Here is a 226,992-nt window from a genome sequence, read left to right as displayed (position 1 = left end):
TGGTATTGTTTGAAATAATCAAAGTTTTTTTTTTCCAAATAACGATTCATTGATCCTTAATTTACAGATTAATTAAGGAAAGCGCTTACAATTTACAACCCTGGTATAGCATTTTTGTGCTTGTACAAGGTCTCCTAAGTGGTACAGTCCAAAGTTCAAGCCAAAGGGAGCTCTCTCTTCCTCAGAAGGCACTGCTCCTTAGCTGCCTGAAACAGCTCGTTTGACTTTCAGTGTTTACTTCTGTAACTTGGTGACATCACAGTGTAACCAAGCTCCCCAGGAAGTAAAATTTTACATAGTGGCCAAAAGTGGAATTACACCGTCCAGGTCACGTGATGCCCACTGACCCAGAAAGACTCTTCCACATTGACAAACATCAGGAAAGAGACAATGGTAAATCAGTGAATAATTTTGTGTATGCGTCAAAATCTCCAAGACACAACTAATTTCACTATCTAGATTTACGCTATCCAGTTTGACAACAATTTGGAAAGTCTAAAGAGCTGCAAAATTAAAATTGATCTGTCAGTGGAAGTTACCTGCTCGGGTACCATTGGCCTCCGCAAATCTCTAGTGCGCATGCCTTATGGACCAGTAAATCCTGGTATTTTATACCCGCAAAAAGAGCTCTTTTTGAGCACCATAAACTGAGCGCCACGTTGTTCTATTAGGGCAGACATCTCTACGGCCGATATCTCCAACACTCTGCCACTCAAACCAAAACAACCTTGATAATGGCAGTAAAGTTAAGAGAAGAAAAAAACATATTTTTGACTCTAACGTGAACTGTACCTTTAAGTTTAATTGGCAGTGACATTGAAGCCAGGTGATGCATTTAGTGATCATTTCCTGTTTTTATTAAATAATACAGTACATTTTGCTACAAAAATCAGTGGTACTGTATAGAATAAGTCTGTAGCATGAATTTGGGTCATTTTGACCACCACAGCTGCATTAATGATGCCTCTGCGGGCGTCCCAGTAAGCCAGAGAGCCCGTATGCACAACACGAAACAACATGAAACTGGGACACCTGAAGCTGAATGCTGTTATCATAATGTGATTTCAAATTAGATAGATAAACTTGGTTATGAAAACAGGTTTTACCAGCTGAGGCTGTTAAGTAAGGTCCTTTTATATCTTTTAGTGATTCTGAAAGTTATACATGCCTTCATCTCATCTGTCTGGACTACTGCAATGCTTTTTTTTTGTGTTAGCTGAAGGCCTCCCTTTCACGCTTACAGTTGGTCCAGAAAACTGCAGCTTGACTTTTAACAGGAACAAAAGAGTGAGCATATTTCCCCCGTTCTGGCCTCCCTTCACTGTCTCCCCGCCTTTTCAGTTATAGCCCCAAAATGAGTTGCCTCTACATGTTAGGCTGGCCCCTACAATGCCTGTTGTTAAATCCCACCTTAAATCACATTTTTATTCCCTGGCTTTTAACTCAGTATGAGTGTAGCTTTTATATATTATTGTCCTTTTGTCTTTTAAGCTATTGTGATCCTACTGCACTGATTACACGGCCTTGAGGGTTTTTTTTTCTCTGTGTTTTTATTATTATTATTTTTTGTGTTGTTGTTTTTGTTTTGTTTTTCAAATTTGTTATTTTGGGATTGTACAGCACTTTGGTCAACTGTTGTTGTTTTTAAATGTGCTTTGTAAATAAATTTGGATTTGGATTAATGTTACATTTTTGCTTTCCTCCTATGTCAAAACATCTGCTGTCAAAAGGCTTGTTGAAGCTGCTATATAGTGTGTTATGAGCACTACTAACTAAGAACTGGAAGGTGACAGGTACATTCACAATGTGGTGGGATGTCAACAGCAAATTTTCGCCCTGGGGACTCCCTAACAGGTTAATTCACCACGCAGCCCTCTGAGGTAAGCACTCAGTCATGAAGCCCCAAATGTGAAAAATGTGCCAATTAAATCTGAAAAGTACAGGGGCATGTACATCACTTTTTAGTCGAGTATGGTTCTTGAAGTGAATGTCCTGCATCTGACCTAAATACAGGATAAGTGTGCACGCAACTAATTATTTTTTGTTGCAATATTACATATAAAAACACGATAGACTGTGTTAAATAATTTAAGAAGAGTTAAGAATTCATGAAGAAAATTAAATAGTTTAATAAATAAATAGTAGTCAATAGTCAAGTTTTATTTGTTAATTTGTTAAAGAGGTGTAACTAAAATAGTGGCCGCATCCCATTTAGCTATGACAGTGCCTGTGTGTTTGTGTTGAGCAGGTTGGCTTTACACCTAAATGGAACAAAGCCATTGTGAGTGTTTTTATATTGTTTTATCTTCTTTTTTTAAAGCTGTTGTTTTTATGACTTGTCTGTCTAATTTGGTGCCTACTAACACAATTAGTAACTGTTTTAAAAACTGTTTAATAAATAAATATTATTATCATTATTACTGTTATTATTATTATTGTTGTTATTTATCATATCTGTTATCTATTTTGCATTTATTAAATATTGTTATATCAATATGTATATATACTCTAAAAGGAAGGATGTGTAAGCATGTCTCATACTCAGTCTTTTAAAATCAAACATCAGTATAGAATACAGATAGGAGCAATTGCAAGGGGTGATGAAAGCAGCAGACAATACTCAGTTAAATATTGAGCCCTTAATGATATCACTCAACTCTATGGTTAATACGTACGACTGGCTCTGATAGTTGCGCAAAATGATCTCTCTGCTGAGCAGAAACGGCACAGAGATAAGTCTGGCAGCGGGAGAGCTCCACATGATGTAACACATACTGCACTGGCCAGACATTTTAGACATGCTCTATATAAACAAGACAGAAACTGAAAATGTTGCATGGAAAGCAAAAAAAATAGAAATAAATAAATAAATTCCTCCGCTCACCAGTCAAGTTGCACTTACAGTTTGCATCCATGTCTGTGAGAACATGGATGCTTCAGAAGATCTATACAATCAGCAGTTTCCAGGTGGTTCTTGAGTTATAGCTAAAAACATGTATGAGGTCACTGTAACCTTGACCTTTGACCACCAGATTCTAATCAATCTATTCTTGAGACCAAGTGGACATTTGTGCCAAATTTGAGGAAACTCCCTCAAGGCCATCTTAAGATATTCTTCATGAAAATGACACAGGTGCAAGGTCATAGTGGCCTTGACCTTTGACTGCCAAAATCTAATCAGCTCATCCATCAAAGAAATTCCCAAATAATGTTCTTGAGATATCACATTCACAGGAATGAGAGACAAGGTCACAGTGACCTTGACCTTTGACCTATGACCATCAAAATTAAATAAATTCATCATTAAGTCCAAGAGAACATTTGTGCTAAATATAAGGAAATTTCTCAAGGCGTTCTTGCGTCTAATGACCAACTTGGCAAGAAACGTCTCTCAAACTGCAAGAAATAACCTAAAGATGATGGATAAAAAACCCTAATGATTAGTTTAAAAAAAAAAAAAAAAAGGGGTAGAATTATTAGAAACTTATCAAAAAACTAGGGAAAAATGTCAAGAAAACTACACATTTATAATCATTCTAATTATATACTACTTTTTTCTTTTTTTCTTTCTTCTTGATTTTTTTACTTTTTCTTTTATTATTTATTTTTTGGTATTTATATTTTTTTTTTTTTTTTTTTAGAAATGTATTGTTAAGTTGCTTTGTTCCATTTTTTAATGAAATCAAACCAATTTGCTAAGGTTTGCAAAAGGTTAATGAGGATCTATCCTTTATTAAAAACCTTTTTTGCTGTATTGAGAATATTTGCAAAAACAAGTATCATAAAATGTGCAAAAAATAATAATGACAAATACTATATCAGTACAACATGATGTTTTGAGCACAGTATATTGACTGTGGTGCTGCGATCTGTGATGGACTACAATTAATCCGATGGACTCCCACTTAAGGGTAAATCTTGTGGGTATCAGAACGGTTTGGCTTTAATTACCCCAAGAGGACGGTTGTAGCAGCACAGCAGGGGACAGGAGCACAGTAGCGAATTGATGCCATTCAGCTGCTGGATTTACAGTGTGCATGTCTCTTCATACACTGCAGCATCTGTGAATATAAACAGCTCCCCCCAGAAGCAAGAAAACCAGAGAGCGGAGACTCGACACTGTGATGCTGAAAAATGTAAAATAAAGCTGCCGCAAGGACAGTGAAATGGAAATTGATATTGTGAATGCACCAGTGGTGGACGAAGTATTCAGATCTTTTACTTTAGTAAAAGTACTAAAACCACACTGTGTATGTATGTAAGTATTATCAAGAAAATATTCTTTAAGTAAACCTTAAATTATCCTCAAAGATCCTCAAAATTATAAGAAAGGACCCCCCAATCCAAAATTTAAATTATAAAAAATAATTGAAAAAAAACAACTCAAACTCAAAATTATTAAAATAGAAAAACATCTCCCTAATGACCCTAAAAATTATTTTTTAAAAAATGAAAAAAAAAACACTGCCCGAATAATAAAAAATAGAAAAAGAAAACTCCCCCAACACTTAATATTTTCAAAAAAGGAAAAAAAAATTAAAAATGTAAAAATGATCAAAACAGTCTGCAATTCATTTTCTATCAATACACTGATATATCAACTAATCCTTGCAGCTCTACTTGTATAAAGTGTTTGGCGATTTAATTTATACAAAACATCATATTTTTTTGAACTCGTGTTTTTATGCAAAAATCTTAATCTGTGGTGTAATTAAAGTGTTCAGATAAATTTAGTGAAGTTACAAGTACAGTGTTTCATTCTGAAATGTAGTGGAGTAAAATAAAAAGGTGACATGAAAAGAAAATACTCAAGTAAGGTACCACTACCTCAAATTCATATTTAAGTATTCAATACTTGAATACATTTACTTAGTTACACTCCACCACTGGAATGCACAGATTGACTTTTTAATGTATATAGTGGTCTGTTTCATTTCACAGCATGTAAGAAAGTATCCTCTTCTCCCCTTTCCCTAGAGCTTATCTTCTCATCTCCTCTCTATAGTACAGGTCAAAGCCATTATTGGCACAAATCAGTCCTCTGGTTGTCTTATGTCTTTGAGAACTGCTTGTATATATTATAATATTGATGCTGATAAGACCTCAGCGGGGTGCATGTGAGAGACACTGCAGGAGTCGGGTTAAATCTCGGCATGTGGGTAAGCTCAATGCGTCCTTGACCGAGACTTGAATCTCCACCTGAGCTTTCCTTAGAGTCGCTGTTATTGAATCTGATCCTGACCCCTATCTGAGGAAGAGAGAGAGCAACTGTCGAGGGATTTTTTTGTCACAAGAAATATAAATGACTGCACATGAAAGATTTCGACTTTAAAACGGAAGGCTGCAATTTTACAGTTGAATTTCTTGTGCTGTAGCATTAAAAAAGATTTCCTGAAACAGTGACATGTGGAACTTTTCTGCGATAGACTGTTTAAGATCACTTCTTTTTTTCCACAGCCAGGCACTCAGATGCTCGACAGCTCACCCGACAGGACGACTGCACCTATTCCTGCCCCCTCTGAGAGGCAGGATGTGGGTTCAGCTTTTAGTCGTCTCCCTGACGGCCGCATGTGCTAATACTGCTGTCATGTCCTGGGGAGAGAGAAGACTAATTACTGACTGCACAGTCTTCCTGCCAGTCCCCCTCGGAGAGCCATACACTGTTAATTGGACGACAACTCCAAAGGGAGCTGAACTGTAGATGAGAGCGACCTTTGCTTCATGTAAACAGCATTACATTTGAAGACATTTTCAACTTCTCATTTCCCTTATTGCATCTCAATTTCACAACATCCTTGTTTACAACAATTCTCCGTTTCATCTGAATACTTTGAGGCAAATTCTCTCTAACAAATGTAAACAAGCTTTTGTTTGGTTGATTTGCTGCAGAAACAGCTTCAGGTTCAATCGCTCCAGTGATAGTGGCAACAGTAGTACATGTTGTAATAGATTTTTTAAGCGGAAACAGACAACTTTTGCACCCTGGCAACAGCTATCGGAGAACGCCAAAACGCTTTCCTCTTCCTGTTTTGATGTGCAATGGTTAACACACCTCCTTTGTGCCATAAATCAAGCCTTTATTTTCCAAGGAGATTATACCCAGCGTATTGTTTGCCACAAATGTCCAAATGGATATGGAAAATTGAGGAAAAATTGAGGAAAACTCCCTTAAGGCCATCTTACTATATTGCATTCATGAAAATTATATGGATGCAAGGTCACAGTGACCTTGACCTTTGAACACCAAATTGTCATTAGCTCATTGTTAGGTCAAAGTGCATGTTTGTGTAAAATTTGTAGAAATTCCCTTTTTGTTTTCTTGAGATATTGTGTTCACAAGAATAAGCTCATCGCTGAGTCCAAGTGAATGTTTGTGTCAAATTTTCAAGGTGTTTTTGAGATATCATGCTCACAAGAATGTGCAGACAACCCATAAACATAATGCCTCCGTCTTCAGCTATTACCGGCACAGAGGCATAAAAAGTTAACAGACAAACGTACAAACACTATTACAGAGTGTTGTTAAGTTACACAAGATCTATATGATTTTTTTTTATCATTCTGCTAAATATTAGATATTTCCCTGTGTGTTCAAGACCGAGTCAACAACTATGCTGGCAAACCCTGTGAAACTGCACTGAAACTTGGCGGTGCTTTGAGCTAAATGCTAATTTCAATATGCTGGTATGTTTTCCATGTTTAAAATGTCAGTTTAGGGTGTTAGCAGGCTAATAATTGCTATATAGCACTTAAAGTAATAGAGGCTGATGGAAAGGTCATTAATTTTACAGGTATTTAGTTAAAACCAAAGTATTACAGCAGGGGTGCTTAAAGTTTAGATGACTGAACACCATTATAGCCTGCAGGGGACCTTCAGTGATATGCTGGTTCATATCACTGAAGGTTCAGGACATTCGATTTCAGTCACTTCCACCAGGCAGTCTCACACAAACCTATTTCTATTCATTTTTAATCTTAAGCTTCTTAGGGGGCTGCAATTTTCTGTTTCTACATTCTCTGTTATTATGTTGATGTTGATAACTAATGCTCATATATGTTTATGTTTATGGTATTTATGTTCTCATATTTTCTTTTATCTTTCAATGTAAAGCACTTTGAGTTTATGTGTAATTAAAAGTGCTACATAAATAAAATTGCCACTGCAATTTGTCGCACTAGCCAATTAGTGTATTAAATGTGAGATATTTAAAGTAAAAGTACTAACATGGACAATGTATTATAGAATACATCATGCCATGTTCAAAGGGCCACTCAAAATGTTTGAGGGCCGGCATTGGCCCTGTGTTTAAGCAACTGTGTTTAAGTAAAATTAATTCATTGATTTTGTGAATGCATCAGTAGTGGACGAAGTATTCAGATCCTTGACTTAGGTAAAAACACGAATACCGCACGGTGAAATTACTCTGTTACAAAATAAAGCCCTGCATTGAAAATGTCACTCAAATAAAAGTGTGCAAGTATTGTCAGGAAAATATAATTAGAGTATTAAAGTGTGCAGAAAAATCTTAAAAGGAAACAACCTTCAAAAACACGAATTCTCAAAAAAGATTTTTTTTTTTTTTTTTAAAGTGGGCCACATGAGGTGCTACATAAAAAGTAGGGGGTTCACCAGAGAAATTGCACTTTATGATGAAAGTCTGTAGGAAAGTTTGTGTGAATCTATCTTTTAGATGTTGAGACATTTCACACACACACACACACACACACACACGCACGCACGCACACACACACGCACACACACACACACACACACACACGCACGCACGCACACACACACGCACACACACAAACACACGCACAAAATGTCAACCTGAACCCTCAAACAGCTGAACTTTTAAAAAAAAATCATCATCTGCACTTTCGAACTCACAGCATGAAGGTTTGCCAACAGCAATGCACTTTTATTTCTTTTTTGTATTTATTGATATGTGTGAGTTTTCCTATGTGTACTCTGTCCAATGTGTGTTACTCTACATGCCTTTTAATTGACGCTCTAGGACAAATAGTGATTTCGAATTGAATTAAATTGGCAGCAGAGAAAACGTCAGTGTATCTCTAGTAAGCAGGTTTTATCCTCAGGGGAGCATGAGTGTCTGTTTAAAATTTCATGTCAGTCCATCCAACAGTTGAGATATTTCACTGATAGGCCGACTGACTGAACAACCAACAATGCCATCCATAGAGCCATTTTAGCATCGCTGGAAATTTACTTAAAAAAAACAAAACAAAACAAAAAAAAAATGATTCAGCCTCTTTGCTTCCTGTTCTGACCGGCTTATCATTAACAGTGGAGACAACATCCATTTAGTACATAATGCTGAAAGTCGTGTGTGGGCTTGACTCTCCATCACAACACTCAAACAGAGTACTGAATGGTAATTTTGCACTTTGCGATCATTTGAAGGCTACACTGATAGATTCACTGCTTTAACTGATGTTTGGACATTTTTATTGATGCAGTTATGGTAAATTTTATTGCCTGTCCTTGAAGCAGATGGTTGTCTGAAGGTTAAATGCCTTTGCCGTAGGCAGTCAGAAATCTTCTTCCATAACACATCTCCCTAATCCTGCTGCTCATTCATTGGTGTTTAGACCGCACGCGAGTGTGACACAAATCTCTAACTTGTGAAGAAGAAAATATGACCGTGAAAGTAATAAACAAATATATATTTATTCAATCCCAGTTTATTAAATAAAATTATATCTGTGGAATCATTGTTTTAAAATCAAACTAGATTTGGAAAAAAAATGGCAATTTAATGACGTTTGATTGCAGGGTTAATCAAAGTCGTCTTCACATTTTAGAAAGTTAATTTTTCCATGCTAATGGAAAATGCTGTTTACACAATAGTGATTTATCTTTAAGACTGCACACACACAGGCACACTCAATCAACAATGTGGACATACAATAAGTATGTTGTTTAAAAACTGCAATACTAGGTAATGAAAAGCTTACTGCGCCTATATCCTGAGAGTTATTAAAAAAAAAATCAATAGTACCAAAGGCTAAGTGCTCAGTTTGGCTTAGATATACACGTTATAATTCTTTGGTAGTCTCTGTAAAATTTTCAAGTGAAATAGTCGGATCATCAGTGAAACACGTTTTAGAGAGGATTAAAATAAAGACTTGTTTAAGCCTCGTCAGGAAAGGCAGGAACGCTGGCAAGAGCCGGGATGAGCCTCTCGAACACGCTGATGCCTTTCAGGAAGACTTGCTCATTCAGGTACTCGTTGTGATCATGTAGCAGGATTGGCGTGCGGTTCATTGGGGAAAAGCCAATAGCAGGGATCCCCACCTAGATTCAACAAATAAACCTATTAACCCGGCACAGAACTGAAGGCATGGAATAGCTTTCGCCCAACAGCGTCAAATGTCATTAAAGTCAAACTAAAAGAATTTTTCCCATCACATCCAGTTCATTTACTCACCGCTCGGATAAAACGGCTATCTGTGGCAGCGGGAAATATCTCCTTTTCCAGAGTCATGTTCCTACAGTGGAGACAGGGACGAAGTTTTTATGTCACAAGGACAGGTTCAGTTTTGTCTGCAACTCAGGGTTCCCGCACATTTTCATGGACAAAATTTCAAACTTTTCCATGCCTTTCAAGGACCCATGTTGTTTCTTTTTCTTGCCCCACTTGCAGGGCGTTTTTCAAACATATCAAATTCAAACATAATTTCAGGTAGCTGGCTCAAATGAAGGGAGAGACGGGTCGTGGGGAGAAAATGAACGCAATAACGGTAAATAAAACATTATGCATCGAAGCACATTAGAGCTACGTTATATCAACAGATTTGATAGGACAGATCGACTTGTGCTGTCCTATCAATTAAAGGCCAAAATGCCCCTCCAAAATAATATCTTTAAAACAATTTTTCTGCAAATTTGGTAGTTTTATACAATTATATCAAAAAGCTAGGGAAAAATGTTTTTAGAATTAAAATTAAAATTAAAATTGATGTGAAATTATAAAATTCAGGTCATGTCCCCTTTTTGTTATTGTTTTTTCACTTTCCTCTTTTTATTATATAGCAATTTTTTCATACTTTTTACTAATTTGTTGCAAAATTTTTTAGCTCACTTCCTCACGTAAGTTACTGATGCCGTTTTCCCATTTTTCAAAGAAATCAGTCCAGTTTGCGGTTAAAAATTCAATAGCTTTTCCGAAACTTTTGAGTCTTTTTACTTATTCCAGGCCTGGAAAACACAATTGTAAAATTCCATGATTTTTCCAGGTCATGGTTAGGTCATTTTCATGATCATGGGAACCCTGCAAATCACGTTTGTGTATAAGAGGCAGCCGGCAGGACGGGATGGGTGTGACATTTTGTTATGTTATGTGTGTGACCAACTGCCAGGAGATTTTAACAGCAGCTAGCAGCTGTTAGCAGCTAACTCAGAGAAGAAGAAGCACAGCAGCCAAAAATGTCTGCAAACTGGGAAGACAATGAGGTCAGGGAGCTCCTTACCATCGGAGCAGAGGACGAGATCAGCCGTCATAGAACACGTACGGTAAGTGATTTTTATTGCCATGTTCTGCCGTCGTTAATGTTGAGAAACGCCGCCTGACACTTATATTGTATGTCACACAAGAGGCTGATGCTGTTGTGATTCACGTCACGCCTGTCATGCCCGTTTTAAATTTGGAGTAATTCCCTCTATGTGATTTTGTGACAGCGTTCACGAAAATGAGACGGATGCAAGGTCACTGTGACCTTGACCTTTGATCACCAAAATCTAGTCAGTTTATCCTTGAGTCCAAGTGAATGTTTGTTCCAAATCTGCAAACATAGTCCCTCAAAGAGATATCGCATTCACAAGAATGGGACGTATGTGTGGACAGACGTACAGCCCGAAAAACACAGTGCCTCCGGCCACAGCTACTGCTGGCACGGAGGCATAAAAAGCAAAGCCAGCGACTGAAGATACTTTGATGTGGCCCTATCGCAGGATCTCTGTGTAAGACATTCATGGCCAAAATCCCCTCTCTCTCTCTATATATATATATTTTCAGTCGAATATGAATTAAATAAAATAAGACTATCAGCTTTTCTTCAGCTGCAGAGACGAGTAACTGTAGACAGGACAGACAGTACAGTTCTTAATAAACAAGAGAAGAGGATTGTGGGAGCTGTGTGAATATTTGCAGTTAAGGTGTGAAACCTGACGGAACGAATGCATTAAAAAAAGGGTTGTGTAAGCAATTACAGAGGACACAATTCTTCTTCTATGAATCTCTAAAACAGCAGACAAAGATTTTATTCTGCAGAAATCTGAGTGATTGATTGCTCATCTTCTGCAAGCAGATTTCTGTTGCTTCGAAATTTCTCAGAAAGGCTCAAGAGAAAATGGACACTGATTGAGCACATTTCATTCATTCATTCATTTTCCGTAACCCCTTATCCTTTTTAGGGCTTTTGGGGAAGGTGCTGGAGCTGAGGACATTTAAAAGTCATTTAACCTTTGCTGAATTAGATATAATGGTAGGTTTAGATGGAACCACAATCATAGAGGGTTCCCACACATTTTCATGGACATAATTTTAAAAATGTTTTCATGACTTGTCAAGGACTCATTACAATTTCTATTTTTCTTGCCCTACTTGCCCAGCATTTTTTAAACATAACAGATTTAAACACAATTATAGCTAGCTGGCACACATAAAGGGAGAAAGGAAACACGGTAGGAAAATGAGGAAATTTACATGAAGGTAAACAAACCAGCACATCGACACATATCAGAGCTACGTTACATCGACAGCTTCACAAATAAATGTTCCGTTATGTTATATAACATGGTGGATTATCCACGGAAGATTACTATGGTAATTTCATTACTAAGAACAAACACATTTCATGACCTCTCCCAAACTTTAAATGATTTTTAACTCTTTGAAACCTGGATCTACATCAATTTTCTTGTGTGGCCTCGGACTCTTTTCGCAGGTACTTTGAGAAAATTGATTTGATTTACAAAAAACATGGGGGAAAAGGCAATGAGCAACTTGACAAGAAATCTGTTGCAAATTTTAGCAGTTTTAAAAAATGATTGTAAAAAGCTAGGGTAAAATGTTGAGAAAACTAAATTTCTAATTATCATAATTATATATTAAAAATCATTTTGGAGAATTTTATTACTTTTTAAGGAATCAGGATATTTCCTTGTTTGTTATTGTTTTATAACTTTCTTTTTTGCTTATGTTCAGGTAATTTTCTTGTACAGATTTTCTTGTCGCAAATTTTTGGCTAATTTCCTCTTTTACATTGCTTGTTGTCTTTTCCCTATTTTTGAAAGAAATCAGTCTAGTTTACTCAGGTTTCAAAGGGGTAAAACCTCAATGACTTTTCTATAACTTTCAACTATTTTTACTTATTCCATGACTTTTCCAGGTTTTTCATGACTGTGGGAACTCTGATTACAACACAAAATTGTCACAATATATTGCAGCTTTTACTTGCTTTTATCTAGTGGGTAGTGTCACTAGAAAAATACATTTTCACAAGATCTGCCTTGTATGTGCCCCTGCATCTAACATGCAAAAGAAAATCCAATTCAAATAATCCATTGGTGTGGGCAGTACTCACATTGCCTTGCAGGCTGCACTGAAGGTGCTCCACCAAGGATCATTCTCCTCTGTAGAAGTCACGTTCTGGTTCATGTGTTTCTGCAATAGATGACAGCGAATTTAAACTATCTGACAGCAGGAACAAAGCACCAGCACTTTTATTTCTAGGTGTAAGTGCACTGACCTGAGCAAATTCATAGGTCACATCCTCTCCTGCTTCTTTACACCACGTTTTGATCTGTCTTTCAAACTCCTGGTAGGATAATAATAGTGTTAGTTTAGAGCTAGCAATAAGCTGGAGGTCATTTCACAAGGTCGCATCTGCCTGTGGATCCAGATGTGTGCATGAGTCACACAGACAAACTCAGACTCACATTCACACTCATTCAGACATGCACTTGTACACACCTGTAGATTTACTGTAGGTGGTATTCTGAGATCAAAGCTGACGTCCATTTCAGCTGGGATGACGTTGTAGGCGACGCCGCCTTTGACCATGGTCATATTCACTGTGGTGACATCACCCAGCGTGAAACACTCACTGGTGTTTAGCCTGAAAAACACACAAACACACACGTTAATGGCATCACTGCAATTTCAACACAATTACGCATAATGAAATCTAAAGTAAAATTGCATTTCTCTCACATGAACACTGAAAATTAACTTTTAATCAAAGCAAATTTGTTTTTCTTTGTACCAAAAAAACAAATAATCAACTCATTTGCGCTCATGTTGTTTGATGTCTCTGGGACACAAACACAACACATAATGGGCCTCATGCATGAGCCTTATTTTTGTTCGTATCAACAATTTGTTCTTTTTTTGTGGGTACACAATTAATTTTTGGGATTTACTTATGTTTTCTTATTTTTGCTCTTCTTCCTTAATCGTGTCATTTCTAATGCAAAAAAAATCATCTGTACTTTTACTTTTAATACTTGAATACATTTAACAGAAGGCCTATATAACTTTCACTACTGCAGAAGTTCGTTTTACAACCCTGACTTATGATCAAGTGGGGTTCAGCATTGAGCACACCTGGGTAAGAGCAGATTTGGATGGTTAAGTGTGTTTGGTATGTTTTCTCTTACCCAGAAAATACAAAAGACAGTTAAGAGAATATTGCTGAATAAGGCACAATGACTGATAAGCATTTTGTTGAAATGACTGGGAGTCAAATTCATGAAGTTTCTTACAATTCCTCTACATGTCTATCAATTCATAATAATTCCCTTGAATGAAGTCCTGTAAAATAAAGTATTAACATGCAGAAGATACAAGGTAAGCAACATGTCCCTGTACTGTGAAAGACTAAAAGGTCCAAATCCCACATCTGTTGATTTGTGAAACATCAAAAAAAAAAAATCACGTTTAGCACACAACCTGCATAACAACATCAGTATTCCATGAGTGTCACTTCGTTTTTACTGCCATTATTCTGTTAAATGGGTTGTAGCGCAGGTGGCAGATTATTGCCTCGACAGGTTCTACCATAAATCAGGGCTGCTTACAATCTTAATGTCTGAACATGAACGCAACATTTTTACTGTTACACATGGTTCATTAAAACATCTCAGTCGCAATACTCCAGGAGGAGTCAGCCATAAACAGACATACAGGCCATTCAAAGCAAAACATGCACAGTTGGAATAGACAAAATGTCAATTTTACAGCCCTTAAGAGATGCTTACCGCAGGTTATTTGAATCTACTGTATGAAAAGCAGCAAAGACACACATTTGTAGAATAACGGCACAAAGCAGATCAAGCGTTGTCAACTCAAGCTAAACCCCAAAGCGAGTATTAATGAGCAAATCTGTCTTGCCATATACATTATGTAATAGATCAAGTTCAATCTCACCTGTGTTTCTCCTTCTCTCTGAAGTTCAGGAAGGAGTTTATGACTTGGCGCTGAGAAGAATAAGGCAGAACGGTCACTCACAATAGGTATGTTTATACTAATAGTCAGAATTAAAATCTCTCCTAAAACCAACTCAATCACAAAAGACAAGCTTGATCCTGTCCGATGAGAAGGAATTATAAATAATTATAAATTATAAATAAAGAAATTATAAGCCTGATGTAACATTGTCGCTACAGACAGCAATGTGAACTTGCTGGATTGTATTGAATTGTCTGTATTGCTAACACTAGCAGTTAGGGATGTCCCAATCGGATCGGACAGATCGGTATCAGGCCCGATCAGCAGATATTTTAGTTGATCTGGACCGATTTTTTTGAGCATTTGCCGCCCGATCCTTTGTTGATGTCGGCCATCATACAGGTGTCATAAACAAAGAGCACAATGTGCAGCAGATATTATTGTAATGCTGATTCTCCAAAGAGTAGAAACTGATTTTTTTATGTTCAACTTCAGCTGCTACACCACTTTAGGGGGAATTTAAATTTTTGTTGTTCATATTTAGTGGACTACTTTGGCGATAATGCTGTAATAAGTGGAACTGTATTACTATATTACTCAATTATAGTGCTCTGTACTTTTATTACAATACTGCACTAAATGGATTTGAGAGCATTTCCTGAAGACACATTCAGTTTGTTTATTTTATTTTGTTGAAATAATAAATGCTGCACTTAGTGGAATTGTGATAATGCCACATATTTTTTTTTTTAGTTTGTTTACTTTGTTATTTCAGTTAAGGTGGAAGCTCTAATCAAAATTATTTCAATCGACTTGAAGAAATACTCTCCATGAATCCACAGCTTACAGTCCCTCTCAGTCTTTGTTACGTGTTTATATGATTAAACAATTTTATTAACTTGTGACATGACATTGACACGTACCAGCTTCTCAGCAGCTGTGTTCTCCACAAACCGAGACCCATGACCTGGACTGCCAGGGCAGTGGACTGTGATCCCTGGAGAGAAGAAATCATCTGCTTGACTCAACATTGACTTTATCATCCTTCATAAATCCCGGAGTCTGATAAGATGGTGGAAGTCTTTTACTTTATGTATTTTATACTCACACCAAGGGTTCCTCTCTCCATAAAACACAGTGAAGGCCTCACCAGGGTTGGCCAGACCTACAGAACAAACACAGAAAAAAAACACCTTTAGTCTACTGGAAACTCATTTATGGCCTGTACTAAACCTAGAAATGTTGTTTCCTATAAACTGAAATTAAAACTATAATTAGTGCAAATGAATTATTTAGCATAAAAGAGAAATGGCTACTACATTGTTTCTGATAAACATATAAAGTTAATCTACATGTCTAAGTCTGTGTATGTGATGTCCAGAAATCCATTTGTTACCATTGTGCAGCCATGCAACCTTTCCTTATTAGCATATGTTGCAAAAACTATGCAAAAAAGCCAAAATTTAGGAAATGGCTATATTTTCACTTTTAGTCAAATTATAAAGGTGATCTTGGAGTTTAAATTAATTTTCATGTCCAGAAATCCTTTTCTTGCTATAAATAAATCATGCAACCTTTCCCCATTACATGATTAGTCTGTGAGTTACGGTGCAGACAGAGACTGAGACACGAAAGACAGAACCATGAAATGAGACTGGCCGTCGGTTTCAAAGGTTTTGCTTTCGGCCTCTGAACTGTTACACCCCTAATAATTAAGCATTTCCAAAACTTATATTCAAGGCGATTTGTATGAAAATTATAGTTTGCATTTATGATAATTAACATAAAAATGTTAATTTTTAAAGTAATATCAGCCAGCACTGGTTTAGTCTGTATTAACCACCCAGAAGAAGGTAAAAATGCCTGATAAGATATCTTGATATGGAAATAAAAATTAATGTTAAGGCTGGAGTGATGTTTCCATCTCTCCAACCTTCATTTGACCTCGAAGGACATTAAACCAAATACAAGAAGATACATTTAACTTACATACATTTTCTTAAGTTCATTTGCAATCACTGATAATGTAGAAAATGTGTTGTTGCTATAGTAACCTGCAGTTTATTAAAATGTACCTTGACCTGGAGTGATAATTGCACAACATTGGCACGAATGTTTGAGGTGTCAAGAAATACAATTTTAAATAAATACCTGCCAACGAAACAGAAAATTGATTTTTTCAAGGTTATGGTATAAACTCTGTAACTGGCTCTGGTGTCAGCTTATTGAGTAACTGAGTGACCTTCAGTGTTCAGATTCTTATTCATTAACTCTTAAAAGATGTTGCAAACAACAAACAACGTTATTTATTTACCTTCATCAAGCGCAAAGCCAACATTTAATTTTTGGAACTCCGGATGCTTCACAAATGTTTCCATTCCCTTGTGACCCCCGACTTCTTCATCTAAGAAGAATGATAAAAAAAACACATAATAGTTATGAATTTCACACTTGCACTGCCAAAATGCTCATAGTTGGTAAGAGTCTGTTATGTTAGTTATATATTTTAACTGAGCGTTTCTCAATCTGTGTGGCGGGCACCGACTAGGAAGGCACAGAGGCATGACAGATGGAGCGCATGAGAACGAGGGCGGAAATATGATGCAGGACCCGTGGTTTGAGGAGTTAAGGGACTAATTTTGACATTGGAATCTTTTCACAGGGTAAACACATTTTGATTTTACAGTAGCAATGATGTTTATGTACAGACAGTCTGTAGGTTTACAGAATGAACAGACATTTGACGAGGACAGAAAAAAAAATGGTGTTTTTTTTCCAGTATTGCAAAACACTGCAGAACATGGAGAGACTCCTTTCGTCTTTCCTCACCCCAATCCTTCTGAGCCCAGTGTGTGTGCAGACTTGAATCACTGCTTGATTATCTGCTAATAGAGAACCCCAGTAATGAGTCCTAAAATGCAGAAATCTGTTAGCATTTCAGCACATCTGGTGCCTCATCTCATCTCATCTCATCTCAAAGTCAATGGTTTTTTTGAACATGTTTTTGGTTAGATGCCTGAAATAAGGTCTGAGGTTAACACTAGTGTAAGAGACTTTCACGTTTTTTGTTTTTTTTAACCACATAAAATTTGTCAGTAAATATCCCGCAATGAACTTTGAAGCTTTAATGTGTCTTAAAAAAGACAGCGGCTAACAGGTGGCTAAATAAGACTACAGAACAATTCCACTGTCTGATTCCTATTGTTCCCAGTTTGAAAAACATATTTATATAAAATACACTAAGCCGCTTATGCATTGCCTCCTACCAGTTACAGCCATGCCACAAAATCTTGGTTTAAGTCCCCAGGAAATGAAAATCCCTTTTCCCTGATTTTGGTCCTTTGTTACTCTGTAACTCAATCATCTAAACTGTGTTATATGTCAAATATATGTTACAAATATTTACATAAAAAAGTAGTTTAAAAAGTAATTTTACATAAAAAATCTGTCTTCTGTTTTTTTTTGTAAAACCAGGCAAAATGGTTTCAAATGTTTGATGACATCCTGTACTCAAGGGTGTTTATAAAAGTTCATCCAAACAAATGAGACTTTGGGTGATTAGCCAGCCACACCGGTCATACACTGCACTTAACTGTTTGTGGGTCTTTGTAGATAACATAGCAATATAGAGAGAGGTAAGAAGAGATGTGCGTTTGGATTACGTGGGCATAAGCTTTGTTTTCATTTGGTGGAGGTCTAATTCATTCATCTCTCATTCGTCCTCCTCCTGATCCACAGTGAGGCAGGTTTGTGTCGAGCACGCAGTCTTCGATAGCTTTGTATTGCGCAAAAATCTAAGCCCACACAATTTTTAGCTGTCCAATCAAATGGGAGGGGTTTGATTTAAATTCCTCTTGTAACTGTACAGCGTTCAAATATTCTGTTTCACTGTGAAATACACATAGTACAGAAGATAAAGACACTCTTTCCTCCATTTCACGGGAACTTTGAGTGGCAACTTTTAATGAATTTGCACTTCCCCACATTGTCCAGGGTACAGTGACAGCTACCATGAGTGTTGTTGGTTTTGCTATCATGATCTGCATGCATGACTCTTTAACTGTCTGGTTTATATTGCTGTGATCAATATGGATTAACCTCTAGGCATAGGCGGTATCATGGTATTATAGTATAGTTGGATATTTAGAAATCCTGCAGGTGTACTTTTAAATACTGTCAAAAATACGGACGATCATCTTTTTATTAACGTCATACTGGAGAGGCTGTATTAAGGATGTTTTGCATGCAGTGTACACCACCTGCCCTACAGGTTACACCTGGGCCATGTGTGAGCAGTGACATGGAGAGACTTAAGCATTCTGGCGAAACAAGTAGAAACACCTGTATGGGTGGCCCAAGGGTTTGCAGATGCTTTGCGAACACACTATACACAGAGGAGGGAAGCAATCACATAATCTTACCAGGAACAAACATTAAGTGCACAGTGCGCATCAGTTTCCGTCCCTCTGCCTTCAGTCTTCTCACTGCCTGGATGTACCTGCAAAGAACAAAAGAAAACATGTCAGAGTTATGACAGAAATAAGAAATGGAGTCTGAACTGACAGTATACAGGTTGAGTGGGTGGGTGTTAGGAGAGGTGTTTCATACATAATTGAAACTAAAGATCAAAAAACACTAGAGTACAAATCCTGTTCAATAAAACAAGTTATCAATGCAGTTTATACCCACTGTATAGTTACACATTTCATGTCCTGTGATCCCCGGGCATAAATGTTGCCCTCTGCATCTTTGAAAGCACTGAAAGCATCGTATTTCCAATGTTCCTGGAGAAGAGATTGATATCAAATCTATTTTTTTCCATGTCTATTACAAATAATAACAGGTTTGTAACTCCACAAACAGAGACAGACACCATACCTGAAAAACAGGTACAACATCTGTGTGGGAATTCAGTAAGATGGATTTCAGGTTCGGGTTCGTTCCTTCCCATGTCATGATCGACACGATTCTGCCCGGACAAACCTTCAGGGAGAGGGAATGACAGATAAGAACCACTATTTCGTTTCAGACAAAGAACATTTCTGATCAATTATAATATTATCAATGGCACACACCTCAATCTTTCTCATGGGTAGCTCAAGATCTTCTGCTATTCTGTCCAGGAACTTAAGTGCAGCATCTGTAAATGAATGGCAGAACAATCTGTTTAAATACCCTTTGGTTATGCTTCAAGCACAGTTTATATAGCATGTGGTGTACCACAAGGATATATTTTGGGACCCTTATTATTTCTTATTTACACTAATGATTTTGCAGTAGTTTGTACATTTTCTTTTCCTATTTTGTTTGCTGCTGATACCAACATGATTGTATCACATACTGGTCTAAACACACTAATAGATAACATAAATGAAAAAATATTGAGAATGTTAAAGTAAATGTAAAAGGTACAAGATACAAGATAGATTTATAAGTAATAATAAGAAATTACAATTTGTCCTTGATCCTACTGAATCTTTGGAGTTGAAGGATGAGTTGATTAAAATAAAATGTTAATATGAAATAAAACTAAATTTCTTTCCAAAAAAAAAATCTGATTTCATTTTATTTGTGTCAAGTTGCAGGATATATGATAGAAACTGTGCTAGAATATCAGTAGATGGAAAAGAAAATTCTCACTTTTTAGGCTTTTAAGTTGATAAAAAGTTAAATTGGAAAAAAACAGAGTTTTATTTGTAACAAAATTGCAAAGTTAGTCAAGTGAGTCTTAACCTGAACCAACACAAATGGCAAAACTTCCTGCAGACAAACAATCTTAGCTGTCAATGTGCAGTCAAGGTCCCAGTTTGTTTGTTTTGTTTGACCAGTGAAGTGAGAGCCTTGCTCAGCTGCCGAGGTTTCTTTTCAATACTGCAAGCTAGATACATGACTGGAAGCATTTAATGTCTAACTGATGCAGATAAGAGCTGGACTTTGATAAATCACAGAAGACAAATTGATTAGGGTTTCCACATATTTTATGGGCAACATTTCAAATCCTTTCCATAACTTTTAAAGGGCCTGTGATGAAATTTTCATGAATATTAACAATGTATAACATCTCAGAAATGCAGTAAAATATAAAATAAGTAGTGGGGAATAGCTGGGGAATAACTCTGGGATTCAATGCCCTTCATGTTAAATCATACTGTCACAACATAATTTTTCTCTTATTTAAATCTGTCAGATTTAAAACTCTACTGAAACATAATTCCAGTTAGCTGACATATGTGGAAAAAAAGACAGAATGTTTGAGAAAAAAATAATGAAACAAATGTTATGGTAAACAAATGTTTTTACGTATTGACACATTAAAGCTATATTACCTCACAGCTACAATAATAATAATGATAAAAAATAAACTGCATATCGGCCGTTTCATACAAGAAATGCAGCACAAAGTGCTTTACAATTACCTTCCACATTACATGGAAAGTTACCAACATAAGAGTACTGTAACAAATAATTTCATGTAACAAAAAAATTCCATGACTTTTTTCAGAACTTTCAAGGATTTTACAAATGAGTATTAAAATAATATAAAAGGAGGATCTGAGGCTTGCAGGATCGGTGACATCTTTTATATCACTTCTTAAAACTTATCTGTTTAAAAAAGCATTATATGAATTTTAGCACACTGTTCATTTTAAACATGTCTTATTTTATAATCATGTTATCATCATAAACTTTCATCGGGTATTGTATGCTTTTTCATTTTTGTTTTATTCTCATTGTTTAAATTTTATATACCTCAGTGCAATCTTTTGGGCACTTAGCTGCCAACTTTGCTTATCTGCTTCACTGATGGTATTTATGTTACTGTTGGGGTTGCTGTTTCTTTGTTTTTCTTGAAAGTGTCTGATTTATTTTGCTTAAATCCTGCATTATTTTAAATCTGGGATTAACCTTGTAAAGTACTTTGTAACTTTGTTTAAAAAAGGGCCTCATAAATAAAGTTTATAAATATTATTATAGAAAGTGCTGTAAACTGGAGGGGGACACTCCAGACATTTTGGGCATATTCAAACATCTGGCTTGACTCTGACCCTGAACATTTTTGTTAAATAAATGCCAAAAATCCAGCTGTGACATTTCCAAAGGGCATGGCTTGATATATCCGTGTCTTGTAAAGAGGATATCTCACCATAGTCAGGGTCTGGGTGGACAGTTCTGAGACGGAGGTACTCTCTGAACAGACTCACAGAGGGGTCCTCCCCCTCAGGACAGCTCTGTCCGCCTCCAACAGCTGGACCATCTTTGTCAGGTAGCATGGTGCGATTTATTTACTCCTCTGAGGACACAAAAACACATTAGAACAAACATATTACAATAAAACACAATAGCAAATGGCAAGATGTTTTCACATGTAATAGCTAGACTGGATATGTATTGCGGCTATCTGTAATTAAAAACTCCTTGGTCAAAATGAAAATTTCAAATACGTACAATGACATTCATCCTATCTACAATTGTCATTTAGGATATCCACAACGTCATTCTTCCGAGGACACATGACATCCATTTTGCCTTCCATGTGTACTGGGCTTTTAATTTTGGATCAAAATTTTTTAGTACTACCTTTCCAGTCACTCGGTGCAGAAATCTGAAAAACAAACATGAACTGCACGTTTTGTGATGGGCACTCTGAAAATGTTTTACATCTTTTTTGGCATTGTCCTCACACCAAGAACAAAGTACAAAGTACATATGCAGATTGATCATGGACCATAGACTTTACAATATTTTGGGAAAATGTGGTGTTTGGGTTTTTCAATTACCTAAAGTATATTTCATAATTAATTTGGTAATGACTTTAGCAATCACAGATCTAATACTGTCAGTTTTCTGAAGGACATTCAACATTGCATGAAATTACTCAATGATTCAATTAACAAAAAAGGTCATCAAGACACTTTACATCTGTATGTCTTATAATGTTTTTATTTAACGTAACACTGCAGTGGCTTTTATTACTGTTTTGTTTGTATATGCGAAAACTGCATGCTGGATATTTGTTACACTCTGATATGTAAATAAACAATGGGAAAGAAAAAACTTTCAATTTTAGATGTCAAACTATGTCATTTTATATATCCAGAATAACCATTCTGAATATTGGCAATTGAATTCCTACTAGGAATAATTCTCATTTTAGATATCTACAATCCCACTGTTACTAGTCAGAATTTTAACTTTAGATATCCACAATAAAAACATATTCCAGCTACCCATTATCTAATTTCGAATATCATAAACACATTAAAAATGTTATTATGGTTATCCACAAATGGCATTGTGACAAGTAAAAATGCAATTCCACACATATTCAATAAGATTTAAGACTAAACAAGTAACAGTGGAAGTGTAGATTTCTATACATATATTTTGGATATCTGTTGACATGTAGATAGGACACCGTTTTAACATAACAAGAGTTCACTGGCTATGCACAGTATTATTTTAGATATTCATGATGCCAAAACACTGGGATCGAGTGAGACGTGTCTAGTGATTGTGTCTCTTGTCTTGTCTCTCTCTTGGCAACGTAAACGGCGCCGTGTTGACGTTAGCTCCGGTTATAGCTGCAGTGTGACCGTCAGGTGCCAGGCCAGCAGCCTGAAACATCAACGGTACCTGCGTCAAGCTGCGACGAGGACCATTTTAATGCTAAAACAGCTAGCTAGCCTTGTAGCTGGTTAACCTCTCTCAGGAGGAGACAGAGCTGGCTGCGTCCTCTTCGCTTTGTTAGCTCACTGTCTGGGGCTGCTGGTGGTAAATGTGGACTATACGATAGCGAACAACGTATATCTATTAAATTATTGTTGCGAGAGTTTGTAGTGACAGGACTCACCCCGTGTGTCCAACTTGCTGATCAGGTAAGCTGCGCTCAGTCAGCTGACTGCTGCTGTGGAGATTTTTCCTGCCCTTCAAAATAAAACACGTCGCCGGTGTGTTGAAGACTGTTTCACCAGTGATGTGTATATAAATTAGAGACGGCAAATTCGGCACTTTGAAACGTTTCAATACCTTTAAACCATTGCTTTGAAACGTTTTAAAATGTTTTAAAACCCGTTCGCTCTGCAGTGGCATCTGTTGGTAGAAGCTTTTATTGCACTCATTTATCATTGTTTTTGTTGTGAGCTCCCTTTTCCCCAGTCCAAAAGCCCGTATAGCTATAATATAGTTATATGTATCTATATAAATCTATAAATATATACATGTGTGTGTTTGTGTGTATGTATGTATTGCATGTGGTATATTATTATATTATATGTATGTATGCATGTGTGTATGTATGTGTGTGTATGTATGTATCTATTTTTCTATCTACCAACAACTCAGCTCAGTTCGTACAAATCTCCCTCTTCTCCCTTGCCACAACACCTCAAACATCTGCATTTCCCGCGTAGATAAGATGAGATAAGATAAGATAAGATAAGATAAGATAAGATACAATAGGATAAGATAGGATAAGATAAGATAAGGTGAGATAAGACAAGATAAGTTAAGATTAAGATTTATCACCAGGGTAACTTACACATTACAGCAGTGCAAGAGTCAGAAGCAGGAGAAAGAAAAAAATAATTGAGTGATAAAGAAAATGAGACTAGATAAAAAGCAAAAATAAAAATAAGCTAAAAACCCAAAACAACTATATAGCCATGCTGTTGTATGCCTGTGTACCAGTCAAGTTGCAGTTACAGTTTACATCCATGTCTGTTAAGACATAGATGCGTCACCCACATCTTCCCCCCCAGCAGCACAGAAGATCTATGCACCAGCAATGTTTGAAGGTGGACACATAAGATTAGTGTCACCAATTCAGTTTCTGAACAAATGTAGTTCTGAAGCTGAATAATGGCCAGAAAAGCAATTTGGTAGAACATTATAATGTCTCAATTGATCTTTGACCTCTTATTTATAAAATGTCAGACCTCCATATATCCTATTAGACATTTGTGAAAAATTTGAGTGGAATACTTTTTGAATTATGGCCAAAAACATGTTTTATTTGGTCACCTTGACCTTTGACCACTAGATTAAAATCAGCTCATTTTTGAGTCCAAGTGGACGTTTGTGCCAAATTTGAAGAAATTCCCTAAAGGCCATCTTCAGACATTGCATTCACAAGAATGAGGCCCATGCAAGGTCAGTGTGACCTTGACCTTTGACCGCCAAAATCTAACCAGCTCATCCTTTAGTCTACTCAAACAGGTTTGCCAAATTTGAAGAAATTCCCTCAATGTGTTCTTGAGTTCACAGCAGCCTTGACTTTTGACCTATGACCATCAAAATCTAATCAGTTCATCTTCAAGCTCTAGCTGATTTTTGTGCTAAAATTGAAGAAAATTCCTCACAGTGCTCCTGAGATATCGTGTTCAGGAAAATGGGCAGGCAGGCGGACAGACAGATAACCTGAAAACATTATGTCTCTAGCCTCAGCCAATGTATAAAAATATAAAATCCATATACGCTGTGAACACCTTTCACGTATACACATACTGTATGTCCATGCTAGATGATTTTATTTGAAAAATGAAAATGCAGTATTTTTTATCAGCATCCACTTAAATTACACTGCCTAAAGTATGCATGTATCTTGTATAAGCATATACATATGTCTGTGGCCAAAACACCGTAGTTTTCATATATTTACTCTAAAAATAACATACACCTCTCCCTACTGGTATGTGTTTTGAATTGTAGTGTATTTATTAATTGTAGATTCTATGATATTTTTTGTATTGTACTTGTATATATTTTTTGTACTACATGATATTTATGGTATCTTTATGACATTTTTCTGTCTTTAGTATTGGATATTGTATTATCCCTTATGAATATATTCCTTATAATATGTTGTTCGCTGTATCTTTACATTAATTGTATTTTTTATCCTATAAAATGTATATTTATATTGAAATGAATTCTACATAGTAACATTAAAGCTGACATGAATTTTAATGTTGTAGCACCCTGTCTCATCCTATGCCAATGAGCAGGTGATGATTTATAATAACAATAACTGATGGTGATTAAACAAAAAATTAATCTGTTAAAGTGATATGCGAAACACATAGTTTGCTCCTTCTTATTTAATGTGAACTGTTAATAAATGTCAACCTGAGCATCCTAGTTTGCGCTTGAACTTTAACTTTTTTGATGCATCGTAGGTTTCATATTTTATCTTTAGTATTGTTTGTTTGCAGTTTTTCTGCGCATATACCTGTACAGCTACATTTGCAGAAAATGCCTCACAAGGGAAATCACTTTACAGCAGGCTACATAGTGAATAACAGCAAAACCAGCTATCACCAATTTAATAGTGGACTATTAGATGTTTTACCTCCTCACACTGGGAAGGAATTTGTGTTCTTAAAGGGTGACAGAAAACTATAACTGAATACAGTTGTGTAACTGTTGTCACTGTACCTTTGGACTCAGGTGTTTTAAAGCCTCTCATGTGAGAAGAGATCTAGGCCCACGGTAACGAGGTGCCCTGCTGTGCTGTCTCCTCTGACAACTGTCTCCTAGCAACCTGCTCCAGTGACAGGAAGGTCAAGCTAGTGCACTAGAATAAACAAAATCTTAAATCTCTTAAAGGGCTCTGGGTCAAAGTAAGCAGAAAACTATCATGATGAAAGCAACGAATAGGCAAGTATTATACAAACAAAATTCAGCTTTTCTGTTGGTAATTTTACTGTCATTTTATCAAAAAGCTTTTTTAAACTGTCTTTTACTGCAGGTGAAGAACAGGACACGAGCCATGCTGCCACGGGTCTTTGAGGAGTAACAGGAATCACTGTCAGTTTACCAACGTGACACGACACCTCCTGCTGGCCACCTGCTCCAACAACAAGTTGTTGACTGTCAAAGTGTATGTTTTGCATGCAAATCCTTTTTAAAGTTTGTATTTTTTTCTTCTTGTTATTACCTTCCCTCCTTTGTGTAGTAGTGGTAGTTGTAATTTATCTCAGGGCGTCTTAACATTTTTCCAAAAGGAATTAAGATTATAAAGAATAAATAAAAACAAGGCATTAAATTAAAAGGAAAAACAAAGGGAAACAAAATCACATACAGAAGAAAGGTGTAGCTTATTATTCCTACACTTTAGCTTATTCTTATATGGAACTCATTCACTATGCGGTTATACAAAAAAAAAAGAAACCAACAACAACAAGAAAAACAACAAAACATAAACAATAACAAAATTAAAAAAAAACATACAAAATATTAATCTTCCCCCAGATTTATATTTGTTTACATCTTATTTTTAGTTACAGTTTTTTTTGTAAACTACAGTTGTTATTCCTTGTTGCAACCATTCGACAATTTAACGCCTTTGACAGTTACATCAATTCTTTAGGTCTGTCTTTGTTTTTTGTTTGTTTGTTGATGATGATTATGATTATTATAATACTTGCTAGAACCACTTTTGAATACTGTTAGGAGGCAAATTTTTATTTATTTTGTGCTTTGTACTTTTTCTGTACAGATTTAATATGAAATAGACAACAACATTTTAAAGAATGTAAGTTAATAAATATATTGCTGGCTGGCTCATAATAATTCAATGGATTTACACATTTTATAGCTCTCTTCTGTAGCATGAAAATTGGATATAGTATTGGTTTTTGTATGTGTTTCCCCATACCTCTACACAGTAAGTAATGTAGGGAACTATGAGAGCACAATACAATACACATACTCAGCATGTTTAAACCATAGACTGTATATAAAGATACTTTACACACAATCTATGGTTAAAACTGACAAAAGAAATGCTTATTGGCCAGGCATGGTTTGACTCAGCGTGGCCAAAAGCATACCTTTAGTTTTATATAATATGCATTGGTCTTAGATATGTTTTTTACATAATCTACGTGTTCTCTGCCTCCTTTCCAACTAAATATTTCTGACATTTGTTGCGCTAGAAGAGTAAAACATACAGTGGCATTGAGAGCTCAAAACATACAAAGAGACAAAACACAAGTAAAATAAAAAAACCTCCTAAGCGATTTGACAACTCATGTACAGCATTTAGAAAGAAAAAAAATGCTGCAAAGTGAAACAGTTCTGTTGGGTTTTCTCACTTAAAGGCCAGAGGGGACCAACTGTACCGAGACAGCCTCTTACAGTATTCAACATTTGCAAAAGATGCGAGCAGTGGGTGGAAAAAATGGTGTCAGTATCTCTCAAAAACTTTCACAAAAGACGGAAAAAGCCAGCAGTACAGAAGGTACATCAAAATAACCCCAAAATATGGCATTTTATCAACTGACACATACAAAAACACACCATTTTTGTTTTTATTTTAAGCTATGCATATCTCTTATTTTAAGTTTGTTTTTTGCATGATTGTCCAAACTTATTGCAAATATATTACATATAACTTTGTCATTATATAAATAAATGTGTGATTTTTTTTCATTTTATATTTTCCATTTTGTGTGTTTTTTAATTTTACAGTGAATATCAATTCTGCTTTTGTCAAGCATGTGTTTCCTCAGAAGCTGGAATGGTTACCAGGCCTTAATATACAAATGTGTTTCTCAAATGTGAAGCTAATAGAAGCTATTCAAACACAGGCACCTAATACATTTGCATATTTACAGCAGCCTACGTGTCACCTACAAAAATGGTAACGGAGTGAAACAAACACATTCCATGTTTTTACATGCAAACAGAGACATGAAACACATGAAACAAAACTTACCACTATACAAATTGAAGCTTTTTTTTTAAGAACAAGCTCAGCTGAACTAGTATTTGACACAATGGAAAATTAAAGGAAACATCTGAAATACTGTACTGTTAAGTGTAGCTGCAAGGTTTCACATGCCAATTTTCATGTATTAAAACCTGTTCCCATGCCACTGTTCTCTTCAGGTGATAATAATATGAGAATGATGAAGATCTTAGAACCTAAACCACTGACTAGTGTTCCTCTGACTGTTTTCATCTTTCTACCTCCTCTTCCTCTGCCACATGTCTCACTTGAGTTTGCTGAGGAAGTCGATCAACCCTTGGTGAAATTCTCTGGGTTTGTCCATGTAGCAGGCGTGACGAGCTCCTTCTAACTTGAGCACCGAATGATTTGGGAGTTGCATGAGGTTCTTGTGGGACTGGGCACCCAAATTTGTGTCCAGAGCTCCAAACACAATTAGAGTGGGAGTCTAAAAAAAAAAAAAGTCACACAGGAGTGAGAGGACGATGAGATGACACAGAGTAAGAAAATGTTTTCACACAAACACAAACCAATATCAGGATGCAGCTGTGTGAAGATACACAAAGCCCTCTGACATATGAGTGGGTGGTAAATCTACTGTAACTGGCTAAATTGTGCCTATTGCATGAAAAATGTGCTGCTTTTGACTGCCTTATGTAAGATAGTAAACTAAATATCTTTTTTTTTGTTGGACAAAACTAGCCAAATGCCACTTTAGCCATTTTAGACATTTTTGTGACATTTTAGATATCAGATAATTAACCAGCAATTAAACAGCTGACAAGTTGACAATGAAAATAATGAATCCATTAGTTTCCCACTACTGTTACAGAAATGCTTAAAGGAGCAGTGTGTATGATTTAGGGGGAGATATGGGCAAAAATGGAATATATTATTCATAATTAAGTTGTCATAAGTTTACAGTTACCTGAAAATAATAATTGTTTTTGATTATTTTTTGATAAAGCACCCTTTATCACAAGTCACTATTTGCCTCAGAGGGCTCTATAACATACGACATCCCTCTGTCCTTGGACCCTCACAGCGAATAAGAAAAAACTCCCCCCAAAAAAACCTTTAACAGGGGAAAAAATGGTAGAAACCTGAAATAGACGTGAAATAGATGCCATGTTTACAGAACCATAAAATTACGGTAATCAAAATGACAAAACAACACATGGAAAAGAGAGAGAGAGAGAGTAAAATAACTATAACATAAAATATAACAATAGTAATATAAGTAGAAATATCAAATGACATGCATATATTATAGTATATGTATATGTGACAATAATAATTATATGTGTATAATAATAGCAGAAGTAGATGGCATCAGGCAGGACCACGGCATCAGCCCGCCATGTTTGTACAGTAGCCCCAAATGGACAAACCAAACATTGGCTCTAGAGAGGACCTTTCATGTTTTTGCAATACCTGAAGGTCACCGTAGGTTCTCTAAACACTTGGAAAGTAAGAAATGTGGGAAGGGGCATTCAGTTTGTTGCAATCTGCAAAATCCTAAGCACTGCTCCTTTATGAGCTATAAAAAATATTGATTCGGCCTCTTTGAGAAGCTCGTTTATAGACTGGACAAAATTTACAACTGCCATAGGGCCCATTCCCTAAAGCTGCATTTCCATCAAAAGCTGCTGGTATTTTACCTTTGGAACCAAAAAAGCACACAGTGCTGTGCTTACTGGGTACTTTAAGACACGTTACAGACACAAACCCCCTACTGGGATAGTCTGGTTATGCCTCAGTGTTATGTATTCCCCATTAAAGGCACAGTTCACAGTGTTTCATGAGAAACACCAGAACAGTTTGTTTATTCACATGAGACACACAAATGCTGTTTCCATCATGTGTGTTGTTTCTGTTTGAATACATTAATCACCACTGTCTTCACCTCACTCACCTGGATATTTTGGTACTGCTGTGGAGTGTAACTTCGGGTACCGACTGGCGCTATGGGAATGAAGCCATGTAGCTGCTCGCTGTTCTTCATGAGGAAGGGGATGGAGTAATGTCCGCTCATGGAAGGGCTCAAGAGCACAGCGGCCCTGACGCCCAAAGACTCCATGAACCTTGAAAGGAGGTCCACTCGATTCTGATCTGTCTTCAGAGCCTCCGAGTCCGGCGATTTTCCATACCCTCCAAGAAGAACAACAACTTGTAAAACATGTTTGTAAGCGTAACTAGAAAATGAGTGTGCTCAGATCAGTATCCATTCACACCAGTGTGCTTTTATATGTGCACAAAGTGACTTTTTTCAGACTAAGGACTCAGAGTTTATCCGGATTTATTCCGGCTGATTAAACCTCTGTTTAGATTGATGGTGGGTAGAGCAGTGCTGAGAACTGCATGAAGTCACCAAATTTCATGTACTAATGTCACTGCTTATGTCGAACTTAATTTAAAATAATCAGTTACACTATGCAGGATTGTTGGTTAGTGTTTGTGAACATGCTCATCATCAAAAGTGAAAATAAAAACTAACCCAAAATTTGCTCTCATTAGCATTTCACCTCGCTATATTTGTGTTTTTTCAGCGCTGTGTCTCTTGGATAGCTGCTGCTTACAGTCTGGCATTTGGACGCTACCTTTTTATAAAGCCCCGACCTCACCTGAGCACTGTGGGGCTACAAACCCATTAAAGTCCTGAACACAGAAAGTAAAAAGAAAATACAAGCGGAGGGCAGAGACTCTGTAGGAAAATACACCACCACACAGCTCATCAAGTGTTGATTGAGAAGGATTACTTCTGCATGACATTGTTCTTTTAAGAAAATCCTGCATAGTATATCTTTTAGGAAATGTTATTTTGGTATTTTTTTTCATCTCAGAGATGGAAAAGAAACATCCTATGTGCCCCTTGTCAGATCAGGTATAAAACATTTTCTAATTTCAGACCACAAGAGTGCACTATTAGCTCATGAAACTCAAGCAAAAAAAGATATAAAAAAACACCAATACTGACCTGGTGCGGTTTGTTTAAGAATGAGTATGTTCATATACGCATCTTTTTTTTTTTTTTTAGACTTCTGCACAGTACGGACTTCAGTATTTTACTATTCATTGTGATGAAAACTGTTTGAATGTCACTGTTATTCGACTTAAGTCATGCCAAACCTATACTGGATATATAAAAGCTTCACCCAAAGGACATACAAGACATAAAATATAAAAATACAAAATCATCAATAGATTTTAAATATTGGTGTTCAAAAACGTCACAAAAAATAGTGTAGAAGTACAGTAAAACAGAGGGGGAAATGTTGAGAAACAGGAATTAACGCCATATTTACATTATGAACAACAGTTTCTAAGCGTCATCTCCTTTTTCCAAATCAAGACTTTTTGACAGCAGGGCATTTCTAAGTCTCCTACTATACATTGACAATCACACACAAGAATCTATTAAATGGTCAATTGCATTCAACGAGACAACTTCACGAAATTTGATGAAAAGTTACCACGACAAGAAGATGACAATTCTTGGCCTGCCAAATCTCAGAGGTCATCCTTATCTGAGTTCATATTAAATTTGAAGTAATCCAGCTCTGTAAATCTACTTCATAAGTGTATCAGACTAAACATGTTGTAAAAAAAATTTGTGTATACTCCAGATTTTAGTAATATCATCATTACAGTCACTTACGGAAGTGCTGATTATGAACAATAAGACTTAAGTTTTACCTGGAAGATCCATCGCTAAGGCCTGATATCCTTTAGTTGCCAGCAGGGCCATCGTACCGAGCTCCTCCCAGGTTTTGGATGTGAAGGCCTGGCCGTGCAGAAGGACCACTTGCAGCCTGCACAGAGAAACACCTTTTTCTCATGTTTTTATTTCAGGCAAGACATTTACTATCTGCGTAGAGCTGTCGGTTAGAAGCACTTCAAGTTTTAATTTATTGTCCTCACTGCCTGGTTTGTTCACTCTGTTCTTGATTACAAGGACAAGACCTGTTATCTGCTCAGATCTTTCACCTCACCTTGGCAGTATCTGTCGCCCAGCTCCATCAATAGGTAAAGCTTCTCTGAAGAATAGCGGAGGGTCCCCGGGTAGCTGGCCGGTGCGAATGGACACGTTGATAGTTGGAAGCGGAGGAGGAGGGGTGCCCATCAGCCCCATTCTCTGGGCTTCGAGGGACGGCTCCATGCTGCCCTGGCGAATGGATGGCAGCAGCAGGTAGAGTAGTAACGTGGCCAACAACACCAGGCCCAGAACAACCAGACGATTACGCAAGAAATTCATTTAGTCAGGATGAATGATCTGGGAAAAGTGGTAGACAGAGCATAGTCTGAGAAACCATCATATGGATTCTGATCATACAATATTCCTCATTGTTTGACAATAGAAACCAGGGGTCAACAGATTATCAGCCTGGCCAATTAATGGAGCCAATATTTGGCATTTTGCTGATTATCTGTATCAGTGTTTTATTTTAGTGATAACAGATAAAATTAATTAAATAAAAAGTGCAAAGAAAGTGCCAGCATGGGAGGAACTTTTACTTTGTAAAATCTCCGGGAGCTATTTTTACTCATTCATGTTTAATTTTTTTTTGCCACTTTACTATAAAAAAACAAACTGCTTAGAACTTGTTGTATTTCATGTTGAAAGTCTCAGTTAGGCATTTAAACAAAGTTTTGTGTTGGAGTTTGTTATAGTCCAAATATAGTCCAAATTCCAAATATTGAAGTTAAGATTTTCATTTTTATTGTAAATGCATATTGGTTCCAAATATTGGTTGTCGGTCTCATTAACTACTAATAGACGGTATCAGCACTGAAAACCTAATATCAGTCGATCCCTTATCAAGACCATTGTGGTTCAATCTATGGCTTTGTATTTACACTCGAATTTCGCCTCTGGGAATCAATACAGGTTTATCTTATCTTGCAAACCAAATTCATTTTCATAGTTTTAATCATCATTTCTATCAACATACTCACCAAGTGCATTGCTGAAATACGAGGAACAAGAATGCAAGCTTTGTCTACACTTGTTGCAACATCTCAAGGTGTCGCAAGGTGTCAGCAATTGACTTGAGTAAAATTTTGGCAGAACATTTAGGAATGAAAATCAAAAACAGGCAATTTCTACCTTGATTTGGTGTGGAAGGCAGGCATCAGTTCAGTTTAGTTTAGTGTATTTTGTTAATTTTCCAACTTATACAACTCAAATACACACAATAATAAGTCATTACTTTTGAAGCAGTAACAAACCAGAGCAAGTTCTTGATTACCAAAAAGGTGTATACTGAAGCTTTAGCTCATTGCACCTACACTTTTTAAATAAATTGTTTTGCACTGATCTCTTTAGATTTATGGAAATGAAAAAAGAAAGAACAAGCAAAATTATATATATGAATACTTGTCTTCAAATTCCCAAATGCCATCTATATCCAAGCATAGACTTGAATGATTCCTGCTCACAATGCTTAAAACAGTGCATCGCAGAGTGTTTGATGTCGTTGAACGGTAACTTACATCGAGGCAGTTACTTTTGCACTTTCCACCTCAAATTATATATACTGCACATAATCTGTTTTTCAATAATCAGAACATTTTTACAAAAAATATGTGCATATTTGTATGTTTTATAGTTATACACTGAAACATGCTGTGCAATTTTTTTTTACCACTCACAGTGCAATTATATTTATAAGCTATATTTCTATATTTTTACAGTAAATTTACCAAACACCATGTGTGTCTCTGTTACTCCAAGCAACTATCAATCATGTACATACAGTATCTGTATAAGTAAAAGGTGTATATAGTGTATATAGATTTTAAATGTAATTTTATTTTACATTTTATAATATTTAAACCTTTTTTTTTTTAACTCAAATCACCTTGTTGCATTTTTCTCTGCTTCTGACTCTTGACCTGCTGTAACGTGTGAATTTCCCTAGTGTGGGAGTAAGTCTTGTCTTGTCGTGTCTTAATCCTTTGCAACCTAAGCAGTTTGGCTTGATTTCTTTAAAAAACAGGGGAGTGTCCCAAAAATCAGCAAAAAAAATTCTAAATATTTTTTATTTTTAAAAGTTCAAGAAAATTATCTGAAAATTAGTTGAAAAAGAAAGAAAGAACAATAAATTAAAAAAAAGAAGCACCTTAAAACTCATAACACATTTATAACATAATTTGTAAAAAGAAATTATAATTATAGACAGAATTTTTCCCTGGCTTTTTTCCTTTATATGCGTTTTGTCAAAAGTAATTTTCTAAATCTACTAATTTCTTGCAGTTTATGAAATATTTAATACCAGTTGCTCATAGTTTTTTTACCCCATGTTTTTGAAAGAAATCAAGCCGATTTGCTCACAGATCAAAGGTTTAAATACTTATGAGAGGCATCTGAAAGCAGCACGAGAAAATCTATGATGATCCAGGTTTCTAAGAGTTTAGTCAACACGATCAATTTGTTTCAACAGTTAGGACTACAGGGAAACAAAGTGAACCCAGAAAACCCAAGAAATAGTCAGTTTAGGGAATGTTAACTACGTGATAGAGGACAAAAAATCAATACAATAGTGGAGCAGAAACAGTCAGCTGACAAATGTAATTTAGCCAAAATATGCAAATAAGCTAACATTAGCTGTCTACTAGCTAAATGCCTGTACAATGGGGCGCTGCTGGAGACATAAAGGATGCAGCACCGTGTGTAAACATACCGACACACAGGAGATAACACGGAGACACGCTCACTGACAGGAGGACGAAGTCGTCTGCTTTATCGTCATGTCTTCTGCATCGCTGGTTGCCAGTGATGGGAGATGTTGCAGGAAGGCTCCGGGGGTCGGTGCTGGTGGTGTTAGCTAGCGTCTCAAACTGGAAGGATAAACTGTTGGCTTCACGCTAGCTGGACATTGTTTAACTAACGAGAAACCGCCTGTGTATTCTACGGTCCTTCGATAGGAAGTGTCCGAACAATAATCGAGTAAAAACTGGATGGAAACTGTCGCACGAGAGTCGAGAAATGCACAGGAATTTTAATTGAATGTGTGTTTCCTAACAGTTACACATAAACGGCTTAAATCGTCTGTTCCTCATCGGAGCAGATTGCGAGCCGCACATAACAACGGCGAAGCACCAGACGTCATTTCCTGCTGACGCTATGAGGGAAAAAATAGTGCACTATAATAATAATAATAATAATAATAATAATAATAATAATAATAATAATAATAATAATAATAATAAAGCACTAATAATAATCTTTGAAAGGGCTCTTTATTTTTTTGTTTGATTTTGTTGTCTGTTTATTTTTATGTATACTTCTCATGTTTACTTATGTCATTCATATATATATATATATATATATATATATATATATATATATATATATAAAATGTGCTGTTAATATTTTCTATATGTTTTGAAAATACAAAATAAAAAAATTTTAAAGAGAAAATAGTAATAACATTATTACAAAAATAGAATAGAAAATAAGTTCTTAAAATCTATGGAAAATATATTGGTAAAAATAAAAATAATCTCTCAAACATATGCTTGTACGCATTTTTTTTGTCTGTTTATTAATCTGTTCTTATATCAATAATTATAATATTATAACACTAATAATAATCTCTTAAAGGGCTCTTTATTTTTTTGTTTGATTTTGTTGTCTGTTTATTTTTATGTATACTTCTCATTTACTTATGTCATTCATATATATATATTAAATGTGCTGTTAATATTTTCCAGATGTTTTGAAAATACAAATTAAAAAAATCTTAAAGAGAAAATAGTAATAACATTTTTACAAAAATAGAATAGAAAATAAGTTCTTAAAATCTATGGAAAATATATTGGTAAAAATAAAAATAATCTCTCAAACATATGCTTGTACCCATTTGGGGTTTTTTCTGTCTGTCTATTTATCTGTTCTTTTGTCATTTATTGTCTTCATACATACTTCAGTTATTCAGATATTTTGCTTTTTACAGGTGCTGTTACCATTTACCTGATGTTTTGTACATATTCATTTTGTCAATAGAAAATACATTTTCTGACTGAATGTACTTTTTCTGTATGATTGTACCCTTATTTATCTTATTTGTTGTTTTTTGTCTTGTTTTTTATTTTTACGTATACCTCTAATATGTGTATATATATATATATATATATATATATATATATATGTACTCATCTGAATACTTTATCCAACACTGTTTCTAAATGTGATTAATACGTTCAAAAGTCTTTACTCCAACACAAAATCATATTTAAAGATGACAAATGATAAAACTTTTTATTCTATTATTCTTTACAATGCAACTAAAAAGAAGCCAAGGGAGGCATAACAATCATAAAAGCGTTTCTTTTTAGACAGACTTCACAGTGGAATAAATCTTTAACATGACACGTTAAAGGAAGAAAAAAAAAGAACAGAATTTCACTTCTTATTAGTATCAACATGAAATTAAGCCAGATCCACCTCAACAAAAAGTAGTTAAAGTGCAGTATTTTAAAAATGTTTGCAGCATATATAAAACGTTCTGTTGCAATATCCAGTTTGTGAAAGACAGCACAACCCTCCACCTGCACACTGGTATCATAATGCTACTGATACATTTGATGTTTCATGTAAAGCACTTAAAATTGCCCTTTTGCTGTAATGTGCTATTTAAATAAACTTGCCTAGGCAGCTAATACTTCTGTGAGTGGTGCCACAGAGAATAAATACAGAATCTACTGTATAAATATAAAACTGCTCAGCTAGCTTCAGTCCAGCAAATATATTTACTTGGCAATAAAGTAATACTAAAGTAGCTGCTATCAGCATAGTATCACTGGCAGGAACCTCGACACAAGCTGACACGCAAGCTGGTCAAAAACACACATACACAAAAAAAATCGAAACTGATAATTGCGTATAAAGCCAGAGCAAAACTACATTTCTGAGGCTGATGTTGATATTTGAGAGCCAAAAATTGCTCTTTTAAAAGCATAAACACAAACATGATCAAACGGATCCCTTACATTTGGTTTTTAAATATTTGTGGGTAACACATGTAAATGTGTAGCGAAGAAAACACATATTTGGCATTTTTGTATTATATGTTATGGTTATTTCTCAGCCGGCAGATACAGCAATACCAGTATCTCTGCAAGTTAGATTTATGACTTTTTAAGACTTTCGTATTGCCACTTGGAGTTAAATTCAAGACCAGTTTTATAATAACCAATACTGACGAAAAAAACATGAATTGACATCAATTAGAAGTGTTAGGATAATTTTGCCTGAGTGTTTATTGTTGTGTTTAGTTTATCTCGCGGCACAAACGACAGTAAAACAGAACTGCTACATAAGTGGCGTTTGTAGGCAGGTTTTTTTTTGGCATTTTTGTGTTTCTCCCTCTGTATGTTGACTTCCACCACCTTGATTCTCATCGTTTGAAAAACTTTTAGCATAAAATGCACAGAGCCTCTTACTTAATATCCTAGCTCCCTCACCTTGGCAGTTTTTTTTGTTTTAATTTAATACATTTAAAAACCACTTCATAATGTCTTTTTAGATCAATAAATTTAATAGGGTTCCTACAGCTTTAAGGCAAGTAAGATTTAAGTTTTTAAGGTTTTTTTAATGCCACTTGGAATGAAATTTAAGGCCAATTTCATGATTACAAAAGGAAAAATGATGTAAATGAACTTACATGAATTACTTGTGGTTTAGGGTCAATTTCACCTAAATCTTTAACATAAAGCATGACATTTTTGGTCAAGTTTAAAAGTCTGTTGATCTACTTCAAATTTTGGTAAAAAAAGTACTTTCTTCCTATATCCTGATCTGAGTGATGTAAATGCGAGAGGGATTCAGTAAATTACTATTTTGTTTATATAATAATAATAATAATAATATCCTGCTTCCTCTGTCTAAGCATTTTTCAAGACTTTTGAAAGATTGATTTATGACGTTCTAATGCCAATTAAGGCCTTATTTTTACATGGATTGATTTAATTCCTTTTAAGATTTTTTAAGGGTCTGCAGGAGCCCTGTTCAGTGCCTTCAAATAGTTTTTAAGATTCAGCAGGAATCCTGCCATGTTTTATTGGACTTTTATTGTTTAGCTGTAGATGCTGCTGGTGTCTGTTTCCATGAAAATTAACAGCAATTTGGAAAAAGTGAAATTACCTGGATGCTGCAATGCAACTTTTTTGACATGAAAATCTGTGTCACAGTGATATCCAGTTAAATTAGAGGACAACATTTGCATTTAAACAGTAACACTGATGTTTTCTTTTCTGTCTCTACAGCTCTGTCAACCCTTCTTGTTACAAATACATATATTTTCCTTCTTAATTAAAATGAAAACTTTTAGGCATATGGAGTTCATAAAGCACTGTGTAAGTATAGAGTATAAAGCACGGTGCCCTGCAGAGGGCCCAGATAAACACTGCTTTAAAAACCTCAATAGTCACAACTTGTAAACAAAGGCAACGATAAAAAAAAAGCACTTCATCACCCAGTTAAGGCACAATTAGGAAGTGAAACAGGCAGGTCCAGCCATGTTGTTTCTATAAGCCGAATCATTTTACAGATTAAATTTCTCATAATTTATTACTGTCTGGCATAATTAAATATTTACATTTCATTCATAAGGCCAACACCTAACAGCTTGACCCATCAGCAGATACTAAAGATACAAACTATAATGTTTGAGACGGGCAGCAATATGCAAATGCAGATTACATTAAGTTGTTCTGTTGTGATGCAAGAATGACTTGTCAACACTGTACGTCGCTAGGCATTAAATGCACCTTTCTTCCTCTTTTTTGTTCAAGCCTTTTGTTGCTCTATTATACTGTCCTTCATTAAAAAATGATAAATAATTAAAAAAAACTTTTAGTTTAAGCAGTCTTTTTTTCAGGCATTTTATCCTCTCTGGGAACAGTCCAACAATCACACTATAGTCTAACTTAATGCATAGTGATGGTAAACAGCATCTCCTCATCTGGAGGTCAGGGTCAGCATGGAGCATGACAGAGGCCTTTAAGACATCTGATTTTTGACATAATTTTATATAAGTTAATGACCAGTTGCAATATTGGTAGATTGACATCAGTCCTGAGGTTGGAGCTCCTCCAGCTCTGTGTGCTGGGATAAAAATCTCCCATCGTAATGGGAGATCTCTGATGACAGGACTGATTGTCTGCTGCTGACAACACATCAGCATCACTGGTGCACAGTAACTTGCCCCCTTTATGTCAAAAAGTCTGAACTGTCCTTTTCAGGGCTGGCAGAGGCAGTTAATAGTTTGGGCTTCTCAGTTTCCTCAGTGTAGCAGAGTGAGGAGTCCTAGTGGGAGTAAAAAGCAAAGAGGCCAGGTCCCTAAGACAGAGGAGGCTCTATTCTGCCCTTTTTCTTTCTGAGCACAGGCCTCACCCCTGTACCCACTGTAGCACTGGCACTGGAAGTGTGTGCGGTAAAGAGCCAGCTCGGCTTGGCCAGGCGCGCCTGTAACCTTCGCCTGGCCACCCTGACTGGTGATGCTGTGTGTCGAGGGGCTGAGATGTAGGTACACGTCATTGTCTGGTATTTTGCGCAGACAACGGCCGTGAGATTTGCATACCACCTTGCTGCACTGTTCTGCTGCTGTAGACACGTTGAGAAGGTACCGACCGAGCTCGCCCTGTAGATACTTATTCAGGTCGGAGCAGCTGGCCTGCAGGCAAAAAGAGAAAAAGATGTTACGTCAACACTAGGCCCTGGGTTTTTAACAGGGGGGTCCGTGACCCCTAGGGGACCTCAAAGTCACTGCAGAGGGGCTGCCAAATTGTGTATTTTTTATTTTATTTTTTTTACTAATGTCTTTACTGATTTTAGCAACAAGGACATACACATACACACATACCAGTACTGTATATATGTTTGTATAAATACACAAACAGACAGAAAAACAAAAAAACTGGACAAGATTTAACACAACAACAACAACCAGTGTAATCCACCCCTGCCCCCACCCCAAAGAATAAATAAATAGTAAAATGAAATTTAAAAAAAGAAAAAGAAAAATTTTAAAATAAATTTAAAGTAACCATAATAACAACGATGATTTTTAAAAAAAATGTAGGTTGAGGTGTTCGAGCAAAACATTTCAGTTTAAAAATATCTTTTTCTAAGACATATTTGGACATTGCATAGGATAAATTATGGTATATCCCCCACTGTATTGTTTTTTTAAAGGTGTTTTTCTTTTTTCTTTTTTTTTAAAATAAAAATATGTCTACAAATACACATTAACATAAACCAAGCATATTATTAGTAAAGATAAAACCTAATTAATTAATTAATTATTTCATAATAAATTAGATAATTAATTAATTAATCAAATAAATCCATGATGTATAAATACATAAATCTGTCAATAATTATTCATTTAAAAGCTTAGTCTTGTATGCACTACATCCAGATATGTAAACCCTTTGAAACCAGAACAAATTGGTTTGATTTCTTTCAAAAACACGTGGAGAAGGCAATGAGCAACTAAACAAGACATGTCCCAAACATTTGCAAAAACAATAACAAAAAGTTACAAGAAAATCCCCTGAAAATAAGCTAAAAAAAGGGTTATATATATATATTCCCCATGACATAATATATATATTCCCCATGACATAATTTTGAATATAAAAATATATTTATATATATACATATTTTTAAGGACACTTTTCTCTATTTTCTTTGGATATTTTCTTGTCACCTATTTCTAATTTCTAGCAATTTAGGAGGCAGTTCTTGGGGAGCTGGTCTTTGCCTTTTTTTTTTTGCCAATTTGCTCAGATTTCCAATAGCTTTTGAAAGGCATCTCAATGCAGCACAAGAAACTGATATCAGTCAAGTTTCAAAGGGTTGCAGGCCCAGTTAAATATGCAGCTCAATTCTGCACATGTAGTGTGGGGTCGGTTCTCCCTCTGTCTTTCAGCTAAGGCGGTCCTTGGCCTGAAAACATTTAAGATCCCAGCTTTAGGCTATTCAGCACCAAATGAGCAGAGGGGATGACACTTACGCTGCTGCTTGCGTAGGAGGTGTCCCCCCAGAAGATCACACCTGCAGCTCCAAGTGCAACACTTTCACCAATGGTAGAGACCAGATCAGTCTACAAAACATGACACAAACAGTTCAGTGGTGTACCATACAATGAGGGAAAAATCACATAGAAAATATTTTTTTTTACATTTGACAAAAGTCAATACTTTGAATGGTCATTGAGCTAATGAAAAAAGCATCATGTCAATGGTATAGGAGGCAGGATTTTCCAAAAATCAATGCATAGACTCATACAGAAGTATCCCTGTGAATCATTACTTATGATAAAGTGTGTGGGGGTGTGTTTTTCTGCACAGACTCTGCCCTCTGCCTGTAGTTTCTTGTTTTCTTCTTAATTTCTGTGTTCTGGGCATTTATGGGTGTTTGCCCCCACAGTGTTCAGGTGAGGACAGGGATTTATAAAAAACCCACAAATATAGCGAAATGCCAAATAAGAGGGAATCTGGGGTACAAACAGTTACCGACAATCCTGCATAGTTTACTTTTAGCTTGTATTTTATCTTAACTTAACAGTTATTATAGTGTCAAGCGAGATTAAAAAATGTTTTATGTTGCTGATTTCCCAGACTTCACTGACTCATACACAGAATACCTCAATATCAATATTGCAACAATGTTGTAGGGTTAACTATTGGTGATTACACAAAATATTTCCGCAATAAAATTTCAATAAATAATCTTCAATAATGTGGATATACATCAGGGATGCACAATATCAGATATGCCAATAAATAACAACTCATGTGGCCAATAAACGATATTGATATGGCCACTTTGCTACATATTAATAGCAAAGTTAGTAAAGTCTTTTCTGTAGTGGAATTAACATATTATGCAAACTGTCATTGTGATGGCCCACCAGCAGCTGGAGACTTATAATACACTGCTTTTCATTATATGGGCTATTCATTCATTGTGCAAAAAAAAATCAAATACATGTTCACTTTGTCAATAAAAAAGAAAAATCAGTTTGTGATATCAGCAGAAATCAGCATGTTGGCTGATTCCAATATTTTGACTGAAAGCCAATATCTCCTGATGCCGATGGCATGCCCATATTATTGTGCATCCCTAATATATATAACAACTGAGTGTGTAAAGGCAAATAATGGAACAGCTAAAACAGTCTCTTAAGTTTAGAAAATGACATCACTTTACTGCAATTCAGCCTTTAAAACCATTAAAAAAAAACACATACGATATTACAATAACCAATATAATACAATATCTAGTCTCATATCACGATATTGAAATAATGTTCATTATTATTCAGCCTTACTACAGGCAGTTTCTGTTCAACAGCAATGTGTAACTAAACCTCTTAAGACATAATAAATGTGTTAGCCTCCTGTATTCGATGAATTGTTCCTCCAGCCAACTAACCTGAGTTAGGCGGTGCATCTGATTCATGTAGGTAGGGCGAGTGTAAACAAAAACAGGCCGTGCTAATCCATCCCCGACAGATGCCAGGCGCATCGCCTCCTTCACCCTGTTTCTGACAAAGAGGCGTCCATAATTTGTAGAGCCGAGTACAGAACCAATGTATATAGACGGGAACAAGGCCGTACACTCCATCCACAGCCAGTTGAGCTGATCATTGCGGGCCATCTCCACAGCAGGACAGCGGCCTGTGTAGTTCTCCAGGCCACTCCTGTAGTCGTGGTTGTAACAATCTGGAAACAGGTAGAAGCCCCACAGTTGATTTGGCCTCAAATTCTTGGCAAGTTTCAGAGTCTCCAGCATGAATTTGCGAGCTGATAGCTCAAATTCCTGCTGTGCAACTTTCCCCACTTGTTCTGGGGTCCACTTAACGTTCTTTTTGGCCACCATTTCACGGGATTTACTTCGATAGATATCTTTGATATCCCAATTTCGGATCCACAATGGGCGCCACTCCTCCCAGTCAATTACAGCCAAACCTTTTGCCTCTGGCTCACGTATGTATTTTTGCAAACCGTCAGGCATCTTTTCATAGTGCTGAGTGAGGCTGGCAAGCTGTGGAAGGCCTCCATTCACTGCAGTGCCACCACGCTCATAATAGGGATACAACCCAAGGCGCTCCTTATAGAAAATTGTGAGGTTCTGTCGGACAAAGCCCTCATTGGGGGATGCCACAATGTCAAACTGGTCCAAAGATAAAGTAACGCCATGTCGCGGGGCACATTCCTGTGTCGGGGCATTCCAGGCGAGAAGAACTGGTTTCTGGGAATATAATGGCCATCTTGTCTGCTTTATATCTGCTGAACACAGGACTGTCCACGATGTTAACAGAGTCAGAAGCAACCAGGGCAGCTGGCCAACTGTGAGGAAGAGAGGGTGAAATACAGCCTCCATGGTCACCGCTCGCCTTCTCTCCTCTTTCTCTTGAAAAGAAAAATAAAGCAGTTTTTTTTTTAAATTGAGCCAAAAATAAAAATAAAACAAAAACAGCTTCAAATATTGTGAGGAAAATCAAGAAAACAAACACTTTTCCAATAATGTCACCAACAATAAATCTGTGAAAATAGGAAATTTTTTGGTTGACTTTATGGTAATATTTTATAGAGTTTCGGGTGTATTAAAAGCAGTATGATTGCAAAGGTAAACTGAATTTCAGTGAGCATCTTGAACATTGGGGAATAAACATTGTTAGGATATCAGGACAGCATAAACAGTACCTTTAATATGTCTAAAGTAAATTACAAGAGACTTTTTTTAAACCACTATTACCAGGTAATGCAACGCTTAATAGGAGCAATGGTGGAGAAAGTTTTCACATAATTTGTTTAAGTTAAAGTACTTATACAAACTGTGAAAATACTTTACTGAAAACGTTACTTGGTAAAAATAAGTTAGTATTATCACAAAGATGTACTTAAAGTATTACAAGTAAAAGTATCCGGTACATAACAAATATTATTATTCTAAATAAACTAGAAAATGACTTTAATGTAAATGTAAAAAATATATTAATTGTCAGTTAATCAGCAAACTGATTAATCGACTAATTGTTTCAGCTGTGCTACAAACTGTTGGGTAGTTTAATTTCTAACAAAACTTTACTAAAAAATTACTTATTAAATTCCATTAGATATGAACTTAAACAGATGGAGATTTTGTATTGAACATATATAATGTCACACAATCTCAATAAAATGAATCATCATATTTCAGATCTATGCTGACATGGCTGTGGAAATAGAGGATCCTTAAAACATATTTTGTGGCACTGTCTAGAAATAAGAACATTTTGAGGAGTCAAAAATATGCTTTATTTAGTGCTAAATCTGGCATATCTCTCCATGAAAAGGATCATCCATGTGCAAAAATGAAACTATTTTCATATAAATAACTGGCTGAAAGACTTTATATAACTTATAATGACGGATCGTGCAGTATCAGCCCTACAGAGGTTTTATAGAGATGATTTAGATGGACTATGAACACTCGTATAGAAACAAGAGGCATATAATTTAGTTTAAGAGATGTTTTTTGATTGTTTGTTTTTTAAGATAAGCCAGTAAAATAATTTGGAACTAAACACTTCATGTAGACGGCAGAAACCCACTCATAATCCTCTCACCTGTGTATCATAATAATGTCTCTGAACCAGAAATACTTCATTGATCCCCGGGGGAAACTGTGGTTCGAACAGTCCCTCTGATGTCAGCATAGAGAATTAAAGCAAGTAGGAATAAGTACAAGCGCAAGTATATAAAAATAGAAGTACAGAGAGTAAGAGTGAGCAATAATATAACATATATATAATATGCTAAGTATGTAAGTGTGTAAAAAAAAGCTGTGAAGAAATACAATAATAGACAATTGGTACTAATATGTGAATATTTAAATTGTGTGTAAAATGTGTAAAATATATAAAGTGTGTAAAATATAAAAGTTTTTCTACTCTGTAGTCTCTGCCAAACTGTCTTTTGTGTTGTGTACTTGTACTGTGTTGTGTTTAGTGTATTTGTTTTTGTTTTATGTATTGAAGAATTAATATTGTATAAAATGTCAAATACATAATTCTAATAAAACATCAGATTTTATAAACTCTTCTCAGGTTTCGTTTAATGCAGAAATCTTACTTTGTTTAGTAACTAAAGCTTCCAGGTAAATGAAGTAAATTAAAAAGTACAATATTTCCCTCTGAAATGCAGTGGAGTAGAAGAATAAAGTGTCATGAAAAGAAAATACTCAAGTATAAGTATAAGTAGGCTACTTAAATACTGTACTTAAGTGAATTTATCTAGTTACACATAAGCACTGAATAGGTGTCAACTTCCCTTTTTGATTGACTTTTCATGAATCATTTTACTTCCGAAATCAGTTGTGGCAACTAAGTTTTGTGGTAATCGCTTAAAAACATCCACTTTAAACATGTAACATTGCATTTAAGTTCTTTCGGACCACTTCAGACTTCTTCCGTACACGAACTCAGTCAGCGTAAACTGGACAAATTAGCTCAAAGTTTCATTGAAACTAACAAAAGGTGCTAAGTTAGCTAACGTGTTGTTTCTTCTTCCTAACCAGTCTGACCTGTTGTGATGAAGCTGAGGACGGGGGCTTATTCCTCTCATGAAACCGTCGGATAAATTGCTTTTCCACCGCCCTGCCATGTGAAATACAGCAGTCAGAGTCCGTTCAATCCATGATGATGATTAATAAAACTGCCAGCTAGGCTAACAGGAGCCACGGCAGGAGCGACGGGGACAACGTTGAGCAACAACAGTTCACTGCATCGAGTGCCTCAGTAGGGGGGGATTTATAAAATATATAAAAATACACACTGTCTTGTTTTGCCGATTCTGTTGATACAACACAGAATTTTACCTTTTAGAGATAAGTTGTTAAAAACTCAAGTATTATCATAATCCTGTCTGGCATTGATTTGAAGGTAAAATTACATTCCAGTGCTGTTCACCCCCCTATAACGGACCAAAGTAGTCTGTTCTTCAAGTTCTGCTCTGAATAAACTGTAGAGGGGAGAGAATATGAAACAGATTTCTCACCTGATACAGTGTCTCTTTTATTTATTTATCTATTTATTTATATATTTTAAAGTATCTTGATGTACATAATTGTTTTTGGTTAGGGTTCGTTTTTTTTTTTTCACTTTTATCCTGTATCCAAGCCAATATCTTTGCTTCATTGACTTTGTATTTGGTTATATGTATGCACTAAATGGTGAACAAAGGGTTGCAGATATATATATTTCTTGTTTTTATTTAAATGTTTCCTGGATATTATTCCTTTTGTTCCTACTATGCGGCCCATTTATCTATTAACACATAATGATAATAATAATAATATGCATGGGGTACATGGTTAGGTTTTTTTGTTTCTTAATACATATACAAAGGCAATCAGCGGGAGCAAGTGAAACACATATTTTAAAAAAAAATTGGATATTTTCTGACCAAAAATATTTAACAGACTACACTGAACTATATAATTTAGCTAAATAAAAAAAAGTTTCAGACCGTAAGTGCTATATGAATAAATGATTCTTCTTCTCATTATTATTCTTATGCTTATTCTCCTTCTTCATCTTCTTTTTCTTCTTCTTCTTCTTGTTATTATTATTATTATTATTATTGTTGTTGTTGTTGTTGTTGTTATTGTTATAGCTTGCTTGGGAAAGTCATTTTGCTTCAAAATACTATTCTTTTCTACATTTGAGCCTGAATATGAGTTTGCTCTGATTCTCATGTAAGCTCACTCTGAGAGAAAATAACATATATTTTTATGTAGATGCAGCACAATTATTAGTAATACGCTTTAAATCAGTCATTTCATGATGTGTCTAAAAAATGTCTCTTACCAGCAACCTTTTCCTCTTTAATATCCAGGTCAAAGTAGTTCAGTTAAGCAGTTCAGTTGTTTGGATCAGGATGCATACAGCACAAGCCTCTTTTTATGCTTCATTATCACAGTTCCTTTTAACAGAGCAGACAAACGCAGTACTTCATTGTTTGCTGAAATCCACCAGCGACTGGTATTTAAATATCCAGCTGACTCCACCTCTGTTTGGGAGTTTCAAAGAGTAGCTTTTTTTTGCCTGCTTCACTGACGTCATGCTATTCAGGCAGATTAAACCAAACATAATTCGGATGTCATTTCCCATTCATATGTCATTATATTTTGCCTCTAGCCACAAGCACCACCCAAAACTGTGTTATAATGCCACTTGACTTTTCCTGAAATCAACTTGTCTTGTCTTTACACTCACTCTCTCTTTATCTGCTGCCTGCATTTGGTTACTTTACTTGCAGTTTTAATGGGATAACAGTGACAACAGTCGATTTTATTTTGTTTTATTATTTTGTATTGAACACTTCGGTGCTCCATAGTTTTCCAGTGATTTGTAGCAAATCTGAGATGACCACTGATGGAAAGATTTATTCTGCAGTTAACCCAAGGGTGTGGAATACAGTGACTAATGCAGATTTCAACTGAAATGTTTCAGTCTGCTCAATTTATTTTCAAAAAAGGGATTAGGACATGTTGAGTAGCATAGTGCTCTCAGTCTTTGTGTGATTTTAAGAGTCATAAATTAATTACAGGAATTTACCTCAGCAAAACTGAAAGTAGATGACGGATACCTGTTACTTAAACTGATGCCACAAGCTGAGAAAGGTAAATGACAGACACATGACGCACTCTTTTAAGCTGCTGCATCATGACCTCCTGACTGACGAGATCAAAAGGCTGTGTGTAAGTCACAGAATCCCATTTGCTTCACACACATTCACTTAGATCACTTGTCCTGTGTATTTATGTTTTGAATTGTCACTTATTGCCTGTATGTGTTTTCTTTACACAAAAAATCCACCATAAATTGGTGCATAAAACTTTCATCAGACTGCAGGAAGTGAATTGCTTGATGCTCAAAATTTCCTTGGTGAGGTTCCCCAGCTTAAATGTGTCCCCACCAATGTTGAAATCAAACCTACAGTCTCACTGTCAGGGTCAAAAAAGAGGCATTCCTGGCTTTGTTGGCTCAGATGGACAGATGGACTATATCTGATATACTATATATCAGATATACTACACTGTATGGACAACAGTATCAATATAAATACACCATAGATCAGATATATACAGTATAGACTATGAATACTTATGGGTATATGAGAGCACATGTACAGGTGAGTGTTTGTACAGTAGTTTTCAGTAGCAAATAAGTGAGCCAGCAACTAGTGGCAATTTTCAATTAAATTTAATTGTTTATTGAGTAATTGGAATTTTTAAATTGAAAAGATTTGGTGAGTATTTAAAATGTCCAGTTCACCATAGCTCCTGATGAGAAGCCATAGTGCTTAACACTGAGCCACCATGCTTCCCTCTGAGAGGTTTTTATGGCACAACTCAGAAAAAAAAGAATACATTTTTAAAAGTGTCAGTTGTCATCTTTGTCCATGGCAGTGAAGCAGGAAGAGAAGGTCTTTCTCATCCAAGAGAAAAAGCGCTGAACTTTGTTCTTCTTCTTCTTCTTTTTCCTCTGGTGGTGCGCAGTGTTGTCTGAAAATAATGTGTTGGAGTCCTGACATATCCGGGCTGCGGTTTCACTGTCAGTGATGTCCTCAGAGACTTTCTCTGACGATTTCTTTTCAGCCTGCAATCTAAACACACACACACACACACACAGTTAGTGTATTATTCATGTTATTGCCATAACATTTTAAAGCAGTGGTTCCCAGGTGGTGGGTCACGTTCCAACAGTGGGTTGCGGGTCCATTCTGAAAGGACCGCAAGTGACTCAAACAACTGGCTGTTGTTTTTTTATTTGTTTGTGTGTTTTCTTTTCTTTTCTTTTCTAAATTTTGACCCTCCCCAAAGCTACAAATATTTTTCCTTAAGCCTCACTGAGTGACTCAGGGAAAATGCATGAAGAGTTTGAACATTTCCCCAAAAAATTAGAAGAAAATTGAAGAAAAAAAATAGCAAAAGGTGTTTTTTTTTTAAACTACCCAAAATTTTAGAGAGTAAAAAAACACGGCCTCAAATTTCACAAGAAAAAAAAGTCTTTTTTTTTTTAACAAAAGTCAAATAAATTTACATTTTGTACTGGGAAAAAAAAATTGGAAATTTCTTTTATGTGCAGACTAATGTAATGACAAAGGAGAAATCACAGTAGCTGGATCAATTGGGAACCATCTTCTTAAAGGAATCATGTTGTGACCATATTAAGTCAGCTTACTTTTCTGCACTCTCCCTGTACTCTGTCTGCAGTATATTCTCAGCTGCAGCAGGCCGAACCAGGATCACGCCTGATGTCGGGATGGTGGGAGATAATGGTTTGTGTTGGTCCAGATGGATGCTGATGGTGTCATCTGCCTTTGGAGCAGCGGTAGCAGGAGGCTCCTCAGAAGCCAATGCTGCAACTATTGACAACTCGTCTGCAAAGCTGTCAGCACTCTCGTCGGCCTCTGTCTGCAGCATGTTCTCGGCTGCAGCAGGCCGAACCAGGATCATGCCTGGTGGAGGGACCGCAGGAGGTGCTGGTCTATGTTGGTCTGGGAGGATGCAGGTGGTGTCATCTTTCCTCAGAGAAGCAGTGGAGGGAGGGTCCTCACTTAAAGAAGCCATTTTCCTGACGCCCTTGGCTGCTCTGGGGCGAACCATGATTGGGCTGGATGAAGGCTGTATGGAGGATGGACTGAAGCCTCTGTTTGCTCTCCTTTGCGTGTTTTTCATGGCTGTCTTGTTCTTGTTCATTTTTATGCTGGGTTGGGAACAGGAAACTTACAATAACCAAATATGCAACAATCACTAATCAAATTACTCTAAAAAAAAAAAAGGATGACCAAAAGGACTCTCGACAGGGTGACACACAAACACTTACTTGGAGCTGTGGCGGCTCTTGTCAATAAATGGATGAGTGAGGACCTCACTGGGAGCGATCCTGTCACTTTGATCCAGTTGTAGCATCGCCTCCAGGAGATCGATGCAGTGTCCTCGTTCAACAGCCTCAAATTTGTTTTTCCACTCCAGACGAAGCTAGTTTAAGAAGCAATGGTCAAATCCTCTGTCAGTCAAGTCCACATGATTCATGAAAAGACATCCAATGAAAGCTACCTTACACTTACATGTTTCAGATCGTCCAGACAGGTATATATGCTGGGACTGCAGGGCTTGTGTGAGCATTCTTTCCAATACTCCTGATGTGTCTAAAAGAAGATTCAATATGTTGTATGAATGTTCCTCTTAACTTTGGTATTTTTCAACCTGGACCCTATTTTCCTAGGATTTTTTTTGTCTAAATGACTAATGGGAACAACAAATAGGTCCAGAATTGAAGGAGAATGCTGCAGACAGAAAGCAAGCTACAATGTAACCACTCAGGGCATGTTCGCACTGTCAATTTACTTCCACTGAAAGTAATGTTTTGCCGTTATATTTTTATTCCAGATGTTTGACAAAATAATGGAAAGGATCCCCAGAGAGATAGACCTTTTTGGTAAACATTAAGATCCTTTAAGTTTATTCAGAAACAGCCCCTAAATTGCTGTCATCACACCCACCAGACTCCACGTAACCCTTTGAAACCTAGACATCAGTTTTCTTGTGCTGCATTTAGGTGCCTTTCACAGGCTATTTATTATTATTTATTTATTGACAGAGAAAATTACCTGAGAACTATTTTTAAAAAGCAGGGATGATTATTAGAAAATTATCAAAAAATGAGGGGGAAATGTCCAGAAAACTATATATTTTTTTTAATTTTAATTAATTCTAATTCTAATTATATATTGAAAATTGTTACACACCAAAAAAACGTTACATATATATTTCTTTTAATTTTCAGTCATTTCAGTCATTTTCTTGCTTCTTTTTGTGTATTACTTTTCTTTTTTTTGCTTATGTCAGGTAATTTCTTGTAAATTTTTACAAAAAAAAAAAATCTTGCTCATTTTGTGCCATCATTTCCTTTAATGTTGGGAAGTTTAAACATGTTATCTTAATTAGAGATGAAATAACTTCATTGTGTTAGCCTACCTTAAGCCTCCAGCTGTCGGACTCAGTCTTGGTGAAATACCGTTTTGTCTTTTGTCCATTATTAAGAAGGTGATCTGGCGGCTGACCCAGGACTTCAACAATGTAATTCATCTGGGAAAAACACAATATTACGTTAAATCATGCAACAGGAACGCTTCTTTTCTCTCCGTGTCTAGGTGCTAATGCTAATAACTCTCATGATAGCCAATGGACAAATTTATTTTACAACTTAACTTAACATCACACTGTTTGAAGAGCTGTTTGAAGTAAAGACAAAATACTTTTTGTTTTCAAATAATAATGTGTGTGTGTGTGTGTGTGTGTGTGTGTGTGTGTGTGTGTGTGTGTGTGTGTGTGTGTGAGTGAGTGTGTAAGCGTGTGAAAATATGTGAGGCTGGTCCTTTAGGACGAAAATATGCAGCAGTACTTGATCTATGACAAAGACAATGAAGTCAATGACTTACTGTGTCATACTCAGCTCCAGCTGGGATCAGCTCATCACCAGTGATTAAGATGGCCATCGTATAGCCCAACGACCACATATCTATTCCTTCAGAAAATGGAAGGCCCAGAATAATTTCTGGAGATCTGAATTTGGAAAAAAGCATCACACAGATCAAGAAACATTGTCGTGTTTAAAAGACTCAAAATACAACTTAGAACAACATACAATTTTTTCTCTTTTTTTTTGCTTAACATTTCTTTGTGAAGAAACAGAGATGAAACCTCTGCCCTTGTAAGTAATTACAATATAAAGTTTATTGCATTCACTAATCATTCTCAAAAAAAGATTATTAAAATCATTTAAATTCATTAACTTGTTGAATTGCAATTTGCACAAATAATCTTTAAATATGTTTCATAAAGTTATATACGGTCTGCATAGTTTTTATGTATAGTTTTTATAGTAAAAATGTAAAATTCAGTTTATTTAAAAGTCAATTATTTTTCAACATCTGATGGAGAAGGGCTGAGGTTTGATAAATTTGCACTTGCACACATGTCTGTATGTTTGTGTATGTTTACATGTTATTTCTTTCCTTTTTTTACATGTTTGAAATAAGTTTTAATTCAACTGACAGGAAGCTACTTTATTAAAATTAAAGTGGCAAACTACAAACTCCCTCCAGTATAAGGATGATCATAAACAGCGTTTCTTACGTGTTAATGGTTGGCACAACCATGCCATGCTTGGCTTTAGAGCTCAGAAAGGCCAAGCCGAAATCGATGAGCTTGACCTTGAAGGGTCGTCTCCGGTGATCCACCATCATGATGTTATCCGGTTTGATGTCGTTGTGAATCACTCCGACTCTCCTCAGTGCCTTGAGGGCTGTGGCCAGCTGAAAGTACAAGATCAGTAATACAGTTGAGACAATGTAAATAAAAAATCCTGGTGTAAAGCATTAAAAATAGTTGGTGGGCCACCTGGCACCTTTTTGTGGGCCAGATTTTGGCTGCAGGCCATAGGTTGAATATCACTAAAGTGTTCAGTGCTGTGCTCTCTTTCTGATGGCACTCTGCTCATACCTGCTGGATGATGGTTTGGATGTCGCTCAGACGCATCGGGGCATAGTTGGTCTTCTCAATATAGTCCTCTAAACTGATGTCCAACATCTCGAAGACCAGTGCCCTTCCATAGATTGTGTCGAACCAGTCAAAGAATTTGATGATATTGTGCTGGTCGAGTTTCAGGTGCATCAACTTTTTCATCATGGGAATCTGGAGAGGCATGAGAATTGTGACAGTAATGGTTAGTTATGTATGTTCACATGTATGAAAGTCAGATAATGTTTTATATGACTTAGTCATGCCGTGTTCACTTGAATTTGTGAACAAAACTTTGTTTTTCCCACATGCCTTCATGGAAAACAGAGAACATACTGATTTGCTGATTGATTGGGGGCCGTGCTTACAACAGCAAAACTATAACAAAACATTAGTTAACAAACCCTTCAGTTGTGTGTGAGTTTTTAAATGGATGTTTTGATGGAGTTTTGCTGTTGCTAACATATTTCAGTTCAGTTTTTTTATAATTTAATTTAAATAACTTAAATCACAGAGCTTTATTATCTTTGCTACCCTTGGATGAATAAAATGTATTTTTATGGCCATCGTGTGTTCATTTCCCTTTCATTTGCATGTCCTGAAGAGTTTGAGAGCATTTGGAGTTCCCCTACAAAAAAGCTCTGATAAACCAACTACACACTACAGCAGATATATAAAGAGACAGATTATTCCTACAGGACTTAGTGGAGAACAACACAGAGTTAAAAGGAGATTAAATATATGACTCACATTCTGAAATACAACTACTGCTCCCTTTCTGTTGGATGTATGGGCAACTGCGTGTAACACATTTGTTTTATCAACCTTTAAAGGTGATATTTTGTTGCACTGCCCACAAGTGGCCAAAAAAAAATCAACAGATGCAGATTTAACTGAAAACTTTAAAGGGATATTATACATGGTCCTCCATCAATAAATCAATATGGTGGCCGTTTTCCATGGAGGCATGCACAAAAAAGGTAACATGGCATGACTAACTGAACAAATCATCATTTTGTGGTTTTATTTCTGTCAGTAAAAGTAGCAATACTTACTGTGAAAATACTTTGATTCAAGCAAGTATTAGCATCAAAATACACTTTAAGTGCCAAAACAAATAGGGTCATTTCAATATATATATTTATATATATATATATATATATATATATATATATATATATATATATATATATATACTGTATTTTGATATTGATAATGCATCATAATGTGTTCATCACTTCAATGTTGCAGCTGGAGTTAATACGACTCAGCAGTTTAATCTATAATAATACATAATCATTAATCAGTTGACTATATTTTGTATTAATAATCCAAACCTGAAAAGTATCTTTTTGTCAAATAAATGGAGTTGAGTAAAAAGCACTTTATTTGCTTCTGAGATGTTGTGAAGTAGAAGTATAAAGTAGTAGAAAAACACCTCAAATTTGTTCAGCTTTCCACCACATATCTAAATGTTTTTCAGTAGCTGCCTGTATTATTCAATAGTACCAAATTAAAGAAACTGCCTTTTTCCACTTTTTACTAAATGAAACTCACTAAACACTAAATGTACATCTTGTACGTCTATTTATGTTCATATTATTTAGAAATCTCTCTTAAACAGCACATTAAAATCAGCTTAATGTCTCACCTCCCTGTCCTCCTCATCGGGGTATAACGGGACCTTTACAGCCACAGTTTGCCTCAAGTCCTTCCTCCAACACTTTACCACCTTCCCAAAGCCGCCCTCTCCCAGAACCTTGATGAACTTGTATTGGCCCGGCAGTTTGAGGGCGTTAGGGCCAGAGAAGGATGGTGAATCGAATTCACGGATGTCCATTTTGTGTTCTCACAATGCTGAAAAGAAAAAGGAGCAGCCAGTGTTAAGACAGTTACTTTTTCAGTGTAACAGGTAACAGATTACTGCTTAGCCTTTAAAAAAATGTAACAAGTAAGGTTATTGTTTTAATTACTTCATCAGAGTCATGCAGCATGCTGAATACTTTTTGACTACATTTTTAAGGATTGTTTTCAGTTAGGTGATAAAGCTGAAAAATGTTTTGAAATAGGTTATTTCTAAACAAGACATAGACACAAGATGCGAAGAAACAGAATGAATGCTATATTCTACATATACTGTAAACCATTTTATAAATCAAAAATAATGTATTTGGATGCAACACCTTTGTGATCACAGACTTCTATTAACATGCATATTTTCTGTTAATAACTGTAACTGACTGCAATTACATTTATTCTGTCATTTAGTTACATGTAACTAGTTACATGTGACAAATAAGAGAAAGAAAAAGCGACTTACTTATATCACAGTCGTTGTTTTATGGTCCACTTCTGTCAAAATGTCTCAATAACCTGTCTGTCCACCTGCTCTCTCTACAATGAGCAGATTCCAGAACGTCTTCTTCTAGAATCATTAGGTGTAGAATGAATGATGTCATCATTCAGCTTTAGTTCCACAGTTACATTTATATGTAAACACAAACACTTACAATGAAGCTGCACTGAGATCCATTCGGCGCTTTAAAATGATCAAACTGTACTTATGAGTCGGGTGTTGATGGTCAATACTACATGTAGAGAGACACTGTAGTGTGTGCTGAAGTTTCTCAGGTCATAAAGTGTTAATATAATAATCTTTTTCATCCATTCAACTTTTTGATTTCCATGAGTCTCTGAGACACCAAGGCCTACAGACTGTATGAAGTGAATAACAAATATATCATAGTAAACCATACACACACACTGGAGGAGTAAGTTGTGTATCTGAGTATATTATAATATATTATACAAGAATTAGCCCAAAACTTTCTAAAGTGTCTATCAGATGGACATAAAAAAGATGTGTTGCACTACAAAATATATAAAAATAAGTTGTATATTTTAACATGGGGGTCTATGGATAACTCCAGGAATGAGTCTTATAACCTGGAGATCTGCATTTCAGCACCTCTGGTTCCCTTGTCTCTAAGTCAATGGTTTTTTGAATGGGTTATTAACAAGAAATTGGTGGTCAACACAAGCTTAGGAAATGTTCACGTTTTGTTTTACGACATAAAATACATCAGCAAATCACTGCTGAAAGTGACAGTTGCTAACAAGTTGCTAAATGAGACTACAGAACGTAGCCAAACTGCGTCAAACATGGCTTTACAGCCTTGTGTTAGCAGTGACGCAACAGTAGTGTATATCCTTTATGGCTTTACATGGCCTAGCTTTTTATTTCTTTTACATTTAAAGAGCAGACGCACCCAGATGCATCACGCCAGGTATGAACGCTCCAGAAACGCTTTGGAAGTGCATCTAGAAAACAGCTGGGAGTGCATTGAGTGGTACTGCGAGCACATATCATGTATGCATGGCCAAAGGTGACACTGATGAGCGGTGTGGCTCTACATCTTGAGCATAAAAGTTGAAAATATTTAAACTTTTATGCACACCCAAAAAATGCCACAAAAATATGCACCCAACAGGCGCTCTACAATTATTTTGCTGGCGACGCTTTTCTAGCAACACATCTCAGTGTGATCGGCCCCAGAGGCTTCAAAAATCTTGAAAGTGGCATTCATTTGTGAAGATTATCTTGCTTGTTTGTTTACCACACAGCTTATTTTCTGCAATAATCCAAAATCAAATGGAAAAATTCAGAAGGCTTTGTGACGAGGGAACCAGGGCAAAGTTAGCTTCCACATGGGCCCATGGGAAAAACATCTTCCCTGGGGCACTCTGTAGGGACTGACTGTGTTTTGAGCCAGCCTCAAGTGGCCATTCAAGGAACTGCAGTTTTCATGTAATCTTAATTTTTCGGCCACGACAGTTAAAGCTGGGATCACAACAGTTTAACTATGACACCAAGAAATGACTGCTTTGTTAGCCAATTTTATAAGATTTGTACACAGTGGCAGGATCTGGGTGTAAACACACATAAGCAACTAAAATCAGTGAAAAGGGGATTTCCAGTTAATATGCTGAGTGGCGTTGAAACACAGGTTGCTTGTATGTTAACATGTGCAGTAAAATGTGAAGGCCAGCAAGAGCTGAAAGTGACTTCACTATGTAGGGACTTATTGTAGAGGCAAATATCAAGACTCGTGTGTCATAAAAATACCATTACAACCCTTTGTTGGACTAAATGGGGTAAGTGGCCCTCTGAGAGTTAATAAATGACTTGAGAGAGATCTTTTGTGAGATCTGTATGCACATATAGCAAAGAAAACACATTAAGGTGCTTCTATAGACAAAAAGTGTATTTTCACACTATGGACCTCATTGCTCCATTGTTCCCTTTGTCAAACACACATTGAAACCACATGACTAATATGTCCTCCTCTGAGGACAGTTCCTCCAGAGTACACAGGTGAGTAATTCTTGATTTCTCTGATGTTGTTTCCAAACTAAATTGAAAAAAAAAAACCCATTAAGACACGACTGAAACATGCAACTTCGTAAGAAAGTAGAATGATTCACAATTTCTTTAACCACAAGGTAAAATATGGTGAACATTTCTGTGAATAACAGCTTGAGTTTTTGTTTCTTTAAATGTGCTCAGTCTTTAGTCAGCAGAGGCAGAGGATGGGTGGTTTGCTGAGTCAAACCTTTTCTTTTAACCTCAATACTGCAATTCACCTCATGGCCTTGCATATTATTACAGCTTTGTGAAAGTAAACAAGAAAAACTAAGTGTGCTGCCGTGTCTCCCCCAGACTCAGCTGAAAAAGATGCTTGCCCAGAGGTAAAGAAAAGCACAAAGACTTGTCGAGTAAAATAATTTCATGAAAGCAATAAAGTGGAGTGGATTTTGGCACAGCCCTCTTTATCCTCTGAGGAGAACAATATCACAGACAGCTTTGTAGAAAACCCTTTCCCATGGAGGCTGCATCAGTGCCCTTTATTTCCCTCTTACCTTCACACAGCACTCATTAACAGACACACACACACACTTCACCTCCCAACAACGGCATGCCTTTGCAATATCCTTTGCAGGTGGCTAATGTCATGACAGGTGGAGGTCAGCGGGAGCATTATTTCCATTACATGTGTGAACAGGTCCTGTCAGTTCATTTTTGTATTTACAATCTTAACTCTGTGTCGCTGTAAAGGATTTTTTCCAAATAGCTTTTATGAGGTTGCCAAATAGTAAGACTCGTTGACTTTTATGAAAAAGAGATTTCCTTCCTCCTTTATCTTCCTAAAATTTCAGTTTAACTGAGCATATTTGTTAACGGAGAACAGTTTAACATTTACTCATATACTTAAGTACAAATTTGAGGCACTTGTACTTTACTTCAGTTTTTTCCTTACATGCTCCTTTATACTTTGACTCTGCTACATTTCAGAGGGAAGTATTGTTTTACTTCACTACATTTATCTGACAGTTTAAGTTACTCTACAAATTAAGTTTTTTGCATAAATAAAACATAAGAGTTTCTAAAATATGATGTTTTGTCAGAAATAAAAGAATAAACAGTTTATACAGGTGCAACTGAAACAATTACTTGATAAATGAATTAGCTTCAAAATATCAAACTATTTTGAAATTTATTTGGGTGGAGATTTTTTCTTTTCTTTTTTAAATAATTTTGAGTTTTCATTGTGTTTTTTCTTTTTTTTGTACTTTTAGGGTGTGCTGTTTCCTTTCATTTATTTTAGATTTTTATGCATCAGACATTTTTACTTTAATACTTCAAGTACATGGTCCTGATTATACTAACTTACTTTACTAAGTAACATTTTTAATGCAGGACTTTGACTTGTAACAGAGTATTTTAACAGTATGGTATAAGTACTTTTACTTGAGTAAAGAAACTGAATACTTTCTCCACCACTGGTCACTAATAAGATTTTTAGTCCCTTTAAAGCCACTGATTTAGATTCTATAATAACTTCCCACCATGCAGGTCTAACCTCCCACACCTGTGGTTCTTATGTCATTATATTGAATAGTTTTTAGCAGTAGTCAGTTCAAATCAAATCTCAACTACAAGTATAAAAAAGGACCACGACACAGTTTAGCATTTGATATTGTAATTAAAAAACAGTTATAATAAATTAAAAGTGAAACATGTTATGCCAAAGCAGCAAATAAAACAACAGGATCTCTTATTAGACTCACTGCTGCTGTGTACATGTGTGGGTCTGAGGTCACTGAAGCCAGTCCATCCAACATACGACATCAATCCACTTTAGATTTTGTCGGCCACTGATTGTCAACTCCTTAGGCTATTACCGATAAGCAGATCCTGTTCCATGCACAATAAAGCAAGTCATGATGGTGTCAAAAAACAAAAAAAAAACCAAGTGTGCACTTAAAACTTTACCGCTGTAGATATGACCGTGACAGAGGGAAGAACCGCTTACATTCTCCTCAAACTCCTAGAGTTCAATCAATCATATCAGAAAACAATCTGCAGCAATAAATTCTGGTCACATTTCATCCCGTGTCTGCGCACACATTCACGCTTACATGCACACAAACCATGATCTGTAAACTGAGTAGGTTTTGTGCCATCTTGGCACCCTCCTAGATCTCCATTGGTGACCTATTCTGTGTCTAACTGCACACAAGCCAAAACAGATCACATGCAGAGGCTCAGCACACATTGCATCAGCCTGTCCACATTAGGGCATCAAATATATCAAGAGATCACGTTATTTTAAAAGGTGGTTCAGGCTTCCAGCTGTAGGGGAAACCACAGGACGGAGTTGACACAGTGGCTTGTCTGAGACGCTGCTCAGGTGTCATCAGGCTTCACAGAGGACAACTGGGAAATCTACATGGATGCAAGGGATGTCCAGCTTTATAATTCCCTGGAAGGACACAAAAGAGATTTAGAATATTATGAAAGATATACAGAGAGCGGCTGTTGGTGAGTCAAGCCTGAGTTTAGGGGTCAGGGTTGCTACAACTTAAAGAAAGTGGGATTTTAGAATTTGAAAGACTTTGGAATTAAATTTAAGACCAATTTTACAGAATCCAAAACTGAGGGAATAATAAACATGAATCAGTTACTTAAGATAAGGGAGATTGTTGCCCAAATATTTATTGCAAAATAACATTTTTGGTGGCATTTATGCAAGAAGCATTCTTTATTATTTTGAGATTTTAAAATGCGACATCAGAAAAACAATCCAGAAAAATCTTACTTCCCATGTCTTATTATTTTTAAGACTTTTGAATCTATTTAAGACATCTTAAAATTAATTTAGGCCCTATTTTTGGATTAATGGATTCAATGCCTTTTAAGACATTTTTAAGATCTGCAGGAACCCTGTAGTTTCCTCACCTGAGGTGTTAGGTTTTTTTGAATCCTCTTCAGCTTGGCTTTTTTACGTCCATTTTTTGTCACAATTGTCTCTTCATAGAACTCGTGGGCCAAGTCGCCATCTTCATCAAAGAACATAGAGCTGCAGAGAGTCAGGAGACTAAAATAATTATCTGTACAAACATAATGTGTGTATCCAAACTTTAAGATATAGTTAGGCTGAAACGTAGAAAAATGTATTAGCCTTGGTCAAAATAACAAACAGACCAGAAAAAGGGAGGGGAAAACATTTAGTTTCTCAATAGGATTATTTCCGTAATGTTGTCAGACACTTATAATAACAATATGAGCCCGTTTGTGGCAAAAACAAGCACTTTTAATGGATGTTCACTGACGGTGCACAAATACAGAGTGATTACATTGCAGCCTGTTTCACTGCTGCGGCTTGAGCCCCTCTCTCTAAAAACTGAACCAAATTCAAAAAATTGTGTTCCCATTAGTCACTTAGACACAAAAACATGGAAAATAGGGTCAAGGTTAAAAAAATCTAAAGATTTCTCTCACTGAGAAAACCTAAAAAAATACACAACCACCACAAAAAAGAAAATTGTGGTTTTAGGGAGTCGAGCCCACAAATGTGAGCATTAAAACCAACAAACCACATTACAGGGTGCTTAGTTTGGTGATGAGATTAGGCTCCGTCAGTGAACCTCCCAGAAGATTGAGATGGATGTTTAAAGTTTGTACATATGTGTAGCCACATCAGTAGGACAGAGTGATGCCATCACATCAATGAATATGTTTACATGAACATGATTAACCCAGTTATGATCAGGTTTTTGGAGTCTCCCGTTTACACCTTTTAACACGTAAACACCAAATATGATCATTACCGTTATGAGCCTCATAAACAGGTTATTCATGTCTCTGTAAACACACTCATTATGGAACAATTTTTCTGTGGAACATTTTGGAAGAAAAAAAAGTCACAGTTAATAACTAGTGAATAAAAAGTCTGCTTTTACAGGGAACTACAAGAAAGGTCAATATGGTGTTCATGTTGTAAGGTAATATGATTATTGGAACAAATCAGTCTGCTAGAGTTCCTGAAAAAAGTATGTTTAGGCTAAATGCTGCTGAGGCTGTATTTACCTTCGTCTAGTAAACACAAAAGGTGTTGCACTTGCGAAACTTCGAACTCTTGCCATTGACTGCTCGTTTCCATCTTTGGTTGGATCGTCCGTACTACCTGAGCCAGAAAAAGGCCAAAATCCTTTGGATTTGGAGCCGCTACCACCCATCTTCAGCTGCAGCACATTATTTTCTTGGGTCACAGGACTGCCAGTAGTGTTACAGTGTTACTGCACCAGATGAAATATGACCTTCAGGATATGAAACCTATGAAAAATGACACAAGAGAAGGCAATATAATATAACACAAGCAAAAAAAAAAGACAATGAACAATGAAGAGCTAATGCTGGGAACCCGTTTTGCTGAGGATAAGAAAAATGACATCACAGACAAGGACATGACCTCCACCTTAAATATGAAAAAGATGACAAATTGGCTATACCAGTGGATTCATACTGGTGGGTCACGGTCCAAAAGTGGGTCATGGGTCCATTCTGAATGTACAACAAGTGACTCAGGTCCATGTCACATTTATGAAAAACACACTTTATGTTGAAGTACAATGAATTTGCAGCACAGAGCTTTTATTTTGAAGTGCTGGGCTGTGTTTTAAGAAAACATGCCTTCCCAACCTGCAGGCCTGTGGATTTGGAAAGCTAACAAAAAGGACACAAAATAAAGGAGGACAAAGAGAAAACAAAGCCCAGGCTGAAGCCAAGTTATGTTATGATTTCAGTCATGTGATCTTTATCCTTAAGCCACAACGTAGCAGGCCAGTGACATAACAGTGCAACCACATAATTCAGCATTACATACAGTACAAATAAATCGCCATTGTTTTAAAATTACCTGAAAAAAATGAACAAAAAATTACCAAAAGTTTAAAGCGGGAAAAATGCCAAAAAAATAAAGATTTTTTTTTTTTTTACCAAACGTCATCATTTATCAAAATATATATAAAAAAAAAAACTAAACTAAAAATAAATGGAATAAAAATTGCCTAAATTGTTTTCAAGAAAACATGCAAACATAAAAGACACAAAACAGGAGGACAAATAGAAGACAATACTCAGGCCGATGCCAAGTTATGTTATGATTTTAGTCATATGATCAATGTCCTTACGCCAGTATGGAGCAGGCCACTAACATGACAGTGCAACCACATTATTCACCATTACATACAGCATAAACTGTAACGTCGGTGCAACATAATGTCTGCAAACCTCGGACCACTGTCTACCTCTCTATGTCCCATTATTATCAGGTTAAATTTGTATTTAAAAACAATAAAACATAGAGTAACGTCAGTCAGCTCAGCTCTGAGTGTAGACGGCTCGGTACCATTAGCATAGGTTATCTGGACAGGACGGCTAACTTGGCAAGCTAGCTTTAACCCACGGGACTATTACGAAACATGTCCTGCGTGTGTTAGTTGCAGACGTTTGTATGTCACATTTTGTCCTTACTGCTGACATTACCACCAGCTGAAGACAGTTAGCTCCCTGTTCCTAGCATTAGCAGGGTCAACATGTTAGTATCTGGGTTATAAAATAACGTCCATTGACGCTGCTGTCGATGACTGCCGTTTGTCGCTTTTGCTGAGTTCATTGAAAACGTACCTAAAGTGGAGTTCTCTGCGGTCTTAGATGTGAAATGTTGTTAGATGAATTTTTCTTGGTGGTTTCCTAAATCTGTACAAGATAACACACACAGCTGCGCTAGCTGTTTATGCTAACTAACGTTACACGGTCTTCTTCTCTGTCTGTTTGTGTAACGGCTGGTGAGGAGACTGTGGTTAGCTGCTGCCTCCTCCTGGACGACAGAGGGAGAGGACAGCAGCTGCACCACAGCTGCAGGAGCGCACTGAACCATGTTATTCATAGCAAACTAACACCAAACTCAACACTAAAACTATATGTTGATCAGTAGTATTTAGATCCTTTACTGCAGTAAAAGTAATAATACCACACTGGGAAAATACTCTATTACAAGTAAAAGTCCTGCATTGAAAATATTACTTATGTACGTGTAAGTAATTATAATCAGCCAAATATACTCAAAGTAATGAGAGTATCCAATGCAGAAAATATTGTTTAAATAAAAAACAAATAAATAAATTAATTAATTAAAAACAAAATTATTAAACTCCCAAAAACTTAAAATGATAAAAAAAAAACTAAAAAGACCTCTTTTAAAAACACTGAAATTATTCAAAATTATGAGGAAAAAAAGAAAAAACACCACAGACCTCAAAATTATCAAAAAAAAAAAACACTCAAAAACCGCAACAACAGCAAAAAAGAAAAAAACCTCCCCAAACCTCACAAAATTGTTTTAAAACATGAAAAATAATACCCAAAGATTTATAATTGATATATATATATATATATATATATGTATATATACCTCACTGATCTTATCGCTTATTCAAAGCAAATTCCTGCAGCCAGGATCCAAAATCTTGCCTTCCCAAAATATGACAGCATATAAATGTTCATAGTGTTGATAGTATAACATATGTGTGGAGTCAGCATATTTTAATCCATAAACTTCAGCTTTGGCTTTCCACAATAGAATGTGGACTACTGGTCTGACACAGCGTATCAAAATTGCTTTCTGATGTATAATTTAAACAATGACATCAAAATGAGCTGTAATTTATTATCATCAGTTTATTGGATAGTTAGAATGCAAACACACTGTTTCACATTTTAATTTGCACAAATCCATTTCACAGGTTCATTAAAGTGCCAAAGATTTTAAAACCAGCTTCACAGAATATAAATGAAACTAAATATCACATTAAAAGTGGCCAAATACACTAAAATTGTGTTTTAATACCACTATAAATACTGGTAATCCAGTCAAGCAGCATGGACTTTAAAGAAAGAACTGTATCCAATTAAGTCCGACAAACATTTTTTCCCCTGTTCAGTTCACAACAGAGACTTTGCTTGCACAAAATTAGATATTTCACATTAAATGTAACATCAATATCCCCGCTTCAAAAACAACAGTTATTCAAAACACTGTGTCTGAGCTCTTCCCTTCCCATTTACATCACTAATCAATAATACTATTCAGAACGTTCTTCTTCCTGTTTAGATATGAAGATTACTTGAATCCAAAGTCATCCAGGTGTAGAAATCCTCGCCATGGCCTGCTTCATTGTGTCTCTAGCAAGAGCGTAGCGCCTCACAATCTGCCGCACATGCTCTTCTTCCTCACGCTTCAGGATCCGCAGAAAGTTGCACAACTCGGGAAAACTAAATGCATCCCACTGTGAAGGAGAGCACACCAGAATGTGTTTCATATACAGAACATATTTTGGGTTTTTCATCATGTGTTGGCATGTTTATCACATGAATTAATTCTCACAACCAAATGGAGACTTACATTTACTTCCCCTGTTTCATTCTCCTTTAAAACCAGAGTCATGACTTTTTCACTGGGGCCGGCACACAAGCGCAGGAAGAGGGGACACTCATCATCAGACAGTTTACGCATGTACACTAAAGGAGAGAAAACGCAGCCTGTTAGAACTTAAAGGTCCAGTGTGTAAGATTTAGGGGGATGTATTGTCAGAAATGAAGTATAATAATAGGTATGTTTTTTTTTGTGCAGGGGTTTTCAAACGTTTTTCAGGCGAGGGACTGATGGATTAGGGACCCTTGACTTGATATATTGTATAAAACTTAATTGCATATTAAACCGAGAGAATGGAGGTTGTCAGGTAAAAGGTCAAATCAGCCTCAGGGTGCAGTCTTGGACTGAACCCAAATCTCAGACTTGCAGATCTTGCACTTGCAGACTTGCAGACTTTGCAGAGGCATTCACAGGAAGTCTACGAGTCCTGAATGCTGTCTAAATCCAGAATTCATCCTATCCACAAGAGGCTTCAAGTGGACTTTCTGCAGACATCCAGAGAGTCTGCTCCGGGTGCAGACTTGACTGGACTTTGCAGGTTTAATTACCCACAGCTTTATAGCAATTGGTGCATACATCATCCATATGTATCAGACATGTGTTGATATAATCTAAGGTAATACAGAAGCCAAACTGAATCCAGGTAAAAATGGAAAACGTCCCAGATTTTGTTGTGATCCAGGAACTCCAAGCCAAAAGTTTCGGGCCTGTTCTGAGCTGGTCGGGTCCTTTCTGTGTCTGTCTGTGACAAGCGGCTCACGCCAAACCCTGACACTGCCATATTTTGGGGTAATGCCACCGGACTGCGGGCGTTCATTCTACTAATCAGCTGGATAAAGACCTTACCACCTTCACACAAGTGCAGGATGGAGGACTTAATGATGCACCTCAAAGCTGGGCTGTGTTTTCTGTCTTGTATAATTAGGCTTAAGAATGGGTATTGTGTGTATTGGACTGTTTATGTATTGCTTATGTAATGGTGTATTTTTCTTTCTTCAAAACCCAATAAAAATATTTTAATAATATAGTAATATGGACACGATGCTCTCATTTTTGCCAAGTGCCAACTAAAAAACAAACAACAAAAAAACCTCCTGAACAATGAACACCGAAGGACTTCTAACCAGGAAAAGTTTCAGCTGATTGCAGTCTTTAATCCTCAGCACTAGATGCCACTAAATCCCTGTAAATCTTACACACAGTTCCTTAAATACTTGGTTAGATTTTGTTTTACAGTAACTGCACATCACTGAGGACCCTACCTTGACTTTGTCTCTCAGCACGTTCAAACAGGGCGAACTTGGCCGGGTTGTCCACCACCGTGAACTTGTTGAGCAGTGCCTCGATGACTTCACGCACACGTGTTTGGGAGCTTATATGCAGGTGCTTGGCTGCGTCTTTAGGGAGGTAGAAAGATGTCCGCCGTTTCATCCGTCTGCCTTGCTGATCTTCCTCCGGTGACGAGCACAGGCTCGGACGGGGAGGGAGGGAGATGGGACGGAGTAACTGAAAGTGGACTTTGATGAAACCAGTGTAGGACCCGTCTTTATTCTGCAAGGTAGACAGACGTACAATATATTGTAAGAATGGGAGTAAAATGCTAACACAATTAAAATACAGATCAAGTACATTATATCATGAATGAATGTTTGGAGTTTATCAGTCACTCACAACCACCATGTAGAGATTGCTGTTGATCTGTGCGTTATACTCCTTCACCTTCTGCTGAATCTCACTAACAGTCAACTCCTGTTTCCGCCAGTCGATCTGTTCGTCCTAAAATGAAAAGAGCAGCTTCAGTAAATCAAATGGGCCACATACAGTAAAATCAGCAGAAAGCTCCTCCTCACAAGTGTGCGCTGAGGATGAAGACAAAGTGACAGATGCATGAACATTATTTATTCTTTATATCACTGTCTTTACTGCAATAATTAGTGCAACATTTCACTACAAGCAATCCTCTGTGCAATTATTAGACTGTGCAAAATTCTTTCAACCCTTGAATGTTGGCTATGTTTAACATGTTACACGTATTGCATTTATTGTATATATTCTTATTGTTACCCATGTATATAACTGGTGCACATTGTACCATCACACATATATGTTTATATTTCTGACTTAACATACCAGTTTTATACACTGTATTGTATCATACATCATGATATCATACATGTATCAGCACATCATACATATTTATAATTTTAAATAATCACATACCAAAGGTAATTGTTTCTTTTTATTACTGTATTTGTATTCTATATGTTATGTTTTTACACACTTGACACACTCAGTACATTATACATACTTCTAATTTTTAAATGTTTACATAGTAGTGCTAACTGTTTTTATTATTAGTGTATTTCTATTTTATATTTTTAAATATTTTCTGCTGGTACTCATTTCTACTTTCTATAATTCTCTGTTGTTGGCATCAAAGTGACTGTAACGAACCACAATGTCCCCTCAGGGATCAATTAAGTATTTCCAATTCTGATAAAAGGAAATAAATAAAAGTTTTTTGTATGTGTCTTGATTTAATATAATTATCCAAACAGAAAGTGAAAACAACTTTGGACCTATAGGCCTGATTAATAACGTCACAGCCTCGCCGCTGATCTTCTGACCTTGTGAAAGAGAGACGTACGTGCAGTAAAATATAACTCCAGCTCTGAGTCCTCCTGACCGCAGAATGTGTTACTTGCTGAGCTTCCCCAGGTCATCTCCGAGGTTCGGGTGAGCAGGAATTTTGGCAAACTTTTTTTATATTTTTGTCATTGCCAAAATCTTATGTCTGGAGTTGAAGTCAGGATTTTCTTATATTTCCTCTGTCTCTCTCTTCTGTGTGGAGAGATCTGATTCTGCTCACAGCTGTTTTGACCTCAGTATTTCCATTTGCTCCTCCCTGACAATAAAACCTCACAAAGACGTCTGCAGGACCCGCCTACTCCCAGAGGAGATCTGCTCAAATTATCCTAACAGCCTAACAGCATAACTCTCACCCTATGTGACTGTTGATGAGTGTGTACATATCAACATTAAAATGTAGTTTCCATATAAAACTGACCACATCACAACTTCATCCATAGCATTATTGCACCCTCACACGGTGTTTAACTCTCTGATACCAGATAAAATTTGGCTTGATTTCTTTTTAAAAATATTCAACGAGCAACTTAACAAGAAATAACCCAAGAAATAGAAAGAAAGTAAAATTAACTGAAAAATTTCCCCCCAAAAATTAAGAAAAGAAAAGAAAAAATAGTTAATTTTCAGATAATTTCCTTGTTATCTTTTTGCTAATTACGTTTTTTACCATGTTTTTAAAAAAAAAGAAAGAAAAAAAACCAAACCAGTTTTCTCAGGTTTCAGAGGTATAAATGCTAGTGAAGAAAACTGATGTCAATCCAGTCGTTAAAGGGTTAAACGTGGTCTATTGTTTAAGGCAGTGACACTCAACTTATGATGACCCACAGACCACTTTCTAAATCAGAAAGAAAATAAACTTTTTCCCACCGTGTTTTTTGTTCCAATACGCTGACTGTAAATAAGGTGTCCGAGTACATAAAAAGTAAAAGTAAAATAGAGCTTGTTTAATGAAAAAAGCTTCCTCCTACTTGTCAAAGTACCTGACACTGAAACCTGAAATTGCCAGTATCTCCAAGAAGGAAATGAGCAACTTAACACATGGCCCAAAAAATAGCAAGAAATTAGTAAAAAAGTACAAGCTGAAAATAAGCAAAAGTAATATACAAAAACAAAAGTGCAGAAAATTTATATATCTATATCTTTATCTATATCTATATACATACATATATACATATAATTATGATTTCCTTTTCTTTGTGACCTTTTACTAATTTCTTGTAGTTTGTGGGTGATTTCTTGCCAAATTGGTCATTCCCTTTTTTCTCTATGTTTTTGAAATCAAACTAATGTGCTCAGGTTTCACAGGGTTTAAGAGCTTGAAAGAGGTGCCCATCAGCTGATGTCAAACCAGGTTTTAAAGGGTTAATGTATGGTTGAATGTGTAAAGTGCTTTGATTGGTCGGAGAGGAGCTTTATAAATGCACGTCCATTTACCATTTAATTAATCAATCCTTTAATTATATGATAAGTTGTGTTTGTCCCAGATTTTCTTCTCTGTGGTTCTGAAATAAAGGCAGCGGTTTCACTGTGAAGTTGTTAAGTTATCCCCTCCCCCTCAGCTTCTCCTAAATTACTTTCTGTATAGATGCAATGACAATGAGCAGGCAATAAAACCAGAATCTTTGACAACATATGGCACATATGGACAGCAGTGGACAGCAGTGGACAACAGTGGACAATCTGTTGGCCTCCATTTGCTTTGACCTACACACCTAAAACAATACAATAAAGACTTCTTTCTTTGCAAACGTACTGTTGAGAAAAGACGTGATTGTAGCTTCGATTCTCACCACATTTGTGTCTGTCTCGAGGGAGTCGGCAGAGAAATCTTCCTGGTCTGTTAACAAACTTCCATCTGTGCTGCAGTCCAGCTGGATGAACGGTCGGCAGCGGTAGTGACAAGTGTAATTGCAGTCTGACAGAGAGAGACAGAAAGGTAAGAGAAGGCAGACAAAGCTCACAGATCTTATTTTTAAAAATCATTTTCAAATTAAACCTCCCTATTCACATTTGGCTACAACATTTCCAGAATATCATTGAACCAATTCCTCTCCATGGAAGTGAAGTTTGGAGCCCATTAATTAAAGAAGAAAACTGGGACTCAAATCCTGTCCACCGTAATTTCAAATCGTGGTCGCAGAGCAGAACTTTATCAAAATTTAATAAAAGGACAATCAAATATTGAAATCATCTGTTAAGAGTCGGATCCAGACTAAATCCAACATACATCCTTTTTAAGTTAAAGTGCTAATAGCACCAAGTCCATTGGAATTACCATCACTGAGAACCTATCTTGGTCATCACACATCACCAATCATACATTAATTATTAGACTATGTTGAAAAAATAACTAATAAATCTACCTTGTACCTTGTAAATAAGTGGCATCACAGTGGCTTTGTCATTTATTTTATACAGTCTATGGTTTATGGTGCAGAGAAAGAAGGCTGCAGCTACCCATTTTTTATTATATTCTTGTTTTTTGGTATTCTCATGGGAACTTGCAGAGAGTACTCACTGGCGCAGCGCAGACTTTGCTTATAAAGACCCCAGATGAATTCTCCACACAGGTCGCACCAGGACAGATGGGTGTAACTGTACGATTGGAAGTCATGACCCACTGCAGCCTCTCCTGTCTGACACCGGGGTGCCTCGATGCTGACGCTGTCTCCGACCAGACGGACGACGTGGAAGTGGCTTGGCTGGTTTACAGGCGGCGGGGCTGTGCGGGCCGCAGGAGCAGCCAGCTCGATGGAATCATTGACACTGAGGTCCTTCAGCTCGATCAGCTCACATTTAGACATCCTGTCCCTGATACAGACTCTGACATGTCAAGTGAGCACCTGCTGTCCATGAGCGAGTTGGGGCGTACATCCAGCCCAGAGAGGAGACGGCATTAGTATGTGCAGATTTGCATCCTTTATGAGACAGTTGTGAAGGCTCTGATGAAATGTTCGCTATCTGGGCAAAAAAAAAGCTCCAGGTCCGTTTTTTGATGTTGGTGGCAGAGGAACAGATGTCCACCAAGTCTTTAGGAGCTGCAATAACGTTTGAAAGCATATACATGTTAATGTACAATACAATAACTACATGAACCAGCTTAAAGGAGCAGTTCACCCCAAAATCAAGAATACATATTTTTCCTCTTACATGTCACGTTAACTATCAATCTGGGTTGTTTCGGTGTGAGTTGCAGAGTGTTCGAGATATCAGTCGTAGATATCTTGTCTGCCTTTGCTTCAATCATCAGAATCACAATCAGAAATACTTTATTGATCCCCGAGGGGAAATTGCCTTTAGTTACAGATGCCCCCCATTCAAAAGTCTAAAAGAAGTAGGAAAGTGTAGAATATATCAATAAAATTTAAACATAAGTACTAATATAAAATAAATATATCTAAACACTAAAGTATAACTATAAATGTACATTTTGTTCTTGTGTCTACAAGAACAAAATATAATAGAACTAGATGGCACTCGGCTTGAGGGGCTCAAAGTGCCAAAAAACAAATTTAATAAACTCAACAGCAATAGTTTGCTCTTTTTTTTTTTAATGTGAAATATTAATTAAAAAGCGTCGACCTGAGCATCTGTGGTGTGCGCTGGAATTTAAATTTCCTTGTGCCATCTGGTTCCATTATATTGGAGAGAAGACAGACATCACCACGGCCGATATCTCCAACACCCAGCTGCTCACACAAAAACAATCTAGATTGATAAAAAGTGCCAAAGAGGGAAATTATGGAGGCCATAGTGTCATACAGCATAGACACCAACTATATGAATGCTATTTAAATTCAGAAACTAGCATTTTCATATAATGGGTGCTGATGTTGTATGACACTATGGCCTTCACGAACAGAAGAACAAGGGATTAACCTTTGTTATCTGATGCCAGGATTCATATGATTATAATAAAATGTGGGACAAGATAACTGGTATAATCCTGTGAAATCCTCGGACCACTCATACTGTTTTTCTGCGTGTGACACTGAAACAAAACTGCATAAAAATGGGCCAACAGCTACCATTTCATTCATTACAATTCAGAAAGCACAGAACTAACTTATATCCATCATTTCAGAAATAACTGGTGACATAAAACGTCTACAGCCACTGTTACATTTTTAAAAAGCTTTTATGTCATATATGCATGTGTAACAGCTACAGGTGCTGAGTGTGTGACCCACAGAGGAGGAATGCAGCTAAATTCATTTACTCATGCTGTACTGTTTGAAGGTACTTAAACTTTACTTTAGTATTTTAATTTCATGTGACCTGACCACCTCTTCTCTACTGTGTTTGAAATAGAAATATTGTACATTTTTTTCCTCTGTTTTACTGCTGTTATTATATTATATTATTATAGCTGTAGTGGTTTTGCAGACTAATATTAAAGCCAACGTATATAAAATAATTTAAGAGAATATAAAGCATTGTTGTAGATTAACCCTTTGAAACCTGGCGCAACATCACTTTTCTTGTGGTGCATTTGGATGCCTTTCACAAGTATTTAATACCTTTATCCCTGAGCAAATTGTTTTGATTTCTTTCAAAAGCATGGGGAAAAAAACAAAGAGCGAGTTGGAAAGAAATGCCCCACAAACTGCAAGAAATTAATAGATTTTTTAAAAAAGCTTTTAAAAAATATCCAGAGAGCTATTACAATCTACATTAACTATCATAATAATGTCAATTAAAATTGTTTTTCAAAATTATTATAATTTTTAAGCTGTTTTTTTCCATTTATTTTTTAATTTTACTTGATCTTTTTTAGGTGCAAATTTTCAGGTATTCTACTACTTTACTAATTTTGTGCTAATTTTTGAGTTTTGGGTCTTCTCATGTTTTTGAAAGAATTTGAGAATGTAGAACAACATATGTAGAACTTAACATTCATTCTGTTGCTCTGAGTTTTTTCGTTGTGCAGGAATTACTTCCTTTGGCATATTTTTGGGCAATGCTGGCCATCAAAGTTGCTGAGACGAATTTAAATGCAACATTTCTGCACTTGTGTTTTCAAGACTTCTCAATAAAACATTTGATATGAAAGTAATCATAAAGTAATCAAGTATACCTTAATAAAGTATATTATTTTCATGTAGTATACAAAATAGTTACATTACTTATTAACAGGGTAATTTTTGACCTAATACATTTCAAAACGACCTACCCAACAAAGACCACAACATGCTTCAACATTAAAATGCTGCTGATATTTTTATAAATCAGTGATATTGATCAATTGATAAAAACATAATAAAATAACAGTGACAGGAGTCATTCTGCTGCATAAAGCTCTTGTCTGGAGACTTTCAGCACATTCTGCTGATGTTCTTTCCTCAGACCTGTCACTTGTAATGTAATATTTTTATGTTGTGGTATTGCTTGCACTTCACCACACTGTAAAATCTGACAAGTTAACCTTACTTACAATACTCAAAATTGAACTGTATTTACTTAATTTTGCAAAGTTGTTGTGACTTAAAAATGACAAGTGAAATTACCTTGTTCTCTCTAAGTGTTAACAACTTCAGTAAACGTAGTTAGTCTGAGGGTTTTGCTGATGACGAAGTTAGAAATCTGTGGGTTCTGCTTTGTTTAAGAAAATATAATTGTGATAGACTAGTTTGAAACCAGCAGAATACAGATATATAGCACAGTAAACTTGGTTTACTGAAGTTGCTAAAACTTGGAAAGATTTATTTGATTAAAATTCTCATTTTAGGTTGCAACAACTAGACAAAATCAAGTAAATATAACTAAATTTTAACTCAACTTAACTGTAAGATAAAATGTAAACATAAATAAAGACCAATTGTTATATTTACTTATATTTTCAAGGTAATCGGTTTCCTGGATTTTTTAAAAGTGAAATCAACTTGTCAGATTTTACAGTGCACTTGTTATTCTTGGAGTTATTCGGGATAATAAGTGTAAAATGTTGACAGGTGCATCGGAAACTTTCATGAGTTTTTCTATGGAGCTGCATTGTGACTTGAATATGAACAACCCGAGGCTCTATCTGCCAAGTGGGTCACCACACGGCGCAATTATCCACACAGCGGGGCAACAAGAGCACATTGTACCACCGGAGGGGATCACCCGTGCATTTTCTGCTGCTTTTTTCATAAATCACTTCCGTGTTAAATTTAACACGCATGGCTTTAAGTACAAGTGTAAATTATCTGTCATTTGTTGCAGAATGCTACCCAACGCGTAACGGGACAACCCGGTTTAATCCTGTCTGAAACGGGACGACAAACTCAGTTGACAGTGACACCGGGACAAATATCCGGATTTGTTGGCAGACAAAACGGTAATAAAAGAGGACCTTACCTCGTTTAATTCATTATCGGCACTTCTCGTGGAGGATATTTGGAGAATAAACGCAGTTTGTCGTTTGTATTAACACCGAGCTGTCCCTCGTCCGATGCACGCACTTCAGTTTGCGCATGCACATTGTGAGCGAGGGATTACCGTCTAATCCCGAGTGAGTATTAAACCATCCTAAAGGGAGGCACCACCAGAAGAACCCCCTCTGTTATCACACAGTACAAAAAAATATGTGTCCAGTGATGGAAAGGTGAATGTAATGGTAGTTATGACCATCAGTGGTGGACGAAGGATCCTTAAACCCACTCTGTTACATGTAAAACCCTACACTGGAAATGTTACTTTAGTAAAAAGTAAGTAAGTGTAAAATCGGGGAAAATATACTTAAAACCTAACAAAAACCCTCAAAATTATATCTATATACACAAATCACCAAAAAGCAACACACCCCAAAACTCTATATTGCTTAAAAAAAATCAACAACAGAAAAAAATCACACAAAACCCTCTTAACATTATTTTAACAACATCTGAAAACCTTAAAATAAATAAATATTGATATAATAATATATTGAATAAACATAAATAAATAAAGCAACACTAACAAACCCTCAAATTATTTAAAAACTAGTTTTTTAAATATAAAATAATCAAGACAAATTTTAATTATCAAAAGAGAAAGAAAGAAAGAAAATTATTATTATTTTTAAAAAACAGAGAAAGAAACACCCAAATAAACCTTAATTTTTTTAAACTTGATTTTTAAAAAAAATCAAAACAGTCAGAAATTTTTGTCAGTCGACAGTAAAACAAAGGGAGGATGGCAACACCTCTAATTAATCAAATGATTGCACCTGAGGAAGGTGGAGCCTTCCCAGGCAGGCGAGTTGGGTCTTTTCATCAGCAAGGGGTAAAATTGGACATACCAAATTTGAAGTTGATCAGATCAATCCTGTGGGAGAGTTCGCAAAAGTACGACGCAGTAAATCAGCAAAAATCAGCACAAAATTCGAAATGGCTGACTTCCTGTTGGGTTTGGGGGTGGGTCCAAGTAGCTTTTTTTGTGCCTCTGGGTATGATACATAATTAAACTGAATTTTATAATTGTAGGTGAAAGGGGGCATTGGGGCCACACATTGGGGGGCGCTGTGAAACCATTTTGTCACACCCGTATTCGAAACCACCAAAATACAAAATTGTTCGCTGGACATGCATACCAAGTTTCATGAGTTTTTAGGCATGTTGCAACCTCCAAAAATGCAATTCATGTTTGATGTAGTCAGCCAATCAAACACAGCGGTTGGCACATTCTTATTTGCATAAAGCAAGACTTACAAAAAGATACAGCTGACCACACCTTCCGAGGATGAGCCAATCAAACAAGGGGGTTGGCACATTTTAATTAGCATAAACAGAGAGCTATAATGGAGTACAGCTCACCACGCTTTCCGAGAGGGAGTGAATCAAATACAAGGGAGGACAAATTTCAATTAGCATAAAGAGAGACCTGGTGGAAATCGCCAAAAATGAGCACGAAATGCAAAATGGGCGACTTCCTGTTGGGTTTGGGGGTGGGTCCAAGGGACTTTTTTGTGCATCTGGACATGATAGACATGTCTATCAGATATCATACATGCAGGTGAGAAGGCTGCCTCATTGAAACATTGTAGGGGGCGCTATTGAGGCATGTTAGTACACTGACAGAAAATTAGCATATAGACCTGCTCAGGGCAGACCTTTGATAACTTTTCATCAACAAGTGGCTAAAATTGGAGACACCAAATTTGAAGTTGATCAGATTAATCCTGTGGGACGATATCGCAAAAGCACGAGGCAGGAAATTGGCAAAAAAAAGGACAAAATTTGAAATGACTGACTTCCTGTTGGTTTTGGGGGGTGGGTCCAAGAGGCTTTTTTTTGCATCTGGGTATGATATGTTATGTTATTATAGGTAAAACTAGCTATTGGGGCAACATGTTAGGGGGCGCTGTGAAGCAACTTTGCTACACCCACATCTGAAACCACTAAAATACAAAATTTTTCGTCAGGCCGGACATGCGTACCAACTTTCATGGGTTTTTGGGCATGTTGTAACCTCCAAAAATTTGATTCATTGTCAGAAAAATAACAATAACCTGCATTCCAAGAGGGTCCTCGCACCGTTTGGTGCTCAGGCCCTAATTATTGCCCACAAAGTCAAAATATTAGTCTGTAAAATGTTAGACTTTCATCAAAAGGGGATTTAATGAGTCAGTATGATGTGCCTTAATATCTTACGAATGATATTGATCAGTCTGAAACAGAGGGAGTTTTTTTTGTTTCATTTTAGTGTGGAATGAATAGACCCTTCAATGTTTAATTGAGGGACATTTGGAAATCTTTCAAATGGAGAAAAGCCTCCAGGCTTAAATATGGATGGCAGATGAAGAACGACTCTTTATCTCTCTCCGGCAAAACATGCACGTTGCAGTGAGATTTAGAGTACCACTCTCTTATTTTCTTTACTGATTTCAATCATTTTTTAACAAGAGAAAAACCATACCTTAGTTTTTTAAAAATGTTTTTGTTGTTGTTATTTATTCTAAAAACAATTTTGAGTATTTTGGATGTTTTTTTCAATAATTGTGAATTTGGGGTGTTTTTTTTTCTCTTTAAAAAATAATTTGGACTTTGAGGATTTTTTTTATTTTTTATTAACTTTGAGGTTTTGAGTTTTTTCTCTTTTTTGAAATAATTGTAATTTTGGGTGGGGTCTCTTTTTATTTTGGGGGGGGTTAAATAATTAAAAGTTTGGAGTGTTTTTTTTCTTTTCCTTTTTTTAAATGATTTTGAGGGTTTTTTTGGGTGTGTCTACATAGGGCAGCCTTCTTTTAATACTGTAAGTACATTTTCCTTGAATATTTACTTACGTTTACTTAAGTAACATTTTCAGTGCAGGACTTTTACTTGTAACAGGGTGTTTTCACAGTGTGTATTAGTGCTCTTACTTAAGTAAAGGATCTGAATACTTTATCAAGTGATCAAATACTGTACTCGTTTGTTTGTACTCATTGTTTTTTTCATGAGTATGCCCTTTTTTTATTGCTCCACCTCAATGAACCTCAACATTAAAGTACCACTTACACATTAATAAATAATGATCCAAATAACAAAATACTTTAACACCGACAGTAGTCACTCTGCAAAATAAGTACTTTTACCTTTATTATTCAGATTACATTTTGTGGCAAACACTTGTACATGTACTTTTACTTATATTTAATTTTGAAAAAAAGACCTTTCCTCGTAATGGGGTATTTGTAGTCAATAAAAAAGCAGAATAAAACTTTGATGCATAATGATCTGAGATCTTATGTCTACTGGACCAATAAAATGGGAGTCAGGACTTTTTGATGTAATACTTTAGTACCACCATCTGGACAACACAAGCGTCTCTGTGATGAATTCATGTCATAACAAGAACCCACATGTAAAGTCCGGCTCCTCCGGGAAACAAACAAAGAAACGCACAATGTACATAAATACGGTTGTTGTCTGTCTATAATTAGACTTCATTTTTATAAGCATGAAGAAACCATATGGCACTGCGTTTGTGGGCATAATGTGTCTCCATTATAATGTGTGTGTAAGACAGAGAAAAACAAAGAGAGGGACTTCCTGAATGAGCATGTTGTCTTGCTCTGTATGCCCAGTGTGTGGAGGCCCTGCAGGGTCACAAGCCCATGAGAGTAATTGGAGCACAATAACCTGAACAGCGGACCAGTGTGTCCACTGAACTGTTGGATGTGGAATGAGTGGTATTAGTCTGAGACATCACATCCTTAACCAGAAACCAGCATCCAAACTGATATGATTGAGACTCACTCAGCGACGGGAAATCAGAGACTACCCTGCGCACATTTCCACAGAGACATGGTTGACCCCTGACATCCCGGATCAAGCTATTGCACTGGATAGACGGACCTTGTTGGGAGCCATTAGGCCACAAGACTCTGATGCAACTTCAAAAAATGCACTGCAGAAATGAAATGATGCCACCAGCAGCAAAATGCCCAAAGAACCAGATGGAATTTTAATAGTAGCTGCTGATTTTAATCAACCCATCCTTCAACTCCAAACATGTAGCCGGATCAAGGACAAATCAAAAAAAATTTTTAAACTTTGTATGAAAAAATGACTAATAAATCTACCTTCCACCTTCTATGGGTTTTATAGTTTGACTGCATGGAGTTTGTGGTTTAGATTTGAGATTATAACAATTCGACTAAATTAATGTCTAGAACTTTAAAAACAATTTTGTACCTGCAGTTCCGGATTTGACAACCAATAAAAAAATGTTTTCTACTAAATGCATGTGGAGACTCTTTCTAAGAGGCATCCACGTCAGCCATCAACACGTGCGTCAAATTTACCACAATAAACAGGGATTTCCGGGCACTCTAATTTCAGAATAAAAGCGTGGAAAAAAGTTTGTAAGGAGCTAACTATTTCTTTGTAATCAGAGAGATACTAAGACAGTGCTACAACTCTTTTCCAGCTACAACACACGTCTGAATAATATTTGTTGGTTTGGGATTATTGCCACCTCATTGTTAAAAATATTTACAACTATTTACAGAGTCATTCTAATTTTAAGCATTTTTTTGTGTTGTCTCTGTGTTTTGTTTTGGTTTTTTACTTTCCCGTTCGTTTGTTGTTGTTGTCTTCCCATGTTTTTGATAACTTATAGTCAATATTTTAAAAAAAGTAACAATTGCACCTTACATGTTGAAAAAGGAGTAGGAAGAAGTATAGAAGTAGGAGATTAAAGTGGATGAGATGCGTTTGAGGCTCACGCAAGGGGAGATCAGAGACTGCTTTGCGCACATCCTCACAGAGACAAGGTTAACCCCTAACATCCTGGATCAAGCTATTGCACTGGACAGTCGGACCTTGTTTAGAGCCAACTGGACATAAGACTCTGATGCGAACTCAAAAATGCACTGCAGGAATTGCAGTTGCCCAAGCAACCAGATAGAAGTTTAATAGTAGCTGGTAATTTTAATCAAGTCATCCTTCAACTCCAAAGATGTAGCATGATTTGGTACAACTTTTAATTCATTATTTTTTAAAAAACATATAAATCTACCTTTTACCTTGTAATTCAAGTTGTGCACCCAACACAGATGTCATACTCTGTCATAGACAGACATGACTGTCTTCAACGTCAGTTCTCATTACCTCTGTAAAATAAAGTTTTTGAGTGTCTTCTTAAAATGAGTGTCGACTGCTGACAAGACAGCACTTTATTCTGAAAGAGCTTACCGGAAGTGATGTTTTCCTGGCCGCCGTGGCTCCACAACAACTCAACGCATGTTGGACTTTTCACTGGAGAGCAGATACGTTTATGATTCGCAAAGTCACCGTAATGTAACAGTTGTTAATGCGGATATCCGTTATTGATTTCTTGTCTTATCGCGTTAACTCATCGGGACTGTAACAGCTCGAGGTTAACAGTTACTTTGTATTCACCATCACTTCCGCTTCTGTTGGCTGAAACTGAGTTCACTTTAGGTAACCGTCCAGTCTGAGGGTGAAGTGTCAGCAGCAGGTGAGCTAACAAAGTCCACATAAAGTGACTTAAACATGGTTTACAACAAGGACACGGAGTCCGAGCCTCGGATCTACGGCTACAGCAGGACCGCCTCCGCGGTGCTGACCCACTGTGCGTGTGTCGTGTTCACGGCGATCATCACAGCTCTGTCCCGACCCGGTACAAGTGAGTCCTCATCATCAAAACATCCGCCTGTCACTGGCACTGTTGGCGTATACCGTTTATTAATTTAACGTTACCTGTTTTATTACAGGTTGGTTTTCTTGGCATCCTTTTTTTATGACTTTAGCGGTAAGTTTAAGCTTTTACAAGTCCTTTCAACAGCAAATACATGAAATATTTTTTATCAAACAGGGGTCGACAGATAGCCGATTATTGGGGCCTATATTTGGCATCATATCTGTGTCAGTGTTTTATTTTCATGATTATTATTATTAGAATTAAATCGATTAAAGTGTAAGCATGGGAGGAACTTTGACTTTGTAAAACCTCAGGAAGCTTGTTTTATTTATTCATTTTTGATTTTAATTTTCACTCAACTATAGAAAAAAAGCTTTTGGGAACTTGGCATTTGGCACTGGCATTAAACAAAGTTTTAGAGTTTGTTATAGATTAGATTAGATTTTGTATTGTAAATACATATTGTTTCCAAATATCTGTCATTGGTCTCTATTAATAATTGGTACCAGTATCAGCCTTGAAAAACCAATATCAGCCAACCACTACTATTGAACTAATGTAGTAATCATAATACATTTTGTGGGGGACACATCCCCGCCACCCAATACTTTAATACCATACTACCTCAGAATATTGCTATAAATTATAATTAAAAAAACGCTATTCTAGAATAGGCAACCACACATTGCAGTCAGAAATAATCATCATCAAACATAATAATAAGCAGGGGCGTGTTTATGGCGTGGCCAGGGGTGGCACAGGCCACCCTTAAAAGGTGATTGGCCACCGATCGTGACTGTCTATCTGCCCAGTCAGTTTGAATTGTTTGAGGAAAAAAACTGCAGAATGACTTGAAACTCAAGGAGTCCATAAATGTTTTTAAATCTAAAATGAAAGACTTAGAAGCACCTGAATAAAAACAAGACTTTGTGATTAAGTAAAGCTCATTAAAACCAGGAGCTGAGGAAACGCTACCATAAGTGGGAAAACACCAGAGGCATAATAAAACCTATAAATAGAAGGATAAAAATATAACATAAATGAATAAATCGATAAAATGATAAGTTATAATAAATATACCAACACATGAATGAGCAGTGACAATAATGTTGAGCAGCAGCCTGATTTAATCTGCTTTCCTTTCCTACTAGTTCACCTTCTTCATGACAGAGGCCATACTCCTCTTCTCCCCTCATGGCTCCCCCATCAAAAGGTTTTCACATAAGACAAAAGGTCGTGTTCACTGGATCCTGCAGTGCCTCTGTGCGTCCTGTGCCGTCCTCGGCCTGGCAGCCATCTCCTACAACAAACACCTGAACGGTAAACCCCACTTCACCTCGTGGCACGGTCTGCTGGGCCTGCTCACAGTGTGTGTGGTGGGGCTTCAGTCTGTGGCAGCCGTGCCTCTCATCTACACCTCTCTGGCCAAAGGATGGTCCCTGGCCAAACTCAAACGCTACCATGTGGCGTCCGGACTCGTCACATACCTGCTGGGCAGTGCCAGCCTGCTCCTCGGCCTGAGCTCTGCCTGGTTCACTGCAGCTGTCGGGAAATACACCTGGTACCTGTCAGCGCTCTGCACTGCTCTCAACGCCCTCGTCATAATGAACCAGATCACCAGCGCGTACATGGCGAAGAAACGTCTGCACTCCTGACAGAAGACATGGTATCGACTCTTTAAAACACTCACTGAATACGTGCGAAGGGTTTGCCTCGGAGATTTCATATTTTACTCACATGCGGTCAAGTTTGATTTGCTTGAAATTCAAAAAGGAACTGATGTCTGCAGCTGCTTTGAAGGTCCTCACATTTCATGATGCACGAGTGCCAAATGTGGATAATGAAATAACTTTTCTTGCCTTTTTTACATTTTTACACAGAACCGTTGAAGACACCAAGGTCATGTCGTATGTATTTGTTTTCTAGGAATTTACATTTGACAACAACAAATATTTCACAAGTCGGGCTTAAGTTTATGGCCAAATACTTGTAAAATTTAAGCTGTAGTTGGTAATTTTTATATAAATAACTTTCACATTTGCTAAAACTGTCACTTCATCCTGATATTACTACAAGACAGATAGTATGTGAAATAACAAACTATCCTCCTCCTCCTTCTCGTTCATTAAAAGCCCGGTATACACTGTGTGATTCTGGGCTGTCCCACACGAAAGATGAACTAGTGAAAGAAACGTGCCGATATCTTTGGTCGTGGCTCTAAAACGGTACGTCCTACGTCACACAGTGAGAGAGGATCAAGGATGGACATTGTCACGGTCTTGGGATGAAATTGTGACAGTGTCTGAAATTTGGGATGAGCATCTTACTGCGTGACTGCTGCTACGAGCTGCGACTACTAACCACCCAATAGAAATGCAGCGTGAAATAACGCACTGATAAGCGTGACTCTAGCGCCAATGATAAATGCTTATAGATGCTAATAACCACTTCGAGATCTCATTGCAAAATTGGCATGCCAAGTTTCCCCAGCCACGACCGTACCCACATCCTCCTACTCTTATTCAGACTATTTCCAACACACATAAATGCCACTGCAGCGAGGGCTCGATTTGTTGTTTTTTTTTGTTTTTTTTTTACAGTTTGCTGTTACTATTACAGCGGCGCCGATTGATGATGCACACAGACAAAGTTTTGTTCTTGTATATTGACGTCGATGGACATACTTTATAGCCCATGATCAGCATTATCATCATACAGTCTGCACACATCAAACTTGATGTTGTACCCAAGTTTTTTAGATCCCTGTCACGCAGTGTAGCTTGCATCAAACTTATAGGACTGCTGAAATCTCCCAATCTGTAGGAGGCTTAATGGCGTTTTCTAGAATCCGCAATAGCTGATCAAACGATCAATCAGAGCCGAGGAGTTTCAAACGCAGCCGTCAGTCATGTAAATCACTGCTCGTGAAGTGCCGACAATCTGTCAAACGAGGCAGTGCTGATTAAATCTGAATCATCTATTTATGACCCCAAATGTTTTCAGAAATGTGTTTCAGTGTACAGTTTAGCTGTGAAATGAGAAAGTCTGCAAACCGCTCACCATGTTGAAAACGGTTGAGCCAAAATGAAGCAAAAATCTCATTTTACAGCTAAACGGTACACTAAAATAAGTTTCTGAAAATGTTTGAGGCGAAAAATAGACAATGCATGTAACAGAATTTTGACTCATATTTTGACAGCGTTGACAGTTTGACCGCAGTTCGCGAGCAGTGATTGACATGACTGACAGCTGCGTTTGAAACTCTTCGGCTCTGATCGGTTGTTCTCGTTCACATGTGGTAGATTTTAGCAAATGCCATCAGAAGTGCTACAAGGAGCAGGAACATTATTGTATTTTTTCACATATTATCTGTCTCGTGTACTACTGTGTGGGTTTAGAGACAGTTTCAGTGAAAAGTTGTTTTTAAGTTACCAATTACAGCTTTATTGACATTCCTATCAGCCTCAGCTCTACTTTGTTTTTACTGCTAATTAGCACGTTAGCATGCTAAAATGCTTAAACCACTGAACATGGTAAACATTAAACCAGCAAATAATCAGTATGTAAACATGTTAATGTTAGCATTAGCATCAGTGTGCAGCCTCACAGAGCTGCTGGCATGGTCGTAGACTCTTGGTCATATTTTAGACTGAAGTGCTTGAAATGTGACTGATATTAGGCACAAAAAAATCAATAAATAAGAAAATAAATTGTGCAGTGTGAAGGTTTTGATAGCTGCAAGACCTTCACATTGGGAGATACAATTTGAAGAAAAAAATAGGTACATTTCTAAATAAAATAAAATAAAAGTATTGATGACTAGCCAAAAATTTCTGCTGGAGGAATGATTTATAACCTTAATACTTTTAAAAATCCTCTCATCTGTTTTGAGTATTTGTTGAATTACTGTATCTCAGGTTGTCTATCCTGCCTTTTGATTATTTATGCTGCCTTTGATTACTTACGTAGTCACATTTTTGAATGGTAGAGATATTAAATCATATTGAAGATATATTGTAAATTAAAAGCATTTGTAAATGATTCACACTGCAATAGAAGAGTGTTTTATTGTTAAAATAACATTGATAACACAGTCATATTCTGCTTCGATCTAGGCTGCATGTACGAAATTCTTACTGGATCAGCCGTCAATGGGTCAAAGTGAACAAAAGGTTAAAAAACGTAATTACAAAAAAAGAATGTATTTTCCATCATAAATAAATAAATTTTGGACGCTTACATTGAAATAAAGGGAAACACCTGCCAAGTGAGTGAACACTGATAAGAAGTTATAAAAAACATTTAAAAAAGAATGAAATATTTTCATAAAACATAAAAATGCAAGTAAGTGACGAGAAAGGGCAGACAGGTTAGGTTTTAGAAACTGATGATTCCCAAGATTCAAATGTGTTTCCAAACGGGTCGAGAAGACTGAGAATAAAGACATGGCGTCAGTATGATGTGCCTCGTACAGTTCACAAGCAGATATGATCCTTTTTCAAAGTGCCAGCTCCACCTTCAGATCTGAAACAAACAAGACATGCTGAAAAAAACCGGAGACAGAGTCGAGTTCGATAGAAACGAAGCATCCAGAACAACAACAGGGAAGAGCCGGTAATAACAAAAAGTACTCAGGCTGTGGGACAAAACGTCTCTACATGAAAATGTAACTTTCTAGGGAATGATCTGTTGTCTCAGGTTATCCAGTGTCTTCTTAAAGGCTAACGACCACTGCGTCTAGCCTATTTTACCGACGGAGAAGGGGGACTTTCCTAAATCTACATACCTTGAGGTGTCGTCACGTCACAGAAACACAAGGCTACAGAGAACAGCAAAGACCTAAACTCCCTAAAGCACGGCAGACCAACACTGACTGACACTACTGACAGAAGCTACTTACACTGCTCTTAAAGACGCTCCTCTGTGAAAAGCTAGCACATAATGGCACTGTCAGTTCGGTAAGGCCATCACACCACCTGACCTGGTTCTGCCACAGTCGCCGGTGGTTGTAGTGAAATGTTCGATATCTCTTTTAAAGATTGGTGGCTACGTTGACTCAAGGTTTAATACACTCAGCCTGCAATGTTTTCTACAGTTTACAGGGTTCCCACAGTTATGGAAAACCATTTTTCCAGGCCTGTAATAGTCATGCAATAGGTAAAAAGTAAAAGTAATTGGATTATTAACACTTTGAAACCTGAGCTTATTGGCTCAATTTCTTTCAAAAACGTGAAGACAGCCATGAGCAACCCCAGAATTAACAATAAATAAATAAAAAGTACAAGAAAATTACCTGAAAATTATCACAAAAAAGGGATCTGTATCATATTTTTCAACATATAATAATGATAATTATAGTTTTTCTAAACATTGTTTTCTAAATGTTCAAAATCTCTAAATCTAATTTCTTGCAAAATTGCTTACTGCCTTTTCCACCATGTTTTCGATAGAAATCAAACCAATTTGCTTGGCGCCCAAATACTTGTGACGTATGAACGCAGCACAAGAAAACTGAAGACAATCCAGGTTTCGAAGAGTTAAAATCATTTGAAATTCTAGAAAAGTCATGGAAGTTTTGTTACAGTAAATCTGTGTGGATAACTCTGTGGAGTACTTTAACATAACACCAAATTTATTTCTGTAAATACTGGCGTGACTTAGCTCTAATATATGCTGATATGTGACAAAGTTTATGATCACAAAGGTTTCTGCATTTTCTCCCGGTGCTCCGTCTCTCCCTTCTTGTCTGCCAGATGGATGTCATTCTGTTTAAATACAATTTCAGTCCGAGATATTTTGAAAAACATCGTTCAAGTGGGGCAAGAAAAAAAAATATTAGGGCGCCTTGACAAGTCACTGAAAAGTTTTTAAATTTTGTCCATTAAAATGTGTGGGAACCCTGAATTTAGGTAATTACTTGTTCTCAGCGAGGCTCTGAAAATAAGGACAGTCGAAACTACATGTGAGGTGCAGGCTGACTGATGGCGGGGACGCTTTGAGTAAAATCTGCAACAAAAGAAAGGCGAGTGAGCTAGCAACTTTAAAGGTTAACTTAAGTATTTTTTGACCTGGAAGCTATATTCCCATGTTTTTATGTCTAAGTAAATAATAGAGATTATTTTTTAATTTGGTCCAGAATTGAGCAACATGGCAGCAACTAACAGCCACAAAACAGGCTGCAGTGTAACCATGTGGCCATTTGTGCACCATCAATTTACATCCACTAAAAGTGTTTGTTTTTGCCACCGACAGGCCCAGACTGTTACTGTAAAGGTCTAACAACATTATGGAAGGGGTCCATACAAAGATGGCCCCAAAATTGCCATCGCCAAACCCACTGGACTCCATTCAAGTATATAGTAATTTTTGCGTCTATAGGGCAAGGGTATTTTTACATCTAACTGTGTGAATTAAGTTTTTTTTTTCAACCAAAACATGTTTTGGTTGAAAAAAAAACAGCGATTGCTAGAACAGCGGAGAGATGATCCAAGACAGCTTTTGCAAGTTTTATTTTGTTTCTGTTGATTTTGATTGAGGTGTGTTTTTGATGATAAAATTAATGTTTATTAAAATGGAGTCTGGTGGGTTTGGAGATGGCAATTTCGGGGCTGTTTCTGGTTAAACAAAAATGATCTTTATCTTTACCAAAAAAAGTCTGTTTCCGTATGGATCCATAATGTTTCCAGACACTTGTAATAACAATCTGAGCCTGTCAATGGCAAAAACAAGCACTTTTAGTGGATGCACAATTGCCCATCGACTTTACATTGCAGCACTCTCACATTATACTGGACCAATTTCAAAAATAGTTGTCTTCATTAGTCAGAAAGACTCAAAAACATGGGAAAACAGAGGTTGAAAAATACCAAAGTTACCTTTTTAACATTGCTTTGTGCTCCTTTTGGCTTGCACACTTTTTAAAATCACAACCCTGAATCTGCCCTCCACTTGTGTTTCGAGTCTGACACCGACTGTCTAAATGCTCAGTAGTTCTTCCAACAGATTTGTAAAAAGGATAAAGATAAAGGCTCAAGTCTCAAGACCCCTTTGTGTTGTTTAAGGCTAAAAAATGAAAGAACACAGTCCGAATCCATGTCCCAGCCCCTGTGTTATCAAAGGCTAACATGAAAGTACATTCATTTTAGTTTTAAGGGGGGGACAAAAAAAAAAAAAAGTAAATCATATAGTTGAACAAAAATTTGTTTCCCCAGCTTCGACACGAGAGTGTGTTTATCATCATGATAGTCACTGTAATAATAAACCATCTCCCTACAACCAAAATCTACACACTGCACAGTATTGACTTGCAATATAAACAATGATAATGACAGCTATTTACAAAGTATCAACATGTTCAGTAATAGTATCACACATAATATCCTTTCAACAGGGGATGCTACAATGTCTATCAAACTGCTAAAGACTAAAATATGCTCTGAAAGCCTAAGATCTTCTCTGTTAAAGGTAAGCCTCGAAGAATTTTCTCTAAATATATTGTCAAGTGGATTTTGACAAATATTAACAACATGATCTGTGGCCACTGGGAGTTATCTGATGTACTCTGTAGCTTTCCAGTATTGTTCACTAGAAAAGGGAAACTGTGCTGAAAGAAAACGGGTCAATTAGTGCTCAGCAGGTGAGTACAGCTGACACGTGTAACTACCGGTCAAATTTTGGTTTTGCACTAGACTGTTAGCAATATATCATGAGACAATCCAACATGAAGCAGTTTCCATCGCATTATTCCATCCAACAGCTCGGCGAGGCCTCACTTTTAAGTGTAGCAGGAGAGGCTGTGCTTAGAAAGATTCTGCTGGTCCCCGAACGACAAAGGACTGTTCCCACTGCTCTGATGCTCCAGCTGAACAAGTCTGGGATATTCAGCATAAGGATTTGTTACTCTGACTTCGTCAAGTCTTTAAGGTACAAGTTGATCCCCTCATTTGCAGGTGAGAGTCTGTGTGTGTGTATGTGTGGTTTAATGAGACTATTAGGAATGGGAATGCAGATTATTTTTCCTTTTCCAACTTCATGGTGTGTGTTCAGTTTTAAGTTTTATTTTATAACTATTTCATTTAATTCAGATGAAAAGTCACTTGTTATTCATAAAATTTAATTTATTTCATTTGAACCTTAATTTGCTCACCTCTTCGTAACATACGAGTGAGTAAACTCTAGCTGATGAAGTGTAAAAAAATGTCCACTACAAGCTTCAACATCATTCAGAGAGCCTATCAAGCCCTGAGCGAGTCATGACTTGCAGTACCTCTAAAAATAGGTTGGAGGTGCACGAAGTTTCACCAAAATAGAGCTAGAGCGCCTTTTTTTCAATCAAGCATCACGTCACTTAGCCTGTTCAACTGCCCCAAAAAGTTGCTTAAAATCGCTAAATGACATCATATGCTCATTTGCATATTAGTGATGTCACAGGGCATTATCAAAGCAATAGAAATTTGATAAAGGCGATTCAAAAGAAAAACACAGAACAAAACATTTGAAAGGCATGAAAGCTTTTAAAATAATCCACCACTTTTTTGGACCTTCAATCCAGAAAGCAAAAGCTTTCACATAACTACAAGTAGGGTCAAAGGAGAAGACCCAGTTTTAAATTACGTCACACTAAGGTACAACACGCGCACTGTGACATCTGTTCTGCAGGTGCTGAAAGGCTCAGTAGTTGGTGCACTATTATAAAAAAAAAAGTCTGTACCATAAAGACCATAAAAAAACACGGTCTTTATGCAAACACTGTATTGGACATTGGCCACCTTCATTTTGAGCACACCTAAGGAGTCTTAAAATAGAGAACCCCAGTAATGAGTCCTAAAACCCGGAAATGACTTTCAGCACCTCTGGTTCCCTCGCCTCAGAGTCAATGGGTTTTTTAAAATAGTTTTTTGGTTAGAAGCCTAAAATAAGATCTGTGGTTAACACAAGCTGAAAAGAGTTTCGTATTTTATTTCACGACATAAAATACGTCAGTGATTACCCCACTGGCAAACTTTGAAGCTTTTATGTGTGTTTAAAAAGGCGGTTGCTAACAGGTGGCTAAATGAGACTACAGAACGTCATCACGCCGAACTGCTCCGAACACGGCTTTGCAGCCTTGTAGCGGAGTCAACGCGATGGTAGTGTAGTTTGTTTTAGCCTAACAATGCCTTTTTACTTCTGGCTATTACATTTTGACTTCAAAAATCCTAAAAGTGTTGTTCACTTGTGAAGACTATCTTGCTAAACAAAACATATTTCATTAAGGTTTGTTTACTACCGAGCTTATTTTCTGCCATAGTCCAAAATCCCATCAGCTTTTTGACAAAGGAGCCAGGACAAAGTTAGCGTCCAGGTTGCCCTCCAGAAAAAAGTCAACCCTGGGGCACCTAAAGCTCACCCAAACAACAGCTCAGTGCACAACATACACTATATGGACAAAAGTATTGGGCCATAACTCTTAATCTTTGAATTCAGGTGTTTCATTCAGTCCTATTGCCACAGGTGTATAAAATCTGGATGAATCTTGTAAAAAGCCTTCCCAAAAGAGTGGAAGCTGTTATAGCTGCAAAAGGGGGACCAACTCCAAATAAATGCCTTTGGATTCAGAAGAGGATGTCATAAAAGCTCCTGTAGGTATAATGTGTAGTAAGTATTGTGGCACAATACTTTTGCCCATATAGCATCCTTTTTCATAGCTCCATCTGCTGTAACCCTTCAACATCGCTGCTGCAGTCACAGTGTCACACCCCAAGCTTCCATGGGGGAGCTTTTGCACAACCATAGAAGCTCGCTACAACTGAACTCCCACGGCGAGCTGCGTCTCCTTTCCTCCCTAACCGCCTGCACGACACAAGAGGAGAGATGGGCGAGACCCTGCGATGGTGGTGAAAGAGCCGTGGACTGGGATTACTCTGAGCAACATGCACGGGACTGAATAACAATATGGGCCTTTAATACTTCTTTCTTGTCCTGCTTATCTGAATAAGTAGCGAAATTTGTCGCTGGCCGCTTTCTAGAAACAAAGGTGCTATTAGGGTATGAAAGATCACTAAGTATGACGAGAAAGTCGCCAAGTTGGCCCCACTGATCTGATGTTCACTCACTCGTTTGCATCATGTCCAGTTAGGTAGAGGTGGCATTCTGATCTGACCGTCAATCACCAGTTTATAGGTTATGGTAGATACTATCATAGGATCAATTTAGTTCATTTAGTCATGTAAATGTGTGAGCATTCCCATCCCTAATGTACTTTATGTTGATCATGATTGATAAAATTGTGTGTGAAACTTCCTATCCAAAACTTCTTGAGTCTCTACTGTCCTGTCACCTCTATAACGTCGTCATCAGAACTACTGCCGCCGTTTTCCGCACTCTGATGTACGTCCGGCTGGGTCAGAGCTGCCCCCAGCAGGCTGGAAGTGGGATTGTTAAAATGGGGGAGGAAACTGGATGTAGTGGAGCTGGAGTTAGGTGTGGAGAACCCCCCTGACCCAGAAAGGAGCGGGGTGGAGAACATCCTCGGCTCAGAGAGCAGCGACTGACTGTAATTGAGAGGGAAGCCTGACGAAAGCAGGCCGGCCATGTTGGGGTTCATCAAGTACGGAGGCAGAGAACCTGGCGCCAGTGAGGAAGAGGTTGCTGCTGAGGGTGTAGATGACATTGGGATGGTGGTGGAAGAGGAGGAGAAAACGGTGGACAGAGACGACGAGGAGGGGGCGGGGAGGTGTCCGTTCCCTGTGGCAGACTGTCTGAGTAGGTCTGAACCTGCAGAGGGGAACATGGTCTGCAGGTCAGCCAGTGTTTGTCCTGGTGTCTGAAGGAATGACGACCCACCGCTGCCACCCATCAGAAGTGGATGACTCATGTGACTTAGGTTCCCCAGAAGGGAGGAGGAGTTCAGACCCACGGGGGGAAAACTGAGTCCACTGGAGCCCATGGACAGTCCAGGGAAACGTGTTGCAGCTGAAGTGCGCTTACCTCCTGCTTGTGTGTTGCCCTGGCTTTCAGTACTCCTACGCTTGCTGCCGCGCATCTCTAAAGCCGAGTTCAAGAGGTCGTCACTGAGCTGTCTGCCGAGATCACCAGTCTGATTGTTTTGCGAGCCGCCTTCATCCCCCCCTGGTACGGCCGACATTTCTGACGGCAATTCATTCCCCATGGCGGCGGCGGCATCACCTGTGGACGAGGTGTAGTGGCTGAGCTCTCTGAGGATCTCAGAGCTTAAGGGAGAGGAGGGCCGCTGCTCCCCGTTGGGTGAGCCCTGCTGTTGATCCACAGGAGATGAACAGCCATTACTGACTGGATGGATCAAGGACCCCTGGGAGTCTGCAAAGGAGAGAGAAATTCAGTCAGAAAATGTCAGGAGACAAGTACAGTGACTCTGCCCCTGAATAATGTATTCTTGAAAGGTCAACCCTAAAAATACGATAGTGTAGCCAAACGTAATAATAATAATAATAATAATAATAATAATAATAATAATAATAATAATAACACAGTTACAAAGGGAGAAAAAAAATCAAACGTCGGTCAAAAACCTGTGTTGGGTGTTCATGAAAAACGGGAACCAACAGGATAAATAGGAAAGAAAATTACATTAAAACATTTATTAAAGTGGCTAAATCATTAAAAATGTTTCAATCACTACCGGTCTTCATCAGGGCTTTAAAAACATGCTAAATAGGTACGGCCCCACCTATATAGCAGCAGGAACCAATAGGAAGCCATCATGTGACACAAATAATGAAATGACAGGTAAAACAGAAATATATCATAATAACAAACCATAATGACAAAACAGACAACATGAAATCAGGCCCCCAAATCCATCCAACACAGAAAACAGTAAAAAGCTGTTTTCACAGGTGTTCTCAGTACATGTAAAATGAGCATGTTTGAAAATGCACATGCAAGCGTTATTTGGATGTTTTTTTATGCAAAACTATGTAGCAGCAAACAAGAATAATAAACAAGACTTTGTACCTCTTGACAGAGCAGAGCCGCTGACTGCTGGCCGACTGATCTTTCCAGATCGAATTGCAAAAATCCTTCCATCATTTGTCCTAATGTAGGTACCTGTGGTGGAGAAAACTTCAAGTGATGGAGGCAGTAACTCAAAATGTTTGCAGAGAGCAAATATTTAGGTGTCGAACTACCTTTAGATCCTCTGATGACATGGATGCTCTCTCCTGCACTAATTCGAGCTTGAACATCTGTTGTGCTGTTGGCTCCTGGGATGACAATGTCTGTAGATGCAGACAAAACAGCTGATGTTAATATGTTAACAACAATAACAACATTATGCTGAACTAAGGCCAGAAAAAAATTAAAGTAGAATTAAAAAAGACATTTGAGGCAAACCTATAAGACAGATGATAATCAGAAAGTGATAGAAACAACTACAAAACAAAACTAACAATAGAAACCCATACCAACAAGAGTAAATACAATTCAAAGAATATAAGCAGATAATAATAGAATATTAATAGAATTGAACATGATTAAGACAGAACTAAATAATAAATTAAAAGACAAATTAAAATACATTAACTAAAACTGACAACATCGCAAAAAAGCAAATCTATAAAAAAGGGTTTTAAGAAGTGATGTCAGTGTGTGGTGATTACATTTCACAAGACATGTAATCATTTTCCTTTTATTTAAAGATTAGTTTGTTAATCTAATATTACGGGAATGGTGTGGTACTTTCTATGATTTAAATATATTATTAATTACCAGTTGTGGTGACGATCCTCTGCACATAAACTCCAGCTTTCTGCAGGAAGTTGACAGGCAGGCTGCCGGCAGAGCTGGAGCCAGCCATGCCCATACCGACCTGGCGAGGCATCATGGGGATTGGGGTCGACTGGATGGGCCTGACACTTGCCACAGGCTTGTCATCCGGCCGTGCCATGGGACGCCTGAAAATATGAGGAGCTGAACTCATGACATGCTCGCACACATACACACATATAACAGTCTTGTCTAGTCTGATGGAATTTTTTTAGAAAAAGAAGAAAACTCATGCAGAGCTACAACCTCAAACAACAACAACAAACATAAACGGAAACAAACGTAATGGTGGTTTTGCTTTCGGAGCGCTTAGAGAGAAACTGACCAATCACGATTCCCACAGTCATGGAATTTCACAATCACATTTTCCAGGTCTGGAACGCAAGAAGAAAAAATAATAGGAAGTTTTGGAAAAGTCATTGAATTTTTAACCCTTTGAAACATCAGCAAATTGAATTTCTTTCAATAACTGTAAAAAGGCAACAAGCAACTTATGAGAGAAAATGAGCCAAAGATTTGCAGCAAATTAGTTAAAAGTACAAGAAATTTACCTGAACATGAGCAAAAAAAAAAAGAAGAGAAAAAAACCCAATAACAAACAAATTCTGGATTCTGGTGCTTATAAAGATAGTTTTCAATATCTTTTCTAAGATTTTTTTAACATCATTTTCTAAAACTACTAAATTCTTGGAACTGGTAGAACATTTCTTGTCAAGTTGCTCATTGCCTTTTTTTCCTTGATAGAAACCAAACCAATTTGCTCAGTGCTCAAAATACCTGTGTAAGGCATCTGGGTGCAGCACGAGAAAATTAATGTTGATCCAGGTTTCAAAGGGTTAAAAATCATCAAAAGTTTTGGAAAAGTCATGGAATTTTGTTGTGAGTAATAAAATTGTTACAGCGATCTTGTGTGGATAACCCTCCACGTAATGTTGCATAAGAGCAAATTCATTTTATGATGCTGTTGATGTCACGTTGCTCAAATGTGCCTCAATTTATGACATTTTTTTTACAGTCTTGTACATTTATTTATTTTCCCCCTGCGTCCCGTCTCTCCCTTCATGTGTGCTACCTGAAACATTGTTTGAACTGGATATGTCTGAAAAACGCCCTGCAAGTCAGGCAAGGAAAAAAACATGATCATGGGTCCTTCAAAAGTCATGAAATATTACTTTTGAAATTTTGTCCATGGAAATGTGTGGGAGCCCTGACCATTATGTGAGATTCCCTAAAAAATGCATGCAGTCTGAAACCCACCAGCCACGTTGGTTGAATGCTGGAATGTTTGTGAGCGTTTGATCGCTGGTTGGGTAATAGGGGGCATATGATGGGCGAGAGTAGGGCACCAAGGCTCGTTTCTCATCCTCATAGCTCTTTTTGGCGGCTCTCTTCTCTGCTTTGGTCAGTTTCGACTCCTTCCGGTCCACCAGCAGAGACTCATGATGGAAAGGTTGCTACGGAGAAAAACAGGAAGAGGGAAATTTAGAGGGATAGTTCACCAAAAAAAGGAAAATTCAATCATTATCTTCTAACCCTCATGCCAATGGAAAGTCTAATGAAGTTTTTTTAGTCCACAAAAAACTGCAGAAGGTTCACAGAGGAAGGGCATTGCACTCATTCAACAAACAATTGGAGCAAATGGTGAGCAGGATTTAAAAGTTAAAAAAATACATAACAAAACCACAAAATGTCTCCATACTGCTGGTCTACAACAAAGCTAAAAACATGACACCAGTGATGTTTTTCGCGAGTGGATAATGACTGAATTTTCATTTCTGGGTGAATTATCCCTTTAATTACAGATCAACCATCAGACCAGATTCTCAATGTAAGAGGAAGGTCGATCTTATCTCACAAAAGACAGATTTCAGCCTTTTTTTAGGTAAGAATTGAGTTTACAAGGTAAAGCCAACTTTACCAATACACTGAAAAAAGAGAAAGAAGAAAAAAGAAAAAGATGTTAATAATCAGTCATGTGACTCGTGTGTATTTATCACCTCTAGCACTTGTGAATACTCATCTAATTTCACTGAGCTAACCTGAGGAAGCTGCAGGCGAAACACGTTGCTCGTTCTGTCACAAATTTCTTTAGTGTGCGGTGGTCAACTTTGTTTATCACCATAATGTTAAACTTCCGTAAAATATTAGTATACAAAAACCAATTACTGATACTTCTTGTATTTTGATACTAAGGCAAAAGGGAAAAAAGTCCCCAGTGCATAAAATAGGATTACTGTTTGAGGAGTGTGTGTGTGTGGGGATGTTGCTTCATTTGCCACTCAGCAGCTTTCAGAGAAATGAACTTCCTACATCCGTGCGATCTAATAAACACACCACAGAATCAAAACAGTCAGAGCAGTAATGACCAGAAGCACAATATTTGTGTCTGTTACAAGTTATCATATGCCTAAATTTAAACATCAAACCCAAAAACTACTTTTCATGCAGAGTTTAGGCTCATGAGTAACACCTATCATGCCACTGTACCTTGGTGATGAGGTGCGGGTAAAGTTGACAAGCTTCATACATCACAGCTTCAAAATCTTCCCGCCACTCTACAGAGATCGGCTCAGGTTCCTCTTCAACAAAATGCAGCAGCGACTCCACTTCCTTACGGGTGAAGTTCAGCACTGGGTTCAGGTCATCAACCACACGGTCTTTAAAACAAAAACATGGACACAACATTAAAACGCAAGATATAATTCATGAAAATAAATACAAAAAAAAGCCACTTTAAGTTGTATGCCCCTCCCCTACAGCCAAAAGTGCTTAAACAAATAAGAAATGTATGTGACGAACAAACAAACAAAAACAACCAAAACACTATCACACCTCTACATATATCAGAGGTATGTCACAGCTACAGAAAATAAATGTTGCGTTACATTAATGTAGTTTAATTTATTACACACATCATGTTTTAATGACGTGTGTAAACTAAGCTTTCAATGATTTTTACAATTCCACGACTTTCAGAGGCCTGGAAAAGGTGACTGTGAAAATCTATTACTTTTCCAGGATTTCCATGACGTAGGAACCCTGGGGATCGAGCAAATGCGATATCTGACCATCAGATGGTTTGCATATACAAATCTCTTACCAGACATGCCCTGTTTGGAGACTTGTCTGTCATAGATCTTTTTCTCCAATGTGAAGTCACAGACGAGGCGGTAAATGTGGCAGGGTTTCCTCTGACCGTAGCGGTACACCCGACACACCGCCTGAGCGTCATGACATGGGTTCCAGGAGGCATCAAATACGACAACACGGTTGGCCCCAATCAGGTTCACCCCCAAACAGCCCGCTCTGGAATGAGCACAGCAAATAATTATTATTCTTTTAATATTTTTGGTATTTCTGCTTCAGAGAAAGGAAGAGAGAGAGAAACAGAGGGAGTTGGGAAAGAGGAGACGGCATGCAGCACAAGCACCGAGCAGCTGCAGTAAGGACTCAGCCTTTGGGTACGAGCTCTACCCAGTGAGCTACTGGGGCGCCTCACTCAGTATAAAAGTGTAAAAAATGATTAGAAAACAGAGAGCAGAGACACGTACCTTGTAGAAAGGAGGAACACCCATGCTGTGATGTTTTCTGGGTCATTAAACTGATTTATAAGTCGCTCTCTTTCTGATGCAGATGTGCTCCCGTCTAGTCCTGTAGACAAATACACATCATCCCTCAACACTAAAGCACCTGAACACACTTTGACTTGCAGAGTGCATCATGGTAATATTTGTCATTGAGTAATTAAGATAAGAAAAAGCTGGAAGATTTTCAATCGTTGACATTTCTATTGAATTCTTAAAGGACAAGTGCTTTTTCATTTTGGCTTCACAATAAAAAGACTGGAGAAATCTAAAACACTCCCTGGGAAATATACTGTACGTACACACAAAGAAGTCAAATTACAAAAAGATTGCTCCTAAATGTGTTTCCAGAGCACAGCGTAAATTTGCCAAGACAAATGATCAAATGGGAGAACTCGAGGAACTGCAGCCAGTGATATCAAATCAATACAGACGATCTTTTGAAGCCTCGGTGTTGATGATCACTCTTTCTGCAGAGTTGCTGGTTTGGAAGCGAGAGGAAAAAGAGAACAGACTGAATGACTCACTGTAGTAATTGAGGTTGCGAACCCAGTTTTGGCTCTGGCTGTCAGAAGAGGCGATGCCTGCCGGCATTGGTCTCTTTGATAAGAAGTCCTCAATGACCGTCAGGGTGGACAAACTTTGACTGGTGGGTACAAATCAGAAACAGAGGGGGGAGAAGAGTAAATTCACTTTGGTACAAAATAAATCTAAGTTATTATGAAATAAAATCAGAGTTCAAACACATTTTCATGGACAAAATTTCAAAATGTTTCCATGACTTCTCAAAGACTCATGAAAATTTCCATTTCTGCAGCACCTGTTGATCCTGTAATGATACCTCTCTACACACATGAACACACACACAAACAGGAAAGTCTTGCTTCCCATAACAGACGCCGCCACACTACGGCACATTTACACGTAACCTGTCTTAAAGGGGAAAAACTTGGCTGGCGTGTGTCATGGAAAATGAGAGCAATGCAAGTTTTCTATTTGTATCAAGCAGTGATTTGCTTGAGTTAATTTGCATTACTTGAAATTGCACATCCTTCAATGTGACTATTGAACATCACACTGTAGATGCTTAAACGATATACCGTGCAATCTGAAGTAGATACATTTCAACAGCTACATTACGTCAACAGTTAGCTTACAAAAAATAAATTTGCCGGTATGTCACATAACAGGAAAGGTTATCCCCAGAAGATTAGCAGAACTATTAATTTCTTTACACACAACAAAATTTAATGACTTCAGTAATTTTCATAGATTTTTACTGAATATGACTTTTCCAGGCCTTGAAAATCACATTGCAAAATGACTTTTCCAGGCTTTCTATGACCGTGGGAACCCTGTAAAATGGATGAATGAATGGTACACTCAAAGTTTAGAGTCAGATGTTTTTTTAATAGCCACAGTCCTGCTGTATATACACACTATTGCTACAAAAAACATTAATTTTGTTTCATTGAAGATCAGAATTTTAGTTCCTAGAAGTTCTTAGAAATTAAATTCCTAGAAGCCTGGAAGAGTCATACGGCATGGGAGGATTAAAATATTAATTTCTTACACATAAGAAAAAGAAATCTCTTAAAGCTCTAAATAACTGTGACTAGTGAGCTAAAAAATGTATTCAGCCCACCTCTTTAAGCTGCTTTAAGGTGGATTTGTGTTTAACACAACGTATGTTGAACCAAGGTCTTACCTAAACACCAAAATCTTGTCTCGTCTTCTCACACTCTCATCAATCAGATGGAAAAGCAGAATCATCTTGGCAGAGTTCTCCAGAACTCCCGTGTGGTAGTTTGACATGATGTCCTTCGCCTGAAATAAATCATGAGGAAGAAAAAGCTGCTGAATTAAAAACAGTCAGACTCCAAGAGACTTCAGGCTCGGAAGAATGAAAACAACAAAGCTCTGGATTGACATGACATATTATTAAAAGTAAAATAAAAGTAAAGAAGTATTTAAGTATTATATTTATATTTTACACTTGACTTGTTAGGTGCTTTAGATTTGAAACAAAGATGTCAAATCCTGTGGACTCATTCAGCTGTATTAAACGTACATTGTGTCATTTTCTGCTGCTAAGGGGTCTCTCAATCAAAAGTAAATAACAAAAGATGAGCAATGCCTGTCAAAACAATGATTACGCAGTTTCATGCTAAATATCAGTTTTTCCCTGATGCTGCCGCTAACATATACTCAATTTGTTTCAAAGTTTCCTTAAAAAATGTGGCTGAGAACTGGCTAAAAAAGTATGCAGGTATATATATATATATATATATATATATATATATATATATATATGTAATTATTTCTCTGTATCTGTTAGTCTTTATCATAATAGCAGGGCTGTATCACATAACACATAACATTCATTAAGTAAATGTAAAATAGGTATTTTATTTATTATGTCCTGTTTTTAGTTACCTGTCTTATTGCCCTGATATTTATATGTGTTGTGATACTGACTGTAGCTATTGGTTGAAGTCCACCTGCAAGTTGTGTTGAAAACATATGAAAACAATTGGTCATTTAAAAAGACTGAAAAATTAATTTATGAGAATTTCTGGCAGACAACCAAAATCCTGACCTACGCACAAAAGGGATATGATACCACTGACAGACCAAATGAGAAAGACCGTGGACTTGATAAAAATAGCAGATCTCTTGGGGTTTGAACATTGTTAGAAATGTTTGAGATCATATAAGTACACAACTAGTTGTACACAACTAAATATATTAAATATAAATTAGTAGAATTGTTTTTAGACCCTTTAATGTGGAAAAGTTACATATTACATATTTAATTATGTAAAACTAAGCTGTGAAGAAAAGAGCTTTGCACCGCCTCTCATGACGTACCCATTCATACGTGATGACTTGATTGGCTCGATCCTGCGAGGGGTTGAGAGTTGGAAGGGTGTTGTTGAGTTTGCTGTTGCTGGAGTCCGCTACTTTGGCTTTGAGGCCGGCACCCGGTGCAGGGCAGCGGGGGTTACTCGCTGCAGTGATGTCATCGAGGTCCAGGTCCTGCTCGTTGGCCTGGTTCTCCTTCTGCAGGGCTTCATAGAGGACATCTGGGTGATTCCAGATCTGCATCCGGGAAAGAAAAATGAAATGCCACAGCAGCACTTTTACGGTTACAGCAAAAATGAACCTGCTTTATCAGGAATGTGTCTCTGGAGCAATGGTTCCCAGCTTGTCCAGCCGCTGGGTCCAGATTTCTACGTAGTCATTAGTTTAAGGTTCACACATAACAGAAATGACCACATATTTAATGGAACAAAGAAAACCATATTACAAGAATAAAGTGCAATGAGTTAAAACCAGGGGTGTTTCTAGCATTTGAAGACATTGGGGGCTTCGCCCAGTAAAGCACAATAATTGTTTTAAAGAAAACATGCCTTCCAAACCCACAGGCATGTTTTCTTTTAAAAGAAATTGGTGTTTTTGTTGTTTCGGGTTTTTTTGGGTTTTTTTGGTGATTTTTACAAGCTTTTTTTCTTTTTCTTTAGAACGTATTTGCAATGTTTTTTATTTTTTAAATTTTTTGTGTGTGATTTTTTTTTTTTAATTTTTTGGCTTTCGTTTTTCTAAAAATTCTTGGTGATTTTTTTCTTTTTTTTTTAATTTCTTTTCATTTTCTGTTTTTAGTGACTTTTAAATAAAACATGCCTTCCATACCCATGGACCAGCAAAAATAAAAATCGCCAAAATGACACATTATCAAAGCCAGAAACTGTAAAAACAGAAATTATAACTGAATTCCCAAATTTACAACAGTCCTTTACCACATCATGTGTGACAAATGCTTCATGCTTTTTCCTTGAGTCAGGGAGGCTCAAGGAAAAACAGGAAAAATATTTGCAGCTTTGGGGAGCCGCCCTCCCCCAAAAAAGAAAAAAAAAAAGAAAACTGTATTTCAAAATAAAAGCTCTGTACTCCAAATTCACTGTACTTCACTACTGTACGGCACTTACAGTCAATTCAGAATGGACCCGTGACCCACTTTTGGACCGCAGCCCACCAGTTGGGGCTCATTTGGTCCTTGAGTACCAGAGGTTTCACCTGACAGCCAGGAAAACAGTCTCACCTTGCAGCACACACAGAAGGCTTTGAGTGGATTTAGACCGAGCCAGCCACTGTTCCCCGCCTCTCTAAAGCGCTTCATGAACTCGGTATACAGTGCCCTCTGAACGGGAGAAAGCCGCACCAAGATCACGTGCTCCTCCTTGGAGGGAAGATGGTCCCGCAGCACATCATGACCTCGTCTGTAACGCACCATAGAGAAAAGTAACAGGTAAGCTACATCCAGGCTACCAAGCTTTTTTTTCCCATGATGTCCAATTTCTACATTCGACACTGACAGCAGGTTTACCTCTGGACAAACCCCTCCAGCAAGCTGTGCAGCACGTGGCTGCGGTAGCGCATCAAACGGACATCTTGAGGTGTGCTGTCCACGCACTGGCCGTTCAGAATGGGCCGCTCAAACATGTTGCTGAACTCCTGCCTCGTGCCCAAAAAGTCGGGCCTTACAAAGTCCACCATGCACCAGTATTCAATCAGGTTGTTCTGTAACGGGTAACCGGTCAGGACTACTCGGCGGCGGGAGCGGATGTTCTTCAGAGCCTGGGACGTGCTGGCATGGTAGTTTTTAATGCGATGACCCTCGTCACATATCACCACGTCTGGGCCGGGCCGCGCTATGGCCCTTTCAATACCTGAAAAGACACATGAGGCCAGAGTGAGCGAATGAGTTTGTAGATATAAATTAAACTTTAAATTCACGTTTGCATTTCTTTCTTTGATCCTCATTTGCGTTCTTCTTTTTAACACTTTGTTTGTAAAGATTTTTCAGCTTATTAGACAAGACATAAGTTATATTTGCAAGATGTAAATATGAACAGAAATGTTAACTTTTCTGTCAGTCTGCTTGTTTGTATGATCATTTAAAAAAAAAATTTACATGTTCAAAATAAATTTCCAAATCAAATCAAATCAACTTTAAACGTCTGAATTAGTACCCAACTAAAACATCTTCATGACAATAAAAACTTGACACACAGTGCTGAGCTGCATCTCAAATTAGTTTCCTACTTGTATGAATACCACTTTTTGTGTGGAACATGCTGTTAACCTTCTATCTCCTCCTAAAAATCCCCCGCCACCCCTAAAAACCACAGAAATGGTTCAGTGTTGGGGGTGTGAAAGAGGTTTTAAAACATATGTCCTCTGCTGACCTTTCATGAGTTCCTGCTGTCTGTCTTCTTCATCCAGGTCGATGATGATTGGTCCTGCGGGCTTCTTTGATTTCCTCTTCTTGCCCATCACAAAGCTCTTCTTCATGGACAGCAGGCGGTACATCTCATAACCCATCAGCAGCACCCCTCCATCTCTGGACCAGTCCTCCACAACTTTGGCCCTGGCCAGTGTTGTTCTGCAGGTCACACAGTCAGTGTGATTCACACAGCATAAATATTTGACAATGGATGCATTACTCTTGAGCACCTGGTCAAACTGGTTTGATTTATTTTAAAAACATTGGGAGAAAGCAATGCAACTGAACAAGACATGTCCCAAAAAATTGCAAAAGAAATAGTAAAAAAGTTTCAAGAAAATTACCTGAAAATAAGCAGAAGAAAAAAGTAAAACACAACAAAAGAGATAATCACCTGAAAAGGAGCTCAAAATAAAATTATTTTATATACATAATTGTATTTTTCTGTAAGATAATTTTAAATATAAAATCACTGTAAATATACTTTTCTGGTCATTTTTTGGATTATTTTTTTAATAAATAAAAAATTAAATAAAATAAAAATAATTTTTAGGTAATTTCCTTGTCACCTTTTATTAATTTCTTGTAATTTTTGGGACATTTCTTGCCAAGCTTGCCATTGCCATTTTTTTGCATTTGTGTTTAAAAGAAATCAAACCAATTCGTTCTAGTTTTACAGGGTCAAAGAGCTTTTAAAAGTGCCAGTGCACAACTAAAAAAACTGACTTCTATCCAGGAATCAACGCCATGTTGTTTCAAACACAACATGGCGTGTTACTTACTTGTGCTCATCGTTGAGAATGTGAACTTTGAATGTGCGGCCGGTGACGAGTGCAGGGTCAGTGTCCGCGGAAAGAGCCTCTTGAGGTGGGAGCCAGAGGTTAAACTCTGTCAGCCAGTTCTGGAGTGTGTTCACCTTTTAGGAAGGAAACAAAGATTGAGGAGGTTAATGTGATAAAACAAATGAACAGTGTATTAAGGGAACATAAATGTTTACTCCACATCATTTCCATTAGCACAATACACAGTTTGATGACTCACAGGAACAATGGCCAGCACAGTGTGAGCCTCAGTATTCCTCAGGAGGATGTCAGTGAAGGAAATGATCTGTAGTGTTTTCCCCAGCCCCATGCTGTGAGCCAGGATGCAGCCAAAGCCACTGCTGGTCTTATACCGCTCCAGAGACTCGATAAGGTTGTCGTAGAGAAACCGGATTCCCCCGATCTTATACATGCGGAGAAAAGACAATCTGGACTGCAGGTTTCTGTTTCTGAGTGTTTATATTTTAAGAGTTCGAGAGAGAAAGAGATTGTGTGCATACCTGGTGAGGTTTGACAGCCCTGGCCAGCTGTGGAGCGAGGAAAATGTCTTTCTCTTCTGCAGGGTGACCGATATTAACGAGCACTCGTCCCTGCGCATCAGGCAGATTCAGTGCGTCGTTGATGTGTGCCCCGCTGCTCTCCTCGGAGGCCGTGGTGCCATCAGCGTCTTCATCAGCCGACTCGCTGCTGATCTGCAGGGCGTCCTCGTCCCCAGAACTAAGCTCAATTATATCTGCACCATCACAGGAGAAGTGAACACTATGTGAGAGTTTGCTTGATTCTCACATTGCCAGGAATCATTCTGGAAAAAAGCATCAAAGATACACAGAAGTATCAAAAACCTACCATCTCTAATGGCAAGTGCAGGCAGCTTGGGGTCCACTTTTTCATCTTCATCACCACTGCTGTCCAGACAGATCACATCCTGCTTGCTCAGGAGAGCAGGGACCAAATGAGATACTTCTCCTAAAATCGAGGCAGCTTCGACTATTGGACAAAGGGAAGGATATTTGGAAATTTAAGATAGAAAGTACGCTCAAAGGGAGAATACACCCAAAAATCAAAAATATGCATTTTCCTTTTACCTGTAGTGCTATTTATCAGTCTAGAGTTTTTCTGGTGTGAGTTTCCAAGGGTCGGAGATATCAACTATGGAGTTGTCTGCCTTCTCTCCACATTAAGTGATAATGGAACTAGATGGCACTCTGTTTGTGGTGCTCAAAGCGCCCAAAAAACAAAATTTGAAAAAATCAACAGCAATGTCTCTTTCCAGGAATCATGACTCAGTTACTCAAGATAATTATAACAAATAACAATATAACAAATAACCGATTGTTATGAGCAATTTCACATAGGAACTTTTTTCTTTCAGCTGAACAACACCCACAAACTGCATCACTGTGTAGCTGCGGCCTGACATTTCAGCTTGGCTTAGGGGGGCGACATCAATGTTTACATCTCATGCTATCATGAGCACAGGCCTCTTGTCTATGAGCAAATGCACGCTTCCTTCTGTGCAGTAATGCAGTTGGCTTGTGGATTATCTTGAGTAATCACGTCATGACTTCTGAAAAGAAACATTCCTGTTGGGTTTTAAAAATGCATTTTTTGCTGCTTTGAGCACCACAAGTGCCATCTAGTTCCGTTATATTAGAAAGAGACAAGACCTTTCTGCAGCCGATATCTCTAATACTCTAAGTGAAAGTAAGAGAAAAAAAAATGGATTTTTAATTTTGGGGTGAACTGATCCTTTGACCTGAGCAAATTGTTTTGATTTATTTTTTTAAAAATGGGGACAGGGCGCCTGGTGGCTCAGTGGATAGAGCGGACGCCCCATGTATAGACGCTGTGTCCTTGCTGCAGCGGCCGCGGGTTTGACTCCAGCCTTGGCCCTTTGCTGCTTGTCATCTCCTCTCTCTCTCTCTCCCCCTTTCATACATGTGGTTTTCTATCAATTAAAGGCAAAAACGCCCAAGAAAATATCTTAAAAAAATTTTAAAAAAACATGGGGAGAAGGTAATGAGCAACTTTACAAGAATTTTTTAAAAAATAAAATAGTAAAAAAGTTACAAGAAAATTACTTGAAAATAAGCAACAGAAAAAAATAGAAAATTAAAAAAAAGGTGCTTAAAATAAAATTGTGCATATTTCTTTATTTTTTCCCTTAACATAATATAAAAATAAATATAATAAATAAATAAATATAAACTATTGTAAATATAGTTTTCTGGTCATTTTTTCAGATGATTTTCTAATGTAACTAATTTTAAGGTAATTTTCTTGTCACCCTTTACTAATTTGTTGCAATTTGTGGGACATTTCCTGCCAAGTTTCTCATTGCCTTTTTTTCCATGTGTTTGAAAGAAATCAAACCAATTTGTACAGGTTTTAAAGGGTCAATTAGCTTGTGAAAAGCGTCTGAACACAGCAAGAACAAGAAAACTGATGTCGGTCCACGTTTCAAAGGGTTAAATATGACTGGAAAGGTGCAGCTTCACTGATAGATGGACAGTTACCTAGCTGAGAGTCTGGGACAGTTGAGGCTGGTGTCGGGAAGTCCTTCCTCTGCTGCTCCAGCCGCTTTCGCCTGTCCATCTCCTCCTGTTGAGCAGCCTTGGTCCCGGCCTCCAGCTGATCCTCTTTGAGCAGCTTTCTATTGTCATAACGGAAAAAGTTCAGTTAAAATACGAACATTTCCTTATGTGACGACATACAGCGAGTACCTTGATGATTTTGTATTGTACGGTGTGTATGGTCTAGGGGATCATATACAGTACATACTACAGTGTAAATTATATGTTTGTTGTTTGTTTTCTTCTTTATCGAGCATTTATGTGGATTACTATAATGATGACAGTGCTGTAGAACAGTCATGGTAGTTTTTAGGAACCATGATTTTATTGGGGGCTTTTTTTTTATTCGTAATAAGTTATGGTCTGCTCAATAAGTACAACTCAATAATGAGATAGTATCTTTCATTTTTTATCATCGTATAAGAACTTTGTTTTCTGTTTGACTAATTAGAGCTTGCTCCTGGGCGGTGTTTTTGTTGTTGTTGTTTTAATAAATTAAATTAAATAAGTAAATGATGTAATACACACCAGGGAAAAAAATATTAAACATATAAATGCACCTGATATTCTTCCTCATGTGTGCGGGCTTAGATGGCTTGGAAGGTTTGGAGCCTTTCGAAGACTTAGAGGATTTGGTTGATTTGGAGGCTTTATGTTTCTTTGTTTTGCTGGAGGGCGGCTTGCTCTGGCTCGAGTTTTCAGGGCTGGTTGGAGGCTGAGAGCGAGAGGCAGGTCTGGAGGGAGCCCTGGAGGATGGGCGGGACGCAGGCTGAGACGGAGGCTCTGAGGATGGCTCTCCGGAGGTAGCTGAAGCGGAGTCCCTGCCATCCTGAGCTGCTTCTGTCCTGCTCTGGGCACTCGCAGGTCGTTCTGGAGAGAGAGATCAGACAGTGTTTGAGTTCATCACAGGCTAGTCAACAAGCACCAATTTCTTTTCTTTCTTTACTGTCTGTGAATGTGTTAGAGGAATATTTTTGTTAGTTTGGCTTTTAATTGAACTTAATTTATTTATTGACTATTTATTTACAATTATTATTATACAATTATTTACAACTGTGATACCGTGAAACTGTGATATTTTCTGAGAAAATCAGAAATCTCAAACCTTTTTGTCCCTTACCAATGCTATCATCTTCATCATCTCCATCATTTTCATCCTCATCCTCCTCCATGTCCTCATTGTCCTCATCTTCCTCATTTTCCAAATACTCCTCCTCACTGTTAAGGCTGGGCTCCAGGTCACTTTCTGAAATCGCCTCTTCAGACATGGCGTCTTACAAGGCTCGCAATGTATTACCTGCACACCTTCATCAGGAGCCCTAAAATAATCAAAGACACCATAACATTACACAGGTAAACATAGTTATCCGGCAGTAACTTTTAACAAACAGCAAATGTTTGGTATTTTCACTTTACAAAGTAGTCACACTCATTTTCTGCCCCTTGACAAGGCTTATCAAATAACAGTATTTTAGCCAAGACTACAATGTTTGATTTAGTAAAACATGAAAAAAAGATGTCGGGAGCTGGAGGGATATGACGAAATGATTTGGCACTAACTAATGTAAAGGACAGCGTTTTGAATAACCTATTGAGCTCACTGTAAGGGAGTTCAATCACAAAAGGCATTCCAGTTGTGTAAAAGTCTGTTTACCCCATGGATTTGTGTTTCCCCTTTATCTTACTTGAACTTAACCTTTTTCCTTAACCGTAAACTATCCTAACTTTATTCTAAATTAAGCCCTGAGTACCTGCCGATACTGAGTCCCGATGTGATACTTATATTTACCTGGATAATATAGCTGCACAATGCACACTTCAGATTCTTTGAAGTTATAAAATCAATCCAGTGTGTATGCTTGACAGTTTGATAGCTCTGCAATGCAATGCAAGGAAAAATACCTGCAACCGAACAGTTCCTTAAGGGTTTTTTAATGTTATTTTATACAAAATAACAAAGTAAACAAACTAGAAATATTCTATATTTATATAGAATATATTATATATTTATTTATATACTATATGGCTTTTATTACAGTTCCACTCAGTGCAGCTTTAAAAAAAAAAAAAAAAAAAAACAAGTAAAACTGCTCAAATGTGTCCTTAGAAATTGCTCTCAAAACCACTTAGCGTAGCATTGTAAAAAAAAAAAAAAGGGACAAAACACTATAAATTAGTTATATAATCACAATTCCACATCAATGTAGTGTTGGAGCTTAACTTTAACATTTCCAGTCGCAACAAACACAAATCAGGTACAATTCCCATTATAATAATAAAACTAGTTCACTAAAAATTAAACAATAAAAAATTTCAATTTCACTTAAAGTGGTGTAGCAGCTTAAAGTGAACACGGAAAAAAATCAGTTTCTTCTTATTGGAGTAGCAGCATTACAATAAAACCTGAATATCTGCTGCAAATCATGCTCTCCGATTAAGACATCTGTGTGACGGCGGACATAAACAAACAATCCCAGTTGATTAAAAAATGCTTTGATCGGCCCAATACCAATACTTCCAATCCGATCAGGACATCCCCATGGGCAACACTAACAGACTTTAAAACAAGAACATTACTAGACCTTTATCACAGCCTACGTTTTGGCTTGCATTGTAGGAAAAGGACAAGTGCAATCAATGACATTTAAAACGACCATTTCCATTCAGGCAAACTGATTTCAGGGTGTTGGCACTGCTGGCTCACTGTTAAGGAAGTTGATACAGATAAGCCATTGTTAACAAAATTAGTTTCATCCGTGTTATTCCTTCTACGATGAGTCAAAATGTCTGAAAAAAAGCAGCTCTAATCTGCCTGGACAGGAAACACTGACTGCTTAAAAATATTCCCAAGAGGCTACTTTGGTGATGCTGGTAATATGTAAAGAAAATAATAATAAAGGTCTGCATCAATAACATCTCAAGAGTTTTTAACTTGCTGCCTCTGGGTCCTTGTTAAATTGGCCAGAATATACAGAAAATCAAATACTGGTAACACTGCAAATGTCACAACAAGATGGAAAATGCACGTTAAAGTTTAAGTAATTTGATGATGTTACAGCTGCAGAACTAATGTCTGACAGCACAATACTTTGGTGTGCATATACACTGAACTGAAGTTTAAATGTAACACTTGTTTTCCTACTGTTTTTCACAGGTTTAAGTTAATGATCTAAGACTTTTTAAAGTACTCAATACATATATATTTTTTTAAATTTTGGTCACAAATTTGTTTAAAGCCATGTTGGTGAGCACTTCTCCTTTTTCAAGGTAATCCATCCACCTGACAGGTGGGTCATATTAACCAGCATCATTTCTTCACAGGTGTGTCTAGGGATGGTCACAACATTAGGCCACTCTAAAACGTGATGTTTGATCACACAACACAATGCCACAGATGTTGCAGGTTTTGAGGCAATGTGCTGACTGCAGGAATGTCGACCAGAGCTGTTGCCCATGAGCTAAATGTTATTTCACTACCATAACATGTCCCCAACAGCATTTCTGTGAAGTTAGCCGAACATCCAACCAGCCACACAACTGCAGAACACTTGTAACCACACCAGCTCACGATCTCCACATCCAGCATCTTCACCTACAAGATCGTCTGAGACCAGCCACCCATCCTTTGTTTCCGTAACCAAAGAATTTGGGCAAAAATCGTCAGAAATCATCCCAAGGAAGCTCATTTGGACACTAAACATCCTCATCAGGTTCTTGACCTGACAGCAGTTTGTCATCGTAACCAATTTGTGCAATAGTGAGACCGGTTGGGTTAGATGTACAGCCAAATTCAGGGAAACAACACTGGAGAAGTATAATGGTTGTGAAATGAACATTAAGTTAACTGTGAACAGCTCTGGTGGACATTTCTAAGTCACCAGCCAGTGGCCCACTCCCTAAAAACTTGTAACATCTGTGGCATCATGTAGTGTTGATCAATCTGCACATTTTAGGGTGGCCTTCTATTGTATGTACCACATCATATCAGGATAATACTGGCATAATGTTGTTATGAAAAGAAAAATTCATATTGTGATAATGGCAATATTACAACTTGTTGACATAATGATTTCAGTCTGTTACGCACAGCAACAATAAGCATGACTAAAAGCAAAATTCCTTCAAAAAAGACAAATTTCAGGTATATTTTAAGGCAACTGTTTATATGAGCATTTTGTGGTTGATTTAATTTTCTTGTGCTGTTTATATTCTATACAGAATCTGAGTTTCTGCTGTTGTTTACAAACTAAAGCAATGAAAGAATTAGTTTAGGCTTTTACTGAATATTTGAGGGCAAACTTGTGTTTTTTGCTTTATGTTGACATATAAAACTATATCACTATTTCTTTGCAATTGTTGTTTTTGGAATTAATAGAAAAATATTTCTCAGTATTTTGTCACATTGACAAGAATATTATACCAAAAATACCCTGAAAGATTGTGACGTTATTTAAGGGACTTATCGCCCAGTCCTAATCCCAAGGCACACCTGTGTAGTAATGATGCTGTTTAACCCTCTGTGGCCACTTAAAATGTTTTACTCTGAAACCCCCAAGTCCCAAAATGGGACCTTTTCTTAAACTGCTTCAAAATACTACTATAATACTACTAATACAGTAATATTATTTTCCAGTTGTTGTTCTTTTGGGTTTTTTTAAACAACTTCAGGCCTGATTGTAAATACTAAATATTTATTCATTTTCAGAATCTGTTTGCATAATAACACTGTTTTTAATGAGAAACACACACACACACACACACACACACACACACACACACAAACACACACACACACACACACACACAAAGAATTATTTATGCTGAATGCTGAGGAGATTTTTGGGGCGATTATTACAGTCAGGGATATGTCAATGATTGGCAACAACACTGATATCTAGGCATTTTTATTTTTTGTGCAGTTTCATATAATCAGAAAAACTCACTCTCAGACCCTTAGGTCACTAAATGGGACCTTTCCTACAACTTAACATATTACACTTTTTGTTTTTCTCCATTTTTCGAGTTGCCTCTTTTAATCTGCATCTTAATATGCCACACCTGTCAGGGTGCATTGACTATCTTGGAAAAAGTGCTCACTAATAGATTTAACAAATTTGTGACCATAATATGACAGGAATTTATCTTTTGAGAGCATTAAAAAGTCTTGGATGTTTTATTTAAAACTGTGAAAATGGGGCACAAACAAGGATTTAAAAATATTTACTGTAGTATGGAAGTTAGTTCTTATAGTGATCTATTCAAATCAGGTTGTTATTATTATGAGCGTCTACAGTCCTCACACTGTTTGTTTACATTTGCATAAACCAGATACTGAATGTCAGCGAACTACAAAAATGAACTGCGTTTTCAACAATACAGAATTTAATGTTTTTAAAAATATGTTTAACACACCGGTACATATGACGCGACACATGGGAGGGATTTCACCCAATGGCTTTTGAGCCGTGGATGGAGGAGGCTAGCATGTAGCATGAAGCTACCTCTGGAGCTCATCTGTTTTTATATTATTATCATTGTTAATTAACACCAAACACCTGTCGTTAGTTAGCTTAATGTGATTCCTAACTGGGCGCATATAAACACTACTGTTTCTCCGGCTGAGTCAGCAGACCTGCACGCTAGCTAATTACACAACAATAAACGCAAATTCAAACGCTAAAACCACGTAATTGTTGCATTGTTTATTGTCCGTGAGCCGCAGCAGAGACACGGTGGCTGGCTGTAACTCGGACCGGCAGATAAACGGCTCTCCGCGTCGAGCTGAGTGTTTTGTTGGCTTGTCTCGGCGAGATAACAATCTTATATTGTGTAGGTGTAGCGTTCACGCAGCTAATGCTAGCCTGAATTACAACAAGGCTAACCGACAGTAAGGTGAGACGCGCCGGGTGAACTCAAACATCGGGCCGCTGCTGGCGCTTACCTTGTCCGCTGCTTCACTGCACTCCTCAAGAAACCCCGCTGTGCCAACAACCGATCAATTAATCCGACCAGTAACTGTGAAAATGAACTGATAAACGTTGCTAATTTCCAAATTTTTCCAGTGTGACCATAAATTCCGTCCCCGTAGAGGTAGCTCCAACTGTGGTTCCGGGGATGAAAAGGCTCGTGGAAAAATAAATAAATAAATAAAATAAATGGTTAAACCGTTTAATATCTGGAGTGACATCGGGTTATAGATATTCTAAAAAATATATTTATTAAAAATAGGGAAACATGTCCAGAAACAATCGATCTTGTATATTTGTTTGTATGTATATATATATATATGAAATAGATATATATCAACCATATATATATATTATGTTACAGGAAACAATTTTTTTAAAATTATTTTTCTCCTCTCCTCTCTGTCTCTCTCCCTTTTTTGTTTCTTTAAGGGCATTTATTTATTTATTTATTTTATTGCTTATTTTCAGGTAATTTTCTTGTAACTTTTCACTTATTTCTTGCATTTTTTCATTGCCTTTCCTCCATGCTTTTAAAAGAAATCAAGCCAATTTGCTCAGGTTTCAAAGGGTTAACTCTAAATTTCTGCAATACTTCAAGTCTGAGGGGTTTGGCTCAGGGGAGAGACATTTGACTTTAAATGGTTGTATTTATTATTTATTTTAAATCCCACAGAGCCCCCAAACCCACAAGAGGGTTTGAAAAGCATGTCTGCTTTACAAATCTTAAAATCTCGCCTTTATCATAGCCAGAAACTGTGATAATGGTCCCTTTTTGGTAGGGTTAACGGAGGGTCATGCAAGAAAAATATGTGCGGCTTGAGGGTCATGATATCCCAAGAAAAAAAAGTTACACCCCTGCCCTCATAAATAAAGAAAAATCCCTTACCAGAATCAGAAAGGCATTTGTTGCCAAATAAGGAATGTGCTTTGGTTTCTGGTGCAAATATTAAACATATTAAGAGAAACAAAGCTAAGAATAATACCCTATTTACAGTGCTGTTTTTAAATAAGAAAGCTGTACAGTTTTGGACAGAGATGTGCAAAAATATTTGGAAAGGAATGTGTTAAAGTTCACATTACAACAAATATACAATGTGAAAAGACAATAGTCCATTGCTAATATTAATAGTGCCATAATTTGAACAGTGTGCTTGACTTGCAATAAATATGCCCAAATTATGTCTTTAAAAATCTTGATTTAATGGCCACATATACCATTATTAATTTGATCTAATTGTTGAATTTGCATATCACCCTCATTAATATTTATAACTTTCTTGGTTTTGCTTTACAAATATGTTATAAGAATTTAACCCAGTTTAAAAAAACACGTATTGTTTGCTCGATTGATTGAATGACTGATTTATTGATTAATGAGTGTTAGTTGTAGTTCTGCCTACAGGAAGTCGCAGGCAGGGAGGACTGATTCCCGGTCGCTCCTTGATGACGCAGTTTGTAGGCGGCCAACTCTGTCTCTATTGTGTTTATCTTGAGCTCCACAGTTGAGTCGTGAATGGAAACAGCGTTATTTTTCTGTCGGACATGGACTGGAAAACATCGTAGATAGTAAAACTAGTTAAAGTGTGCACAAATGCGAAAATGAACAAAGGGTGGCTGGAGCTCGAGAGTGATCCAGGTGAGACACAGCTAACGTTAGCTTACACATAAAGACCAGAGGACACTTTAGCTTCATAAACAGCTACAGCTATTCAGCTTACAAGCAACTTAAATACAATACAACATTAAAACACAGTTAGGTATAATACGCATGTGTCTTTTGTTGCGCAAGCTGAAGGAGTGAGTAACCAAAGGCAAACTATGGAGACGATTAACGATACCGTTATTAGCAAAACTAACACACTGGTCTTTGATTTATTTTCTGCTGTATTATATGAACTCTAATTTAAATGTTTAATCATTTCAGGACTCTTCACTTTGCTGGTCGAGGACTTTGGTGAGTAGTTCATATTCAGTAGCTATAACTCTCACAATGCTGCGATGTGAATAGTCAGTATATTTTACAAAAATCAGGGCTCCCACGGTCATGCAAAACCTGGAAAAGTCATGGAATTTAAAAATAAAATTTTCAGGCCTGGTAAGTCATGGAATTTGCAAAAACCCAATGAAGGTTATGGAAAGTAATTGCATTATTAACCCTTTGAAACCTGAGCAAATTGGGCCGATTTCTTTCAAAATATGGAGAAGGCCAGGAGCAACCAGTAAGAAGTGTAAGAAAATCGATGATGATCTAAAAAAAGTGCATAAAATAATAGTAATAATAATTCTGTTCATAATTTCCGACATGCAATTCTGATAAAAATAGTTTTCCTGGACATTTTTAAAAAAATCATTTTAAAATAGTTATCTTATTTTTTTGCAATTTGCACTACATTTCTTGCCAACCTGTCCATTGCCTTTTTTTCCACGTTTTTGAGAGAAATCAAAACCAGTTTGGTTGGCGCTCAAAATAAGCATGAAAGGCATGTGAACGCAGCACAAGAAAATCGATGATTATCCAACTTTTAAAGGGTTAAAATCATTGAAGGTTTTGGAAAAGTCATGGAATTTTGGTTGTGTATGATGAGATTGTTACAGTAATCTTCTGTGGATTACCTAGCTGGAATTAAATAAATAAAGTTTGAATCTGATGTTTTGAAAAACACCTGGCAAGTGGGGCAAGAAAAACATTTTTTTTATCATTGATCCTTGAGCAGTCATAGACAAGTTTTGAAATTTGTCCCCAAAAATATGTGGGAACCCTGGAAATTTAAAAGCAATACTTGTTTTTGCCCCCATTTTTTCAGGCTTAAGTTAAAGACCAAAGACTTTTTAAGGCTCTCAGTGGATATATTTCTGGCAAATTTTGGTCACAGATTTGCAAAAATCTATGTTACTGAGCAATTCTCTTTTCCAAAACGTTACGATCAAAAGCTGTCTCCAACGCCCTTTCCATGAATCTGGTGGCAATTACTGTTAAACAAACATGTTGTGTCAAAACTTGGCTTTCTGTTAAGTTCAATTCAGTATCAGTATTTTACTTTAATGATCGCCAATAAAATCAATTAATTACTCGGTACAAATAAAATATCAGCATGGGAGTTAACTTTTACTTTGTAAAGGGAGCTATTTTTATATTTTCATTTTTTATTTAAACTTTCACTTGACTTTATAAAAGTTTTGTGTTGGAGTTTGTTATAATATAAATATTGACGGAAAGATTTCTATTTTTGTTTCCAAATATCAGTTATCAGTCTCAAGCTGGTGGGGTTACACGTGGTCTTTGGTTATGAGAATGGTTGGATATACTGCTAAATTCACAGAAATTACATAAGAGATGTCTTATGGTGGTGAAAACCACCATAACCTCCATTAAAATTTGGGCAATCTGTGTCATTGTGTTGTATCAAACTGCACATTTTAGAGTGGCCTTCTACTGTGACCAGCCCCAGGAACACCTGTGTAGTAATGATGCTGTTTAATCACATCTTGATATGACACACCTGTCAGGTGGAGGGATTCTCTTGGGAAAGAAAATGTTCTCCTAAAACAGATTTGAACAGAGATTATGACCAAAATTTGACAGAATTATATAATTGAATACATAAAAAGTCTTTGATCTTAACCCTAAAGCTGGGATAAATAGGAGCAAAAACCAAAAATGTTGCGTTTAAATATTTGTACAGTGTCTATTAAACTCCAAGTTGAAGTAGTGGGGCTAAAAAAGTAAATTAAAATGTTTCTCTCTGTGTTTTTGTGTGTGCTCTTTAGGTGTCAAAGGTGTCCAAGTAGAGGAAATCTATGACCTTCAAAGCAAGTGTCAAAGGTATGAAGCTTGAACCAATCAGGTCCATGCAAGTGTGTTTAGTGAGTCATGATTGCAAGTAAAACAAGAATGAAATTACCTGGTAAATATGTCAGGTTAGGGCTGCACAGTTTATCAAAATATTATTGATATATGGCCAAGCTCAATATCCAAATTGCAGGAGCTGCAATCCTTTGGTAAAGGTAAAATTTGTCACAACATGGCACCATTAAAACTGAAGCATTGTGGTGCAACAAAGAGGTGCCATAGCCCACAAATTGTATTTCACACATAAGGGATTTTTTTTCAAAATTGCCATTTTGCACTAAAATCATGAGTCGTATTGCAATATATATCCAAAAAAATGCAATATGATTTTTTTTGCATATCATGCAGCCCTGTGTCAGGATGTGACATCCAAGTTCATGTCTGAATATTGCTTTTTTTTGTACTGTAGCAACAACATGTAAAAAGTGTTTGGCATCTTTTTATTTTTTAGTCCCGTCTATGGCTTCATCTTCCTGTTCAAGTGGATCGAGGAACGTCGATCCAGGAGGAAAGTTAACACTTTGGTAGATGAGACCTCCGTCATTGATGAGGAGATTGTGAATGATATGTTCTTTGCTCATCAGGTAAGTTATTGTTGTTATTGCTGTGACAGTAAGTCTTTTGATTACGCAGCCATCCATTTATATTTGAATCAGAAAAACTATAGCAGATTTCTTCTGAGCTGTTTTCAGTATTTGTGCTGTCCACAATGTAAATGCAGTGTTCCTAAGCAATTTAGTGCATAGTCAAAGTGTACATCTAGACTAAATTGCCATCATATTAGATAACAGTTGTTTTATTTTTTCAAGTTGCTGCTTTCTCATTTAAGTGGCAAAAATGATCGAATGATTGATGACAAATGTCATTAATAACTTATCTGGACCCAGAATCATTCATTAAATGTCATGCTTATACTTATATATGCTTATAAACATATATATTTTTAAATTGTGAAAAGCCTGCAAATTATTGTACTTCCAACCAGCTCTAACCAGCAAGTGTTTGTTTTCAAATTATACAATATCTATAATGCAAAATGTGTACATGCACACAATAATACCTAAAATAAAATAAACCAATTCCGATTTTTTTTTTTTGTATTCTGTAACTGCTGTTAATCATCTGTCAGTCATTTCAGCGCTACTTTAAAATAAAATATCGTAATTTCAGGAGAGTGTTCTGGTGAAATAAAACTTGAATAAAAATATATATGAAACCACAGATTCAAAATATTCAATAATAATAAAAGAAAGATGTATATTCTTTCAAATATATATAATAATATATATATATGAAAAAACTCAGAGTTGGATGTGAACATTCAAAGTAGACATGGTAAAATGTTTTGTTGCATCTAGCCCTTCTTGCAGCATTGTCCAAATACAGTTCATGAAAATCATAGGTGCATTTGTGTTCATGCATCTATTTTTTGTACCCAGCTGATACCAAATTCATGTGCCACCCACGCTTTGTTGAGCGTGCTTCTGAACTGCAGTGGCGTCGAGCTCGGCACCACCCTGAGTCGCATGAAGGCTTTCACCAAAGGCTTCAGTCCAGAGGTAAGATGTTTCTCACTCATGTTATTTTTAGTATCATTTAAGCCTTCAGTGGTCTTCCCAACCATTTTCAAGCGCACATTTGGAGCTTTGATACCTGATTAAAGTTAGTTAAATCAGTCACCCTTCATGTGTGCTGTTCATGGTGAAGTTTCCATGAATAATTATATTTTTCTGTTTAGTTTTAGAGGGATGACTGGATAAAATTATTTCAGTTAATGTCACTCAGAAATTCTGATTACTTTGGAATAATTTTTCAAATATTGTAGATGTGTCTAAGAAATTATAATAGTTTGAAAAAAACTAAACATATTAAATGTATAAGAATAGACAATGATCCCAAGAGCTTGCTAAGAAACTGATTTTGTTCCTCAAACAAACATTTAAATCAGGATTTTTTTCATTTATTTGTATACTTAGTTATCATATTGGTCACAAAGTTGCTCTCACTTGCTCTCTCTTCCCTTCCTCCTCTGTTCACTGTCATGTTTAACTTTTCATTTTTATGTATTTTTCAGAGTAAAGGTTATGCAATAGGAAATGCCCCGGAGCTTGCCAGAGCACATAACAGCCATGCCAGGTAGGTTACAGTAAGAACTTCCTTTTTCAATTTTCAGGTGCCTCTGATTCTGGAAAAAAAAAAATCCTACTGTGATTGGTCTGCCATACTGCGTTACTGTGGGAGATGTCAGCCTATGTGCATTCATCAGTTTCTTAAGCTCTCTTTCCATGTTTCTATGGAGACCGGAGCCCAGGCACCTGCCGGAGAAACAGAATGGGATCAGTGCCGTGCGGACCATGGAGGCCTTCCACTTTGTTAGCTATGTGCCAATCAAAGACCGCCTCTTTGAGCTCGACGGACTCAAGGCTTACCCCATTGACCACGGTACAACTACACACTGACAGAGAAATACTGAGTCCTGTTCTGGTCATGCTGATTTGTAGCATTTTGGTTGTCATGGAAATTCCCTATAGAATTTTGGATACTTTTTTCACAAACTTCACGTGATTTGTTTTTTCTCTAAAATTTTTAAGCGAATTTTCTTTTCTTTAAATTTTTTTGTGTGATTAAAAAAAAAGCTAAAAAGTTTTATTTTTAAGGAAAACGTGCCTTCCAAACTGCAGGCCCACTGAAATAAAAATTGTCAAAATGACACCACAGGCATGTTTTCTTTTCAAAATGTTTTTTTCTTCTTTTTAAAAAAAATGGCAATTTTTTTACAGAAAACCTAGTGTTTTGGGTGGTTTTTTTGGCCCTAACTGCCCCTAAAAAAAATCCTGTGTTTTCAGGGAGTTCTGTTCTTGTGTGAAAATTACCTTACAAAATGTGTAATTATCATAAAATTTGACCACGGAGCTTATTTTCTGCAATAATCAAAAATCAAGTGGAAAAATCCCACTTGCTTTCTGCCGAGGGGACCAGGGCACTGCTAACCTCTGGTTTGGCCTATGACAAAAACATCATCCTTGCAGCACTTTTGCATTAATGCATTCAGTGTTATTTTGTTAATTGCTGCCGTTGTTACACATGTATATTTTGGAAGTTGCTACTTAAATGAATTGTAATAATTCTCTCTATTTCAGGGCCCTGGGGGGAAGAGGAGGAATGGACCGATAAAGCTCGGCGGGTTATCATGGAGAGGATTGGACTTGCTACTGCTGGGTGAGTCCTGAGCCAGTTAATTCAAGCAGTGGTGGTTCACCTTTTACACACACCCTCAAGGCTTTATTCTCATGCTGCCGCTCTGCTCTTTCCCAGTGAGCCGTACCATGACATTCGCTTCAACCTGATGGCGGTGGTGCCTGACCGCAGGATGAAGTACGAGTCCAAACTGGAAATTCTAAAGAGGAATCGACAGACCGTTCTGGAGGGTCTGCAGAAGGTCAGGAATGGCTTCAAGTTTCATCACAGGCAGAAACAGAATAAAATAAGATGAGTTTTTATAACCTTTGCGACAGCATGTCATAGTTAACACTTATTTTGGTGTCCTAACATTCCTATAATTATGTATTTTTAACTTTTTTTGAGTATGTTCAAGGAGAAATTTGTAAAGGAAACATGATTGTGCCAAAATTTTAACAAGCAGAATTAGTCATGTCTGCTGAAAATATGTTGTATAAAATCTTTTTTATATCATGTCATCAGATGATCCGGCTCACTCAGCCCGAACTCGTTCACGACAAGAAGCAGCAGGAGTCTTCCTCCACTGATGATAACACTGCGATCAAGAAAGAGACAGACGTGGAGCCTGTTACATCCCAAGGGGCTGATCCAGGTACTTAAAGGGACAGGTCACCTTAAAAATACATATTTTTAAGTGTAGGTTCTTTTTGTGTGAGTTGCAGAGTGTAGGAGATATCAGCTGTAGAGATGTCTGCCTTCTTTCAAATGTAATCAGAGTTCCCACAGTCATGGAAGACTTGGAAAAGTCGAAGAATTTCACAATCACATTTTCCAGGCCTGGAAAAGACATTGTATAAGTAAAAATCATTGAAGGTTTTGGAAAAGTCATTGAATTATCAACCCTTTGAAACCAGAGCAAATTGACTTGATTTCTCTCAAAAATGGGAATATGGTCATGAGCAACCTATAGAATAAAATACCCCAAAATAAGCAAGAAGTAAGTAAAAAGTACAAGAAAATTACCTGAAAATTAGCAAAGGGAAAAAAAAGAAAGAAGAAAAAACAAGGAAGGTACCTGAAAAAAGTGCTTAAAATAAAAATAACAATTCTGTTCATACTAATATAATCCAAGTCATGGAATTTTGGTTGTGTGTAATGAAATTGTTACAGTAATCCTCTGTGGATAACCTTTCAGGTAATGTAACATAACTGCAGATTTATTTCTGTTGCTGTGTGACATTTTGTTTATCATCACATACGCTTCTCCATTTTCTCGCTGCACTCTGTCTTTCCCTTCATATCTGCCAGCTGATGATATTTTGTTTGAATACAGTTTCATTCTGAGATGTTTAAAAAACATTGCACAAACGGGGCAGAAAAGAAAAAAGTTATTATGGCGCCTTGTAAAGTCATTGAAAAATTTTGAAATTTTGTCCATGAAATTGTGTGGGAGTCCTGTATAATGGAACTAGATGGCACTCAGCTTGTGGTGCTCAAAGCACCAAAAAAACTTTTCTACTAAAAAAAACTATTCTTATTCTCCTGAAGTACACCAACCAGCTGTTTCACCTCACAAAAGGAACCTAGCACCACTGATCTGGTTAATATTACAGCTCAACCGAGGAGGACGCCAATAATATTTACATCTCACACTGCCACGAGCACGAGCCTCTCGTCCATCACTAGATGCACACTTCCTTTTGTGTGGTGATTTAATTAGCGGGTGATTTCTGGAAATAGACATTGCTGTTGAGTTTTTCGAATGTATTTCTCTGGCACTGTGAGCACCACAAGCTGAACGCCATCTAGTTCCATTATATTGAAGAGAGGGCAGACATCGCTTCAGTCATTATCTCCAGTAATCTGCAAATTACACCAGAACAATCTAGACTGATTAATAGCACTTCAAGTCAGAGGCAAGCTATGTATTTTTGACTTTAGGGAGAACTGTCCCCTTGAGTCGGCTTTATTTTCCCAGTATTTGTTAGTTAGTTGTGAAGGAGCTCTTTATAAATATTCAACTGAAACACACTGACTGTCATTTTAGATTTGTTGGATGAGTCAGGAGCTCAGAATAAGGATGCTCCCAGCCCCTCAGGAAACAGTAAGGTCATGGGCAAACCACCCGTCCCCACAGGAGGCGGTCCTCCACAAGTCACCAGTCCAAATCCTATCGTTCAACGATTGCCTGCCTTCCTGGACAACCACAACTACGCCAAGTCTCCAATGCAGGTAAGACAAGTTTCAGTTTGACTTCATTAGTCATATGTAGCTCAACACAGGGTCAACGGTACAATGAAATGCACACTGCTCACAAAATTAAGGTAACACTTAATCGTCACAGGATAACACCAAGTCAGTTCAACTTCAGGGATCTCGATCTGTCCATTTAGGAAGCACAGGTGAATATGAATCTGTGTCACCTGCTTTGGTTCAAATGAAAATGACAACAGGTGCAATGGAGAGATGCAAGACAACCGTCCAAAAAGGGAATAGTTTTGCATGTGGTAGCCACAGACAGTTGCTCTCTCCTTATCCTTCCTGACTTACTCTTCTCTAGTTTTATGTTCTGCTTGTGTCCTGGTAGCATGGGGTGGCACACGCAGCCCAACAGGTTGTACAGGTAGTCCAGCTTCTACAGGATGTTGTATCCGCACATGCAGTCACAGGGTTTGCTGTGTCTGCCAGCACAGTCTCAAGAGCGTGGAGGAGATACAAGGAGACCAGCTGTTACACTGTTAAACTACAACATCCCGTTAATTACATACAAGACACTGCACGACCTCACCCCGAGTTACATTTCTGATCTCTTTGTTCCTTATTCTGCTTCTCAACTGCTGTGATCCTTAAATCTTGGCCTTTTATCTGTCCCCTGCTTCAACTGCAAAACAAAAGGTGATCTTGCATTTGCTGTTTTAGCCCTCTTGGACAATCTTCCCCAGTCCGTCAGATTTGCAGAGTCCATGGACTGTTGTAAACGTGATCTGTCTAGTCTTGACAAGACAAGTCAATTTTATTTTACAGCCCAAAATCTATACAGCATATGATCCCGCACCTATTTGCTAGAACAGAGTGTTACATGTAGGGACAAGTGAAAGCATTCATTTTCGACTCTTCTAGGAACTAGGACAGATCAGATGCCTCTTTCTGTTCATCTCAGATCTGTTCATGTTATTTTTCTGTCCTTTATGTCATTGAAACTCTTGATTCTCTACTAGATTCTCTCAGTTTTTCATTTCTTTCTCTGTCCCTGCTGTTAAGGCTGCCCATATTTAAAATCATTGTGGTGGCTGCAAAAAAAATATGTAGAGGTTTATCAAAGATTCTCTGATAAACAGGAAGAAGAGGATCTTGCTGCTGGAGTCGGTCGCTCAAGAGTGCCAGGGACGCAACGCCAATACTCTGACGACGAAGATGACTATGAGGATGATGAGGAGGAAGTAACTGATTCTGCAGTTAAACCCAACAGGTTAGCGTCACACGGTGTATGTAATATCTTTGTACATTTGAGGTAATGACCTGACCGAATGAAGCTAAAGCTCTTCAGATTAAAGAGGATCTATCTTGCTCATTTTCAGGTTCATACTTGTGTTTTAGATTTCTGCTAGAACTTTTTTACCTGCTTTAATGATCTAAAAACACTTAATTTTTTCTCATACTGTCTATGCTGGAACACTTGTATACAACCTCTGCCTGAGACGCTTTGTTTTAGCACCTGTCTCTTTAAGAACCTCTCCTAAAATGACCAGTCTTCTCTGATTGGTCAGTGTTTCCGAGTCCTCCATATCTCTGTTTCTCTGCATCCTCATTGCAGATGAAGGAATGACTGTAACAGCGAATAGTGGCACTTTCTACCATGTAAAATCACTACGACCCCAAAGAGACACAAAACTATCACAAAGCGATGCAAGACAACCACAGAGACACAAAACAACCCTAAAATGACACAAAATGACCCAAACGAGGTGCAAAATAACCATTGAGACACAAAAATGATCTCAGACATGCACAACAATGACCTCAGAGATGCAAAGCAACACCCAAGAGAAGGAAAAAATAAAAAAAAAAAAACCTCACAAAGAGATGCAAAAAACCCCAAACAGTCACAAAATGACCCAGAAGAGACACAAATTCGCTCAAATACGCGCCGATACATGTAATATGTTTTGTTTACCATCACATGCGTTTCTTTATTTGCTCCTTGCGTTCTGTCTCTCAAATAATGTTTGAATAGAGTTTGAATCTGGCATAATTGAAAAAAATAGAAAAAAAGAGGCAAGAATTATGGGTGTTGACATGTCATGGAAAAGTTTTGAAATTTTGTTGATGAAAATGTGTGTGAACCCTGACTTTATATATATGACGCAAAATACAGAAAAGCATAATCGATCTTTTTTGATTTTGCTAATGTTTAAAACTTGCTGTCCTTAAGGTTTAGACGGAAGGGAAGTCTGCGAACTCGACAAGGACGTGTGGGAACTGGAATGGAGAGCCAGATCGCCCTCACTGTGTTGGCCGAGAAACTGAAGGAGGCCCAAAGGAAAGATGCCCTAAATACACCCCTCTCAGTGCGCACAGAGGGGCGCACAGGAGGCATCTGCATCACATCTGCTTCACAGCCTTCCCCGACTCCCAGCAACGAGAGCACGGACACAGCCTCTGAGATTGGCAGCGCCTTCAACTCCCCGCTGCGCTCGCCCGCACGCTCCCAGGCTGCCACGCGGCCATCTAGTCCAGTTGCGTCCCATCTGTCTCGTGTGCTGTTTGGAGAAGATGAGATGCTGAGGCTGGACTCAAGACATAACCGTGCTGTAAGAGAACTGGGTCCGTCCGTCAGCGCGGCCTTGTTGCACCTGCAGGAGGACGGAGTCATCTACGCTCTCCCTCCATCTGGTGAGAGATCGTTACTGTCGTCCGTGTTGTTATTTACAAAAGTGGCTCAAAAGCATCTGCTGAAGTGAGTATTGAGTCTGTCACTTGATATCAGGAGTGCAGTCGCAGGGTTCCTGCAATTCCTTAAAAAGTATTAAAAGGAATTGACTTCATTAATCTAAAAAATGAGCCCTTAATTTGTATTAAAATGTCTTATTTCAGTCTTTCAAAAGTCTTAAAAATGCAAAGATAAGGGACGTAGGATTTTATGAATAGCTTTTTTCTGACGTTGCATCGTAAAATCTCAAAATACTTGCTAACATCTCTTTTTTTAAAATTTATTTTCTAAATCCCTCTTCTTTAATTCCCTAAAATGGATATTAAAACAGACACACAAAATCAGAAATAATAATCAACAATAAAGGCCAGGTAATTCCTACCTCTAACCAGATCTAACTTTTCACTGGACCGAAACCATAATGTTTTATGTTACACTAAACATTTGGGCAAAATTGCTCTTAACTATATGTAAAAAATGTTGGTTCATTCATTAATGTATTCATTAGTCAAAATTGTTCTTGAATTTTATTCCTTCTTTAAAAGTATTAAATTTAATTTGCCTTAAGCTGTAGGAACCCCGCAGTCAAAGCATATTAATCATTTTGAACCGTAGAAGTAAACAGTTTGGGGTGACCTTAATGAGAATAACATACTCTGCTTTTATTAATGGATTGTCTGCGTCCAGCTAATTTTGATCGATTGTTACTTTCCCCGTTTGTCCCCCGTCTGTACGGTAGATTTGGCTGCTGATGGCACAAAGCGGCTGTGCACTCCCGAAAAGACAAAAGACAAAGAGAAGGCAGACCTCTCCGCAGGAGAGAAGGAAGGAGTGAACGAGGGAGACGAGGGACCGTCTGCGGAGGTGAAAGAGGAGGAGAGCAAAGACGGAGCAGAGGTGAGACCAAGCAAGGAGAAGCCCAACGCTGTGGAAACTGCTGCGGACAGCAAGCCTCCTGGGGATAAGTATTCTCCCAAAGTAAGTCCAAGAACTTTGTAGTGTTAAAATGCACTTAATGTGAACGTTTTTATTCTTATCAGTCTGCCAAGATTTGTTTTTTTTATTCACATTACTCTCACATTTTCTGCTTGTGCTGCCAATTAGGGAGCTGTTGCGAACGCTGTATAGTAGAAATAAATAATAAACAAACACACACACACAGAGCGGTTTATGTGATTCTGTCTCGTACAGGAGCTGCTGGCACTGCTCAAGTGTGTAGAGGCTGACATCGCCAATTATGAGGTGTATCTAAAGGAGGAAGTAGAGAAGCGAAAGAAATATAAAGTAGGTTTCTTTTAACTGGAACTAGTCCATTTTTTTGTTGAGCCATTGTTTTTATTGGCTTTGAAATTTAAATCTTTTGTTTTTATTTGGTCAGATTGATGATCAGAGGAGGACTCATAATTACGACGAGTTCATCTGCACCTTTATATCAATGCTGGCCCAAGAAGGTAAATCTCATTATCTTGAGAATTTGTTTCTCCTCTTTTTTCTCACTTTTTATGCCCCCTTTTAACCCTCTGTCAAAACCCCTTTTATACTTTCTTCTGAAGTTCCACTTTAATTTCTGGCTACTCTGCGGTTGATCATTATGTTTCACACCCCTCCACTCTCATCACACTGTATTTATAGATATTTTTATCTAAATGCCTGAGTTAGCAGTTACAGGGGTATTTTTTTTACAGTTCCTAACACACATTTATCTGTCCTTAAAATACTTTTTATAGTTGTAACTGCAACACACCAACATCACACATTTAGCCAAATAGTTGATTTTCTGCTAGTTGCTTTGAAACTAAGCTGTCTGCTTAGTGTCAAACCTGACATAAACACCAGTCTCCTGGGTCAAAGTCCTGTGTTTGTTGGACCCATTCACGTCCGCTCAACTGCTATCAATAAAAGGTATTGGAGCCAAACTCCCCCTCTTTGTCTAAGTGTCGCCACGTCAGTGAATGATGGTAAAGGTAAAGGTAAGGTAAAACATGTGAAACCAAACTCCCCATGTGTCAGTTACACCTGCCGGAGGTGAAAGTAACCAAAAGAACATGCGCAGCCTGAGCAAATGATAAACAACAGAGGATAAATGCATATTATGGCTCCTATAACCTATTTTTTTTTTATTCTTACGTTTTATTCCTTTGGTTAGATAGTCCAAAAATAATAGTAAGTACAAATAATTCTCTACCAAATTTAAAAACAAGGGCACTAAAACTCATATTTGTGATGTTATCAAGCATAAAGTCTGGAGCTGCTCCATAGACATTGATTGATTTGATTTAGGAGAAATGCTTTAGATGACACTGAGGGCAGACAGGAGAATGTTTCAGAAAAAAGAATAAAATAAAACAATGAAGCTTATTTGGGTCTTAAAAAAAAAAAAGCCAAAACAAAAAAATCAGGCCTCTGTTCATTGACTGTGGAGCAGCTCCAGACTTTATACTTGATGACATCACAAGTTTGAGACATTGCTGTGGTTTCTGGGTGAGAGAGAGTAGCTCATGTTCACAAATATTGATTAAACTTTCCTCAGCAATGGAAATAACATATTCTAAAATTAGGTGGTGCTCCCCTTAAAATCTTATGATGCAGATGGGCTCACATTGGAGTTGGTTGAAAGCTCGGTGCATCTCATACAAATGCTAAAGCGTGTCCTTGGTGTCATTATAGGGTCATTATGGTGTCATATGTCATTTTGACGCCCTGGGAGTGAGAACAGGGAATAGGTACCTAATGTTTAAAACAAAATTCGGGGGAAAAAGCACTGTACTTTTCTCGTTTATATGACTTCTTCTGTCCCCTTTTTACTTTACATGTCCATGTTATTAAAAGAATTTCAATAATTCACTATGACTCCAATTAAATAAAGAATGTGGTAAATCTATTTTACACAACTTCCAGTAAATCAGCTGTTAGTCAGTGTTTTAATGAAAAATAAAATGAACTAAATATCTAACTAAATAAATAACAGTTTTAAAAGAAATGTAATAACATGCTAAAAATGTGTAATGCTCTTCATTCTTTTATTAATTTAATTATAATTTCTTACAGTAGTTACAACTAATTTCAATCTTTATGATAACGACTATTTATCCCACCCCACCCCAACTCAACATTTAAAAAGTAAAAAAGGGAAATAATAATAATAATGATAATAATAATAATAATAATAATAATGATACAGACCTTCATACGTTTAAGAAAAACAATAAGTAACAGGGAAAAAAAATATACTAAATTAGGACGGGTTTGGTGTTCAAGTGTATTTTTTTGTTTTTGTTTTGTTGTTTTTGTTCCCCTCTCTCATTTTTACTTCTTTCTGTTCCCCTCTTCCCTCCCTTCCTTTTTAAATTTGTATAATACCCTTTTTCTGTCTTCTTTTTCATCACATTAAGCAGTGTAGGTAGACTCCTGGTTCTGTTAATTATCTTCATCTTATAGGTTTCAATAATTGTGTTCCTCCATTTGGTGCCTCTGGTTTCAGCCAGTTTTTGTTACCTCTTTTATGTTCAGCTACTATTAAAATTCCAAAAATATGCTTCTAGTGTTGTTGTTGTGCTGGTATTTTTTCATCATGTTTTTGCTCCTCCATTCATCCTTACTGTTTCTCCTCTGCAGGCATGCTGGCCAGCCTTGTGGAGCAAAACATTTCTGTGCGTCGACGGCAGGGAGTGAGCATCGGCCGCTTGCACAAACAGAGGAAGCCTGATCGCAGGAAACGCTCCCGACCTTACAAAGCCAAGCGCCAGTAATTACAAACAATCATAACTTCTGTAAGAAACGTACCCCTGCGAGCACCGAGCAATCACCACAGAGAAAGTGGAATCGATGCACTCCTGACACTCTCTCATAAAGGCAGTTCTAGTGTTGTTTTTTAGTCCGAGCCTCGTCTCCTTCATGAAATCGACCGCGTGTTTGGTCAGTTCTTTTTATCAGTCATGTACATATGTTCTACCATTTTAGTCTCAATGTAAATTTTCTTTTTTTCTTGTGCCACTGCTATTGACAGTTTGTAAATATGAAAACAGTCATGGTGCGTCTGAATGGTTTTTCATCTGGCAAAGTATTCAGTCTTATTGAAAGACCTCCTCTACAGTCAGTGCAGTTTAGTTTGTCACTAAATACACAATTTGGTAACAACAAATCATGAATTCCTCAACTGTGCCCCCCTCCTCATGTTTTTATGGTGCCAATGAAGTATTGAATGTTTGACCAAAAACAAGGCAGCATTTTCTTCATCCGCAACATTTCAGTCATAGTCTCTTCACTGATGGTAAATCAATTAATATATAAAATGAAACGAATCTTTTAATCACATTCTTCATGGACAATTTTTAAACTCGAGAAGAAGTCATGATGCATCGAGGTTGATTCTTTCAACTAATCGTCTGTCGCTGTTGATGAATATGAAAAACAAGCTCTTGTGTTATTTTTGTACCTGAGATCTCAAACTGAGTGAATATTAAGTCGGATGTGTGCACTTGTGTGTTTTTGTACATATGTATCTGTTCACTGGCTCATCTGTACACTGAGCTCAGTTGTGCTTTGTGCTTGCCAATTCATACTACAATAAAGTCAAAGAAAATATTGTACTATAATCCAGACATCTTTCATTGTCTGTATTTCTTTTTACAGCAGTCTATCCAGGATTACAGTATTTTATTGAATGGTAGTGAATGGATTGGTGTAAGATTTCACCAACGTGAAATTCAACGTGAATTTCAACGTTAATCACATGTTACAAATCTTAGTAGGTTCACTAGATTAGGGTTATCAGATCAGAGTTAAGTGGTTTATTGTAGTGACAGTTGGTGTACACTAGGGAGAGCAAGCATTCAGGGACGAGTGGGACCATCTCAGAATCATCTCCTCTAAAGAGGGATCGTGTTGTGGCATCATTGCTGTAATGTATGTCTGAACTGAGATTTGAATGTGTTCTTGTAGTTATTGCACTGGTATTTTGCATTTTTGACAACAATCTCAGTTTTCATCTACAAAAGTTTTTGTTAATTTTTCGCAAAACATATTTTGCCATTTGATATGACACATTCATTTGATAATTATTTTTTAATGATCCAAATTGGAAAACTGTCTTTTGGAACATTTAATTTACCAAAAGATGAACTGAACTATCAATCTTAACATGACACTTTGATTCTATCTTGCCAGGGATTCCAGCAGTTTGTATTTTATTTTAAAATAAAGTACACATAGTGACCTATGTGGGAGTGGGTTTTTAAAAAAAAATACCCTGCAGCCACACATCTTAAGATGTTTGAGTCAAATAAAACCATGCTTCAGAGTTATATCACCAATGTTTGCCTGTGACACAAACCAAGGTCTGCAGAATTAGGAATATTACGTTTCATTCTTAATGTAGTCATGAATTAATCAATTTTCACTTTCTCGATTTGTTGATAAATCTTAAGTCTACACTAAGTCAGAAAATAGTGAAATAAAAATAAAAAACAAAACATACCTCAGCCACACAGCTTAAGTTGTGAGTCAAATAAAAATGTGCTGTAGTGTTAAATCACCACTGTTTGCCTGTGGTGCCTTGGTCATCAACACAAGATCTGCAGAATAAGGAATACTAGGTTTAATTTTCATTATGATTATTTGTGCACCTTGGAGAAAGTGGTTGCTATTTTTGTAGGGGCTAATGGGGATCCAAAAAAAAATTTTAATTAATTAATTAATGTTTGTAGTGGTAGTATTAGTAGTAAATAATAGTAGTAATAAATACAGCATCAGAAAATAGAAAAAAGGAGTCTAAAAACCCAAATAAGGACACCAGAAACTACTTACATTTCAGAGGCTAGAACCATTTACTAAAGTTACTGAATCAACGGCCCAGTCAATTCTCAAAATAGTTGCTGATTAATTTCCTGTTGGTTGACTAATCGATTAATTGACTGATAGTTCCAGCTCCAGAGAATTTTGCTATTAAATGCACAAATAATTTGCACTGTGTGTGAACCCTATGGCTTAAAACTTAAAATAAAATAATAATAATAATAATAATAATAATAATGATGATGATGATGATGATGATGATGATGATGATAAAATAATAATAATAGATAAGACTTGTACAGCGCTATTCTAAGTACTCAAAGACTCTTTACATGAAATGCAAAAAGAAATGAAATGCAAACACAAAATAGAGAATACAAAATACTGAAAGATGCTTACATGAACAGAACAGATACAAATACAAGAACAGAATACAAAAACAAAACGTGCTGGATATGGCAGTTCAGATTTGGGGAGGCAGTGGGAGAGAAGTATTGTGGGTTCTTTTGAAAAAAAAAAAAAAACAGAAAAAAAATCAAAATAAAAACTGATCAGATGAAGGACTCTACTGTTAATATGTAATGTTTCAGGTCGGTTAGGTCAAAAAACAAATGATCTATGACGTGGATTGAATCAGGGAGGTCCCACTAGTCTCCAGTCATGTGCCACAGAGAGCTCAGAGGTATTTGCGTGGTGACTTGAGATCAGCGAGCGTCACGAACGCGCACGTACGAGCCACTCCAGTTCCCACCCATTGCGTCAGCGCGCTCCCTCGCCCTCTCCGTCAGCGCGCGTGCTCCGTGCGGGATGCTGAATTGTAGGTGATGATGGCGGAAGGGGAGCAGCGCTGAGTTTCATCTGAGTTTTCGCCACAGCTGTAGAACCATCTACAACATCGTTTCTCTCCGTCGACACCTTTCCCGAGGCGATGGGGAACGAGGCCAGCATGGAAGGGGAGGGACAGGCGGGACAGCCCGGCCCCGCCGTCCCTGCAGCGGGGGCTCCGGCTTCCATTTCAGCACCACCGGACTCTGGACAGCTCATCAAGCCCAGCAATGGAGCGCCAGCCGGAGGAAGTGGAGCTGCACCCGGGCCGGGGATTAACAGGTAGCCGCGGTAGCTAGGGCGCTTCTCCGGCAAACTGTGCGGAGAAATCAGGGAGGTTAACGGCAGCGTGGCGTGTACGGTGCATCTGTACGGTGTGTACGGGCTATAGGATCAACCGACTGCGTGGAGATACGACTTGAATGGGCGCTTAATTATTTATTTCAATATCCTTGTCAACACAATTCACCACCCCTTTTGAGACCCATTTCTGGTTTTTGGCAGCACCACCCTATTACTCAACGTCAATTTGGGTCGAAGTCAAATTTAATATGCAACGCTTTCGATGGAGAATCAATAATATAGCTTTCAATAGGAATTTATACGCCCGTTTTCACGGTGTCTGTCCCCAGGCGTCAGCGGCTAAGTGTAATGAATGGCATTTTTCTCCTCATAGTGAAGCATTGCCAAGTCAATATGAATACTCAGGGATGGGTCTCACAAATATTAATGCTTCAGGTGATAAATAAATTAGTAAATGATGCAAAGTGCACTGGATCTCACGTTCAGTCGGCTGCATTACAGGTTGATTTCCTCAACATGCCTCGACGTGAAAACCAGAACCAAGAAATCACCTTCCTGCTGGTGAGGAGACGTCTGTATCCTGATGTCAGCGTTGTGTTGGGTGACAGTGCTGCCATCAGACAGCGTCATTGTGAGCACAGGACCGTAACGCATATAGCCATACAGCCTGCCTCACTCATCAGATCTCAGATCAATATGCAGCTAGTGGGAAATGTTTTTCCCCACTGTGCCACTATAGAGCAAAGAAAAAAAATGATGATATCTTCTTGAGGAATGCTGTTGCATCTATGAGCCCAGACATATTGAGTTATGGTAGCCTTGCATGACAATATTTCCATTATTTTGGCAGTTGTAAACAGACAAAATATTACCTTTTTCCAAAATCCAGCCCAGATCATTAGCGTTTAATCACATGTAGTAGCCTGTAGGTCTGTATTTTCAGTGTGGGTGTGTGGGAGGGATTACCCTTCCAACAAGATCTGATATTGCCTTAATTACACAGTTCAACAGTTGTAGACCTGAATACGCACAAGCAGAGCAGAGGCACAGCTGCGTGTTGGATTTGCCACACCTGCTTACAGTCTCTCTGTACTTGCCATTTCAGCCTGTCATCCAAGAAGAAATGCATGTTTTCATGCTACAAACCTTCATCCGAGGCTAAAATTCAATCTGTCTGTGCCTGATTTGCGTCGTTACACAAAGTGATTGTGAGGTATAATGTGGAGCTGTGGATGCGTAACAAGAAAATGGTATAATAATGTCTATTTGAGGAGAAAAAGCACTCTGTTTGTCCCGTAAATTCACTGCAGGGCAGATTTAAAGCCTCTCGGTGCCCATGTAACCTCATGATTCTTTCATATCTTGATTTCTTTCTGGTATCCACCCTGAGGTGTCTCATAAGGTGACGATGAGTGCTGAGAGACTGCTCACACAGCGATGGTGAGAGCGTGATATGATATGTCTGATTAAAATGTTTTTTTCTTAAGATCAAGGCCCCCACATTCAGTCCTTTAAAATACTCGTCCACAAAGAACTTGTGAGAGTGTCAGAAACAACGAGACAGTGGCTGCGTTCAGACTGTAGATAGGAGCCTTTCATCTTAATTAAAATGAGTTGCAGCATTTTATGAATTTGCCTATTAATATGAATGGGGGCATAATATGCTATATATAACCAGAATCAGAAGCAGCTTCCATATAGGCATTTTGCACCATATTATATTTTATTCATCACAGTCAAAGAGCTAAATCTGAGCCCATATGGGAATCCATGATGGGAGTCACCCTTCTGCTTCACAGAGCTCCACAATGCTTGTTTTCCTCTCTAATATTAACAGCTTTGACTAAGTGCACAGTCATCCTGACCTGATGACCATTACCGACAAGCATTGTAAGAAATACTGCCTTGTGTTGAACGCTAAATACTTCCAACAATGGGCTCAATGTGCTGCTGCTACATTATCATTGTTTTCTGTCTAACAGCCAAAATAGTGAGGAGCTGTTCTTGCTCCGTCATGTAACAGCATATGTGATAAAGTGCTAAGAGCTACTTGATCAAGCCTTTTCCAAACAATGTAAATCATTAACTCTGTATAAATCAAAAGTCTATTACAAACCTGAACAACGCTACACTTCATATAACATGATGGATGCAGTCATGTTCTAAAAAGACAGAGTGTGCAAACAGTATGCCCTCATAATTAATTTACCTTCAGCAATGAAAGCACGGTTCACTGTGCAGCCTACACATACCAAATGGTTATCACAGCCCAAATAATGCAAAAGCAGCTCTTATTATTTATGACATTATGACAGCCCTAGGATACAGAAAATGAATGGCTACCTATGAGTCAGTGTAGCATTGTTGTCCAGATGTCCAAACATAGACACTACACTTTAATGTAAAAGGCACCAGTGCCTGTAGGAGCCTGATCAAGGCTCAACAATAAGGATTGCCCCAAGGCAAGTAAAATGCCATGTCAGGCTAGTAAATCTAGCAACTCACTTGCCTGATCAGGCAAGTGGTAAAAAAAGAAATAAAAAAATGTTTTTACTGGAGCTGATGATGGAAATGACTAAGGAGTGAGCCATCTCTTTTCCTTGTAATTTTTTATTTTTATTTTTGGGGGCTTTCAGCTTTATTACAAGATAGCTAGAGACTGACATAAATGGGGGTGAGAGAATCAGGATGACACACAGTGAAGGGCCGCAGGTTGAAATCAAACCTGGGCTGCTGCAAAGGACTTTGCCTATATGGGGCACACACTCTATCCGCTTCCCTGTCATTTCTTTTCTTTTTTTTTTTAGGATTATTTTATGGGCTTTTGCCTTTATTACTTAGGACAGCTGAGGCGTGAAAGGGGGAGGGGGAGGAAATGACATGCAGCAAAGGGACGAAGTCGGAATCGAACCCACGGCCACTACGTTGAGGACTTAAGTGCCCTCTGAGCTACTGGGCACTCCTTCTTTGTAATTTCTATTGAGAGGTGCACATGCAAAGTACTGATAGGCACCTGCAAAAAATGGCAGAAGGTAAAGACAAGGTTTAAGAGCTGAAGTGGAAGCGAGCATCTCAGTTATCATGGAGGAGTTTAGTTGGGTGGCATTAAAGAATCGGTCTTAACATTTTTCAGGCTGAGGACCCTATATCTGAAAGAAAGGCGGAGCAGGGACCCCCAGCTACATTAATTGTATAAAACTGTGTTGCACTTGAGATAATTCTCTGAATATTTTTGGGTCTTCTTTTTTTGCAATTGCAGCAGTGGCAGTTTTAGCATGGCTAGGTGCTTCAGCGTCACCCTCTGCACTTTCACCAGTGGTTTCATAAGTGGACGGTACCGCAGAGTGTCTTGCTTAAAAACAAAGATACTCTATAACAAGATATACCTCATTACAAGCTGCACCAATGATACAAAATGGTATTCACTTCCGGCCTCCAAAGTGGGCGTGGTCGTCTCTCCCCGCATACCCCCACCTCGTTTATAGGTGTATTAACCATTGTGTGGGTGGATGAAATAAGATTCAAAACAACACAATGCTACATACAATACAAATTTAGTCCACTAGTCTCCTAAAGGGGTGGGGCAGTGGTGAAATCCACGTGACACAGATACAGAAAATGAATCTAAAGGGGGCCGTCTCAGTTTATCTACTGTCTCTGTTGGAAAGTTACAGAATGATCCATTGTAGCTCACAAGAATGTCGATAAACTTGAAATAATGATCCAGCAAATTGGTGAATATGTTTCAATATTATGTAACTATCAGCTAATTTACGCTCCATCAAGGAAGAGTGCTGCTCATTGATTTAACTTTAGCTACATCATATGATTGCAAAAGGATTCATGGGTAACAATAAGCTTATCATTAATGTTTTATACTGTAAATGAAATGTTAATGTCTGTGTTCAGACATAATGTAATGAAGAGAAAAATAAAATTAAGACTTAAGTTATCAAACAACAATGTTGTGGCTCCCCTTCAGTAACTCTGAGGACCCCCTTAGGGTCACAGACCAGTGTTTAAGACTGAGATGTTAGAGGTTGTGGGTTAAACTCCAACTATGTATTGTGTTGTTTAATGCTAGTTTTACAGCAAGTCAGGTACCCGCCAGTAAATGAAACAATTTTCCAAAGGGGAAAGTAGAAAAATTGAATTCGGGCATGTAGATTTTTGACCATTAATGCTAAACCCTATTCATTTTTCTTTCATGTTTAATGCATGCATAGAGTCCAGTATCAAACATAGTGACCTTAAATGTTCGAAAATCATTCAAGAAATACTTGTATCGAATGTGTGTACATTATGTGTAGTTGTGCATACTTCCTCTGTGCGTTGTACTTAGTCAAACTGTTTGTTGATAGTCAGTTTCAAATATACTGGGACTAAACTATGGCTGGAGCTGAGCACTGCTCAACTTCCATACACTGAGCTAAGCATCCACATTTCCAGAAAATTCACACCTGACAATCATGGAAAATCCCAAAGTGATTGTTTAGCAAGAGTAAACATGGTTCTGAATGTATTTCCAGAATCTTCAAAGACTCTTTTAACCATGTGGATGAAATAAAATAGGTTTACGGTTGCACAATAAAAAAAGATATTTAACCCCCTTTCCCAAGTTGCAACTCTGTTTTCTAAATCAGCTAACTGGAGATGACATATCTTTACTGTCTTTTTAAAACAATTTATTATCAATGCATTATTTGATTAAAAATGTAAAATGTTGGAAAGAAACATCAATACAGCAATATCCGTCCATTCATTTGCTGTGATAGTTTATCCTCTTAAGGGTCACAAGCTGAAGCCAATCACTGCTGACACTGGGTGAGAAGCGGGGTACACCCTAGACAGGTCGCCAGACAGCCGTTCACACTCACATTCACACCCATGGCGAATTTAATCTTTTGTACCTTAAGCACATTGGCTTGATTTCTTTTAAAGACATCGGTAAAAAGCAGTGAGCAACTTAAGAAGAAATGATCCAAAAAGTAGCAAAAAGTACAGTAAAAATTGCCAAAAAAAATGAGGAAAAAAAGAAAAACAAAGTTGTTGTTTTTTTGAAAGCACAAGGATATTACCTTTAAAATAGTGCCTAAAATAACAATTTTATTATGAAAAATTTACTACAATTTTAATATGTAATCATGATAACTATATATGTAGGACACTTTACCTAGATTTTTTTTAAAAAAATAACCTTCCAAATCTATAAATTTCTTGCAGTTTGCAGAACATTTCTTTTTCCCCCCATGTTTTTGAAAGAAATCAAGCTCATTTGCTCAGGGTTCAACGGTTAAAGTCACCAATTAACCTGACACGAGTGCCTCTGGATTGTGTTAGGAGGCAGGAGAACATGCAAACTCCACACAGTAGGCCCCAAGCAGCCCCAGTATAGTCATATAACTCAACACAGTTCTTTAATTTTGGATTATTTTGTACAAATTTAGCTAATACATGTGTCACTGCATCTCGATAAATGGGATATTTTTTATCCAGATTGTTTAAACTCTGTAAAGTTTCGGGAAATACCATCAGCATAGCAGTAGCTGTTGTTAAACCACCATCTGGGTTTTTAAAAGATTGCCAATTCTTAGCTCCAGGATATGAATGTATTGGCAATACCTGAGAGGCACAAACTGGTGCATCCTGTTACTCATCTGAATTGCACTCGAACAATCACAATAAAACGAAACATCTGTAACACACAGTGCTGATTTTGGGATCGTTGTTTAAGGGCCACTTGTTGTGGGTTTGATGTCGTCTGCTTCATGGGATGAGCCCTCTGTTATGTAACACACTGCAGGTGGGAGATTTAAAGTTTAAGCACCACAGCTGCATTTGACCAACATGATGGAGACTATATGGTCTCTATAGTAATCTCCCCCTCATCCACCGCTCGGCTACTCATCAATTATTTTTTGAGGGTTTGCCCAGCTTGTGTGACACTAATTGATGAAACGTCTGCAAATGTTGGAAAAAAAAGAAGTGCCATGGCCTATAACACTGCCATCCACCTCTGTCAGAGCCTGTAATAATTAGTTTAGTGAATATTGTAGCAGCTTTGACTTGGGTCTATTTGTCACAGCCTCTGTCACAGGTTTGGCTAATTGAAACAATTAACTACATTCATTTTGTGTCTGATACCAGAAGCGCAATGTAGCTGTTGCTGCCAACAACATCAACCGAAAATTACATTTAAAGGATGCATTTATCATCATTTTTAATACAAAATCACGTCAATGTGTGTCCCCTTCCTCCCACTCTACCCCTGGTAACAGGAGCTGATAAAAAGCACTTCATAGCGGCCGGTTCAACATACCATAGTTCCGAGGCCACTTAGTCTGCAAGGTGTATCGGTTTTGACTCGTGTTCCAGCACAGTTTTGTAGCATCCAAGTACTCACGTGAGGCAGGAAAAAACTTTAACAAGGTTTATTTGGGATTGCGGAAAAAGACAACAGGCAAAGTCCTTCCATAATTACATCTCGTCTGGCCCAGAACCAACTTGATGTGCTATTCCACACATTAAATTTATTATAAATTTGTATTTCGATCCATGCCCACTCAGACTTCTTGTCGTTTCCAAGCACGACGTCATCCTATTCTCATCTGTCATGCGCACAAAACTACCTTATGGTACCATAGCTGTGGTACGCAGTTTAGCCTGCATTCTAACAGAAACATTATTATAAGTAATATAAATATAAATATGTCTACTACCATACACTTAAAAAAAACAGAAACTTTTATGTAAACTTAAATAAAATCAGAACCCGTATCATATATGTCATTAACACGTATAAAGAGTGTGATCAAGTAGCTCTTAAACACTTTAACACATTAAACCTCTTGTCTAACAAGCAACGTGTCCAACAGTCACAGCATGACACAATTAAATCTACCACTGAATTGTTACAAAGTCGAAAGTATTTCCCTCTGGGGAAAAAAAACATTAGTTTGTTCCATTTTACGTCCAAAAAGTCAGTGGTCACTGACATTCCTCAACCTTGTGAAAACAGCAGTGCAAGTCTTTTGTCGATGAGCATTTCATGGTGGTTTACGCACCGGTTGATGCCTTTAACGTGCATTTGGCCATCACAAACAGAAACAAATGATGCATTCAAACATGTTCAAGCCTGATGCATCTGCTGCCTCTCCGCTTTGACCTTTTAAATATGACTAAATGGATGGCAGGAGATAGGTTTCACTTAGACACCCGATGTAACCAGTTTCATTTCCAATGCACAGAGGAGTAAATCAATGAGAAACATATAGGATCTCCATTATAGGGATACTGATACAGATATACTGTGTCAGGTTAAAATTAAGCACCCGTCTATCAGATAATTTCTCCTGTTCCAAGTCAGATGTCAGCGTGCGGCAATGTTTTTAGAAGATCTGTACATATTTTATTTGTAAACTGACCAAATGCTTATATTCAGTAAATCCTTTCAAAGCAATGTAATCGGTAGGCAGCCAATACTTTGATTTATGCCCTCAGACCCGGTATTGTGAGTTACAATGTTTGGTGCAACACTGCTGGAGGATACTAGAGAAATGGGCACACCTGGCTGCTGAGATGTTACTGAACTTACCTTTGATGTGATGTTTCCTTATTCTGTATTCAAACTGAAAATGGATTTGAACGTTTTGATCAAAATTGTTGTGTCAGGAGCCGGAGAGGCTCTGATGTTTGCACACATTAGCGGCCCCTAAAATGTTTTGCAAAGGAGGAGAGAATAGCTTTCTGTTATCGCTTTATTAAAGCTGGCGTGAATATATTTTTACAAAACATGATGTTCACTGTGTGCTTGTGACCACACTCTCTCTTTTAAAGGACTAGTTTGATATACAGAGCAGAATATCGATACCACTCACCAGCAGTCAGATATCTTAGATTAGCATCAGTGGTGTGTCCAGACTTTTGGGGTGGCCCAAGTGGGGCGCTGACTTATGCAGGGATGGCATGAAGTACAGGCGCTGCTGTGAGCACAAATGTCGGCATAGCTTTACTTTACTATTTTTGTCTAAACTACCCATACTTACAGTAATAAAACATTTATAGCCTTCTATAATTTTATGTAAAGAATGACACGCTTTGATGCTTGATAAATTAGGGTATTGTTCACATGCATCTTTACACATGAATATGTCTGCATATGTGCAATAATACCACTATAGAGTAAATAGTCCTGACCAAGCTATCTGATAAGTTACCAAGACATTAGGAGAGTACTTAAATCTGCATGACATCATGTCACTCCGAATTTTACAAGTATTGCTCAATTGTTTCTTAAGTACCAAATTTATATGACTATACAATGTTTTTATTTCTTTGGTAAGACACGCATTTTACAATTAACAAATTTATGCAACAAATATAGCTGGATTTTGAAAAGTAACAGCCAACACAATAATAGTGAAAAACTATAATATAACACAAAGATGACAATAACCAGTATTAACCACCATGTTCTGAACAGACACATTGACATAATAAACACAGACAAAAATTGATATTTGTGTTTATGAACATAAAACGGCAAAACTTGACGACAATTAAGTTTTGACGACAAAAAAAATGCACCGGAACCGCCACTGAAGTCGAAGCTCCGACTCATAAAGTCAGAGAAAAAAATTTAGCCCAACTTCACACAACAATGGCAGCAATGGTACAGTAGCGTTTGTAAGCTATATATATAGTAGTATATAGCTATATATAGTACTAGTACAAGGTAATTTGTTTGAGAATACAAATACAACGTAAAATTAAATATATAAAGGCGTCTTACCTTACACCTCGTTTCCTCTCATCTTCTTTATTTAAATATACCAGAAGGCTGACGTTATCAGTGTTTAATTGTCTTGCCGCTTGCCACTAGAACATTTCCATGTCACTGATTGTCAATTTTTATGATACTTTTATGATACTTCCGACAGAAGCCGGAGTTTTCAACTCGGAAAGATCCGACTTCCGAGTTGATTGGAACGCGGCATAAACCAAAGACTACTCAGTTCAGTAATAGGCATGATGGGAAATGTAGGCTAAGTGATTTGGGCCACAGTGAAACGTTGTTTTTGAAAGGCTAAACACCATCACGAAGCAGAATATTTCGTTAGATAACAACTTGTTTTGGATTTTGGAAATGGTCTCTCTTTTTTTTCATTAACTTTGACTTTTGGACTTTACGTTGCCCTTGAGTTATTGGAAATGTTTGGCATCCTCCACCAGCTGTGCTGTGACACGGAGCTACTAGCTTAAAAATACAGGTAAAGTTTGTGGATGTCGTGGCTAAATCTAAACATGAATAGAAACATTTCTTCGGCAGACATCTTAGTCGTCACAAGACTGAGAAAGCTTAGCATTTCGTGTTTATATTTGGCGTATTTATTTAGTTGGAATACCCCGCGATATGTGGAAAGCATACGCATAAATTTAGCCGGTATAAAATATGTCCGTTGCGAGGGCGTTGCGAAGCGTCGACCTACTTGCTGGAGTAGTGAACTAGGTTTCATTACACATAGAATTCTAATGAGGTGATAGATTGTTTTCCAGTTATTAGTCAGACTCCGTGTCTTTCCACGGAAATGGAGATAACGATCGCAAAAATCTTTTTATTTTGATTGCCTCCTAATTGCACTACTTCGTCGTGCCACAAATGACTTTAAAACACGCTCTCCCTTATAATATTGTTTAACTGATGGCAAAAATCTTTTGGGGCCCAATGGCGTCATATGACAGACCCGGAAGTTGTAATGTTTGACCACTGTTTCCAAGTTTCAAAGCCCGGTGCTGTTCCTCAGGGCTTGCTGGAAACAACGTGAGCAGTCAGCTGTCCAGAGGTAACACAGTCTGCTCACCAGTATCTTCAAAGCTCGCCGACAGACATACTGTATCTTGTTTGTTTCACTATACAAAAATTTAAGTGTTAAAACTATTGACTATTTGGTCTATTTCGTGCTAAGCTAAGCTAACTAGCTGCCGGCTGTAGCTTTATATTTAGACCTGAGAGTCAATCATCTCACCTGAGAGAATGAATAAAGTAAGAAAATGTTTAACTATTCCTTTGAGTGACACTGGGACAGTGGTGGACAAAGTATTATCTGTAAAAAATACTCTGTTACTTGTAAAAATCTTTATTTGTTATTGTAATTTATTACAAATATACAAATTTAAAAGTAAACCTCACAATTTCAAAAAATCATAAATTGTTTTTTTTTTAAAACAGTTGGCAATTAATTTTCTGTTAGTTGTATGATTAATCAACTAATCGTTGCAGCTATAGTTGTATAAATGTTTTGGTAATTAAATGTTTTACAAAACAGAGTATGTTCTTAAACTCTTACGTTCTTATGCAAAAATCCTAAATTTTACAGTAGATTAAGTATTCAGTTAAATGTAGTGAATTAATAAGTACAGTATTTTCCTCTGAAGTGTCATCGGGTGAAAATATGAAGTGGCATGAAAAGGAAATACTCAAGTTAAGTACAAGTACCCCAAAGTTGTACTTAAGTACAGTACTTGAGTGAATGTACTTAGTTACATTCCCACACTGCACTGGGATATATTCTTTCACAGGGAGCTCCAATTACAAACTATTGGCAGCGTACAAACCTTTTACTATCCACTTTGTGATAAAGCAACCGGTTTGTAGTGCTTTCGACATAAAGCCACAAGTTGTTCTCAGTGGACTCCCATTTGCTGATGGATGAAAATATCTAAAGGAATCTTCTGAAAAGGTGTCTTTTTTTTTTTTTTGAGTCTCATTAAGCCATGCCCGAGGCTTTGCATAAGTCGCAAGAGACCAAACTTGGTGTCTTTGCCATTCAAGTGATGATAATTATGTGAAACTACCTTCTATCTCGTGAGGACGCTGTGTAGATTTAGACTTTAGTTGTCCACTGTGTGTATATAACTAGACAGTAGCTTAAAAATAATTCTCAAAAGTCCAGTTTGGTGTCAAATAGAGCTAGAGCAGTGGTCAGCACACTGTCAGGACTGTGTTGAATTTCAAATGTAACAGTCCAGTGATGGTTTGAAAAGAGCACACTTTTCCTGATGGGTTCATGACACTGAACACAGGAGTCCTGTGGAGAGCGGAACAAGGTTAGGGTTGTTCAGTGACTCAAATCATCGGCTGTGACTCATAATTGCTGACATGCTCTATTTTAATTCCTTTATTCGTCCCTTTATTTCCAATATTCTCTCACTGTGGTTGCAGAGCGGCTGCTGAGAGTGTCTTTGAAGATGACGGCCATGACAAAACAAGGACTAAGTTGTTATGACAGTGAAAATCCTCCATTCCTGTTTAACTATTGGCAATAATCCCTCAGGGCCAGAATGAGCAAGAAAACCAAAAGTATACAGTGCTGTTGTCTGATACACTACCTTTGTTCCACCCTAAATACATGGCAAAGCCAGAACAGCTTCAAAGAATGAAAACAAACCACGACGAGCACTTCACAGAAACTGATAGAGGCAATATAAAATATTCAGCATTATATTATTATTATAATAATTATTATTATTGTTATTATTAATATATGTGGCGCTCATATTATCAAGTGAGAGTGTGCACACTGCTCGCCCGAGCAGTGCTTGAGCAGTGCAGTCTCGTCTGAGCTGCGCGTCAGCTGTAGCACATCTAGAGAAACAGTGCCTCGCCGTTTTTTGGTTTTTTTTTTTGCGCGTGACGTGCTGTTGGATTGCTAAATGTAGATTGCACCACATTCCCTTTCCTTGAGTGCAACAAGCTCTTGCATTAATTTTATTTTGGAGAGACTTTATATCAGACTGTACAACATAGATTAACAATTAAGACTGGGATATTTTTTGTTGGGGAATAATGACCTGCTGTATATGGCAAGTTTTAAAATAATAGTTAGATCAATCAAAAAAATAATCAATAGATGAGAAAAAATAATCAAATAATAGGTGCAGCTGGTACCGAATCCTGGTAAATCTTACTTGCTCTGGTACAGGAGTTGAACCTGAGATATGTATGAAGTGTTATGGTTGCATTTTGGATGCCACCTGTTGTGCTGACTGAATGGTCCTGAAAAAGTGAACTTAGTTCAAAGGAATGTGTGTCACTAATTGTAATCATTTTTTGTGTTCTCTTTTCCATTTCTACCAGACCACCTCCGTCAGACCCGGGACCTAAAGCAGGAGTCCAGAGTGGTCATGGGACAGGGGACAGGTTGGCCTCCCACGACACCCCTCAGCATGCTGCACCTCAAGGAGAGCAGGGCCAGGGTCACGTGGCCAGGAAGAGTCTGCATGTGGATGTGGGTAGCAGCAGGACTGGAAGGTCCCCCTCTGTGTCCCCAGACCGAGGTAGCGTCCCCACCTCCCCTTACTCTGTGCCACAAATTGCACCCATGCCCAGCAGCAAACTTTGCCCCGTCTGCAAAACCACCGACCTGATGGGCACTGGGGACGACAAGCCGAACTTCAACACCTGCACACAGTGCCGCTCCATGGTGTGCAACCAGTGTGGCTTCAACCCCAACCCTCACCTCACAGAGGTAAGCATTGCCTAATACAAAACATATACTGTACATGGTATATATGTGAAGCCACCATGAGTATCTGCCCAGAGTTACAAACCCAGTCAGCGTTTGCCATGGTGTATTCACATGGAAAACAAATCATCTAAAACACAAACACAAAATGCTAAAAAAAAAACCAGAGCTGTTGTACTATCAACTGCACAGATTCAGAATGAATTCAAGCATTTGTATAGACTACCCAAAGGCTAAAGAGAGGAGAAGCAGTGGGTTGGTTGCATGACATTGACTTCCTGAGCACATGGTTTTCTGAATTAAATAAAATCTCAATATTTTTACAAACCTGTCCACAAACAACCGCAATGTTCTTCAGAGTCCTTGTAATTGTAATCAGGCTGAAAAGTCCTGCTTCAGAAGACAATCGGGCGTCTTTATGCCTTCAGGCTTAGTTTAGAGTAACATTATTCTCCGATGATGAGCCACATATATTGACATATACAGTGAGGAAGAAATGTTCTGTTCCTTTACTTGAGTAAAAGTTCTAATACTGCATCTAAAAATTCTCTACTACAAATAAAAGTCCAGCATTCTAAATCTCATTAATGTAAAAGCATGTAAATATTTTCAGAGAAATGTGCTTAAAGCATTGAAATAACAGTACTCATTGTGCAGTAACATGTTCAGTGTTTTGCTCTTACATATAATTGTCTTTGGGTTAATACTGCGACTGCATTAATGTTGCATTTTACTACATGTTTAACCCTTTGAAACCTTAGTAAATCAGCTTGACTTCTTTAAAAATGATGGAAAGAAGACAATAAGCAAATTAAAAAAGAAATAACAAATTAGCATCAAATTAGTAAAAAGTTACAGGAAAATTACCTGAACAAGTGACATCAGTGCACACCTTTTATACATGCAGCATACTGGAACACAAAGTCTCTCACAGCAAGTGTGTCATTTAAAACGTGGATCAGAGTGGGTGATTCAGGTGCTTCATTTTGGCTTAATTTATCCTGTGGTAATTATTTCTCATTGACATTTGTGAGTAATGCTGTTGATGACTATTGTTGTCAAGTTGGCTGTGACTGGCTTGCAGGCTGGATCGCACCAACTGAAGCTGAGCGAGGATGTGAATTAGTTGCACGCCAATTGAGAGCTGTGAACTTCCCAGTTCTGGCCATTGTTCACCTTGATTGATGAAGTGTTTAATGATCTGGTGGGCTTATGATCTTTCATCCCCAAAGACCTGGTTGGTTATCTCGCAATTCTGTTCGCAGTAACATATTGGTCACTTCCTATTAGCTGTAATGAATCGTCTGCTGTTATCTTGAGCAAAATCTATTACAGCTGATGTTCACAGTAAATGTACACACAGCATTTGAACAAAGCTATCCTTTCTGACAGGCACTAGTGAGCATCCAAATCGTGCCCAGAGCCTCTCCCAAACAAAGCTTTTTATAACACAGCTGAACGCAGCACATCTCCCCATCATTCTCAACCATTTATATGCATCTAAACAGTCATCATTGCTAACAGGTAGCTGAGAAAGCCTATTGCCTTCATCCCAAAATAAATCACTTGCCTAATTTGAATTAGTCTATGCTTCGCTGTTACTGTGAGTCAAGTGTGGCTGTGTCATCTGTCACAAAGTTTCACGTCAACTCCAGTGAGTCATGTTGCAAATTGCAGCCAAGATGCAATGTCAGTTTAGCTGGCCTACATGCTATCAGAGTAAAATGATTTTTTAACTGTAGATGTGTGCATGTAACTGTTTTTACCAGTGTGTGTGTGTGTGTGTGTGTGTGTGTGTGTGTGTGTGTGTGTGTGTGTGTGTGAGGATGAATACACTGAGTGTGTGCTTGTGTGTATAAGGAGGGAGACTCCGCAAAAGTTGCAAGGAGGTAGTAGTGGGAGATGGAAGGACTAGAGAGAAATGCCAGTGCGTGGACCAAAGTGGAGACAGACAGTAAAGAATAGATCGTGGCAGGGAGTGAAGGAGAGCATGGCAGCAAAGAGAATGGCGGAGGTGGATGTTATGGGTATTTTTCAGCTCAGCCTTGGTGAGCTTGTCAGATGCTGACAGGGAGAGAGGCACTGAGGGGAAGCGCTCAGCCTCTGGAGACCTGAAGATTTACCCCCCTAACCTACTTAGCATGGATTGGGCTTTTGCCTCACTGCAGCAGATCTAACACAGCCTTATCACTCATCAGTGCAATTGATGATGGCCACGTTGTTTCAGATCAAGGTGATGGTAACGGTGAAGACGACTATGACTGGAATTACGATTACAGTGATGGCGAGGACAGACCCAGAGGAAAGGATAGTCATGCCAAGAAGGTTGAAGTAAAAACTTCCCTTAAAGCAGGAGCAGTTATTGTTGTACTAGTGATGAAGTGGAGACAAACAGTACTTTCAGGATTTATTAGGATTGCATTGATTTTTGCTTTTAAAGTTTGCTTTTTATTTTTTTTTTTTATAGAACTTAAATTTTCATTTTTTGATTTAACAAGAGATGTGACAATTGTGAATATTGCACACAAATTTGTTTGACAAACAACAAACAAACAACAGTAATATTGTCTCTTGCAACTGCAACAAGTTGCAATTCAAATTCAATTCAAATTATTATTACTATTAATATTATTAATAATAATAATAATGCTAAAAACATAATGTAGAAAGAAAACTTATACAACTATGAAAATAAGATGGAAATGTGTAAAGATAGCAATAAAAACATATATATATACATTTAGAAATAAAATTAAAAAAATCTAAATAAGATAATAGTACTTAAAATAACATACATTTCAAGGAAAAAAGAATTCTTAAAGAGTAAATACATAAAAAATAATAATAACTAAAGACTTAAACAAACAAACCAAAGAGGAAAAAAAACAGACGAAGGAAAAATGGGATCTCAATGGGTCCCAGATCAGTGGAAATTTCTCCTGCTTGCTAAAGTTGGTATTTTAACCATAAACTGGATAGGATAATACACTTTCCCACTGTAACATCACCCACTGGTTTGTGGACTCCAGTTTTGAAGCCTTGGGTTTGGCATTTAAACCCTTGCCATGATGGAGTTTTGGAGCGAGCAGTGATGATATCTGGATGAGAGGGTGAAGATAACCTGCTAGCTGCTAGCTTGGTTAGCACAGTACATTTATAGTTATGGTAAACTGATGAAATAAATGTTTATTTTTGGTTCCAAAAACAGGTTTAAAACCATTAGAACAAAGTGTACTTTGTGTAATAACTGAATATCCCACTTCTTATAGGGTATTTTAGTACAACCAAATGCCAAACAAGAATTTTTTTAGGTAACCAAAAAATAAAAAATCACTTCTGTGAACTGAAAACACACTGAAATAGATACAGCTATAGTTAGCTATTCTTTGTGAATGTCGGGTTATGCCATGGTTACCCGATGAATGATGATATTATACACCGGCAGACAGCCAAATGGCACCTGTCGCGTCTATGCAATATGCACAGGGGCGGCATCACTTGAGAATAGGACATGCGGGAGGGGAGGTGGATGGGTCCCACAAATGCGGACTTTGATACTGTCAGGTGTTGGCCTTCTGTTTGAAAGTGATGTTTTTTTCTACCATCCATGTTGCTGCCTGAACACAACCATGTGCTACATCATCCCACATTGTGCATTTGTTGACATCAAGGTAGTGAGCGTATACAACAGACACAGAGGGATATGTAACACAGCAAATGTAGATGCTGAAGTCGACTGACAGAGCTGCAACATGGGACGAGCTGCATTGAGAATGTGTTGTGTAATCTTGGAGATCTTGGTTTTGCAAGTGTGTTTTTGGATCCAAACAGTGTGTGACGTTAGTCAGTTAGTACTCATTCCAGTTTCATTGTCTATAGTCATCGCTCTTTATTTGTTCAGCCATAGTAATTGTTTACCTGCAACACGTGCAGAGACTGAATGCTGCTTCACACACAAGTGCATTGACGAGTGAGTCTGTTGTGTCAGCACTGTCTACCCTCTCTGTTGGACAAACAGCTGCTGGGTGATGGAAAGCGTATCACTTACTGTGCGCTGCTTGTAATTTTTCCCAGGGACAATGCCACAGTCACCCAGTTTGTAAAACTGCAAATTTAAGGGCTTTCTTTAAGTACTTTCATTTACAGTGAGCCATAGGCTCAGCACCATTGTTCCCTCTTTCTGTGACAGATAGTGACTTAACAGACATTTATTTCAATTAAAATCTTAAAGATCATTATTCCCCTGCAGTTCCAGGATTGTCTCAAGAAGACAGCACATATGTTAAGTCCAGGTTCACGTCCTGCTTTGTCAGAAATGAGTTTCTGTGTACAAATAGTTTCCAGACACTGATTGAACTGTCTCGGATTACAGGGATAATATGAGCAAAATCTGTTATTGAAGAGGATTTCCCCTCAAATTACAGAAAGATGGCAGTGCTGATTAAAATGTTGATAACCGAGGGCGATTCCATATTTGGATATTTTAGATTATGCTTATTCGCCACAAAGTCCCAAACGGTATCTCCAGCTTGGCATCAAAAGTATAAATTAGAGCAGTTTTTCTTTTAACATTTAGCAAGAAGCCACCTTATCAGTTGAATTGCTCATGGAGACAATCCCATTTCCTGTAGAATTGTTTGAGGAATGATAGAAAATGTTGACATACTAGTCAGAGCTGTGTTAAACAGTCTGGTGATGGAAACGCAATGTAGAGAGAGACGTAAACAGCGAGTAACAAATGGGTGTTATATGCCACAGTCTGTTAGTGGGCTGTCAATCAAGCTGAGACGAAGAGGTTTATTTAGAAATGTTCGCTGAGAACGTGCAAGCAGCCATACACGTGAGCTTGTACTTACATGTGTGACGCAGACAATAGCATGATTAAAAAAAATATTGAAAAAATAGCAATGAAGGCGACATTTGATTAAAAACATTGTGATAAAAGGGGGAAGGATAGAGGCAGACAGAGTTAGAGAAACAAGACAGATTAGGAGACAGAGAATAAAACAACAGAGAACAAGAGCTCAGAGAGATAGTGAAAGTACCACAGACACTCCCCACTGTGTTCTCCCACCATCATACAGGGGAACATCTGCTTTATAATTGGTCCAATTTCTATTTATAGATCCTACCCTCCTTCTGTCTGCAACGATGGCCCGGTCCTGAGAAGCCACAGCTGAGAGAAAGAGAGCGAGAGCTGTGAGAGAGAGCTGTGTGGTAGCAGAGGGAGACAGAACAGGAGAGAAAAGCATCATCATAAATTAACCATAATAGTCAGAGTGTTCATACTAACACTATGCAACACTACATTGATTCAGCTCTGATAGCCGCAGTACAAAAATACAAAATATGGAGATAAATCAAAAAATAATTCTGGGGCACTTTTAAAAACAAAACTTTTTCTGTGCGCAGTTTGGTGTGCCTCTGCACGATGAAGGCATCAGCGTTGCCAAAACACTCTGGAGATGGATTTGAAACACTCTTTGAACAAGTCATGAAATGATGACTTCTAAGTACTTGTGTTTGAGGAGCGCCTTGGAAGTGCTTCTTTTTCTCTTAACCAACAACCCCCACGCTGAGAAACAGTTTTAACAAATGCTCCCACACAAAAGACTCGACTAACGCACTCTTTATATCTCCTCTTCCCCGATCAAAATATATCAGGTAGGTGGCCACAGTTGACACTTGCACAAGATATATTTGGCAGCCGGACCAAGAAACGTGGCATCTATTTTAACCCTAAAAAACAAAACAATTTCGCACTTTAAAATGTTCAACTACGGTGACATAACTTAATATTTCATTGGTATGGGCACATTTATATTTTCCAATCGTGTTAACCGCTGGCTGTCATTGCCGTCTCCACTGTACCGAGCTGAGTGGTAAAGCTACAGTTATAATACTGGTATCATATGTAACTAGAGAACCTGAGGAATTGTGGGGTACCAACCATGTCATGCTAGCTTCTCAGCCAGTGGACTAAATAATGTTCAATGCTTTGCTAAATTTTGGGAGTGGAAAAATGGAATGTTATCAAGAGAGGAGAAGTGGCGTAACATCACGCAATGGAAACGCAGTGATCTTGAAATTGTGTTTTATCGACATACCGACATTTCGCTTAAGTTTTACCCAAATCTGTAATGGAAACCCACACCACAAAGGTTGGATGCAAAGGTAACACAGGTGCAGTTTGTATAATATGTCACACTACATCGTGCAAGTATTAAATTTAGCTGTGACTAAGAGTGACGATGAGTCACTCTGTTGGTCAGTCAGTCGAATGTTTCAGCTCGCTCCTCTCTGCACATGCACAGCTGTGGGATGCAGACTTATAGTAAGATATCTCCAAGTTTCTCAGTCAGAGTCAGAGGTGCTTTAGCTGACTGGGACTTTAATGTTGGCCAGGTTCTAATCCCAAGGCCCAAAATTGATTTTCTCAAGCTGCTACAGTAACACCAACCTGGGAGAACAAGGTGTTCACAGTGTCATAAGTAAACATCCTGTTATGTTTTCAAAGTGTTCTTGAAGTAACTTTGTAGGTTGTGAGTGTCTCAGGTACATTATTGATCTCAGTTTGAACTTTAACTTCTAAACTCCTCAAGAGTTTCCTGCTCACCTCAAAGTGAGAGCTCCTTCAGTTGTTTCATTGCATGCATATTGTTTATATAAGTGACCACATTAAATTCCAACATTATTCATGGTCTTATATTTGTTTGAGAGAGTCTACAAATACTAAGTGGAAAATAAATAAAAATAAATATGAACTTAAATGATGCGGTCATATCATTGAAGGATAAGTCCATTATACCTCGAGGGAGCCAGAGCCGGGTTCCTAATCCCCTCGAATTAATTCAAATATTTAGCATCAGACATCTCTAATCCCCCTCTAACTTTGCGTTATGTGGCGCATGAGATTCAATGGCATCCAGAACTGGTAAAGAAGAAGAAAAAGGTGACAATGAGGTTGTTATATTGATCTCTAATATAGGCTAATATTTTCTTGAGCTTCACATGTTTAAGTTAAACATCAGTGAAGGACGTCGTGGGTTGCCATGGCTGACATACTGTATGTAAAACTGAATACAGATAATCAGATGTGATTTCTTGAGATTTCACTCTCATAACAAGTCGGAATGTTTCATATTTGAAAATACTGTTCTAGTTCAGGTCCTTGAGGGGGGAGGTTTGGGAATATTTCAGTTTCTTTGGGGTCGAGGAGTCAGTCTATCTTCTGCTTGGTGTGTGCTGGGAGATGTTGAAAAAATAATGAGTGAGTTTAATAATTTTGTCTATGAGACCAACTGTTACTCATCAAAGGTTTTGTAGAAAAATTTGCTGTTTAATTATTTGTGAGGACAAAGTGAGCTGTAGTTTCATTCTTGGTTTCCCACCAACAAGAGCCGGGCTGCATGTGTCATTTGCTGAGTTAGCAACTGAGGCACTTTAGAAAAAATTAAAACTGTTTTCCTCATTACACAAATAGTACAATATGTGAACTGTACTCTGATCAGCCAAAACATTAGTTTAGTCAAGTTTTTTTTTTGTTTTTTTGTTTTAGATCTTTATTTTGAACATGCCAAATGAAATGGGTTAATACAAAAAAACAGAATTTAAGCAACACCAGAATGTCCATTGGACATATTCAGTAATTCAGTAGTATTTTATGTCCAAACAGGAGTAGGAAGAAGTGAATCTAAAAAAGACAACTTAACTTTAAACATGAATATTCCCAGTATTCACTGTACACGCCTCGATCAAATTAAAAAAAGAATGCAGACAAAGTGAGAACAGATCAGTTGGAATAAACACACACACACACACGCACACACACACACACACACACACACACACACACACACACATACACACACACACACACACACACTACAAAACAAAGAAAATGCATCAATACAACAAAAAAAAGTCACACTATCAAAATCAGCCTACCTGTCTTGTCCCCTGTCTTACTGTCCCTGTTCTCCCTCTCTGTTCTATCATCTCATATCCCTTTAATATGTTTTAAAAAGATGTTTTTAAATTTGTTAAAAGCTCTACATTATAATCACTGATGCATTAATGTGTTTATGACTTTAATATACCAGTTTGTTAAGGTGAAGCTCAGTTGAACTATGGGCCTACTGCTGGGTAGATTCATTATTATTAATAATATAATTATTCTTGATAATGTATTAGTTGATTTATATTTTTATTAATAATCTTAATCTGTAAAGTGACTAAAGTGGTCCCATATATATATCGTGCAGTAAAAAGTACAGTATTTGAGTAAAAGTAGTCTACAAACTAGCATAAAATGTAAATACTTAAGTACATGAACCTTACAATTGTACTTAGTTACAGTGCTTGAGTAGATTACTTAGTTAAATTCCAGCACTGTTGACATAAATGCAACTCTAGTCAATACAGGTTTAATGATAGCAGTTTTGAAGTTCCCCCCAGTTTTGACACTTTTTGTGGTAGACATTTCAACTTTATAAAAATAAAGATGTGTACTTTGAATGTAAATAAGGTGACAGAGTGAATTAAAAAAGCATCAAATTAGAGCTTGTTTATCAAAAGATTTTCCTGAGGGAAGACTCTCCAGGACCCCTCTACTGAGGTCATGTCTAAACCCTAAATATCCTCAAACCCTGAAAACACAATGGCTTTGGATATAAAACACAAAATGCTTACATCATAACACACAGTGCTAAAGAATAACTTATTACCCACCAACATTTCTCACTGCCCACCCCATTCAAAGCAGTCTAGACCCCGGCCTGATACTAATTCCTCTCAAATCATGTAAATTTTCTTTTATCTGAAACAAGTTTTGGATACTATTAGGTCGTAGTTGATTTTCAGCTCTGGTCATGATTTGAGCCGTTCTGAAATCAACCACATCTTTGAACTTGAAGGCTTTTAATTTGATAAAGAGTGTGTTTGTGTGTTCTCTGTAAGTTATTTTGTTTACAGCTCTGTGGCTATCTTTTTTAAAGAATGAAAATTGGATTTGTGTTTGTGATGTGAATGACATTGATCATCTCTTTACAACTCAATGTTCTGGCATTCATGTGGATGCCACACAACATGCAACACTCACCCAAACACCACTGCAGACCAAGAACACCCCTTCATAGCAACAACTCTTCCTGATGCCCCCCCAGCAGGACAATGTGCCATGTCACACCAAAAAAACTGCTCAAGAATGGCTCGAGGAACGTAACAAAGAGCTCAAGGTGTCGACCTGGCCTCCAAATTTCCCAGATCCCAATCTGATGGAGCATCTGTGGGACATGCCAGTATCCCAGATGTCCTTTGTCCATACCTTGACAGGCCAGAGCCAAGTCAGATTTCACAGTGTGGTTTCCTTGGACTGGATTTGGCTCTGACCTGTTGAGGCATGGATACAGGACCCGTGGGGGGAGTCCTGTGGGTTGCAAGGTAGGGCCTCCATGAATTGGATGTGTTCCAGTAAATCCCACAGATGCTCGATCAAATTGGGATCTGGGGAATTTTAAGGCCAGGTTGACACCTTGAACTCTTTGTCACATTCTTCGGGCCCCTCTTGAACAGTTTTTGTGCTGCGGCATGCTGCGGCATCGCGTGTTGTCCTGCTTGGGGGCCACTGCCATTGAGGAGTCATTACCAGGAGGGGGGATACTTGGTTTGTGATGGTGTCTGGGTAGATGGTGCATAGCATGTCGCATCCACATGAATGCCAGGACCCAAGGTTTCCCAGCAGGACAACAACAACAACAACAACAAGATGATCAATTTTACTTACATCACTTGTTCATGGTTTTAATGTGGTGGCTGATAGGTGTTAATTCAAATAATTATTATATAGATATAATACAAATGTGTTAGATGTATTAGCCATTTGACACCTGAGCTTGATTTCTTTCAAAAACACTAGAAGACAATGTACAACTTAAGAAGAAACTACCCACAATTAGCAAGAAATTAGTATAAAAAAACAAAAAAAACAAAGCATGACCGAAAATTAGCTCAAAAACATCAGAAAGAAACGTTAAAACAAGGAAATGACTTTGAAATTTTTTTTTAAAAAAATAAATGTGCAACTATGATAATATGAAATATCATTTTCTGTAAGTTTTTCCCAAGCTTATATAAAAATATTTTCTAAATCTACTAGATCTTGCAATTTGTGTACATTTTTTTTGCCAAGTTTCTCATTGCCTTTTTTCTTGTGTTGTCAGAAACCGCACCAATCTGAATGCATAAGAAAAATGATGTCTCTCCAGGTTTCAAAGGGTTAAAAAATCTAATCATCTAAACTGTTGACAAAACCTCAACACTTTGACTTCTTGGATGACACCTGATCAAACTTGGAAATTAAATGTTATCTTAACATGTAGGCTTAAACACGTGCTTTAAAACTTTTGTTTTTAGAAATCTATAAAACAATTTACTGCAAAGTTTCAAAAGAAACGTGAGACATGAAACTTTTTGCTAAACACGTGCAGTTTGTCCAGTTTACTAAATCACCATAAAGAAAACGTTAGTGTTTGGGCAACAGTGCTCTCACACAATGCACCAGGCTGTGATCACAGACTGGGGCTTTAAGTGGACAAACAGGATGAACTGGGTCAGGAATCCAGCTGAGACACTACATGTTGAATTTTGCATATACCAAAATATTTCGCAATGAGAACTGCCAGAGACTAAATCTGGGACACTGGTGTGATTATTATTACCCTGCAACTCACTGCATTTAAAGTCCCAGCTTGCTATAGTCAGTTTGGCTGTGCTCTCCATCGAGGGAATAATAGGAATCATCACATTTGTCAGAGTGTTTGAATTAGATGGTGCACCTGTTTCTCTGTTTCTACTTTCTTCAGTCCATTTTTCTAAATTTGCAGTGAAACACAATTAGACAGGATAAACACATTGGAAGCTCACTTTGCGCAACATGGTGATTTATTATTTCGTATGCAACAAACAATTTAACTTACCTAACTATATACAGCTCACATTATATGTATATATCAACATAGCAGCATCACTGTTACACCTTGTCAGATATATTGGAGTGATTTGTTTGTGTCTCTTTATTCTGCTAGTGCCTTGAGCTGGGATGACTTTTTGCAGTAGTAAATTCTTTGTTCTTTTAGGTCAGACATGTTTATTCACTCACTTTATAGGCTCCCTATCGTCTTTAAAATTCAACTGACTATTAGGACTGCACCATATAACACTTTCTTTTGTTGTTTGTTTTCATTACAAGTCAGTATATATTTTATATATTTCGATCGGGCCACAAAAATAAGCTGCTTGAGCATTGTCCCCGGGGCACTCTTTAGCATCTGTAGCACCCTGTTTAGACCTGGCATCAACATGCTTCTCGGCTGATCGGATCACACCTGGATAGCGCTAAATACAGGTATAAACAGCCACCAAGACACATTTCCGATCCGATTGCTCAAACCACTTGTGGTTTAGACAGTCTGGGATGCATTTACCCACATATGTATTGTAGTATAAAGGCTAACACCATCCTAGTATGTAACTTTGTATTCAGTGGGATCATGTACAGCGAGTGGGTTTTTATTGCAAAATGAACCTCGACAGGGTTATGCAGGACCCTGACATGACACGATAAACTTTTACAGTATGTACTCTTGTAAACAACAGCACAAAAAGTTGAGAAGACACTGTAACACAGTCTCTACAAAAGTCAAAAATTAAAAGCTTCACGAAAGCAGCAGCGGATCTTTTGCAGGGATACAGTAAAGTATTTCTTGTGATTACACCACACAGACATTTATTACATTGTGTCCTGTGCTATATACAGTATCAAGATATAAAGTAAAACACTACCTCTCTTTCCAGCATCCTCTGTAACACCGGGGCTCCCGCTGTGCCTGACATTGCACCTGCACTGATGTAGAAGACACTCAACTATTCCTATGCACTTAACAAACAGCATGAATAGAAATTTAACAGTGATTTTTCACAACCACTCATAATTTCCGCTGGTCTTCCTTTCTTTTTATGAATGTCGTTCCCTGCCTGGCAGTGTTTAGGAGTAAAACAGATGTGTTTTATTGAGATTGTACTTGTGTAGTTGTTTGTAGCACTGAATGGGTGAGCAGAGGCAGAAAGAGACAAATTGACAGGAAGAAGGAGAGAGAGGGGGGAGAGAAAGAGAGAGGCACTGGGAGGAATTTCAATTTCTTTTGGCCCAATTTGCAAGGAATTGATAAACCGCTGCATTCCAAGCACCCTGATCCCCAAACTGCAGTGCTCAGCTGCTGTACGTACTGCATGGTGATACCGCATTGTGATCCCCGAGACAGAGCTTCCTCCTTTGTCCGCGTTCTTGTTCGGTTGAAGTTTGTTTCTGTCTCGGAGCGTGTTCTTTACCCTGCTTTCCTGGGGAATGATGGAGCGCATGATGTCTCACTCCTGTCAGCAAACGCAAACTGGAGAAGAGAAAGTGGATAACTCTGTGCACCTGTGTGATGTGTGTAGTGTTTCATCTCAAAACATGTGGGGTGTGTGTGTGTGTGTGTGTGTGTGTGTGTGTGTGTGTGTGTGTGTGTGTGTGTGTGTGTGTGTGTGTGTGTGTGTGTGTGTGTGTGTGTGTGTGTGTGCGCGCAGAAGCCTTCTACCTCTCTCCTCGGCTGTCATTATTGTTTTCTTCTGCTCCTCACACTTAATGGGATCTTTCTGTGGTCGCAGGGATGGTGTTTGGACCTCACCAAAAATAGTCAAATCGTTCGCTCAAAGCATCAATTTGTGATTCACTTGTAAACAACTTTTTTGCTCCATGATCAAGAATCAAAACGCAGGACTGAAATCAGTTTAACTCATTGACATGTATTTCACTGTAAACATGGAGTGAGTCTCGACGACATCTAATGTTTTACTGATGCTGCTACTTTAATAACGGCAATAAAGACAGGAGTTAACTCACTGATTTTCAATTATGAAAAAATTCAGATTTTCTGTCTATAACTCAAACTCTGTGAGTGTTCATAAAATGGTTGCATTAAAAAGAATTACAGCTTGGATGGGCAAAGTAACAATATCTAACCTGTGTCATTCTTAAGGTGTCAGTTACGGCAGCATGCTCAGTGGCCCTGGTATACACAAGGCAACTTACATCGTGAAACCAAAAGTCAACTTCAGTTATTTCAACCACATAATGTTGTTAATGGCAAACATCACGTGTTATAGTCTTCACAAGATGTAGCTTTACTCATTAAGTTACTGAAAAAACATAGTTATTTCAACCCAGATCATTAATTGTTTGATCAGTTGTGATCGTGAAATATTTTTATTGCCTAAACATAAAGTGGTTTTGTTGGCAAAACCTCTGTTTCCCATAAAGACGAAAAATTATTGGGCAGCTGTTTTGATAATCATTTAATCATTCAATAAGCATAAATGCCAAACTTTTTCTAGCTCCAATTTCTCAAATGTAAGAAATTGCTGCATTTTTTTTTAAATTAACTGAATATTTTTGAATTTTAGACTGTTGGTGGGACAGCTGAAGACATCAGATTGGGCCTTAGGAAACTGTGATTATGTTAAAGGTGTTTTTTCATGTTTTTCTGAAATTTTACAGCGAGAAAAGAAAAAAAATCATTAATTAAAAATAATCATTAGTTGGAGCCCTAGCTGATATGATGAAGAGTATCACATCTTACCCAAATCAGCATAACATGTAAATATGTGTGTGTGTGTGTTGCCAAGCATGCTTTGCGCTCATTATTTGATCCATATCCAAGTCTCTGTGGGCATTCGCTGCTAAAAGGTTCTATTTCTGGCAGCAAGATGTTGTTCCTCATGAAGCCACGTTGCTCGAGCATCCTGTTGGCAGAGATCTCACAGAACTGTGGGCTCCTGTTCCAGCCTATGACCTCTGATGTGCATCATAACATTGCAAACACACACACACACACACACACACACACACAAACACGCACACAGACACATTTAGCAAACTAAGGCAGGAACTGGATCCATGTATGAAAGCAAGGCCGGATGAGAGCCATCAAAAATGTATACTTGAGATGGTGATGGAGGAAGAGTGTAGAGGGAGTGGTGTGATTGGAGAGATAAGGAGGGGAAATAAAGATGGGTGAAGGAGAACAAGATGGAGGGTTGCAATAGAGAGCTGATCGAGAAGGAGAGCAGGAGACAGAGTGTGCAGTGCGCTTGTTTTTTGCTGATACAGATCAGATTTCATAAAGATCCACATGATTGCCTCATAACAAGGGGGATGCAGAGAGGAATGAGATGGAGAGATGAGGCGGAGGCAAGCAGAGACACGATGAAATTGATAAATAGCTGCTCGCCCTCCCCACAGTTGCTTTCTTTGTTTTTCCCGTTTGTTTTTTTCCCCACAATTGGCTTAATATGATTATCCTAACAGTAATTTGTAAAGAGAAAAAAAAGTCAAGGACAATAATAATGATGGAAAGAGGAGTTCCCACTTGTGAGTCCAGTGTTGGCTGGTGTTGTGTTGCTCTAGTGTTGTGCTTATTTCACTGTCCACATTACTCTGACTGTCCCCAGGGTTCAGCTCTGCTCCCGGCTTCTCAGCTTCCCTGACTGACAGTGAAAACCGCGGCCTTATCACTCCTTATACTGAAGATTGGCAGGGGGCCAGGCGCAAGGCTAAGATGCTGCTGAGCCTGTGACTTACTGAATGACTGACCGACTGAATGAGAGACTTGGAAACAGACTGAGAAATACTGGAAGGCAGGTGGAGTGATTGCTAAACATTTTTAAGCAGTGAACAGTACAGTTTTGAATGAAAAGCTGCAGGGCAGATCAGGCTGGGACAGTGCCTTGAGCGGCTGCCCCTGGAGGGAGCTTGGCTTGTTGCTGACCTGTTTGCTAGGACCAGACTGTTTGCTAGGACCAGGCGCTGGATGAGTCTGTGCCGGAGGCTGTGTCTGAGGAGGGGTCTGTGTTGGGGTTCAGGCTGAGTCGAAGCATCAGGTTTAATATCTGGTTGGCTACATAAGAAGGAGACAGGCAATCAAAAGGTTTCTGTACTTACAGGGATATTTCACTGATTTTCAACCAGCTTTGTATTAAAACAATGTGGGTAGTACGTGTAGATGAACTGTGGTAAGCTGCCCTCAATGTAATCAGTGCCTAGATATCCCTCCTCCCCCCACAGCAAAACTCCTCCAAATGATGTAAAATACGTCAGTTTCCCCCAGCTCTCGAGCTTTTGCTCGAACTAAAGGCTATACTTCCACATTTTCCACCACCTGTGACGCCAACAGCGCGGACAAAGAGTATACAGCTGATCAACAGAGTTACCCGCCCCTCTTCTCTCAAACTCCGACCGAAATCCGACAAAACGGTAAAACTAGGCAGTGTTGATCGTATGTAAATCAAGATTATGTCACTGCACTGCCTGTTTGTCTAGAAACATATTTAAACACTTTGTTTAGCTGTAATAGCCAGAGATTGAGAGCAGGGAGACGGTGTCATACTGCTTCCTGCGCAGTGAAAATGGAGGCGGAAAAAACAGAGATCGGTAAAACTAAGCAGCACTGATCAAATATAAACCAGATTCTGTTACTGAGTTGTTTCTCGCCTAAATGTTTTCAGAAACATGTTTGAGTTCACTGTTTAACTGTAATGCGAGATTGCTGGCTGCCATTGTTTCAGTTGGACCAAACCACATTATGTCACCAACCAGCATGAGTGTCTGGTAAGCCGTGATTCATTCTGGTAGTTGTAGGATTTCTAATTCTTGGGCAAAAAGCGTCATTTTCTCTGTTCTCAGCTGCGGCAACATTGATTTCAAAAGTTTTTGCATCTTTCTGCTGCAGATGCAGATTAGTGTTATGTCAGAACTCTCTTTATATCAGTGAAATACTTCTTTGGGCGGAGTCTGTTTTTTCATATCTTCATACTTTCCTGACATTTCACAGGAGCATATGATGTATGACTGTGTTTGTGTAAAAAAAAAAAAAAAAAGCAAAAGCTGGGCTGGGCTGCTGGTGATAGAAATTTGTTGAATTGACAGCACTTTGATATTCAGCACCAAAGCTCACTGAGTCAGTGGAGCACCAGAATAAAAGGAAAGTCCGTTGTGTAAGTCTTGTCTTTTTTTTTTTGCTGCTGGTTAATGAGTGTCAGTCTTTCGAAAGCAAAATTAAACGAAACTGACATGACATGATTCCTAATTCAAAACTAAACAGAGACAAAATACAACTCACTAAAACTGTCTCACTTAGTTTTTTTATTGTTCCAATATTCACCAACTCTGGTTTGATCGAAATGAACCATTAATTCACCGAGTTAGATGTGCAAACACGCTGGCTCTACATGCTGTTTTTCCTCGCTGTCTCTCTGTGCCGTTGCTGGCCAGCTTTTTACTAGTCCTGTAATGTTATCCCCACCACTTAGAGTCCCCATGTTTTGCAGCTCAGCTGCCTGTTACACCAGTAGAGACCGGCCCCTGGTGGTGCATTACCTCATTACAGCATCTCCGTTTCAATTTACTTCTTTATTTACGAGGAGTGTCTATTTTTGTGACAGTACTGAAAATCATACCTTCAAGGTTTGTAAATACCCTGGTATACAATTTTGGTTTCAATTGGGTCAAGTTTCAGTTAATTTCGACTTGGTTTGCTTGTCTCAGTTTATTTTTTATTGTTTAAAAATGTTTATTTTAGGTTTAGCTTTTATTAGTTCCAGTATTAGTGTTTTTTTAATGATATAGAGGTATTTATTAGAGGCAAGATTTAATAAATTGAAAATAGTTATACAAAACAAACAACCTTTTGTGAAGGCAATACATGACAGTCTCAGTGGACACATGCACCAATGCCTCCTCATGCTTGTTATGTTAACAAATTCAAACAAATTGACAAAGACTAAATATTAAGACATTTCTTCTCTATATTTTTATTTTATTTTAGATAGTTTTGTAAGGTCACAAATGTAAGTTCAGTTAGTATTTTAGTTTTTTGTTCAGTTCTTGTTAACTATAATAACCTTGGTAATAAACCCAAGCCTTTTGTACTTCTGACTATACCAGTGTAGTCTGACGAGTCCTCTGTTGCCACATCTAATGGTAATGTCAGGGCATACTTAACACACCAAGTACATTTGACATCACCTCATCAACCACTGGAGGCCAGTGAAATTAGTGTGGTTCCAGACTTCTTAATCATTGCCCACATCTCAATTTTCCCAGTAATTCAAATGGCGAATAATTATTAATGAGTAATGAAGTGAAAAGAAGTGGCAGTTCAGTTTGATTATCAGACCACGGCAAAATTAGGTGTTATCAGCTGGGGTTAACTTACTGTTTTAGCAGAGTTCTTGTTCAATTGAAAGTCAAAGCACAGTGAGTCAGCGTTTGGAGATATGTGGAGCAATACTTCACTTTAGGTTCAGTGACTCATACCACTGTAGCTTAACTGTGAAGTGACAACTACCGTGTTAGCTTGTGTGAAATGCTTTAACAAATAATACATGCTCTAGACAGTCAATAGCCTTTTGTGATTAAAACCTAAGAAGTAAAACAGCAATTATACATTACAATGTGACAACAATCTAGAATGTAATCAGCATACAATCACAAATACTAGAGCCAAACATATTTAAAGGACCTTTATATATTTAACTGGCCAAATCTCTTATAGTGATCGCAGTTGTCAAAATGATCACTATAAGCGGATGATTATTATGAAAGATGTTTTAAACTTTGTCTATGAGGGTTGCTTCAACCCCAGGTGCTTTCCCTGTGTGCATCGCTTTTTTGTCTCCATTATTAGTAGTCATGAATGTTTCTTGTTCCCTGAGAAGAGTACACAAGATAGCCTGAGCAACATCAAGTTTCACTGCTGCATCTAGTTTATAGCAGTTTGTCAACAGACCAAATTGGAATCTATATTTTTTCTTTTGTTTTTTTTTTTTTAAGTTTTTAGAGTGATCCAGATTGAACATCTGTGTAATTTAGCAGATTTTTTTTGTTTGTTTTTGCTTGTAATGTGATACAATAACAAAAACAATATTCATTTAAGATAACTTTTTTTCTTTTAATATTCAGAGGTGTCGTCACAAATCTGTGCCTAAGATTCAGTGTGGGTCTGCTCATAAGCTTCGAGAAGAATACGTTTTAATTGAGAGAAAACGACAATCTCTTAGTTGTCGTGATTTCAGTGTACATGCAGCACCAGCCTCAGGTAGTCCTCCTGAAATAGACAGGTAACTATAAGGCAAAGTATCATTTGAGCAAAATATAAAAAACTATAATCAGTGTAACTTTATGTTATTTTATTTTTTTCTTTTTTTATTTTAACATCTCTGTGCTGGTGACAACTTTATGTTTTGGGGTTGTCTGTCTATCTCAAAATCATGAACATGATAGCCTAAGAATGCCTTGAGGGAATATTTTCATATTTGGATTCAATGATAAAATGACTTTGGAGGTAAAAAGTCAAGAGCCGCTGTGGGCTCTCAAAACACCGTCATTTTTGTCTGTGACACAAGAATTCATATGCTTATGATGACCAAATTTCACACACATATCTAATAGGACAAATTGATGAAGTGATAATATTTTATATCCAAAAGGTCAAAGGTTAACTTCTAGCCATTACTCAACACCATAACAGAAGGGGAGACATTTGGTTGAATACAGACTTAGTGACGCTACTCTGAGTGACCACTCAGGGTGTAACAATCCATTGATCTGGATCATATATCTTTCAGTGATTAGCAATGTACTGTGGTCAACAATGACGTACCTGGACAGGCATTTCACTAGTTAGCTTTTAGCAGCAACACAGCAACATAAGCTGCTCTGTTTCAACAATGTAATACTGAGAAAATGTGCAAAAAAAGTCTGAAATTCAACCTTGCTATTCTGTCGCTAAATGCAGTAACTTAAACCAGCTGTGAGTAAGAAAAAGTGTAAATAATAGATATAAATTAAGATAAACTGCATTAGTGGACAGGCTAATTTATGCAACGTTAAAGTGCTGAAGCTAATACTGCTTGACTGGCAAAAAAAATGCAAAAAGTTTTTTAAAAATTAACCCAAATTGCAAAGGACAAAAAAATTGGAGAAAAAAATTGTCTTTAAAATAAATAAATAAATACATTAAATAAAACATTCCTGATTTTTTTTCCTACAAAGGTCTGGGCTAAGTCCCAATATCTTAATAGAAACACCCTTGGTTTTAACTAATTGCACTCTATTCTTGTAATATGTATAATTTTTTTTTTATTTTAATTGAAAATGTGATAATTTCTCTTATGTGCAGCCCTTGAACTAATGACTAAGAAGAAATCTGGTCCTAGTGGCTGGACCAGTTGGGAACCAATGTCATAGATGAGTTTTTTGGGTTGTTTTTTTCTTGCGTGTGTGTGTTGTTTGTGAGCTTGTGTGTGAATCAGTCTCCCGTGGCCACAGGCTTGCAGAGGCATTTGATACAGCAGAAGTGAAGATATCTTTTTGCACTTTCAAACCTGGCTTTGGCAGTTCCCAGAGTACTGAAAACTCTCAGCTGAAGACGAACCAAAATCGTTAGGAATCCACCCTTACAGGTTGAAAGGGATCTGTTTTTTTTTTTATCTAAGGGTATAAAGGAGAAAGGCGGTGTCCAGCCCTCCCACCTCACTCTTTGTGCCCCAGACCTCCAACCTAGCCCCAGCCCTCACGCAACCTTTCTCTGACTACATTTATAATGCATTAAGGCATTATGTAATGACCACGAATCCAAGACAGCTACAATAGTGTGGCAGCTGTCAAAGCACCGGGATGCCAATTACCACGTATGGCCATGTGCCATCACCAGGGCCTCTTCCTGACTTTCACCTTCTTATGTGCGTATATGCAGCTGAAGATAGGAGAAGCAAAGACATGACGGAAATGACAACAGCAGGAGGAACAAGAGGAGAATGGTAGGAGGATTTTAATGAGAAAGGGAACATGTTGTGCAATGAAACTAAGAGAAAGCAAAAAGGGAAGAGACACAGAGAAAAGATGCGAGGGAAGATACAAAATCAGGGGCAGCCATGATTTGTTTGAGAAGCCCAGAGTTCACTTCGTCTGTCAAATTTCCTTCACATTTGTTTGTGGGTAAATGATGTTTACCAATAAAAGTCCATGCAGAGGCATGGGAGCGCTTAAATCCTTCCTCAATGAGATATTTCACATCATTCACAATTATTCTCTCATTCAATCATTTTCCAGACACAATGTTTCCTATTCAAAGCAGGCTGGAGGCTGTCCCAGCATGCACTGGATGAGGGGAAGGGCAGGCAGCCAGTCAATCACATTAACAGACCAACACACTCATGTTCACATTCACACCCATAGGCAATTTAGAGTTTGTTGGTTCATTTTACTTGAATCTCTGTGGACAATGGAAAGAAAGTGGAGCTTCCAGTAAACACAGAGAGATGCAGGGAGAAGATGCAAACAGCAAAGTTGCTGTGTATTTTTTAGCTGCTATTGCCCTGTCTGATAAATCATTTTATCAGAGGTTTCAAATTTTGAGAAATATATGCTTTCTTGCAGAGTTACATTAGAAAATATCATTCTCGTGTACGGGAAACATGAAGCTACCACCCGCAGCCAGTTAGCCTAGCATACATCTAAATAAGAGCCAATAAACATATTATCCAGTTTGTCAAACTATTTCTTGAACTCCCATAGACATTTTTGAGTCATTCTACAACTTATGTCTACTTTGGTCTGGTTTTTTTTTTCTTTTTTTGTCTCTTGTATGATCTTTTGTCCAGCGCCTACTTTTTTATCGTCTGGGTGTGCATGCTTTTGTAAAACATTTTGGTCTTAAAACTATTAAAAATGTAACCCATATTTGGAAGAATGTACTGATATCAATTGACAACCCTAAAGGCTGAGACCATACAGACATTAGGACCAAAAGCATATTTAAGGGTGGAGTCACTTGAGTGACTGTCTAGGTTTAGGCATCGCTACAGTCTGTGAGTCAGATCCACCCCTCACTCCTCCACAGCTCCAACCACTCGTCCAAATATGGTCTGTCCCCAAAAAGCTAAGATGGCAACGGCCGAAATGTCAAACTTGAGGCTTCAAAACAGCAGTCCACAAATCAATGGGTGACAGTAGCTACATCTGTTATTTATACAATATTTTCAGTAAAATAACGCTGACATTTCATTCCCATTACCAAACGACTTTTCAATCACACTAAAAGTGATGAAAATGGCATTTTGTGACATAAAAGAAAATCGCATGATATGATAATGTCTGTTTCAGCATTAGCAGGCTACAACACAGAATGCACAAATTAAAATTGTTTTTCTAATTATAGGATACATTTCATTAAAATGGTTATTTATGTGTAATTTGTTTTTTTAAAATAACATAGACATAAGACATGAGACAGAAATATACGAAAAAATCACACATAAAAGTCTACTTTTTATTTAACAATAATAATGACTGAGCCATGATTGTTTTTGTATGTTACTTTTGGCATCAATTAAGTGTGACAAAAATAAAAAAAATATGAATATGTTATTTTGTTTTCCTCTTTCTGACAGAGACACAAAACTAACAAAAGTTGACCTTTATACACTGAAAGTTGAAGGTTAGGCACTTGAGCTTACAGTTTTTTGTTTTTCTTTTTATTCCACAGGTTCAAGAGTGGCTGTGTCTGAACTGTCAGATGCAGAGAGCATTGGGGATGGACATGACCACACCGCGCTCCAAGAGTCAGCAACAGATACACTCTCCTTCTCATGCAGCCAAACCAGAACTTAAACCTGATGCTTCGACTCAGCCTGCACCCCAGACACAGCCCCCTCCCCAGACGCAGCCTCCAGCACAGGCTCACCCTCCAGCACAGGCCCACCCTCCAGCACAGGCCCACCCTCCAGCACAGGCTCACCCTCCAGCACAGGCTCACCCTCCAGCACAGGCTCACCCTCCAGCACAGGCTCACCCAGTGCCTGGTCCCACCAAACAGACTGGTCCAGCTGGCCCAGGTCAGCAACAAGCAAGGCTCCCTCCTGGGGCAGTCGCTCTCCCTGGCATGGCCAAGGCCCCTTCTCAGCCTGATCTGTCCCGCAACTCCCCTGCCCATCAACCCCAGCACCCCCGCCAGGACCAGACTCGCAGTGCGGGGAGCTCCCCTTCACGTCAGCCCCCGCCTCCAGAGCAGACTTTTGGAAAGCTGTTTGGCTTTGGTGCTTCTCTACTTAACCAAGCCAGCACTCTCATATCTGAGACTACTCAACCCCAACAACAGCCCCCAAAAACAGCCCCTAAACCAGGGGGACCTCCTGGTCCAGGGCCCGGGGCAGGTAAACCCTCAGGACCTCAGCCTGCACAACAAGGGCCTCGAGGCCCTGCTCCGCAGCAACAACAGCAAGCTCCCCCAGACTCCTCTCAACCCAAAGCCTGCTGTCCTCTCTGCAAGACGAACCTCAACATCGGCAACACGGCAGAACAACCCAACTACAACACCTGCACACAGTGCCACCAACAAGTGTGCAACATGTGTGGATTCAATCCCACTCCACACCTTGTCGAGGTAAGATTTGATCTGATTGGCTCACAACTATAACAAAGTGTCTGCAACGGCTTCCAGACCATGGATTCGCCAAATGAAATGATTTATTGACGTGTTTCTGTGAAAAATGCTGTGTCATAGTGCAGTTGAATGGGTTGTGCTATTATCCATTTGTGGCCACTGGGTCTTGGAGTGAATGGCTGCAACTTAGAGGGGACTCTTGTGGGCCTGAATCAGGTATTTGCAGGTGCTGTCAATTGGTCAGCAATGGTTTCCTTTTGCTCTCCTCTGTGAGGTTCTTCGTGATACTCTTTTTGTCTGTCTGTGCTGATTCTTATTGTTCATTAGTGTTTTTTTAAGAACAGTCTATTATTGTGGGCTCTCCATCTTTAACACTAGTGGTTAAATAAAGTTTTTCAAAATATTTAAAAAGATACTTTGCCAATTTTCAACCAGCTTTGTGTCATAACAATATTTGTAATTTGTGTCAATGAGCTGTGGTAAACTTCCCACTATTACCAGCGCCTAGATCTACCTGCACATAGTACACCTTAAATCCAGAGGATACTTGCTGGATCTGGGGCTGTAGCTCATACTTAAGATTTTATTTACACACTTTTGTATGCACCCTACAGCGGACCCAAAGAGCAAAGAGGCTTATTGAGAGAGAGAACCCTCCTCTCTCTCTCTCTCTCCCTCTCTCTCTCTCTCTCTCTCGCTCTCTCTCTCAAACTCAGACTAAACTTCAATCAAACAGTAAAACTAGTCAATGCTGATCAAATATAAACCAAGACTCTGTTTAGTTCTGCCCCTTGAATGTTGACCTTCAGTCAACCAAGATAACTTCAGGTCGAGCAGTTGTTTTTTTCTGTGCTGTGTACTTCTTGGGACATTTTGGTCCCCAGATTTTGCTGTGGAGTGAGTGCTCTTGACTTTCATGCTACTCTTTGCAGCTGCAGACATGCAGGCAGCAGCACAGAGGGAGAGACAGAGAACACACCGTAATGTGAAGAGGTGTTGAATTTACAGCTCAAAGCAAGTGAATACAATACAATCTCTGTCTTTTGTTTGATATCTAGTGTCAGCAAAAGCTGTTCATACTGTTCAACTGTGCATATGTGATCCGTTATTAGTGGCGTTAGTTTATTTACTATATATTAAATACTTCTTAATGCAAAAGATTTTTACAAAAGAGCATTTCTGTACAACATGGGTTAATATTTGAAATTTCTAGCTGCAGGTTCTGCAGCTTGTGCACACGATGCTTTATGTAAGCCTGTGAGCTCCTTCTCTTCTCTCCTGCTTTTCCCTCTCTCTGTGTTTCTCAGTCAGGACCTGCTCTGTTCAGTTCTGTCAGGGCCTTTCATGTAGTTAGCAGAGAGAAGTCCAGGCTGTGACTCACCTCATCAGTGTGCACTCTACCCCGGAGCTGCACAGAAATATATGACCCATCTACCAAAAAAAAAGAGCCTTATCAAGTTCAATTTAATTGATAATCTTGGTATTGATTAGTCACATCTAAAGGGTCAACTGAGGGTGCATTCCTCCCTGAAGTGCCCCCCTAGTCCTCTGTCATGCTGGGGATCCAGTTGGTAAGAGCAGAGACTTGCAGTTGCTTCCAGAGCCAGGCAATAACAGAGTTTAATTATGCAAATCAAGTCCAATTGAATGATAGCAGTAATAACAGGCTTTCTGCAGAGCGCTGGCTTTTTATGGGCGAGCCTTGTCTTCCCAGGCATCTGGTTGTCACAGGCCCTAGCACAGGCCATTCATGGATCGCTATGGAAACAGAGAGATAATTTGTTTGTCAGGCGTCCCTTTCATGCCTGGCTGCTAAGATGCTGAGAGTCCACAAAAACTTTGAGACTGCTGTTGCTCTGTTTTCATGAGAGACTCTGTTATTAGGCATGTTGTGTTTCCGCTTTGCTGGCTACGGCCTCAATCCAGCATAAGGTGTGTTCTTTCCAAACCTGTGAGTTTTTTGTTGTCCTTCCATGAGAACTGGCTGGTTGGTCGCTCCAAAGTGGGTGAGAACCATTTGGACATGGTGTGAGGCTTTGTACTTTGAATCTAGGTTTCTCAGCTTGATTTCCACAGCCTGTTTAGCACTTTCTCCTTCCTCATCCTCCCCTAATCTCTCCAAACTTTTCTGTTTCTTAGTTTTTCTGGCCTTTTCTCTGTCTTGTCCTCTCTGTTGCAGGCAGAATTTTAAACACTGTACCTGATGACAAAGCCTGTAGGTGCATCATTTCTTCACATGTCACTGGTCTGGTCTGGTTTTTCCATAATATATCAATCTGTATGATATACTTAAAGACCCTGAGTTTAATCTGTGCTCCGTGGCTGAACAACTGAGTAGTAGGCTTGGGCGGTAGCTATTTTTTCATATCTTCATGCCTTCCTGGAATTTCACTTGGCTATATGGTATATGAAGGTATTAGTATGCAGTGGTGAGTTTAATACACTCTGCAGGCTGTCTTGCCATTTTCAGTCTACTCTGAACTTAATATACTCACAAAATGTCAACAAAAGGAACTAATCTTACAATCATAAGTTTACTTATTAAATAGAGACAGACAACCATACACCTTCTGAATTCATGTTTCTCTCTTTTCATGAAACTAAGACTTCCACGTCACAGAACCTGTTGTTTTAATTCGATGCCCATGTTACCAGATTAGAGTAGCCACACTGACACCACCATTTAGTAGAGTATCAATGTCTTTATCTGTCACAGACATTAGAAAATATAAATTTATCTATTTAACTCAACCTCTCGTGTTTCTGTTTTAAAAACAGAAACTTCGGACATTTTTGTTCACAGAATCCTTTCATTTGCTGACACAATGCCTTTTACTGTGAAACATTGGCAGTGTTCTTGATCCAGTAACTTGTATGGCTTCATAAATGAGAAGAGTATGTGCTTTTAATTGTGAAAATACAGTAGTTATAACAGTCGGCAGTGCCGCAACAACAAACTCTGCCAATGTGAACCTGGTGGTTCATATGGAAGATAGAGTTTTAAAAATGATATATGAAGATATACTTCGATTTTGTGAGTATTTAAAGCAGCAGGACAGTGTATGTGGGATCAACTAAAGATAAACTATGCAGCCCAGTCACTGGATATAAATGCTGGCATTGTACGTTTTCACAAACCATGGATACGTTACACTTCATTCATATCATCAGTGCTCCCAAAGTGTTATAGTGCTGATTACATGTATCTGAGCTAACACCCATGGGCGAGACACCGGCCAAGATGCAAACCAGTTGTTTTTTAGCGAGTCTTTGCAGCATTTCTACCTGGGATAGTGCCACAAAAAGCAATTTTTTTACTGAGACATCGATGTAATTTCCAGCGGCATTCTAGTCACCAAACATCGGTGTTTTGTACAACCCATCACTGCATTTACAGCCAGGATAGTGTCAAGAATGTGTTGTTTTGTGCTCCAGGTGTTTTTTTAGGTGTTTAATACTATTTCTAGCAACTTTTTAATCACCAAACTAGGTGTTTTTTAGCTACGTGTTGTTGCATTTGCAATGGGGATAGTGCCATGAAAAGCAGTTGATTTTTTTACCAAGACATTGCTGCATTTCCAGGCGCTATCATGCCACCAAAACCAGCTATTTTAAGCCAAAACAGGATTTTTCCCTCACCATAATCAAGTCGTAAACCTAACCATATATACGCTGTTGAAATGTAAAGAAATAAAAAATTCACTCTATCCGCTACATAATAACATTCAAATGTAACCTGTGGTCTGCAGAAACATACAATGCCAACATTTATCCTGGCGAATGGGTGGATGGTGCCTATGTTAATGGTATTGCAGGAATATGTCACAGAGTGCAACAGTTTGGCACATTTATGTGATTTTAATAGTTTTTGGATGATGGAGGACAAACAAGAATAACTCTGGCTAGACAATACTTGTTAGTATGACAGCAGAATTGATTTCTGTGTACTCAATAATACAAACAATAACAATATCAGCCCCAGACTTCTCCTTCAAAGCTCAATTGTGCCAAGGATCTTTTTTATAAAGAAAAAAAAACAGTTAAAACTGATTTTTTTTTAGTTAGATTTTATGTCCCTGTCTCTCCAAAGGTTTCTGTTTTTCCGGCTTGAAGAAGAAACAGTTTACAGTAAACAAAGTCCTCCCGGGCTGGTGACAGTTCAGAAAATGCTTCCACTAATAGAAAGTGACAACACAAATGGGGAGAAAATGCAAATGAGCTGCTAAGTATGTGCCAAAGTAATTAAAGCTATTAAAATGGAACAATAAATGGTTAAACTACAATAGCTATAAAAAGTAGCTTGTCCATGTTTTTCCAATTTTATTTTTATTTTATTTTTTGACCACATTAAAGCACAGTGGACATAATCAGTTTTAAAATTTTGACAAAAGAAATTACTGCACTATGGAAAAGGTGCAATGGAAAAGAAAAAGAAAGTGGAAAAAATATCTCCACAAATTGACCTACTTATATTACAAAAATGAAATGCTGAAATAAAGTTAAATAAAGTGTTAACCGCTTTTTAACATGTCACACCTACAGCACGACTTGTACCAGGCATCCTTTATTGAAATTCTCTGCTCAGTACTTAGAGAGGATTTTTTTAAAACAGTCTGTAGCTTCAGGAAAATGCTGTTAATATTCATGAAAATACATTTTCTGTCACCCAATGAGTGACACACTGCATAATTCATTCAGAGCAAATTAGGCTGAGCTGTTTCATGTAAAGAAAACAAAAAAAACAGCCAGACCCTTTTTAATCTGTGATGAGACGATGAATGCCAGTGTCTGTGCAAGAGCGAGTGGAAGAACGGAGGAGGAGAGAAAGGAAAGAGGTGATAGATTGAGCAGGAGGAGGAGGAAGAGCGCGAGAATCAGAGATAATGAGTGAGAGGGAGCCAACTGTTTGTTACGTTGCACAATATTTCACATCAATTAGTGCTGAAAGTCATGTGTGGCTCTGAGTAAATAAGATGTCCTTGTTTTGGGATGGTTTCCTCCCCCATTACGCTCCTCAAGGAGATTAAAACCAACCTTGTCATTGTTGTCTCCCCAGAGTTTGGTTGCAAAGCGTACATACAATGTTTTTAATGTGCGTCTGCTGCTCAATCGGATTTACAGTACGCAGCATGTCAGTCCTCATCATTGACTCGCTTTTTCTTTCTGTCAACACTGGCGCCCCCAGAACTTTTTTTATTGGGGTGGGGCCACTGAAAATCTCGTTGTTGCACGACCAGCAATCAAAGCTAAATTATAGGAATTCTATTACACTGTTGAAGTATATAGTTGAAAAAATGATCTCATCAATGATCTCTCAATCTGACACACTTTGTTTCCTTTTTTTGCAGTTAATTATTTGATGTACATAGAATAATACTGAAACAGTTAACGTTTTGAGTTCTACTAAAACCCTGTTTTAATATGTTATCTATCACTGTTAAGCAGTTAATTGTACTTCAAATAGGTTACTTGTCTTTATCCTTAAAAAGACACATATTGATTTGAAGGCATTGGCTACATTGGTTGTAAGGAAGTCTTTTTTCAAGTCTTTAAGTTTAGCCCTAATGTTGTGTTCACGCTACAAGCGACAATGCAAAGGTGTGATCATTTACATTATGACCCAGTTGCCACTGAATTCTTGCTCAAGTATTCGGTGACGTAGTTACATCGTCACGGGCTTGTGTGTCTGCTTCTTGCAACAAAACACTTGTGAATTTCATCTTAAGTTCATTGTCTTAGCCTCATTTTAATCCTTTTAAACTTGGATTAACATCAGTTTTCTTGTGCTGCATTCAGACACCTTTCACAAGTGTTTTGCCTTCGAAACCCGAACAAATAAGTTTAATTCTCTGCAGAGACATGGGTAAAAAGGCAATTAGCAAATAGCAAGAAATTGGTAAAAAAAGCAACCACAACCTGAAAATTAGTGTTAAAAAATAGGAGAGTGAGAAAAAAGATAAGAAAATTATCCTCAAAAAATGGTACAATGCCCAGAAACTTATTAATATTAAAATCATACATTCAAAAACAAAAAGGGGGTAGAGCTCTGATCAGATCCAAAAAATCAGGCCAAACCCAACTTGAACCCAATTGTATCAGGGGGGCCATGGCCCCCCTCAGCCATCCCTTTGGTCACCACTGTCTTTTTCTCATTTAACCAGCACGGGCAACTCCAGCCCATAGAGGCAGATACAGCCTTCTTTTTCTTGACAGTAAATACAGGTGGAGGTTTGTTTGACAAAATGCATTATGTTTCAGTTCCCAGCAGCCTCACGATAACATTATTTTCCCCATATGCCTGACATTTCGTTCCCACGGTCGGGCAGGTGCACCGATCTGACTCGGTGTGTCTATTAGCATGATATAGAAGCGTGCCCTCCGTTTATAATGAGACGGAGGCTGTGAGTGGATCATTAGTAGAAGGACTGAATTTCTCACAGAACTGTAGAAAAAGTGCGGAGAAACAGCAAACATAGTTCATCAATAATTCAACGAGGGAGAACATTATAAATAGTTCATGCAGTGTGGAGCCGGGAGAGTGCTGTGTTTGATTCCTCATGTCACATAAGGTCAGCGTGTGTTGATGCCTTTGTGTGCAAGTTGCATGTGTGTGTGTGAGAGGAGAAATGCATACGTGCAGGTGCATATTAGTGTTACTGCAAATGCCTTTTTGTATGTGGCTGAATATCAGGAGCAGGTTGTATTCAAGATGTTAGAATCAGATATGATTTATTAGGGAATCAAATTCTGTACTTACACTTTCAGAACATATGTTTGGTCCTTCATATCCAATAAATTAACTGTTCAGGCAAGTCAAAGCAGGTTTATTTCAACATTTACACTTGCCTCGTCGGCCTAAACACACTTTTTAACTTTAATGTGACTCCCTCTCATTCTGTAGAATATTAAGATGCTTCAGACAAAACTTCAGTTTAATTTCAGCATATCCTGATGATGCGTGAGTTCAGCTGAGGTCTATCTTGTCTCTGCTCCCTGGTCACACAGATTTCGTCTGCTAGAAACGACATAGCTCTGAAGTAAAGCCAGCGTTTAAATAACTTGTTTACATAAACATATTTATTGTCATAATTTAGAATCTGTCTGCGATTTACCTGCTCATTATGCCACCTTTTTCAGCATGCATTCATCGTATATGGTCACCCACATATGTGCGCACACACAGGGGCTCTCTCACAGTCTCATTCTGTAATATGCTCAGCTGTGACAAAGCAATTATAGTCAGAGACTGTGCAAAGAGAAACCTTTTAAAACCGTCTGCAGTAACTATATATTGGTTCAGTTTTATGTGCCTAGATCTCAGGGTGCAGTAAACTGTGCAGCTGATAAAATGTTGATAGTGAGAAATTGCAGATAGATTATGTAGCATGAAGTTTACTCTTCATAAACTCTGTTCAATTTTAAAACATTTTTTGTTTAAATGGAGCCTAATGTTGACTCAGTTAACCATTTAAAATCTGGTTGGGCATCAGTTTTCTTGTGCTGTCTTCAGACACCATTCACAAGCTATTTAACTAGTAGTAAATCGGTTTTATTTCTTTGAAAAACATTTTTTTGCAAAAAATTACCCACAAGTTGCAAGAAATTAGTCAAAGGAAATGACCAGAAAATTAGTTTTTAAAAAGAGGCGAAAAAAACTACAAAATTATCACAAAAAATAAATAAACATTTTGCACTTTTTTCATGTCATTTTCCTGTTTGTTTTTGGTTTTTACTTTTACTTTTTTGCTTATTTTCAGGTAGTTTTTGCATTTTTATACTAATTTCTTGCTTTATTTTGGGCCATGTGTTGTTAAGTTGCTCACTGCCTTCTTTCCATGTTTTTCAAAGAAATAAATCCAGGACCACAAATTGCTTAAACTGCAGTGCCCTTGAAAACACATCCGGTGTACAGTGAACATATGTAGAACATGCAGTATTTGTGAATGTGTCACGGCTCCGCGGGAACACAGTTGCCGCTCTCACACAGCGCCACAGTATAGATGAACATGTCATTCTCATTCTCAAACATGCTGGAAGTGTTTTCTGAAGGTTGGCACCAGCCTGTGTCTCCCTCAGGAGTCCCATCCAAAGCCAGATGGCTGCCGGCATCACGCATCCATCCCGCCATGCTCAGCCTGGCTGCTCCCAAAGTGATGATGGTACACCATCACAGATTTAAACACCCACCCACCCGGCCTCAATCAGCTGCTTGCCGCCTTTTAATACTTCCATATTCCTTTGCTGCATGCAGTGTGTGCTTGTGGAAAGCCAGAGCACATACAGTACTGGTGCAAGAATTCAGATTTGCACGCCCACATGCATCTTACACATGCTGCACATGCCAGGATGCATGTATTCACGCCCACTGAAACACAATACTGGGAACTAACAGACTACACACACTGAGTGTGATATTACAACTAAGTCTGCAATATTTGTCAGTTCACTGTTTATTGTGAATACAGACACTAGAATGGTTTTATTTGTCCTTAATAAGGACTACCAAGCATGGGCGGATTATTAGACAGTGGGCCCCTGGGCACAGATAAGCAAAAGGACCCACCACCTCTCCTAGACAGCAGGAGGATACACAGTTTTTGTGGTGGTTTTGCAACTCTTTGTAGTAGATATGCATCTTTTGTGGTTTTGTGTCTCCCTGTAGTCATTTTGTGCCTCTTTGGGATAATTATTTATCTCTTTTGGTTGTTTTGTGTCTCTGTTTAGTCATTTTTTATTTCCTTCTGGTTGTTTGTGTCTCTTTGAGGTCAATTTGTGTCTCTTTGATGTAATTTTGTTTCTCTCTGTGGTTGTTTTGTCTGCCTTTAAGGTCATTTTGTATCATCTTTGATCATTTTGTGTCTCTTTGTAGTCATTTTGTCTCTCTTTATGGCTGTTTTGTGTCTTTTTGAGGTAATTATTTGTCTCTTTTGGTCATTTTGTGTCCCTGTGTCTCTGAGGTAATTATGTGTCTCTTTTGGGAGTTTTGTGTCTCTTTATAACTGTTTGTATCACTTTGTGGTTGTTTTGTGTCTCTATGAGGTAGTTAATTGTCTCTTTGAGGTCATTTTGTATCCTTTTTGGTCTTTTTGTGCTTTTATTGTCATTTGTGTCTCTTTATGGCGTTTTTTCCATTTGTGTATCTAATTTATGTGTGTTTGCACTTCCTTTGCCTCAGCTTGTGGTGTTTTTGTATCACTTCCTGGCCAGAATGTGTTCATTCCTGTAACATTTTGTGCAGTAATTCATCTATGTTACCAAGAATAACAGCCTTATATTATTATACTTTGATACAAATGATTGATAAAAACTCAACTATTTAAATGTGATAATTACCCATAACTACATCTTGTGATTTCAGTTATTTCAACCATCCACAAATTGTGCTCTGACTCCTATTTTAAAATGCTAATGGTAGCATCTGGCACTTTTTAAACATTATCCAGCTCTGCGAACACCCACAGACACACTCACATACAATACGGACCCCCACACACACATCATTGCACGTCACCGTCCTGTTCTCTTAATTTCAGATGTAATAAAGAGGTGAACTGCGTGATCCTGACTCACCTCGCTCTGCCAAGAGCAGAAATATATTCCATTGCTGGTTTGTACCTAATTTTATTCCAGCTATTTCTCAAATGTTTTGTCAAACTCCTACATAGTACAGATTGAGGTGCCGTTCCAGATGCATAAAATGTTCCCCTTGACATTCTTTAATGTGACACAGTGGCTGTCTGGTTCTCTTGTTTCAGCAGTAGTAAGGATAGATCTACACCCTCCTTCTCTGTCCATGTCTCAGTGCTCCTCTCCCTCCGTTTGCATTCCTCTTCCTCCTGTCTGCATGCCTGAGTTGGGGACTGCTTGCTGTTGACACATTGATTGAATTGGCAATTACTTCTGGTTGAATCGCTAGCAGTTGACATTGCAACACGGGTGCTCAGCCCTCTTGATTCAGTCTACGCTCTGTTGATTTAGCAGCAACAGCATGGGCGAGCATTTTAAAACCCCCTACACATAATAAGATGAAGTATTTAGAAGAGGTGATACAGATGCAAACAGAAAGAGACAGACAGCAAGACAAGTGTGTTTCTTTGTGAGTGTTCTGTGTGTGTGTGTGTGTGTGTGTGGGGGTCTTGTAGAAGGAGCTAATAGTTGAGAGTGTTTGTAATCCGTGTTGAGGGAGTGAAGTGATCCCCTTGAGTATGATGCTTAACCCCAACACGCCATTGTAAAGATCCACCCACACAAATAAATACCACCTGAGAATACTAAGCCTTGTTGGATGATTAAACTGAGACAATGCCATTTTGACTTTGCCTGATAAGAAAATTAGCATTAAAGAGACTGTAATGCTGAAACAAAGGTTTTCCACCCTATTTCTAAAGAGGTGGTGCACGTTCCGTTTAAATTACTTGAGGCATGTTTTCCCCCAAATCCCTGTGTGTGACTGTACTGCGGGACAAGAAGACAGGAAGATGATGTGATGTACAGCAATGACTGCTTCCTGTTGAGATTATGTGGCACCCAGCACAGATGGCTCGCTGGTTTGGAGGCTTAAATGCCACTCACTCTCATCTCTGGGACCTTTGCGTTTGGCAGCAGGCTCTGGGCTCAGTCTGAGCTGGAGTCGCATACACTTCGTTTAAATTCCTGTATATCACAGACCTGCTGAGAGATCTAGGGCGAAGCTCCCACAGCTGCTTGAGCATGGCAGTCTTTTTTGTTTGTGCTTTTTAAGATTTTTTAAATGTTGCAACATAATTTCTGATTCTTAAAAGTTCTGTATGTGACATTCAGAGCATTAATTCCAGCAAACCACTATTTGCTATGTAAAGATATGTTGAGTAATGGTGCCCTGAGCAGAGAATGAAGTCAAACTCCCTCTGCGTGTGTTGTAATCAGAGCTTCTCTGTGGTTTGTTGTGGTAATCTGGTCCAGCATGTGTCACAGTATCTAACTCAGTCTTTCCCAAACCAACAGTCTTGTCTTTAAAAGGCTGTACTGGGCTGAGTTTTAAAGCTAGAATGATGAGTGGTACCAACCACATCATGATAGCTTTTCAGCAAGCCAAAACAATTTTCCTTAAAAAAAAAAAGATTAATCGCGATTAAATATAGAAATTCTGCTATTAATCGCAATTTTAAAAAAGGGTCATTCGACAGCCCCAGTTTGCATCAAAACATTGTAATGAACAATAATGCAGCTTTTGCAAATTTACGACGCTGCCGGTGTGAATAGTCTAAATGCTAAATATTTGCTAGCCAGCATTTTGCATTTTTGTGTCGTTTATTCGTCACGCACCTGATGTGTGATGATCTTAAACCTGAAACGAACAGGAAACAGAAAAATGTAAAGGAGAAAAATATACACTGACTGGCACTCTTGACTCAGGGATTGCATTATATGTGCCTTATTCTCCTAAGCTTCTGTGCACCACAAGTGTTCATTTTTCATGAGATGTCTTTGAGGTCAACCTCGACCTGTTCCAAGCCCGGCCTGCACCGGCAGCAATATCAGTTCTTTTGATGAATGACTATCTAGAAGCACAGTGACCATATTGAACTGAAATTACCCCTCCAGTCCTTTTTCGTGGTTTCTATCTTCAAATGCCCTTCCTCTCCCACCTTGTGAGTGAATGTGCTTTGAAGCCTACAAGGGACCTCAGCATTGGCTTAATCACCTCTTCAGAACTCATCATCTTCAAGGCCTGGTGGCTATGCTAACGAGCTTTAGCGATGCTCCGGGGGCCCCTGGCAGTGCCTTGTCTCTCCTCGCTGTCAGAGCCACAGAGGTGGGCCGGAGCAGTCCTTCCACTCCTGCTACTGGGCCCTCCTGTCTCAACACATCACTTCACCCGCCTCATCGGTGTTCCCGCTTTCTCTTCCCTGCAGCACCTCAGGCATGCGACTACTCCCTAATGCTGGCATTAGGAGAGAAGGAGGGGGTTAGTTGAGTGTGCGCTATGCTCAAAGGCAGCAAATACTAAAAGGCTGCCGACACAAATGTGAGATTATGGAATGGAGACGTGTAGCTGTATGTCAAGGGAACGAAAAACACAGCCAGACAGAGGGAGAGCTATAATGAAAGGGAGCAAGAGATTGAGAGGCAAAATGAAAGAGATAAAGCTGACTGATCACTCAGATATTACATTTAACCCTTTGCTAATCTTCTCAGTGCTGCAGCTGTCGGGCAGCAGTGGAGATGACCAGATCAGTGCTGAGGGAATGGGCTGCGGCTTCGAGCTGCGGCTTGACAACAGTATTAACAATAGCAAGAGCAGTATGAGGATCATTACACTCAGCCAAAGAGATGGTTCTCCCACTGCCTCCATTAGTGAAGATGCTGGGGCTCCACTGCCAGTGCAGTTTACTGCTGGGGCGTGACACAGCAACCAGAGGAAGGGTAATAGTGCTTAATGGGTTCACTTGGTCACTGTCGTTTTCTTATAAACATCTCACTTCACAAAACCAACACATAAAAGGTTGTTTTTATCTCAAATGTATGTTTTTTTTCTGGAAGCCATGTTAATGATCTCTGTCCTTTTTACACCAGTTAATGTACAAAAAGATGTCCGATCAATCTACCGTACTGCTATTTCTCCTGAGAACCACTCACAACTCACCACACGGTGTGCCACCTTTTTCATCCTTCCATTAACAACTCTAATGGGTAAAATGACCACAGTACAAACAAGTGAAAGTAAATTAATTTGCGATGGAAATGTCAGCCTCTTAAAAGGCTTAAAAAGCCCCCCAAACAGTACATTTATGAGTAATGTTCCTGTATTATCAGTAGGAAGACATTTTTTCCGTAGTCTTGAGTTCATAAATTTGTTATTTTCAGACAAAGTATGAGACAAGCCCAAAGTGACAGCCAGCTTATCGTTAAATTAATTCTCTCTTCAGGAAATCTACTTTTTACACTTTCTAGTCTCTGAAGGGTGATTGCATCATTTCCACTCAGTCATTAGCAGAAAGCAATGATGTAGGTTAGAAAGGTAAGCACTGATAATAATAATAATAACACCTCAAAGGGTTTTATTGGACAAGGCACTTTATTAAAAGTGTAATACTATCACTGCTTTACTTTGCTGAAGAACTACAATAAGGGAACTATATTGGTGTCTTCAAAGAGCTCCCATGGTCATGGGAAATCTGGGAAACATTATGGAATTTCAAAATCACAGATTCCAGACCTGGAAAAGTCATGAAATTAATTAAAATCACTGAAAGTTTGCTAAAAAGTCTTCAAATTTTGTTGTGTGTAATGAAATTATTACATTGACTTTTCAAGGATAACCTTCCATATGGAAACGTAAAACTGCCAGGCCCAAAAAACAAAAACAAATCAGTATCAGGCAATAAAATGAAACGTTTTCACATTTTTACAAGATAATTTAATATTAAAACATACATTTTTATAAACTTTTTTGTCGTTATAACGACAAAAATGTTTACATGTCTCAACAAACTTCTAACAAGAAACATCTTTTTATAAAATGAGAATATCTTTTTATATGAAAAACATCCTGTTATAATATGAAAATATCTTGTAAAAGCAAAAGCTGGGAAATGCTTGCTTAATAATGTGTAATAAGCTTTTTTCTACATTGCCTGTCTTAGCACACTGGAGTAAGACCTTTAGTATGATCTATGATCACTACATATGCTGACCTATTTTAAAGTACTTTAACAAAGTCATGGAAATGGGGTAAAATATGAAAAAGTTATGGAAAGGTTTTGAAAATTCATCTGTAAAAATGTGTGGGAACCCTGCAAGTACATCTACAATGAACAACTTCTCTGAAAGACTGGTGTTGCATTAGACACATATCTTTGCTGGACTCATTCCAGTAAAGTATCACCTGACGAGACGCTGGTGATAGGTTACAGCTTGAGTAACTTGTCTGAAAGATAAATGCCAAATACATGTTTTGTATTTGCTTGGCTGATGGCTGTAGATTCGCCTGGCAGGAATATTAGTAACTCATCTAAAATGAAACGGGGCCGAGAAGACAGCCTGATTAACTTGTCCTGGGGATAGACATATGCGATGAGACACATGACTTGTTTGGGTTCAGCTGCCAAGCACAGTATAAAATAGGTTTGTTTGGCTGTGGCTTGATTAACATTTTGGAGAACAGATGTATGTTTAGAGGTCTGACTGTTGTTTCTGCCGCTGCCTTTATTCCGTTGCTGCCTCTGAAGAGTGTTTGCAAAACACACATCTGACTGTTGAATCTTCCCGTGTGTCCAAAGGAGTGAGCTAATTACCCATGGCATCACCCATTGTCTGTGTGATGCTGCAGACAAACTATACTGTTGTGTGTACATTTGACTTAATCTTATGCAGCCACATTGCCATTTTGTGTCTCATTATCTCGCTGACATTAAGCCTCTATGCTGATTAGAGCCCGGAAAGGTGGAAACAGTGAATGATTCAGACTGGAAGTAGCTAGTGTAGGAAGGCTGAAATAAGACACATCAATGACTTCTTATTACACTGACTGCATTAGACAGTTTGACCACAGAGAGAGGTGCATTCACTAAACTGAGCTGAGCTGTGTGATGCTGCTCTGGATGCTTTTTAAGCAGGATTGCAGGGGGATAAACACCGCAATTCATCTTGAGTATTCTCAAGGCAAATTAGCAGAGCTGAGCTAAAAGGCTTACCCCCTCCAAAAAAGAAGAAAACTAAGGAAACGGTCAAATACCACTTGCTGTTAAAGAGCTTCAGTTGTTCTTTGAATGGTGTCTTACAAGTGAAGTGTGTGAAGTGGGGTATTGGATTGTTTTTGTCCTCTAGGAATGATTTCACTTCTTTGAGGGATGAAGAGGTGGATCCACACGATCACCCTTAAAGATTCAGTTATATTTAGACATGGCGGGGGCGTTGGATTAGGGTTATTATATGCCATGTTTATAAGCTTAGTACCTCATATATGATGGTGATTTGGTGATAATAAGTTTTATAGATTTGGGCAACTCTTGGGTCATTTAAAGGTGCTCTTTAGATTTTTTTCTAAGATTAAATCTTTTACATAATAATAATAATTCTGTTTTGTTTAGAATTGCATTTCCCTTAAATTTTGATTTTCAAAGATATACTCTTCAGGATTTTAATTTAACAACAAAAAATGTATAGACTCGTACAAAAGTAATCACTTAAGAGTCACTGGAAGTGTTTGGCAGTGTATTTTTCTGCGGAGACTCTGCCCCTGCCTGTATTTTCTTATTTTCCTTGTATTTCCCTGTCAAGCGAATCTGGGGTTGGGTTTTACTTTCACTTTTGCTGGCGAGCGTGTTCACAAATAGTAACCAACAATCCTGCGTGTTGTACTTAAGTCTTTGAAGTCTTAAAGTCTAAGGGCCATGATACACCAGGCCAATTCTTGGCCGTCTGTCGGTCTGTCAGTGAGTGTCTGTCGCCCTAGTTTTTGTGGTATGTCCTTGGCACTAGTCAGACCCTTTTGGCTGCTTTTCAACCAATTCAGCATGTTGAATCAGTGTCAGAACCTGTTGGTGAATGAAATCACTTTGATTGGTAGGTCAGCTCAGTGTATGAGAAGAGAAACAGAAGTGAGAAAAGCAAGCAAATGACTAAAGTCAAGAGGGCATGAAATCATAACAAACCTGTTATATAAGGTAAGATTATTTTTCTTTTTACCCATTGAACACTTCAGCTTAAAAGGTGTGCAATTGTTTGTGTTATCTTTTGCTAGTGCACTGTCAATATCCAGAATTTTTTCAACATTGGGTTGTGTTGTTAATGTGCCAACTGACTAACTAGCATCTTGAATCCGTCCTGTCGACCCTCCGGTTTCCCTTTTTAAATGACGAATACAGATGAACGCCGCCTGCTGGTATGGCAAGTTATATCCTCTCAAGCTACGCTGAATTAACGTGACAGTTGGCTGTCAGCTGTGGGCTTTCTTATGTGTTCAAGAGCAACTTTTTGGCCGAGACACAGACGAAATGAGGCGACACAACAGTCGGCCTTACTAGTTTTTTGATGAAGGTCTGGTGTTACTAGGCCTTAAAACTGTAAGTCATCTGTCTTGTTGTTGGTCTGTAAACCATCATTATAGCTGCCAGAAAACTCTTGATACAAAGATCTTTAATCTCAAAGAGATTTTTAGCTACAGGTTCAATGTAAAAAAGGTCAAATTTGACATTTTACCACATATACCATATAATTCCTGCTATTTTTTTTCCTATGTAGAAGGCTGCTGGTGCCTTTACAGATTCAGAAATGTCAAAAAAATGGGATTAAAAGGCATCAGGTAGCTTCCTTGTAGGGTAGAGCAGAAAATATTACCACCAGTCTGTGGCAGAGTCACTTCAAGAAGAAGATGGGTGGTTAGAAACATGCTTTCAGACAAAATGATCTTGTGGGATCACTTGGCTGTCTTGATGCTTCTCACAGTGTCTTATTTATGGATGGAGAGCCTCCTACTGTACTGAGGCAGGACAGTCTCACCGATGTGATCGGCCACCGGGGCAGACAGAGGCCACCTGTTGCCCCCGTTAAAAGAAATAGAAACAGACAGAATAAGTAAATAAAGAGAAGAAAACATGACCTGACCCTGTGCTGCCTAGCCCCCTGGAGGGACACCAGAGACGCATATTTAGTGGCAGATGACACACTGTTGTCCTGCAGTAACACACTCTACTGCAGAAAAAAAGTCTACTGCAAACATAATAATGAAGTAAGAGATAGGGTCAGCCTTGAAGATCTGCTTGTCCAATCATTATTCTATGCATTTTTATAATTTTTTAAAATAATGACCTTACATTAATTAGTTTACACGCGTCTCTCATTTTAGCCAGGGGGTCAGTCAATCTACTGCTTTGGTCCAGACCAAAATATCTCATCAACTACTGGATGGATTGGCGTGACATTAATGGTTCCTAGAGGACAAATTGTAATTACCGTGGTGATCCTTTTACTTTTAATCAGCCATCATCAGGTCAAATTTTCAATTTATCCAATACTTTGATTTACTACTGTATACCTGAGAAGATAGACTTATCAGTTTCAGCTGTATTTCCTGCATATTAGCAAATGCTAGCATGATAATATCCTAAATTAAGATGGAGAATGAGGTAAACATTATACCTACAAAAAATAGCATGCTGCTCAAAGCATATAATTTGGGGGAAGCTTACTTAGGACACTGAATGTGCTGGAGCTGACACAAAGTAACTCTTTACCTAAAGACCGTGTTACATAGCTACTAGTGTGGCTGCAGACTCTCACGTCTTGACAAAGTATATAAAGTAGCTGTTTTTGAATGTTATTGTAACATAGTTAATACAGTAGTGAAGTAAATCTTTTTTCAGATTTGTTTATTATAGAAAATGTGCATTGATTAGAGCTGGACACAGTGGCAGTAGATGTGCAGAGGCTCGTTGGCTGAATTTTGTGCAAAGCATGTTGTGCTTCCATTAAAACGTATGTCTCACAGGTTCTAAATATATTACTATAGAACCTGCTTTGGAGGTTGCTGGCAGTCTTGTTTCGACTTTAGGGACTACTTTAGCCCTTAATATAGAACTGTATCTCTTTTAAATTTAAGTAAATTGGGACAAGATTCTTCATACTTTGGACGCGACCTTGTTCAAACTGATGTTAGTCTCATAAAAATAATCTCAGAAAACTGACTTGTCTACCTGCAGGTTGGCCTGTCGAACATGCCACTGCCGCCCTGAGGTAGAAGGAGTATTTATTTAGGACAATGTAGTTTGGAGATGCTCTTTATTTGTGTCCTACAAAACATTACTGAGATGATCATCTACTATATTTCATATATTGATTTTGAATGTGCTGCGTTGTACTGTATATGAGTGGCTGTTACTGTAGTCGTTTCCTGCTTGCTCAGTGGATGATCCTTAATTTCCTCTCTAATCCACAGGCCTGTTCACGTGTCCCCATTGAAGGAGTCCCAGGGGATTGACCTATATACCTGCTGACTCTTACTGACCTGTCACAGCCGTGGTGTGGCGTGGTGTGGTTTGGCACAGACCGGCACACGGCTGTGACATGTGCTCGTTCACGCTTTGCACTGCTCACTCGGTGGTTTTGAAGCACTGTTCATTCAGACTGTGCATAATAGAAATGGATACGGTGGTTTAAAGAACTCTGATAAGGCTCACCTGCTCTGCTGATTTTTGATCCTGATTGTGAATATTACTGCGGGGAAACGGCAGAATACAGTGAGTATTTGTCGTTAATTCGATTTTTTATTTATTTTTTATATAAGCTTTGACTGCTACTGGTGCATTTTTGTTTACATTTCTTTTTCATGCATTGTGTTTAGATTTTCCTTTACTCTCATTAAACATGTGCGTGTCTTTGTGTCTGGGCACCAAACTGTGTGTGACATATTTCCCGACTCACCTTATACTCACCCCATTCACACCTGCTTGGCAGCGCGCCCCTGTGCACGTGGTAGTTAATAATTCACACTGACCCTCTGCTCCCCTGACCTTCACTTGTTAGGAATTAATTATGACCTCCTCCATTGCACGCCTCATTAATCTCTGCGAGACGCAGAACTTGAAGGATTATTATGATGATTTCTGCCTTTGTTGTTACATGGTTATCCTCTTCATTTCCCTTCTTTGTTCTTAAGGTTGACGTGGCCAGCGCTTTTGTTGTGCACTGTCGAGAAAAATTTACATTCAGGTAATGACCGAGGCGGTTTTGATGAGAGAGACGTGAAAGCTATTGTTGAATTATTTTAGGAGAACTTGTGTAAGAAGTTGACAAAGTTTGACATTTCTAAGCAGAACTTTGGGGGAGAGGATTACACATGATGCGTGACAAATGTTTTATATTGCCGTGCGTTGCTGTCATGCTTCCATTTGCTCATTCTCCTCGCAGAAAGTTTGTCTCTCTAACATTGCTGCAGTTTTTTTCTTTTCACATTTGTGGTCTCTACTGTGGCATGAAAACAATAACTTATTGGGAAGTGATCATCCTTTCCTTCCTGGTTAATGAGCACCCAAAATATTATATCTCGATGAGGTTTGTGACTGCGTTTAATGACAGCTGACATTTCTTGCTCGCAGCTTGTGGTCTGGTTCCTGGCGGAGACACCATGCGGGGGACAGACTCGTGCTGTGAGTTGACTGACAGTGAGAGGTGGATACTGAGGCTGTGTAGGCTACACACAGACTGCTCGTACACTTTGCAGATCTGCATAACAAAATATGCCGGCATGTGTGTGTGTGTGTGTGTCAGAAAGTGGGATTGTCACTACAGTTAGTGCAGAAATAAGAGATGGTTTCAAAAATATTGGTGTTAAATATGCAGTCCATATCTAAAGTGTAATATTTAGCAGGATGCTAGACTCGACTCTGTGAGTGCACTGTTTGTTCTTCTGCTCTGCGCATTCATGATGTTGTGTGGGTGTGTACGCTCCCACTGGGCTCCATATCTCTCTATGAAACTCTGCGCTCTCTGGCTCCCTCCATGGGTCAGAAGAATTAAAACTCTCCATCATATTCCTGCCTCACCAGCAGTTTGGCTTCTGTCATCCGTGCACATTTCTGGTTACTTTTGTGGCCTTTATTTCATGGTTGCAACTAAAGAAAGAGAGAGTCTGTGATTTATGACCAGGATTGTGAGTTCAGCTGTTGAACAATGTGACCTTTTATTTCAGCCGTGTGGAGAAAAAGGTGGGATGCGCAGCACAGTATTTTTAAGACAGATCACAGAGTCCACTGGGTCCTTCTTAAGAGTTATCTCTCCCTGAAGAAAATGCTTTGCAGTTGCCTCCTCTTGTATAGACGAGCTCCTGCTATCAAAAGAGATACTGCAGCTGCATATCAGCTAGAAGGTGGAGTCACTGGTCCACTGGGAGTATGCAAACTAAAGCAATCACTACTTCAGTATTAATTAAAAGATGGAAATTAATACAAATGAGGACCACAACAACAGACACCGAGTTACCTGAAACAATACATGCACAATGTGCTGTCTCTAATGTTGTTGTTTTTCATATTGGATTTACCAAAAGGCAGTTCTAACTTGAGATGATAACAAATAATCGACAATCTATTATTCGGTCATTAACACGCTATCACAAATCAATATCGCAGTATTATTATCTTAACAAAAGACCCATTTTATTTCACATTCTTAACATAAAATGACATTTGTGCTCTTTTCTATGTTCTGTAAAAAATGAATTAACTTAATATTGCCAGTTTATTTTGGTTCCTCTCCCACCAACTACCATCAACTTTTCTTCCTGTGATGAATATTGAAATTGACTCCCATTCTGCAGGAACTGCACAGGAATGACTTGACCCACTGGTCAGAGTCCCAGACCCCTGATTGAGAATCACTGCTCTACTCTAGGCTATGTAATATTACACAGACTGACAAATTTAGCAACTAGCTGTTGAACACAGTGGAGCTTTTAGCAGCTACTGAGCCAGATATTCAACTTTAGTTTTTCCTGCCCCCCAAGTGGCCAAACAAATAAAGTAGTTGTTGTAGCTTTAAGTTTGATGCTTTTGTGTGTCCAGGCTCAAATAATGCAATTAATTTCAGACCGTTTTCATGTTTTTGTATTTGTGATATCATGTGAGGAGTCTTGTCCTTGTGGAAGTGTGTAATTGATTGATTAGCATGGAAACCACAGAAAATAAACAATCATGGCCATTTGAATTCCTCTTCAGAGACACACTGTGGAGGACCATCCTGCAGGGGTTTGCAATTATTTTTTTACTCCGCTGTGCAGGTTTGCCAGAAGAAAGTTTATTTCTTTTTGTACTTTACAGTTGTTGTTTTTGTTAACAACTCAAAAAAACAACTTTTATAGCCTGGAGTTGGTTTGTTACTTTTGAGGGCTTGGTCTTCTTGCCCTATTAGATTTGAGCAATTTTTGCCATTATTTGATCATTCAAATTGAGAGAGACAGAAAACATGGTTGGATTTTAATTCAGGATGGTACATTCCTTAATCAAATTAAGCCCCATCTGAGCGCTTTTAATTTGTCATTCACATACCTGCTTTTAGCTCGGCTTGTCATTAGGGGTTTGCAGTCTGGATAATTAATATGCTTTCCCTGCTGCGTTACATAATTTGGTGAATTTATAGCCAGCCACTGTTGATTAGGCATAGACAGACACACGTGCACACACTTACACACACACACACACACACACACACACACGTGAGTGATCAGGGCTGTAATGTCTCAGCAAGCTCCTCTGAGAGTGGGATCAATCTGTGAGAATAGGATCAATCTCTCTGACCTTTTCCTTGTGGTAACCTGCAGTGTTCAATCTCTCATTATTTTGACAGTGAAAGGGCAGCTTTTCCGGCTGTGAGCTGACTGGATGGAGCATCACTACACTGCCGGTGTTCACACCGTCCACCTCTGTCTCTCATGGCAGATTTAGTTTCACTCACTAACTGCTCTCTCAACTCCAATCTTGCTGCCCTGTCAAGTGAAAAAAACAACAGAGCAGAATTCACATTTGCTGTTGCATCAAACACAGCCAACACTTTTGTTTCAGCTGCACAACTTTACATTCAGACTTGGCCTTAAGATCATCTTCTGAGCATATGTTGTAATTCTTGCTGCAGTGACGTACCACTCTGAAAAAAAAGAAAGTTGGTGCTCCACAGTACACCACTTCATAAGCTTACTGTAAGATACCAGCCCATTCTCATCACTAGGTTGTCAATACCAACATTTTGGCTCCCTGTAGCATCTTTATGAGACACACCTGGATTTCACGCAAGGTGAGAGCAACTGAAATGGTATGAAGTAGGGCTTTTCCCATTTCAGAAATATGGCTGTCGAATCAGATTCGGCTGTTCAATATGAATAATAGATGATTCAGATTTTTTTTTTTCCATATTAAGTTTTAAAGTTTGAATGGAGTTCAGCGGGACGTTTAGTGTGACAGCAGCATTCACTTAATATAGTGAACAAGCTAACAGCAGATCGGTAGTGTGCAACAGCATTTTCAAAACATTACATATCTAACAAAAGTGCCCACTACTCAGCCCCTGATAAGCATAGGAATGGATGGATGGATCGGAAAAAAACAGAGACTGTGTCATATTAACTTGCTGTGAGCTGTTAATTTACCACCTCTAAGTAGAAGAGAGAAGATAATATTTTCTGAGAGCCCCACAGTGCAGATCTCTCCCCCTCTGTGTCACTGCCGGTGTCTACCAGAGGTACACCAGGAGACCACAATTTGTGTCTCATGTGAAACCAATAGTCAACATTATTATAACATGTAATTTACATATAGTCATCGTGAACTGACATCCCTCATGTTGCAATAACAAACATACTTATTTTAACCCCAAAATACGATCCTTGTTCTAAACCTTACCAAGTAGTTTTGATGCATAATCTTAACCATAACTGACAACATTAACCACTTGTTATTACGTGTTTCAGCTTTGGGTCACATAGAGATGCAAAAGGGCACCCTGTGCGTTACTATGAGATGCCGAGGGCAAAGACTCTCTGTTTAACAACACGGGAATGAGAACAGGTTGCAGATATGGAATTCTAGATTTTGATTTTTTCATAGAATTATACAAAGCCCTGAGAGCTGAACGTATCTGATGACAACACACGCAAACAGACAAACTGCAATTAAAGAAATCATCGACATAGGTGTAATTGTTTCAAAATTAGTTGCAAATGTATGAATAGAACTGTGAAACTGTATCTCAGTCTGTTTGTGTGTGCTCCCAAAACCACCCCCATCAACATCTTCACTAATTTGGCAACACACATGCAGAACAATTATAGAAAACAACCAAATATGGAAGCAAGCTGAAAATACTGACCATACAACCAAACACAGACAACACCAGAGAAGAGAGAAAACATCAAATACATAAATGCTGACACTGATGCTGAAACACTGACAAAACTACCGTTCCAAGGGACACTAAAAACTGTAAACATGTAGAGATTTCTCAACATTGTCTCAATCAAACAGAATGTTCAGACTCAAATACACTATTATTGTCTGCGCTTGTTTTAACATCATGTATAGGTTGTCAGTCCATTTCTATTTTTGTTTGTGTTTGAAGGGTGTTTTGTGATGCTGTTTATGCATTGTCCAATTGGTGAAGATGTTTTCTTAATTTGCATGTGTTTTGTGAAATTGCAGTGCATTGATCTTTCAGGGACACCGTAGAATTATCTAGACACATAAACAATAGCTTTAACTAGCTGATGTAAGGACAAAAACATTAGACAGGACTGTGGCCGAGGCAAAAACAGCTCTGGCTTTATTGTAGAGATCGATGAGTTCAGCAGAGTTTAGCTCTTCCTCTAACCACTAAGTTCTCCCTGCAGCCGTCTTGCGCCAGGTCCTAAAAGGTTTAAATCAAATCTGAAATGGTAAATTTGTCATATATACAGAAGAGATATAATAAACACACTGATGCTGTAGCTGCACTGGTGACAGCAGAGACTGTTGGAAGGATACAGTGTTAAAAAAATCTGTGGAAATGCCTTCTAACTGGATGCTCTGTTGGTGGCTTGTTACATGTTGCAGTGGATAAGCGCAGACACCAAATGCTGCAGATGTAATTGATAGATTAAAGTCGTGTGTAGTCTTGTTTTGTGTGGAGTCTCTGAGTTACAGTTCAGAGCCAAGGTTAAGTACAATCTCCACTGAGCAAACAAGTTAGCCTCCCGCCATTTAATGAGGTTACCAGTTCACTAACAAGATGATCTCACTAACGAACTGAGCCTGCTGCTGCTGCCACACACACACACACACACACACACACACACACACACACACACACACACACACACACACACACACACACACACACACAAATTCCCCAAAACACAAAAAGTGAGCAGTCAGCTGAGTGATAAAACAACTGTTTAAAAACTAATTATTTTCTGCTTGAAGAAAAGATTTTGTTCAGGGCTGGGCAAAATATTGTGATTTAAGACAAGATATCGCCTCAGATTTTGGTATCGATGTCACAAGAACTAATTTTTAAGTACCAAGTCAATGCCAAAAATTCAGAAAATGTGTTAGTACTCATTTTTCTCTTGTACGCCACAGTGAGAAGAATCAGTCGTTCCCTTGTTCCAAGATAGTGTAGCAGCTATTGGGCAGACCAGATTTTACTGCGCATGTGTTTTTCCCCAATGATATGCATAATATGATGCTGTGACTTATCCTCTCTTTAATCTTCTTGCTACAAGTATGAAAGAACAACAATCTGCGAAGGATGGTAACCAGCCCCCCAGGAAGTGCGCCAAGCTTTGAAGCCAATTTTATTCATTTATTTAAAATTAAACAATACTCATGTTCAAATAACATGGCTTCAAGTTCTGTACATTCACAGATTCAGGTGCACACCAAACAGACAACAACAGATAAACATCAAAATAGACAAGAAGTATTAATTATTATTGGAGCCAGAGGTGACCATATTTGGAAAAAAGGTCTGAGCTGTGGAGGCGCGAGGTGTGGATCTGACTCATAGGCTTTGGCGACCAGTAGCGGCAACTCACAGACAGCTTGTCATTCAAGCAGTCTTGCTCTTAAACATGCATAACTTTGAGCCTCAAGAAAATGTAAACGGGTGAGTTATTTAAAAAACAACAAACAAACAAAAATACACCCCGTGAATGTTGAAGTTAGCTATGGAGACCAGAACTCTGAACATGATTATTTCTTTGTTAAGTTGGGCATTTTAACAAGGGGGTCTATAGAGACTAACTACAAATTTTGGCTTTTTCCACACTGGCTTAATTTTTCAGCCCTGGAGGTTACTGTTTGGTGAAGAGGTGCTGAGCGTCTATTCTGCATTGAGCGCTATACATTTGGCATTTTTTCAGGTCGCCTAGAATTAAAAAATGTTTAGCTTTGGGTAAAAAACTGCACTCGTCTCTGTCAATTTTTACCTAGCTGTCCAGTCACAGTGGAGGAGGGGCAGTACAAATTTCACAAAGATGAACTGTCACATTTTAGTGCTGAACAACAACAACAACAACAATAGAGGAGAAATACATTGTATGCTGTATGTTTATATATCACTTCACAGGATTTATTGTTTTATGTTCTTTGCTCTCTTACAGAATAAGAAAAGTGTTGATTTTCACAAGTATCGGTTTTGACTACTAATGATCTGGTATCATGACATGCCTAGATTTTGGATTTAATAGTAACGTAATATGGCAGAAGTGTTGCCTTTTTCTGATGTTACAAGCTGCATTACAGTAAAGTCCCCAATTTCTCAGTTTTGAGATCAATAAAGTATATCTATCTATCTATCTATCTATCTATCTAAGTATTTGATTTTCTCCTTATCCTCCAGCCCTAATTTTGATATACATTTCCTTTGTAGCTTTAGCTGTAGGTGAATGTCTATGTATTGAGCTATTGAAGTGCTGTTCTTCAGAGGGCAGTTAAAAAGTAGACGGGGATTGCCACAGTGAATTTGTTGCTCTGTTTTAAGGGTGCATTAAATGCCTGTCTCTGAGGCGCAGAGGCTCAGTCTTTTATATGGACCTGATTTTCTCCACACAGTGTGGGCAGAGGTGGGAAGCACAGCCCACACCGCTCACTGCTGTACAAGCTAAAGCACTCTACATGAATAATTTGCTACTCCCAGCTCCGGTTTGGCCTTGCTCCTTTCTCCCTTTCACCCACGCAGTGATGTTATGCTGATTCAGGAGCAAAGAGCGGAGTTTGGCAGTGCCTAAATGGCAGGAAGAAAGCTTCGTGGTCGAGGAAAATTTTCATTATAGTATCTAATTTAGGTATCTAATTAAATTCTGCTTTATGAACATGCTCAAAAAATAGTTACAGCAGATTTGATGTGCTTTTGAGGAAGTTGATAGCGAGTTGACTTCAGAGGCCGGCAGCTTTTTTTTAGATCGGATGATCATGTGCTGCACATAGTACACACACATACAGTAGCATGTCCTCAAGTCTGTATTTTCAGTTCAGTGGTTCTGTGTCTGTCCCACATGTGGACTAGCTGTCCACAAACACACAAATACTTGTCACTGACATTTCTACTCATTTTTTCTTCTTTTTTTTTTACATGTGAAAGAAGCAGCACAGATGGCTAGTTCTGAGAGTCCTGCACCTGTTTATATATAGCTTTTCAGTAGAGCACTTGAGAGAGATGAAAACAAAGCAAGTCTGTCTGTTTGGCATGCCAGTGGCTCTATCCACGCTTCATGGTCTCAGTTGAGACAACAGATTCCTGAAGGATTTGGGCACATTAAGAAAGGTTTCATCTTGAATGGAAAAATAGCATCACAAAAAATAGCGTGTTACACATAGATTTCAAATGTAGCCACCGTATCTGTTTTTACACCATGTTATATTTGGCAGTTATTGTTTTTATAAATCTCACTTTATCAAAGTGGGTGAAGTTTAAAGTTGTTCACTTTTCATAGTCACTGTGTTTTTTCTGTCCTTGAAAGGTTTTTAAGCTGACCAAATGTTTGCCAGCCTCTTATTTTATCTCCTTTTATACTGAAAAATGTTATAGCTGCCCACACTTTTCCTCAATTGTTGCAGCGTGGTCCTTCTTCAACTGCATATTTTCACAGCATTCATGATTCAAATGGCATCACTTTTAAACGAGGGAGTTGCATAATTTAACACTCATATTGCACAAGGGCTCTAATTGAGTTATTGTCAACAGAAGAATAGTTGAAGTCTACCAGTAACAAAGCTGAATTAATCATTAATTTTCACATTAATCCAAAGAGGGTGAGTCTCAACACTCAACCACAGCAGGCAGCTGGTTTGGATATAAGCACTGCTTGCAAGCTACCTGTGCAGCATCACACAGGCAACATCTAGCAAGCTAAAAAGTCAAGAGCTGCAACAATTAGTCAACTGATCGATTAGATGGTTGGCAGAAGATTCATTGGCAACAGTCGATCAATAATTTAAGTAATATCTCAAGCAAAAATGGCAAAAAATTCTAATAGTTTCTTTTAATTTTGGACTGTTGGTCAGACAAAAAGGACATTTAAAGTCAACTTTGACTCTAGGAAATTGTGGTTGGCATTTTTCACTTTTTTTTGTGATGTTTCCTAGACTAAAAAAGTTGATTATATTAAGGAACAGTTCTCCTCCAAATCAAAAACACATATTTTTCCTTTTACCTGAAGTGCTGTTTATCAATCTAGATGGTTTTGGTGTGTGTTGTTGGAGATAACAGCAATATAATCTCCAATATAATGAATTTAGATGGCACTTGGCTTGTTATGCTCAAAGCATCTAAAAAAATACATTTTAAAAACTGCAATTAAAAACTCTTTCCAGAGATCATGACCCTGTTACTCAAGATAATCCACTGACCTTGTTGTGAGCAGGTTAATGTAGGAACTATTTTCTTTATACCTTACTACACTTGCCAACTGTATCACCATACAGAAGGAAGCATCTAGAAAGAGACATTGCTATGTTTTTCAGAATGTATTTTGTCCCTTTAAGAAAATAATTGGTTGCCTGAATTATTATAAAATTAATTTATAGTTATAACCCAAATGTTTTGCTTACTACTCACCGGAGACCAAACCAGTACATAAAGTCCAATTAATATGAAACATTTGTCAGGAGTCCAGAAACATGAGTCCAATGGGATGATAATGTTTGTCTGTGTCTGCAGAATGTGTAATCTGGCAGTTGTATATTAAATGACAAATATAACAGCCTCAAAGGCCACAATATACAAGGGCTTTTGTCTCTTAGCTTTTTTAGATAACTGATAAATGTAGCAATTAATTACAGCCTGCAAAAATTAGTTGATCGGTCAGTTGGTCATAAGAAAATAAACAGACAAAACAAGACATGCAAATTCATTACTTTTGATTCTTGGAACTTCTGACAGATATTCGTGACTATTTGCTGTCATAGGACTGGCAGTATAAAGATATTCTATCATATCTAGACATGAGATCATATATTATTGTATATATTGTCCAACATATTAGATATTGTTATATTGTGATATGGAATACATGGTGGTTTTTTATGATTTTAACGGTTGCGTTACAGTAAAGTGATGCACTTTTCTCAACTCATCAGACACTTCTACTTGTTTCAATAGTTGCCTTTACCCACTTAGTTATTATATCTGCATTACTAATGGTTATTGATCAAAAGCGGAATTGCATTAATATTTGTTCAATGTACCAATAGTCATTCCTACAGTTATTGTCACAAAAAAGAGGGAATTTAGTAAAAAAAAAAATGTTCTGTTCAATTCTGTCTCCCAGTTTTAGCATTAATGAGATGCTTCTGAGGAGATTTTAAAATGTCGAGATATATATTGTGAATCAAGATACAGCCTAAAAACATTGTGATATAATTTTCTGTCCATTTCACGCAGCACTATGCTGTCATTTATAGACCAAAGAGATAATGAATGAAGCAAGAATATTATCAAAGATTATTCAATGATGGAAGCTGCAGCACTACTTTAAATATCTGTGTGTAAACTTGGAAACTGTCTTTAATGATTCTCCCAACATCATAAACATGATGGATTTTCCCACAACAGAGAATTGTTGTTTTTTTTCCAATTTACTTTTGATTGATAGACATCTATTCATTTAATCAATATACAGACATAGCATTACATACAATATATAGTTCATCCTTTGTAGCCATCATCGTCACCACCACCCTCTCTCTTCCTCTCATCGTCATCATCATTAGTCCACCACCACTTTCTCCTTCTTCCTTCCATCCTCCTCCTCCTTTTTCATCCTCTTCTGTTAAATTTCAGCTTTGTCTCTTTCCACCCACATCAGCGAGTGGTTAACCGTTATTTGTAGGTCCTCTCAGCATCACGAATCAGTTTTACTGGGCAGAATCAGTGGCCTGTGATGGACCCTTCAATGTGGCCTGTGAGCTAAATAGCTTCTTTTTTACAAGAACCCAGAGGACACAAGGAGAAGAACAAATAATCAATCTCTCACTCACACAGAGCCTGATCAATTTCTTTACACAGATTTAGTATGAAGGAAAAAAGAAGACAGACTGTGTCCTCCTATCACTGGAGACTTGTCGGTCAAATGTCGGTCTCTGGGGTCTCTAGATTAAGATCCCTATCGTGCTGTTAGGATGTTCCTCGCTGACTAAATGATTGTCACTCTATCTCTCTCTGTCTTGCTTGTAATGTCGGCTTTTCTCAGTTATTTATATCATTCAGGCAGATCACTCTTCTTTAAGCTCTCGTCCGTGTCAGAGATGTGCAGCCCAGTCTCCAGAAGAAAATGTTGGCATTTTACATTTGTGCAAACCACAAACAGGTTTATACAAATTTATACAGTTTACAGTTTATACAAATCATATCAGCATGTCTGAAGTGACGTAGCATATGAGCTGATTTAGAGATTTCAAGGCAGACAGGATGGTGTGTTGCCAAGGTAAGATGCATGCCAAGCTGCAGGCCACTGTTGTACACCAATAATATAATAAAAAAATAATATTTTTTTAGTGAGTGATCACTGTGTCTCCAGCGGCTCTTTTGGCACCAAATGTGGGTGTTTCAAAGCAACCCTTGGCTGTTTTTCCAGCTTTTTTGCAACTGTTTTTGGCTGTATTTTTAGTGGCCCTTTTGACTCAAAAAGCACTTCTTTTTTTGCAGATACGTAGCTGCTTTTCCTGCTTGGATAGTGGTGCAAAGTCATTTTTTTATGGAGACAACACTGTTTTTCCTGCCGGAATAGAGTCCCGAAAAGCAGTTGTTTGTCAGTGAGACATCGCTGGATTTTCTTTCAGAAAGTGGCCCAGCATTTTTTACAGAATGCATGTTTTTTCTGCTGGAATAATGGTCCAAAAAGCAATTGCTTTTTGATGACACATCACTGCTTTTCCTTCCCCTTATAGTGGCCCTAAAAGCAATTGTTTTTCACCGAGACAATTGCAGTTGTCATACCAAATAGTGGTCCAAAAAGCGTCTGTTTGTTAATGACTCATTGCAGCTTTTCCTGCTGGCATAGTGGCATAAAAAAGGTCATTTTTTTACTGACACAGCGCGTTTTTTTCCTGCCATAAAGTTTTTCAACATATCCGCTACATAATAATTTGCAAACGTAAGGTATCCATTGTTTGCAGAAATGTACAATGCCAACTTTTTTTCTGCAGATTGGGTTGATTTGTGACCTACCAAATTCCAAGAGCACAGATGATATTTGATAGTTGCATATGTGAAAAAAGTAAGGGCATGTAAAAAAAATATATATATATATTTGCAACCCTCTCTACCATCTTGACTATTTGGATCGCAGTGAAGATGTCCTCTGATACAGTCATTGAGCACCTGCATTGCTTTTATTTATTCAGTGTTTCTGGGCATGCTGTTGAATTCCATCTTCTCTATTTATGCTTCTGAGGTATGACACCAATAAAAGTAATGATTTATTGGGCAGATGGTAATCAGCAACAGAGGTGTTTATGAGGTTATTTGTTTTGTTGTATGAGTCTGCGACTCAAGAGCGCTCCCTCTTCAGGCCTGGGGTACGGATGATTATCACAGAAAACCGAGGGCCGTGTTACAAACATGGTGCCGCCACCTCGCTTTTCAGCTTTCATAACCTGTAATATAGCAATCTCTTTCAATCGAGCTGTTTCATCGATCTGCTGCATTGACCTGAAATTGAATCAGCTTATGTTAATATCATGTCTTTGATGGGTTCTGTTCGGGAGCTTTAGCAGTGTCAGAATATATAACTACCTCCAAACATAGTTCTCAGTGAGGATGTCGGTGAAGGACGAATCTTGCAGATTGAAAGTTTGCTGTGGGCTTCATAAAAGGTCTAATGACAGTTGCACCCCTTCAATCTAATAGTAGATGTGTTAATTTGTATTCACACGGCACTCTTCCTCTGTGTACCCTGTTTGAGAGTGCTTAATGTTGTCAAATGATTAAGTCTTCACCAAGAGATGAAAGGCCTTGTTTGGACAGGCTTTCAAATATTCAGTTGTTCAGACTCGCTGTACTGAGTCCTTGGCACTCCATGACCGTTTGGAAAGCAACAACTTTCTGATTTAATTTTTTCTGACTAACAGACACATTTATATTTCCTTACCCATCAATCATCACAACTGATAATCAAATAATGTGTCGACACAATGTCAATATCAAAGTAAACACAAATGTTAAGCATACTTTGTGTGCATAGTCAGATTGCTGCCCATTTAATAAGTAAGGTGGAATCCAGCTGACACTGAAGGCTTTCTAACTGCACAAAAAACCCACTAACACCCAATATCATCTGGCTTTTTTTTGTCTTCAGTGGATAAGGTGACACAGGACATCAATATGGCATCAGAAAAACATTGTTTTCTTGTGTTGGACAAACGTTATTTTTTGTTGGAATGAAAAAGGTGTTATTTTAAATAAAATTTTAAGTTGTGTGTGCGTTAACTTTAGGACATTTTGCAGACGTCAGGTTTTGTTCTCTTTACCTTATGACTAAATGTCATTATTCTACATCAAGATGGTGTTGGCATGAGACGTCTGGAAGATGTTAGATTCTGGTTACTTAAAAACACAACCTAAAACCAACAAAATATTGTCATTTGTTGTCAGCATTCTGCGTCAAATTTCTGTTAGTGCTAGATGTTGTCTGCCATTAAATGTTGGCCATCCAATGTCACAACCTAAATGTAACCAAATATCGAAGTCCCACAATGTTGGTGGCCAGCTGGGAATCTGCATTCATTTCCAGGATAAATTGTTCTGCAGTAGTCAGGGGCTCCATTCAACAGTGATGGAAATATTTTGTGTGTGTGTGTGTGTGTGTGTGTGTGTGTGTGTGTCTGTGTCAAAGCAGCAATGCAATTGAACATTGTTCCAAATTAGTCTGCACCAAGTGTGAATGTGAGAGGCTGAATAAGTAACTGATAAAAAAAAAGTACCAGAGAAGTACCAGCATGATATTAAACTGGCCTCCATGCTGTCATCTTCAGTTGGTTTACCTGTTTTCCAGCACATTTGTGACGGTGAATGAATGCACCGCATGAGTTGGAAAAAAAAAACAGAACTGGGTGTATTTGTTTGCTGCAGAACCGTGTACACGACTTGGGTCTACTGGCAATTTGGAAAAAAAGTTTATTCCCTATTTTCTGTGTTTTTTCTTGCATTTAAAAAAAAACTGCATATATGCACTACTTTTGGTGAAAAAAAGGCCAAAGAAAATGTGTCGGAGGATTGTTCCTGCAACAGAAAAAGCTGCTCCATAGTGAACAATGAAAAGCTGTGTTCAAGCTTTTCAGTTTAAAAGGCTCATGCTTCGTTGAAAGAAAGCTTGATGGTGGTAAAAGCAAGTCTATTGATAAAATTGTGCAAATGTGCATGAAGATCTAAACTGGCATTGAAAAAGTACACAATCCAAGCCCCCTCCCCGCGTTTGACATTGTTGAGTCTGTTGTCTTGGAAAATCAATAATCATATCTATGCCAACAAAAAAGAAAAGAAAACTTGAGTGTGTTATGCTGAATTATGTACATGAATAATAGAGTTTATTATAATGGCGTACGTGCTTTGATTATTCTGTTCCAACATGTTTTGATTCTTTTTCTCTTTGTGCTTGTTTTTCAGAAGAAAGAATGGCTGTGCTTGAACTGCCAGACGCAGAGGGCTCTGTCAGGAAGCTTGGGAGATATTCCAGCTCCTGTTGCACAGCCCGTGGGATCCCCCCGGCCACCTGCTGCAGCCAATCAACAACCACCTCAGCAGAAAGGGCCAAATCAACCTTTAGGGCCTAGGCCCACAGGTCCTCAACAACAACAGAAACCATCGGGTCCCCAAGTAAGTGGCCCTGTCTCTCCTGTGAAACATGTTGGGCCTGCCCCTCAAACCAAGGGGCCGAGCCAAGCCTCCCCTCAAACCAAGGGCTCTGCCCAACCTGTTCCCCAGCCTAAAGGTTCAACTCAGCCACCTTCCCAAACTAAAGGTCCAACACAACCCTCAGCTCAGAGTAAGGGACCTCAACCTAAAGGTCCTAATCAATCACAGTCTCAGAGTAAGGGCCCTGTTCAGTCTGCTAACCAAATAAAGGGCCAGAGCCAGGCCAAAGGGCCAACTCAGGCAAAGGGATCTGTTCAGCCCTCAGCTCAGACTAAGGGCCCTTCTCATCCTTCTGGTGCAAAAGCCACCCCTGGTAAACCTGCACCCAACCATGCCAAGGCCTCTCCCACCCCATCAAAGACAGCACCCACTCAGTCTAAACCCACAGGTAACAACCAGGCCCGCAAACAGCCGCAGAGCCAGGAGAAGACTAAAGTCGTGTCTAAATCTCTAAAAGAAGACGTCAAGGCCTCACCGAAGAAGACAATGTCAGAGACTGTCACTTCACCAAAAGACACGAAGATAACTGAAGATACACAGAAGTCAAGACACCATGAAGTGAGCTACCTGCAACTTCTTCGCCTTCACCTGTTACTCTTGAGTCACCATTTTTAATTTTTTTTACTTTATTTTTATTTTTATTGTTTGCTCCATTCTAACCATTTCTCAGAATCATTTTCATCAAATAATTATCCTTATAATCATTCATTCCACATCACTTTTATCACTGTCGTCATATCCTTATTTCTATCTTGTTTAAAGGTCCAGTGCCAAAGATTTAGGGGGATATATTGGTATAATTGGAATATAATTAATATGCGTTCTTTGGTGTATAATCACCTAAAAATATGAATTGTGTTTTTCGTTACATTAGAGTGAGCCATTGTACCAAACACTGGCTCTAGATAGGCCCATTTGCCTTTTTACATTTTTATGTCTGCCACTGTAGTTAGCAGCCCTTCTGCAACAAGCTGAACAGTGTCAGAAAAAAGACTGATTTTTGCATTTCACTAGCAGCCCGTCTTTGACATGCCAAACAGCATCAAGGAAAATGTTGATGATTTTTGATGATGATGAAATGATTTTTAATGTGAAACTTCTTTACTCAGTGTTTTTAAAAGTGAAACTGGGTCTGTTTATTTTGGCAAAGAAGAGATCTCTGCAGATAATTTGGCTCCCAGTAAAATCCTCCTGGTCAAAGAATACTGAAGGAATTTTAACCAGGAGAAGTTTCAGCTGGTATCAATCTGCAGTCCTCACTGCTAGATACCACAAAATCCCACTAAATCTCACACACTGTTCTTTTAATTCTTTTTTCGTAATTAGAATTTCTGTAGTTACCATGTTTGTTTTCTGTTTTAATTGTTGCTCCAATCCAAACTTTCATTCTTCTTATTCTTCTTTCCTTCCTCATTATCATTAGTTCCATCATTTCCATCTTCTTCTCTTATTGTTCATTCTCAGCACTATTAAAGTTGTCAAACCATATTATGATCACTAATGTAATATAGTTATTACATAAGTGTTTCTTCATACCATGCCCTTTTTTGAAATATTCCTATCCGTATTAATCTCTTCAACATCATAATATCTTTGTCATTATCATGGTGATCATCCTTATAATCATCATCACCATCGTCATCTTTATCAACCTGATCATCATCATCATAGCCATCATCATTGTCTTAATGTCCATTTCTCATCTTCAGCCTGTTCCCCCATTCCTCCGCCTGATTTTGTACACTTTAATTTTTTTTTTGTAACCAACGCAAGCTTTTTGTTCACTGTGACACTTCGTGACGATATTTTAAGCATTCTAAGCATGTTCGTTATTCTTCAACGGTTCGAAGAATGCAACGGAGAATGCGTCAGAGATGGCAATCAAGCATGTAACCAAAATGACATTTGTCTGTAGATGTTTGTATGTTCAATTGTCTGTTATATTCACTCTGTGTGTCAGTGTATTTATCCATCTGTTTGTACATAACTTTAAAAGGCAAACTCAACCCAAATCAATGGAATATGATTAATACCTTCAATAAAGTGCAAAATAAGATTGTGTTCACAAGCAAGTCAAAGCAAAAGCTCTTTTATGTATTTCAAAATAAAAAAGTGTTTATATAATTTTTTAAAGATATCAAATGTATAAATGTTGCTTGGTGGTAATTGTGGGGAAAGTCAAATTCTGAAAACCAAAAGGAAATATTTGGGTTGATTTTAGCCTAAAGTTTTATGGTATCTGATTGTTTGATTAAGGGTTTGTTCCTTCTAATGTAATTATCCTCTAATATTTAAGTATTAGAGAGCATTTCAACTGTATTAGGTCCACTGCATTAATTTTACTCCCTATCTAAAAATGCTCATGAAAATGTCACTGCTGATGAGTTTGATGAAATAGTGGGATAAAAGGTGTGCATTGAAGCTTGTAATAGACCATGCCGTGAGTTAATTTAGGGAAAAAAATGTGCCCTTTTTTTGCTTCTGACCTCTCTCCTTTTCTTTCTCTCTTTTTTTCAGGATTACAACAAGTCAAGCACACAGAGTCTAAGTGACACTGGATACTCCTCAGATGGCATCTCCAGCTCTCATGGAGAGATTACAGGACAGATCCGGGAAGAAGGAATCAAGCTCAGTGAACGAGGTGTGTCCATCCCATCAGAAATCACCAAGCTAGAGAGCTCCATGAAGCCTCTACTGGAGTCAAAGACGACATCAGAAAAGCACAGGCCACATTCACTGTCTGTAGGACAAGGCCGGGACTACAGTCCTGATGATGATGCAGCAAGAGATGAATCAGAGGATGACCTCAGCTGTAAGCTTCGCCATGACTACGTGGAAGATAGCAGTGAAAGTGGTCTCTCACCATTGCCAGTAAGACAGAAGAAGTCACATAAAGATTTAACAGATGAGGAATTCATGAGGAGGCAAATTATGGAGATGAGTGCGGACGAAGAGGAGACGGAAGAACATGGAACTCAGAAGACTAAAAGGGGACATAAAACCAGTGGGGATTTGAGCAAAGAGAGACGACGACTCTCTCATCATTCTAACAGCTTTGAGGAAGACACCAAGGCATCAGAGGCAAATGATGAGGAAGATGTCGTAATGGCTGGAGGACTTCGGCGTTTCAAGACCATCGAACTGAATAACACCAACAGTTACAACCGAGACATGGAGCTCAGCACTGAGCATGACCTACGGGAACCAGAGCTGGAGATGGAGAGTCTGACTGGTTCTCCTGAGGAGCGCTCTAAAGGAGAATATTCATCCACCCTACCTGCCACCACTCCCAGCTACACCTCCGGAACATCACCTACATCTGTGTCATCCATGGAGGATGACAGTGACAGCAGCCCCAGTCGTAGGGCAAGACTAGAGGAGGCGAAGCAGCAGAGGAAGGCTCGACATAGGTCCCATGGGCCACTACTGCCCACTATTGAGGATTCATCTGAGGAGGATGAGCTTAGAGAGGAGGAGGAGCTGCTGAGAGAACAGGAGCAGATGAGAGATCTAGAGCAACAGAGGATCAGAAGCACTGCCCGAAAAACAAAGAGGGATAAGGAGGAGCTACGGGCACAGAGACGCAGGGAAAGATCCAAAACTCCCCCCAGTAACCTCTCTCCTATTGAAGATGCATCTCCAACAGAAGAGCTAAGACAGGCTGCAGAGATGGAGGAGCTTCACAGATCATCATGTTCTGAATACTCACCGTCAATGGACTCAGAGGCAGAGGGCTTTGAGATGATTGGTGGAAAGCTTTACAAATCAGGAAATGAATACAATCTTCCAACTTTCACATCGCTCTACTCCCCTACAGAAAAGACATCAGCAATATCACCATCTGATAAAACACTAAAAAGTGCAGAGGAGGTCTATGAGGAGATGATGAAGAAAGCACAGCTCATGCAGAGGCAAGGACATCAACAGAAAGGTGGTTCTCAGCCTGACAGTAAACAGCATCTTGAAGCAGGAACTGTTCTAACCCCGGGCTCGAGCCCAACGCAGGTTACTGCACCTATGTCCTTCTCCACAACCGGGAGTGATCCGAGAATTCCAGCAATTCATGCAGCACAGCATTTATCAAAAGAAACACAAAATAGGATGATGTCACAGAGTGCCAAAATCGAAGGCGTTGTTGGAGTTGCCCCAACCAAAGCCCAAGTCAGTCAGACTGCCACATCTCGACAGGCAGGTAGCACAGTGCCTGCTAGCAGCAGAGCAGGCTCCCAGAGGCCAACACAGGCATCACCTGACCCTGGAGCATCCTCCCTAGGCTCCAAAGTTTTCTCCTTTTTTAAAGGTCCCAGCCCCCCAGTCTCCCCAAGCACTTCTCCAGCACAAAGCCCAACGCATTCACCGTCCGTTAGACCCACTGGTGGTAGCGGCAGGCAGCTGCCGTCTTTGCCTGGTGGTCCTACATCGGCTGGAGCATCTCACGGAGGTCAGGCACCTCAAAGGGCAATGTCACCACGTCTTGCACGACAGCAGTCCTCTCAAGACTCACCAGTGATGGTGATTACACTAGGCTCTGACAAAACAAGTCCCGCCAAGCCAATCACTGTAAATTCTTCCACTTCCCCTTTGTCATCGCCAACACAGGGCAGTTGTAAAACTTTGTATAGTTCCCAGCCCACCTCAGCAAGTTCCCCAACATCACCACAACGGCATCCGTCACAACAGTCTCCCAAACATGCCTCACACATGACTCAAAAAGTTGAAAAAGTAAGTGTTGGTATTAGCACTGTGACAACAACTGCACATAGTCGTGGATCTATGGAAAACATATCTCTATGTAAAATCTCAAATATTCCTGGCTCTTCAATGGTTGTGGGTCAGGGTGTGTCGAGTACTAATGTGGTGGATCTCAGATCCCCCTTGAGGCCAGCTCCGATTATTATTACAGACCAGGGGATGGACCTAACATCCCTTGCTTCTGATTCAAGGAGATACTCTTTAGGAACAGAGCAGCCGTCTGGTCGACACACAGCAGTACAACCTCTTATTATGAACCTGAATGCACAAGAGCAACCGCACATATCTGTATCAACACCAACCACAATTAGCGTCACAGTTGCAGGTTCTATGTTCATGTCCCAACCCAAGCAACCAATCGTGTACGGGGATCCTTTGCAAAATCGTATGGATTTGGGGCAGGGTGTTGGATCCGCTGTGTGTCTGACCCAGACCAAGCCACCTGTCACTGACCCATCTATTCCCAAAATTGATGCCTGCCTAGAAAACCTGGGTATACAACAGCAACAGCTTCAGTTGCAGCAGCAGAAACTCCTGCAACAGCAACAGCTTCTTGAGCAGCAACTCCAGCAGCACCATCAGCAATCCTCCTTTGCACGTTACAATTTAGCTAATCAGGTCCAGCCACTGCTGATGAAAAAAGACCTCGTAGTGAGCCAGACAAGCAGTGCCCAGCCTGCGGTGACTGCTAGTGCCATTCCTAGACTATCCCCCCTGGCTTCACCATCAGTGTCCGCTTCTAATGCTCCTCATGAAGTCTATAGTGGAGTTGCCTTAGAGCTAAAAAACAAGCCAACAGTAATGAACTTGTCCACGGGTAAGCCCCATGTTATGATGGTGCAAATGGATGAAAGTAACACATCGCAGGGGGGTACAGTGACTCAACTGGTGAAGCGAGAGGAGCCTCCCCCTCCTCCCCCTCCTCAGGTCTTGGATCTCACTGGACAGATCAAACCAGAAAACCAGGTGGCTTGTTGTGATGTTGTTTACAAATTGCCCTTTGCTGGTTCCTGTTCAGGGTCATTCACTCAGAAGCCTACAACAGTATCCTCAGATAAAAATCCCACCACTGAAGCCTCTCAAGCAGCCCATCCTCCCTATCCACCACACTACAATGTGAGCCAACAACAACAGCAACAACACCAGCCTCAAGCTACACAAGGGGTAACAGAGGAACATAAACCATATCAACCACCCATAGTCCCCTCAGGAAGAATTCAGCCCTCCATGTCTGATACTAATTTGCCATCCATGACTGATGCTGGTCACTATCCAGGTAACGTCCAGGGGGGTCTTGCTGTTGATCTCAGCAGCATGAATCAAGCTTATGATGGCGGATACCTTGGCATTGGAGCACAGTATGGATCTTACACAGACTTGCGTCACCAAGGAGACTTTGCAGGCCCTTCCTTACCCCTTCGCAGATATGGCTCCATGTCCAATATCAGTGCTGACTATGCCTACGGTTCACGCGACCCGACAGCACCACAGGACTCCAATCTGGCTCAGTATAGTGCAACCACTGCCAGGGAGATAAGTCGCATGTGTGCAGCTCTTAACACTGTGGACCAGTTTGGAAGCCGGTATGCGAATAATCCTGAACTGGTAGCATATGGGGCTGGAAGGGGTGGACCTTTAGCTAGACTAAACCTCCAGCAAAGCTTAGCATCAATAAGAGCAAACTTACTGTATGGACCAGATGGGAGGCCAACAGCAAATGGCCAAACCCTAACAAACCTAATAAATGCTAGACAAGCAAGTATACGCGCCTTGTACCCTGCTGCTATGAGAGGAGGTGATGGCATGATATACTCCACCATAAACACTCCCATAGCCTCCACCTTGCCAATTACCACCCAGCCTTCCTCTGTCCTGCGTCCCATGCCTAGAGGAATTTATAGACCATACCCTACAGGTGTAACTGCTGTACCATTGGCTAGCCTCACCAGGTTGCCTCAAGTCAGTCCCAGAATGCCTCTGTCCACACAGGGACCATATTCCTACCCTCCTCCCACCCAGTATCCTACATCAGCCACACCATCAGGAAGCGTGCCTGATGTAAGCAGCACACACCAGGAAACTGCTGTGTACCTGGGGAAGCCTTTAACAACAGTAGCTGCGCAAACACCTGCAACCGTTCCACCCATTCAACCTGCAGCACACTTAGGAGCACAAAATGTACCAGCAACAGCCATGCAAACCACGGCAGATCAACAAACGCTCACTCAACTTACCACACAGAGTGTTACGTCCCTTCCTCAAGCTCAAGGCCAACCTCCAAATGTTCAGCAAGTGCAGGCTCAATTGCAGCCGCACCAGTTGCCTGCTCAAACCGAACCTTTATCTCTAACCCAGACCCAACCTCAAGTTCAACCCATCAGTCAACCTCAACCATTAGCTTTGCCACAGGGCCAGCCACAAGCTGCCCTGGCACCAAGTTCCAAACTTTCTCCTCCCACGGATTCCCAGAAAAGTAAGGAAGATGAAAGACTGAGTCAGCAACAAGAGCATGTGCTGCAGCTGGAGCGGGAGCGTGTTGAACTGGAGAAATTACGGCAGTTGCGCCTACACGAAGAGCTTGAAAGAGATCGTATGGAGCTTCAGCGACACAGAGAAAAAGAACAACTTATAGTTCAGCGTGAGATTCAAGAGCTGCAGACAATCAAACAGCAAGTTCTGCATCAACAGCAAGCAGAGCGGGAGACACAACTCATCATGCAAAGAGAACAACTGGCCCAGCAGAGAATGCAGCTTGAGCAAATTCAGTCTCTGCAGCAGCAGCTACAGCAGCAGTTGGAGGAGCAGAAAAGGCAAAAGACGGCAGCAGTGGAGGCAGCAGCTGCTGTTGCAGCAGCAGAGGCAGCTGCTGCATCAGCAGCAGTGGCAGCAGCAGCAACGTCCGCCCAGGGTGCTATACAAGGGGTAGTTGTTGGAGGGGCCCCTCAAGGGTTCATTATTTGTGACCAGAGTGGTAGAGTTATCCAACAAGATGGTCAGAGTGTTCAGTTTTGGCAGGATGGACAAGTGGTCCAAGCTGTGGTGGCTGCTCGACCTATTCATAGTTCTGCCTCTGAAATGTCTCTGAGAAGTAGCGACAAACAGGCTGATTCCAAGATCATGAAAAAGCAGAACTCCATGCCTCGGCTGAGGGATGGCTCGGAGGAGGACTCTGTGAAGAGGATTACTGACAGCTGTGTGCAAACAGACGATGAAGAAGGAGAGGACAGGTTCATGAACAGGCGTAGGAGAACAAGGCGTATTGCAGACTGCAGTGTGCAGACCGATGAGGAGGACCAGGGAGAATGGGACCAGCAGCCAGTGAGACGCAGGAGGTCACGCGCATCAAAACACTCTGAGTCCAGTGGTGAGGCTAAATCAGATGGGTCATCTAAAGTGGCTTCTGCAAGTATAGCTATTCAGACCACAAATGATTCATCATGCCAAACAGAGTCCGACCAATTAGGCAGGATTTCACCTGCAATCCATATTACCATGGCGGAGACCTCAAAGGTTGACCTATTACATTACATAGCGGCCCCTGAGAGGACCCACAAAGGAGAGAGTCTTGCCTGCCAGACAGAACCAGAGTCTCAGTCTCAGGGTGTGGTCGTCCCTCAACTGAGCGTCCCGACGACTATTAGTCCGTACTCCACAAGTCTGCATATTGTCGGTGCAAACACATCTGACCCAACCTCACCTAGACTCCAAGGAGTCGCTAAATTTGAGAGGAGAAAACCAGACCCCCTGGAAATTGGCTATCAACAAAATGAGTCTCCTTCTCGCCAGCCGCCCAAATCTCCCCAGGTGCTGTATTCCCCTGTATCTCCACTGTCTCCTCATCGCATGCTGGAGACCACATTTGCCTCCCAGGAGAAGCTCAACAAGGCCCATGTTACGCCCCAGCAGAAAGCCTTTACTGCTGAATCACCCCAACGCCACCAGACCCTACCAAGACCCATAAAGAGTGTGCAGCGCTCCATGTCGGATCCGAAGCCTCTCAGCCCCACATCAGAGGATCCTGCCAAGAACAGATTCTCCCCATATCATCAGCAAGCTGTGTCCAACAGTCAGGTACGAAACGAACTCTATTTCTTCAGACTGAATTTCATTTATCAGTTGTCTAATTTTTGAAGGATTACTTAAACGATAATTAAAAGAATTACAGATGTCAATTGATTACCGCTCGTCAGTAAACTGCCAGTACTTTTGATCAGTTACCCATGTCGGTCTGTAGGTAAATTTTGCTACTCTTCAGTTAAATGCATTTCGCATTTACAAGGTCTGGTTGTTGCACGCTAGCAGCACAATCATTCTACAAATACCACTAGCAATGTCTTTCTGACCCAACAGTCCGTATGTTTTCATGATGTCAGAAAAACTCAAATTATTGTGTAGGTCCCACTAAAACTTTTAAAATACATGTAAACATGTTAGTCCCACTGAAATCGTACTAAATCATATTTCTCTAAGTCAGACTAACACACCTAAATCCTGCAAAATGAGTAAGGCATTTTTTAAAAAGCAGTGTTAGCTGTCAAAACCAACAGAAAATAAAAGGCAAGGCATTTTAGAAAACAAACATAAAAATTTCTCTGCTTCTAAATGAAGAGCTTTGTTTTGAAATGTGGCGTTAAGCTCTATGAGTCTGTGGAGTGCCAAATTAAAAGGAGAGGCCTCTTGTATTTCACTTTAATTTCGCAGTTGTTGTTTTTTTTTTTCCTTAAAAATTTAACTGGTTAACTACCAGTTAATGGGTGTCAGGCTGACTGAAACTGACACCCCTAAATAAACATACAGAACACTGTATTTCAGGGGAATGTGTTCAGAAGAAATATCTATTTTTAGAAATGCAGCAACCCCTGAAAAATCTGGCATAGCTTCTTTAAATAAAGCTGCAGTGCATTAATGCCTTAGGTCCCCCCTGGAGTTGTAAGTCTTTTGATCAAATACAACATATGTTTTTGCTGCTGATACACAACATTTAATGATGTCAAGATTACCGTACATGTGAATTTTCACGGGATAGAATGCAGTATGTATTTGAGGTGACACTGACAATATTCAGGATGTGATAAAACTTGCAGGGTATTTTGTTGCACTCAAACTATTATTTAAAGATCAGTGCATACTAGTGCCGAACCCTGGAAAAATAAGTTCACTTAACATTTACATAAGCCAATTAGCATGTGGAGAAATATTCAGTAGAAATCGAGGCCTTTTAATTAAGGCAGTTTTTGTCAATTCATTGTCTGAGAGTAAAAAATTGTACATGCATGTTTATGCAGAATATGCTGTGTGTGTAATGATCACACAGGATCTGGCATCAAGAAGGTGACAGAATGTTCTCATGAGAGCAGCTGGCCACGCCAGGAAAGCTTTTCCCATCATCCTTTTCTGCTGTATCTCCTCCCTTATCTCTCCCATTTCTGCTTTTTTGTCTGTTTCTCTCTCTCTTTCACACACACACACACACACACACACACACACACACACACACACACACACACACACACACACACACACACACACACACATACACGTCTCTGTCATGTCTTCTATATCTGGCAAAGCCTTGAGAGTTGCCAGGGGGACATACAATGTGGAGGAATCCTGGTGCTGCTTTGCTGTCTTCCTGATTGTTAGCAGCTGGTCAAAGTAAATTAACATTGCTGTGCACTTAGACCAAAATTAGTCCGAGAAGCAAACATAGCAATAGGATTTCAGGCATTTCACACATTTGCACTTCTAATCTTTAGTGTTAATGTTTCATACACGGTTCTCATGTGGATACCTAAAAATATGACCATGGAGCTTCCCAACACAGCTATTTTGTAAGTATTAGACTAGCACAAATGCCTTTTTATGTTGTGTTTTTATTTGTAGTTTATATTTTTTACTGTTTTTACCTGCATGCAATTCATAAATATTTGAAGCTATGTGAAAAAAAGGCTAGATACTGTAGATATTTTATAAAAGAAGTAAAAGGAAAATGTTTCTGAAAATACATTTACATGAAAATGCATTATACTCTGATGTTTCCAGTCGACTTGGAAAAAAATTAAATTGCCATTTCATGTTGATGTTTACATTTACAAATCTATCTAGACAAACATGTCTTTGTGCAGTATTTTTTTCAATTAAGAATTATTCTGACATTCATGGATGCCACATTTATTAAAATTAGATATGAACTGAAGAAGCACAAATGGTGCTTTTTCAAACACATTTAATGGTAGAGACATTTGATATTTAATTCAAAGCAGTAACAATGTTATCAATGTTACTTGTTTAGTAAAATAAGTTAAATTTAATCCCTAAGTTTAGCCACTTTGCAGTATTGTTATGTAAAAGAGGTGCTTTGCGTTGACTGCACTGACTGCCACTACTAAACATTTCAACATAGTTAATCAGGCATAAAATGAAAAAAAGTCACTTTGTCTCTCGGCTTCAGTGAAACAGCGTTTTAATCAATATAATGACATCAAACTATGTTAATTGAACTATTGATGGAGCTTACGCCCCCATCATACACATGTTAATTAACCAAGTATTCTGACAGCGTATCAGGCTGATAGCTCTTCACTTAGGTCCAGGGCTAAAGAAATGTGCAGACCCTCTGTGAGTACCCAGTGTACAGTAATGAGTCTAATTTACATAAACACATTCTGTTTATAGCTCAGTGTTTGCTGATGTGTCTCTGCCTCTCCAAGCAGATGGCCTCCCTGCAGCAGCAGCAGAACTCTCTGATGAGGAAAATAAAGAGGACTCTTCCCAGCCCCCCTCCAGAGGAGACTCCGCTCCCCATTGTGACTCCAGCGCAAATGTACAGCTCTCCTGGCATGCCCCAGAGGGTCCTTCCGAGACCTGCCCAGGGGGTCACCAAGGCCGGCCTACTGAGCGAACTAAAAGCTGTGGAACAAGAGTCGTCGAAACTCCGAAAGCAGCAGGCTGAACTGGAGGAGGAAGAGAAAGAGATTGACGCCAAGCTACGTTACTTAGAGCTCGGCATCACCCAACGTAAGGAGACCATGGTGAAGGAGAGGGAGAGGAGAGAGCTGGCTTACCTGAGGTGTATGGGTGATGCTCGGGACTACATGTCGGACAGTGAGCTCAATAACCTCAGGCTGGTGGCTGCAACAGGAACCTTTGATGCTAATGGTCTGCTGACAAGGCCCAGTACTGCACCGTTGAGCCAGTTTACTAATGACCTCAATGCCACCTCCCAGTATCCCTCGACCTCGTCCTATATGTCTTATCCATACCCTCAAAGTCAGCCATCAACGCAACAGCCAGGCGCTCCTTACCAACAGATAGGTTTCCAGCCTCCTCAGTATCCTTCATCCTCTGCACCCCAACCAGGAACGTTCCAGCCTCATCCCCCTCCAGGCCCGGGCTACCAGAACCAGGGAACTTATTCCAATCGCATGTACAGCCAGTCCTCCTACCAAACAGACCTCAGCATGCAGCAGCACGGTCACCAGGGTTTCCATCCACCTGGTCAGCCTATGCCGAGCCAGACCCTTCCTTACCCCAGCCACAGTTCCTACCAACCCGGGCTCTCGTACCAGCCCCAGGCAGAGATCCTCACAGTTCATCAAAGACCACGACAAACATCCCTGGCTGACCTTGAGCAGAAACTCCCCACCAACTACGAAGTTATTAGCAACCCAGCAGTGTCAGTGGCTACCTCAGCTCCAGATACCAACTTTGGCTCAGTCTACAGCAACGCGTATGGACAGTATCGCCCCCCGGAGCCTGGCCTCACTCACTCTGTGGACAGCCCCACCTCTGCCTACGCCTCAGATGGACTCTACACCTCCAACCTGGAGCAGAATATTCCCAGGAACTATGTCATGATTGACGACATCAGTGAATTGACAAAAGACAACACTAGCCAACCTACTGATGCGCTAGGTCATCCTGTGGGAGGGCGGTATCGCAGTGAGAATGGCCCTGCACGTGGGAGTGCCTACGGTCGGCCCGAAGAGGAGTCTGTGGATGCTTATGGCCGACCCACAGGAACAACGGGGTACCAGAGTGCAGTGGACAGTCGCACAAGCACCACAGTGAGCGGAGGCTCTTCCTATTACTATGATGATTATAAACACACATCACGGAGCAGTTCCAGTAGCCACAAACTCGCACCCAAGAATCTCGCCCCTGCAGTAGTCTCCTCTAAACGCAGTAAGCACAGGAAGCAGGGAATGGAGCAGAAGATTTCTAAATTCTCCCCTATTGAGGAAGCGCGGGATGTGGAGTCGGACCTTGCTTCATACACAATGACAACATCAACAGGAGGCAGCTGTACAGTTGTGTCCAGAACCAAGAAGATTCAGGATGACGGCACCTACGGGATGAAGAAGAACGCATATGACCAGCAGAAATATTACGGCACCAGTCGAGATGGTCTTGAGGAGGAGGACCGCATGTATAGCTCCGGGAGGTCCAGATCCACTGGATATGGTATGGACAAGATTTCATCCAGAGATGCCACAGGCCACAGGAGCAAATCTTACGAGAGAGACGCTATGGAGAGGTCTCAGAGAAGCAGCCGCAGTGGAAGGGCTCCAGTGCGCACCCAGAACTCAGAAGAGGAAAGCCCGCTCAGTCCTGTTGGAAAGCCTGTAGGCATGGGAAGAAGCTCTGGCATAGCAGACGCCCATGATGTGAGGAACCAGTACGGCTCCAGCCATTCGCTGCCAGATGTGCAGGACCATCACAAGAAGGACCTGCCCAGGAGTCATGTCTATAAACCAGATGACCCTTACCTAGTAGATGACATGCACTGTGCTGTTTCTGACAGTGAAGGTAACTGGTGCTGAATCATTTGTGCTGCCTGACATTTGTTCCTCCCACCTTTAAAGTGTGCTGGAAATGGACTGCATGCCATGTGTGGAATTTTAGGAAGAGTGACATTACTTTGTTTGTCTTTTTTTATGGATTGTTCCCTGTGATGAATTCAGCCAAAAATGCCTGTTTTGTATTTTTGTTTTGCACGCATCCTTTTTTAGTGTAAGGTGATGTCTGGGTTTTTTTTTTTGTTTTTTTAACTTTTTTTCTGTTGGATTCTTCAAAACTGCGCATGGCTCTGGGCTGTGGAGCATGTTTTCCCCATTATTTTGCATGGCTTCAATCTGCATGCTACTCCTTTCACCACATAAAACAATTGACTGATACTGTTTGTTTTGGTTTTAAAAGCCTATCATTTGGGCCAAGAGGAGACTGATTGGTTTGAGAAGCCACGAGAGGCCCGTTCTGAACGCTCAAGACATCATGGAGGTGGAGGTCACTCATCCACAGGCAGGCGTAGTAAACACACCTACCATGATTATGATGAACCTCCAGAGGAATACTGTCCCCAGGATGATTACAGCCAACAACGACACTCCTCCTCAACACCACGAGATCACCGTCACCATGGCAGCAGTTCTGGTAGACACAGTTCTTCCCGCCACACCTCAGAGGATCCCAGGTCGTCCCGTTCTTCCAGGACACACCCCAAAGACCCAAATGTCCGCTCTGATGGCAGAAGCTCTTCATCTGCACAAAGAAGAGGCGGTCCAGACTCTCGTTCTAGCCAGGGAAGCCCCCGGAACTCAGGTGACTTCTCTCGAGAGTCTGGTCATCACCACGGCACGGGGGGACGGAGCCAGAGACCCCAAGGAGATCGGACAACCCCCAGAAGGCAGGATCCGTCCACAGCAGGGCCTAAATCCCAGCAGCAGCAGCAGCCCTCTCAGGCCCATACTGGGCAGCAGCGGTCAGGTGGTCAGGGACAGTCTGGGAGACATCCAGAACAGCTTGATGGTACCCAGCAGGGACAGCAGCAGCAGCAGCAGAGTGCACAACAACAACAACAACAACAACAGCAGCAGCAGCAGCCACCGCAGCACAGCCAGACGCCTCAAGGCAGCCAGCCTGCAACAACCACCGCAGGAGCCGGACCGGCACAGCAGCAGCCCAAACCCGGCCAAGCCACACCACAGGGACGCCAGCCTGGAGCAGGGTCTGCAGCAGGGCAGCCAGCTACCACAGCGGTGAGTGGACCTAAACCTTGTTTTACTTTACTTGGTATTTTTCAACCTGAACCCTATTTTCCCTTATTTTGTGTCTAAGAGACTAATGGAGACAACAATTTTTTTTTAAATCCGTAGCTATTCAAGGCATGTTCACACTGTTAATTTATGTCCTAGGGTAGGGTAATTTAAAAACAAATAAAAAGTAGGGGCGGGTCCTCTACTATATATCAATACATCTCTTATTGTGTTGCAAATGCACACATCATGTTGGAAGGTCATTCTGAGGAGTGGTGAGAACTCCCCACCAACCGAGTGGAGTACATACCATTAAGGCTAAGTCTTCTCCACAGCGGCCAAACTTCAAATATGAACCTGAACTTATTCCATCTCTCCTCTCTCCCTTGGCTTTTCTGCCTCTCTCACTTTAAAAATAAAACAAAAATGCCAAAGAGATTTTTTTTTTTTTTTAAGTTGTCTCCATTAGTCATTTAGACACAAAACATGGTAAAACAGGGTCCAGGTTAAAAAATACCTAACTTACCATTTAAGTGTTCCTACTTTATGTTTTAAAGGATGTGCTACTTTTGAAATCCTGAATTGTGTGGTTCTTTTTTATTAAAATATTCCTAAGAGGCTGGTCATGGTGACAGATAATAATTCAAACCATTAGATGCCATTATCACAGTGTCCTATTGCGTAAACCTTCAAAAACACTTTTAAATGTCACAAAACGAAGCAACAGTTGTTTGTTTTGATTGTAGAGTGTGAGAACAATCTGACTCACTCAAAAAAGACACTTGTAGTTGATAACGAGCATAATATCCACTGTCAAGTTATTTTGAATTATGCGCAGATTCTCCACTTGAAAGAGACTGATCCATCTGGATTCCAATTGGTGACCAAACAGCTTTTCATTCTTCTTCTTTCATTTCTTTTCAGGTTCAGCAGTTTGATTTGATAGATCAGTCAGTAGACAGTTCGATAAGTTCCATCTCTTCATTAACCTTTTAGCCACTAGCTGATAGTGAGTTGTAGTTATATCATTAGCAGCTGGTTGTAGCATAAGGTGAAAAACCTTTTAATAAGAAAAAACATTGAAAAAAAGAAAAATATATTTTATATATATGCTACCTTGAATAAATGCAAAAAGAAAACAAATTTGTAAATACTAAATACACCAGTGCCTTTTCAATACATTTTTCCCCACATTAAATAATGTGCAAATATTTACTCCTTTACATCTGAACATGGGATAATGTACGACTTTTGCATTAAATGTATGTAATATATTATATTTAAATGAAAGTGTTTTACCATATTTATTTAAATAACTATTAAATTATGCAATTACTTTCAATCACTGTACACAGACAGAAGTGGAAAGGAAAATTCAGAATACACTGAGAAAAAAAAGAAGCATAGAATAAGAAGTTATTTGATTAACTTTATTTGATTATATTTCAATTAGGATTACATTTTAGATATAGTGTAGAATTATATATAGTAGCAATTTAAACTTTTGTGCTTAATACTTGTCTCTGTTCTGCTCAACAGGCAAAAATGGATGCTGCACCTGCAGCAGCAGCAGCAGCCGCAGCCACAGGAGTGAAACCTACGACAGTAGTCCCACCAGCACCTCAGTCCACCAAAACAGCCACCCCTCCTCTAACAGGCATCGGTAAGTCTCAGCTCCACCTTTACCATAAACCACTCAATGACCACAGGCAAACCACGACATATGTGATGATGTTTGTTGTTTGCAGGCTCCAAGGCCGCTCCTGTAGGGATTGGTAGCAAACCCATGGGTATCGGCAGCGCCGCCGCAGCACCGCCACCCGCTGAAGGGGACAACGTTCTCACTAAAATCCTGCAAGGAGGCGCAGCAGAGCAGGCGGGAAAACTGGGAGATGGTACAGTCATCATAAATTAATGTATTTTCGAGTCTAACAACGTCTACAGGGTTCCCACAGTCTTAAAAAACCTAGACAAGTCATAGAATAAGTAAAAATAATTGGAAGTTTTGGAAAAGTCGTTGAATTTTTAAAATCTGAGCCAACTGGATTGATTTCTTTCAAAATGAGGAGAAGGTAACGAGCAACTTATGAGAGGAAATGAGCCAAAAATTAGCAACAAATTAGTTAAAAGTATGAGAAAATTACCTGAACAGAAGCAAAAAAGGCAAGTAAAAAACAGCAGCAAACAAGGACATGACCTGAATTTTAAAACTTTAAATATTTAATTCTAATAATTATAAAAATCTTATTATTATTATAATTATTATAATAACTTTTTGTTTGCAATTTGCAGAACATTTCATGTCAAGTTGCTCATTGTCTTTTTTCTCCCATGTTCTCGAAAGACATCAAACCAATTTGCTCAGAATGCACGTGTCTGAAAGCAGCAAGAGAAAATCAATGTCGATCCAGGTTTTGAAGGGTAAAAAATCATTGAAAGTTTTGGAAAAGTCATGGAATTTTGCTGTGTGTAATGAAATTGTTACAGTAATCTTGCATGGATAACCTTCCTATGTATTTTCTAAGACTGTTGATGTAACGTTGCTCTAATGTGCGTCAATTAGTGACATTTTATTTTGCATCATGTAGGTTTATTAATTTTCTCCCCACTTCCTGTCTCTCCCCTCATGTGTGCCAGCTGCCTGAAATTATGTTTATGTTTTAAAAGCGCCCTGCAAGTGGGGAAGAGGAAAAAAACATCATGGGTTCTTAAAAAGTCATAGAAAACTGTTGAAATTTTGTCCATGAAAATGTGTGGGAACTCTGTTTCTAGGTTTTGTTGAGCTTTTAGACACTTGAATTCTTGAATGCGTTTGTCACTGTTTGGGTTAGACTCTGATATTTGGCTTCTCCTCCTTTTGTCTCTCTTGCAGCTTTGTCTGGCCTTGGAAAGAAGTTCACTTCTTTTTGGTGAACTAAAGAGAGGAGGGTGAGTGAACTCAATACTTCTCTAAAAGTTACAGGCGCTAGCAATTCCTTTTTTCAAACTTTTAATTTAGAAACATGGATTGATTTTAGGATGGGAGGCAACAGCTGGCAGCCTTCTTATCAACAGAAATGATAAATTGCTTCCTCGTTGTGAAATATGGATATTTGGGAAATGATAATGTATGTGCTTATTGCTTTACTTGTTTATTTTGAATCAACTGTTTCTTTGTTTCAGGGGATGCAGAGTCGAAATGAGATGGATTGGTAGCTTTGTACTTGAAAAACCTATGAAACTGCATTAAATACATTTCACATTACAGAAGAAGAGATCGAGGAGGAGATTTCCTGAGTGCATCAGTGAGTATCTCATTAACTTGCCTTCATTCTTTCAGAAATGGAGACTTTTTTTGGACAAGTCTTTGTGATAAATACTGTGTCATCTGCTCAGCTAAGCAAGTGAAAACAATGGCATTGCGGAAAACTATTTAAAGATGTAATAATGCACTCATTCACTTTTGTGACACTTTCATTGTGTAAAACAAAAAGCAGTAATGCGTTAACTTGGTAAACTGCTGATTGTGGGATATATTTTCCATTTTAACTTGTTAGTTTTTAGCCACATCCACACTAATTCATTTTTATGTGAAAACAATCCCGTTCACACCAGCATTTTAGCACCATTTCAGAAATAATCACTGTCCATACAAACATGCCTGAAAAAACATGACCATACACATACACTGGGCATGAACACGCCAGTGTCAACAGAAGGTGGATCGTCTTTTCTGTGGTTAGTTGATCAGTTAAAGAAAATACTATGGAGGTGACAAAAAGTAAAGAAAAGTAAGATTTCTTTGCTTGGACATACAACGAGGTGAATCTGTGATTGCATTCAAATGATCACTGAAACTGATTCAGACAATTGCACATGTTTATGTATTCAACTGGTTCTTGTGTTTTATTTATTATTTTGGGTTTTATGCCCACTTATGTAATGTGTGACAGTGTATTTGTCTGCTTGTATTAGTTGTTGTAACCATGTCTTATGCTGCCCTCTTGGCCAGATCACTCTTGAAAAAGAGATTTAAAATTTCAATGAGACTCTACTTAGTCATATAAAGGATATTGTATATAAAGGTCTCAGCTTTAGGGGTTCCAAAATGCGAAAGTAGTGTGGACATTTGGCCTAAACAAAGTAATAGTTGCCAAAGCCAAAAACATATCGGTGCGAATGAGTCTTAGTTTCACGCCAAGACTCCAAACTGTGAAAACATCAAACTCTGTCACACTTTGATTAATTGATTAAGTGTTTAATCAGCTGGATATTTACATAGATTATCATACTCTGTGTCGGCAAAATGAGAAGATTCAATAGAAGTGATGACTGATTAAATTCTGTGATTGTAAATTCTGACTGATCCGCTGTACCTTTCCCCTACCCCAAATTACTGAACAGAGCTGGAATCAAAGGATGCCTTGTCAGCACTGAATTCCCCAGACATGGGCGCACGATTGAAGTGAATTAAATAAGGGCAATCGCTTCGTCAGCACGGTGTTACAAGACACGAGCAGAGGGCTGAAGAGGCCTGAAAGTAAGTGGATGCCTTGACAGAGCTACAGTCCCAGAATGATGATTGTGGAGACATCTGAAGCCTCATTGGACCGATGGTGAGTAAGTAAAAGCCATTCGCATACACCTGTCTTGGTTTTTCTTTTGTTTGCTTCAGCATTTTGTTTATTGGTGTACTGCTGTGTCAGGTCGGGTTATTAAAGTCACAGTCCTCATGAACTTTGTGCCGCAGAGGTGAGAGGCCAAAGCTGAGAACAGGGGAGGTCAGCACTAGTACGGTTTACCTTCTGACTCCACGCACGCCCAATAATCTGGGCCAAGCACACTGAGCTATAATAAGCTTGAGAAGGCTAACTGTGGCTTTGCTTAAATGACACACACGCAAAGACACACAGGAACAAGAGCACACACACACACACACACACACACACACACACACACACACACACACACAGAAGCATGACTCATGGTAAGCGTCACTCATTACACGGTAGAGCGACCTAACAAACTAATTCTGCTCAATGGAGCACAACTACAGAAGTGCAAATAGAGACGATTTCAATGCACTTTGTTTGGCGTCTGTCACAACACACGCTGTGACTTGCACAGGATAAAGTTGTGGCTCATTTGACTGAAGGTCTATCATTCAGTTTTTATGCCGTCCATGCTGACACTTGGATTAATATCAGTAGCCGTGTCAAGTCGTCTCTGCGTCTGTGGCCAGTCTGGGGATAAAGTGGGGGAATGTGGAGATAAACCCGACTCAGTGCTTCTTTGAGCAGCAGGCCGGTCTGCTCAGCCCCGTGGATTAACGGCCGATACCAGCAGGGCTGTGATTGGCTAGAGTGGCATGGGAAGTAAAGGCTAGCAGAACTCTAACGTAAACATTGCAGAAGATTTCAGTCTGTGTAAGTGTGCTGTGTAATGACCACGGCATAACACACAGATCAGTGGTTTCCAACTTTTTTCCTTGAGGAACTTTTTTTTACCATAAGGTGACGACCCCTGACTAAGTGAGATATTTTATATTATATTCAGTGCATAACAATATCAGCACAGAACAACTGGTGAACTGAACAATTTACACAAATAGTGACACAATGACTGCAGGAAGTTTGTGTAAAACAAGCACGATGGATATTGCGTCAGAGATGATTATTTTCAGAAACTTTTTTCTCTGTCCTTTTTTTTTTTCTTTTTAGTTTTTAACAATCAAACATACATAATATGCTTCTTTATTGACAAAGTCAGTGTTTTCTTCTAAATGATGCTTGGCCATTGTTTAATAATCTCTAAGTCTATTAACTGTACTTTTCTTATGCAGGATGAGGCAGAGAGTAAAGACTGTGAATACAGTTTGTGTTCAGGTCTTCATTGTGTCATTATCCTAATATTTTACTTTTATTGATAAGGATAGGTAGGAAGATAGATAGATAGACAGACAGACAGGAAAGGTCGGAGAGGGATGACATGCTGTAAGCAGTTTGTCTTGAAAACGTTTACTTTTTTTACTTTTTAATTTCTTCACAGAATTGAATAATGTGCTGACATATAGGCCTACTATATATATATATAATTTTATTTATTTTTTATTTTTTAAGTTTTCTTACACCCCTTAAAATCAAGACGGCCTTAGCGATTCTTTTTTTTTTTTTTTCCTTTACAATTTAAGGTAGTTTTTTAACTTTTGGAATTATTTTCTTTTTTTCTTCAAAATCTTTTGCAGATTTTTTTTCTCTAAATTGTTTTGGCAATTTTGAAAGAAAACATGCCATACAGACTGCAGGCCTGCCAAAATCAAAAATGCCAAAATGACACATTTCTCCCAGCTAGAAACTTTAAAAACAATGCTCCATGACCACATCATGTGGGACGAACGCATTTCACCCAGAGTCACTCAAGGAAAAATATTTGTAGCTTTGGGGTGGGGTAAAAAAAAAAAGCCCAGACAGCAAGTTTTTCACAAACTTGACATGGTTGCGAGTCACTTACAGTCCATTCAGAGTGAACCCATGACCCACTTCTGGACCACAACCCACCACTAGAGAACCACTGACCTAGATCATTTTAAAATACATTCTCTTTTTTTTTTTAAATTAAGTTGTTTGGTCGTTTTTATTTCTGTCATTTATGTTGGTTAAGTCTACATAGAAGCATTAATATTGTGGCCTTGAGACATTCGTATTGTGCAATTAATGTATCTCTGCTAACATTCCCATCCTCACTGTGTTTATTTTCAGGAGGACGGTCGATAATGAGGATGTGGAGAAGCGGAGAGCAGAGGGGGAAGGGGGACTTGAGTCCTGCTTCCCCTCCTCCTCTCAGAGAAATCCTCCTGGGATCTGTGTGACAGTAAAAGGCCCGCTGACAGAGGCACCTGGATATCATGGGAGAAATTCGGTGTGTTTGGTCGTGCATATCTCCTTATGCAAACAGCTTGATAAAGGAAGCCTCACAGCGCCCTCTATGGGAATTTTAAAGGAACAGCGCTCATGTCTGAGGAGTCACATCTGGCAAGGATATTTGATTCTATATTGATGTCTTCTTTTTCATGCAAAACACGGTGAAAAAAAGGACTTTCATAGGTTTTATCAAAGTATCAAAGAAACCGATCTCCACCCACAATGACAGCACATACCTGGAGTAGACAAGGTGTTTCACGGCAATGACAACTAACCTGATGACTCCACTACAATCCTCGAATGCTTGGTTTCTCCGATCTCTACATTCCAGTATAGGGAATTTGACCCTTTCTCTGAATGTGTTTTTATTTCTCCTCTTTTTGTTTTAATGTCTACAGAATGCATTGTGTAAATGTGGACATGAGAATGCACGCACAAATATTTGAAAAACTGGAAAAAAAAAAAGAAGAAGAAGCCCATATCAATACTTTTTCACCACCTATGAGATGCCACTAGTCATCAGCTGTAGGTTTTTAGGGAAGGAAAGTACTACCGGTGTGCCCACAAGTGTGAGATTCACACAGATGAGAGGACCAAATGAAAGAGTGGCCACGGCACTTAATTAGCCATCGCAAAGCCATCTTTATAGTCAGCCCCAGAGCCAAGTGTGACGCTCTGGAGCTGACTATAAAAAAGGATAAAGCCCCACAGGGGACTTTATCCTTTTTATTGATTTGTCTCATCTTTTAGTTTCTTTTCATTTTTGCCTGATATTCACTGAATGGAAGAGCCTTATTCAGTACATGTTTTTACTTGTATACCTCATATGTTTTAAAATGTCCATGTCATCATGCATTTCTTTTTACACAAATGTATACTATTTTATGTACATAAAAACAAATCAGAGATCTAATTATGTAAATTTGTCATTTGTGTATTTATGGAATCACTCTCCAGTGACTTTTTTTGTTGTTGTTCCGTGTTTTTTTTTTCTCTTCGGTAAAACTTTATATTTTTCACTTTTTTTGTTGATTTGAATCTGTTTTCTTGCATCAAATAATTTGCTTGTTGATTTTTAAAAGCAATAGCATGCAGAAAATGGTATATAGCACAATCGTATATATGTTGTTTAAAATCAGTGATGGGAAATATCAAACACTTCTGTCGATAAATAGCCGTAATATAATTTGTCAGAGGGTTTACAACCACAGTACCGTGTCCAGACGTGCATGTTATGTGCAGATGCATAAGAGCATGTAGACAGGTACGAACACACACACAGACACACACTCTCTCTCTCTCTATCTCCTGCAAACACATACGCACACACATATGCACACACACACACACACACACACTCTCTCTTTGCACCCTTGTTACACTTCAGAGCCAAGGTTAATTGTGTTCTCCACCGAATCGACCTGTTAACCTCCTGCTGATTAATGAGGTTACAAATTCACCACCGAGATGATCTCACTAACAAGCTGGGCCCACTGCCTCTATTTGTGCAAACACACACACACACACACACACACACACACACACACACACACACACACCCATACACACACACACACACACACACAGATATAGGAGAGGATGAAAGCAATTATCAATTCAAATGTTCTATGCAATGACTCATTTTGAACCTGGAAGTGATTCTGCCTAAAACAGTTTATTATCATCACTGTATTCACAAGAAAAACAACAAAATTATGAACTAAAATAGTAAAAAAAAAAAAAAAAAAAACTAAAAAAAAAAAAAGGTCATGAAAATGTTTTTACTTAGCAGCTTGTCTGTATGGATTTGAATATTGAATATTGAACTAGTTTTTATTTTCGTGGCATGTTTTGACCCCTCACTCCCCACACCAGGGGACTCGTTGCCAAAGGGTAAACTGTGTAGACTGTCGGTTTTTTGAATGTCCACCATCATGTTGCTTTGAAGCATGGGTTTGCTTGGCTTTGTCTGGCTGTTTGTAAGCCCTCATTCAGTTTTTGTGCGTTTTTTGGCTGACCTGGGCTCCTCAGTGTTTGGCTTGCAGTGACTGTCCGTGCTGCTATAAAAACCTGTGATACAGATGGTCAGCACTTCTCATTAATACTTGTCAATGTACATATTGGGTGTCAGTATAACCTGTGGGGTGAATGGAATGCTTCTATTGGATATTTCATCGTTGATTAAACCACTCAGCAGCCAAGCCATCGGAAAGGTGCATGATTAGAAATTATATTCTTGGAAGTTGTACCTGAATTTAAAAAAAAAAAAACATAAGAGAGGTAAGGCATGATTTCACCAAGGTTTGCCTAACGGACCTTGACTTTCACAGGCCAATGTAGAGAACATTGATGAGTAAAAATGTTCAGCCAGTCATTCACAAATCAGGGCATGTCATTTTGAAAGCACAAGCCTGACTGGTAGCACTTGCTGCTCGATGAAACGCAGAATCATGGAGGTTGCGTAACAGCGCCTCTGACTGAACCGTGTAAGATCTATATCAAAAACAAGAGGCGGAGATGCTATCTGGTCGATATGAGGTGCACGAGACAAAACAGCCTTCGGTGCAGCCGTGCAATTGACAGAAAGGCAGACAGACACACATTCTTACTGTAAATACGACTTCATTCTTCTGTACAGCTTTTGAGTTTTGAGTACGGCTGTCATGTGCATCCCTATGCCGTATTTGCTGCCAACTTTTGTTCATAAAAAAAAAAACATTTATTACCACAATAATGAAGATGATGATGAAACTAATGATGATGATGATGATTATTATTATTATTATTATTATTGCATAAGCATAGTGTATGTGGCTGACTTGTATTGACTGTTTACAACAGTGGAACAAAACTCGTATTCAAAAACATATCCAGTCCGTGTATAGTTTCTATACATATTGTGTTTGTAAAACAAGCAGAAAGAACCTCCTCAGCAACTGCAGAGTAGAACGCCTTTGCCAGATGATCAGGAGGTCTTTGAGCTGATGGTTGTGATCTGCAAGGTGATGAGCAGCGGGTGAAAAAATTAAAACAAAACATCTGGAAAAATGTCATTCACTGTTGTAAGTGCAATGGGCAAAACGTCAGTCGTGTATCCATTGTGAAACCTTGTGTTCTATTCAGTGTATTCCTGTAAACAGATAGAGTAAATTTTGGTGCATCATGTCAAGTAATGTGATTAATAAAAATATTGACCCTGCAATTTCCAAACAGAGAGAAGAATAAAAAGAAAAGGAATATATTGTGGTTATTGTCCTCGGTCTCTGTGTGTGTGTGTGTGTGTGTGTGTGTGTGTGTGTGTGTGTGTGTGTGTGTGTGTGTGTGTGTGTGTGTGTGTGTGTGTGTGTCACCTTCTTTGAGATAAGATAAAGAGTATAAGACCTCGAAGCCAACGAGACTGTTCGGATAAGACCAGGCTTTACTCGCTGAAGCAGTGATGAGTTATGCCAGTGTGGGTGGTGGAGAGGCAGGAGCAGCGAGAGAAGTGTGTGCCAATGCATAGAGAGAGATGGAGGTGTGAGTGTATGAGAAGGTGTGACTGAGTCTGCATGTTTGTATCAGGAATAAAGAGAGAGAACCGAATTAATATGTACTGCTGATATCTATCTATCCTATCTCTAATCTATTTACAGATACAGCTGCAACTGGAATTGCCGAAGGGTCCATAAATGATTTAAGTCACACTGTAAGATACAATGAAGCAGTAACTTTGACACTCTTAACAGAATTTGATTTATTGCCGAGTAGGATTCCACATACAAGGAATTTGCTTTGGTGTATTGGTGCATTACATAAACATAGTTCCAAGTTTTCAAAATTCAAGAAAAAAATCTATAAAATAGAAGCAAATTATTATATATATATATATATATATATATATATATATATATATTTAAAATCCTTACCCTTAAACATCCTGCTCAGCTGTTTGGTACAGCACATTTTGATTCACTACATCTTATTAAAAATGTTGCACTGAACTCGACCAGTTTGAGCCATCTCTATCATTCAATTTAGGTGACAGATTTAGGTAACTTTATACAAAACATAAAAGTCTAACAAAGGTTAAATAATAATTTTTAAAACCATGCTCTACCAAAGTGTTAATTTGTCCTTTTATGGTAATGCTAAGATAATAAATTCACAATTTTTATAAAATAAAAAAGGGTGAATATTTATTGTTGTTAATACTATACATTTTATGTTATTCCAGCATATAAACCAGCAGAATTCAGATATATAGCTCAGGAAACTTTGTTTACTTAAGTTACTTAAACTTAGAAAGATTGATGAAATTAAAGCTGACATTTTAAAGTTGCAACAACTTCACAAATTGAAGTAAATACAACTAAATTTTAAGTAAACTTAACCATTAGATATAAAGTAAAGATTAATTAAGATTATTAGTGATATTTATTCACGTTTTTCACGGTAATCGATCCTAGATTTATTTCTTTTTTGTATAATCAGCATGTCAGATTTTACAGAGTAGGCTCACTTCCTTTAAACTCCTTTTCATTGTCAATCTTGTGGTCTTTTCGGGGCTTTTTAGCCCCAACTGACGCTGACTCCAGTGAGGTAATTTGTCAGATTTAATGCAGATCCTTGTGGAGCCATAAATGGCTTCAGACAACTTTTCTTTTTTTTCACATTGGCGGTAGTGGACCTGTTTGATGTGTATTATCTGTGGACTGTCTGCAAGTGTGCATCACTATCCCCATTTGTACAGTTCATCACGGCTCACCACTCTTTATGGCACCAGAGTTTTTACTTTGCATTTAAATGTAGCCATTTACCAAGATGTATAGACATTTAGGTGTTAGGTGTGGTTAGATGACCAATTGTATATCCCAGATATTTATTTTAAAAGAAAACTGAAACCTTTACTTGTGGGGCGTTATGAACGATCATATATCACACAAATTAAGGTGTTTAAGTATCTGAAACCTGAGAAAATTTGCTTGATTTCTTTCAAATCATGGGAGGAAGGCAATGGGCACAGAAAGAAGAAATGATCAAAATATTAGCAAGAAATTAATAAAAAAAGTACACACAAATACCTGAGAAGTAGAATGAATGAATGAATAAATGAATGAATGAATAAATAAATAAATAAATAAATGAGTGAATGAGTGATTTTTAAACAAGGAAATCTCCTGCAAAAGTGCTTGAAAAATATTATAATTTTTTTTTGCCTAGATATTCTCTTGCTTTTTAAAAAATAATCTACTAAGTCTGAACATGAGAAACTGGCTTGTCTACTATGTGCCATGTGCTTCCTCAGTGGTTGCTTCATTATATATAGATCTGTGTATTCTTATGTTTTACATTCACGCTGACACAGCAAAGCAGCTCTGGTATCAACTTACCAGCAGACTGTGTCCACAGGTTTCTGTATTGTGCTTGAACTTGTGGCACAGAGCGGAGCGCTGCTCTGCTGTAACAGAGATGAATGAGCCATCAGGTTACTATGAAACCACAGCTCCTCCTGCCGCTCCTCTCTCCACAGACCAGAGCACGACAGTCACATCTGCAGATCTTGGCTGCCCTCATCTGGGTAGGAACAGAAATGGAAGAAAAGTAGACCAAATCATTTTTATCTTTACAAAACAAATAGCCAGTAAAGTTACAGTCTACATCTTTATCTATCCAGGCACATCTTTGTCTATCCAGACACACTTTCAGGGAATTTAATGAGAAAGTATTAGTATATTTTTTGGTGAGAAATGTCCCACACGCACCCGTCTTCATCCCAGCAGCACAGAAGATTTATACAATCAGCACAGTTTCAAGGTACCAAGATAAGTGTCACCAACTCAGTGTCTGAGCAAATATCCTACCTTCTCTTGTTATGATAACGGCCAGAAAAGTGTTTTTCAAGAACATTATGATGTCACAGGAAAGTTGACCTTTGACCTATTGGATATAAATTGTCATCACTTCATCTTTTTATTCTTTTACACATTTATGTGAAATTTTGTCAAAATTAACGTGTGAATTCTCAAGTTATGACCATAAAGTGTTTCATAAGGTCACATTGACACTTTGAGTACCAAATTCTTATCAGTTCATCCTTCGGTCCAAGTGGACATTTCTGCCACATTTGAAGAAATTCCCGAAAGATCTTGTGTAGGCTGACTCACCCATGACTCACCCATGACTCACCCATGACTCAGTCCATGATCAGCCCCAACCTCTTGGTCTGGAAGCAGAAGCCCTAATTGAGGTGATAATTTAGCATCGGGGGCTTAGCCGAGATATTTTTTTTTTTTGATAAAAAAAACAGGAATGTTTTCTGGGAAAAAAAAAATAAATAAATAAATAAAAAGTTTTCTTTTTTTTCTTTTAAATTTTTTGGTGTCTTTTTTCCCTAAACCTTTGGCTTTTTTTCTTTAATTTTTTTCTCTAAATCTTTTTGGCATTTTTTTTTCTCTAAAACCTTAAAAAGTGAAATTGTCATAGGATTTCAATTTTTCTGACAGTCATTGAACAGATCAAACTTTTTTTCACAAACTTGACATGGTCACAAGTCACCTGCGCTTCATTCAGAATGGACCTACTACCCACTTTTGGACCGCTAGTTGGGAGCCACTGTCCTAGGCGTCCCTGAAATACTGAAATTATCAGAAGGGGATGAAAGTGAAGTCATAGTGACCTCAACCTTTGACCTCCAAAGTCTTATCACTTCATTCTTGAGTCTAAGCGGATGTTTGAGCCAAATTTTAAGAAAGTCCCTCAGGGTGTTTCTGAGATAATGTTCTCATGAGAATGTGAATGATGATGCTTTCAGCTGTTAAACGTCACATTTTATACTGTTATTGTAGCAAAATGAGTCAAAGAGTGAAACAAAGTGAGCTCTTTCTACCTGTTCATCAAAAGTAAAGACTCTCCCAAAATGTTTTGCAGCTGAAATCATGTTGGTTCGCAAAATCTCAAACTGAAACAAGATAAAGTGTTTGGCTGATGATGGGGTGGAGATGCCTTGGTGAATAATATCTATGCATTCAGGATGTTTCAGTCATTTGCTTTTACTAGTCAATTATATATATAGTATATAAGCATATTGTCAGAATGGCAAAAGGAGAAAATATCTCTCAATAAATGGAAGAATGTAAATGCAAAACAGGATGACAGTGAATTTTAAGCGCTGCGTCCTTGATGCTAATCCTGAATCTGAAGTGGTCAATTATAATTGCATGCTCTACATATTCGAAGACTACACTAAGATGTGAAAGGATTAAACTGAACTTTCGCCCGATTCTGCAGCTAAAGGAAGGTCACTGGTTTCTTTAATGAGGTCGGTGTCTGTAATACGATCTTTTGATTCATAAAAGCTTGAAACATCTCAAAAGCCTCAGATATGAGCAGAGTCTCGGAGAGGAGAACGTGTCTTTTGGGGATTTAAAAGATATAAATTCTTTTTTTTACTTGTGAGGTTGAACTGTGAGTAACAAAATGGAAAGTGTCAGTGTTGAGAGAGTGACTGACCCTGCTGTACCATAACCAATTTATCCTTTGATGAGGATGATCGTGATATAGGTCCACAAAGGTTAAAACACCACTAAAATTTCTCTATTAGCTGATATGACCTGTCAATGAAAGTGTCGTGAAGCTGTAAGTGCTCAATCTCTGCTCTAACTGGGATTTATTGTCAGACCCAGCAGCCAAATCTACAGCGCTGGTGTCTAACCTTTTTCTAATGGAGAGTATTAAACACCATAAAGATATATATATAAAACTGCTGAGCGACCCTCCTCATACACTGGTGGAGGTCACTTACTGACTCCAGGCTGTATTACTTAAAGGAATACACGCCCCCACCCCAAATGATTAATTATATATCAGTTACTCACCTCACGTTATGTATAATTTGTGAGGAAAATTTTTGATGAATTGAAATCATTGGGGTCCAACAATAGCAAAACTATATCATAACATCTGTTTACAAACTCTCACACAACTGGTGCTATATGGTCAGTGGTGAAATGGAACTATGTACATTTACTCAAATACTGTACATATGTACAAATTTAAGGTACTTGTACTTTACTTGAGTTTATTCTTTTCGTGCCACTTTACACTTCTACTGTGCTACATTTATCTGA

At 38.4% G+C, this 226,992-nt stretch overlaps 11 protein-coding genes across 16 annotated transcripts; 3 read left to right on the top strand and 8 right to left on the bottom strand.

The window, feature by feature from the left end:
- Positions 1–8,673: 8,673 nt before the first annotated feature.
- On the bottom strand, positions 8,674–23,483 carry LOC121961092 (aminoacylase-1A-like). 2 transcript variants are annotated; one of them, XM_042510946.2, is made up of 15 exons: positions 23,326–23,483; positions 21,619–21,765; positions 19,550–19,614; positions 19,353–19,457; positions 19,164–19,258; positions 18,896–18,972; positions 16,789–16,878; positions 15,583–15,639; positions 15,398–15,471; positions 14,454–14,503; positions 12,999–13,143; positions 12,775–12,843; positions 12,610–12,689; positions 9,453–9,513; positions 8,674–9,319 (listed from the first exon to the last, which is right to left on the bottom strand). In XM_042510946.2, exons 2-15 carry the CDS (start codon positions 21,743–21,745, stop codon positions 9,155–9,157), a joined length of 1,260 nt encoding a protein of 419 aa, XP_042366880.1. In that variant the 5' UTR covers positions 21,746–21,765; positions 23,326–23,483; the 3' UTR covers positions 8,674–9,154. The 2 variants fall into 2 exon arrangements, with proteins under 2 accessions (XP_042366880.1, XP_087946514.1); XM_088090388.1 differs by lacking the exon at positions 23,326–23,483 and adding an exon at positions 22,960–22,981.
- Positions 23,484–26,708: 3,225 nt separating this feature from the next.
- Positions 26,709–35,279, bottom strand: abhd14a (abhydrolase domain containing 14A). Its single transcript, XM_042497136.2, has 5 exons — positions 34,887–35,279; positions 32,196–32,476; positions 31,900–32,015; positions 30,119–30,354; positions 26,709–28,651 (listed from the first exon to the last, which is right to left on the bottom strand). Exons 2-5 carry the CDS (start codon positions 32,456–32,458, stop codon positions 28,469–28,471), a joined length of 798 nt encoding a protein of 265 aa, XP_042353070.2. The 5' UTR covers positions 32,459–32,476; positions 34,887–35,279; the 3' UTR covers positions 26,709–28,468.
- A 1,160-nt stretch (positions 35,280–36,439) lies between these two features.
- hyal2b (hyaluronidase 2b) lies at positions 36,440–47,191 on the bottom strand. 2 transcript variants are annotated; one of them, XM_088090381.1, is made up of 4 exons: positions 47,070–47,191; positions 42,650–43,627; positions 41,226–41,315; positions 36,440–39,881 (listed from the first exon to the last, which is right to left on the bottom strand). In XM_088090381.1, exons 2-4 carry the CDS (start codon positions 43,598–43,600, stop codon positions 39,492–39,494), a joined length of 1,431 nt encoding a protein of 476 aa, XP_087946507.1. In that variant the 5' UTR covers positions 43,601–43,627; positions 47,070–47,191; the 3' UTR covers positions 36,440–39,491. The 2 variants fall into 2 exon arrangements, with proteins under 2 accessions (XP_087946507.1, XP_042363664.2); XM_042507730.2 differs by lacking the exon at positions 47,070–47,191 and adding an exon at positions 45,785–45,976 and having other exon boundaries at positions 42,650–43,629.
- A 1,343-nt stretch (positions 47,192–48,534) lies between these two features.
- LOC148190236 (uncharacterized) lies at positions 48,535–51,768 on the bottom strand. Its single transcript, XM_088071372.1, has 5 exons — positions 51,712–51,768; positions 51,248–51,358; positions 50,094–50,248; positions 49,449–49,973; positions 48,535–48,870 (listed from the first exon to the last, which is right to left on the bottom strand). Exons 1-5 carry the CDS (start codon positions 51,766–51,768, stop codon positions 48,648–48,650), a joined length of 1,071 nt encoding a protein of 356 aa, XP_087927498.1. The 3' UTR covers positions 48,535–48,647.
- A 636-nt stretch (positions 51,769–52,404) lies between these two features.
- LOC148190235 (homeodomain-interacting protein kinase 1-like) lies at positions 52,405–54,632 on the bottom strand. The gene is made up of 3 exons (XM_088071366.1): positions 54,444–54,632; positions 52,775–52,966; positions 52,405–52,587 (listed from the first exon to the last, which is right to left on the bottom strand). The coding sequence occupies exons 1-3, from the start codon at positions 54,630–54,632 to the stop codon at positions 52,405–52,407; spliced, it is 564 nt and encodes a 187-aa protein (XP_087927492.1).
- Positions 54,633–58,816: 4,184 nt separating this feature from the next.
- On the bottom strand, positions 58,817–62,981 carry tusc2b (tumor suppressor 2, mitochondrial calcium regulator b). The gene is made up of 4 exons (XM_042497176.2): positions 62,823–62,981; positions 61,224–61,469; positions 60,093–60,213; positions 58,817–59,616 (listed from the first exon to the last, which is right to left on the bottom strand). The coding sequence occupies exons 2-4, from the start codon at positions 61,370–61,372 to the stop codon at positions 59,551–59,553; spliced, it is 336 nt and encodes a 111-aa protein (XP_042353110.1). The 5' UTR covers positions 61,373–61,469; positions 62,823–62,981; the 3' UTR covers positions 58,817–59,550.
- An 869-nt stretch (positions 62,982–63,850) lies between these two features.
- rassf1 (Ras association domain family member 1) lies at positions 63,851–79,058 on the bottom strand. Of its 2 annotated transcripts, none has more exons than XM_042507705.2 (7): positions 78,918–79,058; positions 69,797–70,316; positions 69,069–69,193; positions 66,301–66,405; positions 65,892–66,180; positions 64,600–64,715; positions 63,851–64,483 (listed from the first exon to the last, which is right to left on the bottom strand). In XM_042507705.2, exons 2-7 carry the CDS (start codon positions 70,080–70,082, stop codon positions 64,334–64,336), a joined length of 1,071 nt encoding a protein of 356 aa, XP_042363639.1. In that variant the 5' UTR covers positions 70,083–70,316; positions 78,918–79,058; the 3' UTR covers positions 63,851–64,333. The 2 variants fall into 2 exon arrangements, with proteins under 2 accessions (XP_042363639.1, XP_042363630.1); XM_042507696.2 differs by lacking the exon at positions 78,918–79,058 and adding an exon at positions 73,618–73,777.
- A 176-nt stretch (positions 79,059–79,234) lies between these two features.
- cyb561d2 (cytochrome b561 family, member D2) lies at positions 79,235–83,427 on the top strand. The gene is made up of 3 exons (XM_042507717.2): positions 79,235–79,371; positions 79,460–79,497; positions 80,538–83,427. Exons 1-3 carry the CDS (start codon positions 79,239–79,241, stop codon positions 81,039–81,041), a joined length of 675 nt encoding a protein of 224 aa, XP_042363651.2. The 5' UTR covers positions 79,235–79,238; the 3' UTR covers positions 81,042–83,427.
- Positions 83,428–83,434: 7 nt separating this feature from the next.
- On the bottom strand, positions 83,435–110,513 carry rad54l2 (RAD54 like 2). The gene is made up of 22 exons (XM_042507683.2): positions 110,376–110,513; positions 105,555–105,753; positions 104,995–105,304; positions 104,378–104,514; positions 102,708–102,848; positions 102,362–102,594; positions 102,082–102,264; positions 101,823–101,956; positions 101,003–101,199; positions 100,141–100,483; positions 99,856–100,033; positions 98,625–98,855; positions 97,462–97,580; positions 96,281–96,399; positions 95,721–95,820; positions 95,270–95,475; positions 94,657–94,826; positions 93,427–93,623; positions 92,113–92,297; positions 91,533–91,622; positions 91,360–91,452; positions 83,435–90,702 (listed from the first exon to the last, which is right to left on the bottom strand). The coding sequence occupies exons 2-22, from the start codon at positions 105,700–105,702 to the stop codon at positions 89,690–89,692; spliced, it is 4,527 nt and encodes a 1,508-aa protein (XP_042363617.2). The 5' UTR covers positions 105,703–105,753; positions 110,376–110,513; the 3' UTR covers positions 83,435–89,689.
- A 1,315-nt stretch (positions 110,514–111,828) lies between these two features.
- Positions 111,829–126,958, top strand: bap1 (BRCA1 associated deubiquitinase 1). Its single transcript, XM_042507669.2, has 17 exons — positions 111,829–112,039; positions 112,328–112,357; positions 114,172–114,226; positions 114,705–114,837; positions 115,693–115,812; positions 116,328–116,389; positions 116,553–116,695; positions 117,394–117,472; positions 117,569–117,692; positions 117,956–118,085; positions 119,481–119,665; positions 120,772–120,902; positions 121,866–122,326; positions 123,103–123,341; positions 123,555–123,647; positions 123,742–123,814; positions 125,979–126,958. Exons 1-17 carry the CDS (start codon positions 112,003–112,005, stop codon positions 126,110–126,112), a joined length of 2,229 nt encoding a protein of 742 aa, XP_042363603.2. The 5' UTR covers positions 111,829–112,002; the 3' UTR covers positions 126,113–126,958.
- A 1,730-nt stretch (positions 126,959–128,688) lies between these two features.
- Positions 128,689–222,126, top strand: bsnb (bassoon (presynaptic cytomatrix protein) b). Of its 3 annotated transcripts, none has more exons than XM_088090333.1 (13): positions 128,689–129,263; positions 141,421–141,811; positions 163,450–164,346; positions 196,954–197,760; positions 199,720–206,025; positions 208,668–210,762; positions 211,153–211,991; positions 213,528–213,651; positions 213,737–213,883; positions 214,861–214,916; positions 215,151–215,272; positions 216,372–216,583; positions 218,726–222,126. In XM_088090333.1, the coding sequence occupies exons 1-10, from the start codon at positions 129,085–129,087 to the stop codon at positions 214,899–214,901; spliced, it is 11,826 nt and encodes a 3,941-aa protein (XP_087946459.1). In that variant the 5' UTR covers positions 128,689–129,084; the 3' UTR covers positions 214,902–214,916; positions 215,151–215,272; positions 216,372–216,583; positions 218,726–222,126. The 3 variants fall into 3 exon arrangements, with proteins under 3 accessions (XP_087946459.1, XP_087946465.1, XP_087946467.1); XM_088090339.1 differs by having other exon boundaries at positions 216,372–216,587; XM_088090341.1 differs by having other exon boundaries at positions 128,690–129,263; positions 196,954–197,163.
- The last annotated feature ends 4,866 nt before the right edge of the window (positions 222,127–226,992 follow it).

The sequence above is a fragment of the Plectropomus leopardus genome, chromosome 2 (assembly GCF_026936395.1).
Source record: "Plectropomus leopardus strain MGB_pleo_1.0 chromosome 2, ASM2693639v1, whole genome shotgun sequence".
NCBI classification, from domain to species: Eukaryota; Metazoa; Chordata; class Actinopteri; order Perciformes; family Serranidae; genus Plectropomus; species Plectropomus leopardus.
Note: the sequence above shows the minus strand (reverse complement) of the source record. Positions and strands in the feature narration are given on the sequence as shown.

What these genes read in the sequence shown, in the direction of transcription:
- LOC121961092 (XM_042510946.2), bottom strand. Translation starts at nt 21,745, where the DNA reads ATGCTACCTGACAAAGATGGTCCAGCTGTTGGAGGCGGACAGAGCTGT. An exon ending in ACACAGCTGCTGAGAAGCTG is followed by an intron (nt 14,504 to 15,397) that starts GTACGTGTCAAT and finishes TATTCTTCTCAG; the next exon opens with CGCCAAGTCATAAACTCCTT. An exon ending in AGTGCAGCCTGCAAGGCAAT is followed by an intron (nt 9,514 to 12,609) that starts GTGAGTACTGCC and finishes TCTCCACTGTAG; the next exon opens with GAACATGACTCTGGAAAAGG.
- abhd14a (XM_042497136.2), bottom strand. Translation starts at nt 32,458, where the DNA reads ATGAATTTCTTGCGTAATCGTCTGGTTGTTCTGGGCCTGGTGTTGTTG. An exon ending in GGGCGACAGATACTGCCAAG is followed by an intron (nt 32,016 to 32,195) that starts GTGAGGTGAAAG and finishes TTCTCTGTGCAG; the next exon opens with GCTGCAAGTGGTCCTTCTGC. An exon ending in AGCAGTACCAAAATATCCAG is followed by an intron (nt 28,652 to 30,118) that starts GTGAGTGAGGTG and finishes TTTTTTTTTTAG; the next exon opens with ACTCCCACTCTAATTGTGTT.
- hyal2b (XM_088090381.1), bottom strand. Translation starts at nt 43,600, where the DNA reads ATGGAGGCTGTATTTCACCCTCTCTTCCTCACAGTTGGCCAGCTGCCC. An exon ending in AGATGCACCGCCTAACTCAG is followed by an intron (nt 41,316 to 42,649) that starts GTTAGTTGGCTG and finishes CATGTTTTGTAG; the next exon opens with ACTGATCTGGTCTCTACCAT. An exon ending in CCTCCTACGCAAGCAGCAGC is followed by an intron (nt 39,882 to 41,225) that starts GTAAGTGTCATC and finishes TTTTGCCTGCAG; the next exon opens with GCCAGCTGCTCCGACCTGAA.
- LOC148190236 (XM_088071372.1), bottom strand. Translation starts at nt 51,768, where the DNA reads ATGGCCATCTTAATCACTGGTGATGAGCTGATCCCAGCTGGAGCTGAG. An exon ending in CTGGAGCTGAGTATGACACA is followed by an intron (nt 51,359 to 51,711) that starts GTAAGTCATTGA and finishes TGTTTTTCCCAG; the next exon opens with ATGAATTACATTGTTGAAGT. An exon ending in CCGACAGCTGGAGGCTTAAG is followed by an intron (nt 50,249 to 51,247) that starts GTAGGCTAACAC and finishes TTCTTAAACTAG; the next exon opens with CTTCGTCTGGAGTGGAAAAA.
- LOC148190235 (XM_088071366.1), bottom strand. Translation starts at nt 54,632, where the DNA reads ATGGACATCCGTGAATTCGATTCACCATCCTTCTCTGGCCCTAACGCC. An exon ending in CCGATGAGGAGGACAGGGAG is followed by an intron (nt 52,967 to 54,443) that starts GTGAGACATTAA and finishes ATGCCTCTCCAG; the next exon opens with ATTCCCATGATGAAAAAGTT. An exon ending in TCCAAACCATCATCCAGCAG is followed by an intron (nt 52,588 to 52,774) that starts GTATGAGCAGAG and finishes TTGTACTTTCAG; the next exon opens with CTGGCCACAGCCCTCAAGGC.
- tusc2b (XM_042497176.2), bottom strand. Translation starts at nt 61,372, where the DNA reads ATGGGTGGTAGCGGCTCCAAATCCAAAGGATTTTGGCCTTTTTCTGGC. An exon ending in TTTGTGTTTACTAGACGAAG is followed by an intron (nt 60,214 to 61,223) that starts GTAAATACAGCC and finishes GACTCTCTGCAG; the next exon opens with CTCTATGTTCTTTGATGAAG. An exon ending in AAAAAAACCTAACACCTCAG is followed by an intron (nt 59,617 to 60,092) that starts GTGAGGAAACTA and finishes GTGTCCTTCCAG; the next exon opens with GGAATTATAAAGCTGGACAT.
- rassf1 (XM_042507705.2), bottom strand. Translation starts at nt 70,082, where the DNA reads ATGTCTAAATGTGAGCTGATCGAGCTGAAGGACCTCAGTGTCAATGAT. An exon ending in GCAATCTCTACATGGTGGTT is followed by an intron (nt 66,181 to 66,300) that starts GTGAGTGACTGA and finishes TCTACCTTGCAG; the next exon opens with AATAAAGACGGGTCCTACAC. An exon ending in ATGAAACAGGGGAAGTAAAT is followed by an intron (nt 64,484 to 64,599) that starts GTAAGTCTCCAT and finishes TCTCCTTCACAG; the next exon opens with TGGGATGCATTTAGTTTTCC.
- cyb561d2 (XM_042507717.2), top strand. Translation starts at nt 79,239, where the DNA reads ATGGTTTACAACAAGGACACGGAGTCCGAGCCTCGGATCTACGGCTAC. An exon ending in TCTGTCCCGACCCGGTACAA is followed by an intron (nt 79,372 to 79,459) that starts GTGAGTCCTCAT and finishes GTTTTATTACAG; the next exon opens with GTTGGTTTTCTTGGCATCCT. An exon ending in CTTTTTTTATGACTTTAGCG is followed by an intron (nt 79,498 to 80,537) that starts GTAAGTTTAAGC and finishes CTTTCCTACTAG; the next exon opens with TTCACCTTCTTCATGACAGA.
- rad54l2 (XM_042507683.2), bottom strand. Translation starts at nt 105,702, where the DNA reads ATGTCTGAAGAGGCGATTTCAGAAAGTGACCTGGAGCCCAGCCTTAAC. An exon ending in TGCACTTGCCATTAGAGATG is followed by an intron (nt 102,595 to 102,707) that starts GTAGGTTTTTGA and finishes GTGATGGTGCAG; the next exon opens with ATATAATTGAGCTTAGTTCT. An exon ending in GACAAGATTTTGGTGTTTAG is followed by an intron (nt 96,400 to 97,461) that starts GTAAGACCTTGG and finishes TGTACCCACCAG; the next exon opens with TCAAAGTTTGTCCACCCTGA.
- bap1 (XM_042507669.2), top strand. Translation starts at nt 112,003, where the DNA reads ATGAACAAAGGGTGGCTGGAGCTCGAGAGTGATCCAG. An exon ending in CCAAAGGCTTCAGTCCAGAG is followed by an intron (nt 115,813 to 116,327) that starts GTAAGATGTTTC and finishes TGTATTTTTCAG; the next exon opens with AGTAAAGGTTATGCAATAGG. An exon ending in GCACATAACAGCCATGCCAG is followed by an intron (nt 116,390 to 116,552) that starts GTAGGTTACAGT and finishes GTTTCTATGGAG; the next exon opens with ACCGGAGCCCAGGCACCTGC.
- bsnb (XM_088090333.1), top strand. Translation starts at nt 129,085, where the DNA reads ATGGGGAACGAGGCCAGCATGGAAGGGGAGGGACAGGCGGGACAGCCC. An exon ending in CCCGGGCCGGGGATTAACAG is followed by an intron (nt 129,264 to 141,420) that starts GTAGCCGCGGTA and finishes CATTTCTACCAG; the next exon opens with ACCACCTCCGTCAGACCCGG. An exon ending in GGCGGGAAAACTGGGAGATG is followed by an intron (nt 213,884 to 214,860) that starts GTACAGTCATCA and finishes TCTCTCTTGCAG; the next exon opens with CTTTGTCTGGCCTTGGAAAG.